The 276503-nt window shown below is 47.3% G+C and overlaps 15 protein-coding genes, 1 long non-coding RNA gene and 3 other non-coding genes across 36 annotated transcripts; 11 read left to right on the forward strand and 8 right to left on the reverse strand.

Annotated features, from left to right (window-relative positions):
• Window positions 1-7792: 7792 nt before the first annotated feature.
• Window positions 7793-70877, forward strand: Fam222b (family with sequence similarity 222 member B). 3 transcript variants are annotated; one of them, XM_036197058.1, is made up of 3 exons: window positions 7793-7905; window positions 58332-58453; window positions 67310-70877. In XM_036197058.1, exons 2-3 carry the CDS (start codon window positions 58372-58374, stop codon window positions 68890-68892), a joined length of 1665 nt encoding a protein of 554 aa, XP_036052951.1. In that variant the 5' UTR covers window positions 7793-7905; window positions 58332-58371; the 3' UTR covers window positions 68893-70877. The 3 variants fall into 3 exon arrangements, with proteins under 3 accessions (XP_036052951.1, XP_036052953.1, XP_036052952.1); XM_036197060.1 differs by having other exon boundaries at window positions 67422-70877; XM_036197059.1 differs by lacking the exon at window positions 7793-7905 and adding an exon at window positions 33860-34074.
• Window positions 70878-73106: 2229 nt separating this feature from the next.
• Traf4 (TNF receptor associated factor 4) lies at window positions 73107-79506 on the reverse strand. Its single transcript, XM_036194715.1, has 7 exons — window positions 78757-79506; window positions 75902-75953; window positions 75211-75315; window positions 74978-75139; window positions 74729-74890; window positions 74489-74644; window positions 73107-74251 (listed from the first exon to the last, which is right to left on the reverse strand). The coding sequence occupies exons 1-7, from the start codon at window positions 78897-78899 to the stop codon at window positions 73619-73621; spliced, it is 1413 nt and encodes a 470-aa protein (XP_036050608.1). The 5' UTR covers window positions 78900-79506; the 3' UTR covers window positions 73107-73618.
• Window positions 79507-79580: 74 nt separating this feature from the next.
• Nek8 (NIMA related kinase 8) lies at window positions 79581-94580 on the reverse strand. 5 transcript variants are annotated; one of them, XM_036194712.1, is made up of 19 exons: window positions 94295-94580; window positions 93851-94200; window positions 93606-93763; window positions 92508-92633; window positions 91934-92100; window positions 87329-87534; window positions 86869-87101; window positions 86537-86668; window positions 85670-85878; window positions 85459-85529; window positions 85190-85371; window positions 84953-85103; window positions 83929-84005; window positions 83480-83597; window positions 81586-81736; window positions 81184-81347; window positions 80928-81086; window positions 80645-80803; window positions 79581-80257 (listed from the first exon to the last, which is right to left on the reverse strand). In XM_036194712.1, exons 5-19 carry the CDS (start codon window positions 91978-91980, stop codon window positions 80232-80234), a joined length of 2085 nt encoding a protein of 694 aa, XP_036050605.1. In that variant the 5' UTR covers window positions 91981-92100; window positions 92508-92633; window positions 93606-93763; window positions 93851-94200; window positions 94295-94580; the 3' UTR covers window positions 79581-80231. The 5 variants fall into 5 exon arrangements, with proteins under 5 accessions (XP_036050605.1, XP_036050603.1, XP_036050607.1 ...); XM_036194710.1 differs by having other exon boundaries at window positions 79581-80260; XM_036194714.1 differs by lacking the exon at window positions 91934-92100 and having other exon boundaries at window positions 79581-80260.
• Window positions 94033-96209, forward strand: Tlcd1 (TLC domain containing 1). Of its 3 annotated transcripts, none has more exons than XM_036194719.1 (4): window positions 94033-94605; window positions 94752-94834; window positions 94915-94997; window positions 95336-96209. In XM_036194719.1, the coding sequence occupies exons 2-4, from the start codon at window positions 94771-94773 to the stop codon at window positions 95717-95719; spliced, it is 531 nt and encodes a 176-aa protein (XP_036050612.1). In that variant the 5' UTR covers window positions 94033-94605; window positions 94752-94770; the 3' UTR covers window positions 95720-96209. The 3 variants fall into 3 exon arrangements, with proteins under 3 accessions (XP_036050612.1, XP_036050611.1, XP_036050609.1); XM_036194718.1 differs by having other exon boundaries at window positions 94033-94435; window positions 95336-96155; XM_036194716.1 differs by having other exon boundaries at window positions 94396-94834; window positions 95336-96155.
• A 144-nt stretch (window positions 96210-96353) lies between these two features.
• On the reverse strand, window positions 96354-99579 carry Rpl23a (ribosomal protein L23a). Its single transcript, XM_036194720.1, has 5 exons — window positions 99499-99579; window positions 98827-99010; window positions 96871-97047; window positions 96584-96653; window positions 96354-96413 (listed from the first exon to the last, which is right to left on the reverse strand). Exons 1-5 carry the CDS (start codon window positions 99521-99523, stop codon window positions 96399-96401), a joined length of 471 nt encoding a protein of 156 aa, XP_036050613.1. The 5' UTR covers window positions 99524-99579; the 3' UTR covers window positions 96354-96398.
• LOC118590498 lies at window positions 96728-96792 on the reverse strand. Its single transcript, XR_004945793.1, has one exon. It is a non-coding gene; the product is annotated as a small nucleolar RNA SNORD42 (small nucleolar RNA).
• LOC118590514 lies at window positions 97142-97211 on the reverse strand. Its single transcript, XR_004945804.1, has one exon. It is a non-coding gene; the product is annotated as a small nucleolar RNA Z17 (small nucleolar RNA).
• LOC118590496 lies at window positions 99082-99150 on the reverse strand. The gene has a single exon (XR_004945791.1). It is a non-coding gene; the product is annotated as a small nucleolar RNA SNORD42 (small nucleolar RNA).
• Window positions 99580-103424: 3845 nt separating the features above from the next.
• On the forward strand, window positions 103425-107205 carry Rab34 (RAB34, member RAS oncogene family). 2 transcript variants are annotated; one of them, XM_036197617.1, is made up of 11 exons: window positions 103425-103566; window positions 104239-104451; window positions 104655-104746; window positions 105226-105291; window positions 105385-105486; window positions 105577-105641; window positions 105772-105823; window positions 106082-106163; window positions 106238-106328; window positions 106456-106563; window positions 106648-107198. In XM_036197617.1, exons 2-11 carry the CDS (start codon window positions 104398-104400, stop codon window positions 106713-106715), a joined length of 780 nt encoding a protein of 259 aa, XP_036053510.1. In that variant the 5' UTR covers window positions 103425-103566; window positions 104239-104397; the 3' UTR covers window positions 106716-107198. The 2 variants fall into 2 exon arrangements, with proteins under 2 accessions (XP_036053510.1, XP_036053509.1); XM_036197616.1 differs by lacking the exon at window positions 103425-103566 and having other exon boundaries at window positions 104336-104451; window positions 105223-105291; window positions 106648-107205.
• A 3846-nt stretch (window positions 107206-111051) lies between these two features.
• Proca1 (protein interacting with cyclin A1) lies at window positions 111052-121854 on the forward strand. Of its 4 annotated transcripts, none has more exons than XM_036198365.1 (5): window positions 111052-111392; window positions 118457-118540; window positions 120243-120375; window positions 120605-120763; window positions 120847-121854. In XM_036198365.1, the coding sequence occupies exons 1-5, from the start codon at window positions 111302-111304 to the stop codon at window positions 121508-121510; spliced, it is 1131 nt and encodes a 376-aa protein (XP_036054258.1). In that variant the 5' UTR covers window positions 111052-111301; the 3' UTR covers window positions 121511-121854. The 4 variants fall into 4 exon arrangements, with proteins under 4 accessions (XP_036054258.1, XP_036054260.1, XP_036054257.1 ...); XM_036198364.1 differs by lacking the exon at window positions 111052-111392 and adding an exon at window positions 111472-111875; XM_036198367.1 differs by lacking the exon at window positions 120605-120763 and having other exon boundaries at window positions 111053-111392.
• A 1283-nt stretch (window positions 121855-123137) lies between these two features.
• Window positions 123138-161297, reverse strand: Supt6h (SPT6 homolog, histone chaperone and transcription elongation factor). Its single transcript, XM_036194773.1, has 37 exons — window positions 160714-161297; window positions 150284-150422; window positions 149399-149557; window positions 149228-149304; window positions 148759-148951; window positions 148519-148603; window positions 147530-147803; window positions 146258-146359; window positions 145536-145652; window positions 145117-145206; window positions 144787-144929; window positions 142868-143016; window positions 142644-142742; window positions 142187-142316; window positions 141951-142101; window positions 141665-141819; window positions 141297-141492; window positions 140413-140552; window positions 140185-140302; window positions 138833-138909; window positions 138481-138616; window positions 138047-138184; window positions 137810-137977; window positions 136886-137013; window positions 135642-135849; window positions 134958-135105; window positions 133653-133795; window positions 131890-132030; window positions 129722-129917; window positions 129134-129372; window positions 128497-128610; window positions 128207-128331; window positions 125536-125648; window positions 125060-125137; window positions 124810-124976; window positions 124173-124360; window positions 123138-123896 (listed from the first exon to the last, which is right to left on the reverse strand). The coding sequence occupies exons 2-37, from the start codon at window positions 150390-150392 to the stop codon at window positions 123710-123712; spliced, it is 5181 nt and encodes a 1726-aa protein (XP_036050666.1). The 5' UTR covers window positions 150393-150422; window positions 160714-161297; the 3' UTR covers window positions 123138-123709.
• Window positions 160906-170907, forward strand: Sdf2 (stromal cell derived factor 2). The gene is made up of 3 exons (XM_036194774.1): window positions 160906-161361; window positions 167426-167622; window positions 170292-170907. Exons 1-3 carry the CDS (start codon window positions 161211-161213, stop codon window positions 170577-170579), a joined length of 636 nt encoding a protein of 211 aa, XP_036050667.1. The 5' UTR covers window positions 160906-161210; the 3' UTR covers window positions 170580-170907.
• Window positions 168845-176194, reverse strand: LOC118588456. The gene is made up of 3 exons (XR_004945596.1): window positions 175973-176194; window positions 169412-169520; window positions 168845-169124 (listed from the first exon to the last, which is right to left on the reverse strand). It is a non-coding gene; the product is annotated as an uncharacterized LOC118588456 (long non-coding RNA).
• A 199-nt stretch (window positions 176195-176393) lies between these two features.
• On the forward strand, window positions 176394-208765 carry Kiaa0100 (KIAA0100 ortholog). Its single transcript, XM_036198236.1, has 39 exons — window positions 176394-176589; window positions 177356-177485; window positions 178151-178200; window positions 178470-178617; window positions 178990-179108; window positions 179506-179566; window positions 179852-180041; window positions 180616-180739; window positions 180887-181011; window positions 181254-181321; window positions 181417-181562; window positions 182352-182470; window positions 182573-182736; window positions 182870-183128; window positions 183725-183930; window positions 185744-186836; window positions 187232-187423; window positions 187566-187768; window positions 187919-188037; window positions 188157-188377; window positions 189067-189257; window positions 189380-189479; window positions 189625-189827; window positions 191372-191666; window positions 194474-194631; window positions 195695-195901; window positions 200201-200300; window positions 201233-201415; window positions 201967-202088; window positions 202765-202920; window positions 203004-203125; window positions 204145-204325; window positions 205505-205591; window positions 205935-206045; window positions 206173-206308; window positions 206396-206526; window positions 206995-207096; window positions 207368-207502; window positions 207917-208765. Exons 1-39 carry the CDS (start codon window positions 176522-176524, stop codon window positions 208094-208096), a joined length of 6705 nt encoding a protein of 2234 aa, XP_036054129.1. The 5' UTR covers window positions 176394-176521; the 3' UTR covers window positions 208097-208765.
• A 74-nt stretch (window positions 208766-208839) lies between these two features.
• Rskr (ribosomal protein S6 kinase related) lies at window positions 208840-213901 on the forward strand. 5 transcript variants are annotated; one of them, XM_036198237.1, is made up of 12 exons: window positions 208840-209060; window positions 209632-209868; window positions 209947-210030; window positions 210137-210205; window positions 210586-210655; window positions 210872-210976; window positions 211147-211187; window positions 211765-211792; window positions 211877-211966; window positions 212038-212126; window positions 212227-212337; window positions 213415-213901. In XM_036198237.1, the coding sequence occupies exons 1-12, from the start codon at window positions 209004-209006 to the stop codon at window positions 213664-213666; spliced, it is 1233 nt and encodes a 410-aa protein (XP_036054130.1). In that variant the 5' UTR covers window positions 208840-209003; the 3' UTR covers window positions 213667-213901. The 5 variants fall into 5 exon arrangements, with proteins under 5 accessions (XP_036054130.1, XP_036054131.1, XP_036054132.1 ...); XM_036198238.1 differs by having other exon boundaries at window positions 209635-209868; XM_036198239.1 differs by lacking the exon at window positions 210872-210976.
• An 11245-nt stretch (window positions 213902-225146) lies between these two features.
• Spag5 (sperm associated antigen 5) lies at window positions 225147-244985 on the forward strand. Its single transcript, XM_036194649.1, has 24 exons — window positions 225147-225296; window positions 225434-225559; window positions 227310-228397; window positions 228493-228670; window positions 235707-235781; window positions 236023-236115; window positions 236187-236321; window positions 236661-236780; window positions 237033-237125; window positions 237212-237325; window positions 237564-237657; window positions 237849-237996; window positions 238068-238170; window positions 238387-238520; window positions 238711-238852; window positions 242413-242524; window positions 242760-242846; window positions 243101-243221; window positions 243309-243420; window positions 243806-243886; window positions 243999-244154; window positions 244232-244306; window positions 244414-244494; window positions 244692-244985. Exons 1-24 carry the CDS (start codon window positions 225183-225185, stop codon window positions 244761-244763), a joined length of 3654 nt encoding a protein of 1217 aa, XP_036050542.1. The 5' UTR covers window positions 225147-225182; the 3' UTR covers window positions 244764-244985.
• A 655-nt stretch (window positions 244986-245640) lies between these two features.
• On the forward strand, window positions 245641-249431 carry Aldoc (aldolase, fructose-bisphosphate C). Of its 2 annotated transcripts, XM_036198089.1 has the most exons (10): window positions 245641-245749; window positions 246144-246189; window positions 247100-247223; window positions 247302-247513; window positions 247611-247665; window positions 247761-247921; window positions 248044-248127; window positions 248353-248527; window positions 248634-248833; window positions 248958-249431. In XM_036198089.1, exons 3-10 carry the CDS (start codon window positions 247112-247114, stop codon window positions 249048-249050), a joined length of 1092 nt encoding a protein of 363 aa, XP_036053982.1. In that variant the 5' UTR covers window positions 245641-245749; window positions 246144-246189; window positions 247100-247111; the 3' UTR covers window positions 249051-249431. The 2 variants fall into 2 exon arrangements, with proteins under 2 accessions (XP_036053982.1, XP_036053981.1); XM_036198088.1 differs by lacking the exon at window positions 246144-246189.
• Window positions 249432-250702: 1271 nt separating this feature from the next.
• On the forward strand, window positions 250703-263925 carry Pigs (phosphatidylinositol glycan anchor biosynthesis class S). Its single transcript, XM_036198087.1, has 12 exons — window positions 250703-251052; window positions 251276-251415; window positions 251502-251613; window positions 253889-253978; window positions 254600-254691; window positions 256509-256716; window positions 257713-257855; window positions 258664-258778; window positions 260454-260599; window positions 261162-261262; window positions 262378-262588; window positions 262887-263925. The coding sequence occupies exons 1-12, from the start codon at window positions 251019-251021 to the stop codon at window positions 263160-263162; spliced, it is 1668 nt and encodes a 555-aa protein (XP_036053980.1). The 5' UTR covers window positions 250703-251018; the 3' UTR covers window positions 263163-263925.
• Window positions 263926-264588: 663 nt separating this feature from the next.
• Unc119 (unc-119 lipid binding chaperone) lies at window positions 264589-270308 on the forward strand. Its single transcript, XM_036198090.1, has 5 exons — window positions 264589-264949; window positions 268395-268508; window positions 268956-269058; window positions 269219-269391; window positions 269659-270308. The coding sequence occupies exons 1-5, from the start codon at window positions 264592-264594 to the stop codon at window positions 269769-269771; spliced, it is 861 nt and encodes a 286-aa protein (XP_036053983.1). The 5' UTR covers window positions 264589-264591; the 3' UTR covers window positions 269772-270308.
• Window positions 270309-276503: the final 6195 nt, after the last annotated feature.

Raw genomic sequence — 276503 nt, forward strand, 5'->3', positions numbered from 1 at the left:
ATGTATGTATGTGCCACATGTCTGTAGGTATCCACAGAGGCCAGAGGTGTCCACTCTCCTGCAGCTGGAGTTACAGGCAGTTGTGAGATGCCTATTGTGGGTGCTGGGAACTGAACTGAGTTCCTTCTGGAAGAAATGCATACTCTAAGCCATCCTTCTAGCCTGTGCTTTGTTATTTTTTTCAGTGCTGGGGACTGAACACAGGGTTTCTCAAATAGTATGCCAATATTTCCCCCACTGAGTTACACCCCCAAACAATTCCTGTTTTCCCCTTTTCTCTCCTCAACTTTTTTCTTCCTTTTTTGAGATAAGGTCTTGTTTTATAGCCCAGACTGACCTGGAACTCACTATGTAGCCCAAGCTAGCCTCAAATTTGCAGACATCCTCCTGTCTCTGTCCCCTGAGTGTTGGAATTATAGACATATGCCACTGTTAGCCACGGACAGACCGATCATTTTGTACCACAACTCCATTTTGGTTGAACTGTGGCAACTCTGGTAACTACAGTAATTTGGTTTCTAGAAGTCAATTAACTTATTTCACTAGATTCTGCCAGATTCTTTTTTGAGACAGGGTTTCTCTGTGTAGCTTTGGAGCCTTTCCTGGATCTCTCTGTAGCCCAGGCTGGCCTCGAACTCACTTTGTAGACCAGGCTGGCCTCGAATTCACAGAGATCTGTCTGCCTCTGCCTCCAGAGTGCTGGGATTAAAGGCGTGCGCTACCACTGCCTGGCTGGCCTGTACTGTCTTTAAGTCCCTCGTTCCTTTGTCTGTTTTTCCTTTTCACTAACCTTTCAGGCACTACACTGGCTTGTGTATTTGAGATGGTATCCTGTGGCCCAGGCTAGCTTCTAATTTCATGTGTATCCAAATAGAAATTGGCTTCAATCCCTTCTCCTTCTGTTTTCACTCTGAGTTCTGGGATTATAGGTGTGTGATTTGAGCAACAAGGATTTTTGCTGTTATTCATTTACAGTGCTGGATGGAATTGAACCATTGACCTCCTGGATGCTAGACAAATGCCCTATCACTAAACTACATAAAGGCATACTCCACCAACTCCAGCTATTTTTGTTTGTTTGGTTTGGTTTTTCGAGACAGGGTTTCTCTGTGTAGCTTTGCGCCTTTCCTGGAACTCACTCTGTAGCCCAGGCTGGCCTCGAACTCACAAAGATCTGCCTGCCTTTGCCTCCCAAGTGCTGGGATTACAGGCATGCACCACCACCTCCTGGCTCCAGCTATTGTTTTTTGAGACAGATTACACAAACTGGTCTTACAGTCATTATGTTGCTAAAGCTGACTTTGAACTACTGAGCCTCTTGATTCTACTTCCAAGTGCTGGGAATACATCCTACACCACTATGTCTGGTTTATTTGGTGCTGGGAACAGAACCCAGGATTTCATGGAGGCTAGGCAAATGGTTTACCAACAGAGTTACATTTTAAGGTACTTATTTTTTTTTTTTTTCTAAAGAAAAGGTTTCAGGCAGAGCTGGCACATGGGAGGCAGAGGCAGGTGGATCTCAAGTTGGTGGATAGCCTGTTCTACAGAAAAGGTTTTAATAGATATGTATGTCCCTTATATCCTGGTTGACCTATACACTGATTATAAAGCCAGAAATCCTAGGTTTGATTTTTAGCTTGTTTATTGTATTTATGTAGAGATAGGGTCAGGGTGAGAAAATAGTTTTTAATGGCCTTGAACTTGCTATATAGCTAAAGATGACGTTGAATTTTGGATTTTCCTGCCTCTACCTCGGGCTTAATTTTTTTGTTGTATGACCCTGAGCAGGAAAAGTCTTAACTTCCGTTTATTCCTCTATAAGATGAGGACAGTGACAGTAACTTCATAGAATTATTATGATTAAGAGAATTGGCACATAGCCTGAGTGCTAGTGCATGCTTGTAATTCCAGCACCCAGGAGGCAGAGGTGGGAAGACCACTCCTAAGTTTTAGTCCAGATGCTGGATGTTATTATTTCGTGTCCTCTGCTGGACTGGAAGTTCTATGAGGGCTGACTCTGTATATAGTATTTACTGCCCTGTCTAGTGTGTAGTGAAGATTAGGTATTCTGTATGTGCTTTGAGACCAGCTGGCCTGAAGACTCACCCGACAGGCGAGCTGGTCTTGAGTTGATGGTGACTCTCCAGCCTCTCCCTCCCCCTGGTTGTATGGCACTGTGTCTAGCTTCATAATTGATACCTACTACTCTGTTGTTGTTTTGAAACAGGTGCTCATTCTATAGCCCAGGCTGGTCTTGAACCTGTGATCCTATTGCCTTGGCTTCCTGAGTGGTTTGTTTGTTTTCCTTGAGATAGGGTCTTCCTGTGTAAATCAGATGGGCCCTGAATTCAGTGTGTAGCCCAGGGAAGCCTTAAACTAATGCTCCTCCTGATTCAGCATTCTGAATGTGGGACTTCAGGCTGCTTGTGAGATTCAGGGAGGAGCCTCCAGGGAAACTTTTTGAGCCTTTTCATCTCTGACCGAGTTCTATGTCCATCCTAAAAACCTCTATAGTCTTGAGAATGTTGCATACTAGTTGGCTTGGATGTATGTTAGGGATACTGATTGACTTAGATCTGGGTTATGTTCTCTATGCCTGGAAGTAACTCCATATGGTCTGGTAGACTGTGTTGGCACAAGTCTATAATCTCAAAACCCAGGAGGCAGAGCAAGAGGATTAAACATTCAAGGCCTGGGCTGGAGAGATGGCTCAGGGGTTAAGAGTACTGGCTGCTCTTATAGAGGTCCTGAGTTCAATTCCCCTCAACCATTTGGTGACTCACAACCATCTATAATGAGATCTGGTGCCCTCTTCTGGCCTGCAAGCATACATACAGGCAGAACACTGTATACATAATAAATAAATCTTAGAAGCCAATTTGGGCTATACAGTGAGACCTGTTTTTTTGTTTTTTTTTTTGGGGGGAGGGGGACAGCTGGGCTGTCATGTTGCTTACCTTTAATCTCAGCACTCTGGATGAAGAGGCAACAGATCTGGAGTTCAAGGCTTCAAAGCTAGCCTGGTCAACAGAGTGAGTTCCAGTCAGGCCTACACAGAGAAATCTGGTCTTGGAAAACAAACAAATAACAAAAGAAGATAATAAGGAAAGGAAAAAGTCCAAGAGGATAAAATGATTCAGTAGTTAAGAGCACTTGCTGCTCTGACAGATGACTAAAGTTGGGTTCCTAGCATCTACGCCCAGGGTCTTACAGATGCCTGTATATCCAGCTTTAGGAGATCTGACCCCCTCTTCTGGCCTCTGTGGTCATGTACACACACACACACACATACACACACACACACACACACACATACACACACACACACACACGGCCAGGGGACATATACAAAAACATAAATAAATCCTTTAGAAATTTTCTAAGAATTAAACAACACTTTATGTGTATTAGTGTTTAGTCTGCATGTATGCATATGCACCACATGAGCAGTGCTAGAGGCTAGAAGGTGTTGCTGGGCCCCTGAGACTGGGGTTACAGACCTATCAAGTGAAATGTTGGTGCTGGGAACTGAACCTACATTATCTGGAAGAGCAGCAAGTGCTCTTAACTGCTGCGCTTTCTCTCCAGTCCCCAAATAAAATCTTTTTTAAAGGAAGAAATTCAAGCTGGCCATGGTGGCTTACACCTTTAATCCTAGCAGGTGGAAGGCAGAAGCAGCCTGGTCTACTTAGTGAAATCAGGCCAACCAAGGCTACATAGTGAGACCCTGTCTCCAGTAATAACAACAGCAATTCAAGTAGATCTGAATGTGATATAATCTAGCACTTGGGAAGCAGAGGCAGGAAGATCACTGCAAATCCAAGGCCAGCCTGTTCTACATAGTGAGGTCTAGACCAGCCGAGGCTACCCCATCTTGAAAAAAAAAAAAAGGGAGGGGAAATGAGGATGGAGCTCAGATGGCAGTGTTTGCCTAGCAAGCATTAAGCTTTTCGTTCAAACACCAGCCCCAACAAACAGTGAGTGTGTGGTTGTGCATGCCTTACTCTCAACACCGAGGGAAGAAAGTGAGAGGGTTAAAAGCTGGAGGTTATCTGGGTGCACATAAAGAAAGCAGCCGAGTCTGCATGCAACCTTAGCATGTAGAACTTTTAATTCAAGGTCCAGAATGGCTTAAATATGGGAAGAGGTACTGACATGATGTAGATTCTAGTAGGCCTTCCCAGGAAGCCACATGTGGCAAGGATCCAGGAGACAAGGATGATGTAGCACACAGAGGTGAGAAACAAGGCATCGTTCCCAGAAACTTCAAGGTCAGTTCAGGCCTTCCTTTCAGTCATCGATTCATCAGGAAGCAGTGTCAATACTAATTCTCCATCATCCTTGGCTGTGTAGTTCTCTTTTGGTGCCAACTGTGCAATAATTTTGCAATTGATACAGCTCCCCTCCCCCCAGACAGGGTTTTGCTATGCAGCCTGGGTGGCCTGGTTCTTGCTATTTTTCTCAAGGTGGTCTCAATTTGAGGCAGCCCTTCTGTCCACTTCCTAAATGCAGAGATTATAAACATGTCACCTTGAGGAAATAGTGCCAAGTCTTTCAAAGCAGGAGCTAGCTCACAGGATGTACTGGTTACTGGCCACTACCTGATTCTGCCAGCTATTATCTTTTTTTCTATATATATGTCAAGATGACCTTGTGTTGGGAGTGCTGGTGTATGTCTGTAATCCCAGCAGTTGGAAGGTAGAGATAGGAAGACAAGGAGTTCAGGGCCAGACTGGGGCTATACGAGATCTTGTCTTAAAAAACAATAAGAGGGAGCTGGAGAGATGGCTCTGCATTTAAAAAGAATGACTGCTCTGCTTGCTAGTTTTATGTCAACTTGATACAAGCTAACATCATCTGAGAATTGGAAACCTCAATTGAAAAAAATGCTTCCATAAAATGGAGCTGTAAGCCTGGAGATGGCAGCAAACTCCTTTAGTCCCAGCACTTGGGAGGCAGAGGAAGGCAGATCTCTGAGTTGGAAGCCAGCCTGGGCTACAAACAGTGAGTTCCAGGACACCCAGGCTTCACAGAGAAACCCTGTCTTGAAAACCAAAAAGGAAAAAAACAAGGCTGTAATCAAGTCTGTAGGATATTTTCTTAATTAGTTATTGATGTGGGAGTCCCAGCCCATTGTGGGTGTTGCCACCCCTGGGCTGGTGATCCTGGATGCTGTAAGAAAGCAGGCTGGTTGCAGTACAGCTAAGGCTATATAGAAAGACACTGTCTCAAAAAGAAGAAGAAGAGGAGGAGGAGGAGGAGGAGGAGGAGGAGGAGGAGGAAGAGGAGGAGGAGGGGAGAAAGGTGGCAGGCTGAGTTAGCAGCACTCCTCCATGGCCTCTTTATCAGCTCCTATCCAAGTTCCTGATTGAGTTCCTGCCCTGTCTTCCTTTGATGACGGACTGTGATGCAGAAATGTAAGCAAAACAACAACAAAACAACCCCCACCCAGCCCAATTTGCTGTTGGTCATGGTGTTTCATCACAGCCATAGCTACTCTCAGCCAGGCGGTGGTGGTGCACGCCTGTAATCCCAGCACTCAGGAGGCAGAGCCAGGTGGATCTCTGTGAGTTCGAGGCCAACCTGGTCTACAGAGCTAATCCAGGACAGGCTCCAAAGCTACAGAGAAAGCCTGTCTCAAACCCCCCCCCCCCAAAAAAAAAAAAAAAAAAAAAACCAAAACAAAAAAACCCAACCAACCAACCAAACAAACAAACAAACAAAAAGACAGCTGCTCTTGCTGGTTTGATTTCCAGCACCTGTAGGGTGGCTCATACTGTCTATAACTCCAGTTCAAAGGGATCTGATACAGTTTTCTGGCTTTCAAGGGTATCAGGCATGAATGCACATGGTGCACACACATACATATATACAGACAAAACATCCATACACATAAAATAAATATTAAAAGAAGAACAACACCCAACATAGTTGAGAAATGCTCATAGTTATTTAGAAGACACTTTCAGATTTTTAAATTTTATATGTATGAGTGGGTTTTTTTTTTGTTTTTGTTTTTTCGAGACAGGGTTTCTCTGTAGCTTTGGAGCCTGTCCTGGACTAGCTCTGTAGACCAGGCAGGCCTCGAACTCACAGAGATCCACCTGCCTCTGCCTCCTGAGTGCTGGGATTATAGGCGTGCGCCACCACTGCCCAGCTATGTATGAGTGTTTTGCTTGCATGTATGTATGTGTTCCACATGTGTGCCTGTGCTTGAGGAGGCCAGAAGTGGACATCTGAAAATGGAGTTATAGGTGGTTGTGAACTACCATGTAGGTGCTAGGAATAGAACCCAGCTCCTCTGTAAGAGCAACAAGTGCTCTAAGCTACTGAGCCAGTTTTCCAGCCCCTGGAAGACACTTAAAAAAAAGGGGGGGGGGCTGGTGATTTAGCTCAGTGGTAGAGCACTTGCCTAGCAAGAGCAAGGCCCGGGGTTTGATCCTCAGCTAAAAAAAAAGAAAAGGAAAGAAAAGAAAAAAGAAAAAATGAGAGAGACATTTTGTCCAGTAGGACAACCACTGGCAAATTGTCCATACTCCTGTAAACAACAAATAATCTATACTTATGCAACCCTAATTAGAGAGTCCCTCCATCCAAGACCAGGTAGAAGGCAGCTCACTCATTAAGTTTGAAACTGTGTATACTGTATTAGACACCAATTAGTACATTGTACAACTTGTAGCAACATAGGATATATATATATATATATATTTATGTTTTATGAGACAGGGTCTCTTTGTGTAGCCCTGGCTGGAACTCAGTCTCAAACTCACAGAGATCCACCTGCTTAAAAGTGAGAAGCATATAAGCATGTGCCAGGCATGGTAATACATGATTGTAATCTTGTCATTCAGGAGGCTGAAGCTGGAGGATAACAAATTTGAGGCCACCATGGACTACACAGGGAGTTCAAGACCAGCCCTGGGCTATATAGTGAGATCCTGTCTTACACGGCCAAAGTCATCATATGTCATCATCACAATATTGATATTGCTGTAAGCATCTGATGAAAATCCTCAGGTTCCTGGGTACTTCTCTGAGAAGAGGACAGATGCAACACCTAGTTTATTTCTATTTTTGGGACAGTCTCTCAATGTAGTTCTGGTTTTCCGATACATAGAACAGGCTAGCCTCAAACTCATAGAGATCCTCCTGTCTCTGCAAAGATCTATGGAGTGTCCTACCACGTCTGGCTGTTAGTTTATTAAATACTGAAAAGTCCCATTAAAGATAGTTGCACAGGAGCTGGAGAGATGCTCAGCGTTGAAGAGTACTTGCTGCTCTTGTAGAGGTCTAGAGTTTGGCGCCTAGGACCTATGTTCAGCTGCTCATAATCGACTGTATTAATCTTCCAAGTGCTATTAGGTTAACAAGCTTGTGTTACTACCACACAAGGCTAAAGGTCGTCTTTTCAGTTTGCAAAAAGATCAGACTCCACAGTCGGAGGTGAACAGTAGGGAACTGAACTATTCACCTGCAATTTCCTTGATGCCTAAAACATCAGTCTTTAAGTGCAGACAGAATCCAGAATTCTGGAGGAGTCCTCAAATGTATGACCTCCTACATAAGTCGCAGTCCAAGACTTCAGGCAAGATATTCTAGAGGCCTAAAAGTAAGGCAGCCTCATTCTCTAAGACTTTAAGTACCCAAGGCCAATCGGGGGGTGGTGCCCACTTGATACCCAGAGAAGCCGGCCATCAGGCACTGAGCAAGACGCCCCCGGAGCCAGATGCGCAGGCGCAGGCTGCCAGAGAGGGCCCCGGGCGCTCTGGGCTGCGCAGGCGCAAGAGCGGCTCCGGGCCAGTCCGGACGGCGGCTGTGACTGAGGCTGGGGCGTGGAGCAGCAGTGGCGGCGACGGGCGACAACGGAGCAGCCATGAGGGCCGGGCCCAGTCACCGACAGTGAGTGCTGGTTTAAGGGGAATCGACACTGAGGAGTGCCGATGTGGGGGTTGGCCTCTGCTGGTCGTGGACGGAGGGTCGTGGGGGAGGGATAGTTTGAGTGATGGTAGGAGAATTTGGAGCACGGATGACTAGGTCGTGAGTCCCAGCGCTGGACAGCTTGGCGGAGGGAAGGGGCTGCGTGTCGTGGAGTGAAGGAGCTCACGGCAGGGCCAGTGCCTTGCGCTGCCGGGGTTGTCATCATCCCTTCCCCCAGGAGCTTTGGGTCGCCTCTCCCTTTCCGCTTCTTTCAGAGAATGGTTGCTGGGGGAAGGGTGGTGGAGAATAAAAGCCGTGCTGGAGCTGAGGAAGCCAACTCTGAATCAGGCAAAGAGGGGCCAGTCACTGAAGTTACGGTGTGCCCTGGATAATGCTTAGGAATCGAAAGCTCTGTTTAAACCCAGGAGGAATCTAGGTTAAAGAACTAAGACTTGGAGTCAGGTTTGGAACCAAGTCCATCACAGATAAACCTGATCGATAGCCTTGGCTAGAACCACTTAACCTTCCTGAATCTCTAGAAGATGCAGTACTGAATGCAGGGCTTTTTGTATGTGGTTGAGAGTGCTTATGAAACCTATAGATTGTAAGTACCGTACGGATGCTATGTATCAACAATACTATTGCATTTTAGACCCTATGATTATTAATGGGGTGACTAATTTCTCCGTCAAAACAAAGCATATTTGTAAAACCTCAGTAGGCAAAAACCAAAAACCAAAAAACAAAACGTGCTTTCTGCATAAGCACAGCAGATCATCTGTAGAAATAGCACCTTCTTCTGTGGTGAGACAAATTGACTGTCAAATTGTATAGGAAAAGTCCATACTCCTCTGCATTTTTACAAGTGGTGTGCAGCTCCTGACTCAAGAGGAAGGAAATACAGATAGACAGAAGCGCTGAGCTGCACCCTCGGCCCTTCCTTTCACCCTTCTATTTTGAGACAGGGTTCCGATGACTTGCTCATGCTGGTCTTGAATTTAACCACAAGTTGGATTTGAATTATCAATCCTGCCGCTGTGTCCCCAGGAGCTGGGATCACAGGCATACCTGGCTGAAGGTCAGGAGGGGTCCTCATGTGTGCCAAGTGATTTTTTTTACTGAGCCATCTCCCCAGTCTGTACTTACTTTGATACTGGAACCTGGGTTTTGAGTGTGCTAGGCAATGCCCTACCACCAGCCCCTTTTGTACTTTTTTTTTTTTTTAACTTAAGACAGTCTCATTAAGTTACCTGAGCTGCCCTTGAATTTGCAGTCCCCCAGTCAGAGCTCCCCAAGTAGCAGGATTACAGGTTTGTGGGTTGGGTTTTTTTTTTTTTTTTTTTAATCATCAAGCCCCAGAACAGGCTTCTATTATTTTTATTTTTATTTTTTAAAGTGTTTATTTGGAGGCTGGAGCAATGGCTCAGTGGTTTACAACACTTGTTGCTTTTAAAGAGGACCTAGGTTTTAATCCCCTAGCACTCACATAGTGGCTCACAACCATCCATAACTCCAGCTTTAAGGGATTCACCCTCTCCTTTATTTTGTAGGAAAAAGAACAAATTTATTTAGCACACTGAAAAGAAAGCAAAGGGTATAACAATAATGGAAGAATTGCTTGCCAGACCCTGATTTTTTTTTTTTTTTTTTTTTAATTTTAAAAGCTTCCTTTGCAAGAGTCTGGTTGCCCCCAGGGGATTCTCTGTTTTGCAGCTCAGATTAGTGTACAGCAGCAGCTTTTCAGCTGTTTGTTGTCCTTACTCTCCCGTCTGGGCAATCTTTTCTGTAGAGTGAAAGAGACAAGTAGGGTAGTTGTGCAAGGGCCTAAGAGCCGGCTGGTTCTTTGAGAGCCTGGAGGAGCACTCCTGAGTCTTTGTTGTTGAGGGTAGATAGAGCCTGGAGGAGCACTCCTGAGTCTTTGTTGTTGAGGGTAGATAGAGCAAAGAACAGAGTCAAACCGCATGCTTCCATGGAGAGAAAGTGCCTTCCTAGGCACAGCTTTGGACAGATGAGTGCAGATACCTTTCAAGTGGACGGAAAGGCAGGTACTTTAGCTCTGCTGGCTCTGAGGATTGAGAGCCTGCAATGGTGAGGCCTTTTGAAAATAGGAGTGATTACTTTTAGCTGAATAAAGCTGGGAGTGGCTGTACTAGATTGTGAGAATCCGTGCATAAGAGGAATGAATGATTTTAGAGGCATGGAGGAAAGGAACCCTGGCTGTCTTTAACGTCTCTGTCTGCTAACATGTTTTTGTGTTTCTCTCCTGGAACTGTACAGCAATGCTTCATTTAACCTTTTTGTTCTGTCTAGTTATTTGACTCTCAATAATTTCTCTGTCTGGTTATTCTGTCTTAGAGGATAGCTTTTTTTTTTTTTTTTCTTTTCCTTTCTTTCTTTTGTTTTTTGTTTTTAGAGACAGGGTGTTTCTCTGTGCAACAGCATGGCTAGTCTGGAAATCACTTTGTAGATCTGGCTGGCCTCAAACTCACAGAGATGAACCTACTTCTGTCTCCCAAGTGCTGAGATTAAAGGCATACACCACCATATCTAGGGTATAATTTATTTTTATTTTATGTGCATTGGTGTTTTGCCTGTGTGTGTGTGTCTGTGCTAGGGTGCTGGATCTCCTGGAACCAGAATTACAGACAGTTGTGAGCTGCCATGTCGGTGCTGGGAATTGAACCTGGGTCCTCTGGAAGAGTGGCCAGTGCTTCCAACTTCTGAGCATCTCTCCAGCCCAGGGGGATAGTTATTAAAGGAAGATTTGAGGGCGGGGTATGGTGGGGCAGAAGTTTGAGTTTGAGGCCAGCCTGGGCTACACAGTGGGACTCTGTCTCAAAAACAAAGATAGTGACACGGGGCCGGGCAGTGGTGGTGGTGCATGCCTTTAATGCCAGCACTCAGCACTCGGGAGGCAGAGGCAGGTGGATCTCCGTGAGTTTGAAGCCAGCCTGGGCTACAGAGTGAGTTCCAGGACAGGCTCCAAAGCTACAGAGAAACCCTGTCTGGAAAAACCAACTACCCCCCTCCAAACCCCCCCCCCAAAAGAAAAACCAAACCCAAACCAAAAAAACAAAACAGTGTGTACCTGAGCTACAGCTGCTGGCCCAGGCCTAGAATAGTGCTACGGAATGTTAAATAACAGGCTAGCATTAGCATAGTGAGATCTGTGCTGCGCCATCCCCCCAAAACATACCTGCGCGCATGAACACACACAGCACGCGTGTGCGCCTATGGATGTAGCTCAGTGAAAAATGTTTACTTAGCATGTCCAAAACCTTGGTTTTGAGCCCCAGTACTTCAAAATTAAAAGTCAGAAAAGAAAGGAGGGTGTGGTTTGGGGGGGACGGAGCTTTGGATGTAGTTTCAGGCACTTGCTTAATTAGCACACGTCTTTGGAGTTTATTTCCAGCACCACAGATTAAAGTATTTGTTGCTATTACAGACTTTCCAGAACCCATCTTTATTCTGTCTTTACACATTATAAATGAAATAGAGGTATAAAATACTCAACCTTGCGTAGGGATCTTATTTATTTTTCCTGAGCTGAACCCAGGGCCTTGCGATTACTAGGCAAGCGCTCTACCACTGAGCTAAATCCCCAACCCGGATCTATCTATCTTCCTTCCTTCCTTCCTTCCTTCCTTCCTTCCTTCCTTCCTTTATTTATTTACCGGATTGTATTTTTAATAATTGGGTATCTATTTATAATGTTGATAATGCATTTTCCCCTTATTGGAGATTTCCATTAGACAATAAACGCCACCCATTTTATGTTAGAGTAATAGGTTTGTTGAGGGCCTATGAAAACTTCCATTCCTTTTCTCCTCCAATTCTTTTTGTTTTGTTTTGTTTTTCGAGACAGGGTTTCTCTGTGTAGCTTTGGAGCCTTTCCTGGAACTCACTTTGTAGACCAGGCTGGCCTCCAACTCACAGACATCCTCCTGCCTCTGCCTCCTGAGTGCTGGGATTACAGGCGTGCTCCACCACCGCCCGGCCTCCTTCGAATCTTGAACTATTTTAATTACGTTTATGTAGCAAGTGGTAGTTACCAGATGAGGATTTCCTTGGCTGGAGAGAAAATAAGGGGTGGCCAGCCTTGTCTGCTCCTTCTCTGAGCAGTCTGACTGAGGCGAGAGATGAATTGTGAGGCTGTGAGATCTGTTCAGTTCGCGGCACTGCAAGAGCCGAGACATGGGATGGGAGTAAGGCCCAGTTATTGTTTATTCTGATAGGGAATCTTTTTTACTTAAAAAAAAAAAAAGTCATGTGCCTCAGGGGAAACTTAAAAAACATTCTATTTAAAAACAAGATCATGGTGTTTATAATCATGAAAATAATTGCTTCAAAACACAATCTTTATTTCCTAAGAGTCCTTTTGATCTTTTGATATTGTAACCCATTTCACAAGTGAGATGGCTTATCGGGCCAAGGCTCTGGCCACCAAGCCCAGATGCCCAGATTTGATCTTCGGAGTTTGTTTGGAGAGAACCAACTGCTGCAGGGTGTCTTCTGACCTCCACCCTGACCTCCACCTGAAGCACTCCTCCCCACATACACACACAAACTGTAATAATAAACACGAATAAAAAGAAACAGTCTCCTGTGATATTTTGCAGCAGCTAGCTAATAATGGATGTAAGGCATAAGTGACTTCTTTCTTGTTGTGTTTTTGAAATACTGCTGATAACTTTAAAGGGGACTCTACGGGAAGATGGTAGAGAGAAGCTGGAGGCGGGGCTGTAGGTCAGTGGTAGAGTATGTACGTGGTCTGCATACATGAAGCCCCCGGTTGGAGCTCCAGAATTGGAGGAAGACAATAACAAACAAAAACATCAACAGAACAACAACAACAAAATGTAAAGAAGAAAGTGGATTTAACTTAGTAAAACTGTCCGTTAGGATGGTAATGTCCTTGAGTTGGTAGAATGCTTGCATGCTGGGAGCCTGAGTTCCATCTCCAGCACTGATAATACTGGGCTTGGGTGTATACGCCTGAAATTTCAGCCCATGGGAGATGTAGGCAGGAGGATCAGAAGTTAAAGGTTATCCACAGCTACACTACACAGGGAATTGGAAGCCCTATTGCAAAAAAAGACGGATGGGATGGGAAGCATTGTAAAGTAGTCCTGTTTGGACAATAAATAATTCAAGAATGAGATGGGGATAGTAATTTACATCTAATCCCAGCATTCCTGAGGGTGAGGCAGGAGGATAAATAGGAGTTTGAGGACAGCCTGGACTACTTAGTGAGAGGTTCAGGTCAGTCTGGGTTATAGTGCTAAATTGAGAGAAAGGAAAAAATATTTTTTTAGATGGACCAGTAATGCAGAATAGCTTCCTTAATGCCAGGATTTGCTTCTAGTGTTTATACAGTTAGCATAGAGTAATTGCTCATTAACACTTGTTGAATGAAAATGATAACCAATATGAATCATAATCAACAAACCTGGGTTCAGATCTGCAACTCTATTGTGTGTCTTTAAACGAGCTTACATGATGTGCCTTAGATTCCCTATCAATAAATAAAGACTTGGCCAGAATTTAGGAGGTTGAGACAGTGTAGGATCTCCTTGAGCTGGGCTACATAAGACCTGTCTCAAATAAAAACAAGTTCACAAACAGAAAACAAAACAAACCCAGCTCTGAGGCTGAGTGACAGCTCAGTCAGTCAAATGCTTGCTCTGCAAACCTGAGGACCTGAATTCAATCTCGAGATCTCCAGAACCTGTGTTTAAAAAGCCTGGAATGCTGGTGCAATTCTTTATTATTATTATTATTATTATTATTATTATTATTATTATTTTGGTTTTTTGAGACAGGGTTTTTCTGTGTAGCTTTGGAGCCTTTCCTGGATTTCGCTCTGTAGACCAGGCTGGCCTCGAACTCACAAAGATCCATCTGCCTTTGCCTCCCAAGTGCTGGGATTAAAGGCATGCACCACCACTGCCCGGCTACATTCTTTATTATTATTCTATGTGCATTGGTGTTTTGCTTGCATGCATGTCTGTGTGAGGGTGTCTGATCTTGGAGTTACAAATGGTTGTGAGCTGCCGTGTGGATGCTGGGATTTGAACCCCAGACCTCTGGAAGAGCAGCCAGTGCTTTGTTGTTTTGTTTGTTTTTTGAGACAGGGTTTCTCTGTGTAACAGCCCTGGCTGTCCAGGAACTTGCTTTGTAGACCAGGCTGGCCTCCAGCTCTCAGAGATCCGCCTGCCTCTGCCTCCCGAGTGCTGGGATTACAGGCGTGGGCCACTATACCTGGCCACTGTCAGTGCTCCCTAACCACTGAACCATCTTGCCAGCCCCAGGTGGGGCACACTTTTTTTTTAAATACTTATAAATGCTTGACCTTATCTTGGCTTGTTTCTTGCCAACTTTTCTTAATTTTAAATTGTCCCATCTACCTTTTGCCTCTGGGCCTTTTCCTTTTCTTACTCCTCTATATCTTCCTTTGACTCTTACTCTGTGGGTGGCTGGGTGGCTGGGTGGCTGGGTGGCTGGGTGGCTGGGTGGCTGCCTCTAGCATCCTCCTCTCCTTGTTCTTTTACTCTTTTTCCTTTTCCTTCCAGATTCCTCCTCCTATTTATTCTTTCTACCTGCCAGTCCCACCTATCCTTTCTCTTGCCTAGCTATTGGTCATTCAGTTCTTCATTAGACCATCAGATGTTTTAGACAGGCACAGTAACACAGCTTCACAGAGTTAAACAAATGGTGCACACTCTTAATTGTGACTTTAGAAAGGCAGATCTTTGCCAGGCCCCCCCCCCCCAAAAAAAAAAAGTGGCAAGGAATAATCTCAGTATTTGGGAGGTGGAGGAAGGAGGACCAGGAGAAGTTGTTCAAGGTCATCCTCTACTGCACAGAGAGTTCGAGGCCAGTATGGACCACATTTGACCCTGTCAGAAGAAGATGAAAAACCCATCAAACCAAGCAAACCACAGTGGGCAGTCCTGGAGTCATAACAAGTTGTGGGGGAAGACAACAACCAAAACATAATATTATAACCCCAGTGAGTGCTGGGACTAAAGGTGTTCACCACCACCCTCGGCAAGACGGCTCAAGTGTTAAGGTCACCAAAGGACCCAATTTGGTTTCCAGTATCCACATCAGGTGACTCACCACTGTCTGTGATTCTAGCTCTGAGAGATCTGATACTCTTCTGGCCTCCCTGGGTACTCAAATATACATATGTATTCCCACAAATACACACATACACATCAAATCAAAACACATCTTTAAAAGAAAAAAAAAATATATATATATATTGTATATATGAATGAAGTAATCCTAATAGAGGCTGAGCATGATGTGCTCCCTTGTAATCCCAGCACTGGGAGTGCTGAAGCAAGAGGATCCTGAATTTGAAGCCAACTTGGGCTAGATACTCAGATCCTCTCTCAAACAAAACAGGACAAAACAGGCTGGAGAGATGGCTTAAGAGCACTGGCTACTCTTCTAGAGGACCTGGGTTGGATTTCCAGCACCCACATGATGGCTCACAACTGTCTGTAACTCTAGTTCCAGCAAATCCTGTGCCCTCTTCTGGTATCCACAGACACACACATGGTGCACAGACGTGCATGCAGCCAAAACACCCATACTCATAAACAACTGCTGAAGTATTTGCAATAGAATATAATTCTGCTGGGCGGTGATGGCGCACGCCTGTAATCCCAGCACTCGGGAGGCAGAGCCAGGCGGATCTCTGTGAGTTTGAGGCCAGCCTGGGCTACCAAGTGAGTTCCAGGAAAAGCTCAAAAGCTACACAAGAGAAACCCTGTCTCGAAAAACCAAAAAAAAAAAAAAAAAAAAAAAAAAAATCTGTATATCTATATCTATCTATCTATCTATCTATCTATCTATCTATCTAAATCCCATGTAATCAATTTTTTGGTGCCAGGGATTGTTCAAAAACATTTTTTGTTTTGTTTTGCTTTTGAGACAGGGTTTCTCTGTGTAGCCCTGGTTGTCCTGGAATTTACTGTCTAGACTAGGCTGGCCCAGAATTCAGAGATGTGGGCCACCATTCCTGCCTATTGTGTAACCCCAACTGGTCTGAAACTCCCTGTGTGGACTAAGCTTGACTCTGCCTCCCAAATGCTGGGAATCTCAGGGCTTTTCACATGTTAGTAATCCCAGATTCTGTGCTGTCCCAGCCACAGTTACCTAACCACCGAGAACGAGAAAGGCTCCTATTAGATCAGCATGCCGTCAATCTTAAGATATATCCTATTTTCAGAGAAGTTGAAATGTAAAAAACAACTGTGAAAGGATTGTCGAAGCAGAGTAGATGATTTGTTAGGAGAATGAATGCGAGGCTGAGAAGTATTGTGGGGAGACATTCTCCATTGACCCTGCAAGACCGGGCCTCTGAGTGGGACAAGATAAGGCATTCCAAGTTAACAGTAAATTCTGAAGATGAAAAACTTGCCTGGCAGGGAAGGTAACAAGATCAGGAAGGGGTTGAGGATTGCCCATTGTGCTATTCCCTGATTTGGGAAGCTCTGCAGCTTCACCTGTGCTAAGGTTCTGTGTTCAGACTCCCTTGTAAAGAAGAAAGATTGAGGATTAAGGAAAAAGAGAAGATGGAAGTCAGAGGCACTGTTGAGCCTCACCACTAAGACAGGAGGACAAGCAAGGGGGGAAAGAGTTAAGCCTTTGTAGAGGGACATTGAATAATTCAGCAGTGCAGAGAGCCTGGAAGGCTTTCAGAAGAGACCTGTGCCTAATGCTTTTATTTTTTTAATTTTTCTTTTCTTTTATTTTTTTTCTGAGACAGGGTTTCTCTGTGTAGTTTTGGTGTCTGTCCTGGAACTCACTTTGTAGACCAGGCTGGCCTCGAACTCACAGAGATCCACCTGCCTCTACCTCCTGAGTGCTGGGATTAAAGGCATGTGCTACCGCCGCCTGGCTTAATTTTAAACTCTTAAAACCATGTAGCAACATCTGGAAGATGATTCTAGTATAATAAGTTCCCAAGTAAATGTGAGACTTGGGATGCCAGGGGCTGGGCAGGAGCTCTTCAGCTGACCAGAGGCGGGGGTGAGTGTGAAGTCACTGTACTCTTAGGGAGGAGAATGCTTTCTGAGAGAAATGGTTCCTATCTATTTCTCTCTTCATTGCCTGTCAAGGTTTGTGCTCTGGTCAGCTCTGATGTAGGATGAACGATTACAGCCTAAAAGGAAAATTACTAAACCCTCACCTCCTTTTTAAAAACATTTTGTTTGTTTCATGTGCATGTGGGTATGTGTATGTATGTATTTAAAATTTTTTCTAAAAACTTATGTGTATGCATGTTTTACCTGCACACACGTCCACACTACATACATGCCTGGTACCTGTAGAGTCCAAAAGAGGGCATCAGGTTCCCTCAAACTGAAGTTACCGACAGTTGTGAGGCGAAATGTGCACGCCGGGAGTTGAGTCCGGCGCTCCAGAAGAGTGGGAGGTGCTTTTGACCACTCTGCCCCTCCAGTCCCCTATGTGGAGGGGTTTGTGTGCACACGCGTGCCAAGGCATGTGTGTAAAGGTCAGAGAATAGTTTGCTGCAGTCAGTTGTCTCTTTCCACCCTGTGGATCCCAGGGATTGAATTTAGGTCATCAGGCTGATACAGTAAGCATTTCACGCATTGAACCATCCTGCTCGCCTGTATTTTATTTATTTATTGTTAAAGTCTCATGTACCCCCAGCAGGCATTAAACTTGGTATATAGTTTTGAATGACCTGAGACTTGATCCTCCTGCCGCCATTTACCAAGTGCTGAGGTTACAGGTATGCACTACACCCAGTTTTATTGGATGCTGAGAATTGAACTAAAGACCTGGAGCTTGCTGGGTAACAACCCTATCAACTGAGCTACATCTCCAACCCTTAAAGATATAGTTAAAACAAGAGAGTAAAAAAATCAGATTTTGATAGGTCATTATAAAATGGTGATTTGTGCTTGTCTTAATTCAGGAAGCCTTGGTGTGGCGCACGCTTTTAATCCCAGCACTCAGGAGGCAGGGCCAGGTGGATCTCTGAGTTTGAGGCCAGCCTGGTCTATAGAGTGAGATCCAGGACAGGCACCAGAACTACACACAGAAACCCTGTCTCAAAACCAACCAACCAACCAACCAGCCATGGTAGTTCATGCCTGCCTGTAATCCCAGTATTTTGAAGGTAGAGGCAGGAAGGATCTGAAGTTCAGAGTTGTCAGTCTGCTAGGGCCTTTGATAACTTCTATCAACTGAGCTATATCCCAATCCTGCTTCTTTTTTTTTTTTTGGTTTTTCAAGACAGGGTTTCTCTGTAGTTCTGGAGGCTGTCCTGGAACTTGCTTTGTAGAACAGGCTGGCCTCGAACTCACAGAGATCCACCTGCCTCTGCCTCCCGAGTGCTGGGATTACAGGCGTGCGCCAACACTGCCCGGCCCCAATCCTGCTTCTTTTAAGCTTTTTTTTTCTCCCCAAATGATGATTGATTGAAACAAGGTAACTCTCTCCAAGGCCCAAGCTAGCATGGGGCTTACAGAGATCCACCTGCCTCTGGCTCCTAAGTTCTGGGACTTAAAGATGTGCACAACCATGGCTGGTTTGTATGAATTTAAAAAAAATAATAATTTTTTATTTTATGTACATTTTGCCTGAATGTACATCTGTGTGAGGGTGTCAGATTTTGGAGTTATAGACAGTTGTTAGCTGTCATGTGGGTGCTGGGAATTGAACCCAAGTCCTCTGGAAGAGCAATTGGTGCTCTTAACTACTGAGCCATCTCTCCAGCATAATTTTTTAAATTATGGACTCTTAGGTGCTTTTTTATTTTCATATGTCTATTACTTATTTTAATGTATATAAATGTTTTACTGATGTGTGTCTGTGCACCATATACATTCAGTGCCAATGAAGGCCAGAAGAGGGTGTTGAATCTTCTGAAACTGTAGTTAAAGATGATTGTTAGCTATCATGTGACTGCTGGGAACCAAACCTGGATCCTTTGTAAAGAGTAGCCAGTACTCTTAACTGCTGAACCATCTCTCTATCCCTTAAAAAAAAAACAAAAAACCCACATATATAAATATGTACACACACACACACACACACACACACACACACACACACACACACCATTTGCCAGGTGTGGTGGTACATACCTTTGATCCTAGTACTCTGGAGGCAGAAGCAGAAGGATGTAAGGCCAGCCTGGTCTACATAGTGATACCTTGTCTCAAAAACTAAAACAATTCAAGGCCAGCCAGGTCTACAAATTGAGTTCCAGGAGAGCCAGGGCCTTTACACAGAGAAACCTTGTCTTGAAAAACAAAACAAAACAAAACCCAAACAGAACAAAAACCCAGAGTGCTGATAAGGGACTGAAGCGACTCAGGAGCACGGCGCTTGCAACCGTGAGACCCTGAGTTCAGTATCTGTCATCTCAAGACTGGGGTGGATAAGAAGCTAGATGGGGACACAAGATCTGAACCTGCTGCCCAGCCTTACGTCAGAAGATTGCAAGTTTCAGGCCATTTTGAGCTTCATAGTGAGACTACCTCTAAAAGGGAAAGACTAACCATAGCTGTCTACAGAGATTTAGTTCAGTGGTGGAACACTTATCTAGAATTAGTAGGAAGGTGGGGGTTCAAACCCCAGAACTTTGGAAGAGGAAAGAAAGAAGGAAAGACAGACAAACCTGGGTGTTAAGGTCTGTGCTCAAGGTCTCCGCACTCGGGAGGAAAGGCAGGAAGTTCAGAAGTTCCAGGCCAGTCTTGGCTACACCAGAGATCTCAAAACAAAACAAGAGTGATTGATGACAGAAGACCTTAAAATACAGAGGGAGTACGTTAGCCCTGAACCCTATTGAGGGCCCCAAGAAAGGATGTCAAATGTCCAGGGTAAGGAGTCTGGAAAACCACTGGTAGCAGAGGGCCATTGTTTATAAATTACATGAAGATTAATATACTTTCACTACATGTAGTATGTGTTAAGAAGAATCGATCTTTTTTATTTTTGTACCAGCAATGCTAATCTTTATGTTTGTTTCAAACAACAAAAAAACCAAGGTCTCACTGTGTAGCCTTGGATGGCCTGGACTCTATTATATAGACCAGGCTGGCCTCCAACTCAGAGATCCATCCACCTGCCTCTGCTTCTCAGAAATGAGGGCTTAAAGGCGTGCAACACCATGCCTAACAATAATGCTTATTTTTATACAGAACATTCCCCCTTCTGCACTAGTGCAGAAGACATCAGAGCATCTGTGTAAATGAAATATCAGAACCTTTCAAAAGAGCTGTAGGTTTCCAACCTTCCCACGGCCTTTCCTCCTTTCCCTCTATCCCATTAGTTTCTTTCTTTTCTTTTTTCTTTTTTTTTCTTTTTTGGTTTTTTAAGACAGGGTTTCTCTGTGTAGCCTTGGCTGTCCTGGATCTCACACTGTAGACTGGCCTCAAACTCACAGAGGTCCACTTGCCTCTGTCTCCTGAGTGCTGGGATTAAAGGAGTGCACCATCACCGCCCGGCATCTACCCCATTCGTTTTATTTTATTTATTTTTTTGTTTTGTTTTTGAGACAGTCTTGCCATGTAGCCAAAGCTGACTTTGAACTCTTAATTCTCCTGTTTCTGCTTCCTGATTATAGGTGTAAGACATCATGTCTGGCTTGGTTTTAGTGTGGTGCTGAGGATTGAACCCAGGGCCTTGCACTTGCTAAGCAAGCGCTCTACCACTGAACTAAACCCCCAACTCCTTGTATTTTTTTTAATTAAGCTTTTTAGATTTTATGTGTATGAATGTTTGTCTTCTCAAATTTATGTGTACCACATGTGTGCCTAGTATCCTGGGAGACCAGGAGAGAGAGCCTGTGAATGCTGGGAACTGAATGCAAGAACATCAAGTACGATCTACTGATTAGGCATATTTTCAGTCCTTGATTTTCATTTTTAAAGATTGTTTTGATTTACTTATTTATTTATTTATTTATTTATTTATTTATTTATTTATTTATGGAGCAGAGGATTGAACCCAGGGCCTTGTACTTGCTAGACAAGTGCTCTACCACTGAGCTAAATCCCCAACCATGGTTTTATTTATTTTTATGTGCATTGATATTTTGCTTGCATGTATGTCTGTATGAGGGAGCCAGCTCCCCTAGAACAGGAGTTATAGACAATTGTTACCTACCATGTGGGTGCTGGGAATTGAAGCCAGGTTCTCTGGAAGAGCAGCCAGTGTGCCCTTAATCACCAAACTCTTTCCAGCCCTAGGCCCTTGATTTGTAATGCTTTAAGGCTACTTGTGAGGCCGGAGAGATGGTTCTGCAGTTAAGAGCACTGGCTGCTCTTCTAGATGACCTGGGTTCAATTCCTAGTACTCACATGGCAGGCAGCTCACTACTGTCTGTAACTCCAGTTCTAAGGTACATGCCACCCTCACACAGACATACATGCAAGCAAAACATCAATGCACATAAAAATAAATCTTGGGGAAAAAAAGAAAGAAAGTAATCTCTTAAAACACTCCAACTCATGCCGGGCATTGGTGGCGCACGCCTTTAATCCCAGCACTCAGGAGGCAGAGGCAGGCGGATCTCTGTGAGTTCGAGGCCAGCCTGATCTACAGAGTGAGTTCCAGGATAGCCAGGAGCTACACAACACAGTGAAACTCTGTTTCAAAAAAACGAAAACAAAAATTAATTTTAAACTTAATGTGTATATATGCATCTCTGTATGTGTATATATGTGCATGTAAATGTAATTGACTTCAGAGGCTTGAAGAGGACATTGGATCCACTGGAGCTAGAGTTACAGGCAATTGTGAGTCACCTAAATTTGGTGTTAGGAACCAAATTCCAGTCTTCTCAAGAACAAGTACTTTTTGGTTTTTTTGAGACAGGGTTTCTCTGTGTAGTTTTGGTGCCTGTCTTGGATCTTGCTCTGTAGACCAACCAGGCTGGCCTCGAACTCACAGAGATCCCCCTGCTTCCGCCTCCTGAGTGCTGGGATTACAGGTGCCACCACCGCCCGGCTCTCAAAGAATATTTTTTAAGGTATACTTTACTAGAGCTAAGTGTGGTAGACAAGGGAAATACCTGAACTTGGAGACTAGCAGGGTCATGAGTTCAAGACCAGCGACACATAGTAAGACCTTGTTTCAAAACTATTTAGTTTTGAGTCAGTCTCGTGTAACCCATGCTGGTCTTGATCTAATTGCTAAGGATGACTTTGAACTCCTGATCTTCCTATCACCTTCAGAGTGCTGAGACCATAGGTTTGTGCCAAACATGATGCAGTTAGCTTTCTTTATTCCAGTCTCCTTCCTGTCTGTCCCATGTTTCCTGCTGAGAACATGAAAATTTCCAGTGACATTTATCAAATTAATTACTGATTAATATGTGACTCTCATTCAAGGTCTTTATCCTCTCAAGCATTGCCTTATAGATAGAAGCTTGGATGCTTGGAATATTAGGGCAAGAGACATTGTTTTTTGTTTTGTTTTTGAGACAGGGTCTCAGGTAGCATAGGCTGGCTTTAAATTCACTATGTAGCTGAGGACGACCTTGAACTTGGTTCTTCTGCCTCTGTCTCCTGAGCCCTAGGAGTACAGGCTTGCCCAGCACATCTGATTTGTTTGGGTCTGGATGGAACCAAGGGCTTCATGAATGCTAGGGAAACAATCAGCTGAGCCACATTCTAAGCCCTTTGGTTATTTTGAGCCCAGGCTTGCCTTAAACTTCTTATCCTCCTGCCTCAGCTACTAGTATTTGTATTATAGGCCCGTGCCACCAGGCATAGCTAAAACATTCTTAGTATTCTTAGGTGTATATTTTATCTTCCAGTTGTATGTGGGTTTTCAGATTTGAAGACATGAAGAATTGACTGATTTTTTTTTTTTTTAGGTAGCTGGATCAGGTTTGACAGTGCTTAACAGCCCTTTCTCCCCAAAATTGGTATCTAGCTTCTTCTGTCTGCTATTTTTTTCTGTGATGCAGTTTGAATTTTCTGTTTGTCAGTATTTCCTGAATAATGTCTCTTTACTTTTCTGCTGCATGTTTTTTCTCAGTTGCCTAATTTCATGTTGTCCTCACTACTACACTTCAGCTGCTTTGCTCAATGACTTTATTGTCAAACCCAGATGACCCTTTTCTTTTTAAGTAAAAAAAAAAAATTGACGTGTGAAAGTTTTGTCTATGTGTATGTCTGTGCGTCGCGTGAGTGCAGTGCCTCCAGAGCCCAGAAGAAGGTCTCAGATCCATTGGGACTGGAGTTCCAGGAGGTTGAAAGCTACCATATTAGGTGGTAGGACTTAAGCCTGGGCCCCCGGAAGAGCAGCCAGTGCTCTTAGTTGCTGAGCCACCTCTCCAGCTCCAGATGTCACTTTTCATTCCTCAGTTTCATTACAGACCTGTCCATTCTTTCTCATTTGAGACAGGGCCGCCTTCTATAGAGGAGTAGAAGAGGGAGTAGAAGAGGGCGTGATAGAGGATGAACAGATAGCTAGCTTAGATTGGGAGAACAGCTGTGAGCATCTGATGGTTAACTTTTTTTTTTTTTTTTTAAGATTTATTTATTAATGGTTATTATGTATACCGAAGAGAGCCCAGATCTCATTACAGATGGTTGTGAGCCACCATGTGGGTGCTGGGAATTGAACTCAGGACCTCTGGAAGAACAGCCAGTGAGTGCTCTTAACCTCTGAGCCACCTCTCCAGCCCCAGATGGTTAACTTCTTAAAGGTGTTCAAGATCAGCAGAATACAGTGTAAAGCTCCTAAGGAAGAGTGGGCGTGTGATAGACTGAGGGAGCAGAAGTAAGGGCAGTGTGGTTTGAATATAGTGGGAAGAGGGGAGAGGTACAAGGTGAAGCAGGCAGGGGCTAGATGACACCTCTGCAAACGAGTGTGTGGTGAGAGAGAACACCCCCGCAGGCTCACATATTTGAACTCTTGTTCCCAGTTGGTGGAACTATTTGGGAAGGATTAGGAATGTAGCCTTTTTGGAGGTCTGTCACTGGGGGTGGGCTTTGAGGTTTCAGAAGCCCAAGCTGTTTCTCAGTTTAGCTCTCTCTGCCTCCTGCTTGTGGATCAGATGTAAGTTCTCATTATTGCATCAGCACCATGCCTGCTGCCTGCTGCCATGCTCCCCATGTGATGGCCATGGACTCACCCTATTGAAACTGGAAGCCCCAGTATAGCTTTTCTTCTGTAAATTGCCTTGACCATGGTGTCTTAATCACAGCAGTAGAAAAATAACTAAGACAAATAGGGTGTGCTTTTTTCTTTGGAGGTAGGAGAGTGATTGTTGTAAGTGGAATTTTCCTGTCCCAACCCGTGCTCCCAAATCACTGACAGAGAGGCTTGATATTATAAATGCTCAGCTAACTCTTACACTTAAATTAACCCATATTTCTTACTTATGCTTTGCCACATGGCTCATGGTTTGCTTCCTTGGCAGCTGGCTGGCTGGTTGGTGTCTCCTCTGACTCCACCCCTCTTCATCCCAGTATCCTCAGTTTGATTGTCCCACCTAACTTTATCCTGCCTTGCTATGGACCAGTCAGCTTCTTTATTAAACAATGAGAGTGATATACATTCACAGTGTGCAGAAGGATTACTCCACAGCATAATGTGACTTGACTTGTGATTAGAAAGAGTATTATTGTTGGTGTATGAAAATGAATTGTAGAGGGCCAGGACAAGTGGCAAGGAGAAGTTACAAGCCTCCTATATTAATTCAGATTAGAGTTGAGTTGACGGTGAGTTGGGTGGAGTGAGTGGGCTGGTAGAAAAGCAGTAGAGGTGTAGACAGAGTCTGTGTGTCTTTGGAAATGGAGTTGCCAGGGCCTGATTGGGCAGTATCATAGCTGAGGATGCAGGGCAAAAGAGGGCTGGTGGGTAGCTCCTGAACTGTTGGATGGAGCTAGGTGAGGAAGCGCTGTTGCTCTTCATTGACGAGGATAAAACTGGCAGAACATGTGCGAAGGATTTGGTTTTAGTCATTCCAGATTTAAGATGCTTGAAATATAGATAGTTGGATGGAAACCTGGCATTTCCAGGGAGAAACAGGCTGGAATTTCAGACTAGAAAGTTCTTAGCATATGGATGAATTTGAAGTTACAGAATTAAATCAGGACGGCACTTACGGGGATTGTGGCTAGAGCAGAGAAGTGTGAGGTAAAAAACAGCTAGAAGGGACTAGAGAGATGGCTCAGAGGTTAAGAGCACTGTTTGTTCTTTCAGAGGTCCTGAGTTCAATTCCCAGCAACCACATGGTGGCTCACAACCATCTGTTTTTTTTTCCTTTCCGAGACAGGGTTTCTCTGTGTAGCTTTGCGCCTTTCCTGGAACTCACTTGGTAGCCCGGGCTGGCCTCGAACTCACAGAGATCCGCCTGGCTCTGCCTCCCGAGTGCTGGGATTAAAGGCGTGCGCCACCACTGCCTGGCGCTCACAACCATCTGTAATGAGATCTGTTGCCCTCTTCTGATCTGCGGGTGTACATGCACACAGAACACTGTATATATAACAAATAAATAAATCTTAAAAAAGAAAAAAAAAAAAAACAGCTAGAAGGCAGGTAGAAATCCAGGGTCGCAGTTGGCGGCGGTGGTGGCACAGGCATTATCCCAGCACCAGGAACTCTGAGCTCAAGGCCAGGCTGGTCTACAGAGTGAGTTCTAGCACAACCGGAGCTATACAGAAACCCTGCCTTGAAAAAACAAAGAGAAAAGAAAAAGCCCAGAAAAGTCCATTTACAAGTGAAGTAAAGAAGAGCTTCAGAACTGGTGTGGTGGTGCATACACATCCAGGATATGCACTTAGCTGAGGCAGAAAGGTTATGAATTCAGGCCAGCCTGAGACATGGACTGAGGGGGAGCAATAATGTTTTATAGGCAGGATGTGTTTTACAGTCAGCTGTGTTGGATGCTATCGAGGGTTAGGGAAGAACAGAAATACTTGAGGGATTTGTTAACCTGGAAGTTACTGTGACTTTGTCTAAAGCTGTTCACTGGAGGGATGAAAATAGAAGTCTGAGTGCTTGGATTTAGGAGGAAAAGGAAACATGCAGTTAACTTTCTTTTTTTTTTTTTTTTTTTTCCATTTTTCTTCATAAAAAACAATGTCATTTCTGTTTGGTTCTTTTCTCTTTTGATTTATCAGTGCTGGGGATTAAACCCAGAACTTGTGCCTTGCTAGGCAGGCATGCAGCCCCCTCCCCCCTTTACACCTGTTTATGTTTGCCACAATGGATGCATGGATGCACACTCTTGTGTGTGGACACCCATGTGTATGAGTACACATGAACTGGTGTTTGTGTGTGTTTAGGCCTGAAGTTGATGTTGGATTCTTCTTGTTCTCCAGCCCCACTCTGCACCCCTATCAGGAACTCATAATGTAGCACTGGCTGGCTATGTAGATGAGGAACTCAGTCTGTAGGCCAGGCTAGCATCAAATTTACAGAGATCCGCCTGCCCTTGCCTACTGAGTGCTGGGATTAAAGACATATGTCTCTTTCCACTTTGATTTGAGGAACGGTCTCTTGAGCATCTGCCTCCTGAGTGCTGCTGGCATTCATTGCAGGTGTCCTCTGTACTTGCCCAGATTTTACCCTGGGTTTTGAGGGTCTGGACTCTGGCCCTCACACTGTATCCACTGAGCCATCTCCTCAGCCAATACCACCACCCATGTTTTTGTTGTTTTGTCTTTAATTCTTTTTTAAAAAATAATTTATTTAAATTTATTTTATGTGCACTGGTGTGAAGGTGTCAGATACCCTGGAACTGGAGTCACAGACAGCTGTGAGCTGCCATAGGGGTGCTGGGAATTGAACTCGGGTCCTTTGGAAGAACAGCCAGTGCTCACAACCACTGAGCCATCTCTCCAGCCCCCTGTTTTTAATTCTTTTAGATGGTCTTGTGTAGTGCGGGTTGGCTTTAAACTGAATAGCTGAGTGGGGCCTTGAACTACTGATTCTCCTGTCCTGTTGCCTCTATTTCCTGAGTGTCAGAGTTACAGGCCAGTGTCACCAAGCCAATTTTCTTTTAAGTAACTCTGGCTATGTACCCTAAGTGGCCAGAACTGGTCATCCTCCTGCCTTAGCCTTCTTAATGCTAGCATTACAGTTCTTTCCTCCCTTTTGAGACAAGGTCTTACTGTGTAGCTCAGACAGACTCTGTTTACTACAATCCTTCTGTGTCAACCTCTGTAGTGGGCTGGGATTACCAGCATGAGCAACCATGTCTGACTCAGTGTTTTTTGTTTTGTTTTTTTAAAAGCTTCTTGTCATTGTTACTAAATCCTCACCTATTTGTATTCTAAATGGTTATTAGGTTTTTGCTGAAGTATTATAATTTCCCAGTATTTTGTGCTAGTATTTTAAATGACATTCTTTCTAAAAACCTGCTGTCATCGGGGGCCATGAGCAGTACAAATGGGTGAGTGAATTTGACTGTAAGGATTAGGTCCCTGGCCTTGGAAAGGTAGACAGGTTTGACCTTGCCTTAGGATGTATCAGTTTTCTCAGCTGTCAAATAAGGATAACAAGATCAGTTTAGCTCACTCACAGTGGGTGGTTGTGAGGTATGACTATTAGTTAAAATAATTGTAAAACACTTTTGCAAGTTCAAGTGTGATATAAATGTTAAATAATAGTTCTTTATTGGGATGTTGTGAAAATTAGCAACATGATGTCTGTTAGAGGCTGAAGTTCCTTTTGAGAAAGGTGATATATTTTTTTAAAATACTATTTGAGGAAAAAATAGCTCAGAATTTGTAAAAAGATATTGCTACCCTAATTTCTAGAATGTATCAATTATGACACCATAATGAAGCAATTTCTTATTAAAGACATATTTCCCTAGAGATTTATTACAATATCATTTTACAAGGTCCCTATTATAGGATTTTTTTTTTTTTTCAGTTTAGGAAAAAATTTCAAACTTCATCATTGTGTGTGTGTGATTGTGCGTGTGCGTGTGATTGTGTGTGTGTGTGAACACTCTCAAGTGCATGTGTAGAAGTCAGAGGACAATTAGTAGGGTCGGTGCTCTCCATCTTTACCTAGGTTCTGAGGATTTAACTCAAGGTGATCAGGCTTGTGGGGCAAGAATCTTTAGCCACTGAGCCATTCTGCCAGCCCCTTTTATAGATTTTTATCCTCTTGGTTTTTGGTTCAAGCAGAGGGATGATTGCTACCCTGTGGTACTTATAATGTAGAATGTATACTAATCTGTTTGGGGTGTTTTATTATCTATATTTAAAGCGTCACAGCCAATCAATAGAAACACCAAAAAACATTGGGGAAACAAAACAAAACAAAACAAAACAAAATATTTTGACTTGTGGTGCTGTTAAGTGAGTGGTTCTCAACCCGTGGGTCGCAACTCCTTTGTCAAACCTCTGTCTCCAGAAATACTTACCTTATGATTCATAGCAGTATCTATATTACAGTTATGAAGTAGCTAATTAAAATAATGTTATGGTTGGGGGTTATCACAACATGAGGAACTGTATAGGGTCGCAGCATTAGGAAGGTTGAGAACCACTGAGATAGGTGATGGTTTCGATTAGGATTTGAAGAGGGATATGGTACCATTTCTGGCAAAATTAGCACTCTGTGTTCCACACCTGAGTCTAAATAGAGAATCAGTGCCATCATTTTCTTATTATGTGCTGGGGCATGCTTGAAATTTGAATCTGTTGGACTTTAGCCTCTAAAGTGACATTAACGTCAGAGGGAAATTCGGATGTAGTCTCGGACTGCTAAGGGAGAAGTGAAATCATTAGGTGGTGAGAGACTGCCAACAGGCTAAGAACTTCACCCTCTTATCGTTCAGTTGGGAGTCTGTGCATCGCTCACAGAACAGGGGCCTGCTTATTGCTGATTTTAGAATAAAGTGACGTGAATGTACTGGCTTTATGTAGGTTGGAATTGAATCTTTGAATCTTCTGAATTGGCGGTTCTCTTTCATTCCATTATGTCTCCTTGTCCTCCGCTCTTCTCTTTTAATATGGGGTCTATTGTAGCTTAAGTTGGCCTTGAACCACTGATCCTTTTCCTTGTTATTCCCAAGTGTGAGGATTACTTCATGTATTCAACCACACCTGGTCTCCATTGCCTGCTCAGTCAGGGTCAGAAGCTTAGGCGATGGGAAAATTGCTTGCTTTTACTGTACTCTATTTGTGTGTGTGCGCCCCCGCTTGCTCAGTGACTAAAAAAAAGAGACCATGATCTAGCCTAGTGACAACAAACCTGTAAGCTACTTGGAAGGCTCAGGCCTTCTCACCTCAAGGCCTGACTAGGTTAGAATATAAGGCCAGCCTGAATGTCTTAATATAAAAGGTAAATAGAGTTGAGCATGTGGCTTGGTGTAGAGTGTGTGTCTACATGCATGAAGCCCTACAGCAATCAGTTAAGTACACTTACTTGCCTTCCTTTGTAGATTTATTTTCTTTTATGTGTATGAGTATTTTGCCTGTATGTGTTTATGTGTACCAACCATATGTGTGTCTGTTGCTTGCAGAGGTCAGAAGAGGGTGTTGGATCCTCAGACACTGAAGTTTCAGATTGTTGAACTACATTGGTGGTGCTGGGAACCACCAAATAAGTATTCTTACCCACTGAGGCCTCTTTCCAGGTGGGCTTCCCACCCCCTGTTTTTAAAAGGGTCTCTGGTCTAGGCTGGCCTCAAACTCCCTTTGTAGTTCAAGATAACCTTGAATTTAAGATCTTCCTGTCTGTCAAGTGCTGGAATTACAGGCCTGTGATTCTGTGATTCTGCTCAGCCCTTGACCTTAAGTATTTCTTCCATGGCTTAATAGTTGATGCTCTCTGAATACTTTCTCCTTTGCTTCTATTCTCTTTCCTACATTAGTCTCTTCGAGCATGTAAAAATTCTTTGTATATTGTTGGCATCAACTCTTCTTAATAAGCATTGCAAATACCCTTTTAGGCCGTGAATAGGAAGTGAGAAGGCAGCCTCTTGCAGCAAATGCTAATTCAACATGGTGTTTGGTTAAATTAGTTGCTTGCCCTTGGTTATTGGAGCAGTGGTAAGCTTCTTTTGTTTCTCCTCTTTCAGAGACACATAGAACAGCTCCTTCTGTCTGAAATAAAGTTTGGCTCTGTGTTGGTTATAATTTGCTTTTTCTGGCTGGCACAGCCTTCTTTTTGTTTTCTGTCTTCTGACAGATTATAGGATTGTAGGGAAACAGCGTCCAGGGCTTTTTCAGGAACTGTGCCATTTTATCTACAGGAGAAGCCATTGGTTTTGGCACTAAAGAAAATTGGCTCTGTATTTAAAGATGCCAAATCATGCTTGATTCGCAAGTTTGCTGTCTCATTTTGTGTATGTGTGTGAAACTTTTTCAAGATGTTGGCTTTTTTTCTTTTTCTACCATGTGCTACCTCATCAGTATGAGCAATTAACTAACAACTTAGCTCCCCACCCCAACATACACACAGCCCAAGCATCTAAACCATAAATGTAGGGACCTTCTGAGGATTAGGGAGATTTGTACCACACAGTGTTCCTTTTGATTACCTTATCTGACTTCAAGCATTTATTCTGGTTTATCAGTTAAGGTCTTTTCCATGGCGTCTTGAATATTTAGTTGTAGAAATGATTTAACACCTAGGATGTCCTTTCCTTTATTTGTTTTGTTCTGTTTTGAGATAGAGTTTCACTTTGTTGCCTATGCTGGCCTGGAACTCAGAGTATAATCTTAAGCTTTCCTAGAACTTAGATGTCCACCTAATTGAGGAATTAGAGGCTTAAGGCACCATGTTCAGCTCCAAGATCTTGACATAGGTTTAGGCTTCTCTCTCTCTCTCTCTTAAATTATTTTATTATTTTTGAGATAAGGCAAATAAATAGACCTGGCTGTTCTGGGTCTGTAGACCGTGTTGGCCTCAAACTCAGGAATCAGCCTGCATCTGCTGGGATTAAAGGCATGTGCCACCACAGTGTTTGGGAGGTAGAGTCAGGAGGATTTCTGTGAGTTCAAGGTCATAGATAAAAACCAAAAACAGTTAACAAAAGTGTCTATGGTAAACTAACTGTTAGAGTACTCTCTTTTGTTTTATGACTTGGGAAACTCCTGGCAATTCTACTTCTGCCTTCCCAGTGCTGGGATTATAGTCATGAACCACAACACCCAATTTATTGTTATTACTAAAAAATGTTGCTGGGGCGCTGGAGAGATGGCTCATCCGTTAAGAGCACTGACTGCTCTTTTAGAGGACCTGGGTTCAATTCTCAGCACACCTATAGCAGCTCACAACTGTCCCAGTTCTAGGGGATCTGACACCCTCAAACATATAGGCAAAACACCAATGCACGTTAAATATTTAAATTAAAAAAAGAAAAGAAAAGAAATGTTACTGGATTCAGGTTCAGTGAGAAACCCTGTTTTAGAAAATAAAGGAAAGGCTGAAGAGATGCTCGGCAGCTAAGAACACTTGTTGCTCTTGCAGAGGACTCAGGTTTGAGTCTCAGCACCCACATGGCAGCTCACACTGGTCTGTAACTCCAGTTCCAGGGGATCTGACACCCTCTTCTGGCCTCCAAGGGCACTTGTATCTAGGTGATACTCATACATATACTCAGGCACATACACAAGATAAAGGAGTAGCAGAGGAATGGCGCCTCTCACCCTCTGGCTTCCATATACACATGTACACACACACACACACACACACACACACACACACACACACACAGAACACAACTTAGTTCCTTGTTAGGTTATACCATTTGTTACTATTTTTATTCCAGTCTACTGAACACTGTATTCATAAGGCTATATATTTATATAAATACATGTTTTTGTATTAGCCAAATGCTCTACCACCAAGTAGCATTCCTAAACCTTGTTATTTTTTAATTATTTTTTTTATGTGTATGGGTGTTTTGCATATATATATATGTATATATATATATATATGTATATATATATATATATGTTTCTGTATCATGTGTGCCTGAAGCCCTTGGAGGCCAGAAGAGGGCTTTTGATCTCCTGGAACTGAAGTTACAGATAGTTGTGATCCACCATGTGGGTTTTGGGAATTGAACTTGAGTCTTTTGGAAGAATAGTCAGTTCTCTTAACCAGCTGAGCCATCAGCCCTTTCTCTTTTTGAGAAAGACTTCTCAATATGAAGTCCTTTGCCTATCTAGAACAGGGTGGCCTTGAACTTGGAGTGATCGATCCTTCAGCCTTTGCCTCCTGAGTGCTGAGATTATAGCTGCAGCCAACCATACTTGACTCTTCTTCTTTTATTTATATTATTTATTTAATTTGCAGTGAATGTGCTATGCTTAGTGCTCTATCACTGAGCTACACACTCCCTTGCTTTGTTTAAAATTTTATCAGTGCCGGAGAAGTAAATGGGGTTAGAGAATGTGTTAGTTAAGTTTGCAGTTAATTACAAGAATGCTGGACAAATGACCAGGCTGTATACTAGTAGCTTGTCTTTGTGAACTTCTCTCTGGTCACCCCACCTCTCCCTTCCCTTTCCTATCTTCTCACCTCTTCTTGTGTTGGTGATGGAACCCAGGGCCGTAAATTAGTTAATATTGCTGCTCTACCCTCGGCCCATGCACTCTTCAACACCCATCCCCTCCCTAGGTTTTTCATAGCCTAGGCTGGCCTCCAACTTCTGATCCTCCTGCCTCTACACTATGCCTGGTTTTATGGGGTTCTGAGGACTGAACCTGGGCTTGCTGCATCCTAGGCCAGCATTCTAGCAATCAAGCACATCCCCAGGATGCCGCTCCCTCTGCTTTTTGTTAAATGAACTCCATATATTGCTTCACTGTTACAACCCAAGAAATTATACCCTACTATTTTTAGCATATTCCATCCCTGCCACAATGTGCCCCTAACACTGGCATTAGCAGTCAAAGTTTGGATATAGACTTCCCGTTGTACAATGTCAGTGTTGTTGTTTTAAGCAATAGTGGGTATGTAGTTTTTGTGTTTTTTTTCAGAGACAGGGTTTCAATGTGTAGCTTTGCGCCTTTCCTGGAACTCTCTGTAGACCAGGCTGGCCTCAGACTCACAGAGATCCGCCTGCCTCCGCCTCCCGAGTGCTGGGGTTAAAGGCGTGCCCCACCACAGCCCGGCCGGTATGTAGTTTTAAGGAGACCTGGTTCTTCTGTATCTTAATTATACTGAAATCTGATAAGGAAGTGGTCATCTCAGGATTACTGGATGTAGATGCTTTGGATCTGATACAGGTTGAAGCTAACTTCGTGATCTTTGTATGTTTACTTTTATTTATTTTTGCAGAAGATTTGATGTGTTCCCCTCCTCCCCAACTCCACCAACTTCCAGGTACATACTTTCTCAGTACTCTCTTTCCCCTCAGTTTCCCTCAGGGACAACAGGAATTTCCAACAGGTAAAATTGATGCAGTTGATTTAATACCTAAATCTTTCCACAGTTTTGACAGAATGAAATTGATTAGGCTGAATAAAGGGATAAGTGTAAATCAGAGAGGGCCTGGAGAGAGCATCCCTTTTGTGGTTGGGTGTCTTCCCGTGGTTAATTGGTTTGGAAGTCTGAAACGTTGTCAGGAAACACCTGAGAGCTGGTCACTCTTGGTAGCAGGACGAGAGTGGGTAGAGGAGCAAGGAGAGGAGGCGGGCTTGGCTTCACCTGGCCGGGCTGCTGGGGGCTAGGTTTCCAGTTTCCGTGTAGGCACCAGGAGAGATGGGGGCAGCGCTAACAAAGAGGAGCCGGGCCGGGGCCGGGGCCGCGGGTAGCTGGCCTATCCCCAGCGACTGACCTCCTAGTGGGCCTCCCCAGTTGGCTGTGTGGCAAGTCGCTCTGCTGGTTCCTTGGCTGACGATTGGCTGTGTAGACAGGAGGGAGCTTGCAAAGAGCGAGGATGGAGTTGAGGGGGCGGGGCTGGCTTCCGGCGGCGGAGGGGAGCGAGACGGAGCGGGCTGGGGGAGGGGGTGTCGGCGCACCGAGGAGTGCAGCGCTCTTGGTGAGCCTGGCACCCGGAGTAGCCGTCTCCCCCTCCCCCTGCCAGAGCCGCTAGAAGCCCCCTCTCTTCTGTCCTCCCTGGACTGGGGCGAGCAGGGCTGCACTGTCCCAGGCCGGCGGGGCGGAGCCCGGAGCCCCACTGAGCGCTGCAGAGCCAACCTCACCTCCTGCCCAGGGCGCAAGGTGTGTGTGTTTTTCCTAACGCCACCCGGACTTTAGCCGACTTAACCTTGTAAGGGGAAATGGAAAGGGAAGTATGATCTCTGTGTCTCATTACCTTGTTTTTATTTTCCAGTTCTGCGTTTCATCCTTCTTTCTGTCTCTTCATTTCATCCCTGCAGCTGGTTAAGGAGATTCAGGACACTTACCTCTTTACGGATGTGTAGATGTCGGCCACGTAGTAAATTGCACAGATGGAAAAAAGAGGAGCCTTTTTCTTGTGGTGTGTGATGCAGTAAACCGGCGGGGAAAAGATAAAACCCAGGCTTGGGTTTTTTAAACTATACAGCATCTGCGTTCATTAAGGCTGCCCTTATTCTCCTCTTTGGGTCTTAATCAGCGGCAGTAATCTTAGAGGAGGAGGTTCTGGTGGAAAGAGGGAGCAGCCCTCCGGCCTTGGTAGTTAAAGCAATCCTGATGATTGTTAACGATTAACTCTGGTAAAGTCTCTTCCCTGAAAACACTGTCACAGGCTTTGTGTATTGGCTCAGTCATATAGGAGAAGGCTAGAGCAGGGGAACTTACATTCTTACTGAACTTGAAGCCTTTATCAGATTCTCCTTTGCTGTCTGTCTTATATTCGTAGATTAGTGATACTCATGGTTTTGTGAAGGGGTTTGTTTCTGTCACAGAAAACCAAAGCTGCATCTTAAAAAAAAATACAGATAGTGTAATTTGTTTGCTTCTTTAAGGGCTCTCCTCCCCAATCTCTATTATTTGGGTGACTGTAGCATTACAATTTAGACAATGATTTTTTGGAGTTCCTTTGCTTTTGTAACTTACTCATTCACTCATTCATTTATCTGTTTGTTTGTTTGTTTGTTTGTTTATAAGAGGAACTCTCTAGTTCAGGCTCAGGCTGGCATGGACTCCCCCCAGCTTGCTTTAGCTCCCCTGAACGGCTGGGAGTTAACAGGTGTGCACCACCGAACTAGACTTGGGTCCCTTCTGCTATAAATGGGTCTCAACAGCTCAGATTAGGAACTGATTTACATATTTTAAATAGAAGGAAAGTTATCAGTAAGGTAAAATGCCCTGAAATTACAATGCTAGGAACAAAGGGTGTGCTTTATTGGATGGCAGTGTTTGTGGTATCTTTTGGTTTTTGTTTTGTTATAATTTTCTAAGAGGTCTCCTGTGTAGTCCTCCTGCTTGTCCTGGGATTCAGAGCAGTCTGACCTGCCTCTGCCTCCTGTGCGGGAACAACAGACATCGTCACTGTTTTAGTAGCTCTGCTTTACCTATGCATTTTCTTTTTCTTTTCTCTGAGACAGGGTTTCTCTGTGTAGCCCTGGCTGTCCTGGAACTCGCTCTGTAGACCAGGCTGGCCTCAAATCAGAGATCCACCTGCCTCTGCCTCCCAAGTGCTGGGAATAAGGGCCACCACTGCCCAGCTTGTTCATTTTCAGTCAGAGGAGTTTGGGACCAGTTTTATCTTAATGTTGATTAGCAAAGAGCTGTGTGAGAAGAAATGAATACCAAGTTCTTGACAACATTTTGTTAAAATAACCAAAATGATTCACTTATTTTAATAATCCAGGTTTAATTTCCAGTGGTTGTATCTGGAATTCAGTTTTGAAGATATAATTGATGTTCCACAGCTGTGTCACAGTTTTAGCTGGATGAGTAATTTTTCTTGATGATTTATTTTATCTCTAGCCAGTCAGGAACAATTGGGATGAGAGTCAAGTATTATGGAAAATAGGGGGCTTGGGATGTAGCTTAGTTGGTAGAGTGCTTGCCTAGCGTCCAGGAGGCTCTCGTGAGATGGAGGAAAAAGAAAGATTAGAACTTCAAGGCCAACCTGGGGAAACCCTGTCTCAAAACAAGAAAAATAGAAATCACCTCAGTTATGGAAACATAGGTCAGGAAATGAACTTTTTGTCTCCATATATGTATATGTGTACACATACATACACAAATACATATTTTATACACATAACATTTCAAGTAGTCTAATCCTGTGTTGGCTCTGGGTTTTTCATTTATTTTGCTTTTATCCCTAAAGTCGAAATCATACTTAAATTGGGAAGGGAAGAGGGCCCTCTAGATGTGTCTTACCTAACTTGTTACTGAAAGTGGATTGTTAATAATCATGGGCAGGCCGGGCAGTGGTGGCGCATACGCCTGTAATCCCAGCACTCGGGAGGCAGAGGCAGGTGGATCTCTGTGAGTTCGAGGCCAGTCTGGTCTACAGAGCTAGTCCAGGACAGGCTCCAAAGCTACAGAGAAACCCTGGGGGGGGGGGGGGGAGAAAGAAAGAAAAGAAATCATGGGCAGCTAGTGTATTGAATAAGATGCAATTGATTTGTTTACTTGTCTTGTTTGAGTCCAGGTCTCATTATATAGCTCTAGTTGGCTTGGAATTCAATGCAATAGACCAGGCTGTCGTCACACTCAAGAGGTTCCCTGCCTTTGCCTTCCCAGTGTGGGGATTATAGATGTGATCCATAACACCTGTGCAGTTGGCTTTGCTCTCTGGCAAGGCGGGGAAGTAGCAAGAACCCCACTTGGAGACTGTGGTACTTTAGCTTGTTTCTCTCCCATTGGATACCCTAGGTTTTTCTCTTCTTCCCAGGTGTAAACACTTTAAAAGGCTTTTATAAGTTGTTATACTTTGCTCCCCGTTTTTTGTTTTGTTTTGAGATAGAGCCTTACTGTGTAGCTCAGTCTGGCCTTAAGGTATATGTGTCTGAGTGCACATGCATGTGCAGGTTTACCGGTCTAGGTACCTCATGTGGAGGCCAGAGGTTGACATCAAGACGTTTTCTTCAAATGGCTTCTTTTACCCCCCCCCTTTTTAAAGACTTGAATTATTATTATTATTATTATTATTATTATTATTATTATTATGTGTTTTAATTTTATACATCAGTCATGGGTTCCCCGTCCTCTCCCCTCCCCCCCTTTTTTTAAAGACTTGAATTTTTTAATTTTTTTTTTTTTTTTTTTTTTTTTTTTTTTTTTTTTTGGTGTTTTCCGAGACAGGGTTTCTCTGTGTAGCTTTGCACCTTTCCTGGAACTCGCTTGGTAGCCCACTGGCCTCGAACTCACAGAGATCCTCCTGGCTCTGCCTCCCGAGTGCTGGGATCAGAGGCGTGCACCACCATCGCCCGGCAAAAATTTTTTTTCTGCATGCATATGTCTGTGGACCATGTGTGTGCGCCTAGTGTCCCTGAAGACCAGAAGAGAGAGTGGGATACCCTGGAACTGGTGTGAATGGACAATTGCTTGTAAGCTGCTGTGTGGGTGCTTGGAATTGAACCCAAGAAGAGCAGCCAGTGCTGTTGCTGTTGAACCTCCCCTCCAACCCCTTTACCTTATTTTTGAGTCAGGATTTCTTACTGGCCGTGGACCTTGCTGATTCCGGCAGAGCAAGCTCTTGCCTATGCTCCTCCTAGATCTGCTTGTTTCTGTCACCTAGCACTGAGTTACAGACATTCCCTGCCACACCTGGCTTTTATGTGGATGTTGGGAACCCAAATTCAAGGGCCTTTTTGTTGTTTGGCGTTGGTTTTATTTTTGGTTTGTTTGTTTGTTTTGTTGAGACAGGGTCTCTGTTGAGACAGGGTCTCTGTGTTACTCTGTCCTGGAACTCGATTGCTATGTAGACCAGGCTGGCCTGGAACTCACAGAGGTCCCCTTGCTTCTGCTTCCCAAGTGCTGGGATCAAAAGTATGCTTCATGCCTGGCTCCCAAATTCACGTCTTTATGCTTGTGCAGCAAGGAATTTACCCAGTGAGCCATTTCCTCACCTCTGGCCTTGAACTTCTGGTCCTTCTGCCTTAGACTACCAAAGACTGGGATTACAGTCTTTTCTTACTACATTAATTTTGCAGTGTAGAGGGCTTCATGCATGTGAGCAAAGCACTCTGCTAACCGAGTTACACCTCTAGAGCTAATATGCCTGTTTTCTTGTCTGGTTGTGCAGTCAGTAATTTGCGTGGTGCAGTAGTTGGGGTTCCCCAAAGAATTTTTCCCAGGAGGCAAGAGGCTATGTATAGAACTACTAATGGGTGTATCTGCATTTGTCTCTAGGTATTATTTAAATGGCTTGGAAATTCAGATTTATCTTCAAGGAAACAATGGTACAAAGCTTTGACTTTTAGTTTATTGGTTGAAAAGACAGTGCTGCTAAAGTTAAAATAATTCATTGAATTTTTTTTAGCAGTATGTTTATATCCATTCTGTTTATCTCTGTGTCTTGCAGCTTAAAATGTAAGAAAAATGGCCTTATGTCCTCTCTCTCTCTCTCTCTCTTTTTTTTTTTTTTTTTTTTTGGTTTTTCGAGACAGGGTTTCTCTGTGTAGCTTTGCGCCTTTCCTGGAACTCACTTGGTAGCCCAGGCTGGCCTTGAACTCACAGAGATCCACCTGGCTCTGCCTCCCGAGTGCTGGGATTAAAGGCGTGTGCCACCACTGACCGGCCTTATGCTCTCTTTAAGGGGAAACTTTAGTCTAATCATGTCTGGAATATAAAATGACTCCTTAGAAAGTGAAGGAAGCTTTGTACTCTTGGCTTTGCTTAATTCCCATAATAATCTGCTTGGACATGATAAGGTTTGGAACTGGGAAAAACTTATTCAAGGTAAGAAAATATTAAAGGTTAAAAATACCTAGGAATGCTGCTTTAGTGTGAGGCGTAGATAGAGACAAATAATGCATTCATGGAGATGTGTCTGGAGCCAGTTCTTAGCTTTGTCAGCCATATGTCACAGCCAGAATCTTCCTTTGTTTTTGGTTTTGACACAGGGTTTCTCTGTGTAGCTCTGCCTGTCCTGGAGACCAAGCTGGCCTCAAACCCACAGAGATCTGCCTGCCTCTGCCTCCCGAGAGCTGGGATTAAAGGCGTGTGCCATGACTGCCTGGCTACAGGTTTGTTCTTGATGAGGATCAGAGCTGCAGTTCTAGTGATGGTGCCTTTTAAGAATTCTTGTTGAGGGCTGGAGAGATGGTTCAGTGGTTAAGAGCATCGACTGTTCTTCTAGAGAACCTGGGTTCAATTCCCAGCACCCACATGGCAGCTCACAACTGTCTGTAACTCCAAGATCTGACACTCACACAAACATACATGGAGGCAAAACACCAATGCAAATAAAAAAAGTAAATTTTAAAAAAGAATTCTTATTGCTTCACAAAAGAAAAGGTGGGTGATGATGGCTGGAGGGATGGCTCAGAGGTTAAGAGCAAGCTGCTCTTCCAAAGGACCTGGGCTCAATTCCCAGCACCCACTTGGCAGCTCACAACTGCCTATAACTCCAATTCCAGGTCACACCCTCACACAGACATGAATACAGGCAAAAACACCAATGCACATAAAATAAAATTAATTTAAAAAAAAAAAAAAAAAAGCTTATTGAGTGTGTGTATATGTGTTATTCAGTGCCTCAGAATAGCCAGTCTGCCTGCCTGTAATCCTAGCAATCAGAAGACTGGGGTAGGATTCTAAGTTTGAGGCTAGCCTGGGCTAGGTAGGGAGACATAAAGAAACAGGTAATTGATAAATTAATCAAGCAAGCAGCCAACCATAGTGATAGATTCACTTAAGCAAGAAATTTGTGTTTTGGGGTTGGATGACAGATGGAGGTTGCTCTGTGGTATTAGATCACACTGTGTTTGAATCTCTCTGGTTTTATAGCTAGTGGGACAGTGAGCTAACATGTTCATTTTGGAAACAGGCCAGTGATAACACTGCCCTTGGGCCTGGATGGATTGGAAAATAGGACAGAGTAAACAATTGAGGGTATAAATAATGAATCTGTCTACTGAGTCTTGATAGAATGAGAGAGATTATCTTCAAAGCTGTTCAGTCTGTCAGTGAAAGAGGAAGAGGCCACCGAATTAATTACTTGAACTATGTTACTGAATGCATTATGGTGTTATTGCCAGAGCCATTCAAAACAAAGTTACTTTTCAATTTAAAAAGGTTATTATGTGTATGTGTGTTTTGCCTGTGTATGTCTGTGTACCATGATCTGCCTAGAGGCCAGAAGAGGGTTTGGATGCCCTGGAACTGGAGTTACAGAGGGCTATTAGCTGCCATCTTGGGGCTGTGAATCAAACCCCAGGTCTTCTGAAAGAATAGCCAGTTCTAAACAACTGAGGCATCTCTCCATCCCCCAAAGTTACCTTTGCATTGTAGACTTACCTCTTATGGCTTCAACCAAGTAAATAATGTGTTTTATCTACCCTTTAGAATGCAGGCCTTTGCTTCTTTCCCCAAACTTGGTGTTCCGTGAACAATGAACAGTCTTTTGTTTAGCAAAATCTTAGACTTCTGCTTAATGAGAAATTTCATTATTTGTAAATTTATGAGGCAAATGAAAAGATCTGGGTCTGCCTTAAAGGAGTTCTTTGGTAACTTGAGTACATATCATACTTCAAAATTAAATGTTTTTAATATAATTGTAGTAACAACTCAGAAAGGTTAAGCCAAGAGTTTCTTTAGCTCAAGAATTATTTCTAGTATTAAGATAAATATTTTTACTTCAAGTTGGGCGGTGGTGGCACACACTTTTAATCACAGCACTCGGGAAGCAGAAACAGGCAGATCTGTGAGTTTGATGCCAGCCTGGTCTACAGAGTGAGTTCCAGGACAGCCAAGGCTACACAAAGAAACCCTGTATTGAAAAACCTAGATAGATAGATAGATAGACAGACAGACAGATAAGTAAATAAGCTTTTAGCTTCTAGATTTATTTTAATCTAACAAATTGATAGTAATATTTGTATTTTTCTAAGGTAGCAGTATCTAAGGCTTTGCAAATATCTAGACAATGTAGTAATTTGACAGTGAGGTCAGACCCAGAACCATGATTTCTGAGTTAGAATCTTCCCTTCTCTGAATGTCAGGGAGGCCTGGAGCTTACAGTTCTTCAGCCCTGGTCTGCTAAGTGACTGAGATTGCAGGCCTGAGCCAGGAGACCTGGCTCTGGCCTTGAACTAGACCTTCCGCTAGAATTACAAAGGTTATATCGTTTCGATTTCTTTTTCTAGATTTCTAACAATATTTAACAGTTTTCTCCTATAATGTAGAAAATCTTTACTTGAAATTATTATTTATTTATTTATTTTTGTTTTTCGAGACAGGGTTTCTGTGTAGCTTTGCACCTTTCCTGTCCAGGCTGGCCTCGGACTCCCAGAGATCTGTCGGGTTCTGCCTCCCTAGTGCTGGGATTAAAGGTGTGCGCCACCACTGCCTGGCTATTTGAAATTATTTAAAGATAGGGATATAGCTCAATGGAAAAGCATATGCATAGCATCCCCAGAGCTCTAGGTTTCATCCTTAGCACTGCACAAAATAAGTCAACAAATAAAAATTTCCTATTTTCCTCATGAGATGCTGGTTTTGTTTCTCTGGTTGCCAAGGGGATCCAAAGATCAGGACACTATTACCAATCAAAAGAAGAAAGAATGATTCACTGTGAAGTGTTAGAAGAAATAGAGAAGAAAAGCCATGGATTTCAGGAAGGGATTGTTGGACTAATTAAAACAGATTCCACAGTAGACCAGGTTTCTTACACTGCAGCCTGTGTGTACCAGTAGAGGCTGTCCTTCCAGCACACGGGCAGGGTTACCGTAAAAGCTTCCTCTCTGTCGCGACATATTAGCTCTTGGTTATTCATTATTTGTACAGAAAAGCCAACAAGCAAAGCATTGACAAAAATATCTATAGTGTTTCTAGAGCCATTATTTTCTTACTTTATGTGTACGGATGTTTTGCCTGCATGTATGCCTATGCACACACATTATGTGCATGCCTGTACCCACAGAGGCCAGGAAAGGCGTCGGATCCCTTCAAACCAGAGTTGCATATAGTTGTGAGCCACCTTTTTGAGACAGGGTCTCACTGTGTAACCCTAGCTAGCCTGGAACTAGTATAGACCAGGCTTGCTGTGAAATCACAGAGATCACCAGCTTCTGTCTTCCAAATGCCAGGATTGAAAGCGCGCGCGCGCGCGCGCGCACACACACACACACACACACACACACACACACACACACACCTACCCCTGTTTTTGAGAGACCCAGGCACTGTGCTAGGCACTTTATGAATACAATCTAATTTAGTCATTTTAGTTAAGGTAGGTCTACTTCACACCAACTTTTCTCTTAAATGGGGAAGTATTGAGGCAGGGCCTTATGTAAGTCAGTATGGTATCCCGTGTGGGTCTCTTGACCATGGCCAGCAAGAGACAAAGGCAGTTTGGTTTAACACAACTCAGTAACTGCTGTTGGTTCAAACTTTGGAAGTCTGACCCTGATTAGCTTATTTTAGGTATATTTAAGCACAGTACAATTTGGTGAAAAATTTCCTGGTGATAAATAACTCAGTTCCTTGTGCACAATAAAGCTTATGACATAGCTGGGTGTGATAGTGCATGCATTTAATTCCAACACTGGAGAGACAGAGGCAGGCAGGTCTCTGTGAGTTCAAGGCCAGCCTGGTCCATAGAGTGAGTTCCTGGACAACCCGGGCTACACAGAAAAGCAAAACAAAACAAACAAAAATAAGCTTAAGACATGACTACATTGAAACTCTTTGTAAAGTACACATAGCATCTTCCGTAAAGATAAGTTCTATAGTTTGGCAAGCTCACAGTATGGATCTAGGGAGGGTCCAGTGTGGTCTTGGCCACACAGATAGTGCAAAGGTCACTAGGCTATTAACCACATCTGACCCCAGTCTTCTGGGTGGTAAACAGGTTATACATGTCTTCCTTTGAGGAGACAACTCTGTGTGTCTGTGTGTTTTAACATTCCTAATCCCCTAGTGCTTATATACAAGAACCTCTGTGCCTTCCACATGTTGGGATTATAGTCTGAAACAACCATGCCTAATTCTGGTGGTGGTGTGTTAGAGTCTTTCCATGTAGCACTGGTTGTCCTGTGTCTTGCTATGTAGATAAGGCTGGCTTCCAACTCATGCCCACCAGCCTCTCCTTCCAAATGCTGGTATTAAAAGTGTGTGTCATTACTGTTACAACCACACCTAACATCTTCGGTTTTTGTTTTTTGGGTGTTTTTATTTATTTTTTTTTTCCGTTTGGTTTTTTTAGACAGGGTTTCTCTGTGTAGTCTTGGTGCCTGTCCTGGATCTCGCTCTGTAGACCAGGCTGGCCTCGAACTCAGAGAAATCTGCCTGGCTCTGCCTCCCGAGTGCTGGGATTAAAGGTGTCCGCTGCTGCTGCTGCTGCTGCTGCCGCCGCCGCCGCCGCCGCCGCCGCCGCCGCCGCCGCCACCACCACCACCACCACCACCACCACCCAGCATGTATGTTTTCCTTTTTTGTTTTTGTTTTCCTTTTTAACAACTTTATTCACATTTCTAGGAATTTTTATTATTATTATTATTATTATTATTATTATTAATTTATTTTGGTTTTTTGAGACAGGGTTTCCCTGTGTAGTTTTGCACCTTTGCTGGAACTCACTTGGTAGACCAGGCTGGCCTCCAACTCACAGAGATCCACCTGGCTCTGCCTCCCGAGTGCTGGGATTAAAGCTTGTGCCACCACCACCCGGCGGAATTTTATTCTTTTTTGTATTCTCAATATACAATGTTGCCACAGCACCTGATACATAATAGGTACTTAGTGTGTGTGAGTGAATGGTGTTTTTACTAAATGTGTTTGTTTCAGGCTATTTACCTTCTCTCTATACACTACAATTGTAGATCTCTCACTTACAATACTATTTTTAATATCTCAGATGTGATTACAGTTTTCTTGATTTCACATCAGGTAATCTCCTTCCCCTTTATGGGAATTGTGTTTGAATGTTCTATAGGTTTTATATATATTTAAATTTACAAAGTAGAAAAGGGAGATTTATTCAATATAGCCACCACATTGGGAAAAGGGGAAAGGAGATCCGGTAACCCCTTTGGATCCTGAAGTAAGATTGTAGGTCCAATCTTGATCAAGGTATGATTACAGCACATCATTGGCCCATCATTGTCTCTAAATTTGTAATCGCCCCTGGAGAGGAGAGTTTCTGTGCTGACTGGCCTAAGCTTTTCTTGAGATTCCTGGGGAATTCCAACTTCCTCAGGTCCACTGCTTTAATGGTCTGACAGCTAAGTGTTTGTTTAGAATATATTCATTTCTTCCAGACTGGTTAAAATTTTCTGCTTTTCGTTTAATACCTCAGTTTTGAGGTGGAATATGTCTATGTCTGAAACAAATATAGTGAACTCAGGCTGGAGCACATTTAGTTAATACCAGGTAGCTGTGTATAAGGTCGTTTTTTTCTCATAACCTTGGCTTTTAGTTTCTTTTAGATGGGCTGGCACAATCAGCTCCATCTTGTGGGTTTGAGACAGATTCTTGCCCTGAAGCCTAGGCTAGTCTCAAACTTAGGATCCTGCTTCAGTTCCCCCAGTGCTGGTTTAACAGGTGAGAGTTGCCATGCTTTGGCTTCATTTAAACCCTGCAGCTGCCTCTCCTCTGTGAACAGTATTCTCTAAAAAGACATGGTTGGTTAACCATGTGCCAGTTTGCTCTCCATTTCCCATGGCAGCACGTAAGATCTGCCTCTGTTGGTCTCAGGTTCATGCTGTCTGTCCTGTGGGCAGTGGCCTAGCATCTCAAAAAACATTTCTTCAAGATCCCTTTTCAGAAGCTGCTCTTGCATTAATTTTTAGAAGACTTATATAGCACAAGAGTTGTATATATATAACATTCTCAGCACTGACACGCTTCTGAACTGTTGATTACATAGTTAATGGATGACTAGAAAAGAACAACCAAATTTTAAGTGTATTTTAGGAATCTGTTACCTAATTTTAACTCGGGAGTATTTTTGCTTTATTTTATTTTTAAACAAAGATTAAGGCCTGGAGAGATGGCTCAGCAGTTAAGAGAAGTGGCTGCTTTTCCAGAGGACCCGGGTTCAATTCCCAGAACCCACATGGCTACTCATAACTGCCTGTAACTCCAGTTTCAGGGAATCTAACACCTTCACACAGACATACACACAGGCAAAGCACAAATGTGCATGAAATAAAAGTAAATAAATTATTTAAAAAAAAAAAAAAGCAGAAGTTTAAAATATTGGCCAGCCGTAGTGGTACGTGCCTTTAATTTCAACACCTGAGGGGCAGAGGCAGGCAGATCTCTGTGAGTTCAGGACGCCAAAGCTACATAGGGACAACCTGCCCATCCATAAATAAATAAATAAATGAATAAATAAATAAATAAATAAATAAAATCATCTCATTTTTATGACGATGACAAGGTGAAGTTCTTTTTGTTTATAAATGTCTTATGTATTCTTTGGCAATTTTTTTACATGTGAATAATGTATCTTGATCATGTGCACCCCAACTCTTTCCATCTTTACTCCTCCCATCTATCCCCAACAGGCCCTCCCCACTTCACGTCTTCCTTGTTAAAGCCCCTGAGTCCAGTTAGTGTCGCCTGTGGAATGCTTACTGCTCTTGGTGGCTGAGTCACTGTAGTTGCAGCAGAGGATTCATGAGGCCATTGAAGTGAGGACACTCCTCATTGTGTCAGAACACGGTGTTTATTCCGTTATTATCCTCCCATCCTCTGGTTCTTACATCTCTATAGGACCCACCCCTCTTCTGTGGTTATCTTTAGGCCCTGGGGAGTGAGGACTTGATGCAGATGTCCTTACTGTTTGGGGCTGAGCACTCAATGCACTTATTCTCAGCATTTTGACTAGTTATGAGTCCCTCACTAACTGCTTCCCTCTGCAGAAGATCCTTTCCTGGTGGATGTTGAAGGACTCGTACAAACACAAAACATTTGGAGGTCAGTTTGACTTGTCTGTGTAGCAAGTCATTGTTAATAGGTTACCCCCTAGGGCCCATGACCTCCCCAGGCGTGGGCTTCTTATTAGGTTTACAATACCAGCCTTACTCCCTTCTGTGGAACAGGTCTCACATCCAGTCCAAAAGCATTGACCCCTAACTTTCACTCCTCCATTGTACAGTGGACATATGTTGCTTGGCTGGTTGGTATTGTAGAATATATGGACACCATTGATGGCTTTTCTCCCTTGGGAGCATGCATACACCGTACAGCACTGTGGAAGCATTAGCTAGCAGGAAGGAAGTTTTCAGTCAGTTCCATCTGGGTTTTCTGTCCTGTAACTAAAATGTTTGTCAGCAGTATGGACTCGCTATCTAGGCCTGATGTACTAGAAGAACATCAATAGCCTGAGTCTCAGGCCTCCTTGCACAAGAACTCATAGGTGAGGTTTCTTTTTTTTCCTTTTTAAGATTTATTTATTTATTATGTACACAGTGTCCTGCCTGCATGTATCCCTGCAGGCCAGAAGAGGGCATCACTCTCATTATGGATGGTTGAGAGCCACCATGTGGTTGCTGGGAATTGAACTCAGGACCTCTGGAAGAGCAGCCAGTGCTCTTAACCACTGAGCCATCTCTCCAGCCCATGGTATCGTCTACTGTGGTGATTTGAAAGAAAATGGCCCCAATGACATGTGACACTATTAGGTATGGTTTTGTTGGATTACGTATGGCCTTGTTGGAGGAAGTGTGTCACTGTGTGGGTGGGCTTTGAGGATTCCTGTGCTCAAGCTATGCCCAGTGACACAGTTCACTTCCTGTTGCCTGTGGATCAAGCTGTTTCTCAGCTCAAACTCTCAGCTCCTTCTCCAGCACCATGTCTGCCTGCATGCTGCCATGTCCCACCATGTTGATAATAGACTAAACCTCTGAACTGTAAGCCAGCCCAGTTAAATATTTTCCTTTATAAGATTTGCTGTGGTCATGGTGTTTCTTCACAGCAATAGAAACCCTAACTAAGATATATAGTATTTTTATTCCTTTATTTTCTTTTCCTGGAACTTGCTCTATAGACCAGGCTAGCCTCGAACTCACAGAGATCCGCCAGCTTCTGCCTCCCGAGTGCCACCACCACCCGGATAGGGTCTCTTTACATAGTCCTGGCTATTCTGGAACTTTCTATGTAGACCAGGGTGGCCTGGAGTTTTCTAAGGAAACAAGTAATGCTGGGCATGTTGGGACATACCTGTAATCCTAATACACAAAAGACAAACCTAGGAGAGTTGCCTTGACTTTGAGGCCAGACAGGACCATGTAACAAGATCCTGTCTCAGTAAACAACAACAACAACAAAACAGGGTTCAGTGAGGAAAAGGCACTTGCTACCAAATCTGATAACCTTAGTTCAGTCTCTGGGACCTACATGGTGGAAGGAGAGAACTGATTCCTTAGGCTGTTTTGTGACTCTGACGTGGATGTATATACACACAACAGATTTTTCTGTATATAACCAAAATGTGTTTTGTCAGCAATAAATATAAAATTAATAATAATTTTTTAAAAAGTAGCACTAAGGGCCAGTTGTGGTGGTGCACACCTTTAATCCCAGCATTCAGAAGGCACAAGCAGGTGTATTTCTGTAAGTTCGAGGACAGCCTGGTCTACAGAGTGAGTTTCAGGACAGCCAGGGCTACTAGAGAAATCCCATCCCCTCTCCCCTCCCCCCCAAAAAAGACTTATTTGTATGTTTTTTTTTTTTTGTTTTGTTTTGTTTTTGTTTTGTTTTGTTTTGTTTCTTTGTTTTTCAAGACAGGGTTTCTCTGTATATCTCTGGAACTTACAATGTAGCCCAGGCTGGCCTTGAACGCAGAGATCTGACTGCCTCTGCCTCCTAAGTGCTTGGATTAAAGGTGTGCGCCACCACCACTCAGATTTTTATTTGTTCATTGTTTTTTAAACTTCTGTACCTGAGTGGGGTCTGCCAGTTGTGATGTCTCCTACCTATAAACCCACAGGCTGTAATGAAGAAGCAATAGAATCAATCACTACAAGATCAAGGCCAGCCTAGACTCCGCAGTCTATTCAGTGTCAGCAGGGCAATAGTAAGACTTTTTTTGGGACTGTGTAGCTTTGGAGCCTTTCCTGGAACTCTGTAGTCCAGGGTGGCCTGGAACTCACAGAGATCCGCCTGCCTCTGCCTCCTGAGTGCTGGGATTAAAGGCATGTGCCACCACTGCCTGGCAGTAAGACTATTTAAAAGAGAAAAAAAGTGAGTGCAGTAGCAGCGTGCTTGCCTAACACCGAGCAAACTGGGTTCAAATCCCAGCACCACCACCAAAAGACAAACAAAATCTGTTGATTGTAAGGGAGTGGAAAGATTGGTCAGCAGTTCTAAGTACTGGCTCACGACCTTCTGAGGATTCAGTGCTCTTTCTGACCTTCCAAGGCACCAGACATTATTTGGGGCACAGATATATAAATGCAGGCAAAACATCCATAGACAAAAAATAAATTTATTAAAACAAGAGCTCTCTCTTTTCTGTTTTCTCTCTGCTCCCACCATCTTTCTGTCTTCAGGCCTGGTTTCAACTCTGGCACAAAGAAAGAAAGGAAGGAAGGAAAGGAAGGAAGGAAGGAAGGAAGGAAGGAAGGAAGGAAGGAAGGAAAGAGGAAGGGAGGGAAGGGCTGGAGAGATGGCTCAGAGGTTAAGAGCACTGACTGCTCTTCCAGAGGTCCTGAGTTCAATTCCCAGCAACCACATGGTGGCTCACAACCACCTGTAATGAGATCTGATTCCCTCTTCTGGCCTGCAGTCATACATGATGTATACATAATAAATAAATCTTTAAAAGAAAGAAAGAAAGAAAGAAAGAAAGAGAGAGAGAAAGAAAGAGAGAGAGAAAGAAAGAGAGAGAGAAAGAAAGAGAGAGAGAAAGAGAGAGAGAAAGAAAGAAAGAGAGAAAGAAAGAAAGAAAGAAAGGGAAAGGCGTAAACGCAAGTCTGCCATGACATTCCAGAGGAAGGAGCAGTGTTTTAGCAGAGTAAAGGTGAATGAGTCAGGCCACAGAAGTCTGGCATATCTAAAGCCTATTCATAAGTGATTTAATTTTGCCAGTGAAACAGATGTGCCTGTCTGAAAATGAAATGATGGGGTTATTGAGATGGTTTAGTGGGTAAAGGCGCCTGCCACTATGCCTGGTATCTTTAGTTTGATCCCTGGTACCTATATGGTAGAAAGAGAAAACCCAAGTTGCCCTCTGACTTGCTACATGCATACCGTGGTCCATGAGTACACTCACAAATAAATAAAATGTAATAAAAAATAGAGAAGAGTTTATGTTGGGTTCTCTTTTTTACATTTTTTAAAATTTATGTATATATGTGTATGCATAAGTGTATGTGCACTGTGTGCATGCAGGAGCCCAGGAAGACAAGAGGCCATTAGCTCCCCTGGAACTGGAGACTTGCAAGCAGTTGGGAGCTGCTGTGTGGGTTCTCTGCAAGGGTAGTCAGCACTTTAACTGAGCCACCTCTCCAGCCCAGTGCATCCTTTTTTATTAGAGCCCAGTGGTACAGAGTGCAGACAGTGCCGAGCTTGGGAGCATGGAGGTGAGACCACAGTGCTTTCCCTAGGTGGTTCAGAGAGACTGGGACAGTTCTTAGCAAACTTGACCTTTGATGGCGTTAGCTCTTTTAAACTCATCTTTGTTAGAAGAAGCTCTGGTTAATGATTCTTCTCTTGGCTCAACATGCTGGGCATTAGCTGGAATTGCTGAGTGATTTGCAGTGGGGGAACCATGAGAGCAATTTCGTGTTTGTTCACAAATCATCATTAGTAGTTTCCTTTGCTCTCAGATAGAAGGAGCAGGAGAAATGGGCTTTTTGCCAATGGCAGCTTCCCTCCTATTAGGGCGTTAGTTCAATTATGTCCAATTAACTTTTATTGCAGATAGCAGTGATAATTACTTGGAGTCAGTTTGGGCTGCAGTTATCCCAAGGCTGAAAGTATGAAGTTGATGGATTTTAATGACCACCGTGACACAATTCATTCCCTCCCTGCACTACAGTTATTTCTTTGTCCAGACCTCTTTTATACAAGAGGTCAGAATGTTACAGAAATCTGTCTCACAGTGAAAACATACTGTCCTTTTGAAGAGCTGTGTAGGGTCATATTTTAAAAGAATCTATTAGGAACAGCCTTAATGTTTTTTTATATTCTGAGATCATACCCTTGAGTTCACTTCTGCTTATCAGAGGAGACTAGACCAAGATAGAACTGAACGTCATTCTCAGCAGTATGTGCTAATTGTAAGATTATAGTAATTTGCAGGAACAGGCTGGTCTCTGGTTATATTTTAAGTTCTGTCCTAAGTACAAAAGAAAACTTTTTGATTATTTTTAAAATCAGTAGGATGCTAAGGATATGCTTCCTCAGCTCTCTAGGCATATTATCTGTGTATTGACAGAGTCTCCTGTAACCCAGGCTGGCCTCCCACTTGGTATGTAGCTGAGAATGACCTTGTACTTCCGATCCTCTTGTCTTCCCTTCTCAAGTGCTGCTGTTAGAGTTGTGAAGCAGCACACTGAGTTTTCAGTGTTGGGCCTCATGCAGCTAGGCAAGCACCTGACCAGGTGAGCTGCATCCTCATCTCCTCACTTTATAATGTTCCCCTTTCAAAAGTGTTTATTCGTCTGTTCAGCATGTATGTGTACGTGAGCACGTGGTCTCGTGAGAGTGTAGACACATGGGCCCTGTGTGAAAGTCAAGGGACACTGAGCTCTCCTACCACATGGGCTCCAGGCTTCGAGCCCAGGCTGTCACATTTTGTGGCTTACCTTTACCCTCCCAGCCATCTTGCCGATCCCAAGGATGGTCTTTCAGCAGAGTGAAAACAACCATTACTTGGAGGGAAAAGAGGCATAGAAAGGAAGCGAGCCAGAGAGTGATGTGTGTCTGCAGCCCTCATACTTAATGGTGAGGGCAGGGAGATCAGAATCTCAAGGTAATATTTTCAGCTATACATTAATTTCAAGGCCTTCCTGTGCTAATTGAGACCCTGTCACAGACAAAAATGAGAATCCTTACTAACAGACCACTCCCTCCAAGTCTTTGCTGTGTTTTCTAACTCCACCTTTTTTATACTTAAACATTGCTACTTTGTATTTTTTCCTTCCCCTACCCTTCCCGACTTTTCCAGACAGGGTTTCTCTGTGTAGCCCAGGCTGGCCTCGAACCCAGAGGACCACCTGCCTCTGCCTCTTGAGTACTGGGATTTAAGGTGTGTACTACCAATGCCACCCCCCCACACACACACACCCTCCACCCACCCAAGACAGAGTTTCTATGTAAACCAGGCTGGCCTCAAACTCACAGAGATCTACTTGCCTCTGTCTACTCGATGCTAGTTTAAAAGGAGTGTTTCCTCATGTCCAGTTATTTGTCATTTTTTTAATTAAAAAAGGAGGGGGGTTGGGGATTTAGCTCAGTGGTAGAGTGCTTGCCTAGTAAGCACAAGGCCCTGGAGTCTGTCCTTAGCTCTGGGAAAAAAAAAATATTCTATTCTACTTAATTTACTTCTTTCCTTTCTTTGTCTTGGGAGAGGGAGGGATAGAATCTCACTCCGTAGCCCAGGCTGGCTTCAAATTAATCTTCCTACCACAGTCTCCTGAATGCTAGAATTCCAGGCATGCGTCACCATACCTGATTCACATTTACTCTTGCCCTCTCTGCCTTAGTTAGGGTTTCTATGGCTGTGATAAAACACCCTGATTAAAACCAGCTTGTTGAGGAAAGGGCTTATTTCATTTTTACAATTCTTGGGTTACACTCCATCAGTGAGGAAAGTCAGGGCTGGAGGTTGATGCAGAGGCCATAGAGGAGTGCTCCTTACTGGCTTGCTTGCCATGGCTTGCTCAGCCTGCTTTCATGTACAATCAGGACTACCTGCCCCGGAGTGGCCCTGCCTACAATGGGCAGAACCCTCGTACATTCATCATTAATCAAGAAAATGCCCCATAGACTTACCTATCTTATAGAGTAATTTTCTCTGTTAAGGTCTCTCTTACCAGCTATGTCTAGGTTTCTGTCAACTTGACAGAAACCAATCATCAAATCCTCTCCCCCCCCCACCTCCACTCTCCCCTGTCTTTTTGGCAGGGTTTCATGTAGCACAGGTTGACCTCTAACATGTAGCTGGAGCTGGCCTTGACCATCCTGCTTCTGCTTCCCAAGCCCCCGGTCCATGGGAATGTGTTACTACCCGAAGTTTATGGTTGTTGTTTTTAATTACTAAATGGTTGTAACCGTCCTTTATATGTTTAGTAGTGCTTGCATTTTCCCCGGTGTCTTTGGTAGGAGTCATGTCCTTGCCCTCTGGCACGCACTCAGTGTTCCTGTAGGGCCTTTCTTTTTGAGCCTGTTCATAAATCTCCAGCATCTGTTCAGTTTCATTTAAGTAATTCTCTACAGTTTGGATGAACAACCTTTTTTTTTTTTTCTTCCTTTTCCAGAGCTGAGGACCGAACCCAGGGCCTTGCGATTGTTAGGCAAGTGCTCTACCACTGAGCTAAATCCCCAACCCCAGATGAACAACCTTTCTATGTATAGCGAGAATCAGTGTTACTTACTAAAAAGCAAAAATAACAGTTTGTAAAATAGAAGTTTATAAATGCCTCTGGAAATGTTTACTCCAGCGGTATGCTTTGATGAAGCACTTTTCTTTTTTTCTTCTCCTTTTGTTGTTTGTTTTTGTGCTAGAACTCACTCTGTAGACCAGGCTGGCCTCCAGCTCAGAAACCCCCCTGCCTCTGCCTCCCCAGTGCTGGGATTAAAGGTGTGCGCCACTGCACGGCTTTGCTGGAACACTTTAAGCACAGATAAGGAAGATGCCCGTGCACTAGAACGTCATCAGTTGTGATGATGCGGTGGGCTCAGAAGTATGGCTCGAAATGGCATCTAGACTTGTTTCCAGTAACACCTTGTGATCTGTGTACTCAGAACAGAACAAGCTTTCTGAGTGACCTCAGCTTTCTGTCGCCCTTCACCCTTGGAAGTTGCATTCTAGACTGGATTAGAGACCATCCTTCCTGGTGAAGTGACTCTTTGGCAAGGGAATTCTGGCCTTTTGTACTTTGGTGCCATTGTGAGGAGGAGGAAAGGATATAAATGTACAGCTTCTGTAGCTGGTCTCCAAACACTGCTTTGCCAGAGCCTGCCATTGCTAAGGTTGTAAAAGCACTTTTTAAATTCATGTTACAACTGCAGTCTATAAAGTTACATAGACTGTAGCTGTACTGAGGAACTTCTTCCTTCTGAAAGATCACGTCTTGATATATAAACCAAACTGGCCTTGAACTTGCATCAGTTCTCCTGCCTTGACTTTGACTCCTGGAATTATAGGCATGCGCTACACCAGGCTTCCATGAAAGCTGCCTATGGGGACCAGAGAGATGGTCCACTGGTTAGAGCATCTGTTGTTCTTCCGGGGTCAGTTACTAGCACATGTGTCAGGTGGCTCACAGCTCCCTCTGATTCCAGGTCTAGAGAGGTCTGATGCCTCTGCCCTCTGGAACACCTATACTCGCGCATGCGCGCGCGCGCGCGCGCGCGCGCACACACACACACACACACACACACACACCAAAAAAAATAAAAATAAAAATAAATCAACCTGTCTGGCACACCAGTGGTGGTGCATGTCTTTAGTCCCAGCACTTCGGAGGCCGAGGACAGCCTGGTCTACAGAGGGAGTTCCAAGACAGCCAGGGCTACACAGAGACTTGTCTTATCCAAAACAAAAAACAAACAAACGAACAGTCTGCCTGTCATCTGACTTGCTTTGCCTTCAGTCGGGGCCTATTTAAAGACTCTAGGAGGCACGTGCCTTTAATGTGCATGGAGGCAGAAGCAGGCCAATCTCTGAGTTTAAGGCCTCCTGGCCAGCGAATGCTGTATAGTAAGACTCTGTCTCCAAAACCAAACAAAACAGACTAAGTATTCTAAAACTTCAGAATCTTCCTGTCCTTATCATTTCTGCAGGTCATCTGGAGTTTCAGTAGTCTAGTGACTTACGGGGTCGAGTGAGCCCTCCTAGCAGACACAAGCCCTTTAGCTGAGATCTCCAGCTTTACAAAACGGGAGAGATAGCAAGCTGTCCAGCCTCAGAGTTCCCTGGAGATGATTGTCCTGTCATCTGGCAGCTTTTCACGGCATCATGTGGGACTAAGAGCCTGGACAATAAAGTGCTACATGATTGTAACCTTGAGTTCTATTTTATGTGAATAATTTGTCACCTTCTGGAGGAAATTGTGGAAGATAATAAGAATCCACCTTATGTCTTGCTTTAAGGAATAAGTTTCTCCTAATGCCTACTTTTTACTTTCTCTGGGGGAGAGCCAACAGATTTTATTTGTTTGTTTTGAGACAGTGTTTCTCTGTGTAGCATTTGGACCCTATCCTAGAACTAGCTCTGTAGACCAGGCTGGCCTCGAACTCACAGAGATCCACCTGGCTTTGCCTCCCGAGAGTGCTGGGATTAAAGGTGTGCGCTGCCACCACCACCACCACCGGGCTTTTTTTTTTTTTTTTTAATTTCTTGTTTTTTTTGTTTGTTTGATTTTGTTTTTTTAAGAGAGAGTCTCTCTTTGTAGCTCTGGCTGTCCTGGAACTTGCTATGTAGACTAGGATGGCCTCTAACTCAAAGATCCACCTGCCTCTGCCTCAGAATTTCTGGAATAAAGGCCTGCCTGGCTCCACCTGCAGTCTTAGGTAGTTTTCAGTAGATACTGCCTCGTAGAATTCACAAAAGTGTATCCATCATCTCTTCATTTTCAGAACCTGGCATTTTATAGAAATATAGAGAAATATGAGGTAGCTAGCTGCCTCTTAAATCCCATAAACAAACACTGAGTGATTATTTGCTCATGGGAATATAGTTATGACCACAGGTTTTCTTATTAATGGTAGGAGGGGGAGCTTGTGACACTCTGACTTAGAGTTCTTGTGTGTCTTGGTTGACTAATGGGGTGTTGACAACTTTGAAGACCATCAGAAACGTGCAATGTTCCTCCCTTGGGGCTTGGCCCTCTTTTCTGTTCTCAGAATGAAAAGATTCTTCCCCAAAAAGTCATCTCCACAAGTCTCCTGACAGAACACGTTTATGATGACCTAACCGGCAGTATAACCAGAACCTGGAACAGGGTTACCCAGCCAGTATTACTATCGATCAACCAAACCACAGTCAACTAAACAACACATGAGCATAAGGGTAAATGCTGTTTGGAGATGGTCTATTAGCACTGTTCTGACCGTAGGCGACTCACAGAAATGAACCTAAAAAGCCAAGATTTCTTTAATATTGCAGGGGTTTTTTCTTCTGTATGTATGTTAGTATAGGACATATATTGTAAAGGCTGGTGGTGTACCTCAGTACTTGGTCATTTTCCCAGATTGCATGAGGTCCTGAGTTTGAACCCCAGCACTGCACCCCCTCCCCTCCCCACTCCCACCCCCTATGGCTTTCAGAACTCAAGTGTGTTCTATGACTTAATAAACATATATGTAAAGCCTAGGTTAGCTGCCTCCAACCAATGTAGCTTGCGTATTTACATTTTTAGAGGCACTCATTTTTATCCAACAGAGATTAAAATACAGGTAGTCAGGTTACCCTGTAACTTGACAGCTTCCTGCGTTTACCTCTGTGGTGCTGGGTTGTAGGCCACCATGGCCTTTGTTTTATTTTGAGGTATATTTTCCCTATCCCTGCATTGCTTTGTGTTGTTTTTGAGATCAGGTCACATTCTGTAGTTGAGGCTAGTCTGGAAGTCATGGTTCTCCTGTGAAAGCCTGTTTAGTGCAGGGCTTACTGTGTGCGCCGCCATCTGTGGGGGGTGTTTTTCATAGGCAGATGCTGAGTTTTGTCAAATAATAATTTGTCTTTCATTTGATTAATGTGGTTCATCTTCTCCCTTGATTTATGTATGTTGAATCATCTTTCCACCCTTGATATAAATCCCACTTGGTTGTGGCAGATGATTTTGTGGGGGATTTTTCTGTATGTGTTCACCAGGGATATTTACCTGAAGGGTTTTTTTTAAGCATTCATTTGTGGGTATGGGTGTGGGTGCTTACATGCCACAGAACGTCAGTTCTCTCCTAACATCATGTGGGATCTGGAGATTGAGCTCAGGTGATCAGGCATGGCAGGAAGTGCCTTTATCTGGTGAGCCTTTCATCTCCGGTCCTACCTGAGGTTTCTCCAGTGTTCTTGTTGTGCTCTGGTGTCAGGGCAGTGCTAGCTCATGCCGTGAGTTGGAAACACTTCCTCTTCCAGTTTTCAGAGGGTGGGAAAATTGGCCCCTGTTGTTCATAAAGCGTTCAGTAGCGTTCTCCTGGTCTTTTGTTCTCATTGTCCTGCTCTGGGCACAAACTCAAATATTTATGAGCAAAGTCCCACGCAATCTGACAGCTCTGCTCTTGATTATGAATGTGATTAGATTCAAAGGTTGCTCCACTCCTTACGTAGTTGCAGTGACCGTTCCGACAGGGCTTGCAGAATTCCAGCCTGCTCCGTGATGGAAGGTGAATGGACATAAGCAGAGTCGGGTAAGCCGCTTGTAGCTGTAGCTTCCTCAGGTTTTTAGGACACTCACTCACTGTATCCATGGAGATTAAAACAGAGAAGCAAGTGATGCTTTTCAGTGTAGCCTGCAACCAGCAGACACACTGTGGCACAGTGCCTTCTGTCACAGCCCGTGCACACCGTGATGATAGTGATGATGCACACAAACTGGTCCAGCCAGAGTTCAGTAGGTAGAAGTGGAAGGAGAGAGCCGCACCCCAGAGTGGTTCTCTCATCTCCACAGTGCACTTAGTGGTGTTTGTGTACCCTCACATTACACACACACACACACACACACACACACACACACACACACACACACCAATAGTGATGAAAACCTTTTAAAATAGATAAAGTTAGTATCCAGGCTTTTCCTTTTGGATATAGACATTTTAATAGCCTCTAACTCTTCACAGTGAAGGTGTATACACACACACACACACACACACACACACACAGAGTTTGGGTTTCAAATACGTTCCAGGGCTAGAGACTAAGCTCAGTTAGTTTTTTAGATCGATTTGTTTTAATTCTATGTACGCATTCAATGTGGGTGAACATGAACAGGGGTTCAGATTGCCCTGAATGTCACGTTCCAAGTAGAAATGGTTTCGTAAATTTTACAGTCACTTAACAAAAGATGGTCGTAAGTCCGTGCATTGTTGGGGAAAGCAGAACAACAAGTTAACAAAGCATTGTGGTTAGCAGGACTGAAGATAGTCCACCATTATTGTGGCCCTAGATCTGCAGCATTCTGACTCCACAACGAGGAGGTCAGTCAGTCCATCTGCAGCACCTTCAGTGTAGGTGCGGCTTTTTCTGAGAAAACACCTGTAATCACAGCCCTGGGAGGCTGAGTCAGGAAGTTCCAAGGCAACTCTGGCTCCATTAAAAGCCAGTCTAAAGACAACAAATAAGGGGACTGGGAAACCCACCACAAATAAGAACCTAAGCAAAGGAGAGCTGGTGCTTATGAGTCCATACCCATGTTCCAGGTACCTGCCTCTCTTTCTGGTCAGCCTCACGGGCTTAAGTCTATGCTAAACTCTACCTAATAATTAACTCTACTAAACAACCTCCACCAACAACCAGAAACCACATAGAGACACCAGATAGTGTACTGGGGAGTAAGCAGCAGAGATGGCCAAACTAACAGTTACCAAACTATTCAAACTCGGTCATCCTTACGGCCTCTTACAAGAAGCAGTTTAGGGGTTGCGGATTTAGCTCAGTAGTAGTAGAGCGCTTGCCCTGGGTTCAATCCTCAGCTCCAAAAGAAAAAAAGAAAAGAAACAGTTTAGTTAGCCTGGTGACTGTGGCAGCGGCAGCACACGCCTTTAATCCCAGCCCTTGGGAGGCAGAGGCGAGTTTGAGGCCAGCCTGGTCTACAGAGTGAGTTCCAGGACAGCCAGGGCTACACAGAGAAACCCTGTCTCGACAAACAAACAATCAGGTGCTGCGTAATGTCTTTGCAAATCTGACACTGCACTTCTAGAAGTGTCTTACTGCCCCGACCTCAGTTAGGACTGCAGGAGGCTAAGGTCACCCTGCAAGGCCAGTGCTCTACGGAGTGTAGAAGCTTCCAAGTGTGTGTTTGTGTGGATCGCTCTTTCCCAGTTTTAGTCAGTCCTTCCGCCCACACGTGTACTGACTGCAGTGATTTGCTGCTACAAACAGAAATTTGGGTAAGTTTTTAACTAGCCTGCTGTTAATTCAGTTGCTTATCTGTCCACACTTGGCACTCTGCTGCCCGTATCGGATGTCCCTTGTACCTTCCTTGAAGAGGTTGCTCCGTGTTCCATGACCTTATTCTCTGTTGTTGTTACAGTGTGAACCACTGCCCCCTGTTGTGTTGATGCTGGTCTGCCATGCTAGCCTGTCTCCCAGGGCCAGGTGACCTGTCCTTCCAGCTTCTCCCTCACACGCAGATGAACACTGGACTTCAGAAATGTAAGTAATCTGGATGTGTTTTGCCCCAGCGTCACGTTTGTGACGCACTGACCACGAGTTTTGGTACTTCCAAGGTATACATGAGCTGCTATTGCAGGACAGCAGCCGCCAGGCCTTGTCTGTCAGCAGTGCAAGGTGTCTGGGTGATCAGAGGACTCCTCTCACCCTACAGTCCTAGTGTGTATGAACCTAACTCGTTAATCGTAGCTTTGTGCTGCCCAGCGAAGCCACAAGGAACTTCAGTGGGCGTGTATCATAGGACCCTTCAAAGAAATGTTCCCTTTGAACCCTGTGAGGAGCTGAATGAAAGCTCATTGCCAGGGCTGGAGAGATGCTTCAGTGGTTGAGAGCACTGGCTGCTCTTCCAGAGGACCCGGGTTCAATTCTCAGCTCCCACATGGCAGCTCACAGCTGTCTGTAACTTCAGTTCTTGGGGATCTGACACCCTCACACAGACACACATGCAGGCAAAAGACTAATGCACATTAAAAAAGAAAGACAAAGAAAACCGATTGTCCAGCTCACTCTTGTACCTGTCTTGGAAGTGGCCGTGTACACTGTCAGTGACTCCTTGGTCTCTGGATGTGCTCTGCCGGGGAGTCAGCCCTCCTTGGCTTTGCTCCCCGCCCTCTGAGCCAGCGTGACTTTTGCTCACAGAAACAAAGAGGCTTTTCTCCCAGGAGTCAGAGCCGACTTCCTCAGTTTCTCTGGGTGTGTTTGTCGACTGGTGTTCTTCCCACCTGATTGAACCTCTGAGAAGAACTGTCAGATTCCTGTCTTAATTACATTAAATTGGAGCATTGTAGTTCACTTTTCTCAGATTTCTATTTCCGTCTCTGCACTACATGATATGCAAGGGAAATATTCTTTATTTCTGACTCACTATTACATGTATAGTGTCTAAGTATAAAAACAGCCCTAAATTTGGAATAAACCTTTTTAAAGCAAAAGGGGCAACTGGAGAGGCAGTGGGGCTTTCTTCAATGCTGTGCACCTTATCCGAGTTCATGACAGCCATTAGCAGACTTCCTCTGTAAGTGCCAGGAAGTCAGTATTGTGAGCTTTGAGGGCCATAGTCTGTTTCATCTAATTTGCTCTTCTGTTGTAGATCAAAAGCAGCCGTAGACAACATGGAAACTGACTATGGTAGCTTCATTTCAGTCAAATTTCCTCCAAAAGCACACTGCAGCTACACTTGGCAGATCAATTATAGTTTGTTGTAAGAGCATCAGCAGTTAAAAATAGTCTAATCTTAGGGTTGGGGATTTAGCTCAGTGGTAGAGTGCTTGCCTAGCAAGCGCAAGGCCCTAGGTTCGATCCTCAGCTCAAAATAAATAAATAAATAAATAAATAAATAAATAAATAAATAAAAAATATATATATATATATATAGTCTTAATGGTGTAAAGCCAGCTACGTGGAAGGCTGAGGCAGGAAGATCACAAGTTCAAGGCCATCCTAGGCAGCTTAACTCTTGTACCCTGAATAAAAAAAATGAAAATAGCCGGGCGGTGGTGGCGCACGCCTGCCAGCACTTGGGAGGCAGAGACAGGTGGATCTCTGTGAGTTCAAGGCCAGCCTGGTCTACAAAGTGAGTTCCAGGACAGGCTCCAAAGCTGCAGAGAAACCCTGTCGGGGGGGGGGGGGGGGGGGGGGGGAGATAGAGCCAGGCATGGTGGCGCACACGTTTCACCCCAGCATTTAGGAGACAGAAGCTGGTGAATATCTGAGGTTGAGGCCAGCCGGCGAGGACTACCCTGTCTCAGAAAAGTGAACAAAGAAGTAAAATTAAATTGGAGCTGAGGGTGTAACTCAGTTTGGTGGAATGCTTACCAACTTGCACAAAGCCTGGATTTGATTCCAGCACTGAATAAAATAGGATGTTGGCACAGGCCTTTAATTCTCAGCATTCGGGAGGCAGAGGCAGTCAGAGTGAGTTCCAGAACAGCCAGGGCTACACAGAGAAACCCTGTCTTCACAAACAAACAATCAGTAACAACAAACAACTGCTGACTTCCCTTCCTCAAAGAGCAGAGAACTCACCCTCACTAGTTCTGAACTGGTCTGATGAAAGGACAGAGAAGACAGTGGCGCCCTCCCTTCCATGGCTTTGACTCTGTAAGCAGGTCCGTCCCTGGCATGCTTGGGAAGTACTCAGCCACACAGCTGTACCTCCAGCCCTGGCCTTTGTCATCCTGATGACTGGGCGATACAGCTGTGTGCTGTGATCATCCCAACCAGCACTCGGTTGTGTCCTCGTCCCAGCTTCCAAGAACACAGTAAGAGGAAATACACCTGGAGACATCCGATAGATGACTTGGGGCGGGGGTGCTCAGTGACATCAAGGGAAGAGTGGCCAAGCACGGGGTGCCACCTGCAATCCCATTGCTTGACAAGCTGGGGCTGGAGAATTTGCTAGTTCAAAACCCAAACAGACCCAGGACATCTTAGCTTCGAGTGGGTCCATGGCTGCTGGAGGAAAGCCTGAGTTAGGTGGGTGTCCTCTTGGACATTTCTAGATTGTGTGTGCCATGGTGTCCCTTGCTTTGAGTCCTCAGCTGTTTGGGAACTCTGCTTGTAAATTTGATTTTTCTCCTGGCCCATCTTTTCCCAGAACTTGGGGTTTTAGAATTTTTTCTTTCCTTAACCCCAAGCTCATGTTCCTAGCTCAGCATCAGGGGTGTAGTAGTAGCTCATCAAAATAGTCACTGAGCAATGGCCGAAGCAGTCAAAGGTTTTCACGTCGTCTTTGTTGTTGTTGGATTGTTTGTGTGTTTCATGGAGGTGTTTGTTTGTTTGAGACAGCTTTTTTGTTTGTTTGCTTCTTTTGTTTTTCGAGACAGGGTTTTTCTTTGTAGCCCTGGCTGTCCTGGATCTTGCTTTGTAGACCAGGCTGGCCTCGAACTTAAAAGATCCACCTGCCTCTGCCTCCGAAGTGCTGCACCACCATGCCCAGCTTTGAGTCAATCTTACTTTAGTATCCCCCAAGCTATCCTTGAACTTTGTAGCCAAAGATGACCTTGAGCTCCTGATTCTCTACTACCTCCCTAAGTGTTGGGATTACAGGTGTATATTACCATACCTGGCTAGCATACTAGCTTTTTAAAAATTTGATGTGTATGGGTGTTTTGTCCTGTATGTCTATGTACCACTTGCATTCCTGATGCCCACAGGCCAGAAGGGGGCATCAGATCCCCTGGAACTCGAGTAACAATGGTTGTGAGCTGCCATGTGGGTGCTGGGAATCCAACCTGGATCTTCTGGAAGAGCAGCTGGTGCCCTTAAGTACTGAGACATCTTTCCAGCCCCTAACATACCATTTTTTTAGTTGACAAGTTTTTACCTCTTGCATGCAGAGCCTTGGGAGAGCCTGGAACAAATACTGAAATTACTTTATTTCTTTAGATATCAGCATGCCCCCTAGTGGAAAAGTATGGCAATTGTGAATTGACTCAAAGACTGGATAAACTCAGTAATTGCCTACTGTGTGTTAGGTACTATTTTACTACTATATATAATTTAAGATTTTTCTTTTTAGACAAAAATATATCTATATTTGTTTTGTTGAGTTTGGGCTTCACTGAGTGGTCCGGGATGGTCTCAAACTCCTGGCCAGTGATCCTTCTTCCCTAGCGTCCCAGAAAAGAGATCGTGTGCGAACGTGCGTGTGTGAGTGCGTGTGTGCGTGTGCGTGTGCGCTGTTGTGAGCAGCTATATGGGTGCTAAAAATCAAACCCAATCCTGTGGGAGAGCAGCCAGTGCTTTTAACCACTGAGCCATTTACCCAGCCCCTACATACATACTTTAAAATTTTTATTTTACTACTTGTTTTGTTTGTTTGTTTGTTTTACTACTTATTTTTTTTATGAAGCATGTATGTGCATGTTATGGGTATGTGCACAGGTACATGCATGTTTCTATGGTATACTTGTGAAGTTCAAGGATAACTTTTGGGAGTTAATACTTTACTTCCACACTGAGTTCCTGGAATCTAAATTAGGAATTAGGTTGTCAGGCTTGCACACACAATAAGAGCTTTGCCTTCTGGGCCTCACTGTCCCTATTCACTAATTCTTCATAGGAGACTTTTCCTGCTCTTTTTTTTTTTCCTTTAGTTTTCAGAGACAGGGCATTCCTCTAACTCAGGCTGAACTGGAACTCACTGTAACCATCCTACTTCAGCTGCTAGAGGGCAGAGTACAGTGTGAGTCATCAAATCCTGCTCCTTGCTTTCTTGTATACATGGAGCTTGCGTATGTCACATGACTATTCAATTGCTGGGTCAGAACTCACTCCCATCACACTCCCAAGCTTTCTACCTGTGGATTCTAAATTTCTGCCACACCTCAAAACAAAAGGATAACCAAGGAGATCTCCAGAGGAAACTGGATTTATGAACAACACACCCCAACACACACACACACACACACACACACACAGTCCCTTAGACTAGACAACCGTGCTTTCTGTCACATTCAGCTCAGCTTGAAGTCAGGGGTCCTACATTGCTGCTTCCTTGGTCAGGTTCTTTGTTCTGACTGGGCAGGCTCTGCCAAACCTGCTTTTCTTGAATAACTGTAAACAGCTGTGATTCATGTTCATACCACATTTTCCCTGTTTGAGTCTCTTAGTATTAGTAATTTAATAACATTAAAGCAGGTTTCATTTCTATTGACAAATGAGGCATCACACTGAGTCTTCAGTTGTTAGACTTTAGATTAAACTGTTCTTCTAGCTACAGATTCCCAGTTTTCTAACTGCCCTGTATCCATATTATAACCATACCAGCTATTAAGTAAGATTTCTCTTTCTAGACAAAACTGAAGATTTATTGTCTGTGGTTAGAGGAGTTTGTTGTGGGAGTAAGGTGCCAGTGAGCCTGTATATATGGAAGGGGCACCATAAAAATACATTAGTGGGGCTGGAGAGGTGGCGCATCGGTTAAGAGCACTGACTGTTCTTCCAGAGGACCCGGGTTCAACTCCCTGCACCCACATAGCAGTTCTAGGGGATCTGGCATCCTATACAAACATACAGGAGAAACACCAATGCACATAAAATAAAAATAAAATGTTTAAAAAATAAATTCACAAAAAGCCAAGCATGATGGCACTGAAATCCCAATCCTTAGGGTGCTGAAACAGGAAGGTCATGAATTCAAGTCCATGCAGAACTTCATAGTGAGATCCTGTTTCCAAAAACCAAATAGGAAGCTGGACATGGTGGCATGCCTCTGAAATCTAAGTACTTAGGAGGCCATGGCAAGAGAATCAGAAGTTCAGGAACAACTTGGTTGACCTTGTGGAAGGAACCTTGGTTCAAAACTTCAAAAATAAGTCTGGTCATGGTGGTATAGGAAGTAGAAGCAGAAGGGTCAGGATCAGCATGAGACCAGAAAAAGAGGGAAGGAGGAGAGGGGAAAGAAGAAGAAAAGGTGTGTGTTGAGCCTATTTATTTATTTATTTATTTATTCTTTTTTTTTTTTTTTTTGAGACAGGGTTTCTCTGTGTAGCTTTGTACCTTTCCTGGAACTCACTTGGTAGCCCAGGCTGGCCTCAAACTCACAGAGATCCGCCTGTCTCTGCCTCCCGAGTGCTGGGATTAAAGGCGTGTGCCACCACCACCTGGCTATTTTTTTGCTTTTTTTGTAAGGGCCAAGCGCAATGCTTCAGTCTAATATGGGGGGAACGGTGAGCAGTGGTTTATTCCGGAGGAAGAGGACACTCTGCTCAGTGTGCTTACCTCTCAAATCTTCCTCAGCAGAAACCCTCAGTCTGCAGCCTACCTCTCTCCGTTCATTTTTCTTCTAATTCAACTGCCTTTCCACCGTCAGTATCAGTAGAAGCATACTTCAGCCTGTCTTCTTGCCGTGCTAGGAGAAAACCTGAGAATTGATGCTCACTTTGAACAGAGAACTTCCATTCAACAAGCCACTTCCCCATACCAGGTCTTCTACTTGGATTTCAAATAGAGATGGCCACTCCGCATGGAGATGAGGTTAGATAGAGAAGAACTGAGAAGTAGATCCACATTTCCATCTGAACCAAATAAAACCCAGCACTTTTGACTCCTGTTGCTCTGCTGATCCCTAGTTGCTTGGGTAATACTGCCCTAAGCACTCACTAGACATGCTTTCTAGGTAAGTCACTGTGCTAGGAGTTTGCAGCAAAGCCCTACTGTCTGTAGCAGCCTGATGAGTACTCAGGCTTGCCAGGATTGGTTGGTTTGTTTGTTTGTTTGTTTGTGGGGTTTTGTTTGTTTTTAACTCGAGACCTCATTCTGCAGCCCAGGCTAGCCTGGAACTCAAGCTCATACATACTTCTGTTTCTGCCTCCAAACTGGTAATTACTGGTGTGAACCATCACAACCCAGCCAGCCTAAACCTGAAATTCTTACTTCTTTTTCTTTTCTTTTTTTTTTTGGGGGGGGTAGGGGGGGGTGGGATTGGAGTGGGTTTCTCTGTATCCTTAGCTGTCCTGGAACTTATTCACTCTGGACCAGGCTGGCTTCAGACTCAGAGATCCACCTGGCTCTGCCTCCTGAGTGCTGGGATTAAAGGCGTGTGCCACCACGCCTGGCAGAGTTCTTCAACCTTTAAATCTTGTAGTAAATTACACTCTCTAAATGATGTGATTTACCATCATAAATACACATTTGGGTGACTTGCCTTTGAAAAGCCCATTCTTCGCCGAGCGGTGGTGGTGCATGCCTTTAATCCCAGCACTCGGGAGGCAGAGCCAGGTGGATCTCTGTGAGTTCCAGGAAAGTCGCAAAGCTACCCAGAGAAATCCTGTCTCAAAAAACCAACCAAAAAAAAAAAAAAAAAAAAAGAAAAAGAAAAAAAAGAAAGAAAAAGAAAAGCCCATTCTTATGCTCAGCTACTTCTTATCTTTCCTGAATGCCTTCCCCCTCCCCAACCCTTACGCTTAAAATCTATATTGTAATCTTTTTTTTTTTTTTTCTTTTCTTGTTCCGGAGCTGAGGATTGAACCCAGGGCCTTGCGCTTGTTAGGCAAATGCTCTACCACTGAGCTAAATCCCCAACCCCTAAAATCTATATTGTAATCTTTTAATAAACCTGCTAACTCTGTTTCATATTCGTTTGTCCTGAAATTCTCTGTGCAGTGAAGCCTGAGTAAAGATCCTTAAGAAAAAAGGGAATTCTTCAGGCCACTGCCAGGGATGATGTGGAACTGTCTCTCTGCCCCTGCTGCTGCTACCATCAACAATAGCCAAATGTATGGTTCGGTGGCTTGTGAAGTGGTGTTTGTTCAAGGGGTTTCTGGGAGCTTTTTTTCCTAAATGAGTTTGTAGGGCTGTTGGTGTTGGGTGCGTTTGGGCAGTATTAGAGGCTGATAAAATGAAGACACAGTTGAGACAGCTCTATCTCCAGCTCTGGGCTGCTGTTGTGAGCATGGAACCACATGCTCATTTCTCTAGTCTTGAACTTTTTCTTTCCCTGCTTCAGAAAACAGCAGTTTCTGCCCAGTTCTTCTAACATGCTCCCCTAAATCTGCTTCTCCTCCAGTTGATGCCCAGTGACATGACTTTGAATGGAGTCTCCTTTGGGCCAAGGCCAGCCAAAGCTACCAGCTGGGCACTCAATAGATTAGTCCTTGGTCTTTCCTGGCTACTTTCTGCCAAGGGAGGAAGTGGGGAGGGAGTCGGCCAGCTGAGCCCAGGCTCTGTGCCAAGCCATTTCCCTTCTGCTTTAGGCAGTGTGTACAGTTACTCATTCAGCAAGTATTAATTATGTACTTTCTGTGTATGCTCAGAGTAGACCCCTTTTCTGAGAGAAGAAAACAGCAGAGATCCCTTGTAGGAGGGAGCCTGGCATACTTTAAGAGCTCTTGTGGGAAATTTTTCTTTTTGGATTGGAAACCCAGCATCCGCTGCAGTCCCTTGATGGGAGGCCCCGGAGATGAGAACAAGGAGGCTGTTAGACACTGATGAGGCAGGCACACTGCGTGGGTATTCCTGCAGTCTCCAAAGGAAGGCAAGTTCCACTTCTTTCTTGTTGGAGAGTGACAGACTGGACCCCATACAGACTATTTTTGGCACCGAGGACGTAGAGATGGTCTGAATCTTTTCTCTTCAGCCCTCCCTGCTGCTCTGTAGTTTATCAGCCTCCTCCTGCCACACAGCAATAAATAAAACCTTTGGATCTTCAACCAGTCAGACACCAAGTAAACTGTAAACAACAGTGAACTTGTGAGTGGGAGACCTTGGCAGCTGCCTCCTCTTCTCCTGAAAAAGTGTCTTGTTCTCTGTGCCAGACGGGCCTGTCCACCCATGGGCATGGCGCCCCAGCTGCTTCGCTGGCCACAGAAGACCAAAGCAGAGGGCCTAAGTATGTCCCCCTTTACCAGTGTCATGACTGCCTGAGGGGGGCGCTGACAGGCAGTTCCGCTTAAAGCTTTGAACCCTGTGTGTGCCATCACAGTGGGTAGGAACTTGAAGCCCCACATACTGAAGAACTCTTGGTGATGGCTGTGAGAACTGGCTGGGCTCTGGATTGCCAAGCTGGAGTCTTAGAAAGTTGCTTTTTCCTTTAAAGACCTATAAAACAGGCTCACAGTACCCCTGCCTCCTGTAGTGGTAGTAGTGAGGACCATTGAGAGAGCCTGTCCCTTAGTGCCTGGCCTGGCCTACTGTGTAGACCTAGTGAGTTTCAGCTTGCTTGTGGTTGTGGGGACTGTGGCTGGGTCTAGAGTGAAGGCTACAGATGACAACCTCTTCCTCCCACTGCTTCAACAGGGGATTCTAGAAAGGCTGGTTGGCTTGGCACTGATGAGCTCCCCTCCTCTCTGCTCTCCTTCCCTCTCTCTCTCTCTCTCTCTCTCTTTCTCTCTCTAGGGGACACTACACAGAAAATGAGAACTGCTCACTATCCTACCCCAGCCGAATTGGACGCGTATGCTAAGAAGGTGGCAAACAACCCACTGACTATAAAAATCTTCCCCAACAGTGTGAAGGTTCCCCAGCGGAAACACGTTCGTCGTACTGTGAACGGCCTCGACACATCAGCCCAGCGCTACAGCCCCTACCCGACTCAGGCTGCCACCAAGGCAGGCCTGCTTGCCATTGTCAAAGTACCAGCCAAAAGCATACTCAAGGACTTTGACGGCACCCGAGCCCGCTTACTCCCTGAGGCCATCATGAACCCCCCAGTGGCACCATACGCTACTGTGGCACCCAGCACTTTAGCCCACCCCCAGGCCCAGGCTCTGGCCCGCCAGCAGGCCCTGCAGCATGCACAGACCCTGGCCCATGCCCCTCCCCAGACACTACAACACCCTCAGGGTATACCACCACCACAGGCACTGTCTCACCCTCAGAGCCTCCAGCAGCCGATGGCCCAAACCCAGGGCCTGGTCCACCCACAGGCCCTGACTCACCAGGGTCTCCAACACCCCCCTAATCCATTGCTGCATGGAGGCCGGAAGATGCCAGACTCAGATGCGCCCCCGAATGTGACCGTGTCTACCTCAACTATCCCCCTTTCGATGGCGGCCACCCTGCAACACAGCCAGCCCCCGGACCTGAGCAGCATCGTGCATCAGATCAACCAGTTTTGCCAGACGAGGGCAGGCATCAGCACTACCTCAGTGTGTGAGGGCCAGATCGCCAATCCCAGCCCCATTAGTCGTAGTCTGCTCATCAATGCAAGCACCCGGGTGTCGACCCACAGCGTCCCCACACCAATGCCTTCATGTGTGGTCAATCCCATGGAGCACACCCATGCGGCCACAGCCGCACTGCCTGCCGCGGGTCCTGTCAACCTGCCCACAGGCATCTCTCGAGCCCCCACTGGCTACCCTAGCGACCTCAAGCCAGTTACTTGGAACCAGCACCAGCTGGCCCACCTCCAACAGATGTGCAGTGAAGCTGGTGGGACACCAGCCCCTGGCCTGACAGGCAAACATACAGCAGGACGTGAGTTGGCAGGGCCTGGTTTTGTGGGCAAGGCCCCTGCCTACCCACAGGAACTCTGCCTGGCCCAGTCCTTCCATCTGAAGCCTTCCCTGGAGAAGCCAACCCCATCCCCACCTGTCAATGGCCTACCAGCCCCACTGGCCTATCCCAATGGTCACTACTTCCAACCCCTGTGGAACAACATCCTACCAACTCCCAATAGCGACAGCTCGGGGTCTCAGGACCTCGCCATGCCGTTCCATGGTGGGCAGCCCACAGGTGCACCCCTCGACTGTGCGGCGGCTCCTGGGGCCCACTACCGAGCGGGAACTGGGGGTGGGCCAGTGGCAAGCCAGAACAGCCTGATGCAAACGGTGGATTACCTGAGTGGGGATTTCCAGCAGGCCTGCTTCCGAGAACAGAGCCTGGCCATGTTGAGCAAGGCCCACCGAGCCCCTGGTACCCGAGCCCCTGATCCCACAGATAGTCGAAGTCTTCATATTCAGCACCCAGGGTATAGATAGGGAGCCGTGATGTCCTCCTCAGGCAACACGTCATACATTGCCCTTCTAGGTTTAGTCTTACTTTTAAGTAACTGGATAGTTTCAAGGTTTCACTGCTCCAGTGTGATCATCCTTAAATACCTAAGGAAGGGAACTCGGCGGGGTCTATTTGGGGGCGAAGAAGGTCCTTCATCCTCCCTCAAACTCCTGGCTTTCTGTTAGACCTGAACCTGCCCTCTTAGCCACCTGCCTATCAGTCGGTCTCCACCTTGACCACTTGTTACTCTGCCGTCTTTTGCTGAGACTGAGTGTGGCTGAGGGAAGTGGCCTAGAGCCTTAAGTTCGACTTCTCTGTCTGGGACTAAGAAGCCAAACTTTCTAAGTGCTCTGGAAGCTAATTCTTTATCCCCCAAAGATGTCAAATCTGAATAAACCGTTTCCATTGCTCTCAGCTGTTCCCACTCCTCAAGGCTCGGGTCTGCGTTGACAAAGTCCTGAGACTCCCAGAGAAAACCTGGGTTCTTGACCCCACCCCCTCCAGAGAAATGAAGTGGCCATCTGGCATTCCCAAGACCACCTGTCACTGTTGCCTCTCTCCAAACAACGACTGTCCTCATCCCTGCCTCCCCTCCCCCTTAAGAAAAAAAGAAACTACCTTACTTGAAGAATTAGTTATAGGTAAAGGATGATCACATTAGAGTTTGGAATTAAAAACACCAAAAAAGTTTAAAAAAAAAGTTAAACTGCATTTGGTTCTCTACACTGGCTAGGAATTATTGGTCCACACTGTAAGTTTTAAGTGTCATGTTTCTGTATGAATGTGTGGGTTTGAGGAGCGTTTTGTATGAGCGGCCCCACAGGTACATTCACCCTCACATTTTGCAGCCCTTCAGTTTAATGAAGAACAAAAGGAAAAACACAAAGCCTTAAGCTCTTTGAATTCTTCCTCTACCAAATGAGCATGGTTCTGACTGCTGCGGAGGGGCGTACATTGGGAACAGCCTCTCTTGCCCCTCGCCCGTTCTTTGAGCATCTCCCACCTTCCAGGACCAGTGTCTCATTCCCAAGTAACAATTAGTTGTCTAGAAATTCAACACACCTCTGTGACTTTACATTGTTTTGTTGTGAACTTCTGCACCTGACTTCTGTTATGCAGCTGGGCTCTAAGAATAATAATAATAATAAGCCCTTGCCTTTCCTCTTGTCTCTGGGGAATGTGAGCTGATAACTGAAGGTTTTGGGTTTATTCTCACTGTTTCTTAGCCAGAGATTCTGTAGTGAACTGAAGCAATGTGACTGAAGACCAGTTTTTAAATTATGTGTTGGCAAGTTGCCTTATATTTAAAAGGAAGAAAAAAAAAAAAGGAAAAAAAAATGCCTGAGTGTGTTATGCCAAACGATAGCAACACGCATTCCTGTTACCGTTTCCCTGCCGGCTGTGAGCACTGGTATTACTGCCCTGTCTTCAAGCCCCTCACCTCCTCAAGGTGTTGGCCATCTCCTCACCCAGAGCCCCCCCCCCCCCCCATTAGTGATTTCCTGAGTCTTTATTTAATGAGCTCCACTGTCTCCTGGGACCTCTTGCTTGACTCCGAGCTGATATTCTTATAACTCCCTTCCCAGATCCTCCCGAGTGGGCTGCCACTGTGGGAAGCTGAACCAGACACTAACTTGGGGGCTTTCACACCCCACTCCCACCTCTAGTCTGCATGGAAGGCGTACTGTGATCCCCTTACCTACAAATGACTGCCTTCAACTTGGTGTAAGATGTTTCCTAGTTCAACCCCATTGTCCCCCCCACCCCACCCAACCAGCAATAAGGGTCCAAGCCAGGGCCTCATCTTCACACTCCTTGCCTCCGAGATCCCATGCCACCCCAAGGGGATACCTGGAGCCCCCATTCCACCACCTTGTTCTCCACCTCACCTCACCTGTGGTGGTTTATGGGCATGGTGTTTGTTTTGTTTTGTTTTTTTTAATTATAAACCAGTAAAACAGGAAACCTCCTCTTGACCTTGTCCTATTGGTTTAATGTGAATGCCTGAGGTGGTTTGTCTTGAGGACAGTCTGTAATGTTTCCCCAGCAAAAGGAATAGTTTACTCTATACATCCCTCAAAAACCCTCCCCAACTTATTATCCCAGACTGAATCCCAATCTATAGGCTATAGAGTGTGCATACAGGCGGCTCAGTCAAGCCCCGGGTGGGGTCCAGCTGGAGAGTCCTGCCATCCTTTCAATCCAAGCCTAAGAAGTGGGCATCTGTTTACCATAAAGCCTCCAGCAAATTAAAAACCTTCCTCCACTTTACTTCTTGTGACAGGTGAGAGGTCTGGAATCCAAACCAGGAAGCTGCTTCCTAAGTGGAATGCTAGAGTCCTTTGATGGGAATGGGGGTGGGGAGGTTTCAGTTACCTGTGTGGTTTTTACTGTTTGGGCTCTGCCCAGTTTGATTGTAGGGAGGAGATAGGAAAGCTAGTCAGGAGGTGGGAAAACAGAGTTCAGAGTGCCCTTCAGGTGGCATGCCCTTTTTGTTACGCCCTTTGCCTCCCTCCTTTGTGTCTAGGCAAGTACTCTGCAAACCACGCCAGCCTGCCCACTGTCAGAGCTAACAGGGCAGGCTGGTGCTTAGGGAGTCTGCTACGTCATGCTCTGCTGTAGACCCCAGTCTGATCCACAAGGCTAGGACCACAGTTGGGATGGAGGACAGGCCCGCCGCCAAGCAGTGTGTCAATTGCAGTGTTCAGCTTTCAGCCACACAGTTGTCTATCAGCAGAGAAAGGCAAGCTTTAATCCAATCTGTCCAGCTTCTGAAATGCTAAGCAGTAGTTTGACCCATGTCTCTGCTAAAGGCCAAGGTTTCCTCTAGTCTCCAGGTTGTCTAGCAAGTGGGTTGTATGATAAGGGACCATTTTGGCTTTCTCAACTAAGGTCCCATGGCCCCCTAGGTGAGTAGGGCTAGTGGAGCGGTAACCAGCTCTCATCTGTCTCCTCCCTTCACTTCCCTCTGCAGAACAGCCCCTTACATTCCCCTTATCAGTCTCAGTGCTAGGCCCTAAGTAAGGCACTTAATGTGAATTGGCTCCTGTCAAGATCACATGCCAAGACCAGTTGAGCAAGTCACTTTACCATAATGGGTAGTTAACCCCACAGAGCCAACTAACTTACAAAAGCAAGCCCAAATTTATTGCCCAAATTGAGCTGTATGTCTACAGAATCCTAGCCATGAAATCGAGGGTGGACATGTGTTGAGTGGTTTGTGGCATACACCAGGGAAAAAAACAAAATACAGAATTCCAGGCTCTGCCCTAAACTAGCTGAAGGAGTCAGTTTGCTTCTGTTTAGTTGATTGGTGAAATGTATGTAGTCAGAGACAACCATTCAGAACTGTACAGAAAGCAAACGAGACTCCAGGTAAGAGAATCCAAGTGCTATGTACACATGGAGTACTGACCGACATTAAGCCCTTACTATGCATGCAGCCTCAGTAACTCTTCAGGAAGGCCCGTTCTAATGGTACAAGCATAAGAAAGGCCTCAGGAAGCTGGGCAGTGCTCTTAATCCCAGCATTCAGAAGGGGAAGGGTCTCGAGTTCCAGGCCAGCCTGATCTACAGAGCAAGATCTAGGACAGGTACCAAAACTACACTGAGAAACCCTGTCTTGAAAAAAAAACCAACACCCCCCCCCAAAAAAATGGCTGCCTTGGTAGAAGTGCTTATAAAACACAAGGGCTTGAGTTTGGATCCCCTCACCTGTGAAAAAACAACAACCACACAACTCACACCTGTAACACCCTAGTGCAGGGTCAGCCAAGGCAATATCTTCGGAGCTCACTGGCCGACTAGGCCGACCAGTCTTGTGGAATCAGTGAGCACCAGGATTTTTGACCCTGACTCAAAATGGTAACTGAGAGTAACTGAGGAGGACACTGGACATGGACCTTTGTCCCCGCACATGTATACACACACGGTAATTACTGATAAACACCTGCCTAAGCAGAGAGCTTGTCTTTGGTGAGGTAGAACTAGAAACGCCAGCCTTATGAAAAGCGGTCCCTGCACTTATCCATCAAACCACCGGAGGGCAGCTGCAGGTGCCCACACAAAGCTTGCTGCAGTTCCCACATTGTCCACCAGAGAGCGGTCTGGCTGCGAGCAGAGCAGCAGCTCAGCCCCTTTCCTTCTGTTGGGCCCAGCCTCCCAGAACCCTAACCAACTGGGAGGAGACAGGCTGGAATCAAGTTAATAAATACAATTCAGGATTTATTAAAAATCAGAGTTCCCCTGCTGTGCCCTCCTGGCACTAAAGAAATAAATAACCAGAGAGGGTAACACCGGGTAAATGGAGAGAGAGATTAATCTCAAGGCAGATTCTTATAGCTACCCTCCCTTTTCCAATGCCCCCACCCCCACTATGGCTCTTGGGACATAGCACCTGAGCAGGCACCTCAGTCCAGGTAGAATGTGGCTGGCACCAAGGCATGTCTGCCCTGCCCAGGAGGGGAGACAGGCCCTGGGATCACTTGTTTCCAGCCCTTGATAACCCCGAGACCTGCTCCCCCCAGGGGCCAGGGCTGAAGCACCACTTGGAGGCACCTGAGGGGTGGGGTGGTGGTGTAGGGAGAGGATGGTGGGCTAACAGCCTAGGCCAAAGAAGCTGAAAGGGGGTCCGGCCCCCTCTCCAGTCTCAGCCAGTGGCTGAGGTCCTGTCCCACTTCCCTTCCGGCTTCAGCACAGAAGGCTCAACCATCAGCTGAGGATCTTCCGAGGCAGTTCGACAGAGGCACGGATGAAGACTGCGTCATCCCGCACGTAATTTCGCTTTCGAATGTCCTGGTGGGAGATGAATTTGGGGTAGCCAAAGCCCAGAGAACTCTCATCCAGGGAGCCTCGCCAAGTGCCGGGCTTTTGGAAGTTCTTCCAGTTTGGATCAGGGTGGAAGGTCTCCGTGACATGCTGTGGCTTGGCCAGACCTGGGTCGCTCTGATCCAACAGGGAGAAGGTGACCCGGCGGGCAAAGGGCCACTCTAGGAGATTGTCAAAGGCGCCTGGTAACACACGGATGTAGATGGAGAGGTGCGTGCCCTCACCACTGCCATTGCCATTGAGGAAGGCGGACACCTGCAGCTTGTAGCCATACTTGTGTGTGTAGAAGGCCGGGCTGAAGCACTCCAGGTTAGGCTTGGCCTTGGCCTCTTGGAGACGCCGCCCATAGCTGCCAATCTTCCAGATGAGCACTCCATCACTGCCTATGGACAGCTCCTCCAGCTCTCTCCGCAGCTCCTGCAGCTCTTGCCGCTGCCGGCTCACCAGGGCACACATCATAGCCAGGTGTGGCTTTACACTCTCCTCCACATGACGTGCCATCGCCAGCTTAGGGCACTGTTGGTAAAACCCAAGGCCACGGGGGAAGAAAAAAGTTACCCAAAGAGGAAGGTCTGGGAGAGAGAAGCAGCAGGTAGGGGTAGCAGGCACCCAGTTCCACAGAACGATGGCAGAGGGTGTTGGGAAGAATCAGGAGTTGGCCAGGGGGACCCATAAGGGCCTTAGCTGTGCCAGCAAACTGATCCTCTGCTAGGATTTCAAGGGCCAAAGGGGGCCGAGAAAGGGGCATCTCACCCTGTGCTTGCAGCCAGACTCTTTGAAAGGGCAGAGCACCAAGGCAGTGCTGCAGCTATCCTTCAGATGGCTGGGCAGGTCCTCCCGAGCCACAGTGCCCACGCCACATTGGTTGGGGCAGGCGACAGGCAGCCGTGGGCACTGGTACTGATGGCTCTGGGACCAGAGACAGACACCATGGTCACTAACCCGAGTCCTTGTTACCCAGTCCCACAGCACACAGGTCAGTAAAAGCCTCACCTGGATGGTGTCAAAAACAAACTCCTTGGTACAGTAGGCACAAGGCTGGGTGCGCTTGGGGCACTCGGAAGTGGCATGCTGGGCCAACAGTCGCCTCATCATGCGGGCACCACACTTGTTCTCACAGTACACGCTCTCTTGGGGGCACATGCCCTCGTGACTCTAAAAACAGCACAAGGGCTGAGTTCAGGGATGCCTGAGCTTCTGGGGACCTCCCCTTCCCTTCACCTTCAGCCTGGACCCACCTACCTCGTAGGCCTCCCCACTGAAGTCACAGCCACAGAATTCACACTTGAGGCGGCGCTTAGGACAGTCGTGCTGTAGGTGGGCAGGCAGGTCGCGGCGGCTCAGCTTGGCTGGGCAGCGATTCGGGCAGGGGACGACATTGAAACTGCAAGTGTTCAAGTGGCCCTGGTGGGCGAGACTCAGTCAGCATCTGCCGGGTGAGGCCAGTCCAGCTCCCCAGCCCAGAGCCGCCTCACCTGCAGATGGCGGAGTGGCCCACTCCAGCGGCAACCCTCCTCGCTGTGGATGCAGCGTATAGGCAAGCCTAACACCTGGACCTCCAGCTCAGGGTCTGGGTAGATCTGTGGGCAGAGAATGGGGGGGATCAGAGCCTGTTGTAGTCACATTCACCCCAACTCTCAACTGAGCCGGCTGTGTCTAGAACCTCTTGAGCTCTCAGGTTATTTGTCTCTGTGCCCTAGGATGAAGGGTACAGTAGGTGGTACCTACTCTGACTTGGAACCTGGGGTCCCCAAAATGCCTGTACAGGAACATGCTCCCTTCAAGGGGACACCTCATCACACCAGCCTGCTCAGTCACAGGCTACCATCCTCCCTCCCCCGCTTCCTTCCTCTTAGTGGAAGGGTCCTGGCCCCTGGCCACAGGTCTAACTTGCCACAGGAAGAGGAGGGAACACTTTTTATGGGCATAGAGCAGCTCTGTGCACCCCTACAGGCTGGGCATTGTGCCTGCCCCCCAGGGCAAACACAGCCTTCGTTTGCAAACTGGCCTGGTGGGAGAGAACAGGCCACCTTTGTGGGGGCTTGAGATCCTGAGGCTCGGGGTTGACACTGGCCCTGTGCCTGCTGGCTGCCAACAGCTCCAGCCTCCACCAAGGGTAACAGTCTATCTATGTACCCAGCTTCCAACCTAGCAGTGTGTACTCACCTTGGCATAGTCCAGAGGAAGCTGGTCCTCAGGGCATTTGAAAACTCCTTCACTGAAAGGGGAGAAAGCAGGGTCAAGGCTCAAACCCTGGGCCTCACTCCCTCAACAAGGGTAGCCACCCTCCCTTGCCAGGCCCCTTCCTAGTCAGGCATAGCTGAGGGAAAGGGAAAGCAGAGGTCATTAGGAACCCGCTTTTCAAGGGTGCTAGACAGCCTGCAAAGGGTATTCCAGGTCCGGTGCAGACAGACACAGCTGTCTTGGGCAGCACTTACCCAACAGGTGGCAGCTGGCATCCCCTCCCCCCAGGACAGCAGCTGGACTTGAAAGAAACAGGCAGCCTGCCACCCCCTTCTCCCAAAATGGTTTTCATTGGCTATTCTGAAAGCTGATGGGAGGGTATACAAGATGGGCTTGGATGAAGTGCCAGGACTACCCAGCTCCATGTCTGTACCAGGCCAAGAACCAGGGCAAAGGTCATCTTGAGGCCACTTTATGCTATCCCTCTCCTCTCTGAGGGTGTCTCCCAAAGAGGAGGGAAGTAAAGCCTCTGGCCCTCCCCTGTTCACCCAGCCTTCATCACCTGCCTGAGAAGGGTTAGAATGGGTTCACTCAGATGACAAAACAAACCAAAACCATCACCACCACCCAGGCTCCTAGTGAGGCAGCACCCAGGGACATCTGTGGCAACTCCACAGCTCAGGCTCTACCACAGGCAAGGCTTCTGAAACTTGGGGACCCCAACCCCTGCCAGCTCTCCTGTCCCCCTTCTTCCCAGTCTCCACCCAGACATTCACACTCGTAGAGCCTGGCAGCATGCTTCTTCCTGCCCTAGCTGACCCCAACAAGACCTGTCACACATGACTGCCATGGCCCAGGCAAGACAAGGGCTCACCCAGCAGGACAGAGGGCCCTAGGCATGGCATTCCTGGCAGATCTGAGTCAGGTAGGCGGGAGGCAGGCAAGCCTCAGGGCGGAAGCAGAGGCTACATGGCAGCCCTATGTAAAAGCACTTTCCAGAGCCTGGGCAGTCCACACCCCAGGTGCCCAGTCCACTTCCTAAGACCTCCTCTTGGCCCCGCTACTAGTGGCCATGTCCTGGATGCAAAGAACAAATACGTGCTCAGGCAGCAAACAGGTGTGCCTGCACGCACAGGGCAAGTAGTCTTTCTGTCACAACCTGAGTAATAGCCTCGGCAGGAGTGGGGAGAGAGGACTGGACCAAGGGGGAGGGGGTCCACTTGGCTGCTTCAGGAATGTGCTGACCCAGTGGTTTTGGAGAGGAGGGGACTAAGGCAAGTCCCTAGGCTTCAGGCAGAGGCTTACCCTGCAGCTTGGGGCCCAGCCAGGACAAAGGTTTGGCCAAGGCTATGGACAACCTAACTTGTAGGGTAGGGGTGATAGTGGAGGGGGGGGTTAGAGCCTGCTCAACCACCTCCAGAGGCCACAGAACACACTCGATCGATGGGGGAGGGGAGAAGGCAGAGGCAGCTCCTGGCTGAGCAGTGGAGGCCCAAGCCCAGGGGAGAAGACAGGATGGGGGGAGGGGGCAGTGGGAGAGGAAGAGGGGATTTCCGGGAGGAGGAGGGGCAGAAGCAGCCTCGAGGGGCCTGAGAAGGAGGAGGAGGAGGAGGAGGGAACTGGGCCCGACAGCCCCCTTCTGGCTCCTTCCCCGAGGCAGTAAGGGTGGGTCAGCCGGAGGAGGGGGCTGGCTCAGCTGGCCTCATCTGGAAACCAGAGGGCCGGGAAGGGAGCTGAGGAGACAATGGGCCCGTGTGTCTGTAGAGGAGTAAAGTGTGTACACGGCAGGGAGGAGGGCCAGAGGGAGGAGGGAGAAAAGAAGGGAGGAGGGGGCCGCACAGCAGCTTGAGCAGGAGCCTACGTGAGAACCGGAGCCCGCGGCTGCTAGGAACAAAAAAACAAAGGGCCTGCTGAGATTTCCGCCAGCCAGGCTCTGCGGAGGGCAGTGGGATGGCACACTGAGGCACAAGTCTCACGCTGATCTCCCTGACAGTACCCCTCGGCCCGCGGCCGACCTGACCTTCCGTGTGTTCTAGGGCACGACCTCCACCGGCGTCGGGGCTCCCCGATCTCCCCTCCCACACCGCAGCCCTCAGGGCCAGGCGACTCCAGACCGCACAGGGTGCCCAGAAATGTGACGGATGCCGGAGGCGGCCAGGCACGACCTGGGTCCTGAGAAGGCAGGGCACACCAAGTACCAACCCGGGCACAATTGCCCTGTCGCCAGCGTCCCCGACCATCCGTCACACTCCAGACTCACAGTCCAACCTCTCCTGCGTGAGCACACGCAGCCCGGGCTGGATCCCCCCGCTAAGACCGTAAGCGTGGGACCCTGGGCAAATCGCAGCCTTTCCCTCCACCTCTGTGAAATGGGAGAACAATAGCGGCCGCTCTCCCAGCGTCAGGGAGAACAAGAGGAGGATGGACGGGTGAAAACTCCAGGGGCGTGCAGTGCCGCGCGGGAGAGGCTTTGTCCTTCCCCTCCCCGAAGGATTCAAAGTTCAAGGCTGCGGCCGCTCGGGCTCAGGTGGGGGGGAAGGGCCGGCCACGGGTCGGGCAGGGCGTCTTTCCCGGAGTCTTCCCCACCTGGAGCTGGGCAGGTAGGGACCCGGGCGACCTTACGCCTGGGGACGTGGGGTCCTCCCCAGAGCCCTGACGTCACCGCCGCCCCCTGACATCACGGTGGGCGCTCCTGAGGTCACCGGGCGGCCGCGCAGACAAAGACCCGACGTGTCTCGGGCCCGAGCCCTGCCCCACGCAGTGCCCTCACCCACCCACCCACCCACCGCCGCCCCGCTCCGCCCCGCCGGCCGAGGCCCACCGCCCCCGGCGCGCACCTGAGGAACTCCTGCAGGCAGGTGTCGCAGAAGCGGTGGCCGCAAGTAGACACCTGCACGGGCTCGCGCATGGGCTTCCCGCACAGCGGGCACAGCAGCCGCCGCTTGGGCTTCTCCAGGAACTTGTAGTCGAAGCCGGGCATGGCGGGCTGGCGGCGGGCACGGGCGAGCGGGGCCGGGCACGCGGCGGCCCCACAGCCCGCGCCTCGCTCCGGCCGCGTTCCCCGGCTGCGGGCGGCGCCGACTGGCGGCCGCGAGCCGCCCGGGTCCGCAACCCCGCCCGCCGGAAGAGGGGGCGGAGCCGCGCCCCCGCGGTCCTAGAGCCCGCCCTCGCGCCCCGCCCACTCCGCGGGCCCTCCTCCGCTGCATGCGGTCGCTCCCGGCACTCGGCCCCGGCTTCGAAAGTGGAGTCAGCCTCGCCCACCCCCGGAAGCGGAGGCTTCTCTGGAACTGAGAGTGTGGCTGAGATTCTTCCAGAAGTGGGGGGCCCCTGGCGCTGGGACGGTGCCTGGTCGGGTCGCACCACGAAGACTTGACTCTTTTAGAGGCCACTTTGAGGTCTCCTGCGCCACGCGCCGCCCGGGGACCCGTGGCGCTTGCTTCCAGGTGCTAGGCAGCGAAGCCTGGCAACAGGATCCGAGAAAACCCAGCTGGAGCGAGGAAACTGGGCTGGGCGCTGGGCCAGCGGAACCTTGGCCCCCGCCTCCGGCCTCTGACTGCGCCCACATTCCTCCCGGCCGCTGCCCTACACCACAGTCGGGCCCAGCCCAGTCTTGGGGTGTCTGGAGGCCACCTCCACCCCAGAAGAGACCATATGCCAAGCAGGCATTTGATATTTTTATTGGCGCTATTTTCAAACCTTTGAGAAACTGGTCGGGTCTGGCCTGCTACATTTTTCCCCAGTCTTAGGTCTGGGAAATGGCCTGGGGTGACGGGCAACCTTCAGCAGGGTTCCCTTGGCAACCACTCAGTAGCTCCAGTACTCCCCGCCCTGGGAGGTGGGGGGCACCCACTCAGGTTGAGCAAACCCCTGCCTCGGGAAAGACTGAAAGGGGACTCCCTCGGACCTATCAGCCTCAAGCTATGCAGTAGGGATAGGATTCCCGCAACAATGCAGAGATCATGCAGGCCTAATGGCCAGTCCAAACAAGCCCTGGCTTGCCCTACTGCAAAGCATGGCATCAGTCTCCACGAGGACACCGCCAGGGATGTATTTCTAACCGGGCTTGGGGTGGGGGTGTGTGCTTTTTTAGCCGTCTTTGAAAACCAGCCTGCTGTTCGTTCCTGCCAGACTGGAGCCTGGAGACACTTGAGTAAGATAAGGAGTTTGGGGGCGGGGGCTTGGGGGGAACAGAGTGGCCTCCAGTGGCCTTTCCACCTTACTGATGACACAATCCAGGAGCTGGAAACAGTCTTCCCAGGCACCTGCAGTTTTCAGGACACTCAGAGGTGGTCTCTCGGATGATCCTGTTGCCTCAGGGGGGAACTGGCTCATCAGTGACTGCTGCAGAGTATCAGAGAGGAGTACCTGCAGCCTTTCTGGAGGCAGGGCCTACAGCAAGCATCACCCACCTTTGATCTCATTGAGCCCTGGAGCCAAAACCCTCCTGCCAGGCCAGAAGTGGACATTTAATATCAGCTGGATCCAGGAAGTATTAGAAGAAAGGATTCAAGTGAGGCCTAGAGAGCAGTAGAGTCAGCTCTTGCTCACCCAGGCTGGAAGCCTGGTGTTCTACACATCCCCTTCCTGTTCCCACTGGTTCTGCTTTCACTTTTCTGGGGGCAGAAGACTGCTCTGGGTAACTACTGAGGATGGGAGTATAGAGTAGAAGAGAGCTGGGTTAACCCCCTGTGGTGTGGGTGGGTGAGACGGGAAAAGGAAACTCACATCGAACAGCCAAGAGAGTGTTCCCATGGCAGCAGGACACTGAAGTCACCACATAAGGATGAGTCTCATCCAGCTGCACTGGCCTAGGGAGTCCGGCATCCTCATCCCTCCTTCCCAGTCGACCTCGGGCTCCTTTGCCCCAAGAATAAACTTCCCCCTCTGCCAAGAATTCAGAAGAGCAGGGCACGGCCTAAGCAAGCAGCTAAACACTGGACAGTAAGAATGACTCCAAAGGGAAGGTACTGAGCATAACCCACCACATGCTTGCCTTGCCCACCCTCACCTGCCCCGATGGCTACAGTGAAGGCATCCCCACAGGCCACTGTCACCATCTTGATGCCCTCTAGGCCTTGGACCCGACAGGGCGCCCTGCTGACCCGGCGAGAACTGGTGCCCAATTGCCCATGCTGATTGCTGCCAAAAGTATAGCAGTCACCAGAGGCTGCAGGGACGGGAAGAAAACAAAGGGCACTTGAACAGAAGTCTGGAGGAGGCCAGCTGAATCCCGCTACAGCCTCCCATGCCTGGGTCCTACTCACCAGTCACAGCAGCTGAATGAGCCGTGCCCAGGTCCACACACAGCAGAGGCTCCTGGGCCAGAGGTGCAGAACCCAGTGGTGTGAAGCTAAGGGCCTCCTCCACTTGCTGGTGGGGAACAGGCTCCTCCTCCAGGGATATGTGGTCCAAGCCTAGCTTGTTGAACCTAAGGATGGAGCCAGAAGCCAGAAGTTTGCATGGGCTGCCTTTCCACTAGCCTCTGCCGGGATTGCTAGGATCTGTCTCCACCAGAAGACAGATCCTACTGAGTTGAATCACACAGTAGTTTCATCCCTCTTTCGTTCTGATCCTTGGAAGAAGGGAGGCAACAAGTATTGAAATGCTTTGTAGCTGAGGAGGGTGGAATGGAAAGGCAGGATTAGCACTCTGGTGCATCTACTTACCTGTTACTTCCACAGGCCAGGACCCTGCCAGGGGAGGTGAGGATCATGGAAGAGTCGATACCACAAACAACTCTCTGAGCTTCGAGCCCTAGAGGCACAGGCACCTGCTGGGGGCAGCTATGGGACTCCCTTGTGCCGAGTCCCAGCCTCCCTACAAGAAACAACAAGGGGTTGCTCTGAACTTTAGGGGTGGTAATGCCAGGATGCAAAGAGGGTGAGGGAAGGCTGTTCTCACCCTGAAATGCTTTTCTTAGGCCCTACAGCTGGTTGACATCCTCTAAAGCCTTGCTTGTAATTCCACCAGCAGTTGGCTGTGATGGAGCACACCTCTAACCAACCACAGCACTCAAGATGCTGACCCTGGAAGGCTGCCATGAATGTGAGGCAAGCCTGAGCTACAGTGAATCCCAGGCTAGCTGAAGCTACATAACGAAGTTCTGTCTCAAAAACAAACAGGTCAGAGAGATGGCTCAGCGATTAAGAGCACTGTCTACGATTCCAGAGGACCCAGGTTCAATTCCCAGCACCCACATAGCGGCCCACAACTGTCTGTAACTTCAGTTCCAGGGGATCCAACACCCTCATACAGACATACATGCAGGCAAAACACCAATGCACACTTTAAAAATACGTTATTTGAAAAGAAACAAAACTTTAAGAATCCTAACATTCGGGGCTGGAGAGATGGCTCAGAAGTTCAGAGCACTGGCTGCTCTTCCAGAGGACCCAGGTTCAATTCCCAGCACCCACATGGTAGTTTACAACTGTCTATAACTCCAGTAACTCCAGTTCCAGGGCATCTGGCACCCTCACACATGCAAAACACCAATGCACATAAAATAAAATTAAATAAACTATTAAAAAAGGGGGGGGGTTGGGGATTTAGCTCAGTGATAGAGCACTTGCCTAGCAAGTGCAAAGCCCTGGGTTTGATCCTCAGCTCCAAAAAAAAAAAAAAAAAGAATCCTAACATTCAAAAGGCCGAGGCAGCAAGACAGCACGTTGCAGGCGAGACTCTGTCTTATAAAACGGAAAGGCCCTATCCAATGTCGCCTCCTCAGGTTGAAATTGCCCCCTTTAATTCCAGTGTTAATCTTTGCTCTGGTATTCTCTAGCATCCAACTCCCACCCCCCCCATACACCACACACACACACACACACACACACACACACACACACACACACACACTTTACACTTGAGACCTCCAGGACAGGGAACCCATCTATGACATCGCCATTTTTAGTACCCAGCTGGGTGGGCTGTGGGTATAGGTCATTGATAGAGCATGTACTTACTACTGTGTGTGTGAAGTTTGAGTTCCAGGATTGCAAAAAAAAGGTAAGTACTGTCAGAAGAACAAAATCTCCCTTATGTCATAAGCCTGAATGAATCCACATTTTTGTTTTGTTTTGTTTGTTTTTGAGACAGGGTTTCAGGCAGGCAATAGTGGTGCATGCCTTTGATTCCAGTGCTCAGGAAGCAGAGGCAGGCAGATCTTTTTGAGTTCAAGGCCAGCATGGTGTACAGAGTGAGTTCCAGGACAGCCAGAGCTACACAGAGAAACGGGTGGAGGGGTAGGGGTGTGTTTCACTATGTAGCCCTGGCTAATCTGGAACTTGCTTTGTGGCCCAGGCTAACCTTGAGTGCTGGGATTGAAGGCCTGCACCACCACATCTGGCAACATCGAATTCATCTTACCAGCTCAACACCTAACAAAGGATAAACCCATGGTAGGTATGAAATAATGGTTTGTCCAATGAATGAACAGACTCGAGGAAAAATAGGAAGGAAAGAATGGGCCATGGAGAGGAAGATGGGCATGATGAGGGACAAACCATGACGGAGAAAGCTGTGAGACAGACCCTAAAGGCTGGAACTGGGAAGTGGCCTTACCACCATCTCCTCGGCCCCAGGCAAATAGTTCTCCATCTGTAGACAGGGCCAGCACATGAGAGGCCCCACAGGCCACCTGTATCATCTCATAGCCCAGCAGGGCTTCCACAATAGTGGGCTAGAGAGAGGGGAAAAAGTAGAGTCATTGAGGTGTATCAGACTTGTCCTCTCCCCTGCAAGCAGGAAGTTAGAGGCTGCAAGTTCTCAGAAACAACTGTCTCTTTAACACCAACCACACACATGCACAGCACGCAGACAGCAACAGGTGGGAAGCTACTGGGGAAGCTTTCTGTACTTCCCCTGAGCTGACCCAGAACAGGTGCAGCCTGGGAGCTAGCGGCACATGTGGCTCCTGGGAACTCCCCTGCCCCCAATCTGCTATCAGCTCTCCAAAGAGGGCTCCTTGCCACCCTCTCACTTCTCCTCTCCAGGGTACATGGAACACCCACCTGGCTGATGTCAGTGAGGTTGCCATGGCCTAAACACCCGTTACTGCCGCTGCCAAAGGTCATGATGATGCCTCGGTCTGGGAGGAGGGCAGAGGAACACGAGAGGAGAGTGGGTGCATTCGGCTAGTTTGGTTCACCCAGAGGATGGAGGAGGGAGATAATACCGGGAGCTAAGCAGGGCAAGTGGTGCAAGCCTTTAATCCCAGCACTCAGGAAGTAGAGACAGGCAGATCGCTGTGAGTTCGAGGCCAGCCTGGTTTACAGAGTGAGTTCCAGGATAGCCAGGGCTACACAGAGGCACCCTGTCTCAAAATATCACACACACACACACACACACACACACACACACACACACACAAATCAAAGTTAATGCCTGGTCTGGTGGCACCAGTCTGTTACTTAAGGGAGAATTGCAAGTCTGGCTGGTCAAACTTAGTAAAACACTGCCTTTTAAAAAAAAAAAAAAAAAAAAAAAGTAAAGTAAAAACAGCCTGTGGTAGTGCACGCCTTTAATTCCAGCACTTGGGAGGGAGAAGTAGATGGATCTCTAAGAGTTCCAGGACAGCCGAGACTACAGGGCAAGACCTTATCTTAAAAAAAAAAAAAACAAAAAAAAAACACGGGGACTGCAACTCAATAGTAGAATGCTTGCCCACCATGTACAAGATCCTCAGTTCAATCTCCAGTGTGTGTGTGTGTGAGGGGGGGGGGACTGAAAGGAGGAGGAGGGAAGACATTGAAAAGGGGGCTGGAAAGGCAGGACGGGGGAAAAGGCATAGGTGGTCTCCTTCCAGTGTGTCATTTTGGACCAGTCAGAGCCTTAGTTTCCCCATCTGTCAAATGGGGATACTACAACACGCTCACTGCCAGGCCTGCTGTGCCACGCAAAGGCGCTGGAGTCAGCAAATCTCAGCGCTGCGAGATAGAGGCGGTAACTAACCCTTTAGGTGAGAGAAGCATTAATTGACCGATTTGGGTTGAGAGAAATTGCACTGTCTCCAGAGTACTCCCCTGACAAGCTCACCAGTCAGGCAAGCCGTGAACAGGTCCCCGCAGGCCACATGCTTGATGGTCACACCCGACTGGCCCTCCAGGAAACGGGAGACGAACGGGGGCTGAGGCTGTTCCACTGCCCCTGGGAGCAGCGTGCCTCCTCCTGTGCCTAGGGGCGGGGCCTGCAGGGGAGTGGGCGGAGCCTGAGGACCCCAACTCCATTTCTGGTCTCCCACCCTCACCAGAACCAGCCCTCTGCCAACCTGACCTCCCACAGAATGAGGCGCCCGGAGCGTGTGACGCCAGCCTTCTGCGTGCGCCCGGCAGAAACCTGGACCACCTCAGTGTTGAGCATCGGGAGCCTCAGGGGAACATTGAGGCCACCACCCCACGCGTACACGGAAGACAGTGGCAGTGGGATGGCCGGTCTCACGGGTCCCCGAGGAACACCTGCAAAGACAGGGTTTGAGGCCAGTTAAACTAGTGGAAAGGGCAAGGAGTCTAAGGAGCTCCAGCAGCTGGTCCCGACTCACTCACCCCTGCATCGGGCACTGGTGGCCCGGCTCCCTGGGGCCATGGATGGTCCTGGGGTCAGGGACTTCTCTGCCCTGCAGGATACAGAGGGGCCTCAGGACAAGTCCTATCCTTGGCAGTCCTATGTGACTACACACATGGTTAGCTCTAGATCTGTGTTCCCACTGGGTGCCCGCCCGCCCCTGTGGCCCAGAACCCATCTCCCTGCACAGGCCTCCGCATGCGGACGCTGCCCACATCGGTGTGGAGGTTGAGGAGGGCCCGGATGCAGAGGGGTTGCGCCATGATGTGACTGAGGGGTGGCCGCCGTGCAGGCTCCAGACTGAGCAGACTCAGGACGAGCTGGCGCAGCTCAGGGCTGTACCGGTCAGAGATGGGTGCAAAGGTGCCGCTCATGATCTTCAGTACCAGGGCTGGCAAGTTCTGTGAAGGTACCACATGTAGGAATGGCCAGAGTGCGTGCTGGGTCGGGCTCTCAGATAGGGCAGTTCTCCCACTGAGGGAATAAAAACAGGTCTAGCCTAGGACTGGAGAGATGGCTCAGAGGTTAAGAGACTGCTCTTCCAGAGGTCCTGAGTTCAGTTCCCAGCACCCACATGGTGGCTCACACCCATCTGTAATGAGATCTGGCGCCCTCTTCTGTATACATAATAAATAAATCTTTAAAAAAACAAAAACCACACAGGTCTACCCTCATGACACCCAGTCTTATCAGAGAAGGCAGAATGGAAGGAGAGCCTAACACTGCTTTCAGAACTTCCTAGTCTGATGAGGAAGTTTCAACTATGTCCGCAGAAATCCCAGGTGCTTTGGGAAACTCCAGGCTTGCTCTCGGAAATGTCTCTAATCTGATGGAAGAGTCCGAGATCACATCCATCCCTTCGGGAATTCTCAGGCTAACACCGGACTCAAGCCCTACCCTCGTCTGAGGAAGGGAGAGACACAGCCCTGCCCTGGGGTAACCCACCAGCAGGTGAGGGGCTGACGTGACTCAGCAAGCCACAAGAGAAGGAACACAGAAGTGGTCAGAGCTATGGCAAAGGAGCTGAGGTCTGAGTCCCTCAGGGGTGTCTGTACTCACCGCAGCCTCGAAGGCTCTCTTGAGGCTGGCCAGCTCATATAAGACACAGCCCAGAGCCCAGATATCACTCTTCTGGTTGTAGGGCTTGCCCTCACACAGCTCCGGGGAGATGTAGCATGGAGTACCCACCACCTGCAGGAAGGAAGTCTGTATTACAACCCTGAGAAGAGAGGACCAGAGGCTCTGTCCGGCCAGAGACTCATCTGGGGATAGCTTCTCAGAGCAGGCCAAGGGGCTCCTCTCAAAGGACCACATAAGGGAGGAGGAAGAGGCAGGAAATGTAAAGTAAGCCCAGCTATCAAGACCCTCGGTGCCCCTGCACATCCAGGCACCGTGTAGGCCTTGCTCTTGCTGCTGAGGATCTTGGAGATGCCAAAGTCACCGATCTTGACGGCCATGCGGTGTTTGTCAAGAAGGATGTTCTGGGTCTTGAGGTCCCGATGCAGGATGAGGTGCGTGTGCACGTGATGCAGCGCAAGCAGGATCTGCACGAAGAAGTGAAGGATGGTCTCCTCCTCTAGCAGGGAATTGCAGCGCTTCTGGATGAACTCGGCCAGGGTGCCACCTGTGGCCCAGAGAGCTCATCAAGATGTGGACTTTTCCACACTGGGGACAACCCACTGCTTTAACGCAACAGGACACTGGGACCAGAGAGGGCAAGGAGCCTGTCAGGGTCTCACACAAGTGGGACCTCTGCCCTTCAGCCAAGTCCGTTCCAGAAGGAAGCCACCTCATGGTGTCCAGCTCTCCTGGGAAAGGCCCCTCTAGGATGAGGCAAGGCATCTGGCCTACCTGGTGCATATTCCATGGCAATCATAAGGGCCTTGTCCTCAAGGAAGTTCTCATAGTACTCGATGACGTTGGGGTGGTTGAGCAGCTTGAGGACCTGGCACTCGTTCTGGGCTGCCTGCCGTTCCTCCTTGGTCATCTGCTCGACTGGGATCTGCTTGATGATCACCAGCTTCTGGTCAGCCTTGCGGAGGCACAGGTGCACTATCCTAGGGACACAGAGCAGGCGACAGCTAAGCTTAGGGCAGCCTGTAGACCACATGCTCGTTAGATGATCAAGCCGGGCATGGGGGAGGCTGAAGAGGGCCTGGGGCTCAAAGCCAGTCTGGTAAGAACAACAACAGAAATGGTCTGGAGAGATGGTTCAGCACCCACATCTGTAGGTGCCAAACCACTTGTAACTCCAGGTTCAAAAGATTGGATGACCTCTCCTGGCCTCCACAGGTGGCATTCACTCACACACAAAATTAAAATGTTAAAAGTAAATCTTGGGTTGGGGATTTAGCTCAGTGGTAGAGTGTTTGCCTAGCAACCGCAAGGCCCTGGGTTCGATCCTCAGCTCAAAAAATTAAATAAATAAAAAATAAATCTTGGGGGCTGGAGAGATGGCTCACAGTTAAGAGCACTGGCTGCTCTTCCAGAGGACCGGGGTTCAATTCCCAGCACCCACATGGTAGCTCACAACTGTGTGTAACTCCAGATTCCAACACTCTCACACAAACATACATATAGGCAAAACACCAGGGAAATAAAAATGAATTAACTTAAATAAATAAATCTGGAGGTAGGCATAGTGGTTCATGCCTTTAATCCCAGCACTCGAGAGGCAAAAGGCAGGCAGATCTCTGTGTATTCGAGGACAGCCTGGTCTACAAAGTGAGTTCCAGGAAAACCAGGGCTGTTACACAGAGAAACTCTGCCTTAAACAAACAAACAAAAACCCACAATAATAATTAATTAATCAATCTTGGGCTGGAGAGATGGCTCAGCAGTTAGGAGTACTGGCTGCTTTCCAGAGGGCCCACGTTTTGGTTCCCAGAACCCACATAACAGCTCACAACTGTCTAACTCCAGTTCCAGGGGTCCAACACCATCTTCTGGCCTCCGAGGCACTGCATGACCATAGCAAATGTGCATATATGCATGCAAAAGACTCATACATATGACATAAAATCATCAAATCTTCAAAAAAAAAAAAATCTCGGGCTGGGAAGTGGGGTGATGTAGCCTTTAATCCCAGTACTCCGGAGGCAGTAGCAGGCCGAACTCTGTGAGTTGGAGGCCAGCCTGGGCTACAGAGTGAGTTCTGGGGCAGCCAAGGCTACACTAAGAAACCGTCTCAAAAAACAAAAACAAATACAAACCTCTAAAAATAAATACATAAATAGCAGTGGTGGTGGTACATGTATATAATGGTAGCACTCTGGGAGACAGGACAAGAGGAAATGGATTTCAGGATTTCAAGACCATCTTTAGCCACACAGTCAGCTAGAGTCAGCCTGAGGTCTCAAAACAAGGCCAGCGAGCTAACTCAGAGAGTAGAAAGGCACTTACTGCCAAGCCTGATTATCCCACCCCACCCATGCGGTATGAATGAGAGCAGAAGTCCCTCAAGCAGCCTTCTGACCTCTACACTCCGAAGAAAGAACACACCAGCTGGGCATGGTGGGGCATGCCTTTAATGCCAACACTCGGGCAGGCTGAGGCAGGAGGGTATTTCAAAGCCATCCTGGTCTACACAGTGAGTTCCAGGACAGCCAAGTCTATACAGAGAAACCCTGTCTGAAAAACAAGAATAAACAAACAAAAAATGTTGAGGGTTGTGGATTTAGCTCAGCAGTAGAGCGCTTGCCTAGCAAGCTTGAGGCCCTGGGTTCAATCCTCAGCTCCAGCAAAAAAAAAAAAGTTTAAACCTCCTTGTGACCTATATAAAGCTGGGATTTTTCCTTTTTAAACCTATATTTTCAGGGCTGGAGAGATGGCTCAGAGGTTAAGAGCACTGGCTGTTCTTCCAAAGGTCCTGAGTTCAATTCCCAGCAACCATATGGTGGCTCACAACCATCTGTAATGAGATCTGGTGCCCTCTTCTGGCCTGCAGTCATACATTCATACATGCTATATACAAAATAAATAAATAAATCTTTTAAAAAGGGGGGGGGGCTAGAGAGATGGCTCAGAGGTTAAGAGCACCGATTCCTCTTCCAGAGGTCCTGAGTTCAATTTCCAGCAACCACATGGTGCCTCACAACCATCTGTAATGATATCTGGCACCCTCTTCTGTATACATAATAAATAAATCTTTAAAAACAAAAAACAAAAAAAACTATGTTTTCAGTCTTACCAGCATGATTTCCTTATATATTAATCTATTCAATGCATTCATAAGTAACTTGTGGTCTCATCTACAAAAGAAAATGCTTTATTTTAGGCTTCTAAAAATATTTATTTTATGTGCATGAATGCTTTGCCTGCCTGCCTGCATGTGCTCACAGAGGCCAGAAGACGGTGTTGGATCCCCGGAACTAGAGTTTCAGATGGTTGTGAGCCGCCATGTGGGTACAAGGACTAGAAATGGGTCATCTGGAAGAACAAGTGCTCTAAACCACTGAGTTATCTTAAGAGTGTTACTATGTAGCACAGGATGACCTTGAAAACTCACTGTATCCCCGTCCCCCCCCCCCCCAGCTTGGCCTTGAATTATCTAGCCTCAGCTTTGTAAGCATGAGATTCTGTGTTTCTTCCCCCCACACACACCCTTTTTTTTTTTTTTTTTTTTCCCCCAGACAGGGTTTCTCTGGGTAGCTCTGGATGTCCTGGAACTCGCTCTGCAAAGACTGGCCTCCAACTCACAGGTATCCGCCTGCCTCGGCATCCAGAGTGCCAAGATCAAAGGTGTGCACCACCACCGCCTGAGATACCAAGTTTCTGAAATGGTTTTCTAAGTAGAGGTCTATAGAAAGAATTCAGACATCAGAGCTTTTGACAACTGAATTGCTTCTGGCAATGATAATAATTTCTTACTTAAAAAATTCACCCCTGGGGGTGAAAAAAGCTGGGCGGTGGTGGTACCCACCTTTAATCCCAGCACTCGGGAGGCAGAGACAGGCAGATCTCTGAGTTCAAGGCCAGCCTGGTCTACAGAGTGAGTTCCAGGATAGCCAGGGCTGTTACACAGAGAAATCCTGTCTTGAAAAACAAAAGAGAACAAAAAGTATCCCCTGGCTTCCTTCCACTCCCATTACTTTTAGATCTAAACTCTACCTAGCAGACATAAGGCATTTTAGTTTCCTAGTGCTGGGGACCAAATCCAGGGCCATCTAACATTGAGCTACAGCCTCATCCTGAGAATGCCCTTATAAAATCTACATGGATCATATTAGGTCACTCCCTTGCCTCTTTTTCAGAGGCACAATCTCATACAGCCCAGGCTGACCTTGACCTTGCAATGAAACACATACATTTAGCTGAAGACCTTGAAATTCTTCACCTCAGGCTTTTACCTCCAGGGGTGCCGGGATTCCAGGCATGGGTCACCACATCCCATTTCAGTTTTAAAACTCTTCCCTGGTTTGGGGTGTAGTTCTTTGATACTGTGAGTTCAATCCCTAGCACAAACAAGAACAAAACCCTCTTGCTTTTATACTTTAAATCAACTTGACCTCCTACTTCAGTTTACAAGATCACGATCTGGTCCTGCCCTCCTTGACAATCACATTCTTTACCTTGCCCACTACATTTCAACCACACTAGTCTTTTTCTCCGCTTCTTGAATGCTATACATATTTTCCTGTCGAAGACCTTTGCAAAGCTCCTTCACATGCTAGAAGGACTCTGCCCCATTTCTTCAAGACTTGACTTTACATCTCACCTCCTAGAAAATCCTTCCTTTCCTGGTGGACTCCTAAAGTTGCCTTTTGGAACTTACAAATCAAATCCAAGCATGCTAGGCAGGAGCACTCCCACTGATACACATCTTCAGTCCCCTTTTTTCTTCTTTTTCTAAAATTTAAGATGGGTAGCACTAAGTTGCCCTGGCCTGCTTGCTTGGAAAACCTGGCTTTCGGTCTTTATTTTTTCCTTTTGGAGACAGTCTCTACGTAGACCAGGTTAGCCTCGAATTCACAATAACGATCCTACGTCTGCTACCAAGTACTGGAATTACAGGCATATACCATCCCATGTGGTGTGCGGCCTTATAATAACTGTCTATAACTGTTCAAACTTCACTAACTGTTACAACATGTTTATTTGTATCAATTTCCTATGGGCTAAGTTCATAAAGGGGAAGTACCACGCCTGTTTTGGTCATAACTGTATATAGACTCCAGGCAGTCTGATCTGTGCAGCTAACGCTCATTATCAGTTGCAGCAAAGAACAAGCAATCGGTAGGAACAACTATTTTCCAAAAGCACAGGCTGGTCTGGTGGGCGTGACTCCGCCGGGGGCGGGGCCTCCCGCCTAGACCTAAGAACAGGATGCCTGGGCGGGGCATCCCGGAGATGCGCTCCCGCTTCGGGGCGGGGCCAGCAGGACCAGGATTTCTTGATCAGAATTAGGGTTTATTTTCTTTCTCCCTTAGCATTTCCTCCCCCAAAGCCCTGGCTCACCCGAAGGCACCTCTTCCCACCACTCGAATCCGCTCGTACTTCTCCATCTCATGTCTCAGATACGCTGCTGGAATTCGCGTGCGGCGCGTGCGCGGACCCGCCCATCCCGGAGCTCCGCCTTCCAGCTGTAAGACTTTTGCAGGGCGGAGCCGACGGGACCCGGGCGCCTGTTGAGACCCGCGCCTTTTCTTTGACTGTCAATCGCGTTTCCCCAACAGCCCTGCCCACTACGAGGGGTAGGAGAATAGACATTCCCGGTTTCTGGGCGAGCCCCTCTGTGCTCGGCACCGTACAGCCACGTTGCACACGAGTGATTTGGCATAGGCCGATGCGGCGCTCACTTAAGTCGACCCGCGCAAACAAGATCGTCCCTCTAGGGCTGAACGCGAGTGGAAAGCGAGGATCGAGTCCCCGCTGCCTAGGCGTGGCACTACTTCAGAAAGATAAAGGGATTCCTTTCTGGCACGTAAAGGATAAACCACCGAGAGCCTGCTGTGTGGGGCGGGAAGCGGGGGTTGTTCGGTGTTTGCCAAGGGAGAGACCCGGAAAACCCCAGATAGGCAAACTGATTCACCTGGAGAGTACGTGACGTGGTCTCCGGGTTGTCCTAACTACAAAGCACGGCGCTCTTGGCTTTTCAGAACGCCGCACGAAACTCTGCCATAAGGGGGCCCAGTCACCGGTGCGCTTTTCGAGCCTCCTGGGGGTGAGATGGGAGTGGAAGTAAACCTCTACCCGAAAGTGTCAGGATGGGGGGAAACCCGAGATGGTTTTACGCTTCTATTCAGAAATAGATGGCTCGTCAGTATCACTGCTGGGGTTTCAACCAGGGTGAATTTAATCCTTATTCATGACGCCGCTGCTCTAAGGGAGTTATAGAACCCCAGTATTCTGGAGCTAGCTAAGGGTTACCCTGTTTCTGAATGGGTGAGGAAGGCGTGGGAAGGGATGTTTATCTTTTGTCCCCGCCCCGCCCCAAACTAGCCGACGTGGAAAGTCGGGAGGGAGCCTGCGGTCGGTCGCTGGCTCAGGCCAGAGTCGGCTGGTGCACAGGCTTTCCAGTGAGCAAACTGCAACTTGGGAGCAGAAAAGGGGGTAAACTGCTCACCCAAGACATCATGCTGTCACTTAGTAACCGACCGGACCTTGGGTGATCCTGGAGCCCCATGGGAGTTAATGTGTAAACCGGGAACCATCAGGGAAGACAGCAAACACCCAAAAGGCTTTGATCCCTGGGTGCCCGAGCTGGGGTTTTCTTTTTCCTTTTAAAGCACTGTTTTAGTCCCCACTTTCTGTTTGCGTCCTCTACTTCCACCTCCCTAAAGCACACCCCTTCTCTTCCCGCACCGGCTCTAGGCTTTTCCTCCGGGTCTGCATATCCCGCTCCGCAAAACCGCCTTACTCACTGTGAGGCGGGCTTGGACCCCGCACCACAGTGAGGACAGGCTGACACCTAGTGGCCAGAAGCCGCAACTGCCTCAGGCCACTACCCTGGAGAGAGGGTCACCCCAGCTGTCTGGGCAAATCCGCAGCCTTCCCCGCCCCAGCCTCCAAGGAGCCAGAAGAGGGTTGGGACTGTCTGAGGGAGGACTGTGACAGCCGCTAGGCTCCAGAAGCCCGAGTGGTGGGGAGGGGAGGTGTGGTGACGGGTGACTCAACAGTTCCTAAGCACCATTCGTTCGGGGTGCGGGAGAGGCAGGTAAACACGTCGGTCTAGGTCCTGGAGAGGAATCGCGTCTGGGCGGATCCGTGGTCCGAGACGGCGCTCCCTACCCGCCAGGACCAGGATTTCGCCGACCCTGGAGTGTGATGGTCCCGCCCAGCTCTGCCCTGAAAGAGTTGAGAGAGGAGCGTTCTCGCCGTACCCGCCCAGGGTGTGCGAGCCGGTGGCGGCGGAGAAACTGAGGTTGTACGCACGAGGGGAGCCGAGGACTCCTTCGGCTGTCGGGAGGCGCCAGAGAGGGGTGCCTCGGCGACGATGGCGGGGACAACTCCTACGTGCTCCAAGTCGGCGGGATCCGGGCGGGGCCCCGGGGGACACGGGGCTCGCGCCCTTCTCGCGGCAGAGGCGCCCGAGGGGCGGGAGCAGGCGGCGGGGCGGGGCGGGGGCGGCAGGGGCGGGCAGAGGCCTCGCCGGGAGCGCGGGGAGGAGCGAAGGGGCCTTGAGGGCTCCGCGAAACTGTGGGTCTGGCGGCCCGCGGTAGAGGCGATCGTGGCGCGCTGGCCAAAGACGGAGTAGTGTTCCCAGAACTGGCGGAGGAGTCGGCCTAAAGGGCGGACAGACAGACAGACGGCAGGGAGGACCAGCATGCACCTACTGTTGCACCCCGCCTGGCCGCTGCTCCTGGGAGCCACGCTGACCTTCCGGGCACTCCGGCGCGCGCTCTGTCGCCTGCCTCTGCCTGCTCACGTGCGCATCGATCCCCTGCGCACCTGGCGTTGGCACAACCTACTCGTCTCCTTCACCCACTCCATTGTATCAGGGATCTGGGCACTGCTGTGGTGAGTGAACAACCCGGGGTACTGAGATGGCCGTGGGAGCCTTCGCGGGGTGCTCGGACTATTCTCCTTGTTGCTATTCCCATCACTCACGGGTGAACAGACGCCAAGGAGCTCACCTGATTCCCTGTTTGGAAAACTACCCAACCAAGAACGGCTGTGGGAAACCCGAGGTACCTGGGCTTCGGCCAAGCCCCTCCTCACTCTCCAATCAGCCAATAGTGGGCGCGCAGGGCGCCCTGGGACTGGCAAGTGTTGGGGGAGGCGAGGGTCCTCCGGGAGGCTGCAACCGCGAGAACATCCCTTTCCTCCATTTCAGCATATGGCAAACCCCTGAAATGCTGGTGGAGATTGAGACGGCGTGGTCACTCTCTGGCTACTTGCTTGTCTGCTTCTCTGCAGGTAGGTTCTACCCAGAGGCTGAGGGTAAGAGGCTGGGAAGGCAGCTAAGCGCATTCAGTCATTTCTTCCTTCCCCACTAGGATACTTCATCCACGACACGGTGGACATTGTGGTTAGTAAACAGACTCGAGCTTCTTGGGAATACCTTGTTCATCATGTCATGGTAAGTGAGAAGCCGGTGATGTGATAGACACGGTCACAACCCTGTGAGCCAGGGAGGGAGGCCATCTTATTAACCCCAGTCGTGTCAGGCTTCTAGGTTGCCTAGGAGTCTCAATGTTTCTGCTCACTCTGGGGTCAGAGTGCCTGGGTCACCTACTATCTAGGTAAACTGACTAGGAATGTCATAGAGAGCTAGACCCTAATGGGCAAAGTCTACTCCTAGTGAATGAAAACAACTCAGCTCTAAAAACTGGCATTTCTCAGCTGTTTGTTGGCTTCATGTGCCCTGGAATGGTATGGCACCTTTTTCAGCGTTCCCTTGTGTTACTCCCCCCCTAGGCTATGGGTGCCTTCTTCTCTGGTATCTTTTGGAAAAGCTTTGTTGGTGGTGGAGTCTTAACGCTGCTGGTGGAAGTCAGCAACATTTTCCTCACCCTAAGGATGATGATGAAGATAAACAACGCCCAGGATCTACTCCTCTACCGGGTCAACAAGTATGTCAACTTGGTCATGTACTTTTTCTTCCGCCTGGCCCCTCAGGTCTACCTCACCAAGTTCTTCCTGCAGTATGCTGGCCAGAGGACCCTGGGAACATTTTTGTTGGTCATTCTGCTCATGCTGGACTTGATGATCCTCATTTACTTTTCCCGCCTTCTCCGCTCTGATTTCTGCCCTCAACGTGCTCCCAGCCGCCAACACAAAGACAAATTCTTGACTGAGTGAGAAAGGATAATCCAGGACATGTAGCAGGGACAGCAAGATTGGCCAACAGCTTTGTAACATAAACTAGGACTCTGCCTCAAGCCTGGGTGTATTCTGGGCCAGCCTCCCACCTCATGCCTACACCCACACTATTGAAAACACTAATGAAAGCTCTTCTCTGAAGTCCTTCCCGGGCAAGGGTTGAGGGAAGCAGACCAACCGGTTGGGCATAGAATGGGTGAGGACAAGACACTGTCCAACCCATATCACCCTGAAATGGATGCTGACGACTCTAAATAACCCTCTGCTCTTCCAAACTCTGGTATTGGTTTCACAACAGCCTCTTCCAGGGATAAAAGAAGAAACTCTTGTAAAGCTTGTGCTCTGAACCTCTGATGGAGGCATGTCCCAGGACAACTAACACTTGTCTGAAGTAATAAATACTTCTGGTACTTGAGCTCTAGCCTGGGAGCCTTAACAATGGCATCATGGTACGTTCCAATGGAGTAAATAAGATTTTTTTTTTTTTTTTGGCTCAGAGCTGGGCTTCCCCAGCACCCACCATATGTAATTATGCAATGTTACCTTAGTGCATACCACAGTATGACAATGTCCCCAGCCCAATCAAAATTGAAAAAAAAGACAAGCAGCATTATTTATGGTGAAAAAGTATATTTAGAATTAGCCAGCTGGACTCAGTTTAGATGATCCCAATCTGAAAAACAAAACAAAAAAGGGTATGTTTTTGGAGCTGGAATGTTTAAGGTTAAGTAAATGACCTGGGATGGCAAGAAGGGGAGGGTGAGGCTTGCTAGAAGTAAAGGCAGATTTTGAATGTAGATACAGCAGCTACACAAGAGAATTGACTGTGGATAGGATGCTTACTTTGTTGGCAACATCCAGAGCATCATAGTCAGGAGCCAAGCGAACATATGCCTTCTTCTCTCCATCAGGCCTGAGTGGAGAAGGAAGCCTCAGTTGGATGCTCACAGATCCAAGCCCTCCCACATTCTGCCTGTCACCCCTCTACTGCATCAGTGGTTCCTTTGCTGGTGTCATTCTTTTCCAAATATTGAGTTTTCCATCATTTGCAAAGAGGGGTCTGAGAGTCACCACGAAAGGACAGGACAGTTTAGTGAACCCACACAAACTTTCTGCCAAGAACCTCTCACCTTATGAGGGTGTTGACTTTGGCCACATCAATGTCATAGAGTTTCTTGACAGCCTGTTTGATCTGGTGCTTGTTGGCCTTGACGTCCACAATGAACACAAGTGTGTTGTTGTCTTCTATCTTCTTCATGGCTGACTCGGTGGTCAGGGGGAACTTGATGATGGCATAGTGGTCAAGCCTAGCATGGATGGGAGGAACAAACTGGAATAAACTGCCCTGGGCCCAGGGTTTAAGAGAGGCTACACTTTGGAACCCAAGTCTAGGAAAGAGTAGGTGCATCAGACAGTAATAGCAATCATTTCTATCAGACTTTGGTCGCTAAACAGTGTCATCACATGCACCTGGACCCTCCTGGGGGGCCAAACTCCACATGAAGAGCCAAAACTTGCATGTTCTCTTACTTGGAGAGTCCTCACCCTTTGAAGTAACTAAAGAATCATGCTTAATTCATGCACATTCACCCATTGGAGTTCCATGTTAGCACTTTACTATGAGGACAGATTTGCCCCCCCCCAACCCCCAAAAAGACAAGAGACAAACTTCTGTTCAAAGGTTGGCTATGGAGCCGGGTGGCGGTGGTAGCGCACGCCTTAATCCCAGCACTTGGGAGGCAGAGGCAGGTGGATCTCTGTGAGTTTGAGGCCAGCCTGGTCTACAGAGTGAGATCCAGGAAAGGTGCAAAAGCTACACAGAGAAACCCTGTCTCAAACAAACAAACAAACAAACAAACAAACAAACCCAGAATAAAAAATTCTTTAGGGTTGGGGATTTAGCTCAGTGGTAGAGCGCTTGACTGGCAAGCACAAGGCCCTGGGTTCGATCCTCAGCTCAACAAAACAAAACCAAACCGGGCGGTGGTGGCTCACGCCTGTAATCGCTGCACTGGGGAGGCAGAGGCAGGTGGATCTCTAGTTCGAGGCCAGCCTGGTTTACAGAGCTAGTCCAGGACAGGCTCCAAAGCTACAGAGAAACCCTGTCTCGAGGGGGGAAAAAATGTTGGCTATGCTCTACAGACTTTTTGAGAGGGAGCCTTACAATGTAGACAAGCTATCCTCAAATCCAAGAGCCACCAAGTTCACACACACCCCTTATGGTCTGAGACAAGGACCCATATCACATGCCCAAAGATGTCCTTGAACTTCAGATCCTCTGGCCTCAATCTCCAAGCATTACAGTTTCACCATCACACAGGATCTATGTAATGCTGGAGACTGAACCAAGGAATTCAATGAACTACATTCCCAGCTCAGAATAACTTGAATAGTCAGGAGCCTAACCTTGAAATTCTAAGGAGTCAATCTTTACTCATCCAAGTACTTTAAGGGTTTTCTCTTTGTTTTTCTCTTTTCTTTCTTTTTTGGGGACAAGGTTTCTCCGTGTAGTTTTGATGCATATCTTGGATCTCGAGCTGTAGACCAGGCTGGCCTCGAACTCAGAGATCCTCCTGGCTCTGCCTCCTGAGTGCCGGGATTAAAGGCGTGTGCTACCACACCTGGCCAACTTTTGATTGAAGGCAGGTTAGGACTCCTATCAGACAAAATTCCAAACAGGAAAATGAGGTGGCTCTCAAGTACTTCCCCCACATACACAACCCTCTCATGTCGTCTTCTTCAGTAAACACATTTTTTCCATTTCTCCAAACTTCCTTAATTGAAAGTTTATTTCTACACAAGATTAATTAGGAGGTCTTCACTGCCCGTTGCAGATAAATTAGCCAACCCACTCCCCTGGTACTCATGTGTTCCTTCCAGCAAGAAACGCCACGACATTGGAACCCTAAGCAGCAGCTCCTTGAAGTATACTTTCAAATACAGATCACGTTAATTAACATATAAAGATCTCACGCTTCCACCGGGGCAGCACATTGAACAATTATAAGGTAAGCTACTGAGTAGGGTAGTAAACTACCAACCCTAGGGCCCTACGACATACTAGTAGGTTTGGGGTCAGTACTGACTTGTTTCTCCTGGGCGCGCTCTTTCGAGGATATTTGGGCTGCCTCCGGAGCCGCAGGGTCTTGGGCCGCCGGAACGTGGGTGACGTGCGGATCTTCTTCTTTTTGTGGCTGTGGACGCCTTTCAGCACTGCCTTCTTGGCTTTCAGGGCCTTCGCTTTGGCCTCGGCTTTGGGAGGGGCAGGAGCTGCGAGAGAAGGAAATGTAACTAGAGTGCAGCGTTCAGAAATTGATCCCTTCCGGCGGCCCTGTCAACACGCGCATCAGTGGTTCCTTTGAGGACATCATAGGTCTCAGGAGAGTCTACATTCTTTCCATCATATGCACGATACTGGCAAGCGAAGATAATTAACCCGGAATAACGGGGAAAAAGAGGGCATCCTTTATAGGTCTGGAGACACGGAGCGCCACCCTGTGGGTGTTAAGGAGCTTCCCAAAGCCAACTGCTCGGCTATCAGTGGCAAGTGATGCCGGCTGGGTCGCCTCTACGACTCCCTTCACTGCCCAGCCCATGCGGCGTGGCCCACGCGGTCCTCATACACTGCTGTGTGGGCTTAATCGCGACAGCAGCTCCAGAACAAATCCCCCATGGCTTAGCCCAGTGGGCATCTTCCCCGTGAGTCCGCTATGCCGATATCCCAGGCCAACCCGCCACAGCCCCGTGCCGCAACACACCTTCCTTCTTCGCCTTCGGCGCCATCTTGACGAAAAGGATTGCTTATTCTCGTTCCCATGAGCTTATAGGATGAAGTCTCATCAGAGCCTCGCGATAGTTTATCCATAGCGTTGATTGGGTGATCAGTAGTGTAAGGCTTCCTGGGAATTGCAGTTCCACTTCATTTCCCAGCGTGAGATCAAGCATGCGCCACCCGTCTCTTTGAAAGGTCTTAAGGCTTCATGGGAGTTGTAGTTTTTGTTTTTGTTTGGATTTTTTTTTTTTTTCCTGACGCAAGGTTTTTCTGGGGATTAGTAGTTTTTAAAAGATCCATGTTTCTGTCGGCTTAAGTCTGTGGGTGGTTATAGCACCTGCTGGTTGAGTCTGGTCCTTGCCACTTCACTTCTTGAGCGATTTCCAGCCTTAGGGGAGAGATTTGCAGTGTTAGAAGCCAGTAGTAACACTACCAACTGGGAAGAATACAACTTGGGAGACTGGAGAGAAGCTCAGCACTTAAGATCTTGTACTTCTCGGGGCAGTGGTGGCACACGCCTTTAATCCCAGCACTCGGGAGGCAGAGGCCAGCCTGGGCTACAGAGTGAGTTCCAGGAAAGGCTCCAAAGCTACACAGAGAAACCCTGTCTCAAAAAAAAAAAAAGATCATGTACTTCTCTTTCGGAGGACCTGAGCCTGAGTTGGATTCCTAGCAGTCACACCTCTGAGGGCACATACCCACACATAAGCAGTATTAAAAAGAATTTTAAAGCTGATTGTGGACTCTACATGCCTTTAGTTCCAGCAGTTCAAGCCTGGCCTAGTCTACATAGCAAGGTCCAGGACAGCCAGCGCTACATAGAAAGACCCTGTCTCAAAGAAGGAAAAAAAAAAAATTAAATATAATGTGTAGCTTGGTGTGGTGGCAAACACCTTTAATTTAGCACCAGGAGGTGGAGGCAGGCAGATCTCTGTGAATTCAGGATCAGCCTGGTCTACATAGCAATATACAAGCTAGCCAGGTATATGTAATGAAACTGTATCTCAAAAAAAAAAAAAAAGACAGACAGACAGATTGAAGCCCTTCATAGGCCGCATCTGTAATCCCAACATTCTTGAGACAGAAGATGGGCACAAAGTCAAGGCTAGCCTGTTGTACACAGTAAGTTCTAGACCCGCCAGCACTACATGTAATGAGACTATCACAACAATAAACAAAGTACGAATAGAATGCGATGGGACACAGGTAGAGGAGAAGCAAAGCTGTGCAATGTTAGAACATGATTTTCTCTAACTTCTACCTATAGCATCTGTGGAAAATTGAGGTTCCATAGATAGATGTGATTTAGTGTTTACCACAGTGATTTGGTGGCAGAGAAAAAATGGAGCATGAGCTGGAAGAGAGTTCCAGAAGAGCTACAAAATAGCCACACACAGAGAGAATTTTCCAAATAATTTTTAGCGTAGTTTTTAAAGATTTTATTTATGTCAGGCTGTGGTGGTGCATGCCATTAATCCAGCACTTGGGAGGCAGAGACAGGTGGGTCTCTGTGAGTTCTAGGACATCTAGGACTGCACAGAGAAACCCTATCTGGAGAAATAAAAAACAAACAAACAAATAAATAAATTTTTTTAGGGATTTTTTTGTTTGTTTGCTTTTTGTTTTGTTTTGAGACAGGGTTTCTCCGTGTAGCTTTGTGCCTTTCCAGGAACTCACTTTGGAGACCAGGCTGGCCTCAAACTCCCAGAGATCCACCTGCCTCTGTCTCCTTAGTGCTGGGATTAAAGCTGTGTGTCACCACCACCCGGCAGGGGATGGTTCATGAGACAGGGTTTTTCTGTGTAACCTTGACTGTCCCGGAATTTACCTTGGACTCATAGAGATTAGCCCGCCTCTGCCCCCTGAGAGTTGAGATTAAAGGCGTGTGCCACCACCTGGCCCTATGATTTTATTTATTTATGTGTGTCTGTCTGTCTGTCTGTATTTGTGTGCCTGTGTGTAGGTGCCCAGAAAAGCCAGGTTTCAGATATCCTGGACATGGAATTATTGGTAGTTGTGAACTACTATATGTCAGTGCTTGGAACTGAACTCAAGGTCCTCTGTAAGAACAGCATGTACACCTGGGCATTGGTGCTGGAAACTGTTAACCCCAGCACTTGGAGGCAGAGACGGGAGGATATCTGAATTCAAGGCCAGCCTGGGCTACAGAGAGAAACCCTGTTTCAAAATTATAAACAAAACAAAACAAACAAACAAAGAAACAAAAAACAAAGAACAACTGCTGAATCATTCTACAGTACTTAGTAATTATTCATTCATTGTTTCATTTATTTATCTATTTATTTATTTATTTAGCCAGAGCTGAGGATCCAACCCAGGGTCTTGTGCATGCTAGGCAAGCACTCTACCACTGAACTAAATCCCCAACCCCTAGTACTTAATATTTAAAGTGATTTTATTTTATGCGTCTGAATGTTTTGCCTATGAACTTCTGTGCCTGGTGCCAGAGAAGACCAGCAGAGTGCACAAGCAGCCAACTGTTCTTAATCCTTTAACTGTTGCTCCAGACCTACCTAATCTTCTGTTTTTTTGTAGGTCAGGATGGCCTTGAAATCAGAGATCTTCCTGCCTTTTCCTCCCAGTGCTGGGACTAAAAGCATGTGTCACCCCACTCACCTGGCCTATTTTTTTTTCCTCGAGACAGGGTCTCTCTGTGTAGCTTTGTGCCTTTCCTGGAACTCCCTTTGTAGCCCAGGCTGGCCTCGAACTCACAGAGATCCGCCTGCCTCTGCCTCCCGAGTGCTGGGATCAAAGGCGTGAGCCACCACCGCCTGCTGCCTTCTATTTTTTGAGACAGGATTTCACTATCCAGCTCTGGATTGCCTGGAGTTCCCTATGTAAATCGGGCTGGCTTCAAACTCACAAAGATCTGATCTGCCTGCCTCTGCCTCCAAGTGTGGAAGTCACCACACTCAGCTTTTTTTGTTTTTGTTTTTGTTTTGTTTTGTTTTTTTGACAAAAATCTCCCTCTGTAGCCCAGTCTCATGAGTGCTGGAATCACAGGTGTGAGCCAGCTTGCTAGACTTTAGTAATACTCGTAAAGTAGTTCTAGACACAGTTGAAACAGCATATGATTTCTCTAGGACAGTGGTTCTCAACCTTCCTAATGCTGCGACACCCCCCCCCCTTTTTTTTTTACAGTTTTTCATGTTGTGGTGACTTCCAAACATAAAATTATTTCCTTTCCTTTCTTTCTTTCTCTATTTCTTCCTTCCTTCCTTCTTTCCTTTCTTTCCTTTTTTGGTTTTTCGAGACAGGGTTTCTCTGTGTAGCTTTGTGCCTTTCCTGGATCTCGCTCTGTAGACCAGGCTGGCCTCGAACTCACGAAGATCCTCCTGGCTCTGCCTCCCGAGTGCTGGGATCAAAGGCGTGAGCCACCACCGTCCGGCATAAAATTATTTTCGATGCTACATCATAACTAAGTCGTAATGTAAATATCTGTGTTTTCTGATGGTCTTAGGTGACCCAGAGGGATAGTGACTCACAGCGACCCACAGGTTGAGAACCACCGCTCTAGGATAACCTAATCCTGTGAATAATTTCATAGTCCTCAACTCTGAACTAGACGTCCCTGTCTAGGACTGTGTTCCATTCATCTTCACATCTTCAAATTTAGCTTCAGACATGTAACAGTTTCTTCCGAGGAGAAAACAGTGAACACCCGAATTAGAAGCGAGTCCTAGAGTCCCAGAATTGTGATACGGAATTCCATTCTACCTAATTCCAGTCTACCTAACATTTCTTCATCCTCTTCGGTAGGAGGCTTGACGGAGAAAAGAGCAGATCTGAGATGTCTGGTCCTTGGTGGACACCTCGTTCTGATCTTGGCACCCCCTTTTGGCGCTTCGTCCCACCTCTCGGGGCAGAAGGGCAAGCAGGGGCAGACTCCATGAGTCATGTTCCAGGCCTGGAGTCGTGGAGGGAAGCGCCGCCTCTCCTTGGGCCCCTTCTCTCCCCCTTTTCCCCTCGGCGGCTCTGGGTCTTGCCAGATGCTGCGCTACAGGCACCGGTTCCCCATCACCAGTTCTGTTGGGTAAGGGGTCCCAAGGAAGATGCAGCCCCGACAGGGAGATGAAGGGGAGAGAGGTTTAGGGGATCCCAGTCTGGAAAGGCTCCAGCCTGGGTGGAGGCTGCCTTGGTGTGGGTAAGGAATCTGGACCGCGAGCTAGAGCCCGGGCAGCGCGGGGAAGGAGAGAGCAGGGGGGTGGCGAGGGCCGCGACAGGGGCGGCTGCTAGCCCCGGCGCGGCGGGGTGCGGGGCAGGGGGCGGCCCTTCTCCAGGAATTTCCGGGGATCGTGTTACAGCGTTCGCCGAGTGGGACGGCAGGCCTCGCCGCGGGTCCAGGGCCCTCGCCCCCTCCTCTCACCGTTGGCGGGCGTCGGCAGCGCCGCCCCTGCGCGCACTGACCCGGTGTGGCGGGGCGGCCCCGAGCCCCCAGGCCGCTCTGTTATGGTAGGGCCGTCCCAGCCCCGAGTTGTCGTCGGGTCTCCGCGGCCCCGCGTTATCGTAGGAGCTGTCAGACCCCGTGTCATTGTAGGGTCCACGCGGACCCGGGCTCCCCGGGACGCGACTCCCCGCCCACAGCTAGCGGCAGGGGGGTCTCCCCGCCCCCGAGTGGTCTTCGGAACGCCCCGGGCTCGCGTAATTGTAGGCTCTCCCAGACCCGGGGTGATCGTCTCGTCCCCTTGGCCCGCGGTGGTCGTAGCGTCTCCGAGGCCGAGGGCTCCTGCAGGTTCCCCGTGGCCCCGGGTGATTGTCGGTACCCCGCGTCCACGAGTGATCGTCGGGTCCCCACGGGCCCGGGCCGCCGGGGCGGATCAAGCCTCCGCGCCTTCCCGGGGAGCCCCCCAAGGCCGCAGACAAGATGAACATTCTGGCGCCCGTGCGGAGGGACCGCGTCCTGGCGGAGCTGCCCCAGGTAGGCACCAGGGCCACGTCGGGCCTCTCTGGCTGTAGCGGAGTGTGGGCGGGAAGAGGTGGCACCCGAGCAGTTGGATTGGGCCCAGCCCTGTCGCCCAGCAAGGCCCGCTGTTCCTGGGTGGTCCACTTCCCACCCCACCCCCAACCTCTGGCTGCTTGGTCAAGGGGACAAAAGCCCCATTCTCACAATGTCCCTCCTAGTGCCTGAGGAAGGAGGCCGCTTTGCACGTGCGCAAAGACTTCCACCCCCGCGTCACTTGCGCCTGCCAGGAGCACCGGACAGGCACCGTGGGGTGAGTTAGGGACACCTCTAACTAAAAAGAAAACACTCAAGAAACTTTGAAGGCATTCGAATGACCCCTTTGAGGCTCCAAGGTTATGCCTTAGCTCTGACGTTTTCCCTTTTCCTCCCAACGAGTTTGTTTCGAGCCTATGGAGAAGGCATCCAACGTAGGGAGGTCATACACCATCATAGAGCCTCTAGGCTGGGGTGTGTGCAGCTCAGAGAAAGAGAGCATTTGTCTAATGTGTGTAAAACCCTGGGCCATCACGACACCCCCCCCCCAACACCTTCCCCAGGGAAAGAGAGGGGTGTGAAAGTCCCCAATGTTGAACACTGCTCCCCAGCACGTCTGTGCAGGACCTTCCAGGCTCCCAGGGAGGCCTGCTGTGGATGGTAATGTACCTTTCTGCTTAGGTGTAACTAAGACCCAGTAAGAGCATTAGAACCCCTTAGAGTGAAAAGTTGATGTTCACTTCCTCTGTCCAGCAGATTTAAGATATCCAAGGTCATCGTTGTGGGGGACCTGTCCGTGGGGAAGACCTGTCTCATTAATAGGTAACCGGGCACTGGAGCTTGGCTGGGCAAGGACACAGTAGGGTCAGTCTTCACAAGGAGGGCTGTGCTACAGGCTACTTGGTGCCTCCTCAGGTTCTGCAAAGACACTTTTGATAAAAATTACAAGGCCACCATCGGAGTGGATTTTGAGATGGAACGATTTGAAGTGTTGGGTGTCCCCTTCAGTCTCCAACTGTGAGTATCCCGTCCCGTCCACCCCTTCCAGCCAGCCTTGTCCCCCTGCTGTGTACACCCTGCTATCTGTTCTACTTGTCTGTCTTCCAGTTGGGACACTGCTGGGCAGGAGAGGTTCAAATGCATCGCTTCCACCTACTACCGAGGAGCCCAAGGTATGCCTTGGGCCCCGGAAGGCAGGCAGTCTGAGAGCGAGCACGTGGAGCTAGAGCTAGGGGGTAGGGGAAGTGAGCCTCAGGCAACTATCTCTCTGCCAGCCTGGAGCTGTTTCTGTCCCTCTTTCAGCCATCATCATCGTCTTCAACCTGAATGACGTGGCATCCCTGGAGCACACCAAGTATGTGAGGATGCCCGGAACACAGTGGGAAAGTCCAGGGAGGCCTTAGAAAAGGAGATCAGAAAAAGAGGGTGTGTCTGTAGCTTCGTGGTAGAGCACCTTCCATCAATGCATGGGGAACTGGGATCAATCCTCTGAGTCATCCAGTAGGGCACAGAGAGAAAAACCAGAGCTAGTACCGGACATGGGGAAGATGGTGGGTGGGGTCTGTCGGGCTCACTCACTTCTTACTTACTGCTTGTCCACCATCTGTGGCAGGCAATGGCTCGCTGATGCACTCAAGGAGAATGACCCTTCCAACGTGCTTCTCTTCCTTGTGGGTTCCAAGAAGGATATGAGTGTGAGTGTGCCAGTGGGGGAACTTCCCACATTGGTGATGGGACCCACCCCCAACTGATGCTGATTTTCTCACAGACTCCTGCTCAGTATTCCCTAATGGAGAAGGATGCCCTCAAGGTGGCCCAAGAGATTAAGGCTGAGTATTGGGCAGTGTCCTCCCTCACTGGTGAGTTGGGGCCCGGCCTTCTGCTGTGTGTGCCTGCTCACCTCTCCCCTCACTCCTACGTCTGGAGCTGGGTCCAGTGTTCTACATACTGTTAACCCTGAGCATCCATTTTTGCTCCCCATGTCAGGTGAGAATGTCCGGGAATTCTTCTTCCGTGTGGCAGCGTTGACCTTTGAGGCCAATGTCCTGGCTGAGCTGGAGAAATCGGGGGCTCGGCGCATTGGGGATGTTGTTCGTAAGTGCTTACCGTGTTGGAGGTGGCAGAGAGCAAGGGGAGGAACCTCCAATCCTGCTTCATACATTTCCCACCCTTTTCCAGGCATCAACAGTGATGACAAAAACCTCTACTTAACTGCCAGCAAGAAAAAGGCCACATGCTGTCCCTGAAGAGGACTGTCCAGAAACTGCCCATTCCTTTGGCACTATGCCACACCAAATGCTTCAGAACTCAACTCCTGGACGTTTGCACTGACTTTTTCCAGACCAAAGAGGTGCCCCTTGAAGGCAGTGCCCCCAGAGGGTAACTGGGACCATGCTAGTCACTTCCTGCCCCCAGGCACCATGCCAAAGACTGGATGACCCTTGACCCCTCTGGGGCTCTCCAGGGTGCCTGGTGGGGGCCAGTGTTCCTGCTGCTTTTGCTCAGCCTGCTGGGCCCCTTATGGTATGATGATGCTTAATAATTCCAGCCTTATACTGTGCCTTATGTATTAAAGTCTGTTATTAGCATGTTCTGGGATGGAATCCTTTACAGGGGATAATGTGGAATGAGTAGGGACATGAAGTGGTTTAGGGACTGGAACCCTTGTGGAGAGTCTGTCTATTCCTGCCCCCTAAGACAGGGCTCACACCTGGATGACACCTCAGAGACCAGGTTTTAAAGGACTGATTGTATCCTTTAGATCCACATTGGGTTAAAATCTGAATAATTACCCTTTTTATTCTTTATCATCTGTCTTCTTTCCTCCCTCTCTGTCTCCCCCTCTCTTTGAGGCAGGGTCTCTTGTAGGCCAGCCTGACCTAGAAATTACTATGTATCTGAGTACTAAGTGACAGTGTCCCTAGAGAGACATGATCAACCCTGTTTGTGCCAGGGAGGGAACTGATGACAGTGAGCTATGTATCATCGAAGTCCGACTTGGTGAACACATGAGTTTTATTCAGGTTACTTATAGGGGTATGGATGAGTGTCTAAGCTGCAAGCTGTAAAGATATATGAAGTGGGATTTCAGCTGATTATGACAAGCTAATACCTGGAAGAAGCCAAGGGCCTTCTAGAGGTCAAGCCGAGGCTCAAGGAGCCTTGGTGATATTGGCTTTTGATTATCAGCCGTTTCCTGCTATGAGTTTCTTGTGTTCTACTGTAGCTTTTCCATCATTCATTGGACACAATCTCCCCTCTACTAAAGGAATATTTACATAACCTTCTGAGCAGTAACACAGCCAGGATCCCTAATTTCAGGCCTTTCTGTAATTATTGTCATTAGCAGCAACTGGCCAGGACCATCCCCAGAGGGACGATGAAAGTATCTTATCAGAGATACCTCTGCACTCTCTAGAACAGACTTAAGCATCCAGACTATCATCAGTTTGAGAAGGCCTGGTGGATGTGCTAATTAAACTTAACCTTCTCCTTTCCAAAATCTCATCTCTAGATCCACCCTTAACAATTAACTCAGAACTAAAGGGTTCCAACTTACAAGTACATCTAGCTGTGATGGAAGTAGCCTAGCCAAGTTGCCTAGTGATGGAGCACACTTGCCAGAAACAGCAGGAGCAGAGATAGCTTGGAGAGATAAGGGTCAAAGGGATAAAAAGGCAGTTTTATTTTCAGAGAGCAATTAGACAGAGAAGAGAGAAGAGAACTGGAGAACTAGGTGGAGAACTTGAGGACAGGATGGAAGATGAGGAAGAGCCAGATGGAAAATTACTAAATGGATAAGAAAGAGATAAGAACCTGGATGAGGCGGAACTGAGATGAGAGAATTAAGATAGAACTTAGAGGGGACAGCAGATAAAGAGAGAGATACCAGGCAAGAAAGCAGCGAGGCACAAGAACAGAACTGAAGCTGTGTAGATAGGACTTTTATCCCAGAGGAATAGAGTAGGTGGACAAAGAGCTTGCTGTATTTAAGATTCTTTTCCCAAAAATAATTCTCACCATTTGTAGTTTCTTTTCTGGGCCCCTGGGAAGAATATTATTAAGGCTGGTCCTAATAATATTCGAGATGTCTACTCAAGATACAGCTTCGTCACCAAAAGCTACCTCAGTACGAGTGCCAGCTTATGAAACCTGGAGCTTGCTGCACAGCCTTAAGGCAGCTGAACAGGTTGGAGGGTCTTTCTTCCAGCCAGTTCAGCTCATCTGAGAGTATCTCTCAAGCAGTCCCGACTAATTAAATACGCTTGGGGAAGGAGGAGCCTAGTATATCTGCTCAACATCAGGACTTCCTGAAGTCTTTGCATTGTTTACTTCCTGAGAGTAAAGAGCTTCCCTGCAGACCATCCTGTCATTTAAGGGGCTTCCATCCAAGATGGAAGGTTTTATGTCAGAGGAAATTGCTACAGAACATTCCTCTCCTTCCTTGGACTCTTAAATCCTTTCTGCCTCCTTTCCTAAAGGTCCCTGAGACTTAGAGGAAGTTACATAGAAGTCTGAGTGTGGCCAACTAACTCTAGTGGGATACTGGTGTCTTTTCATGTATCCCCATCTTACATGGCGTAACTGGTGACAAGCCTTGGCAATATTTCTTTTCCTATAAAAACACAAGTGAGGAGAAGGCAGAAAATGACCTATAGTCATAAATAGAGATGTTGGGGAACAACTTAGCTGGTACATCATACTCACTTACCAAAGCAATAGGTGTCGATTTTCCATGGGGGGGGGGGGGGGGGCTATGACGTCTCTCACCATAGGTTTTTGTCTAAGGCCCATATCAGATGTGACTTCCTTTTTGGAGACTTTGCTTAAGTCCAAGCAGAAAATTTGTTTTATTCATTACTGCTTATGCCTCGACTGCACTGGCTGACCGAGCTTGTCTGGCCCTTCCATCACGAAGCATGCAGAATCCACAGCTGAGTGGGACATTCCGGCCATGGTCCTCCCCAGCAACCTCTGTTGCACTTTCTGGTACTACAAGAGCTAGGTAAGGGACATTTTTGGCTCGGTCCTAGACTTATTTTTCCAAGTTCTGTAACCAACACATGAGACATCATTAACAAGGTCTTACCATTCAGTTTTGGAATGTCACTGACAGCAATGGTAACAGCATTGATTCCTAGAAGGCCTTCTCTGGCCTTCCTGCCAACAACTCCTATGGAGGTAATCCACCCCTAGGACCAGGGGTTTATATTTATTTTTGATAGGGTTTCATGGTTAGCCCCATGACCTGGACCTCAGAGATCCCCTGCCTCTACCTCCCAATTAAAGGCATATGCCATCACACCTGGCCTTGTTCCTGCTTCTTATTTTTTTTTTTTTTATTTTTTCCTCTTTTGAGTTAGCATCTCTCTACATAATCCCGGCTGTCCTAGAACTCACTATGAAAGCCAGGCTGGCCTCAAACTCAGAGCTGCTTTCGAGTGTTTGGATTAAAGGTGAGCACTAGGGCTAGAGAGATGTCTCAGTGGTTAAGAGCAATGACTGCTCTTTCAGAGGACTCAGGTTCAATTCCCAGCACCCACATGGCAGTTTACAACTGTCTGTAACTGGAATCTAACACTGTTACACAAACTAACATACAGGCAAAACACCAATGCACATAAAAAAGAAAGGCTAGCACCATCATGTCTAGTTCTCTTTAGAATATCTTTTAAAAATTTATTTTATGTGCATTAGTGTTTTGCCTTGGTTGTCAGGTCCCCTGAAACTAGAGTTACAGACAGTTGTGAGCTGCCATGTGGGTGCTGGGAATTGAACCTGGGGTGCCTGGGTCTTCTGGAAGAGCATTCAGTGCTCTTAACCACTGAGCCATCCTTCCAGGCCTGTCCTCTGCTTTTTGAGGCACATGTATCTTGGTTTCGGAAGCTGCTTGGAGGGAAACAGATAAGCTGTGTGGAATATCTGGGAAGCATCTCTCATTCAGTTACTTGTATCTATTTTCCATCTCTGTTCCCACAGCTCTGGTTCCGCCTTGTACAGAGCTGGTTAATTCGGTGTGCATGTGAGAAGCAACCTCAGTACTGGAGTGCTCCCAGGAGCCTGAGTGTAGAGTTCTGTGATCTGCATGTGTGGGGGTGGATGCACATATTGTTCAATTAGGTCTGTGTATTGTGTGTAGACTTGGCATCATTGTGTGTGATATACAAGTGTACATACTGTGTTTGAGGATGTAAAGTGTGTTTCCATGAATATAGGCCACCTTACTGACCAAACAGGAGAATTAGCTGTATGGGGCCCAGGACCAAGTGGCCTATGGGACTGAGGAGACCTGAAGTGGGGAGCTGGAGTGGATGGGTTTAGTGGTCTGGGAGTGTGGGGAGGTACCATACACAGTGGAGGAGAGCAATCCACGTTCAAGAAGACTGCTCTCTGAACTGTCAGGGGCGGACCTTGTGGATGCCCCGGCCTCCCCTTGGAAGGCGGAGCGGGTCCCCAAGTGCAAAGGCTCTTGAGACTGAACGGGGCGGGGCCAGTACCTGCTGGGGGCGGGGTTTCTGTCCCTTTTTTCTAGAAGTAGGGACCAGCGAGAGCTAGTGGTGGGTCTGTAATGTAAAGGCAAAGCAAGTACTGGCGTTAAGGGCGTGACGAAAGGGACCTGGAAGGAGCTGGAAATCCCGGATGAAGAACACGACTGACGCTTAGACCCGGGCTGGAAGACGGGGAGGGGGGAGGCGGGCTGGGAGTTGGGTAAGCATGAGGCGGAGCTAGGGGCTGGACTGGAGTTTACAGCTGGGCCGAGGGCTCCACCAAGCTGAGGTTCAACGTTGAACTCTACTAGGTAGAGTCCTGTGGAAGAACCGGGCTGACAACGATGTGGGTCAGGACGACACTAACGATTAAAAGATGGACTGAGGAAAAGTCTGGCTGCAAAACTGACATTTGGGACAAGAGCGAGAGCACCGGTAAAGGGGCGGGGCAGAAGGCTGGGGGGGGGGGGGGGGGGGGCGGGGCTCGGCTCTGTAGGATCGCCTGCTTTGGCCAGGAGCAATCGCTCCTGTGCCAAGGCGTAACTATAGAGCATTCATTAAGCTGCAGTCAGCCGCTGGCCTAGCCCGCTGCCCCAGAGGCTCCGGAAAAAAACACCCCCCTGGCCCATTGCTCACCCTGGTGCCGGGGATGGGCGATCGGTTCCATTGACCTTGAGTGCGGGAAGGACTCCGAGGATTCCACAAGTGACATCACAATCACTTCTAAGATGGGGCGCGAACCTGGGAGACATTTCCCAGAAGACTCAATGCCCCTTGCACCCTTCTCTTACTTTGTTTCCTCGTTTCTTCTCTCTTCACACTGTCTCCTTTTGGCTGCTCTGTGCCCATCCTCTGGGCCTCAAAGGAGGGGAGGGGCTGCGCAGGACAAGGAGGATCCTCTACAAATGAGCATCACCAGTGAGTTTGAGTTTGACCCTTGCTACCTGTCCCAAGGAAGAGACCACAGCTTTTCTCTTCCTTTCAAACTATTATCCATCCTCAATCTGCTGCAGGAGCTCTGGAGTGTTGCCTTGGTCACAGCTCCCCTCTATCCTCTGTAGACAAAGGGACAGGCTGCCTTTCTAAATCCACTCCTTTCCTATTTCCCTCCCATACAGCTGATGGTGTCAGCATCTACTGACGGTGTTAGTGGGAAATGAACAGGCTTCAACCCCGCACAAAGCCTGTTCATAGTGACAGGAGGTAGGAAAACCAGCGTAGTTTGATCCTGACCTAGGCGCACAGGCCCTTAGCAGAGTGTCTAGGATTCAAACTGAATAGGGGAAGCTGTGGATTTGGATTAAGAAAAATCAGCAGTGAGGAATTAGCAAAGTTGGGGATTAAAAGCAAGTGTTGTAGGGGATGACGACTGGATGGGGAGCTGAATCTAGTTTAAGACTCGGCTTTGGAGCTTATGGCATAGGGTGGCCTTTTGCTTATGTGTCTCCTTAGCCAACAAAGAACACAGGACTGGAAGCGTACTGGCTAGAGAGCCAAGAAGACCAGGGCTTCCCTTCTGCTTCTACTGTCTATTACCTTTCATCCTGGGCAGGCTACTTCGCCTCTCTGGGTCTGGGTCCCTAGCTATACAATTTAGATTTGAAGTCGCACTTTAGAAGCCCATTCTAGGATCTAGCCCTGTGAATGTGTACATCCTGGGAATCTCCTCCAGGAGAGCTAGGGGCTGGGGTTACAGCTTATAGATAAGAATGCTTGCTTAGCATGTATGAAACCCTGAATCTGATTCCCAGAGACTTCCCCTACTTCTTCCAAAACACAGCTCCAGTCAAAATAAGTAAGTAAATGAATAAAGTGAGCAGGGTGGCTCATGTGGGTAATTCCAGGATTTGGGACAAGGCGGCAGAACTACCATAAATTCAAGGCCAGCCTGGGCTACCTGGGGAATTCTAGGCCAGCCTGTGGCTATGTGAAATGGTCTCAAAAATAAATATATAAAAAGATAAAAACAGGGCTGGAGAGATGGCTCCGAGGTTAAGAGCACTGACTGCTCTTCCAGAGGTCATGAGTTCAATTCCCAGCAACCACATGGTGGCTCACAACCATCTGTAATGAGATCTGGTAATTAAAATTAAAAAAAAAAAAAAAGATAAAAACACAGTCCCCAGGTTTGAACCAGGAACAGACTCCCAAGAGCCGCTTTGAGGCTTGAATAGTGAATTTATGTATTCCAATAGGAGAGTGAACATCTACTCTCAGTCAGCCAACAATGACTGAGCTATTTCCATGGCTCTCCGGAGACAGAGGCAGGTGAAATATGGTTATTATTCTTAAGGAAATACAGAGGAAATACAGGAAAGTCACAGTCCCTAGATCTCTGGCAGCAGGTCAGTGGGCACGTAAAGGACACGATTAATTCCACTTGGATAGATGGTGTTTGTCTGAGACAATGTCTTGCTGTGTAGCCCGGGTTAGGCCTCCTGCCTCAGCCTACCAAGTTCTTGGATTATAAATGTGTGCCACTGTGAGCAACATTTCCCAACGAGTTGAGCAGCAGGGAAGAAAGAATGGCAAAGTGAGGGGTGGGAGAACTGCTGTGGTGGGTGGCCATCCCAGCCTTGGCCTGGGAGTTCCAACCCCTTTTCCTATGTAGAGTGGCCTAAATAATTTCACCAATAAACTGCCAGCAAGCAAAGAACTAGTCCTGGATCCTAAGGGTGTGATAAAAACCAGCACTTCATTGTGAGGGCAGGAAGGAAGGAAGCCAGGCCTGGTGGCACATGCCTATAATTCCAGCATATGGCAGGTAAGAGGAAAAGAAGTGTAGTAGGCCAGTTGATAGTCTACAAAACTCAACTTGGCTGTATGGGGAGGATTGAAGAAAGGTAGTGAGGACCAGAGGTGGGGAGACCAGGCAGAAAGATACATATGGCTGTATCCTACCTAGGTCAGAGATGATGGAGGTTGAGCTTGGCTTTGTGGCTCAAACCTTTAACCTCAGTACTTAGGAGGCCGAGGTAATTGAGCCAGGCCAGCCAGGGCTGCACAGTGAGACTCAGCCTCAAAAACAACAAACGGACAAACAAGAGATGGCAGGGCTCCAAACAAAGGCACAGGAAGGTACAAGGGTAGACAGTTATGGCAAGAAATGGCATGGAAGTGAGAGAGGCTTGGCCCTTGATTTCTAGCTGAAATATCTGTTGCTTTCTGAAAAGGATAAGATACAAGAAATGCACAGGTGGTGGGAAGCTGATAGGTGTGTGTGTCGGGGGGAGGGGACGACGACACAATTTCTTTTCTTTTTTGTTTTTCTTTTTCGAGACAGGTTTCTCAGTGTAGTCCTGGCTGTCCTGGAACTCACTCTGTAGGCCAGGCTGGTCTTGAACTCACAGAGACCCACCTGCCTCTGTCTCCCAAGTGCTGCGATTAAAAAGGCATGCGCCACTACCACCTGGTTTGGGATATAATTTTTTAAGATACCTTGGGAATGTTCAAGACACTTTTATTGGCTGTGCATACTCAGAAAATCATTCTGCAGTCGAGCAGGTAGTGGCTCAGTGGTAGAGTTGGTTTCACTTGTGTGGGTTCCAGCCCCAACACTGTGAAACATCAGGAAAGCAGCCAAGGCCAGATTCAGGGTGAGAATTAGTCTTTTTTTTCTCTGTGTTCTTGTTATTGTTGTTTGTTAGGAGCCAGGGTTTCATCATGTAGTCCAGGTTGGCCTCAAGCTTGTTGATTCTTCTGTCCTATCCTCCCCAGGATTGGGATTACAGTCATGTACCACCACACTTTGCCAGATTTATGTCATTTCATGGATGAAAATGAAAAGACTATGGAAATATATATTATCCAAAAGCTTGTGTCTGTTGAGCAGGTGGCCAAAACCAGAACCCTGGTAACCACCAATTTAAGTAGTATAGTGGAATGGGTGGTGGTGGCCCACGCCTTTAATCCCTGGTCTACAGAGTGAGTTCCAGGACAGCCAGGACTACATAGAGAAACCCTGTCTTGAAAATAACAAACAAACAAATACACAAACAAAAAAAAACCCAAACAACAACAAAAAACCAAAACCAACCCCCCAAAACAAACAAAAAAGTAGTATAGTGGAGGAAAAGGACACTATTCGGGTGGGGTGGTCCATACTAGTGGACCGTGTCATAAATGGACAAAGCTAGTCAAAGCTGTGAGGAGTGGGCTGTACACAACAAACCTACAGACACAATTATGCTGAACAGAGAAGAACCTCAAAGCATCTTCACTAAGACCAAGAATAAGACAAAAAAGTGACTCATTTTCTCTATTCTTTTTGAGACCATCTCTCTGCATTGCACTGGAACTCTGTAGACCAGGCTGGCCTCAAACTCATAGATCCTTCTGCCTCTGCCTCCTGAGTGCTGGGATTAAAGGTGTGAGCCACCACTGCCTGGCAATCTCCACTCTTCATAATAGTGCTTGAAGTCTTAACTAGAGCAATAGGACAACAGAAGGAAATAAAAGAACATAAATATGTATTATTATTTGGATAAGACCCCATACATAAGAGACAAGAAGGATCCCATCAGAAAAATGTAGTAGAAATGATCCTTTCAACAAAGTGGCTGGTTAAAAAATTAGATTACAGAAATGAATATCAAGTAGTGAGATGCTCAGCAGGTAAAGGCACCAAGCCTGAGGGCGGGAGTTTGATCCTCAGGACCCCCATGGTGGAAGGAGAGAGCTGACTCCTGCAGGCTGTCTTCTGCCCTCCACATGCACACTGTGGCATGCATGCCCACACACAGAGGCTCAGGATAAATGTGGGGAAAATAAGGAAATGACCTCATTCACAATTACCTGAAGTAGCAACAAGAAATTCTGGGGATAAGCCTGATTCAGGAAGTGACTCAACAGTTGAAACTTTAACAACACTGAATAAAAAAACTAAAGATGGGGCTTGGGGATATAGCTCAGTGGTAGAGCGCTTGCCTAGCAAGCACAAGGCCCTGGGTTCGATCCTCAGCTCTGGAAAAAAAAAAACAACAACCAAACAAACAAAAACAAAAAACAAAACAACAACAACAAAAAAATAAAGACACTTAAGATGAAAGACCTCCCATTTGTATGGTTTGGAAGAACTAATACTATGAAAATGGCAAATTTTTACCAAAAACAGCCTGCAGATTCAATGTAATCCAACTTAAAGTTTCAATGCCATTCTTCACAGAAATAGAAAAATAAAATAAAGCATAAAACCTGCTAACAGCTAAAGCAATCCTGAGTAAGGTGCTGGAGGTATCACCATGTCAGAGTTCAAGTGATACTACAAAGCCATAGTAACAAAAACAACATAGTACTTGCTCAAAATATACACATATATCAATGGAATAGAATATAATAAGATGAGCTGTGGTGGTGCATGCCGTTAATGCCAGCACTCGGGAAGCAGAGACAGGCAGATCTCTGTGAGTTCCAGTACAGCCAGGGCTACACAAAGAAACCCTGTCTCAAAAAAAATAAAAATAAAAATAAACCCATGCAGCTACGGCCACCTTAACTGTAGACAAAAATACACGCCGGAGAAAAGACAGCCTCTCCAGGACAAGGCACCACTGGATAGCCTCATGTGAAAGAAGGAAGTCAGTCTTGCTCTCACTGTGCACGACACCACTTCTAAATGGATCAAAGACCTTAGTAAGACCTGGAATTCTGAATCTACCTGGAAAAAAGGCATTAGGAAAGGACTTTCTGAATGTGACGAAAGTCCATCAGTAAATAAGATCAACCATTGACAAATGGGATCTCATGGAAGTAAAAAAAAAAAAAATTCTATGTAGCAAACAAAACAAAACCAGTTCATCAAGTAAAGAGACAGCCTAAGAATGGGAGAAAAATCTTTGCTAGCAATGCATCTGATAGAGGATTAATATCTAGAATATACAATACAAAAACTTAAAAAAAAAATCAAGCTGGGTATGGTGGCGCACAGCTTTAATCCCAGCACTAGGGATGCAGAGGCAGGTGGATCTCTATGAGTTGGAGGCCAGCCTGATTTACAGAGTAAGTTCCAGGACAGCCAAGGCTTTATAGAGAAACCCTGTCTCAAAACAGTTAAAGATGAGGGCTTTAATGGAAGTCCAAGGAACAGTTTGCAAGGGAGTGATTGGTTATTACTTAAGAGAAAAAGGCCGGGGCTGTGGCTAGCTATTGAGAAATTGCTAGCAGCCTTGGCCAAGGCTATTTTATATTTTAATAAAGGGGAGACCACTGAGAAGGAAGGGAGTCTGAGCTCACTGAAGGTTGAGTTATATGGCCCCCTTCATCACTGCCTAGTAGAGTTGTTTGGTGAATGAATAAACTTGACTTGGAAAGGAAAGGGGGAACATGCACATGGTAGAAAAAGTGTTGGAGGAGTGTCCCATTTGAAAATGTTCATAAGTGTGCTGGGCGGTGGTGGCACACTCCTTTAATCCCAGCACTCAGGAGGCAGAGGTAGTCAGATCTCTTGAGTTCAAGCTCAGTCTTTTCTAAAAAGTTAAGTTCTAGGACAGCAAGGACTAAACAGAGAAACCTTGTCTTGAAAAACAAAAACAAAACAAAACAAAAAAAAAAGAAAATGTTTGTAGCCTGTCATGGAGAAGAACAGTAAAGAGGGAGGTAACATTCCATACATTACACAGGCTTGGGGCACTAGGACCCTGGACACCTCTTCCCCGGCAGAAGTAGCAGTTAGAGGTAGCTACAGGCAGCGACTGCGACATTATTTGCAGAGGGCAGAGGGGAGCAGTAGTGGTTTAAGAATTTTCAGAAAGTGATCTTTGCATAGCCAATTGGCTTGGAACTGGCTCTGCAGACCAGGCTGGCCTTAAGCTCACAGAGATCCACCTGCCTCGGCCTCCTAAGTGCTGGGACCAAAGGTGTGGGCTACTACTATTCCTGGCTTCTCCTTTTCTTTTTTTTTTTTTTTAAAGACTAAGTCTCATGTAGCCCAGCCTGGCCTTCAAATCAGTATGTAGGCGAGGATAACCCTGAACATTTAACTCTTCCTCCTAGGTGCTGGGATGAGTGTCTCGACAGCTGGTTCCATGCTTCATTTTCTAAGGAGGGTGCTTCTCTAATTCCTCTGACAAGCCAACCCTATAGTTCAGTGGCAGAACACTTGCTTAGCATGCATGAGGTCGTGGGGTCCATCCTAGGGAACCCTACAAACCTGTGGTCTGCCCGGCTACCCTCTGAGCAGGCTCCACACACCTGCAACAAGCTATGGTGTTGGCCTCCCTGCCCAATCCCTCCAGTTCCACTGAAGGTCTTCACCGCTCCTGTCTTGGCAGGTGGCCCTTGTTCTCAGCGCCCTCCCCGTCCCCCCATTTCCAACACACTGATGCCATGGACCTCCTTGCCTGTCTCCTTGCCCCTCTCTCAGCCTCTGGAGAACAGCGGCTTGGTTTTTAATCCTGCATCCCGAGTCCGTATATGGGCCCAGCACCCCATCTGAGGAAGGTTAGTGACTGAACGCTGGGGGAGGTGGCTGCTGTCACTGCTGCCATTTTGTGCTCTCTCAGATATAGGTAGGTTGCCCAGCTGGAGGAAAGGACATCTGGCTAGTGTGGAGTCCAGCAGTGATGTGTCTTCCCTCTCCTCTGAAGGTGAGTCCAGGGGACCTATGGCCCCCAGAGGCTACATTACCCCTTATTTGTGAGAACTAACACTTGACAGAGGGAAGGGATCTTGATGGGATTACCCAGATGCCCCAGGGTCCAGTGAAATGGCTCATGGGTAAAGGTGTTTGCTGATAACCTGACAACCTGAGTGTGATCCCCAGGACCCACACGGTGGTGAACTCAGCTGCCCTGTCCTTACCTTGTCTTCTACAATGCCAGAGAAGACTCCTTCCTTGAGTCCTGATCACCCCTTCCCTTTGAAGAATAATTTATGGTGCACAAACATGAACTGAGTCCTTCTGACCTTGCATAATAGCTACTACCTCTTTCCTGTTCTGTGGGTAAGGAAGGCTCAGAAAAGTAATTGTCTTAGGTTAGTTACCCTATTAAGTGAAAGAGCCAAGACGCAAGTATGACTGACTCAAGGCTCAGAGCATATGCCTCTATCCTGCCCTTTGCCTCAATTAACAGTGCCCCCCCCCAAAAAAAAAACAAAAAAAACCAGCAGCAGAGGTGACAGTACAAGGTCCTGTGTACACACCCCTTACTTCCCTGGGGAGAAAAGGCACAAGAGAAAGTGGGTGAGGTGTCCTGTGGAAACTTGGGAGCCTCAGTCTTTTGGGCGAAAGGGGAGGAAAGCCTCAGACCACTCACTGTCTTCTCTCTCATGCACTTTAACGGACACGTGGGCTCCCATACCCTCTGCCTGGTCAATGAATTCCTGCTGTAGGGTCTCTGTGAGAAGTGGGGCAGGAGGCAGGGCTGTTGAGAGGCATGTTTACTTTTAGATAGGAGCAGAGGGAAATCAGGGGTTACCTGGATCCCTAAGCAGGGTTAGAGAGGAAGCACTGGGCACCCCATGTAAAACTCATGTAGCTCAGTAAGAAGTGGGAACCTCCCCTATCCCCGGCATCCTCTCCCTGTGCCTGTGAAAAGGGATGCAGTATCACGTTGCCTAATCCACAGACTGCCATAGGCCATGGCAGGCTGTCCAGCATTCTGTGGTTCTGGGAGGAGACGGTGATTTTAAAGCATCACTCACTTTCTGGAGGCAGGGCTTTGCTGTGTTGCCCTGGCTGTCCTGGAACTCACAGAGATCCACCTGCCTCTGACTCCTGAATGCTAGGATTAAAGGCCTGCACCACCACTGCCCTACTTAAAGCATTTTTTAAAAGACTTACTTGTGTGGGTGTGGTACCATGGCAAACCTGCAGCAGTCAGTTTTTTTTACCTTCAGCACCTTCCAGCCCAGACTGATTTTGATGCGTAAAGAGCAGGGGCAGAATAGAGAGAAAGGGGTGTGTGTGGGTGTGTGTGTGGGGGTGCAGAGAGGAGGCTGGGAGGAGAAAGGAGGCAGACAGAAGAGCCAGAACATGCAGGAGCATGCTGTAGAGGCCTAACCACCACCCTGGGCCATTTGGGTGGGGTGCACCAGAGGCCACCTGGGCCTGTGCAGGGGCAGGCGTCAGAACCAAGGCTGCCATTGGGGGCTTGTCTGCCAGACACAAAGACATGGCCATTCCCTCCCTGGCACTGTGGAGTGTGGTGGCTGGTGACTACCAGCAGCTGGATCCACAGGAGAGAGGGCGTGATAAAGGTGACAGTTGTTGGCAGAGAAATTTGGGGAAGCATTAAGATTGAGGTGTGCCCCGCTGCCTCCAAATGACCCAGACCCCTCTTCCCTCAGGTGGACGCCAGGAGACTGACAGGTGTTGCTGGAAACACCAGCAGTGTGCTGGACACATCATCCACCCCTTCTTGGACTGTGGCTACCACAACCGGCACATGCACGCTGTCAGCCACTGCGACTGTGAATCTAGGTGAGGGCCCCCTTCATGGGGGACCCATTCCCTTCAGGTTTCCCTCTTCAACTTTGGCCTGGTGCTGCCGGCCTAGCCCCAGCTTTAAAACCCTGCTCTGCTCCAAGAACAATGAATGGGGAGCTCTCTTGGCAGCCTGGGCCAGGCCCAGAAGCAGCTGGCTGTCCCTCTGGGCCCCTGGGGAGTCATGGAGGTATGGGAGCCAAGCTGAGAGTCTGGTGTGTGGCAGGCTGAAGGACTGCTCAGGGAAGACAAATAGTAGCAGATCCCGAGATGTAGGCCCGACCTGCTCCAGAGATCGGGGCTCAACCTGCTTCAACATCATCCATACCCCTTGCTTTGAATTCATCCCAGAGGAAGAGTGTGTGGAGCAGATCTGGCACAGCTGGTGAGTGCCAGCTGGCTATGGGGACAGGACTTCAGAGTGCCCTGCTTCAGCTCCATGACTTTCTTCCTGTCCCTTCCCCCCAGGTGCAAAGGCCACAGGCCTCTCTCTGTGGCAGTAATCCACCATCCCATCCATCATGTGTGTAGGACAGATAACCTACACGAGAAGGAGGATGAAGAGGAAGAGGAGGAGGAAGAGACCCCACCTTCCATCCCAACTCAGTTGTGCCCCACTGCTGTACCGACTGACCCAGACATCGGGGCGGTCACCAGGACTCCCGACTCAGCAGCGCCCATCACCATCTGGCGTTCCGAGAGCCCCACAGGAAAGAGTCAGGAGGGCAAGGCCACCAAGAAGATAAAGAAGAAAAAGGAGAAGGAGAAAGACAACGAGGATGAGATGGTGGATGAAAAGGCAAAGTTGAAGAAAAAAGTCAAGGGCAAGATAATTAAGAAGAAAAGCCTGGCAAAATCAGAGTCTTCCCCTCCAGACTTGAGCCGATCACTGAGCCCAAGAGAACTAGTCAGGACATCAGAGTCCAGCCCAGAGAGTCGGGAAGAGCTGGAGAGTGAGGACAGTTATGAACGGGGTAAAAAGGAGCCCTCCAGCGAAGATATTGTGGAGTCATCACCCAAGAAGAGAGAAAAGAGCACCTCCCAGGCCAAAAAGAATGGGACAAAGACCTTACAAACCAGGAAAACGAGCAAGAGAAAATCTCCCCCAGTGTCCAACCCCAATCTCAGCTGAGGCCAGGGCAACCAGAGTAAATAAATCAAGCCTGTAACTGACCCCTACTGCTATTCTCTCTCCCTCCAACAGGGCCTCTTCTTGTGGGAGGTGGCTGGCTCTGGGCCTACTATAGCCAAGGGGCCAGGGGTCAGGGGATACTCAAGGGGCAATCCTGCTTTCAAGGAGGAAGTCTATGTCTATGGGAAGTTAGGTAGGAGGGAGAGAGAACCCTCTAGGACCAGGTGGCAGACTCCATCTGGAGAGGGACTGGGCTGTGGGAGACCAGTGTTGTTTGTGAAAACTCATTCTGTAGTGGGCAGCACTATGCAGCACCACCTTCAATAAACTGAACCTGCCACTCACTCGGCCTGCCTTTCCCTCCTCAAGTGGCCCAAGGGATGGGCTGTGGCACCATGGAGGACATGATCTTCCCAGCTGGTGTAGTCCCAGCCCTTTCCACCCTTGCAGCAGACCTGTTTGTTATGCTGGAGAAAGTAAAGCATCCCGCAGCAGGCCAGCCCTTCCCCACCAACACAATAAGAGATGAAGAAAAGTGGGCATGAGCTCAGATGTAGGCAGCAGTGGCGACCCCAGCAGGGACAAAGGAGGGAGGCTTTACTGCCCCCCACGGAATCACCGGGAGATGAAGCCTGTGTGAAGAACAGGGACATCAGACATACAGAATAAAGAAGGCTGCGGAAGGAAGCAGAGCCAGAGAGCTGGCTGATCCTGAGCCAGGAGGGGAGAGGGTGGGAAACAGCCCTCTCCCATGGCCTGTGTGTCTGAGGGTGAGCAGGTGAGGGGCCCATTCTGGGCCAAGAACTGACTTCTCAGAGGCTGTCAGGGACCAAGGCACAGCTGGGAAATGAAGGGGTGCCCAGGGGCTCACAGATTTACGTTTCTCCACTGCGTGAGAAGATGAGAACAACACAGTGGTTTGATGGCTAAAAACGGCCAGGCCCTGGCCCTGGCCCAGCATTTCCTAATGCCCTGTGTGTGTCATCACCTCTTGTTCACAGGTAGGACAGCCCAGCGGTTAGTTAGGCGCACTTACTGCACTTGGAGAAGAACACCTGAGTTCCCGATACCTATGCATAGTGGCCCAGAGCCACCCATCACTCCGGTTGCAAGGGATCCAAAGCCCTCTTTTGGTCTTCTGTGAATACACTCACACATACACATACATAATTAAAATTAACCAGGGGTTGTGGTGCACACCTTTAATCTCAGCACTCAGGAGGCAGAGGCAGGTGGATCTCTGAGTTCGAAGTCAGCATGGTCTACAGAGTGAGTTCCAGGACAGTCAGGGTTACACAGAGAAACCCTATCTCAAAAAACCAAACACCAAGAAAAACAAACCCAAACCCCTTCAGCACACGTGTGTCCTTCCTGCAATTCTAGGCCTCAGGAGGCAGAGGCAGGATTGCTGTAACAACTCCAAGGCCAGCCTGGGCTAGAGACTCCACCTCAACAGCTGACAAAAGAGGTAAGAAGCCCACGCAGGGTCATGAGGCTCAGAGCAGGGAGGTGACCACAGGCAATCTGAATCCTGGCCTCTGACAGATTATGAGGGTAAGTTTTCGGTGTTTCAAACTGCTTTGGAACAACCCTTCAGAGCAGGGAGCTGGAGAGAGACCTCGGCAAGTGCTCTGTAGAAACACTGTTTATTCAAATGACAGGTAAGAAGCAGGTGGCCATGGGTAGATGAGGATAGGGTAGGCAGGGGCTGGCAGGTCAACACTGCTCCGTATGTCCCCCACAGTCCTACTCTGACAGCCACCAAAGTATTGACATCAGGACCCTCCTCTCCCTCCTGCCTCAAACTGAATAAATAGCATCGGTCTCCCCATGAAGGCTGGGGACATGTACAAGTCGAGCCTGATGCCCATTCTAGCCTGTGTCAGGTGAGGGCAGAAACTCAAAAATGGCTTCCAGGGGGATCACAGACTGCTCCACGTTCATTCTCTTCCTGGCTACATTCCTCCCCCAGCCTGGTCCCGGGACAGGTGGTTGGCACAGGTCTGGAGCGGGGGAACTGCTCCTTGGTGCACACCAGCTCACAAGGCCATCCAGCCTGCCACCCATCCAGGCTGACCATTAAAGAGAATGTCATTTCATGCCACTTTATGGACAAAAAAAGAGGGGCAGGGAGTGAGGCTGTGGGTGGCCAGGCCTCTTGGAGCCTCAGAGGTAAGCAGAGTCCGAGGAACAGGCCCCCTACCGATCCATCTCGTCCAGGAGTGGGGTCGCATCGCCAGCAATGGACATGGGGGTGCTTTCGATCATGGGGCTGGGAGAGGGTCGAGGGGTTAGCCGCTGTTTCTGTTTCCGACGTTCTGCCTCCTTCTCCTGTAGCCACTGCTCGGCCATCTTGCCCCAGTCGATGGCTGCATGGCTGTTGGACCTGGAGCAGAAAGGAAGAGCCTTAAGAAACTAGGTTCTTCTGGGGTCTGTGAGAAGGGCCCCCCCCCAGTCACAGCAGAGATCACAGAAGGAACCTGACTCTTACAGGAAGCAGCCTCTCCCCTGCTTTCCCATTCTTCCCCAGAGCCCAGGGGCACATCTCCTAGGTCTTGGCATTTAAGAAGACACAGAATGCCTGCTTCTGCTAAGTCTTCAGGCCACATGGCACCCCCGTTCCCACTAGTAACCCGCCTGTGGGCCCTCTCCATGGACTTACTTTGGCTGCTGCTGCCGTTGTCGGGAGCTGGAGGAAGGCTGGGGCTGGGCCTGGGTGGACTGTGGGGTGGTGCTGGCCTGGAGCTGGTGGTATTGTGGGGTGGTAATGGGCTGGCTTGGGGTCGTGTAGGAGTAGCTGGGGGTCATTAGTGGTGTGGCCACCGGCTGCTGGGCCGGTGTTGGGAACACCTAAAGAGGGGTGGACAGAGCAATAAGGGTATGGCATGGGCTTGCTTGACTTTACTGTGAATCTCTGACAGGTCATGAGAGCTGGCTGTGAACAGTGCTTCCCAGCTGACCCACCAGGAAGTGGCAGTTACTTTGGAGAGTAAAGAAAAGCAAGGATGGCACCAGTATACAAAATTGCCCACCAATCTTTCACACCTCAGATGACTGGAGGGTTCCAGATATCCCATAAGGCTCTGTGCAAAGGCCAGGCCCTTTCTTACTCCCTTCACTGTCAAATGTGCTGGAGATCAGGAACATCTGTTAAGAGATGGTTCCCAGGCCCAAGCACAGGAAGCTCCTGGTGGTGGGCATGGCCAAAGGTGTCTACAGCATCGGAGTCTATAGGTAAAAGATGACCGCTCCGTCTCCTCCCCTCCCTGCTCAGGAAGAATCCTCCCGAAAACACATACATGGTAGGCGCTGCTGCCTCCTCCACTGCCACCATAGCCATACTGGCTGGATGCCCACTGGGCTGGGGTAGCATTGGGGTTCTGTCCCTGCCCTGTCACAGCAGCAATGGCACTGAACATCTGCGAAGTCATGTTCTGAGGCAAGGCGTTCACAGCCCGTGTCAGATCTGTAAACACACAGTCGGTCATGTTAGGGTGTAAATCCCTTTAACTCCCCACTGCCCTACAAGCCTCAGCCCAAGCTTCCCACCTGCAAGATTGATGTTGGCTGGGGTAGCATTGATAGAAGCGGGGGTCCGAGTCCTGCTGCTGCTGCTGGGAGTGATACCTATAAGAAACATGCAGTCAGTTATGCTCCTCAAGAAAGCTACTCTGGCTTCCCAGTTCAAGAGTCAGAAGAGGGTCAATCCCAGCACGTAGAAAGCAGAGGCTGGTGGGTCTCTGTGAGTTCGAGGCCAGCATGGTCTACAGAGTGAGTTCCAGGACAGCCAGGGCTATTACACAGAGAAACCTGTCTTGAAAAACATAACAAACCACAACGAAGTCAGAGAGGAAAGGAAGAGGGTGGAAGAGGCGCTGCACAGGCCAGTGGATGGAGAGCCTCCCCGCTGCTCAAAGGGGGAGCGGGGTGAAGCAGTTGAGACCATGACTGACTTCACCTTCCTGAGCCAGGACCCATGTCCCTCTCACCACAGCCAAGAGCAGGCAGAGTACAGCAGAGCTCACCTGGTACAGGGTCCTGATAGTGATCCTTGAACCACCTGAAGAGCCCATTCACAGTTGGGAAGACCTGGCCCCGGTACCGGAATCCTTCAGGAGTCACTGTTACATATTCTATCCTGAGATTTTGTAAGGAAACAAGCATTAGATATTGCTTGTTTAGCTGGTTTTATATCAACTTGACACAAGCTATAAAGTCACTGGAGAGGACGGAGCCTCAGTTGAGAAAATGTCTCCATAAGACGGGCTGTAGTGGGCTGGAGAGATGGCTCAGCGGTTAAGAGTACTGGCTGCTCTTCCAGAGGTCCTGAGTTCAATTCCCAGCACCCACACGGTGGCTCACCACCATCTGTAATGAGTTCTGGCATGCAGGCAGAACACTGTATACATAATAAATAAATAAATCTTAAAAAAAAAAAAAAAAAAAAACAGGCTGTAGACATGTAGGACATTTTCTTAATTAGTGATTGATGTAGGAAGGCCCAATCCATTGGGGCTTCCCCTTCCTTCCATGAACTATGATCTAATAAACCCACCCCCTGCCAACTTGCTTGTGGCCACCTGTGAGAAAGTGACCAAATACGGGTCAACCATGTACACAGCCATACTGGATGCTGGAGGAGGGGAGATGACGGGGAGGAGTTGCACATGACTGCACCATCAAGGGTAAGGTGCAGTGGCCTTGTGTGCTGAGGCTGTGCTGGAGATGGGATGTCTTCACTGAAGACAGCATGCCTCAGCAGAGAGGGAGACCAAGGTTACAGGACATCAGGTGGGAAGAGGCCTTGCTGGACAGATCCAGATAAGCAGGGAGAATTCTTCAGCACTCTAGAAGGTGGCTAGTCTGCCCTCATTCACTACTTCTGAGGGTAGCAGAGTGGCTAGGAGGATGGGCCTTACCTTTATGCCTGGTTCTAGTTCTAAATTGGAGTTCTGCACTTACCACCTATGTGACCGTACCAAGCATAACCGCCCTTAAGCCTAAAGGGTGGTCACAAGTATCCAAGGCAGTCATCACATCTAAACGCAGTGCTGTGCTCACTCAAGAAGAGCCAACAACTGAGACAATGCTAAGCATGGCCAAGACCTCTGTTGTGCATGTGAACCTAACAGGTTGGGTTCACGAGGTCCGTGGAAAGAAGACAGAGGCACTCCAGGATGAATTCTAGCCTTCTGCACCTGCAGGGAAGTTAGCCTCTGGCGAACTGACTGACTACAGCTTAGTAAGGGGTTTTTAAATTGCTATACAATTCACACTTTCAGCAAGTCAATTTCCGTCTACAGAAACCTGTCATCTAAGCTCATCAAAGAGACAATGCCAACGCGGCGAATTCCACAGTTATAGACATCTCAGTTTGCGGAGTCCTCTTATAACCAGGTTTTGCATAGGCTTTGAAACTTTAGGAAACTCTCAGATAAGTAAGATTTAGACTTCAAACAGAAGGTACCAGACACAAAAGGCAGATCAAAGCTAGTTGCCAACACTTTGGAATCAAATCAGCTGCAGAACACTGCAGGACCTCCCCTAACAGGCTTCAATTATACTCAACCAAAAACTGTTTTCTATCTGTTGTTCCAGGTTCCCAACTTTTTCACGTGGTCTTTTTTTTTTTTTTTTTTTTTAAAGATTTATTTATTTATTATGTATACAGAAGAGGACGCCAGATCTCATTACAGATGGTTGTGAGCCACCATGTGGTTACTGGGAATTGAACTCAGGTCCTCTGGAAGAGCAGTCAGTGCTCTTAACCTCTGAGCCATCTCTCTAGCCCCTCACGTGGTCTTTGTGAGACATTTACATTCTCTCAGGGCCCTGGCTGCCTCTCTTAGAGTGCCTTCCAGAGAAGGCACTGATGTGGTAGGAAAGGCATCTCAAAAAGAACATGATGTTCCAGGTGCCACAAGGTCCCAGAGCTCCACTAAATGGTCCAAGCTATGTATCACATGTGGCCAGTACAAGGTTAGAGCACAAACGTCCTCGGTGAGGGTAGGATAGCTGGCGCCAACAGACCTAAGTAGATCAGCCTAAGGAAACTGGACAGGGTGAGCTAGAGGTGCAGGAAAAGCAGCGCCTCAGGAAAAGCAGTCTGCCAGTCACACACGGAAGAGAACAGAGGAGGAGACACATCTGCCACACCCACACTCAGTAGGACACAAGAGATAGACATTGTGGCATCAGTGAGCCACCATGTGCTGCAAGTTCTGGAAAGATGAAGAAGGGAGCCTTTCCAGTTACTGTAGTGCCTTGGGAATGGTGGTGAAGGGAACTCCTAGTGTGGATGAGGGTGTCTTTCTTAGGTGACTCTGCTTTTGTCTCTACCAGGCATGTCCAACCTTTTGACACTGTGACACAACACTGTCTCTTACAAAGTTCATGCTTGAGAACATCACAGTCAGCTTACAAAGAAAGGAAGGAAAGAAGGAAGGAAGGAGGGAAGGGAGGGAGGGAGGGAGGAAGGAAAAAAGCAGCAGCAACAAAACCAAAACCACAAAAAGCTCTCGTGCCGCCGGGCCACACCTGGACATCTGTGCATCACGAACCTCTCCCCATCTCTACCACCACTTCTGTTCTGATGGCTAAGAGGACAGAGGAAGGAAGAACCAGAGAGGTCTGACTCTCTTCTAGCTTATATGTGACCCCAGTGGCAGGCTGCAGCTTCTTGGCACCAGTGCTCACCTGGGTTTACCCCGGGGCTGGTATCCCAGGAGGAACTTGCCGGGCAGTTCCTTGCAGGCACAGATGAAGTAAGGGATGAAGGTGGGCTTCTCCTTCTTAGTTTTGATGAGCAGCTCCTCTAACTTCTGGGGGTAGAATGAGGGGACAGGTTGGGATGGTAGCATGCTTGGCACACAATGACTAGTGAATACACACATAGACTTCCTTCACCACTGAGCCCCACACTCAAGGGGAAGCATCCACCCTTAGGAGCCTGGAAGATGTCATCCCTCAGAGGGTCTCAGACCCACCTTTCGGTCTCCACCACTACAGTCCTGGTAATACTTGTGGTTCAGAAGGTCTCGAGCAAAGGAAGCCATGGGCTGGACATAGCGGGCAACAATCTCATCCAAGTCTTCAAATTCCTATAGGAAGAACATTAAGAGCTAAGACTCCCTGCCCTGTATAAACCCACCCTGAAGAGATAGGACAGAGACTGGCTTCCACCTCACTCTACTGCAAAATCCCCTCAATTTATCAACTGGTTTGATTAAATTCCAGACACTGGCTTACCAGAATAAAGTTGAGTACTAACTATGATGTTTCCCTGGTATTCAGGAACAATGGAGAACTTTGGATTTCTCCTTGCTGAACATAGGTAAGAGACCTCATGTGTATGTCTGCACACACACACACACACACACACACACACACACACACACACACACCACACACACACACACACACACACACACACACACACACACACACGTATTTTTTCCTCTTCCTCAATAGTTCTCTCTGGGCAATTTTAAAATTTGAAACATGGGGTGGAGGGAAGCTGGTAACTTATTCTACAAATCACCCTGCTCTGATGCTCTGCCTAACAAAAATATGTTACTGTCAGGTGAAAACAACAGAAAGAACTTGTTCAGGCCTGGCTCTCACCTCACTGTTGATCCACAGAGTGGCTCCCAGGCTGAAGGCGTTTTCCTTGCCCTCCTCCCGCACATCTACATGCTGGTAGATGCCATCACTGACTTTCCAGGTCACTGTCAGGTGGTTTTCACCCTTGCTGCTGGGTCGGATGATAACATCTCCTTGGTCCATGGTCTCCATCATCTTTTCTGCTTGCTTGAAATTTATGTTATGGAAGGATGGGTGTGCAATCACTCGCTTGATGTATGCTGAAGGGGGCAGGAGAGACAGACCAGGTGATGGGTTGGGGGCTGATAGCAACAGGACAACCAGGGGTAGCTTCTGAGCAGCTATGGGATTCTGAGACACTTTCTGGCTTGGGCTCTCTGATGTGAATGAACTGTCAGTCTTAGTTCTTAGGCTGTATGAGGAGATGAAGTTTAGCAAAATATAAGTCAGGAGACCCAGGTTCCAGTCCTGCTCATGCTTGCCTCTGGGCCTCAGTGCCATAAAACTGGTCACCCGTCCAGCCCTGGGAACCAATGCACACAAACCACAGCCTAAGTTCCCGAGTGCAGGCTGCGTATTCAGGAGCAAGGCCTACTGCTGAGCACTCACTGGTCCGCTGCTGCTTCCGCTTCATGTCCTCTTCCTGCTTGTGGTCGGCTGCCTCGGCGTCAAAGTCGTAGTAGGTATCCTTGGGCAGCTTCCACTCGTTGTTCCTGTCCATGAGGTCCGAGGTCCGGCAGGTCAGGTCTGCACTGAACTTTTCAATATCAATCTTCATGATTCGGCAGTGAACAGTCATCCCCACCTAGATCCACAGAACATGTGAGCTGGAAGGGACAAACACTATCTAGCCCAATGCTTTATTTCACATAACAAACAAACAAAACAGAAAACTGCAAAGCCCAAACAGAAAGGTAGGACTTGCTCAAAGCCAGCTACCAAACGGCAGAGTAGAGTTTGGGGTGGGTAAGTGTGCACTGCACCAGTGCTACCCACTCTTAACTGGAAAACTGGAGGACTAGCAGAGGCACCCCTCCCATGATACTCGCCAAAGTTCACGCCCTTTTTTGAACAGCTGCTTTTTTGGCTTTTGTTTTTGCCATCTTTCCCGACTTGAGCAGTCTGTTAGGATCCTGTTGAAAATCCTGCCTTCGTTATTAAGAATTTCTTTTGAGCCGTAAGTCCACAGCTTTCCCGGACTTATATAGGTTGTGGAGGCTGAATGAGAATGGCCTCCTCAGGCTCATCTATTTGCATGCTTAGTCTTCAGATGGTGAACTATTTGGAAGGGTTAGGAAGCATGACCTTGTTGGAGGAAGTGTCTCACTGGGATTGGCTTTGAGGGTTCAAAAGCCCAGGCCAGACCTAGTGTCTTTCTCTGCCTGTTGCCTACGGATCAGGATGTAAAAACTCTCAGCTACTGCTGCTCCAGAGCCATGCCTGTCTGCTTCCCACCAAAATGATCATGGACTAATCTAAAACTGTAAGTAAGCTTCCAATTAAATGCTTTCTTGTAGAAGCTGTATCTGGCAAATCTGGATCCAGCCATGTCACCGACTGGGTGATCCTAAAAGCATTCAGATCTCTCTAGGAGAAAACCAAGAGCTGGAAAATGGCTCAATTACTAGAATGCTTCCCCAGTATTCACAGGGTTTAATTCCTAGCACTACATAAAAACAGATATGGCATATATCTTTGAATTTTAGCCATTGGGAGGTAGAGGCAGGGAGATTAGAAGTTGAAGGTCCTCCTTAGCTACATACCAAGTTTGAGGCCAGGGTGGGTTACATGAGACCCTACTTTTTAAAAGAAAAAAAGAGTATTTGAAGTTGTAAGATTAGAGACAACATAGAGGGCTGGGGTGGTGTGGTGTGGGGAGGTGGCAGGGGCGTGACTCAGTGTGTAAAGGTACTCATGCAAGCATGGAGATCTGAGTTTGATCCTTGGAACCCTCATAAAAAGCCAGATGAGGAACCGTAAAAACTGAGGTAGACCTGGGTATAGTGGTGCATGCCTTTAATCCTAGCACTCAGAAGGCAGAGGTAGGCAGAGTCTACAAAGCAAGTCACAGCTAGGGCTACATAGTGAGAAGCTGTCTCAAAAACAAAACAAAACCCCCTCCCTACCAGGCACTCCAAACCAATAACCCAAGGTAGAAAGAGAGAATCAATTCTGGAAAAGCTACTCTCTGACCTCCAAGTGCACAACAGTGTGTGTATGTCCTTCCTCCCCTCAAATACAGGGTGGAGGACAGAACATGGATGGACATATACTCACTGAGTGTCTAGCTGGAGCCCAGTACGGGCAGCTGCAGGAGATGTCTATGACAGAAGGGAGCTTGGAAATTTACTGCCAAGCTCCATTTGGAGGCTCCTTCTGTGTGGCCCTGTTCTGCTGTGCAGCCCAGAGGTAGTCTATGGACAGAGCTGAGACACAGCCTTTAAAATCTCCTGAGCAACACTGTCTAAATAGCTTTCTTATTTGCGATGCTGGGTCTCACTTCCTGCCATGTGCTGAAACCACAGCTTCCCACACAGGAAGGAACCTCTCCCAGAGGGCTGGCAACCAGCAGAAACTGCTTACAAAGGCAGCAGACAAAAGCCACTGCTCATTCAGATGCTCTCACAGCTTCTTCCAGTTATTCTAAATCCTCTCTGCTCTGACCACCAGCAGTCACTGGGAAGAGAGCCTAACTTCCAGTAGGGAGGCCCACAGTTAGAAAGTCTAACTGGGGCAGCTGGAGAGTACACTACTCCTTAGGTTAGTCATCCATCTACCTTCACTCGCTCCTCTGGCCTCTTCACCACCTTGTCACTGAGGAATTTGGTAGGGATGAAGCCGGTGACACCGTTGTCTAGTCTCGTTTTCACACCAATGGCCTGGCCAGGGCACGAACCACTGTCGAAGTGGTTCCAGACCTAAAGAACAGAAAGCAGGTTGACTGTCAGGAATCTGGAGCTCCTGTGTTCAGAAGAGTAATGCGGGATGGGGAAGAGAGGGGAGACTAGACAGATAGCGCAGCGGTTTAGAGTATTTATTTACTGCTCTGGCAGGGAACCTGGGGTCAATTCCCAGCATCCACACAGTGGCTCACAAACAATCACATAACTCCAGTGATAAGGGGCAATGCCCTTTTCTGACCTCTGAGGGCACCAAGTACACCATATAGTGCACCTATACCCATACAGGCAAAACAGTCACATCTAAAATAAAGTGAATACATCTTTTTTTTTTTTTTTTTTTTTTTTGGTTTTTTGAGACAGGGTTTCTCTGTAGCTTTGGAGGCTGTCCTGGACTAGCTCTGTAGCCCAGGCTGGCCTCGAACTCACAGAGATCCACCTGCCTCTGCCTCCTGAGTGCTGGGATTACAGGCGTGCACCACCACCGCCTGGCGTGAATACATCTTAAAAAAAAAAAAAAAAAGAAAAAAAACTGCCACACACACACTATGGTGTATACACACATATATAAAAGAAATAAAATTAAAAAAAACACACACACACCAAACAGAAAGGGGTATCTAAGACTGCTGTAATTTATTCTACCACCGATGGTTGGCACTAGTCTGGAAACACAATCAGCTACCCACCAAGGGACAGTGAACATCCATAGTTCCTTGACTTAATGTTTGGCACTAAGGTCATTAGACGAACCTTTCAGGCTTAGCTGACTGACTTCCTAACTCCACCGTGGTCTCTTTTGTTCTGTTCTGCCGTACTGAGTGGAACAAGTATCTACACAGGAACTTGCTACAGTGAATCTAATAATAAGTGAAAAGCCAGAAAATGCTAGGTGACTTTAGAAAAGAACATGATAGTTGGGTGTGGTAACACACACCTTTAATTTCAGCACTAAGGAGGCAGAGGCAGGCAGACCTCTATGAGTTCAAGGCCAGTCTCATCTACACAGTGAACTCTAGGCAAGCCAAGGGTACATAATGAGACCTGGTCTCCAGAAGAAAAAAAAGAAGAAAAGAATGGCAGGCAAGCACATAATGCCTAGATGAATAAAGGGAAAATTAAGAGTGGGGATAAGGCCTGGAGAGATGGCTTGGAGGTTAAGAGCACTGGCTGTTCATCCACAGGTCCTGAGTTCCATTCCCAGCAACCACATGGTGGCTCACAAGCATCTGTAATGAGATCTGGTGCCCTCTTCTGGAGTGCAGGGACACATGCAGGCAGAACACTGTATACATGATAAGTAAATAAATCTTAAAAAAAAAAAAAAGTGGTGATACTACAAAAATCATATACAGCCTACACATACCCTCAAACAAGTATAAGGCACTGTCTACTCTGTGGGTAAAAAAGCATATTCTCAAATCATAACTCGCTATATATAGTGACAGACAGAAGGTGGGGCAAGAGTTACAGGTCACAGTGACTGCATAGAATGGAAGAGACACATGGCACCTCACTTCTTCTCACCCCTTCCCTGTGTACTTCTTGGGTGGGAGCATGAACTCAACACTCCCACCTCTGTCTCTGCACCAGACTTCTCAGTTAAAGAACTCACCCCCCAGGAGCACTGCAGCACATACCTCGCTGAGCTCAGGGAAGTTGTCCTGTTGGCAGAAGGGGCACTGCCACAGCCCTGTCTCGTCATTTCGGATGGCCTGGTCATAGCTCTCACCCTGTGGGCGTCTGTGAGCAATGCCAGTAACATTGCAGATGATGAGCTTTCCTGGAGGGAAAAAAGCAGGTTAAGGGAAGGGAGAGCTGATTCCGTCCCACTACTCTTTGCTGACACAGCATGTCTTAAGGCATCTCTACTGAGTTCTTCCTCATCCTGGAGGACAGAGACTTTCCCTGCACTTAATGCCATGGAAATGACTCCTGTAAGCCAACTTCATGAAAGATCTCAAAGCAAGCTAGAAGTGGAACTTTATCTGTATTTTGTCAGTGTTGGGGACCGAACTCAGGGTCTTGCAAATACTACTGAAATGCCCCAACAAGGAGCTATTCCCAAGTCCTCCTTTTACGTTTTATTTTGAGACCCATTCTCACTGTAAATTCACTCTGTAGCTTAGGCTGTTCCCAAATTTCCAACCCTCCCTCCTTTCTCTCCCAAGTAGGTAAGATTACATGTTTGCACCAACAGGCATGGACAGAGGTTTAACTTGATCTTGACCTCAATTCTGACTTCCAGTCTAGGCCTTGAATTCTTCCCCAACTTCACACAAACTAGAGACACCTGAGAAGAGGAAACTTCAACTGAGGAATTATCCTACCAGATTGGCCCGTGGACATGTCTTTGGGGACATTTTCTTGGCCACTAACTGATAGAGGACAGTGCCACTCCAGGGCAAGTAGTCCCAGGTATGTAAGATAGGCAATGGAACATGAGCCCAAGAGCAAGCCAGTAAAAGTAAGCAGCACTCTTCCACAGTGTCTGCTCAGGTTCCTGCCTCAAGCTTCTGTCCTGGCTTCCCTCAATGATGGACTCTAACCTGTAGGATGCAATGAGCCCTTTCCTCCTCAAAAGCTACTTTCGGTCAGAGTTTTATCACAGCAACAGCAAAGCAAACTAGGATAAAAGATCTCTTGGTCTTCCTCATCTGATGTGTAGACCTTTTGTTTTGTTATTGTTGTTGTTTATTTGTTTTTTGAGATAGGGTTTCCGTGTGTAGCACCAGCTATCCTGGAACTTGCTCTGCAGATCAGCCTGGCCTTGAACTCAGAGATCTGCCTGCCTCTACCTCCCCAGTGCTGGGATAATTAAAGGTGTGTACCATATACCCTGTAAACCTATCTTATACTATTGCAAACCTTTTCAATTTATGTGCACATAGTAAACACCCTGAGTTCTCCACACAGCATTCCCTAAGTACAGCCTCACTACTTACCAATGTAGAAGGTCTCTGGTGTCTCTTTGGTTAACATATTGAAGATCTCCTCTGTGTTAGGAGAGCGGTAGGCTGTCCTGAGGTCCTTATAACGACAACTGAGCTCTGCTCGGATATCATACAGTGTGATGTGCTTGTCTCCATAGCCCTGGGGAAGAAGTCCATTAGGAAAAGCCTTGCAGCCCTCAACCTGACTTACTGGGAATTTTAGTGACAGGAGGCAGCCAGTTTGCACCTGTCCATGCTTTTCTTTACTGTCAACATTTACTGCAGGAAATTCTCACTTCTTTCTCTCAACTTCTCCCTCAATGGTGTCTGATGTCCAAGTTGCCCTTGAACATGACATCTTCCTGCTTTAGCCTCCTGAGCAGCTGGGATTACTTATTACAGGTGTGTGCTGCTGCTCCTACCTCAATAAAGGAGACAACACACAGCTCTGCTGCTGGACAGGAGGAACGAGGGCTGCACAGCACATACTCCTCCTCCTCCGTCCTGCCTCTCACTTAAAGGCACCTGACACTTTCCTGGCTCACTAATGAGGGCTAAAAGCTTCCCTCAGAAGCTCAGTACAGCATAGGCAGGAGAGGAGAGGAGAGGATCAAGGCTCCCACACTAGTATCAGGGTCTCTGGACAGCTGCTGCACAGAGTTGAGTCCTTGCCTGTTGGGACGTACAGTCACCTACCTGTCTCTCCAGCTCTTCTGCAAAAGCATCAAGGTCAAGATCCTTCAGCCGCTCTGGGTTTTCCAAGATTTCCTCAAGGGCTCCTGCAGGATTGGCGTCCTCTGCAGACTCATCGTATTCCAAGGCGTCCACTGCCATCTTCCTGGCCCATTCATACGTTTCAGGGTGGACTCGGGAGCCATCAAGGACTTCAATGTATGAGTCAGTGCTGGAGGAAAGGCAGAGACGGAACAAGATATAAGACCCAGAAGTTTCAATTAGTTAACAACCCAAATGTCCACCAATGTGGAACTGGCTGGGTAAACCAGGGCACTCCATGATGGAATACTATACAGCCATTAAAAAGAATGAAGTAAATTTATGTTTGCTGACATGGGGAGATGGCCATGATATACTGATACGTGAAAAATGCACTGCAAAACACTATGAGCCATGTGATCTCATTTTTGAAGTAAATGAGTAGTTAGTAAATGCATAGCAAAAATAAAATTTAGAAAATTGTAGTATACATAAAAACTGTTATGGCAGTTTTCTCTGGGGGTGGAATTATGGGGGACTTCCACTTTCTGTATAATAGTTCCTTCTGTTGAGTTTTATATAGTGAGCTTATGAGTCATAATATAAAACAAGAGGGGAAACCTCTGAGAATCTGCTGCAGCTGTTCCCCCATAAAGCCTTCCCAGGCTGGTCTTGCCCGTGCACTCACATGGGCCTATGTTATTCGTGGAGTGTTACAGCAAAGCTGAGTGGAAAATGGAGTTTTAGAACTTGAAGCCTATTTCCCCACTGACTTCCATTACTGAATGAGGAGCTATGTGCCCGTGGAAAAGATCCTCCAAAGACTGAGTTGATAACTTCTGGAGAGGAAGAGGTCAATAGTGAAGTCTCAGTACCACCATCCTAAAACAGAACAAACCTCTCTCCCCTTCTTGAACCTCTTCAGACCCATGCTCTCTTCCCAGGGCCCCTTGCTTACTGTTCCCAATTCATCTGGCTCTGACAAACCCTGAGCACAACCTTATGCTTTCTCCTTTAAAGACCACACTGTTGCTTCTGTGTCTCCCTCTCAGATGAAAAAGCCTCAGAATTCATCTTTTCCGTAGGTCAGGGGCGACTTCTTACCTTTTCTTTAAAACATTTCCTAATTTTAATTGGCCTGGGGCCCTTTCAAAGGCCTAATTCCCTGACACCCCAAATCAATGCCCAAGGAATTGCTCCTGGCCTGTCTAAACAGAGGGTATCACCTGTCCCCCAGTGAGGCAGTGTCGATCTTGAGGAAGCCAGCACAATTCATGAAGACTTTGGGACCCATGTGACACATGGTGACCAGCTGAGTCCGGCTCTCGAGTCGTGTATTGTTCTGTTTCAAGATCTAGGGAAGAGGGCTGGAAGTGAGCAGGGCAGTAAGAGGGCCTGCATCCCTAGACTGCTTTCTGGTTTCTGATAAACTCTCTATGGCTCTGTCAGACTGAGTGTCTGAGACACCACCATGTTACCACTTAATAATGCCTTTAATGAGCTATACCTTACCTATCAGACTATGTATGGCTGAGCATGGTGGCACACACATGTAATGCTAGCACTTCAGAGATTGAGGCAAAAGGATCATGGGAAGCTCAAGGTCAACCTTAGCAACAAAGTAAGCTAGGGCTAAAGGAAACTGCCTCAAAACAAAAATAAGGCCGGGCAGGGCAGTAGTGGCACACGCCTGTAATCCCAGCACTTGGGAGCCAGAGGCAGGTAGATCTCTCTGAGTTCAAGGCCAGCCGGGGAATCACAGAAAAAAACTCTGTCTTAAAAAGCCAAACCAAACCAAAAGACAATGACATGTAACTGTGGATGGCTTGAAGGTGTATTGCAATACAGACTACAGTGGGCATCCTTCACATTAGAAAAACAGTCTAATGAATGCTTTTGACACTCTCTCTGAAATTCCTTTTTGTTTGCACTGGAAGAAGAAAGTGCTTTTCTGGTTTTTCCTGTTTCCATCATGGCTTACAGGCACTATAGCACAGCAGTGAAGAGCAGGGCTCGGCCTCTGCACCTGAACTTGGCTCATTGGCCGAGCGGTTCTCAACAAACCTGCTTTACCTCTCTGATCTGTCAATTATATTGGCAAAGTTCTTCACACTCAATGAAATGATTGCTTTCTAATCAACCAAGCCTACCTTCAGCAGGTGGGTCCCTTTTCGAGGTCCCAGGCCACAGACGTACTGGATCAAGGCCTGGCTGTAGGGGTGGGCAATGGCTCGGTTGACATCAACCCCAACCTCGTTGACACGGTTGATGAACTCGCAGTACAAGGCGCTGAGCAGCTCTTCTTTCACAACGTGCTCCTGCCGGCGGAGCAGCGAGTGAGCCACTGTGCCCTTCCACCCCCTGGCCCACAGGCTCAACCCACTCACCTGTAAGGGATGGAACTTGAGACACAGGATGTCCTCATCCGAGCTGCACACCTGGGCAAACTCGATCAGAGGGTCTTGGATGCGTCGGGCTAGAGAGACGGCTTGTCTCAGAACTGGTGGATAGTCCCGGAACTCTGCCTAGAAGCAAAGGAAGGTCACAGACCTTTAGGGTGTCCAAAGTGACAGGGTAAGAAGACATCTCAACCACTCTGGCTTGAGCTACCTTTTTATCTCCTCTGGGGCCTTTGCTTCTTTTCCTAGGACCACTTCAATCTCTGGAGCTGCCAATCTGAATGCTCCGTAGCCCAGAAAGTCTCTGCATGGTAAGCTAACAGGTGTAGTCCTAACCCTGACAACCTGCACTTCCTATTCAGTCCCACTGGGGTTCACAGCAGTTGGCAGAGGAAGCCTCGAGGGTGGGAAATTAGCATTACCTCTGATTTCTTGCTGTTCATATACAGAATGGCCAACTCGTTGTCAACCAGCTCCACCCCAATAGAAGAAAGCTGTTGGCCTTGGTCCAGCTCATGCACTATGCGCTTCACATCCTCAATCAACATCTGGGCATCCCTGGAAGGATGAAGAGTATTGGTCAAAGGACCTATTTCCTCAGGAATGGATACTCTTGACTGAGGAGGGGTTGGGAGGAAAGAGCTTCAAAGCAAAGAGGAGCCACATCTCCAGAGAGATCCCTGGGGTATCAGCATTACACCCAGACTCTGGGCACATACCAGATTAAGCAATAAGAGACAGTGACTTTGGGTCACACCTTTACACCAGACTTACCTGTTCTCTCCCGCCACAGTAACCACATGAGGCTTCTTATTCACAAGAAACTTCTTTAGGGTTTCAATATCTTGAGCCTGGATTAAAAGAAGATTGTAGCTGAATAGCTCCAGGCATGCAAAGATTTCTTTTTAAGATGATTATTGCTGGCTATGGTGGCATATCTTTAATCCCAACACTTGGAAAGGCAGAAGCAGACAGATCTCTGTGAGTTCAAGGACAGCCTGGTCTCAAAGAGTTCCAGGGCAGCCAGGGATGTTACACAGAGAAGCCATGTCTCAAAAAACAAAACCAGAAACAAAACCAGAACCCGCTTTGTAGACCAGGCTGGCCTCGAACTCACAGAGATCCGCCTGCTTCTGCCTCCCAAGTGCTGGGATTAAAGGCGTGCGCCACTACCACCCAGCCACAAAAACCTTTTTTATTGTGTAGACCACAGTCTGACAATACTATACTGATATTTTGATCCTCATTTTAAGATGTAAAAAACATGCTGTTTGGTAAACTTTGTTGTTATTTTTCAGAATGGGGCTCTTACCAAATCTTGAAATACAATTATGATAAAGAAATTCAGGGGGGCTGGAGAGATGGCTTAGCAGTTAAGAGCATTGGCTGCTCTTCCAAAGGTCCTGAGTTCAATTCCCAGCAACCACATGGTCAACCACCTATAATAAGTGGGGTCTATAGCTCTTTCTGGCATGTATGCAGACAGAGCACTCATACTAAATAAATTAAATTAAATAAAAAAAAAAATTCAGAAATATTCAAATCCATCTTCCTTTAGAAGAAGAGGTACTGAAGGGCAGAAGCAGGGAAAAGGCTGGATTAATGCTCCAGTGGCTCTCAGCTCATGAAACAGTCTGACCCAGATGCTGCTAAGAACAGAAAAAGCCATGGCAGACCCAGAAGTACACAAGGCCTAGGCACTGGCTGGCCACCAAAAGCAAACCACACCCAGTAAAGAGTGCCATCTACTGCCTTCAGAAGTGAGACTGACTCCCAAAGGTGAGAGAATTTTAAAATATTAAGATGGGGATTAGAATATCAGTGTTATTTAAACTAATGTTTTAAAAAAAAAAAAAAAAAAAACCAACTTGCCAAGGGTGGTGGTGCACGCCTTTGATCCCAGCACTGGGGAGGCAGAGGAAGGTAGATCCCTGGGTCTGAGGCCAGCCTGGTCTACATCAGTTACAATTTCCTAAAGTGATTACACTTCTGGCTTAGCCTCAAGATGTGATGAACTTGACTTACTATGTGAGGTTTTGTTGTTTTACTCAGACAACAACGCTTGAACTCACGGAAGCAGAGTGCACTTTGAGCACATACTTGTGTGACCTGTTCTAAAGACCTACCTTCTTTTCGCGCTCTTCTTCTCTCCATGCAGTTCGCCGTTTGGTAAAATGGGGCAGGCGGAGGAAATCAGTCACTTCTCCTTCACCATTGACTAAGGCACAGAACACAGGGTGATCTCTGCCAGCCAGCCACAGAAGAAACAATGCAATAGTTAGCCACACAAACCACAGGCAGGAAGAAGATAGTGTGAAAGGCAGCTGAGAGTGGAGTGCGAGGCAGGTAGGTACCTGGCAGAGGAGAAAGCAATACCCAGGACTCGAATGCCCTTCCCCTGGTTCTCATCCATAAAGTCGTCATCTTCTTCTACCTGCTGATCTGGTCGGTAGGGTGCCACCCTTAACCAGTTGTAGAGCTTTCGACTACAGGCCTAAAGTAGAGACACAGCAGAAGCTATGGTTACCAGGGACTTCCAGTGTGCAAGGACATGTATTCATGGGGCACATGTTTCTAGCCACTTGGCAGACCTACAACACAAAAGCTTGCTTGTATGTTGGAAATGGCAGCAACATAAGCAGGACATATTTAGATGAGGGAAGAGAGGGAAGAGGCCTGGAGACAACTGAGGCACGAACCCTTTGCCCCGTTCACACTTTTCTCACCTTATGCTCTGTACGTCCCCATTCTTTCTTTAGCTATAAGACAACTACGGGCTTCCTCATTCTCAGCTCTACTAAAGAGAATGAAAGCTAGGGTGTGGTAGCGTAAGCATCAGGAGGATCACAGGGTCAGCCTGGGCTACATACAGACTTTGTCTTAAAAAACAAAAAACAAAATAAAACAAACAAACCAACCCCCACATCAACAGGGCCAGAGAAACAGCTCCACGGTCAAGGCACCTTTTGCCAGTCCTGCCGACCTGAATTTAATCCATGGGAGCCACACAGTGGAAGGCGAGGATCAACTGCTAAAAGATGCCCTCTGGTCACACAGGTCGTGCACATACCCACACCTTTAACTAATGAGTAAGTATAATAAAGAAGAGAAGACAGAGAGAAGGAGTTACGGCGGGCTGTGTGGCTCAGTAGTAGTGTACCGTCTACTTGTGCAAAAGCCTTGGGTTAAACACCTGGAGCCACCCTGAGGGAGCGAGGCAGCAGCTTGTGGGCCTCACCTTTACCACGCTGTCCCTGGCCTCGGCTAGCAGCCTGTTCTTGAGCTCTTTGGCCATCTGCACGTACAGGAACTGCTGTAAAGCTCGTTCAATGGCCATAGTGCGTTGCCGGTTCCATTCTTGAACTTGGTGGCTGAACTCGTCCCGGTAATAAAACTGCTTGATCTCCTCGAAGTATGTTTGGTCATTGCCATACCTGAGGAAAGGCACAAAGCCCTGGTGTCTGGTGGAGAAAACTCCGTGGGTGAACCAACGACAAGGCTCACTTAACTCAGAAATGGCGGTTTGTGTGTGTTCCTGAGGGCTGCCCTCCCTCCTCCAGCCTCCTTCAGCCTGTTACATTTAGGAGTCAGTTAGATTTAGCTTACCCTTCCACTCCCTTCATATCTATGCTGATGTCAATGGTGAGCAGCCCTTCATCTTCAGCCAGGCCTATCTTGAGGAACTGATCATCTCTTAGCTCTTTCACAGGCTTGTTCTTTAAGTACTTAAAAGAATAAGCATAGTGGGCCTCATCCACATCCTGAAGACATTGAGAGAGAATCATTAGCAGCTAGGCAGAGCTTGGCCCTGGGAGAAAAGATTGCTTTTTGGTTGGAGGCAGACGCAGTCTAGAGTTTGGCCACACACAGCACAGCTCTCTCCCCAGCTTACCTTTCTACCTTTCTTGGTTGGGGTTATGTTTAGTTTGGCTCTCTCCTGGAAGGTCTGCCTCAGCACCTGTCTGACAAGGGGCTCCCGGGCAATCTGTAGTGCAACCATGTATCGGGCACCTTCAAGCACAGCTTCTGGTGTAGGGAACTGGCTGTAGGGACAACAGTAGAGCTGCAGAAGGAGGGTGTCCCCGCTTCCAGGTCACCCCTCTTGCTGGCCATCTGCTGCATGCCCACCTGCAGATGTAATCTTTGGCCAGCTCCAAGGGCTCTGCAGGGAACTGCTCTGTCTCATGCCGTTGGTAACTGTCTCGGAGGTTCTCCCCAAACTGCTCAGGTGTGAGACCAAACTTTTTGGCCAGGCCATCTAAAGCAAAGAGAAGAGTGAAAGGTGAGACAGCAGCTGCCATCAGACTTCTTGGTCGTCAGAGGCTATAGCAGCTGTTTTGGGCATCAGTGTTTAAAGAGGCAACGAGGCAATGAACAGGTAGGCCAAAGAACAACCCCTCAAACCCGACTTTAATCACTGGAGAGACTTGAGAGACATTGGGTAACCATAGAGGAAGGGAACAGAAAGATAGCTGGGGGAACAAGTGTTGATGGAGACTCCCAGTTCATCCAGTCCACTAGGGCACTACTGGAACTATCTCATTATTCAAAGCTAAAATGCCTAGGGACAAAAGGTGGTTTTTACCCAGCCCTGCACTCTGGCAGATGGTGTACATGTCTCGGCGGGAGGCTTGCTTGAGCTCTGGTCCCCTCTGCTCCTCATCTTCAGCCTCCTCACCTTCACCTGGGAACAAAATTTGAGGGCCATCATCAACTCTTGATTTCTAATCAATTCCTGACCTGAGATTTCAAAAGTCCAAGGACAGCCAGCCCAGCCATGGAGACTGGCCTTTCTTCCTCAGCACTCACCTTCCTCATCTCCATCCTCCTTTATGCGTTTCAGCTTCTTACGACTGGCCTTGGCAGCATTCTGCATCTTAGGGATGTCACGACCATAGTAAAGTAAGAAATGGTTGTAGACGTCTTTTAGCTCATCCATTGACTGTACATCTTTCAGTCTGAAGGGGAAAGATTCGAGATCTCTTACTGGAGGCAAGCTTTGCTGCAATACTTCTAATTCCCAGGAAACAAGATCAAGTAGGATGAGCAAACAAAGTCATACGGCAGTCTCAACTACAGTTTCAGCACAGCCAGGGTATCTAAAAAGAATGTATGCTGTTGGGGGTGGCAGTGCATGGTTGTAATGTTTAGAGACTAAAGCAAGAGACCTGCCACAAGCCAGAGACATTCAGCAACATCCTGCTTCAAAAACAATCAAGTAAGCTGGGTGTGGTGTCTGAGAACTTGAGAGGTGGGAATATTAGGACTTTAAGGCCAGACTGCACTATATGAGATTCTGTAACATATACACATACAATACACATACACGAAATAGATCAAACTAAAATGGTTAGTGGTAATTACTAGAAATGAAAATATGGGGGTTGGGGATTTAGCTCAGTGGTAGAGCACTTGCCTAGCAAGCGTAAGACCCTGGGTTTGGTCCTCAGCTGGGGAGGGGGCAGAATGAAAATATAGAGGCCAGGTGTGGCACTACACACTTGTAATCTCAGCACTAGAGATACTGAGACTAGATTACGAGTCTGAGGTCAGTTTGAGCTGCACAGTAAGACTCTATCTCGAAAGAAAATAACAGTATAAGGAAGAGGCAGACCAGGCAACATGTCTTTAGTGAAGTTCAAAGTCTTTTGAAACTACTTCTCAGCTTGTAAATACTATCTACCAAAACCATCTGTTGCCCCTAATACCACATTATTCAGGCTTCCAAATTACTTTCCAATTATAAACTGTTTCTTGCGTAGCATTATCAACATGGAATAAATACACATATTACCAAATCTGAATACCTAATACAAGGGCTGGTGAGATGGCTCAGAGGTTATAAAGCACTTGCCACTGGACTGCCTGATACCTTTCTTTCTTGTTTTGCCTCTTTTTTTTTTTTTAAATGAGCTGAGGATCGAACCCAGGGCCTCTACCACTGAGCTAAATCCCCAACCCATTATTTTGCTTTTTTTTTTTTTTTTTTTTTTTTTAAGCTTTTGAGACAGACATTATGTTAACCAACTTTGAACACTACCCTCCTTATTCAGCCTCTCAAGTACTGGGATTACAGGTGTATGCCACCATACTCAATTTGAATTCCTAATTCTTTTTTTTTTTTTTTTTTCCCCGAGACAGGGTTCCCTGTGTAGCTTTGCGCCTTTCCTAGAATTGACTTGGTAGCCCAGGCTGGCTCTGCCTCCCGAGTGCTGGCATTAAAGGCGTGCGGTATAACCGCCCGGCCTTGATTCTTTTAACAATTTAATTTTTGGTAAATAAATTAGCTTGTTTATTATATACCAGTATGGAAAATCAAAGTGAAACTGTCAGATCATTCATTCCCTTGCTCCCCATGGAGTTTATTATGTAGTTCAAGCTAACTTTGAACTCAGAGTCCCAGCTCTACCTTCCAAGTATTGGGATTACAGAGGTAGACCAATACTCAGCTAGAAAGCTCACTTTCCCGCACTTGGGAGGCAGAGGCAGGTGGATCTCCATGAGTTCAAGGCCAGCCTGGTCTACACAGTGAGATCTAGGACAGCCTGAGCTACGAAGAGAACCTGTCTCAGAAAGGAAGAAATAAGTAAGTTCATTTTGGATGTGTTGACAATTTGGGTTCTAAGGGCTGGGGCCCCATTTGACAAATTTTGCAACGTAAGAGTGCTCCTGAGGACCTGCCTTTAGTCTGGAGGCTCCCTGGAACAGAATAAGCCTGCATGTCCTACCTCTCCATATCAGTAGTATCCAAAGCCCGGATGCCATCAGCAAGAGGTTTGTCAGGATCAGCAGAGATTTGCTCATACTGGTAGGCCTGCATCTTCTCAAACAGCCGCGTTAGGTTCTCTTTTCGGATTCTCAGCTGAGTCCACTAGGGCAGAGGAAGGCAAGAGTGTGGACTAGTGTTAAGCTCTGGAGACCCAAGTCCATTATTGTTTCCTTCAGCAGAAGCCCCAGTAGGGGAAGCTGGCAGTTCTGGAGGTCAGAGCTACAGCACCCTGATACTGGTTTTTCTCCACCTGGTTCTTAGCTCCTTGTGGGCCTCTTGTCCATGTTACCTTTTCATCCCACTGCCACACTCTCCACAGGTCATTGATGTGCAATTCAGGTTCAACATACTCCTTTCGGTAGAAGGCAATAAAAGGCACCTATGGTAGCAAGGATACTGCTATCAAACAGAAGAAAGATCTGCAAGTATCTCCTCTGCTAGAGGATAATCATTCCCTAGTCTAACACCTCCACCAAATTCACAATTACAAGAACGGCCTCTCTAACTGGCTATCCAGTGATGCGGTCTCCACAGTGAAGTAGGTAACATTTCAGACAGGATATCTTGTCCCCTTGGTCACTAGTGCCTCTGGTTAGTCGTAACATTCTCGAGTTAAGGGATTCCTAAGGATGATGAAGGGGGTTTACTTGATTGTAGCTACCTCTTGCCTCATTCTCTCAATTCTAATGAATTTAACCACTGGGCTACCTCAAAATGCTGATTCCGCATGAAGCCCAGGGCCTCTTTGATCTTCTGAATTGTGCTGGGCCCTTTGCGACTGAAGCTACTAGTTGGCTGCCCACGGTCTAGGTAATCACAGCTTTCCTATAGTACAAAGCAAAGACAAAACAAAAGCAGCAAGTCAGTGACCCTCTGTCGTCTTACCCACAAGAGCTTCATAACATGATATTTTTCTTTTCTTTTCCATCTCTTTCATTTTTTTTCAAGACAGGTTTTCACTGTGCAGCCCTGGCTGTCCTAGAACTCAAGCTTTCTAGACCAGGCTGGTCTTGAACTCACAGAGATCTGGCTGCCTCTGCTTCCCGAGTGTTGGGATGAAAGGTGTGCACCACCACCACCACCACCGCTTGGCTTAAAAATTTTCCCATATATACATATACATATATTCTTTCCCAGGCATACATACAGACACATCACACAGGGAAGGACTAGCTTCTCATTTTCATCAACTGACCTCCGGTTCAAGTCAGAACTTTTAACATTTATTTTATGTGTATGAATGCTTTCCTGAATGTATCTATATGTACCATGTGAGTGCCTGGGCCCACAGAGGTTAGAAGAGGGAGTAGGAACCACAGAACTCCAGGTACAGGCAGTTGTAAGCCACCATGTGGGTTCTCTGCCAGGGCAGCAGTGCTTCTAAGCATGTAGCCAGCTTTCTAGGCTCTCAAGTGAAAGCTCTTGAGTACCTGTAGGGAAATGGTTGGTGTGGCAAAGGCGTTTCTGTAGATCCAGTCAGCTTCTTCTTCTAGTTCATCATCTTCAGCTGCCTTGACAGGGATGGAGCGGAGCTGTAGTAGACAAGACGGTGAGACATCTTTATTCTGTATCCTGCTTAGGAAACACACACCACTTCTGGATAGAAGCGTGTGACCCTCAGTATGTATTTCTAGTGTCACCTAACATGAAATGAGCATTTTCCAGATCTGTTAAGAATACCCCATCTAAAATGCCGGGCGGTGGCGGCACACACCTGTAATCCCAGCACTCGGGAGGCAGAGGCAGGTGGATTTCTGTGAGTTCAAGGCCAGCCTGGTCTACAAAGCAAGTTCCAGGACAGCCTCCAAAGCTACAGAGAAACCCTGTCTCGAAAAACCAAAAAAGAATACCATCTCATGCCAGGTGGTGGCGCATGCCTTCGATCCCAGCACTCGGGAGGCAGAGGCAGGCGGATCTCTGTGAGTTTGAGGTCAGCCTGGTCTACAGAGTGAGTTCCAGGACAGCCAGGACTACAGAGAGAAACCCTGTCTCAAACAACAAACAACCAACCACCCAAAAATTTCAGGGCTAGGAAGTAGCTTAGTTGATAGATTGCCTAGCATGCACAAAACCTAAGCATCACAAAACCTGGTATGATGGTATATGCCTGTGATCCCAGCACTCAAGAGAAGATAGAGACCTGGGCGGTGGTGGCGCAAATCTTTCAGCACTTAGGAGGCAGAGTTCAAGGCCTGCCTGGTTTATAGAGCAAGTTCCAGGACAGCCAGGGCACACAGAGAAACCCTGTCTCATTTCCACCTCCCCCCACCTCCACACACACACACACAAAAGATGGAGGCAAGAGGATCAGAAATTTAAGGTAACATACTGAGTTTGAGGCCATTCTGGGCTACATGAGAACCTGTCTCAAAAACAAACAAAACAATAAAAATAACAAAACCAAAAGCAAGCATGTCATTTCGCCGTCAGTCTTGTAATCGTTGCTACTCAGGAGGCTGAGGTTTAAGACTTGCTTGGGCTACAGAGTCAGTTGAAGGCCAACCTAAGTGAGATTGTTTCAAAATAAAAAAAGTAAAAAGATGACCAAGGATATCATTCAACAGCAGCACTTTTACCTACCATGAAGAGGGCCCTGTGTTTAATTTTCAGTACCACAAGAATAAATAGATAATCAGACTCCCTGGACCCAAGTCAGATAGCTTTCAAAGTCCATGATGGAAACTACTCATTGTGTTTCCTACCTGGAACCTCTCAGGCAAGTCAGTGGCTCGGATTTCATTGTCCTGGTCTGTCAGGTGACTGCTCTCCAGTTCACTTGGCTCATACATCTCAAAGATGCTCCTGCGGCTCACACGCTTCTTGGTAGTTTTCTTGGGGCGCACTCGGATTTCCCCTTCAGCCTCGTCATCCTCATACTCATAGTCTTCCTCCAGCTCTTCATCATATTCATTGTATTTCTCAAATTCATCGTAGTCAAAGTCCACACCGAAGATCTCCTGAGCTTCTTGTAGGGCTCTGTGTGTGAGAATAAGAGGCAGTGGGCTCAGGATTGAAAGGGAGGAGAAATGTAGCCCCTGCCCAGATCCTTTGCATGCCTCAGAGGACTAAAGGGGCAAAGAGAAAAGCCAGTTGGAGAATCACATTCAACATGGAATAAATAGGTGCCTGGAAGTTTCAAGGCAAACTATTATCGGAGGATAAAAAGCTTATCTCCTGCCAGTGACAGGAGCCAGAAGCATAGGTAGATGGGTCCTTATTCTGCTTGGTGAACCGTCTTCTGCCAAGATGCTATAACATTCCCTTAGAATAAAACCTTTCAAATTATTATGCTTTGATGCAGGTTAAAAGGTCTACAGATTAATGTACTGGGCAGAAGAGGGATCCTGGTATCATGCCCATGTAGAACTTTATTTTACACACACACACACATATTTTTTTTGGTTTTTCGAGATAGGGCTTCTCTGTGCAGCCCTGGCTGTCCTCAAACTCAGAGCTCTGCCTCCCCAGTGCTGAGATTAAAGGTGTGCGCTACCACATCTGGCTTTATCCTAATCTTTTGAGGACTTACATATTTGAGAGTTGGAAATCACTGCCTAGTAGAGGTGATATGAGCCACAGAACAAATGTGGATGAGAGTTAGGAACATCTTAATTTTGGCAGAAGCCTCTGGACTTCCCGATCACATGCCCATTCGATGTCTTTATCACCACATGCTAACAGGAGCACTTACGCATCTGTATATCCAGGAAGCTTTTTTCGCCATTTGGGTTTTTTTAGAGGCTGTCCATCATCATCCACAATGAAATCATCAATATCTAGGAGGAAGAAGGCACAAGTCAGTGTTCAGTCCGTGGGTATTTCTGGTTCCTACCAGGGAGAGTTAGGGAGGTACTAGGACTTTCCTATTAAGGAACAGGAAATCTCAATACCCACCCAATGCTGGTTTTCCTGTCCAGCACCTTTCACATACCTGACTCTTCATCATCTTCCTCCTCTTCCTCTGGAGGAGCCATGGGGGCTTCTACAGCCTCCTGTCCTTCCTCCCCTTCTTCATCCTGGAAGATTTCCCCTGCAATAGCCTCCTTTTCATGTTCCTCTTTGCCATATTCCTCTTCATCATCATCTTCATCATCAGACATTTTTTTGACACGTCGGTATTTTTGCTAATGTTGAGAAAAATATCCTTTATTAGTATGGGGTATATGGGTATCTAATATAAGGATGCCTGTTATCCAGGCTCATTTCTACATCCAACCATAATTACTTTTATCAAGTGAGATGGGAAAGATGTTTATCCAGCCTCAAGACCCACCCTGCAAACTGACAAATCTTTTTCTAACAGACTTCAGACCTGGGCTCCACAGCATTATGCTGCTGGGCACCCTTCTCCTCTCTGATGACCCCAAACTATGGGGGAGAAAGATCCAGAAATAACTTACTCCTCGTTTGACCTTCACACCCAAATTCTCCTCAATGAGGTCAAAGTCATCATCTTCCAGGCGGTCATCAAAAGATGCTAAAGAGAACAAAGTGTATGCATGATGAGAGGGAGCTCTTCTCCCCTGCAACTTCCACCCCAGCCTCAGCTGACATGGGGACATGCTACTCACTGCGTTTTCTCTTCTTGTGGCCAACATCATCTTCTGAATCACCAGAGTCGCTGCCCTCATCTTCCTCCCCCTCTTCTTCATCATCATCATCATTGATAAAGCCTTTCAGGTTGCCTTGCTCATCTTGATCATCTAGATTCTCCTCTTCCTCCTCCTCATCTGAAAACATGTGTGTCTGAGGCATGGAGATTGGGGATAGAGGGGGGTGGGGCAGACTACCCTCTTAACTTCAATCATCCATCTGCCCTGAACCCAGTGTCTAGGTGGCATGTTAATTTTCTGCCCCATGAATTGGCGCACGGCAGGACTTAGAGCAGCAGCACCTACAAAGGAAGACTTCTTTCCTACATTTACCATGTCTTTAGGAAAGATGATCTTCCCAATTACCCTGCCTCCTCAAATCATTAGTAGAAGTTTTACAGTTACCAGTAACCTATTTTCCTCAAAGTATAAACTCAGTGGCTATGGTCTTTCTTTTATTCTTTTGCTAAAAGTTATACCTCCCATTCCCCCTTTAAAGTTATTTCAGAATTCTACTCTCTTGATGACCCTAAAGGTTAGAAAATGGGGTACATGAACATAGGGCTAGAAGTGGGAAGCATTACAAATTTATTTATCAGTTTACTGTCTGTCCCACACACTAATGTGAACTTGAACTAGCATAAGAATATCTGCACCTTATTTTGTCTTGCTAGTTTTCTAAGTACTATGCCTGGGATACAGCAGAGTGGTGCACTATGCATTTCTAAGAATGACTGAACGTTCTCAAGCTGGTACCTCATGAGTGAGAACTTCTGTGCTCAGCCTGAGCCTCTCATCAGCAAGAATCCAACTATCCAAAGCTTAGGAATAGTGGGGAGAAGCTTGAGGCTGGGGCCTCCTCACCATCATCCTCTTCTTCCACAAACTTCTTGGTGACTCTAGGTACCACCTCGCCTTCATCATTGTATTCTTCTTCTGACTCTTCCGCCTCACTTTCCACAAAATCAGACATTGCTGCTGCTTTTCACAGCCTCCTTGAAGACTACAGAAGGAAAGAAAGTGGGATAGTGTACAAAAATTACACACATGAGCCAGGGTAGTGTTGCACACCTTTAATCTCAGCACTTGGGAGGCAGAGGCAGGTAAAGCTTTGTGAGTTTGAGGCCAGCCTGGTCTATACAGTGAGTTCCAGGACAGCCAGAACTACATAGTAAGACCCTTCCTCATAACAAACAAAAGATACATGATTTTAAACAGGGCTCTCAAACCTCTCCACAAAATCCTTGTGGCTATCTACCATGGCTCTGCCTACTCTATCATTTTTTCTTAGTAAGAATCATGAGCTCAAGCTGGAGAGATGTCCCAGTGGTTAAGAGCACTGGGTGCTCTTCCAAAGGTCCTGAGTTCAATTCCCAGCAACCACGTGGTGGCTCACAACCATCTAGCCTGATGAGATCTGGTGCCCTCTTCTAGCCTGCAGGCATACACGTAGGCATAACACCTTAATAAATAAATAAATCTTAAAAAGAGAGAGAGAGAGAGAGAGAGAGAGAGAGAGAGAGAACCAGGAGCTCAGCTACAGCTCAGGAGTGTAGCTCAATGGTAAGGGCTCACCTAGCATACAAGAGGCCCAAGTTTGATTCCCAAAACTAGAAAACAATCAGAAGGCTCCAAATCTCCCATCTGTCCTAGGGTGCTCCTCTTGTGTGTATTTTAAGAAATGGCAATTATAGATAAATTACATCAGTATCTTTTCTCTTTCTCACTGTTTTATTGAGAAAGGCCCTGTAGCCCAAGTTGGCCTTGAATTCACAGCAGTCCTCCTGTGTCTGCCCCTCCAGTGCTGGGATTACAGGAACTAACCAGCACATCTAGTTTTATTATTTCTCTTAACCCAGATGTTTTACTTCACAGTATCTAGGCAGAACTGGGCAGCTGAAGAAAGCAACCAGCACAGGGATCATTATACAGGGGAAACATTATATGAGGGGAGAGTGAGATGATATGACTTGTTCCCAAGAAGTTTGAGAAACAGTAATTGCCCAGACTTCACACAAGGTGCTTTCATACATACTCTAGCAGAGTTAAAAGAAAAATCCTTGCCATGCACAGTAGCACAGGGTTTTAATCCTAGGATGCAGAGGCAGGAGGAGGATCTCTGGGAAACTGAGGCCAGTCTAAATAGTGAGTTCCAGGTAAGCCAGGGATACACAGTAAGACCCTGTCTCCCAAAAAGGAGGTGGGGGGAGACTAGAGGGATGGCTCAGTGGTTAAGAGCACTGGCTGCTCTTCCAGAGGCCTTAGGTTCCATTCCCAACATCCACATGGTTGCTCACAACCATCTGTGACTCCAGTTCTAGGGGATCTAATATCCTCTTCTGAACACCTTGGGCACCAGGCATATACATGGTACACAGTCATACATGCAAGCAAAACATCCATACATATAAAATAAAAACAATAAAATTACTTAAAAGAAAAATCCCTTTCAATAGATTAAACAACCACTATGTGAACTTATGCCTAGTGGATGTTGGTGTGAAGAATTAGGCTGAAACATCAGAACCATGGTGAATCCATATTTATCATTTACCCCCTAGTTTCATTTCTGTCGCTGGGATAGAGGAGGGAAGAGTTTCTTCATCCTACAATTCCAGGTCACAGTCCATCACTGAGGGAAATAAAGGCAGGAACTCGAAGGCAGGCTTACCAGGTATTCCGTACAGCATCACCTCTGACCAAGGTACTCCCATCACAGGTAAGACACAGTAGGAGCCATGAAGAATGCTGCTTCTTAGTTGGCTTACTTACGTGGTCCAGGACCACTTGCCTAGTGATGGTACTACCCATAGTGGGCTGGGCCCTCCTCCATTAATTAACAATCAGGACAAACCCCGCAGACGTACCAACAGTCCAATCTGATCTAGGCAGTTCCCCAGCTGAGGCTCACTCCTCGCAGATGACTCTAAGCTGTGTCAAGCTGACAGTTAAAGCTAACCAGGGCATCTCCCTTGGGGGAAAAAATCTCTCAATGTCATCCATGGCCTACGCAAAAAATGGAAAGCCTGGTGAACTTAAGAGCAAGATCAAATTCTGATCTCTGACCTAACTCTTAGATCACCAGGAGAATGGCAACACAAGTAGCCCAAGCCTGCTGAACTGAGTTTGAGCTCTAGAACCATGCTTGAAGGAGAGAATGGATTCCTCAAAGTTCTCTGACCTCTACACGCACACACAAACCATACACACAATAACAATTTAAAGATGATGATGGAAGTTGGCGGGATGGCTCAGTGGGTAAAAAACGCTTGCTGCGCAAAACCTGGTGACCTTAGTTTATCCCTGGAACCCACGTAAAGATGGAGAAAACAGACTCCACAAGAGCTGTCCTCTGTCCTCTCTCCCTACCCCGGAGTAACACATAAAGAAGAATCACCAGGCAGTGGTAGTGAACACCTTTAATCCCAGCACTCAAGAGGCAAAGATGAACCTCTGAATTCAGGCCAGTCTGGTCCACAGAGCAAGTTTCAGGACAGCCAGGGCTACACAGAGAAGCCACATCTCAAAAAACAAAAGTCTATTGTTTCTTCTTTGTTTTAGAGAGACTGACTCAATATGGCCAGAGTGGCCTAAAATTTGCCATGTAACCAAGGAACCTGAACTATAGATTCTCCTCTATTTACCTCCTAAGTTCTGAAATTACAGATGTGTATCATTATAACAAGAAAGAATGTAGTTTCAAATAAATGTTAACTGGGTTTCTTTTTTGGGAAAGAAGAGATGGCTCATCAGTTAAGAGCACTGGCTTATTTTCCAGATGACTCAGGTTCAATTCCCAGCACCCAGCACCAATATTTCAGCTTACAACTGCAGTTCAGTGGATCAGACACCCTCACACAGACATATATGCAAGCAAAACACCAAAGCACATGAAACATAATTAAATAATTCTTAAAAAATGTTTTGTGTTATTAGTATTTTTCCTGGGTGCATGTGTGTACCACATACATGTAATGCCCAAGGAGGCCAAAGGAGGGCATCAGATCCTCTGGACCTGGAGTTACTCAGTTGTTAACCCCTAGGCAAGTGCTGGGAAACCTGGGTACTCTAATAGAGCAACAAACACTTTCATCCAAAGAGCTCTCTCTCCAGCTCTGTCAGCTGGGTTTCAGTTTGAGTTCTGGGTCTCATTTTACTTAGCATTCTATAATTCTTTAAAAAAAAAAAAAGATTTATTTATTCATTCATTCATTCATTCTTTCATTTGTGTGTACAGTGTTCTGTCTGCATGTGTAGGGTCTCATTTTACTTAGCATTCTATAATTCTTCCCAAAAAAGATCTATTTATTTATTTATTTATTTATTTATTTATTTATTTATTTATTAATTATGTGTGCAGTGTTCTGTCTGCATGTGTCCCTGCAGAAGAGAGCACCAGATCTCATTGCAGATGGTTGTGAGGCACCATGTGGTTGCTGGGAATTGAAGTCAGGACCTTTGGAAGTGCAAGCAGTGCTCTTAACCTTTCAGCCATCTCTCTAGCCCCTGCATTCTATAATTCTATACCAACCAATAACGTCACCTTCTACGTCCCTGCTTTCCAACATAGCTAAAGGCTGTCAGGAGAACTCAAAAAGCCATACGTGAGCCTTGGGTAGGACATTAAAACATAACACACAGAAGCAGAGGATGTGGCTCAGCAGGTAGATTGCCTGCTTGGTACACATGAAGTCCTGGGTTCAATCTCTAGCATTGCAAAACCAGTTGTGATAGCAGAAGCTTCTAATTCTAGCTTTCAGGAGGTGGCAGGAGGAGAATCAGAAGTAAAAGGTTACATGGGTTTGGGAGCTAGTTTACTTGGTAAAGGGTTTGCCATGTGAGCTTGAGGACTTGAGTTGATCCCTAGGAACCATGAGGAGAAGCTGGGCATGGTGGCAATGACTGGTAATTTCTACCACAGGGGGTGGGGATGAGGGGTGTGTGGGGGAAGCGGCAACAGGTGGGTCTGTAGGGCTCCCTACCCTAGTCTACTTGATAAAGGTCAGGCTATAGAGACCACTTAAAAGACAAGGTGGACAACCCCAGAGTAAGGTACTTGAGTTTATCGTGCATCTGCAGAGTATGCTTACACACTCCATACACATGAACAAAGGATAAGTTTAAGGTTATTCTTGGGCGACATAGTGAATTGAAAGATAGCCTGAGCTACCTGAGATCCTCTTGGAAAACAAAAACACAAACAAAAGGCCCTAAAACCCATGCACCAAATAAGCCAAGTATTAACCCCAAAATTCTAGCTCAGAACCTTGAAGCTGGTTGCTCATAAACTCAGCAACACCCCTCAACTTACTTGTACTATCTCTACATACCCCTTTCCCACACTCTAGAAGTTTCTGGAAGACAGAGACTGTACCCAGTTGAAGCACTAATAAAAACTATGACAACAAATGACTATCCAAGAGGCACTGTAAGGCCTTTAGTGGTTCTACAGCAGAAAAGCTATATCCCTCTAGGTGCTCTGCAAATTACAGTTGCTTAGTGTGTTACGTAATGTGGTGGCTGTAGTTCCCCTGAAAGTCACCTGAACTGGTATCAACCAATACCATACCCAATTAAGATGAACTGCGTTAAAAGTGACAACAAATTGGAACAGCTGGCTGGCCCTACCCCTTGGTAGGTTTACTGTTCACCTATGAAATGCCAGACAGTAAATATCCTATTAATCTCTACTTGTTCTGTAAGTTATAAAACATTAAAATATTTCTTTATCCATTTAAAACAGAGGGAAATAAAAATCAAAAAGGGGGGTTTGGGATTTAGCTCTAGCTCAGTGGTAGAGCGCTTGCCTAGCAAGCGTAAGGCCCTGGGTTTGATCCTCAGCTAAACATTAAAAAAAAAAAAATCAATAAGGCACGAAATACATTCAGAGGTGAAGTGTCTTGTTCAAAGTCATCAACAGTTAAGGCCTGATTTCAACATCATATTGGTCATGTTGTATCAGTAATTCTCAGAGTGTGGTCCAGGGATCTCCTCTCCTGTGTTGTAGTATTTTCCAGAGGTCATATGACACGTGATAGCACAACAGACTGCAGAAAAACTTGTGAGAATCCAGCTATATTCTGCAGGTAGATATTACATTGTCAAAAACAGATTTATTTTAGTGTATGGGTCTTTAGCTTCTATGTATATGTACCGTGTGCATACAGTGCCTGAGGAGGCCAGAAGGGGGCATCAGAAGCCCTGGAACTGAAGTTAGGGATGGCTGTGAGCCACCATTCCGGTGTTGGGAACTGAACCAGGGTTACAAGAGCAACAAGTCCTCTTAACCACTGAGCTAATCTCTCCAGCCCCTTGACAACTACTGTAAGGATTCTGCAGAGCTGTGACATGGGAAGTCTTTAGATTAGGTGGATGCCCCTCTCCCCTTTCCCAAGATCTGTATCCTTAAGTTCTTTTAGCTTGAGTAACACCAAATGAGTGTCTCAAAAATTCTGCCAATTAAATTTGGAGCTCTAGGCTGGATGTGGTGTCTCATGCTAAGCCCAGTACTTCGAAGGTAGAGGCAGGGGGAATCTCTGAGTTGGAGGACAGCCTGGTTTATATACAGAGTTGCAGGCCAGGGCTATACAATAAGACCACATCTCAAGAAAAAGAAAAACAACCTGGACAGAGGCAAGACAGAGTTAGAACCCCACTTCTATACTTGGTGTTTTGAGGCAGGGTCTTACTGTAGGCTGTGTGACCTGAAACTCAACTTTTTTTTTTTTTTTTTTTTTTTTTTTGCCGGAGCTGAGGACTGAACCCCAGGGCCTTACACTTGCTAGGCAAGCGCTCTACCACTGAGCTAAATCCCCAACCCTAAAACTTAACTCTTTGGGACTCACAGCAATCTCCGTAACCTCAGCTTGAGTGTTGTAATTAAAAGACTGAGCAATCATGCCCATTCACTTTAATTTTAACGTTGCTCCCCCTAAGCCTTGAACTGAGACATTAAAAATAGATTTGGATACACCAATCTCCGACACAGTTTGCTTTAATTAGGTCATCATACCATGAATTCAGTCTTTGAAGGGATCAACATCTTCAAGTTAAATGCTAGCTAGCCTGGTCTATTTACAGAGAAATGGACAGCCTACCTGAGAAAACAGGTTATTCTTTGGTCCAGGGAGACAGCAGGTGTTCCGGTTACAATCAGCTTGGGAAGACAGCTGTATCCCTTCCCCCCCCACTCCCAGCCTAGGTTAATGAGAAAGCACACTCTGCTATCGATGTGGAATGTTCCTAATCTAGCTTAGACAAGACTTCCAGTTTAAATAAATAAATGTGCCAGAAGCAATCATGACTTTCCACAGCTAGATTTGAAGAGTGCTGCATCAGCATTGCAGGCCGAGGATGCCAAGCAGAAGTGACTCCAGGATAAAGAACATGTCGCTTGTGTATGTTACTAACAGATGGCTTACTTCGATGAGCTGATTGTAGGGGGGGTTTTGTTTTGGTTTTTGGAGACAGGGTTTCTCTGTGTAGCCCTGATGTCCTGGAGTGCTGAGATTAAAGGCCTGTGCCACTGCCGCCCAGCCCTGATTGTAATTTTGATTTTTGCATTTAGTACTCACATTCCTCAAATTTCCCACATTCAAGATTGTTGTTAAATCTGCATCTGGAGTAGGCCTGGGACAGGAACAGAGGTGGAGAGACATGCAGAGACAAAGTGCAGTCTAAGATGTGGCTCAAGGGGGGGGTGGTGGTGGTGGTTACCATGACATTCTCCAGAAGAGAAATACAGCTGGGATCAGATGGCCACAAGGGAGGCCCTCAGCAGTCCCTACTTTCTAACAAGAACTTGTAGGAGGCAACTAAGAGGAGACCTGGCTGAAGAGACAGCCTGTTAATTCCTTTTGCTCTGAAGCTTCAACTAACATTTAGATTCTGTTTGTTTGTTTTAGGGTCAAGCTCTGTTCTGGATCTCAGTAGGTAAAACTGAATAAAATATGCTTCCTCCCTGGTAGGGTTCATAATTTTCATAAGTTACATTATGACAAAATGTGCATGAGGGTGAGGTATATCTCAGTGGTAGACAAGAACATTTGCATATCATGTACAAGGCTCTTGGTTAATTCTCTGAAACCAGAAAAGTTAAAATGAAACAATATCCTGTAATTAGTGATGAGAACAATATGGTGACAGAAGTCATGGACTACTTCAGAAGGGGACTCTGAATGAGGAGGTGAGAACACTGGGCTGGGCAGTGGTGGCGACACGTTTAATCCCAGCACTGGGAGGCAGAGGCAGGCAGATCTCTGTGAGTTCAAGGCCAGCCTGGTCTACAGAGCAAGATCCAGGACAGGCTCCAAAGCTACACAGAGAAACCCTGTCTCCAAAACCAAAAAAAAAAAAAAAAGACCCTCCTGAAAAGGCCAGTGAGATGCCTCAGCCAGCAAAGGCACCTGCCACACAACCATGTACACAAAACGACAATATAGAACTGCAATGAAGGTTTCAAAGACTAAAATAGGAGCAGCAAGCTCAACAGAGAAAGTCCAAGAGCAAAGTATTAGCAACAGCAATAGCGACAAAGCTTCAAAGAGTAGCTGTATTGACTCTTTCAGAGATTACAGAAATGAAAAGTATCCATTGGACTTGGCAACATTGTAGCCATTGGTGACGCTATCAATTTTGCCGAGCAGTTAGAAGAGAAGCCAGACTGATATTGACTAAAGCTTCAATGAAAGAGAAAGTTGAACTGGTATAGGCAGAAAACCATGAAATGAGAATTGAAAAAGTTAGTAGGTCAGTGGTAGCCAACGCCCTTGATTCCAGTACTGGGGGCAGGGGCGGGGACGCAGCCCGGCGGATCTTTGTGAGTTCGAAGCCAGCCTGGTCTACAGAGCAAGTTCCAGGACAGCCAGAGTAACAGAGAAACTCTGTCTGGAACCTACCCCTCTAAATAAATAAGTTAGAAAATGATGAAGCTGTGCCCAGTAGCACATGCTAGTACTCCTAGCACTAAGTCAGTCTGGGCTACATGTCAAAAAAGATGATAGCTGGGGGGGCCTTTGAGAGACACGGGAACATAATCTGCAAGCTGATGGAAAGAGGTTTTTCTTTTCTTTTTTGGGGGGTGGGGTGGGGTGGGTTGGGTTTCAAGACAGGGTTTCTCTGTGTAGCTTTGGAGCCTGTCCTGGATCTCGCTCTGTAGACCAGACTGGCCTTGAACTCACAGAGATCCGCCTGGCTCTGCCTCTAGAGTGCTGGGATTAAAGGCGTGCGGCAGCCCATCCCTCACCCCCGGTGGAAAGGTTTTTTTTTTTTTTAAACATAGAATTTGGTGAATGACATTGGAAAATAATGGTGAGGAAGCCAGTGATTATACTTAAACCAGATTGTGATGACATATGTTAGGAACAAGAATATTGCCAGATGGTGTGTGTCTCACGCCTTTTATCCCAGCACTCGGGAAACAGAGGCAGGCAGTTCCTCTGTGAGTTTGTGGCCAGCCTGGTCTACAAAGACAGTCCAAGGATTACAGAGAAACCTTATCTCAAAAAAACAAAAAAAAACAAACAAAAACAAAACAACACACACACACACACACACACACACACACACACACACTCACACACAGAGCCAGAGCAAATTTATTTGCTTTCAAGAATGTTTCCACCAGACAACAGATTGTTTTCCTATGAAGAAGGCCCCCAGGGGGTGGTAATATAAAATGTGACTGAATTTCAGCACTGTACCACTTTTTGGTGTGATTAATCCCTTGGTAAAGATTAAGCTCTTTTGGAAAGTATTAATACTTTGCCAATCTAATCTAATAGCCACACAAGCCAATCAAATAAAATAAGCTTATAGTGGTGGGATACTAGACATGAAAAGGATCTCTAAATTCATGGCTGAGGGAAAGCTGGTTTTCTTTGAGACAGGGTCTACGAATGTAGCCAAAACTCAAATTCCATGACCCTCCTGGCTAGGCTTCTCAACTGTTGCTATTATAATTGTTTGGTAGTTAAAACACTGAAGACTTACAAACTGTCAACTTCAATGTTCAACAGTGGAACTAAGCTTTAAAAAAAAAAAACAAAAAACTGGCGGGCGATAGTGGCGCACGCCTTTAATCCCAGCACTCAGGAGGCAGAGCCAGACGGATCTCTATGAGTTCGAGGCCAGCCTGGTCTACCAAGTGAGTTCCAGGAAAGGCACAAAGCTACACAGAGGAGAAAAAAAATAAACTAATTTAATTCAACACCTTCCATACATTGTATAATATTCCCTTGCCCCTCCCCTCCCTGAAAATTTATAGGCAGTTAACGGTTGCTAGGGGGGAGGGGCTCACGAGATCCCACCAGTCCTAAGGATCTTTAGCAATTCATGGTTGCTGGGGGAGGAGCAATTTCTTTAGGGTAGTAGTCCAGGCTTCTCTGGATAACCCCTCACAGACATTCTTGTAAGTAACCTTAAATCTACTAGTTAAACTACACACATACAACGACAAATAAATGAAAGTAACAGGAGATTGTGAAGGGGATCATCAGGAATGGGGTGTGCATGTGAAAATGAAAAAAAAAAATTACCCTACTACTTTTGATAGTGACTTCCCGTCTAGATGTTACAGGAGTCCTGCCTCCTCAAGAAAGATAGGCATCAATCTTTCCGTAACAGGGAAACTGCTTTACTTAGACACTTAAATCGAGTACTCGAGGTTAAACAAGAACACAAATTTTTGATCTAACAACCCATTCTGATATTTACGGTAGGTCGCAAGCGTTTGAGGGAAATGAATTACGCAGGATGGAGGGCTTCAGGTACTTCTGTACAAAATCGCATCTTTAGAAAGGGTTAAGGGACCCAGCCACCACGGGGGAAACAAGTTCAATTATTCAACAATATGAGAAGAGCTAACATTCAGCACAGTACACCAGCCTCATGGCTGAACCATCGAAAAAAAAGTCCGGTAGGATCCAAAGAGCCAGGAATAGTTAATCCGATCACCTGACACCAAGTAAGAAACATTTAGGTCTCTTCTAGTCCCAGTTTTTCGCGTGGCCCAGATTCCAGAAGCTACGGGGAAGATGGGATCCCCGACAGACTGTTGATTCAACAGGCAACCCCAGTTCACAGGTTCCGGGTGATACTGCGTGGGGAAAGGCCTCAAGAGTCTGAGCAACCGCGGCGCTTTTCTGTCCCTTTCCCGGTAGATCCGGAAAGACCAGGGCCCCCCGGGGTTCTTCCCGCAGTGGGCACCCCAATGCCTCTTCCCCCTACGGGACCAGGCCCTTGGAGTCGGCTCGCCACCTGCGCACGCCAGAAACACGCTGCAGGCTGAGCTTTACCTGCTTGAAGGTCGCTGTTTCTCCGCTGCGCTAAGCTCCCACGGAAGAAAATGGAGTCGCCGAACCGAGACTGGAAAAGGATAGTCCGGACCCACCGCAAGGGCCCCCGCAGCCGCCGCCGCCGCCGCCGCCGCCGCCACCACCACCGTCGCCGCTGCTGCGTAAACGTGCTACGTCACCTCCGGCTCTCTGTCATTGGGAGTGGGCGGGTCATTTCTTGTTCTCTTTTTCCCCTCCGGTGTCTAGCGCTTTCTCCTCGAGTGTGCGAACGGTGACTGAAGGCAATAAGGAACGAAGCGGCCACGGAGCAACCAGAACAAAGCGAGGTCCCTAAGGCCACCCGGGCCAGCGTGTTCCTTAAGCCGCTCTAGCCAAAGGAACCATAAAGCTTCAGGTTAAGGTGTCTTCACTTCCTCCTCCTCGTCGTTCCGCCCTTAGCTTCCGGTTCCGGGGAAGGGCCAAATTTTCTTGGATGATTAGGGACTCTCAAGTCTAGGATGGCTGTCTTGTCGCTTCTGTTGTTGGGTGGTTTGTGGAGCGCTGTGGGAGCGTCCGACATGGCTGTCGTTACTTGCGGCTCCGTGGTGAAGCTACTCAATACGCGCCATAACGTCCGACTGCACTCTCACGACGTGCGCTATGGGTCAGGTACTCGGGGAGACCAACCCGGGTTGGGTGGGCTGCCTAGGCCGGTGAGCCCCGAAGGGGCGTGGCCTCAAGTGCTGAGGGCGTGGTCTTGGAAAGTTAAAGGTGTCCTAGGGAGATTCATGAAGAGGACGATCGAGTTGCTAAGGAAATTTAATCGTAATGTTAGTTTCTGTTTGATGAATGTGTGCTCAACGTGTTACAAAGGTACTTCTCAATTTTTAACATTGTGTTGAGATAGTAAAGTTATTTTCATAGGTGAAGAAATAGACTCAGTTATTGCTCAAAAGCCTTACAGCTAGTGAATGATGGAGACAGGGTTTAATCCATCTCTGTCTAGGTTTAAAAATCTTTCACTGCCGGGCGGTGGTGGTGCACGCCTTTAATCCCAGCATTCGGGAGGCAGAGCCAGGCGGATCTATGTGAGTTCGAGGCCAGCCTGGGCTATCAAGTGAGTTCCAGGAAAGGCGCAAAGCTACACAGAGAAACCCTGTCTCGAAAAACCAAAAAAAAAAAAAAAGTTCAGCCTGGACTACACAGTGAGAGCTATCTCAAAATATCACACAAGAAATTCAAAGGCAGGGGTTAGAGAGATGGCTCAGAGGTTGAGAGCACTGGCTGATTTTTCAGAGGGCCTGAGTTCAATTCCCAGCAACCACATGGTCACTCACAACCATCTGTAATGAGATCTGGTGCCCTCTTCTGGCATGCAGGCATACATACAGGTATACATAAATCTTTTTTAGTTCAGAGGCTGGCTAATTAGCTTAGTGTGTTAAGAGTATTTGCCAAGCATTAGAAAGGCCCTAGGTTCTGCCCTTATACTTAGGGGAAATAAAAGTAATGAGATTTGCTTAGTCTGTGGTTCCCAACTCTAAGAACCTGTCTGACCAGTTTAGTCCAGGGAATGTATAGTCATCATTGGGATATTTTTATATTCCTAACCACCTATTCAGGAAACACCTACCTGTATGTCAGGCATATTACATTTTAATTTAATCTGTTTCCTGTTTTGGATCTACTAAATTAAAATGGAGTTAGAAAGAGGCCCAGTAAACTTCAGATCTTTACCAGTGGTCCTTATGGGTAGCCAGATTTTGAAACCATGTTCACTCAGAACCTTAGGAGAGGAATCTGTGATACAGCGTTAGATACAATATTCTTTTAAAAGCTTCTTTGTTTTTTTGAGACAGAGTCTATCTAGCCCTGGCTGTCTTGCTGCCAGGAACTCACTGTAGACCAGACTGGCCTTGAACTCACAGAGGTCCTCTTGTCTCTGCCTCCCAAGCACTGATATTAAAGGCTTTCATTTTTTAAAAATATATTTTGTGTTTTGTGTGTGTGTGTATGTATGTGTGTGTTTGGATGCCTGCTTGCTATGGTGCATATGTGGAGATCAGAGAAAAACATTGTTCTCTCCTTCTATCATGGGAGACCTAGGGGTTGAATTCAGATTGTCAATCTTTTCCAGCTGAGACATTTTACTGCCTAGATACAACATTCTTGTCCAGATAGTGCTTGAAGATACGTGAATAGATCAAATTGCTCAGGATAAGCTATATGGTCCTCAATCTGAAAAATTACAATAAATGTTACTTGAATTACTTTGTCTGGACCCCCAAGTGTTTAGGAACAGATTAAGGTCAGATAGAATTCTGGCTACTCTCAAGGTATAAAGAGGTCTCCGGAGGAAGTAGAGAATTGAAAGAAATAAGTGGAAAATTAAAGAGATGATTAAAATGTAGAGAACAGTGCTAGAGAGATGGCTCAGGGATTAGAGTACTTGTTGTTCTTGCAAAGAATCCAGGATTAATTCCCTGCATCTACATGGTTAACTCTAGTTCCAGGGCATCTGACTCCCTCTTCTGACGTCTGTGAGCCCAAGCATGTACAGACATACATGCAGGCAAAATACACAAAAAGTAAAATGAATAAATCTAGTAAGTGTTTCTGTAAAGGTAAGGAACAAGACTGAACTCTGAGTGAGCTGGAAGGCATTAATAAGAAAGGGGGGGGGTGCTGGAGAGATGGCTCAGTGGTTGAGAGCACCAACTGCTCTTCCAGAGGTCCTGAGTTCAAATCCCAGCAACCACATGGTGGCTCACAACCATCTGTAATGATGAGATCTGGCGCCCTCTTCTGGCTTGCAATCATACATGCTGTATACATAATCAATCAATAAATAAATCTTTAAAAAAAGAAAGTGGGGAGGGCAGCTGAGGTAGGTGTCACAGAGGCAGGTGGATCTCTGCGAGTTCTAGGCCTGCCAAGGCTACACTCTGTGGTCAGAGCCTGCCTCACAAATAAAAATAAAATTTTAAAAAATGAAAGAGAGCCCAGCAGTGGTGCACACCTTTAATCCCAGCATTTGGGAGGCAAAGCCAGGCGGATCTCAGTGAGTTTGAGACCAACTTGGTCTACAGAGTGACCTTGGTACATTGGGTACATTGCTTACCCTTCCTAACAATCCAATGTAAACTTGGGACAGTAACAGTACCTGTCTCAGAATAAAATGCATCAGTTATTCAATCAAGTAGGGTAGGAGACTTTTAGTCCTATCATTCAAGAGGCAGAGAGAGGTGGATCTATGAGGACAGCCTGGTCTACCTACTGATTTTCACGCCAGTCAGGGTTACATAGTAAGACCCTGTCTCAAACAAATAAACAAACAAAAATCCAAATTAGGGGCCAGGTGGTGGTGTACGCCACATGGGAGACAGGCAGATCTCTGTAAGTTTGAGACCAGCATTGTGTACAGAGTGAGTTCCAGGACAGCCGGGGCTACATAGAGAAACCTTGTCTAAAAAAACGAAACAAAACAAACAAACAAAAAAACCCCAAGAAACTCCAAATTATTCAAGCAAAGAACTTGGATTAGCCAGGTAAGTGACAGTACATTTTTCTTTAAAACCTATGGCTACCTGCTAGACAGTGGCACACACCTTTAATCCCAGCACTGGTAGAGGCAGGCGGATCTCTGTGGTTGATATATTGTGCACCCCAATAAACTTATCGTGGGGGTCCGAGAACAGAACAGCCATAATATTAAACATAGAGGTTAGGCAGTGGTAGCACATGCCTTTAATCCTAGCATTCCAGAGGCAGAGATCCATCTGGATCTCTGTGAGTTTAAAGCCACACTGGAAAACAGCCAGGCATGGTGACTCACGCCTTTAATCCCAGGAAGTGATGGCAGAAAGCAGAAAGGTATATAAGGCGTGAGGACCAGGAACTAGAGCTGGTTAAGCTTTTATTATTTATTATGTATGTAGAAGAGGGTGCCAGATCTCATTACAGATGGTTTTGAGCCACCATGTGGGTGCTGGGAATTGAACTCAGGACCTCTGAGCCATCTCTGCAGCCCTTTTTTTTTAAATTCTTTTTTGTTTTTTCCAGACAGGGTTTCTCTGTAGCTTTGCACCTTTCCTGGATCTCGCTCTGTAGACCAGGCTGGCCTTGGACTCACATAGATTCGCCTGGCTCTGCCTCCCAAGTGCTGGGATTAAAGGCATGTGCCACCACCGCTCGGCTCTTATTTTATTCATTCATTCATTCATTCATTCATTCATTTACTTATTTATTTTGAGTGCCGAATGCCGTTTATTGAAGGAGGGAGGAGGTCTTAAATACAGGCTTACAGTACAATGGGAGAACCCCCGGAGGGCAGAAGTTCGTTTCTGATGTGTTTTTTTTGGTTTTGGTTTTGTCTTTGTTTTTTTTTTTTTTTTTTTTTTTTTTTTAAAGCAGAGGATCGAAGCCAGGGCCTTGTGCTTGCTAGGGAAGCGCTCTACCACTGAGCTAAATCCCTAACCCCTATATTTTTTTAAATAAGATTTTTATTATTTTCTATTTGTGTGTGTGCTGGGTGTGATGAAGCACACCTTTACTCCCAGCACTCAAAAGATAGAAGCAGGCAGATCTCTGAGTTCAAGGCCAGCCTGGTCTACATAGGAGCTCCAATACAGCGGGGACTACTTAGAGAGACCCTGTCTTAAAAAAAAAAAAAAGAGTAATTATGTGCATGTTCAAGTGCTCATGAATACAGGTGCCTATAGGGACTAAAAGTGTTGTGTCCCCTAGAACTGGAGTTAACAGGTAGTTATGAGTCTGCACTGTATAGATGCTGGGAACTGAGCTCGGGCCTTCTGTATGAGCAGTATTGTCTCATAACTGTCTCTCACCCTTTTATACTTTTTACCTGTGTTCTGGAAATTGATGTTTGGTTGTCAGGTTTGCATGGCTAGTGATTTTTACCCACTGAGCCATCTCCCTGGCTCACACATTGTTATTTTGGGGCATGATCTCTTATTGGGAGCTAGGGCTTACCAATTTGTCTAGGCTGGCAGGTCAGTGAGCTCAAGGCTGGCTGGCTCCACCTTTCCAATGCTGAGATTACAAGTGCAGGCCACAATGCCCAACTTTTTTAATGTGGGTTCTGAAGATAGAACTTGGGTAATCAGGTCTCGTAGCATATGTCTTTACCCGATGAACCATCTTGCTAACTCACTTCCGTGGAATTTTCTGGTGTAACGTGTTAAAACCAATTTGTTCCATGTTTATTTTGTAAGGGGAGAATGAGTGAATGAATGTGTGTTGTTGAATGCATCTGCTGGCCAGAGAACAACCTGCAGGAATCAGTTCTCTTTTTATTATGTGGGTTCGGGGATGACCTTAGGCTGTCATGCTTAGGCAGCAGGTGCCTTTACCCACTGAGTATCTCATTGGCCTTTTCACACACTTTTAAGTGTATCTCATCTACAATATATGAGAACATTTAGCATGTTTTAAATTTTAATGTTGTGAAAGTAAAATATTACCAACATAGTGTTCCCCACCATACAACTTTTGTGACACAGGGCACATCTTTGGCCCTGGAAAGTGAAGGGGTTAAGTTGAAACTCCTGTGCCTTTTTCTTCTTTTGTCTATTTAGTAGGGCTATGTATTTATTGTTTGCTATAATTAGTGCAGGAAGGGGACAGAAAGCTCACAGGCTACTCAGTTTCACAAGGTATACTTTGGGGCAAAGAAAGTCTGGTATTTGCCAATAATATCCTAGGGTCTCAGTGGGCACATTCCTGAGAAAGAGGGTTTCATTCCTAAAGAGGACATGCCTATTGTTAGGTGCTCCTCAATCAAGGGAAGGCCTGGGCCTGTGGGTGATGGTCCCCATCTTGGTAGGACCTTGGTGGGAGCTCAAGCAGTCCTGACCATCCCATTAGCAGCTGCTGTCCCTCTTCTCTGTGGTGTCATTACCTACTGGGACAGGTCCTTCTGGACACTGGGCACTCTAGCTGGTGTTCCTCTGCGAACTGTCCTCCCAACCCCAGGACCTCTGATAGAAGGAACACGTGGTATCCAGGCAGTGCCAGTATCTCTAGAGAGGAACTTTTTCATAGTCACGCGTACCAAGTTCTCCGCACACAACAGCACCACACCTAAAACCTGTTTTCTTCATACTCTGGCTGTTTAGCATCCTGTCTCCTCATTTTGCTGAACTCACCACAGTCTCAGGGGATCACAGTCATATGCTTGACCTTAAAGGTGCACTGAAGATTGAACAAATGACCATCTCACGGGACATGTCTCATTCTGTAGTCAACACGTACAGCCTGGCGTTCTACTTACAGTCATGACTGCTGTTCCACAATAGCCAGTGTTTTAAGGGTGAAATTTTAAGATCCTTAATATCTAGGGAGGATATAAATGAAGGTGTGATGTACGTTTTTTTTTTAAAAACAATGCAAGCTTGGGAGAAGCTTTTTTTTTTTTAAGATTATGTATACAGCATACCAGACTGCAGACCAGAAGAGGGCACCATATCTCATGACAGATGAGCTATAAGCCACCATGTGGGTGCTGGGAATTGAACTCAGGACCTCTGGAAGAGCAGTCAGTGCTCTTAACCTCTGAGCCATCTCTCCAGCCTGGGAGAAGCTTTACCAGTAGTGGATGGGTCCTTGCTTGCTCCATCACATAGAAAATGGCTCTTCAGAAGCAGGTGTCGGGCATCTCCAAACTGCCTCCCTCTCTGCCTTACCTTTTTTTTTTTTTCCTTTTTGCCTGCAGGTAGTGGGCAGCAGTCAGTGACAGGGGTGACCTCTGTGGATGACAGCAACAGTTACTGGAGGATACGGGGGAAGACTGCCACAGTGTGTGAAAGGGGAACCCCCATCAAATGTGGCCAACCCATCCGGCTGACACACATCAACACGGGTCGAAACCTCCACAGCCACCATTTCACCTCACCTCTTTCTGGACACCAGGTGAGGGGACATGCAGTGGAGCATTCCTAATGTATTAATCAGGTTCTCAAGAGTCACAGAGTTTATGGAAGGAATCAATCAATCAATCAATCTCTCTCTCTCTCTCTCTCTCTCTCTCTATATATATATATATATATATGCATGTATATGTGTGTGTGTGTATATATGTGTATATATATGTAACAAATATACTTATGAAACAAATGTGCTACAGTTAACATAGCAGTGCTGACATATTATCTCTAACTAAAGTCCATAGGGTATTCTTTTTTTTTTTAATAATTTATTTATTTTTTATTTATATGCATTGGTGTTTCACCTACATGTATGTCTGTGAGGGTATTGGATCCCCTGGAACTGAGGTTACAGTTTTGAGCTGCCGTGTGGGTGCTGGGAATTGAACCTGGGTCCTTTGGAAGAACAGCCAGTGCTCTTAATCACTGAGCCATCTCTCCAGCCCCGCGCCCCCATTGGATGTTTCTTTAGTTTTTTGTTTTAAGATTTATGAGTGTTTTGCCTGCATGTATGTATATGCCTCCTGGTACCCTCAGAGGTCAGAAAAAGGCATGAGTCCCCCAGAGCTGCCATTACACATGATTGTGAGCTGCTGTGAGGGTGCTGGGATCCAATTTGGGTCCGCTCAAACTGCACTAGTGCCTTATTTGCTGAGCTCTCTCTGCAGCCCCTATTTCTTTAGTTTTACCTAATGTCCTTTTTCTGTTACAGGATATACATTTAGTAGTCATGACTCATTAGGCTCCTCTAGCTATTAGAGTTTTTAAGATTTTCCTTGTTTTCACTGACTTTGACCATCTTGAGGAATGCTAGTCAGGTGTATTGTTCATGCCCCACCTTTGGAATGTAATGTTTTCTCATGATGGAAGCTGTGAGGAAGATCACAGGGTAAAGTACCATTCTTATCACATCCTATCAAGGTTACATTCTGTCATCATGATGTGTGACGGTAATTTTGACCTTGCTCACGTGGCTTTACGGCGTTTCTTTTGTAAAGTCATGCTTTCATTTGGTCCTCTGTGAAGTCAGTCTCCAGTCCACACTTTGGTAGTTAGGGAATTATATTCCTTTATACTGTACTGGAATAGCTGCAGAAATTATTTGGGTGTGTGGGGGGAGTGTCTTTCCTCGATTCACTTACTCATTCATACCAGTATGAGTTCATGGGTATTTAATTTGTACTTGAATTATAACCCAATATTAACTGTCTTCATTTTATTGTTCTAGTTGTTCCAACTTTGCCTTTGGCAATTCTTTCAGTTGACGTACACATCCATCCATTTGATAGAATCCTATTTTAAAGCACTTGCTTATTTTCTGGGACTACAAGATACTCAAGGCTCATCTAGTATATTTCTTGGCCCACTTCTGAAATCTTCTATTTCCTCGATGAACCTGCTTGCGTTTACTGGAGAATGGTCTTAGAACCAAGATCCAGGCTCTTCCCAACCTTGCGCTGCTGGGTTGTTACTTCTGTGTCCTCTCACCTGGCAGAACAAGAAGTGGATGTTTGTGCTGTCCTTCCCCACAGAGTAATATTTAGAATGAGGTTGAAATAAATAATAACAGTTTGTTTAGAAGACCAGATGCAGTAATGTGCACCCAGAGTCTCGGTTGTTTAAAAGGAGGATCACTTGAGCCCACAGGGGCCCACAGCCATCTTGGACAACTGAACAAATCCATGTCTCTTACAACAGAAAATTAAGGACTACCAGCAAGATGGCTTCGTTGGTAAAAGCACTTGAAACCTGAGTTTGGTCTTGTCCCCACCTACCTGGTGAAAGGAGAACCAGCTCTATAAGTTGTCACCTGACCGCCACATGCATGCCATGGCATGTCTGCACCCACACATAAGTAACATCTAAAAGGTAGACAGGAAAAACCTAGGAATAAAACACATGGCAGATCTAGTATTAATTTAAAAAGTAGGATTTGGGTCATAATCTAAGAGGACAAGTTTTCTCTTGTGCCCTTCATGTCTTTTTATTCCTCCATAGTTTATTTCATTTTAAAAATTTGTTAACAAATTGGGTATGGTGGTACATGCCTTTAATCCCAGCACTTGGGAGGCAGAGGCAGGTGGATCTCTGAATTTGAGGCCAGTCTGGTCTACAAAGTAAGTTTCCAGGACACTTAGTACTGTTACATGGAGAAACCCTGTCTTGAAAAACAAAACAGCTGGGTGGTGGTGGCGCACGCCTGTAATCCCAGCACTCGGGAGGCAGAGGCAGGCGGATCTCTGTGAGTTCGAGGCCAGCCTGGTCTACAAAGCGAGTTCCAGGACAGCCTCCAAAGCTACAGAGAAACCCTGTCTTGAAAAACAAAACAAACAAACAAACAAACAAACAAAAGAAAAACAAAACAAATAAATAAAATAAAGCCCCAAATTTGTTCAACAACAACAGAAAAGTCCCAGTTTGTTTCTTTTGGACAATTTTATTTTTCTTCTTATTGACTATTTAGTTTATTTGGAGACAGGGTCTCTTGTAACCTGGGCTAGCCTCAAACCGCCTAAATAGCTGGATGATCTTGAACCCCTGGTCCTTCTATCTCCACTTCCTGAATGTTAGGCTACGGGTGTGCTCTACCATTCTGAGCGCTATTCCCCCACTCTTCAGACCTGACTGTTAATGTTGCCACTTTCTGTATTTCAGGAAGTGAGTGCCTTTGGCGAGGAAGGTGAAGGCGACTATCTGGATGACTGGACAGTGCTCTGTAATGGACCTTACTGGGTGAGGGATGGTGAAGTGAGATTCAAACATTCTTCCACCGAAGTTCTCCTGTCTGTCACAGGAGAACAATACGGTCGACCTATAAGTGGACAAAAAGAGGTACATGGTATGGCCCAGCCAAGTCAGAACAACTACTGGAAGGCCATGGAAGGCATCTTCATGAAGCCCAGTGAGTTGCTGAAGGCAGAAGTTCATCATGCAGAACTATGACTCAATGCTGTGAGCCACTGTCACCAACAGTGTTGGCAGTCATCTGTTGCTGCTGTCCCCTGGATGCTCTGGTCCAGGATCTCTGAGCAGTGGCTGCATTTGGACCCGCAGCCCTTCACACTTGAAGTGGTTGCTCTCCCAGATTTGGTCAGTTCTCAAGAGACGACTTGTTTGTGATACTTTTCGTTCGGACTGTTAAGAGAAAGCTGAGGAACTTCCCTCTTAGCTGGGAAATTTTACTCCTTAGGCATCATGGATTATTAACTTGTCTGATTTTCCCCTATTTTTCTTTTTCCAAATTGATAAATAAAAAAATAAAGAGAATTTTTGTTTGGCCATTTACTAGGGGGGGGCTATTTCAGGATCTGCCTGCTAAATCCTCAAGTCCTAATGCTGTGGGATGGTCTTTCTGTATGCTGTGAATATGTGTTGCTATGATTGTTTGATAAATAAAGTTGCATTGGCCTATGGCAAGGCAGGATAAGGTTAGGCAGTACGTTGAAATTGAAGACTCAAGGAAGAAGGGTGGAGTAGAAGAGATGCCAGCCTGCCACCCAAGGAGCAACAAGATGCCAGCAGACCAGTATGCCACAGCTATGTGGCAACATATAGATTAATAGAAATTAGTTAAGTTATAAGAGCTAGGGGTTGAGGATTTAGCTCAGTAGTAGAGCCCTTGCCTAGCAAGCACAAGGCCCTAGGTTTGTCCTCAGCTCCGGAAAAAAAAAAAAAGTTATAAGAGATAGCTAACAAGAAGCCTGACCCATAGGCCATACAGTTTGTAAGTAATGGAAGCCTCTGTGTGTTTACTTGAAACCAAGCAGCTGTGAGACTCGGGTGGGACAGACTCGTCCTGACTGCAGGACCAGGCGGGACCGGAGAAACTTATGGCTACATCCTAAGACTTTCAATATGCTGGGGATCTTCACTGTGGGCCGTCTTACAAGAGTTATTTGCACATAAGCCTTTCTCTCTGTACCTTCACTTCTTCCTCAGCACATCTTTACTAAGACCTTAAGAGTTCAGTATAATATATAGCTAATGACATTTTCCTCTGGATTTGTTATGTGTTGTGGAATATTTAAGATGTGTTACATTCATTTATGCTGTGGAATATTTGTTTAATGATGCCTTAAAAATGTATTGCATTCTTTTTTTTCTTTTTTCTTTCTTTTTTTTTTTTTTTGGTTTTTCGAGACAGGGTTTCTCTGTGTAGCTTTGCACCTTTCCTGGAACTCACTTGGTAGCCCAGGCTGGTCTCGAACTCACAGAGATCCGCCTGACTCTGCCTCCCAAGTGCTGGGATTAAAGGCATGCACCACCACTGCCCGGCCTGTATTGCATTCTTTTATGTTGCATTTGTTTAATTCTGTAAAGCTGTGTCACTTTACCTGTCTAAAATACCTCATTGGTCTAATAAAGAGCTGAATGGCCAATGGCAAGGCAGGAGTGGGGTAGGCGGGGCTGCCAGTCAGAGAGAATAAATAGGAGCAATCTAGGTGAGAAGAGAGAAGAGCAAGGAGTGATAAGAGGAGGACATCAGGGGCCAGCCACACAGCCACACCGCCACACCGCCACACCGCCACACCGCCACACAGCTAGCCATGTGCAGTATAAAGGAAAGAAAGATATGAAGAATAAAGAAAGATAAAAAGCTCAGAAGCAAAACACAGTTAAAGAAAAACAGGATAATATAAGTTAGAAAAGCTGGCTAGAAACAAGCCAAGCTAAGGCTGGGCATTCATGAGTTCGGAATGAGTCTCTGTGTATTTATTATACTAGGCACCATGTAAAAGCCCTTCATTTCATCTCTACAGACTTATTTCAGGATAGATATACTTCTAACAATGTAGAACAGAAAAATTGAGTAACTGCCTGCATTTTTTTAAAGTAGTAAATAATTTTGTGATGCCTTGGTCATTTTTACTACACTACAGTTGTGTTTACCTCTTTGAAGTCAGTTTTTTATTTCTGTCCTCAAACAGGAATCTTTTAAGGTTTTTTGTTTGGTTGGTTTTTGTTTTTGTTTTTGTTTTCAAGACAGGGTTTCTCTGTGTAATAGTCCTGGATGTTCTGGAACTGGCTTTGTAGACCAGGCTGGCCTCAAACTCACAGAGATTCACCTGCCTCTGCCTCCAGAGTGCTGGGATCAAAGGTGTGCACCACCATACAGCATGCTCCTACATTAACTTGACAGTGGTAAACAGAAGTGATTGCCGTCTGGTGGGATTTCTTTCTTCCTTCTCTCTCTCTCTCTCTCTCTCTCTCTCTCTCTCTCTCGCCTCTTTTCCTCCTCCACCCCCTTTTTTAAAGATTTTATGTATATAAGTGCATGCCCAAAGAGAGCATTGGATCCCCCGGGACTGCAGTTACAGATGGTTGGGAGCTGGATGCTGGAAATTAAACTGGAATCTTCTGGAAGATCAACCAGTGCTCTTAATTGCTGAGCCATTTCTCTACTCCTGCTTTTTTTGGGGGAAAACAGACAGGGTCTCACTATGTTGCTCTCTTGACTGACCTGGAACTCCTATGTAGACCATGCTATCCTTAAAGCCACAGAAATTCACCCATTTCTGCCTCCTGAGTGCTGGAATTAAAGGTTCATGCCACCATGTGCAGCTTAATACAGCCTTTTTTTTTTTTTTTTTTACTTTAGGGACTTAGTGTTTCCTATTTGCCTTAAATTGTTAATGTAGAATATGTTAGGCATGGGTCATGATGTTAAGAATAAGAAATTCCAATCCTTTTCAAAAAACTTGTGTTCTCAGTCAATTAAAACCAAGAATTAGGATTAGACCTCTGCACTGCTCTTGCTCTGTTCTACTTTCGTTACACGGATTCCGTGTATCTCTTCAGAAAGAAGAGAACTATAAAGTGAGTGTAGTAGTGAAGGAGAAAATAAAAAGGATAAATTTGCTGGGTGTGCGCCTTTAATCCAGCACTCGGGAGGCAGAGGCAGGCAGATCTCTGTGAGTTTGAGTCCAGCCTGGTCTACAGAGAGAGTTCCAGGACAGCCTTCAAAGCTACACAGAGAAACCCTGTCTCAAAAAAAACAAAAAACACAAAACTAGAACAAAAGAAAAAAAAAAGATTAATGTTATTAAGAATTTACCAGTTAGTTTGCTTAGAAACATATTAGTTACACAGAAGTAAAATTCAGCTGAAGAAGCACTGCTTTGCTGAGCAGCTGAAAGGAAACAACTCCAGGTCCTTACAGCTGCCCAGTTAGGCATCATACCCATTATCAAAAAGAGCTTGCCTCTGCTAGGCAGTTCAGAAAAGATGACCCTGACTGATAGTCGCTTATTAAGCCCTGTGCCTCTTCTCGGGAAGGGCGTAAGTCTACCAGGACAAAAGCTTTCTGTCTGTCTGTAACAGTATCTTTAAATTGTAAATCTCACCATTTGTCCAAAACAGCCAAACTCGCAATTTCTGTCTCTGTAAAGCATGTTTAATTGCTCAAAGTGTCTGGGAACTAAAAGATTTGCAGATGAAGGCATATGTAAAAATGCAATGTTCTAGCTCAAACCTATATATGCTGTAAAGAATCCTTGTTCAAGGCTGGTGAACCCTAGTAGTTGGGTGCCTGAGAGTGGAAGATTATGAGTTCCAGGCCAGTTTGAGCTGCACCAGGAGACCTGGTCTCAAAAATGAAGGGGTCATAGTGGTACATGCCTGTAATCCCAGCTCTCAGGAGGTAGCAGTAGGAGGAGCACTACAAGTCTTAAGTCAGCCTGGTCTGCACATCAAGTTCTGGGCCAACCAGGGCTACATATTGAGACCTTAGCTCAAAAAGCTTAAAAAAAAAAAAACATGACAACATTTCAAGCTGCAAGTTGGCAATCGATAGCTACTTTAGCTGAGTGAACAGACTGAAAAGATGTATAGAGGGCACAAGGTCCTCGTACTCACAAATAAGCACTAGGGAAACAGGAATGTTTAAACACCCAGAGTTGCCGGGCAGTGGTGGCGCACGCCTTTAATGCCAGCACTAAGGAGGCAGAGACAGGAGGATGTATGTGAGTTCGAGGCCAGCCTGGTCTACACAGTGAGATTCAGGACAGGCACCAAAACTACACAGAGAGACCCTGTCTCGAAACAAAAACAAAACAAAACAAACAAACAAAACCACCCAGAGTTGTCTCCTTAACAGAGGAGACATAACACGTGTTTTCCACCTAGAAATCTGGGAATGGAATTCCTGAATCCCCCAGACTATTGTGTTGATCCCAGACTCTTCCTCCCTAGACCTTTGAGTATTCTCAGTCAATAAAACCCATCCTTGTGGAAGATGTCACATGTACTTTACAGTAGCCTAGGTGACCTCTGTGCTGTCTGGAGGGCCAGGCCACTCCTGACTCCCACAGACTTCTATGTTAATCCATCATTCTTCCTACCCCCTTACATTGAACGTTGTTTTCAGTCAATAGAACACATCTTTATGGAAAAGGTCATATTACTTTGTAAAGAGTTTCAATGTAAACATGTCCTAAGTTTTATTGCACCCATGGGATTGAGTTAATTATCACAGAAAACTGTTTTTCAAATTATGCTGTCCTGAAATATGCCTAAAATTATGCCCAGTGTTAGACTCCAGATTCTAGAAGTATGTACCAATACCAGCTACCGAGTCCCCTGGAACCAGACTTGCTTCTTGTCTCATTTGGACTGTTCCTCTGCCGGCCCTGGTGTTTGCAGAGACCCTAAAAGATGAATTCGAGTAGGGAGATGTGTGGTGATGCACCTCTCTGTGACCTGGGTGAGTTCTGGGACCATCCCTGAGCATTGAGAGACCACACCTGAATGCAAGGTCAGAGGACAACTTATGGGAGTTGGTGCCTTCTTTGCATCATGTGGGTTTTAAGGATGGAACTCTAAGTCCTCAGGCCTACCAGCAAGTTCCTTACCTGTTATCTGAAGGGACTAAAAGAGAAATTCTGAATAAAACTGGAAGAATCATATGGAGATCAGGACCCGAGAGCGAAGAATAAATACTCCATAATACCTTGGAACCGCCAGGATGTCTTTATCTTGTACTGTATTAGTAAGCCATTATTCAGACACTGACTCATGAGAATAATCGTAACAGGCCTTATCTACTTCCTTCATTTCGCTCTGACCTGATTTAACCTTGAATTCCCTATTTCATGTAATTAAAATTGCTTCCCAGACAATTTGTGAAATTACTTCTGCTATATCCCACCCTGGCCCAGGGCCAGTTCTTGTGATGCTATACGCATGGCACAAGCCTAAAACTAAATTGTACAGAATGGCTCTTTGCGCGCAGCATGTTAAAAGATACTAAGTGGCCAGAACAGTATTCAGACAGTGAACGACATTGACTCCATTGGCTTCCCGGTGGGATGAGGTGATGTCTGAGGTCTTTCAATTACCTCTTGGTTTTCTCTTCAAGCTTTTTCGCAGGCAGGATCAGGTCTGACCTATGGGGGACATGTAACTTTTAGCCAGCTTCCCTGACAGACTCTAAGAAGCCAGGCGGGCTCTTAACTGCCTTAGGGAATGCGTTCTGGAAGCGGAACTCCACGAGGCGGAAATGAGCCACCTCCGAGAGCCGGGCGGACACCGACCTCTGGCCCCTGCGCCAGCCTGGAGCTCCTCGGTGGGCCTGGAAGGCTGCGCCCTGGGCGCGGTGCCCAGGCCAGCGCGTTCGCGAGCCGCCCCGCCCGCCGTCTCGGAGCCACGCCTCCACTCCGCGCCAGCAGCGGGCCGGCCCTCGGCGCTTGCGTGCGGGGGGCGGGGCGCGGAGGGAGCCCTCCGGATGGTCGGCGGGTCGCCGGGGCGGGGGTGCGCGCGCGCGCAACAACGCTTCCGCGGCCTGCGTGTGCGTGCGCGGCCGAGGCCCGCCGCGGCGCTGTGCGGTTCCGGCGTCGGGGCCCGGCATGGCGGGGGTCGGGGCCAGGCCGGGCCGGACCCGGACCTAAATGCCTCTATTTCTCTCCGCGCTGTTGGTCTTGCTGCTGGTTGCGCTTAGCGCACTCTTCCTAGGCCGGTGAGGGGCTTCCAGCCACGACGGCGCGGGGGACGAGGGAGAGGGTCTGGAGGAGGCGCGGGCTGATCCGGTGCAGTAGGCGGACGGGGTGGGAACGGGAGGTGGCGGGGCGCTCAGCCCGGCCTGAGGTTAGGGAAGGCGAGGTAGGGGCGCGCGCGCGGGGGGGGCGGCGCGGAGGCATCGGGCGGGGCCCGAAGCAGTGCAGAGGCCAGGAACTGAGTAGGTGTGTGTGAGGAAGGGGTGTCCCTCGGTGGTCTCCTTTCCTGCTCCGTTCGCCCCGAATGTCCTCTCCCCAGATTGCGAAGGGCACCTGCAGCCCCGCCCTGGAGAGAGGTCAGGAGGACCGTCTGTCTGGGGAAGAGCGGTGTTTGAGTTGTCCCAAGTGTGACCTCTGCCTTTTTGCAAACGTCTGCGGGGTGGGGACGCAGACACCGACCCTCTAGGGAGTGTGTGATGACGTATTTAACGTGGCTGCCTTCGCTTTGATTGCTTTTGAGCACCTCTTTTTACTTTGGGTTTCTAAAGATTTGAGGATTGCTTTCTTTTTATTTTTTAGTCCTGTGTTAAATGGTGAGTTTAGTTTGTCTGGTTTGAATTTAGGGACCCGTCATCCTAATTATTGTGGCTACAAGCATGTGACAGAAAAATGCTTAGGAAAATCGGAAAGTTTCCAAGAAATATCCGGCTTCAGGGTACCACTCATCGCGAGGCCTTTCCAGAACCAAACCGGGGAGGGGTCTTAAAATTAAACTTGATTTTTATGCAGGTGGCTTGTGGTCCGATTGGCCACCAGGTGGTGTCAGCGGAAGTTGCAGGCAGAGCTAAAGATTGGATCCTTCCGATTTTTTTGGATCCAAAATGTCAGTCTTAAGTTTCAGCAGCACCAGCAGACGGTGGTGAGTTCCGGGAGAGAGAGAGAGAGAGAGAGAGAGAGTCTGTGTCTGTGTGTGTGTCTGTGTGTGTGTCTGTGTGTCTGTGTGTGTTTTGTTGGGGGGCAACAAAACAAGCGGCTGATCTAGTTAAATTTCAAACTTTATCGGGAGGATCTTAGGAGCTACTTGGAGGATGGATGCAAGTTGTTTAAAGTGTTTAGAGGGCTAGACCTGGTAGTACATACCTGCAATTCTTGCTACTAAAGGGGCTCAGGCAAGAGGACTATAAGTTCAAGGCCAGCTTGGTCTACAGAGAGAGTTCCAGGACAGCTAGGGCTGTTACATAGAGAAACCCTGTTTCGAAAAACCAAAAAAAAAAAGAAAAAAAAAAAAAAAGATGTAGAAGAAACAGGAGAAAGATAACATGAAACTGCAAACTTACTGTTCTAATTTAGGAGAGGAAATAGAATGGCAACATATCCATGAAAGAAAGCTCCTGAGCAAATTTGACTAACATCATCATGAGGAGCAAGATACCCAGTGCTGGTCAGAGAAACCAGTGAAAGAGCTGGGTACATTTAGTGGGAGGGTCAGTAGAACTTCCTTCTCATGTGACTGGGATCTTTCTAGGTTAATAAAGCTGCCTTCCTAGCAGCCAGTGTACACAGCCTTCTTTCATATTGTTTTAGGAGATTGACAACTTGTGGATTTCCAGCAAACTCCTTAGCTATGATCTGCCGTGAGTATTGGATGTCCTTGCTTCTGCCCTTGGGGAATGTTTTGAGGTTGAGCTTTAACAATGAAATTATTCTGCTGAGATGTTTCAGTCAAGGTGGGAGGTTCTTGCTGCAGTCTCCCATTAGTCCAAGTGCAGCTTGGTGAGATCTGCTGAGAGCAGCGGAGGGCTCCTCTGTTACTTGAGCTATAAAGAGCCTGGAGAGTACTGTGCGGGAGGAGACTGCTCTGAAGACCATGGACCCGATGTAATGTGGCTTCTCTTCTGGGCAGACACTATGTGGCCTTGTGCTTTGGAGAAGTACGCATCAGAACGGACCTACAGAAGGTTTCTAGCCTGTCTGCCCCATTCTCTCAGAACACGGAGGTGGAGCAGAAGGAGCTGTCCCTTAGCCCATCCTTGTTGAAGATCTTCTGCCAAGTGAGACCTACTTCTGAGATTCTTTTTAGAAATTAAATATTTTTATATTTGTGTGTGTGCTCATGCATGTGTCAGAGTGACCGAAGAGGCAAGCAGAGCATTGGATCCTGTGCAGGTGGCATTACAGGCAGTTGTGAGCTTTGGGGTTTGAACCTGAGTTCTCAGGAAGGAAGCCAGTACTTGATGAGCCCTCTCTCGGGCCCTGCTTCTGCTGTTCTCAGCTATAGTCCAGGGATGGTTGGTTGCGTTTGGTCTGGGGTGGCTTTTTTTTTTAACTATGGGGGGGGGGGGGCTAAGTTCTTCCTTCCTTTCTCGGCTGGAAAGGAAGGGTGATACCTTTCCAGTAATTGTTGCTTGACCTCACCCCCCCAGCTGTTCTCCATTCACGTAGAGGCCATAAACATCATGGTTCTCAAGGTGGCCACCTCCGAGTCCTTGTGGCACATCCAGGTCAGCAGAAGCAGATTCCTTTTGGACAGTGATGGGAAAAGGTAAGTGGTTGGTAGAAGAGGGTCTGGTAGTGTCCTTGTTTGGAGCTGCTTTAGAGAGATTGACTGTCAGAGCCTCCTTACCTAGGTGGCAGATTCTCATTCTGTGCAGTCTTGAGAAGCCAAGATTGGATATTTCTGCTTGCCTTGTCCTTTCTAGAGAACAGATTAATGAGAGATAACTAATCTGTTGTGAGGAAAGGGATCAAGAGTTTTTTATTTTTGTTTTGAGACAGAGTCTCACTATACAGCCCTGGGTGTCTTAGAACTCTGTATGTAGACTAGGCTGCCCTTGAACTCACAGAAAGCTCCCTGCCTTTGCTTCCTTCCTGAGTGCTGGGATTAAAGAGGTGTGCCACCACCCCTGGACTAAATGCTTTTAATCTTTGTTCCTTCCCAGTCTAATCTGTCAGGTGAACCTATCAAAGATCAATAGCAAAATCTTGAAGAGTGGTCAGCTGGTGAGTGTCATGGTTCTTCTGATATGCCGTTTCTTCTTAAGCATAAGATGGGAAGGAGTTAGGGTCCTTGTGTTCTAGATTCCTTAACCATTGTAGCTCTCTTTGTTTGTTTTGGGGGAGACTGTTTTGTCATGTATAGCCATGGCTGGCCTGGTATGTAGCCCAGGTTGGCTCTAAACTCATGGTGGGCCTCCAACTCTTGAGTACTAGGGTTATAGGTGTGTATCACCACACTGGCTTCAGAACATTACAATTTGACCTAAAACTTCAAAATTCCCTACACAGGAGGATACATGCCTTGTAGAGCTCTCACTGGCCCTGGACCTGTGTCTACAGGTGGGCATCAGCAGTTGGCATCTGAGGGCCATCACTATAGATGTGTGGACACTCCATGCTGAGCTCCATGAAGGTCTCTTCCATAGTCAACTACTATGTCAGGCCCCAGGCCGGATATCCAAGTCTGTTTCTTGTTCAGGTAAAGTTCCAGTCTTTGAGCTTCTTGTCTACTTTATTCTCAGGTTATTTTGGAAGTAGAAAAACCAGTGTTTTCACCATTTGATCAGGTGTGAGTCATTAGACACTGTGACCTTTGACTCCTAGGTAATTAGAGGAAATGGGCATTTCCTTGTTCTGAGTCAAAAAACTAACATTCAGTGGTTATTTACCATGAGTTAGACCTATACTATGTTTTATGTACATTTTCACTACATTTTCTATATTTTAAAAATAAGGAAACAACCCTAGAACAGTTAGCTAAAAAACTTGGCTGATGTTTTATAGTTAGTGAAAATGGAAGGAAGTCCATATGTTTTCCTTTCTACCTAACTATTCATCATACTGTTTATGCTTTTAGAGTCTGGGGAAGGAAGTACACCAGGTACCCAGATCTGTAATGTTATTGGCCATGTGTCCTCTTGGGCGTTTGCTTAGCCTATCTTTTTGTCTTCCTTTATGTGAGGATTTGACCAAAGAGGACAGGACTGGGAGGATTTGAGAATGTTAAGGACTGACTGCTGGTTCTCATGTATATTATTCATTCCTATTTCCAGATTTGACAGAGAACTCTGCTGAACCAACTCTGCCTGGCCTATACCTCCTCCAGCAGCTGCCAGACCAAGTCAAAGTGAAGATGGAGAACACAAGTGTGGTGTTGTCTATGAATAGTCAAAAGAGGTGAGGTCCCACCTGTGACTATGGGGGAGTGATAATGTCTGCCAGGTCTCCATAACTAGTCTTCGTACCTTGCTGAGCTCATCTGTGGAGAGGAAGGGAGGAATGGCAGTCTCGCTCTCTCTGATACAGACTCTGTCTCTGGTCCAGGCACCTGACTTGGACACTGAAGCTGCTGCATTTCCTATACCACCGTGACGAGGATCAGCTGCCCCTTCGAAGCTTCACAGCCAACTACGATATGGCACAGATGAGCACTGAACTCCTACTAGAAGGTTCATGAAGGGTTGCTGTTACTGAGGGAAGGGAGGACCAGCATTCTGTGTTAATCCTCTGCACGGTTCCATAATCCAATATCACGGTAACGGGTAGGAAGGACCATATGAGAGAAAATAACCCCTAACTCACAGCTGTTGATGATGATTTACTCATCTTCTTGCTTGGACCTGCCCATCTCCTAGTTATGTCTTGTGTCTTCCCTTTATCTTCCCCTCATTACTTCCCTGGCTTCTTACAGATGGGCTGTTGCTCTCCCAGAGTCGCCAACGGATTGTCTGCCTCAACTCCCTCAAGGCTAATGTCCAGGTGTGCTGCCCATACTACCAAGAATCTTTCTGCTCTCTCCACATTGTTGCATTGTGAGTTATGGTAGTAAAACCTTGGGGTCTTCTCATTTCCAGGTAACCACCATTGATCTCTCAGCTTCTCTCGTTTTGAACACTTGTATCATTCATTACCGACACCAGGAATTCTCTCACTGGCTGATTATGCTAGCATTAGAGACCCAAGGAGCTAGTTCACCTGATCTTAAACAAAGGAAAAGAAGGTGAGGTGCTTCTGTCTTTGGTTTTTTGGGGCAGAGGGTGGTTTCAAGACAGGGTTTCACTGTGTAGCTTTCGTTGTCCTAGAACTCACTCTGTAGACCAGGTTGGCCTCACTCAACAGAGATCCAGCTGCCTCTGCCTCCCTCGTGCTGGGATTAAAGGTGTGTGCAACCATTGCCCGGCAAAAAAGTTGAGTTGTAAGTCACCTTCTTATTAGGTAGATTCTTTTTGTCCAAAGTGTTGGATCTTGTGTTAAATAGATATTTGATTGTCTGAGTTCCCTAAATCTTAGTTTCAGAAGCAAACCTGTTTTATATATTTTCCCTGTTGGATTATACCCTTTGTTGGTAAGAGGATGTCGTTTTCATGTTTTCATTCTGAGTGCCCAGCATGATGCCTTACTTACAGAAGACAAACATGTCTTGAAGTTGACTGGGGTGATAAACAGGGTCTCATCTGCCTTGGTGTCAGATATACAGAACTATTTTTGTTTGTGTGGTGTTTGCATGGTTCTGCACAGAAAGCGCTTTGTAAGTGATCTTGTTATTAGGGTGAATCATGTGATATTACTGATACTGACTCTTTGCCTACGGATGTGGAAATTTCATCTTGTTTAACTTCGTGTTTTTCTGGGGTTCCTTCAGATGACTGCTGGGAGTGGCAGCAGTCTGGCAAAATTAGCCTTTTACTTTGTAGTTGTTGCCAGTGCTAAGATTCACAACAAAGCTGACAGTTCTTGTTCCTTGACCGGAAGCTGCCATTCTAGTCCTGTCATTCTTACCCCTGTGTAGAACCTTCCCTCAGATCCTGGCTCCCATCATCTTCAGCACCTCCATCTCCAATGTCAGCGTTTCCATTCAGCTTGGAGACACACCACCTTTTGCTTTGGGGTTCAATTCCATCTGCCTGGGTAAGGTTCAGGGATGGGGACAAGGATTTGCTCTGTGGTTACAGCTATGTCTGTGTCATGGCCATGGTGCTCAGCAGACTAGCTTTTTACCCCCTGTTTCAGATTACCAGCACCTCCGACCTCAAAGTATCCATCAGCGGGCTGTCCTGACTGTGGATCACCTCTGCTGGCGAGTGGGCAGTGAGTCCCACATCCAGCGGGCGCCACATCCGCCTAATATGCATGTTTGGGGTGAAGCACTTGTCCTGGACTCCTTCACGCTCCAGGTATGTGGGTGCTGTGTGCTGAGTAGGGGCCCCCAGAGCTCCCTATCCCTGACGTGCTCTTGGTGTGGATAATGTGCCAGGGTATTTTAACACTGCGTCTGCATGGTTTCAGTAGGTTTCCTTTCTTTTCTAGGGTAGCTATAACCAGCCCCTGGGCTTGTCCAGCACCCAATCCAACACTCTTTTTCTTGACTGTACTATTCGAGGACTTCAAGTAGAAATATCAGACATCTGTGCCCAGTGTCTGTCTCGAATCCTCTCCTTAGTGATTCCACCATCTGAAAAGTCAGCTGTCTCTAGGAAACCTTCACTTGGGGAGTCTGTGACCTTACTGTGGAAGGTGGACTTGAAGGTGGAGGACATGAACCTGTTCACTCTGTCTGCACTGGTTGGTAAGTGGACCAGGAAGTCTGCTGGGGTGGGTAGTGTGTAAACTCAGCAGATTACGCTGGTTTAGTCAGCTTTTTCTCGTATAAGGAAGCTGCTCATCTGGAACGTTTCCATGTTAGAGGCAGAAGACATTATGAAGGCTTGACTAACGGGCTCTGGGCTGCTGCTTAGTCATTGGAGGCAAGCATTAAAAAGACTCAGGGGAAAATGTCACTTTGATGTGCTCAAGAGGATGAGACCGGTGTGGGGTTTCTTTGAATTTTTTTTTTCTTGAGACATGATCTTGTTAAGTAGTCCCGGGTGTCCTCCAGCCTAGAATCCCCCAGTTCAGCCTAACAAAAGCTGGTGTTACAGGTGTGTCTGGCTCCTACATAAGCTTTTTATTTTCTTGTGTGTAGTTCTGAGGAGTGGATGACAGATGGAAAGTTTCTAGACACTGGAAAACTTCTCTGACTTTGCCAGATCTATAGTTTCCCTCAGATATTAGGAATCGTTTAGGGGAGGTGTGGCCTGAAGACAGTGAAGAGGGAGAAAGGATGACGGACAGGCTGTCATTTTGGAACTTGGAATGCAGGTTGTCTTGGTTTCTCCACGGCAGGTGCTGCGGAGGTACGACTGGACACACTGACTGTCTTGGGCAGTGCTGAGACCTCCACTGTGGGGATTCAAGGGCTTGTGCTTGCACTAGTAAAATCAGTCACAGACAAGATGCAGCCCTGCTGCAAGGCACCTGACATCCCCACGCCAGTGCTTGGCCTCTCCATGCTCTCCCTCACCCATCACAGCAGCATCCGCTCTCTAGAGGTAATGATTTGGGGCCAGACTTGATTTTCCCACCACTTAAAGCCTTTTGGTCTTTTTGACTAATGTTGTGAAACTTAGAAAAAAGTGACAGCTGGTGTCCATCTTCCCTTTCTTTTTACATTTTTAACGTTTTACTGTGTTACTAAAAATACATGCAAAATATAGAGAGAATATTTGAACTTTAATATTTGGGACTATCTTGTTGTAGCCATACCCATTTTAGCCTCCCCTACCCCAAGCTCTGAGGTCATTTTAAAGGAGACACCAGATACATAATTTTAATTTTAATTATTTTACGGTGTGTATATAAAAAATAGTGGGCTTTTGAAAAATCGGGAATTGGTTCAGCAGATAAGAGTGCTTGCTGTGCATGCTAGAGACCTGAATTCAAATTCTTTTTTTTTTTCCCGAGACAGGGTTTCTCTGTGTAGCTTTGCGCCTTTCCTGGAACTCACTTTGGAGACCAGGCTGGCCTGGAACTCACAGAGATCCACCTGCCTCTGCCTCCCGAGTGCTGGGATTAAAGGCATGTGCCACCAACGCCTGGCCTGAATTCAAATTCTTAGTACCCATATAAAAGCTAGGCCTGTAGCCCTAACATTGAAGGATGGAGACAGGTAGATCATGAAAACTCACAGTCCTCATGTATAAAAGTACCAGCCACACAGTACAACATGTTTGACCTGAACAGCCAGTTTCAGGTTCAGTGAGAGACCTTGTCACAAAAAATGAGTGGGGCTGGAGAGATGGCTCTGTGATTAAGAGAGAGCACTTACTGTTCTCGTAGAGGGCTCCAGTCCTGAGCATCTGATGCTCTCTTCTCACTTCAGCAGGGATGTGGTGTGCACACATACATACATGCAGGCAAAGCATTCATAAACATAAATGGGGGGGGGAAGATGAGGGCTTGGGAGATGGCTCTTTGGGTAAACATGTTTGCAGTCAGGCCAGACAATCCCCAGGACCTATAGAGTGAAAGGAGAGAACCAACTCCTGAAAGTTACCCTTTAATATCATATGTGCATTGTGGTGCACATGTGTGCTAACACACATGCACACAAAACACACTTTGTGGAAGCACTCAGCTCCTTAGAAGGCTAGAAGGGATCTGAAGAGGGAGGCTTTCAGGCTTTCTCCGTAGAGCATCAGGAGGGCATGGGGTCTTCCTGGGAGGAGGGAGGCATTGAGCTCACTTTCCTTTGGAAACTGAGGAGGTTGCTTTTCAGAGACTGGACTTAAGGGCACGTCTGTGTCTTTGTTGTTTCATTTCTCCATCCCTTGAGCTGTCAGAGCTGACCTTGTCTTTCAGGAGGCCAAGGACTTACATTCACAGTAAGTCAGTTACTGTGTTAAACTGTGTGGCCAGTACTTTTACACTGTGTTTTAGGAATCAAGTCATTTAATTGAAACATTTCAAGTTGCACTTGTTTCTAGACAGTGCTGATTGAATGGTAATGTATGAATGGAAACATAAAGCCAAGTAGTGATCATTACTTCTGTGTACCTTCTGTGTATATTAGATAGATGTAGTATGATAAGTAACCAAAGAAAACACGTGACCCCTACTTTTCAAAGCATTTTAGAATCTAGTAGAGGAAAACTCAAAAGTGTACATGCTCATAAGTGTGAGATAAATGACGATTAACAGCATCTTAGTACTACTGGGAACCAAGAAAGGCAGTAATTATGTGATTTCTTAGGAAAGACTTGTGGGTGGACATAATTCTTGAACCAGGTAGCTATGTGTAATAATCACTGTTACCTCTCGTTTTGAGACATAGTGATTGACAGATTGTTTTCTTATACCCTAAAGGTTCAGTGTGGTGCGGGGCTGACTTTACTCTGGAGCCCCCCAGATCATATGTACCTGTACCAGCATGTCTTGGCCACTCTACAATGCCGAGACTTGTTACAAACTACTGTGTTTCCTGAAATTGTTCAGTCCCATGAACTAGAGACTCCACAGTCCACTTCTGAGCCAGAAGACCAGCTCCCCGAGCCATCCCCACCTAGGCGGCTGCTAAACCTGACACTGGAGGTGAGCACAGCCAAACTGACCGCTTTTGTAGCTGAGGACAGGTTCATTACCCTGGTTGCAGAGAGTGTGTCACTGAACCGGCATGGAGGTTCACTGCAGGCTTACTGCCCAGAGTTGGCTGCTGGCTTCGATGGCAATAGCATCTTCAACTTCAAAGAGGTGGAGGTGCAGCTCCTACCTGAGCTGGAGGAGATGATTCTCCACAGGAACCCCTTCCCTGTGCTGCAGACCCTCCGGAATCGGGTTTGGCTCCTTTCTCTTGGATCAGTCTCAGTGGAGTTTCCTTACCAGTACGACTTCTCTCGAACTTTGGATGAGGCTGTGGGGGTTCAGAAGTGGCTGAAGGGGCTGCATCGAGGGACTCATGCTTGGGCTTCCCCAAGTCCCGCCCCGCTCCCGCCTGACCTACTCCTGAAGGTTCAGCACTTTGCTTGGGTGTTCCTGGATGATGTCTTTGAGGTGAAGCTTCACGATAACTATGAACTGATGAAGGATGAAAGTAAGGAGAGTGCCAAAAGACTGCAGCTGCTGGACGCCAAAGTGGCTGCCCTGCGGAAGCAGCACGGCGAGCTGCTGCCAGCTCGCAAGATTGAGGAGCTCTATGCCTCCTTGGAACGCAAAAACATTGAAATCTACATCCAGCGCTCTCGTCGTCTCTATGGCAACACACCCATGCGCCGTGCACTGCTCACTTGGAGCCTGGCAGGGCTAGAGCTGGTGGCTCTGGCAGATGCCTCCTTCCATGGGCCTGAACATGTGATAGAACAGGTCCGAGAGCTTGACCCTGGCAGCCCTTTTCCTGCTGAAGGAGTAGACCTTGTCATTCATTGGTGCCGTATGCTCAAGTGCAGTGTCAAAACTTTTCTGGGTAAGTGCATCTCCTGTTTGGGAGCCTGGGGCCTGTCCTGTGAGTGCCGGGGAGCCTCTGAGTGGCTACAGAGGAGCTAGGTTGTGTATTGGAAACTAGTTGGTTTGGGGTGGGTGGGCTCTGCTTCCCCTTCTTTGATCCTGATTTTCACCCTGAAATGGCTCAGCTGACATAATAGGGCCGTGAGCACTGCTGTCATTAAGGTTATTGTGGCTCTTGACTTTCATGCACTCTCTGCCTCTGCTTCATGGTCCATACGGCCTGTCTTAGCTTTGCTACTTAATTGCCAGCCCTTGTGCCCCCAATTGATTACAGATGGGTAAAAAGAACAACAAGGGGAAAAAAAAACATGCATGAAAGTGAACCACCAGTGTGCACCTACTGTCTAATAATAGTTCGGATCAGAGACTATCCACGGTACCTGTTTGAGATCCGTGACTGGCGGCTGATGGGGCGACTTGCGGGCACCGAGCAGAGTGGCCAGCCTTGCTCCCGTCGACGTCAGATCCTGCATTTGGGGCTTCCCTGGGGTAACGTGGCAGTAGAGAGGAACCTGCCCCCGCTCAAGTTCTACCATGACTTCCACTGTGAGTAAAGGAGGCCGTTGCTTTGGCTGAGGGGTATTTGTGGGGCCTTGGATGGAAGATAAGCTGAGGCACTTTTGGAGCAGAGGAGGAACAGAGAGGTATTTTCTAATAAGCTGAAGCCTGCATTCCCCCTCTACCCTAGCGGAAATCTTCCAGTACACAGTGGTGTGGGGCCCATGCTGGGATCCAGCCTGGACACTGATTGGTCAATGTGTGGACCTCTTGACTAAGCCCTCAGCTGACCCCAGTCCACCTTTGCCCTGGTGGGATAAGAGCCGTCTTCTGTTCCATGGGGACTGGCATATGGATATTGAACAAGCAAACCTGCATCAGCTGGCCACGGAGGTGAGGGCTCCGTGGAGTCATTTCCTTATTAGGATACTGTAGTTGGGGCCTGGAGAGCATGTGGGGCCCAGAGAGAAAGGTACTGGTTTGGGGGACTGTTCTCTTAGCCATAGCTCACCTTGTTCTTTGGGGTGGGGCATGTCATTGTAGGACCCATATAATACAACTGAAAACATGCACTGGGAATGGAGCCATCTTTCTTTCCATTGGAAACCTGGTCAGTTTGTGTTCAAAGGGGACCTGGATGTCAACGTAAGAACAGCCTCTAAGTGAGTGGAGTGAAGGGTGGGGCCTTAACTAGATGGGGGAGTCAGGGCGGAGGGAGAGGGGAAGAGCCAAGGGAAGCGAGAGACCAGTGACTGAGGGCTGGGGCTCCGTTGTGAGGCAGGTATGACGACTGCTGCTTCCTTCACCTGCCTGACCTCTGCATGACACTGGACCTGCAGTGGCTGTGCCATGGGAACCCTCATGATCATCACAGTGTCACTCTGAGGGCCCCAGAGTTCCTGCCTGAGGTATCCTTGGGCCAGCTCCATGACTCCTACCGGGCCTTCCGCTCTGAGAACCTCAATCTCTCCATCAAGATGGATTTGACTCGCCATAGTGGGAGTGAGACTTGGGACAATGGGGAGGGTGGGCTTGGGGTACTGGCTGCTTTAGATTGAAAGAAGGGTAGGATAGAAGGACAGAGCAGAATTTAGGCTGGGACCTTTGTAGGAGGATTAGTGTCTCTTTGGATTGCTAATAACAATAATACCATAAATTATATTGCTCACGAGTAATGAATAGTCCCAAAGTCGTATAGTCTAGGGAGTTAAAGATGGAAGTGCTGTCAGATTCTTCAGTGTGGTGAAGGTCCGTTCCTCATATGGCAGTGCCTTCTTGCTATGTCTTCAAGTGGTAGAAAGAGCCAATAAACTCCTTTGGGTCTCTTGACCCAGCTGTCAGCTGACCCAGACTACCCTTTGTCATCAGTATCATTCATAAAGTCTGTGTCCTGGATCTCAATCAACTTCCCACATCAATTCCATCACCTTGGTGTTTAGAATTTTAACCTAAAAATCTGGCTGGTGGAGTCGGGACGAGGGTGGACACAAACGTTAGACCATAGCAGTAGGTGAAAGCAGAGGGCTCTTTAGATTTAGATCTAAGGTTTCGTAGATCCTTGAAAGAAGAGGTGCTCAGAGTGCCGACTCTGAGGAGGCGTTTGTACTTTTGAATCTAAAGCTGAAGCTAGGAAAGCACTTTCCTCGCCTGTTTCAACCACAGCTTGGGTATGCCTGCTCCTCCCTTTGCAGCGATGTCCCAACCCCGAATTCTGCTGTACAGTAGTACCCTGCGCTGGATGCAGAATTTCTGGGCAACTTGGACTAGCGTCACAAGGCCTATCTGTAGAGGGAAACTCTTTAACAACCTGAAGCCCAGCAAGAAGAAGCTCGGCCAGCACTACAAACAGCTTTCCTATACTGCTCTCTTTCCCCGGCTACAGGTTAGACTCTGACATCCGACATTTAACTGTTCCCCTTTCTTGGTTCCCTTATTTTCTAATGCATCAAATCTCTCACTCATCTCTGTTGTAACCCTCCTTCAGTGTTCTGTTCTTGTTACTAGGTCCATTACTGGGCCTCGTTTGCCCAGCAGCGAGGCATCCAGATTGAGTGCAGTCAGGGCCATGTCTTCACTCGGGGAACTCAGCGGCTTATACCTCAAGGTCAGGCCAAAGTTTCCAGTCCTCCTAGTCTGTTCCTTGTGTGTGTGTGTGTGTCTGTCTGTCTCCCTCCTAGGTTCAGTCTCTTCTTCTCTAGTGACTCACATCCTTTCATGACATTCTGCATGGACTGTGTTTCTTTTCTCAGCTGGCACAGTGATGCGGCGCCTTATTTCTGAGTGGAGTGTGACCCAGATGGTGAGTGACTTAAGTCAGGTGACTGTTCACCTGATGGCTTCACCTACTGAAGAGAATGCTGACCACTGCCTTGATCCCATGATAACAAAGACCCACCTCTTGAGCCTGTCTTCCCTTACTTACCAACGGCACAGCAATCGCGCCACTGAAGAGGTACCATTTGACACAGTCTCTTTTACATCAGTTCTGGCAGTAGGCGTCTCAGTTCAAGTGGGCAAAATAGACTGCTGGTGGCTTAAATGACAGGATTTCTAGTAGTTTTGGAGACTTGAGAAGTCCAATACTGGAGTGCCAGTCATGGGTCTTGCTGTCAAGTGGGCCCTACCCTCATGTCCTCATCCACACCTAATTATCTCCTGACTCCAGGTACTGTCACGGGAGGGGTGAGAGTTAAGTTCTGGTAAGGTTCTGGTAAGGTATTCAGAGCATGTATGTCATTACTTTATGGTACATTCACTTGGTGTAGTTGTATCAGTGTCTCTTTTTTTAAATTTCATTTCTTGAGTAGGTGGGTGGGTGGGTGCATACAGGTCAGAGGAGAACCAGTTCGAGTCCGGTCTCTCTTTCCGCCATATTAGTCCACAAGATCCAACACTAGGCTTGATGGCCAGTACCTTCAGCCCCCCGTCATCTCACCAGCCTCTTCCCTTTGTTTGGCTTTTCAGGACAGGGTTTCTCTGTGCAGCCCTGGCTGTCCTGGATCTCACTCTGCAGACCAGGCTGGCCTCGAACTCACAGAGATCCGCCTAGCTCTGCCTCCCGAGCGCTGGGATTAAAGGCGTGCGCCACCACTGCCCGGCCATCACCAGCTTCTTTTTAAAATTTATTTTTATTACATTTATTGTGTGTCTGTGTGTACACAGGGATCAAACTTAGGTCTTCAGACTTGGCAGCAAGAGCCTTTAAATGCTGAACCATACCACTGGCCCCTTGCTCTTGTGGCTTTTTTTTTTTTTTTTTTTTTTGGAGATAGTCTCGGTATGTAGCCCAGGCTAGACTGGAATATTCTGTCCTTTTCCCACTTAAGTGCTGGGGTTGCGGGTAGTGCTGCCACATGCAGAAAACCTTCTTGAAAACTCCTGAGCTAGGTATGTAGCTCAGTGTAGAGTATAGATTAGTGTGTGCAAAGCCCTGAGTTCAAACCCCAGCACTGCCACTCCCTCAAAAGGAAGATTCCTTTTCTTTTCTAACAAGTCTCTTGGTCTTCAGGAAATAAAGTAAAACTTTTTTTAGACTTATCTATTTATCTATCTATCTATCTATTTATTTATTATGTGTGCAGGATGTTTGGCTGCAGGCCAGAAGAGGGCGCCAGATCTCATTACAGGTGGTTGTGAGCCACCATGTGGTTGCTGGGAATTGAACTCAGGTCCTCTGGAAGAGCAGTCGGTGCTCTTAACCGCTGAGCCACCTCTCCAGCCCCCAAAGTAAAACTTTTTAACACTTCATTCAGTGCTGGCTTTCTCCATCTCCCAATTATGGATGGCTTTCGAAATGACCAGTCATTAAAAATGCACCAGGCACAGTTAGGATATAAAGTAATGTATAGACTAAGACCACTTAATAGTTCTTTCTCCAGGGTCTTCTCACCTCTCCTCCAGAGCACATCCTTGTTTAACATGTTTGTCTGCATTTTTTTTGTCCAGGAGTAGTGGTGGGATGTCTGTGTGATTCTGTATCCTTTTCCTCTTCCTCAGGAGCTCTCAACTCGAGATGGTGACCCTGCCTTTCATACACATCAGTTGTACTTGGTAGATTTACGGATCTCCTGGACAACCACCAACAGGGACATTGCCTTTGGCTTATATGATGGTTACAAAAAGGCAGCTGTCCTCAAACGCAATCTCTCTACGGAGGCCCTGAAGGGTTTGAAGATTGATCCCCAGATGTCAGCCAAAAAGCCAAAGCGTGGCATCCCACCTAATGCCCCAGTGCCACCTCATGTCAGCACTCCCAGCTTCAGTGGACGGCCTGAGAAGGGGTCATCAGGAGGTAGGCTGGGGCCACTGAGACTCGGGTTAGTTTACTCATCTTAGGTTTATATTGCTAATGTGAGGAAGCTTCGAGTTCTGATCCTGTGGCCAGGAGGAGATCAGCAAGTGCTGGGGTCAAAAGAATTAGTCAAGGAAAGAGGCCAAAGATTCAGGAGTTGTTTCTTGCTAGCATGATTTGGTTATGCACACTTTTAATCTCAGCACTCAAGGCAGAGGCCAGCCTGGTCTACATAGCAAGTTCGAGGCCAGCCGAGGCTACATAGTAAGACCTTTTCTAAACAAAACAACAGAGGATTGTTTCTTTCTATTTTTTTATTTTATTTTATTTTTTATTTATTCATTTATTTTTTGAGACAAGGTTCTCTGTGTAACAGCTCTGGCTGTCCTGGAACTGACTTTGTAGACCAGGCTGGTCTCGAACTCACAGGGAACCGCCTGCCTCAGCCTCTGAGTGCTGGGATTAAAGGTGTGAGCTGCCACTTCTTGGCTGTTTTTCTAGTATTTAGTGTTGGACATTGAACTCAAGTCCTTGTGCATTCTAGGCAAATACTAACACCATTATCCACAGCCTTGTATCGATAATTTTTGATAAATTACTTTGTTCAGGCAACAAAGATTTAAGTATGTAGTTGGCATAAAACTGAATCACTGCCAAGTTCTTTCACCTGCTGAGCTGTCTCTCTAGCACCTGGGAAAATCTTAAAAGATAATACTTGGGCAAGAAACAAGCGGGCATTTTAGGGAATAATAAATGCAAGGGAAAACAAACTTATGGTGAGTGTGAGAACAAGGTGAAAAGCAGGAAATGCCACGAGAAGAATTTAAAGGGTAGGGAAGTCAAAGTGAGAGAGCCTGTGATCAGACAGGGATTCATTGAGGAAGTGCTGCTTGAGCTGACTTAGGGTATGGCAGGATCGGGAGGTGTGGAAGGGGGGTGGCCGTCAGTGTGAAGGGAATAACCTGAATAGGAATGGTATTGGGGAAGGGTGCTGTGTTCTGAGGAGAGTGAACGGTTTTTATGACATAGAAACAAAAGGGAAGAAATGAGAAAATGGGTTAGAAAAACCACAGAAATCATTGTGCCCTTCCGGCCCTTCCACACAGGTCCTTCTCCATTAGGGCTGACGAAGCAGAGACGTCTTTGAGCAGACTGTGATAATTAGATTTTGACGGTTAGATGGTAACTCTAGCCATGGTTTGTAGGAGGACTGTGTGTGGACAGGCAGATGAGGAAACTGTCACAATATGTCAACAGGAAGCCAGGTCTGGAAGGAGGTGGAACAACTGGAATGGGTGAGATAGACAGAATGCTACTGTGCACACAGGAGACGTGGCTGCTGGAAGAAGTTAAAACGAGGGAAAAATAAGCCTGATGGACAGCACTTGTAGAGGCAGAGACTGACAGGCTCAGTTTGAGGGCCATCCTGATCTACATACATATGTATAGTCTACATATATTCCAGGATAGCCAGGGCCGCATAATAGGGAAACTCTCAAACAAACAAACAAACAAAAAGCCAGGTAGGGGCTAAAGAAGTGACTTAGCGATTAAGAGCACTGGCTACTCTTTTAGAGGATCCAGCCAAGTTTGATTCCAGCACCCACATGGTGGCTCATAACAGTCTGCAACTCCAGTTCCAGGAATCTAATACCTTCTGGCTTCTTTGGGTACTGCATACATCTGATGGCACAGGCTTACAGAGTTCGTTTTTTAAAGGGCAGGTGGTGTAGCCGGGAGATGGTGGTGCACGCCTTTAATTCCCGCACCTAGAAGACAGAGGCAGACAGATCTCTGTGAATTCCAGGCTAGCTTGAACTGTTACACAGAGAAACCCTGTCTCGAAAAACTTAAAAAAAAAAAAAAAAAAAAGACAGAGAGTAAAAGAAAGAAAGTGAGGGAGCAGGGATGCCTAAAGTCTTGTGTCTGTTGATCTGTTGGCACATGGGTAGCAGTAGTATCAGAAGTAAAGGAGCCATAGACGGAAGAGATTTGGACATGCTGAACCTGTGGCAGTGGTAGGGTATCTAGGTAAGTCTGACAACACCTGGAAATGAATCTAAGGCTTTAAGCTACAAATAAGAGTTTTGGACATTTCTTCACAGAACTGAAACTTAATGCCAAAGAGGTGATAGTAGTTGCTTATTGTGTGGTAGACACTCTGCAAAAACATTTTATGTATTTCATTAAGTTGTCACAAGAGCTTTGTGAGATCGTTGCTGTTATTTTACAGATAAGGAAACTGAGTCCCAGAGTATAAAGCAAACTGCCCAGAGTCACAGTTGAGTAGTTGCTAGAGAGGTAGGATCTTGGCCACAGACAGACTAGTCTAATACTGACCCTACTACTCCATGAGACAAACGTTCCAAGAGAAAGGAGGGCGTGGTCCCAGTAGAGAAGCAGCAAAGCTAGAATGTGGCGCCCCACTGCTGACAGGGGAGTGGGGAGGAACATTCACAGATAAGTGTGTGAGGAGGAGAAGGGGCTGGAGAGAGGCTCAGCAGGTTAGAGCACGTGATGTTTTTACAGAGGACCTGGGTTCAATTCCTATCACTGTCATGGTGGGGGACCTAGAAAAAAAATTGTGCCATTTAAACTGGTGTTTCTATTTCTATTGGAAATCTTTTACTTTTATTAACATTGAGGGGGAACTAAGAAACAAGGGTGGGGTAAAGTGACCTGGACCAGTGTTGCAGGTTGAAGATGTACTGCAGCCCTTACCAATAGGAATTAATGGAAGATTGATGTGCCCCTGTTCTCTTTCACTTTGAGATGGTGACCTTTCCTCACTTTTCTTTCTTTGTAAGGTGCTTACATGTTACAGAAGCTGATTGAAGAGACAGATAGGTTTGTAGTATTCACAGAGGAGGAGTCCGGTATGAGTGACCAATTGTGTGGTATCGCTGCCTGCCAAACAGATGACATATACAACCGAAACTGCCTTATTGAGCTGGTTAACTGCCAGGTACCTACTTTTTCCTTAGAGGACACCAACATCAGGCTAGATCCCAGTCATGTTGTTTACTTTCCTTTAGTTTTTACATTTTTTAAAAAATTTATTTATTATTATGTTTACAGTCTTCTATCTGCATGTATTCCTGCATGCCAGAAGAGGGCGCCAGATCTCATTACAGATGGTTGTGAGCCACCATGTGGTTGTTGGGAATTGAACTCAGGACCTCTGGAAAAACAGTCAGTGCTCTTAACCTCTGAGCCATCTCTCCAGCCCACATTTTTTTTTTTTTTTTTTTTTTTTTTTTTAAAGATAAGTGTTCTAAGGGCTGGATGTGGTGCCACACACCTTTAACCCCAGCACTTGGGAGGCAGAGCCAGGTGGATCTCTGAATTTGAGGACAATATAGTGAGACCCTGTCTCAAAATAAGTAAGCAAGCAAGCACACAAACAAAATAAATAAATAAATAAAATAGGGTCCCACTGTGTAGCTCAGGCTGGCCTCAAACTTGGCCATCTTGCTTTGGTTTCTTGAATGCTGCGGTTATGAGCATTTATCACCAACTCAGTGCTTCTCTGCATCTAAACTGAAGAGTGGGCGGTGGGGTGGGGGAATAGAGCTCAGATTTGACCCTTTTATTTTTGTTTTGTTTTGATTTGTTTTGGTTTTTCGAGACAGGGTTTCTCTGTGTTGTTTTGGTGCCTGTCCTGGACCTCCCTCTGTAGACCAGGCTGGCCTCGAACTCATGGAGATCTGCCTGGCTCTGCCTCCCGAGTGCTGGGATTAAAGGCGTTCGCCACCATTGCCCACCTTGTTTTTGTTTTTTGAGACAGGGATTCTCTGTGTAACAGCTCTGGCTGTCCCAGAACTCACTTTGTAGACCAGGCTGGCCTTGAACTCACAGAGATCCACCTGCCTTAGCCTCCCGAGTGTTGGGATTGAAGGCACGCCACCAGATTTGTCCCTCTCTTAGGTATCCTAAGTAATCACTTCCGAGTATAAAACCCAGTGACCTTCACTCTGTAAGCCAGAGGTCTTCCTTCATGTCTGAAGCTCTGCTTTTCTCTTTGACAGATGGTTCTTCGTGGAGCAGAGACAGAAGGCTGTGTCATTGTGTCTGCTGCCAAAGCCCAGTTGCTGCAGTGCCAACACCATCCAGCTTGGTATGGTGACACACTGAAACAGAAGACTTCCTGGACTTGCCTTTTAGATGGCATGCAGTATTTTGCCACCACTGAGAGCAGCCCTACTGAACAGGATGGCCGGCAGCTCTGGCTAGAGGTGAGTCAGCATGGGTGGGAAGGCCCAGTGTATCTCTAGTTCTCTAGATAAGCCCCTTGTACTAGAACCACTGAAGACTCTTCACAGTAGTAGAGAAAAGGAAGCTGCTGACGTTGTGAATGTGTCTGTGCTATGGGAACGTAGTGCTTTTCTCTCCTACCGTTCTCTATCTTATTTACCAGCTCTAGAGTAAATGAACAGAAACTTCTTTATTTTCTTTCCTTTTTTAACTTCTATTTTTCTCTATACGTTGCATTACATTCCAACTGTAGTTTCCCTTCTTTCCACTCCTCCCAATCTCTCTCCCCACTTCCCCTCTCCCCCAGATCAATTCCTCTTGTTTCCCTTGTGGAGGGGGAGGGGGGAGGAAGCTAGGCCTCCCAGGGATATCCGCCTAACATGGCTGTAGGTGGAGTTTTTGTCAGGGACCACTGGCTCTCCAGTAACACAGAGACTTACTAGTTATAAATGCTTGGCCGATAGCTCAGGCTTGTTACCAGCTAACACTTATATTTAAATTAACCTGTATTCCTTCTTTCAGCATGGCACATTCATCTTGCTTCTTTCTGCGGCTCTCGAGACTCCTGAGACTCCACCCTTCTTCCTCCTATTGTCCTCAGTTTGACTCTGCTGCCTAACCTCTACCTGTCCAGCTATTGGCCAGTCAGCTTTTTCATTAACCAATGAGAGTAATACATATTTACAGTGTACATTGTTCCACAGCACATGGCTTAATAAGATAAAATGAGATTGGACACAAAACCCTCATATCACAGCTGGGTGTGGTAACCCAGTAGGACCCATTACACAAAACAGTCAGAGACAGCCCCTTTCCCACTGTTAGGAGTCCCGCAAGAGCACTAGCTCCACAATCATAACGTATGTGCAGAGGACCCGGCTCAGACCCTGCAGAGCCCGTGTTTGTCACTTCAGTGTCTGTGAGCCCCTGTAGCCCTGCTCAGGTGACTCTGGGGGCCGTGTCCTTGTGCCCTCTGGCTCTGCCTAGTGTTTAGCTGTGGGAACTTCTAAGTTGTTAGTCTCTCTTCATGTCTCAACAGCAGGCAACGAAGAAGATAGACAGTGGGTCTGAGGACTTTGTTTTGTTTCTTTGAGAACAGTCTTGCTGTGTAGTCCGGGATAGGCTCAAGCGCTGTGTAGCCCAGACTTACTGTAGGGTTCATGGTCATGAGGTAAATCTAGCCAGTATTGTACATTATCATTAACATATTTGACAGGCAATAAGTGTCTACACTGTACCTCACACTGAGTTTTAGGATTCAGCTATATCTGATAAGAACCAAAGTAAAAACAAGAATGTTGATAATAAAAAGATCCAAAGTGATAATCCCATTTGCTGATCCTTCTTGTCCCTGGCCAGTACTTCTGCAAAGGACCTTCTAGTTCAGTTAAGCCATAAATGAACATTTAGATCAGATGTCAAGCTAAGTAGGGTCAGGTTGTTGGTAACATGAGAGGTAAGCAAACTGTTACCAGTAATCTTGCAGTGGTCACAGAAGGTACATTAGCTGGAGTTCTGGCTCAGTGGTAGAACACTTGGCTAACATGCACAAGGCTCTGGCTTTGAGTCCCACAACCACCAAAAGAAATAGGAATGTGGGAGTGGTAATTACCCCTGTAAAGGTGGGCAGAATTTTCTGTACCTACCACTTTAGAACTGAAGGCTTCTTTTCTCCCCGAGTTGCATTAGCATTAAAGTAGAGATCCTTCCTTGGAGTTAGAATATGATTTTTTTTTTCTTGTCTTTCCTGTGTGACTTTGTGATTCAGTAGATCTGCCTTCTAAAACCTGGGTCTTTATATATTTTAAAGATTTTTCTTTTTTATTTATGTGTTTGTGGGTCTGCCACATATATATGGGGGGGCCTGTAAAGACCAGAAGAGGGTTTCAAGTCTTGAAGTAGAATTACAGGTGATTGTGAGTTGCCATGTGGGTGCTAGGAATTGAACCTGGGTCCTGAGCAAAAACCAGTGCTCCTAACTGCTGAGCATCTCCAGCCCTTGAAGCATGTATGTCTGTGCATTGGTTGTGTGCTTGGTGCCTATAGAGGCCAGAAGAGGATGTTGGATCTCCTGGGACTGGCGTTACAGTTGTTAGCTGCCCTGTTGATGGGAGTGGAACCTTCTTCATCTTCTGGAAGAGTAGCCAATGAGTGCTCCTAACCACTGAGCCATCTCTCCAGTCCTGAAGATCTTACTGCTTTGATCTTTTTTTTTTTTTATTTGGAGTGGGCTTGGGCAGGTGCAGAAGTCAGAGGACAGCCTGTTGGAATCATCACTTTTTTTTTTTTTTTTAAAGATTTATTTATTTATTATGTATACAGCATGTATGACTGCAGGCCAGAAGAGGGCACCAGCTCTCATTACAGATGGTTGCTGGGAATTGAACTCAGGACCTCTGGAAGAGCAGTCAGTGCTCTTAACCTCTGAGCCATCTCTCCAGCCCCTGCTTTGATCTTTTTTTTAAAAAGCATTTATTTACTTATTATGTATACACATGCCAGAAGAGGGCACCAGATCTCATTATAGATGGTTGTGACCACCATGTGGTTGCTGGGAATTGAACTCAGGACCTCTGCCAGTGCTCTTAACTGCTGAGCCATCTCTCCAGCTCCCCTGCTTTGATCTTACATGCCACTTATCCTGTTATTTACCTTGAACTCCACAGCAACAGTGTCACAATGATTTTTTTTTTCCCCTAAGACAGGGTTTCTCTGTGTAGATTTGCGCCTTTCCTGGAACTCACTTGGTAGGCCAGGCTGGCCTTGAACTCACAGAGATCCACCTGGCTCTGCCTCCCAAGTGCTGGGATTAAAGGCATGAGCCACCACCGCCTGGCTGATTTTTTTTTTTTTTTTTTTAAATAGGTGTATGAGTGAGCATGTGATATGTGTACAGGGATGTGTGCCTGTGCGTGTGCAGAGACCAGAGGGCATCAGGTATCTTGCTCTATCATGCTGTGCCTCATTCCCTTGAGACAGGGTCTTTCATTGAACCTGGAGCTAGGCTGGGATCCTGCAAGCCCTGGTAATCTTCCTGTCTCCAACCTCCATAGAACTGGGATTACAGGCATGTATGGCCATCCTCGGCTTTTTACACGGGTGCAGGGAACTTGAACTTACTGTGTGTGTGTGTGTGTGTGTGTGTGTGTGTGTGTGTGTGTGTGTGTGTGTGTGAGAGAGAGAGAGAGAGAGAGAGAGAGAGAGAGAGAGAGAGAGAGAGGTGTGTGTGTGTGTGTGTGTGTTTGTTTAGAGGTCAGAAGACAATTTTGTGGAATCAGTTCTCCCTTTTTTTATGTGTATATGAATGCCTAAATGTCTGTGTATATACCACATTCATGCCTTCAGTAGAACAGGGTGTCCTATCACCTAGATCTGGAATTACAGGTAGTCTGAGTCTCCTGGTGTTGGTACTGGAAATTACACCCTGGTCTTCTGGTAGAACAACAAATGTTCTGAACTGCTGAAACGTCTTTTCCTTTTTCACCTTCTCTGTGAGTTCCAGGGATAGAACTCCGCTTATCCACAGCAAGCATTTTACTACCTCAACTGCCTCGGGGCTTTTTACCTTCCTCTCTTTGTGTATGTCCTCTTTAGTGGCTGGCTGCTTGCCTGGAGCTGCCTCACTGGCCCCAGGTGTCTCCCTCTTTCTCATTCTCTCTCTTCTCTCCTCCTCCTTATTCTCTCTGCCCACCGGCCCCACCTATCCCTCTACTGCCTACTTACTGGCTGTTCAGCTTTTTATTGGGCCAGTCAGGTACCTTAGGTAGGCAAGGTGAAATGGTAACACATCTTTACCTAAATAGCTAAATGCAACATAAACAAATGTAACACATCTTTACCTAAACAAATGCAACATAAATGGAACACACCTTTTCATAGTTAAACTAATATTCTGCAACATAAACAAATGTAGCATATCTTTACAAAGTTAAAGTAGTACTCCACAACAACCATCTTTGGTCTTGTTTTTGTAACTATGTATACTAGGCTGTTCTGGAACTCCCTTTGTAGTCCAGGCTGGCCCCAAATTTGGTGGCCTCACTCCAGCCTCACAGCCTCTTACTGAGATTACAGGTATGTGCCACTGAGATTACAGGTATGTACTACTAAGATTGAAGGTATGTGCCACTGAGATTACAGGCATGTGCCATCGGGCGTGCAGTCCTTCACTGAAGCATTCTTTTGCACTTATGACTCTACTTGAATCATGACCATCTATGGTGGTGTTATAATAAGCCACCTTTTTCCCAGGAGCTAAAAGTCCTTCAATCTGTTTTCAGGTGAAGAATATTGAGGAACACCGGGAACGTAGTCTGGACTCTGTTCAGGAGCTGATGGAAAGTGGGCAGGCAGTGGGAGGCATGGTTACCACGACCACAGGTCAGCTCTCTCCCTCTCTCATGCTGTGATTTGGAGTAAATGTACATTCCCAAAGGGGCCTCATTTACTTATCTAACCTACAGTCTGGTTATTTTTTTTCTTTTCAGTTTTTGAAGTAGTGTTTCAGTTTGTATAGGCCATGCTGCCCTCAAACTCATGACCTTAGGCTGCTGAATACTGGGATTATAGGCATGAGCCACCATACTGTTTTTATTTAATTTTTGGCAGTACTGGGGATCAAACTCAAGGTCTCTTACATTCCATGCATTTGCTGTACCTTAGAGTTGCACACCCAGCCCTATCTAACATCCATCCATCCATCTATCTCTATCTGTGGCCCTGGCTGTCCTGGAACTTACTGTGTAAACCAAACTGGCTTGGAACTCAGAGTTCCTGCCTCTGCCTCCCAAGTGTTGGGATTAAAGATGTGTGCTACCATGCCTGGCCCCAATTTATGGTGTTTTGTTTGTTTGTTTGTTAAAATGTTTTCATTAATTTGTTTTTATTTTATGTGCATTAGTGTTTTGTTTGCATATATGTCTGAGTAAGGGTGTCTGATCCCTTAAAACTAGAGTTAAACACAGTTGTGAGCTGCCACGTGTGTGCTGAGAATTGAACCCTGGTCCTCTGGAAGAGCAGCCAGCCAGTGCTCCCAACCTTTGAGCCACCTCTCTAACCTCAATTTATCTATTTTTAACATCAGTGTATGTTGAAGTAGTATTATTTTTTTGCTATTCAAGACTGAAAGCGGGGGTTGGGGATTTAGCTCAGTGGTAGAGTGCTTGCTTAGTAAGCACAAGGCCCTGGGTTCGATCCTCAGCTCCAAAAAAAAAAAAAAAAAAAGACTGAAAACATTTCTGGAATTCCTTCGAATCATATACAGATGGGAGGCTCTCACCATACCGTTCATATCTCTTTTTCACTTCTTCCAGATTGGAACCAGCCAGCTGAAGCTCAGCAAGCCCAGCAGGTCCAGCGGATCATTTCACGCTGTAATTGCCGAATGTACTATATTAGTTACAGTCATGACATCGACCCTGAGCTAGCAACTCAAATTAAGCCACCTGAGGTTCATGAGAACCAGGAAAAAGAGGATCTCTTAAAGAAGCAGGAAGGTATCTAGGCTTTAAAGACTTTCAGAGAGGACTGGGGACTTGTGAAAGTAGTTATTTCTTTAGTGGTTTTAAGACAGTAGAATTATTAAAGGGATTCCTGTGCACTGTTGCTACTAAGATTTCACTTTGCTCTGCATTTTGTAAGTTCAGCCATTAGAACAGCCTGTACTCTTAGAGGAAACTGAGACAATGGATATAACTTACAATTCTGAAATAAGCATATTCCTATTCCCGAGTACCTCTTACTCCCTTTCTGTTGAGTTGACTAACAGAAGTGGTTCCAGTGTTTGTTAGGCTGGGGGTGATGGTGCACAACTTCACTCTCAGCATCTAGGAGGAAGAGGCAGTTGGATTTCCATGAGTTCCAGGCCAGCCAGGGCTACATAGTGAAACCCTGTCTCAAAAAAAAACAAAACAAAAAATGTGGGTTAGAAGATTGAATATTGAGGGAGAAACTTGAACCTCCTGTTTAACTGCTAACGATTATCTAGGAAGATTGAATATTGAGGGAGAAACTTGAACCTCCTGTTTAACTGCTAACGATTATCTAGGAGCTGTGGATACTTTCACTCTCATCCACCACGAACTGGAAATTTCTACCAACCCAGCTCAGTATGCTATGATTCTGGACATCGTCAACAACCTGCTGCTCCATGTAGAACCCAAACGGAAGGTGAGCAGGAGCTCTGCTAGAATTCAGGTTAGCCTCACCTGAACTCTGGCCTTGCCCTTTACTTGGATCACAGTAAGTAAAGTAATGCTGGGCTGGTTAGATGGCTCAGTGGATAAGGAAGAAACTAATGCCTCTTATTAGTTTGATTGGTACATCCTCTTAATCAGGGATACAGGTGCAGTGTTGGCGCACGCCTTTTATCCCAGCACTCAGGCAGGCAGAGGCAGGCGGATCTCTGCAAGTTTGAGGCCAGCCTGGCCTGGAGAATGAGTTCCAAGATAGCCAGAGCTACACAGAGAAACCCTGTCTTAAAAGAAAAAAGAAAGAAATCATAGTGTAAGTGTCTCTAAGACTGTAGTGCTTGTTCTAGCCTGTTATCAGTCAACCAGACATCTCTAACAATGGTAACTAGACACTTTTGCCTCCATCTCCAACTCCACATTGCAGTCCTCTTGTATTGACCCACCCCTTCCTCTTGCTATTGATCATGACCCATAAAGGTCAGCTTTCCAGAAGAGATTCCCCATTCACTTTCCTACAAGACTTAACCCATTTAACAAATGTTAATTCCTGAGGCTGGGGTGTACCGATAGTAAAGCATGTATGAAGCTGTGGGTTTTATTCACAGCACCACACAAAGCATAGAAGTTCACGTTTCCCTTTCCCCTTCTTTTAGGAGCATAGTGAAAAGAAGCAGCGTGTCAGGTTCCAGCTGGAGATCTCTAGCAATCCTGAGGAGCAGCGCAGTAGCATATTACATCTGCAGGAGGCGGTGCGGCAGCATGTGGCCCAGATCCGGCACTTAGAGAAACAGATGTACTCTGTCATGAAGGTATTCACCCCAGGTAGTCTGAGGACAGAGACCACCTGGGGTAGCCAGGGAGAATCTCAATATCTTCTCTCCTGGTTCCCTAGTCTTTACAGGATGACAGCAAGAATGAGAACTTGCTTGACTTGAACCAAAAACTTCAGTTACAGCTGAACCAGGAAAAGGCCAACCTGCAGCTGGAAAGTGAAGAGCTCAACATCCTCATCAGGTACCCAGCAGTTTTCTCCACTCAGTCGAGAGATGGGCTGTCTTTCTTGCCCATGTTAGGACAGACTTTAAGTTTAGTGTGCATTCTCAAAGACTATTGTAGCAGTAGATATAGGCACATCTTCCTATAAGCCTTGCTGAGGTTGGCCAGAGAGGTAAGTGCAAACAGGAAAGCCTCTCCTTTGGGTTCTCACTGGAGTGCTTCCTGGGAACCGCCCTGCTGCAAAATTAGGTAGTTGAGAAATACCACTTTTGTGGCCTTAGCAATGTGTATCTGAATGGAAAATACATTAGAACTGATTAATAAAGGATAAAATTGAAAGCCAGGTAGTGGTAGTGCACACCTATACTGCCATCACTTGCTAGGCAGAGGCAGGTAGAGCTCTGAGTTCGAGGCCAGCCTGGTCTACAGAACAAGTTCCAGGACAGCCAGGGCTACACAGAGAAACCTTGTCTCAAAACAACAACAAAAAAGAACAAAATTGAAGATATAATCATAGGATTTAGTGGGAAGACCGTGCTTTATTAAGAAGCTATAGAGCCCAAGGTTCCAAATAGCCAGCTCATACACTAAGGACAGGTCTGGGTCCCACTGCCTGGGCTTATACAGGTACACTTAGCTCAGCCTGGAAGGAGGGGACTAGACCTGCCTGTACTGAATCTACCAGGTTTAAATGAATCCCCAAGGGAGTCTTGGCCCTGGAGGACATGGGAATGGAGGGGAGGGGATGGGGGCGGGAGGGGGAAGACAGGGGAACCCATGGCTGATGTGTAAAATTTAAACACAAATATAATAAATTTTAAAAAAAGAAGAAAAAAAGAAGCTATAGAGCTAAAAGATAGGGTTTCTGTTCCAAAACTCAGAGTGTCTGAAACAGTGGGGAAAACATGAGGCATTAGCTAAGCCAGAGGTTAGCTAAGCCAGAGGCTGGTCTCTGGGCTTCGAGCCTGCAGTGTTTTGGGGCACTCCTGGCTGTGTGACCTTCCCCTTACTCCCTTGCCTTGCCTGTTCATGCTTAGATGTTTTAAGGATTTCCAGCTGCAGCGGGCCAACAAAATGGAGCTGCGAAAACAACAGGAAGATGTGAGTGTGGTCCGTCGCACTGAGTTTTACTTTGCTCAGGCACGTTGGCGCCTGACAGAGGAAGACGGACAGCTGGGAATCGCTGAGCTGGAGCTACAGAGGTTCCTCTACAGCAAGGTATTGGGATGCACGGTCATACAGCAACAGCCCAGTCCAAGGCTTAACCTATCCCAGGAATTCAATCCATGGAGAGAAAAAAGGGCTAATTATATGATTATTAATGATAGTCATAATTAGAGACACATTGGCCTATAGTAAATGGTATAGGTATATAGCTAAGATTAATCAGCCCAGGTGGTGGTGATACATGCCCTTAATCCCAGCACTCATGAGGCAGAGACAGGCGGATCTCCTGGCCAGCCTGGTCTGCAGATCAAGTTCTAGGACAGCCAAGGCTACACAGAGAAACCTGTCTCAAAAAACCCAAATAAAAATTAATTATTCTTATTTTAAGGCCCAGAGTGAAGTAATTTTCCAAGTCAAGTTGTAATAGTACCATTCTGATACTGACAGTTAGCATTTCTGTAAGTACCCTACAAGGAAAAAGAATATTATTACAAGGGATATTTGAAAACAAATGAGAAATTTAAATGCCACAATAACTAGGAAGTATTAACATTTAGTGGTTTAGCTAGTATTACTCATGAGAAACACTAGATTAGAAGGTTTGTAGATTGTATATAAGATTGAAAGAAATTGATAAGGTGTGATAGTGTGTACATATATGTTGTTCAACTCTTACAGATCTTCTCTGGCTCTGGGTTTTCACCCAGATATCAGGGTGAAAGCTGAAAGATCAGAGAATCAGAGCAGCCAGCCACCAGTTCTTATCTCTACAAAATCCTCAGCCTAAAGAGGCTTTCCTCACACCTTATATACCTTTCTCTGCCTTGCCATATTACTTCCTGAGATTAAAAGCATGTGTGCTTCCTAAGCAAAGGCATGACATCTCATGTGTTGGGATTAAAGGTGTGTGCCACCACTGCCTGACTTCTATGTCTAATCTAGTGGCTACCTCTGTCCTCTGATCCTCAGTCAGGCAAGTTGTTTTAGGGTACACAGTATATTACCACACATATAATCATATAATCACATCATTCTGGATGTGAAGGTAATGAGGCTTAGGAGCTCAAAGCCAGCCACAGGTACAATTTGAGGTTAGCCTGGGCTTTATGAGATCCTGACTTAAAGAGGAAAGAGAAAAATGAATCAGAGGGTTAGATTAGCATATATAGTAATTCTCTACCAAATTCCTAAGGAAGGCTGAAAATGAACAGGACAAAATCTGTCTTATAGGTGAATAAGTCTGATGACACTGCAGAACATCTCCTGGAGTTGGGCTGGTTCACTATGAACAACCTTCTCCCCAATGCTATCTATAAGGCAAGTCTTACCCTTTCTTTTTTTTTTAAATGGGGATGGGATTTAGGCAGGGCCTTGTTCATTCTAGACAAGAACTCTACTAATCGACATCCCCACATCTATATGGCAGGTCTTCTAGTCTTATTTTGCCATTCCTAACCCATTTATATATGCTTTAGAGCAAAGGGCATTTGTGATGGTCTTTTCATATCAGCTCATAGGAAACAATGTGATCTGAAATGGTATAGCTTGCCCAACCTAGCAAGCCCATTGGCTTCAGTTCTCCTGTAGAAGGTTTGTGGATTGATTGTTAAGTTGACTTTTAGAGAGGACATTTAATAGAGCTGTTCACTCTGTCCTGTAGGTGGTTTTGCGGCCCCAGAGTTCCTGCCAGTCAGGGAGACAGCTAGCCCTCCGCCTTTTCAGCAAAGTCCGGCCACCTGTTGGGGGTATCTCTGTTAAGGAACACTTTGAGGTTGGTAAACAGTACCTTGGGAACCAAGGGCCAAAGGGCAGGTCCAAACTAAAAACTGTTAGCCTGTTAGTAATAAAAGACAAGGACAGTACCTGAGCCTAACCCCTTCTTCACCTTTTCCCTGCAGGTGAATGTGGTGCCGCTCACCATCCAGCTGTCCCACCAGTTCTTCCACAGAATGATGGGCTTTTTCTTTCCTGGTCGGAATGTGGAAGATGATGAAGTTGGTGATGAGGAGGACAAGTCCAAACTGGTGACGACCGGTGAGGATTGCTACTCTGGAGTGCCGGAAGAGCAGCAGCCAAAGCCACCGAGGGGAAGGGTGACTGTTGGTGTTTGCTTTCTCTTAGGAATACCAGTAGTGAAGCCTCGGCAGCTGATAGCAACAGATGACTCGGTCCCACTAGGCCCTGGGAAGGGCGTAGCACAGGGCTTGACCAGGAGTTCTGGGGTCAGAAGGTCATTTCGCAAATTACCTGAGGTATGGCACATGTCCCTAAAGATTGAAAAATCAGAGAAACTGAATGTTACAGTAGCACACTCTGTAATCTTAACACTTGGGGGACGGGAGTCGGAAGATCATGAGTTCAAGGGCAGCCTGGACCATATGAGATCCCGCCTCAAAAAAAAAAGCAAAAGAAACCCTCAAAAACCAAAATAAAAACATTTTAGTATGTATTAAAGATTTTTTTTAGCCAGGTAGTGGTGGTGCATGCCTTTAATCCCAGCACTCAGGAGGCAGAGGCAGGCCTCTGTGAGTTCGAGGCCAGCCTTGTCTACAGAGCGAGTTCCAGGGCAGCCAGGACTGTTATTAATCCTTTCTGTTGGTCATGGCTGGGTGTTTCTCTTTTCTTTGAGTCTATTCCAGGATTCAGAGGATGGAGTAATATTTAGGATATTTGGTTTCTTCTGGTTTTAGAGGCTTTAATTGCTTTCTTGTCTTTCCTAGCACCCAGTTGATGATATTGACAAGATGAAAGAGCGAGCTGCCATGAACAACTCCTTCATATACATAAAAATCCCACAAGTTCCACTGTGTGTCAGTTATAAGGTATGTCCCATCCCAGCAGTTTCTAGGACAGTAGGATGGGAACCAAGATTATAGAGGGTGACAACCAGGCTTCCTCTGAGAATGGGCCTTGGGTGACAAACCTGCTGTTCCTTCTGCTTCCTGCAGGGGTCAGCACCCACCACTACCAGAATGAGGTCGGGGAATCCAGTCTGTATCTGTAGGTTGCTATCATAGGAATTAGACTCTGAGTACTGGCTTAGAATCAAAGTGGCAGCTGATGTAATTTTCCCTTTTCCTATTCCTCTTGCAGGGTGAGAAGAACAGTGTGGACTGGGGTGACCTCAACTTGGTGCTACCCTGTCTGGAGTACCACAACAACACGTGGACATGGCTGGATTTTGCCATGGCTGTCAAAAGGGACAGCCGGAAGGCTTTGGTTGCCCAGGTATCTCGCCAGGGCTCCCGGCTGTTTCGTTAGCAGGGACTGGCAAGCAAACGGGAGCCTTTTGTTCTGCGCTGTATTAAAAGACAGCCAAGAAAGGGCAGATAATAAAATGACTGATTTTGTCCTTGTTTGTCCTTGACGTTGCCACAGTATGATTAAATGACTGTTTTATTTCATGTTAATGAGCGTTAATTTGAGGGAACTAAGGGCTGCTACAACTTCAGCTTTATGATGGATTCTGATTAGATTGTAAGCTTCTGAAAGCAGAGACCATTATTTATTATTTATATACTTTGACCTGCCCCATTGTGCTTTGCATGTAAGTTGAATAAATTTTTGAATTGGTTCAGTTTTAATTGTTCGGCCCGTTCCACTAATCTTTTTGCCTTTCCTTTACTCCTTTCCACTTGCCAGGTAATCAAAGAAAAGCTAAGGCTGAAACCTGCAACAGGGTCTGAGTTCCGGGGAAAGCTAGAAACAAAGTCAGACTTGAATGTGCAACAGCAGGAAGAGGAGAAGGCACGGCTCCTCATCGGTTTAAGTATGGGTGACAAGCACCCTGGCAAGAAGTCCATCTTCGGCAGGCGCAAGTGACCTGGAGACCCAAGGAACTGCAGTGTACACTCTGACTCCTGCTCAGGATCCAGGGACTTGAGGGTGGCCAGAGCTTCCTTTCATCCCACGGGATTTGTGGGCTTTGGAGCTTATCGGGAACTGAGACACTGTTCAGCAGCTGGCCTGTCCCTGCAGGGCATGGTGGACAAAAGTGCTAAATTCCCTCATGCTTATTGGGCCCAGGGCCAGAAAGGCCAGAGAACCAGAGGCCTATGGAGTGTGTCCAAGCTTAGTGCCCTGCTCTTGGGGGCAACAGAAAGGGTGGGGGTAGTTTTGATCAAGTATGATAAATTTTTATAAATAGACATATATATATAATATATATATATATATTTCTAAGTGTAATTGCTCTCCCTTTGTGCCAGTAAGCTGAGGGGAGGGGTCTGATCCTCTGTGCCTCACTCCACTGCCTTGTTGTATGAAAGGTGTTAGTGTTGGGGGGGGGGGTTCAGCTTCCCAATCTGTGTGCTCACTTGGGAGGATGGCATTAGGAGCCAGGGCTGGCCATGGATACCTTCCTTTCCCTTCCCCCCTGGGGTATGCCCTGGAGAATGGAGAAAAAAAATGATTTAAAGAAAAATATTTTAAATTTGTTGCTGGCTTTTATTCTTTTTTTCATTTGTATTGAGTAAAAATGTTCAGGCTGTCTGTGACCTTCCCTCGTCACTGCCCATCTTTCCACTGCCACTGTTAACGACTGGCCTTTCTCCTCCTCTGAAGTCATGTCATAGCTACTTCCCAGCCTGTGTATGACGCTGACCTGAAGCTGATGGGTCTGTGTACACTGGGAGAGGCGGGGCTCCTGGGCAATGCAGCACAGAGGTAGGAATTGCTTATGTAACTGGGACAGCAGATTTACTGGAAGGAGAGGAGGCGGAGGCTGGGGATGGGAGCAGTGAGCTGTCGGCAGGGGCAACACACCCGGGTGTCTGCTCCTCGAAAGGTACGGTATGGGGCTCTGGCTGCCTGTGGGTGAGAAATGATGGAGGTAAAGGCCTGAAGCCAGAGAGTGCCTGGTTAGAGCCTGTCAGTGATAGCCAGTGTTGGGGTGTGGGCATAGAGGCTATAATGCGAGTAGCCCCACTCAGGCACAGGCTGTATTCCTCATTTGTCATGGGGAGAACATACAACTGTTACTGTCTTCCATATTTTGAATTATATTGAGGAAATCTAGGTCACATCACAAAGCCTAGGAATCTTCCTTCCTTCTAGAGCAGTGGTTCTCAACTTATGGGTCCACAACCCCTCTGGGGTGGACTGGCCCTTTCACTGGGTCACATCAGATATTTTACATTATAATCTACAACAGTAGCAAAAGTCCAGTTATTATATAGTAACAAGATAATTTTATGCTTGGGGGTCAGCACAGTATGAGGAACCTTAATAAAGGGTTGCAGCATCAGGAAGGGTGAGAACCACCGTTTAGAGGTTAAGACATGAAGGGAAGGAGTACCTGGTAAGATGGGTAGAACCCACAGTGCCTCATGAGCAGGCTTAGAATGCTCCCTTCTCAGCAGGGTGGCAACATCCGGGGTCCTTGGGCCCGAGGCTGGAAGAGCCTCTGGTGTGGTAGGGGGACCATCAGGTCAGGTCTGGAAGAACTGTGGGAGCTGCAGAGGCATCAGGAGCCCCTCCAGCCAGCCCCACTGCTACTAGAGAAGCCGTTGTCTGAGTGGCCAGTGCCTCAGTTCATCAGCCTCTTTCTACCAGAGTTTCCCATGAGACCTGTTAGGGGGCAGCAGGAGCTAAAGGTAGGTCCCTGGAGTCCCTGGGAAGTCTGGGAGGAATCTAGAAACAACCAGTCTCAGGAGCCCTCTTCTCCGTTTTAGATTCTAGGCCTTGTGGCTAAAGGCTCATTTGGAACTGTCCTGAAAGTACTGGATTGTGCCCAAGAAGCTGTGTTTGCAGTGAAGGTAGGAGTCTAGGTATTCCACTCACTCAGTAGCTACTGTTTGCAACCTCGGTTTCAGAGGTTAGGAGCAGCATTGTTTTCCATGAGTTCTGCCTCTCCATTTGTAGGTGGTGCCCAAAGCCAAAGTCCTTCAGCGGGATACCCTGAGGCAGTGCAAAGAGGAGGTCAGCATCCAGGTATGCACAGTTCTGAAAGCATGGCTGGGTGAACGAATTGCTGGTGGAGAAGGTCCCTCCCTTTGTCCCACCTACCTGCTTTTCTTGGCTCTACCTTCCCCATGTGTTTCCATCTTGGTGCAGTGTAGCCCCAGAAGAAATCCTGAGGAAAGTAGTTATTAGCTGTAGACACAGTCCAGGTTCTGCCAGGGAACTCTCCCACATACCTTGGTGTGCTCCTGGCGGTGTGCTGGCCCCAGGGTGTCTGGGGAGGTGGTCCCAAATGAGCTCTGAGTCAGGTGAGGCAGTTCATTTCTACACAAGGCAACACCTGATATCTTGGCTGTCTTTATCATCAGTAAGCCTGTTCTTTGATAACTTGCCCTTTTCTTTGTCTCTAGCGACAGGTCAACCATCCTTTTGTACACAGCCTGGGAGACAGCTGGCAGGGGAGGCGACACCTCTTCATTAGTGAGTGGCCTGGGTTTGTCCCCATCCACAAAGGCCCCAGGCCGATCTCCCACCCTGATGCTGTGCTGCCTCGCTTGGTTCCACCCCTCATAGCATTTCTGTATTCCAGAATTAGAGGGAAAGGCTGGTGGGATTAGTTTGGGCAGGAGGTCTATAATGCCTTGAGCCCAGGCCTTGTAGACCACAGATACTGCCTAGACTTCTGGTGCTTTGCAGTGTGTAGCTACTGCAGCATGGACCTCTACTCCCTGTGGTCTGCTGGTGGTGGTTTTCCAGAGGCTTCTATCCGTCTCTTTGCAGCTGAACTGGTCCTTGTGCTGTGTAAGTGAAAGGGCGGTAGAGGAAACGGAAAGGGGAGAATTGAGTTGGTGGAGAAGAGAACATAGAATTGATATTGAATTCTGAAAGTCAGCGTAGAGATGGGATAGAAGCTACAGAAACTGGAATAGACAAGAGACCTTACACACACCCATGCTCACTGTTCTCCACAGGCTATCTCCACGACATGGGGATCATCCATCGAGATGTAAAGGTAGAGTTAAGTCTTTTTTCTTAGTCTGAGGAAGAACCTCAATAAGAAGTGCCAACAGGTCTGAGAAGGCAGTGAGAAGTAGAGACAGTTTATCTGGGTCCTGTGGATGCGAAGGGTTTAGGTATGGGTCCTCCAAGTATAGGTTTGAACGCTGAGTAGACAGACTGCCTTCTCCAGCTAACGGCTTTATATGGAAGAAAGCCAGGTGTGGGTGTACCTGTCTATACTCCAGCACTACTGGGGTGGGGGACAGGAGTGCCACAAGTTTTGAGGCTAGCCTGGCATATATACCAAATTCCTACCCTGTGTCAAAAAATAACAATGGAGGGGGGCTAGGGAGATGGCTCAGTGGTCAAGAGCATTGGCTGCTCTTCCAGAGTACCCGGGTTCATTCCCCTGCCCCCACATGGTAGCTCACAGCTGTCTGTAACTCCAATTCTAGAGGATCTGGTACCCTCACACAGACATACATGAAAAAGACCAATGCACAAAAGAACAAATAAATAAAAAACAATGGAAAAACCAAATCAGAGTCAATGGAAATAGTAAGATAATGTCCTCTCGCCCATGATTTCAGATGGAGAACATCCTTCTGGATGAGCGAGGTATGCCTTCTTTTCCAGCCTCAGGTTGAGTGGTACCTCTACAAAAAAAGACATTGGTTGAAACACTGTCTCCTTATTCCATAGGCCACCTGAAACTGACAGACTTCGGTCTGTCTCGCCGTCTGTCCCAGGGAGCACGAGCCTATACTATCTGTGGAACTCTTCAGTACATGGGTGAGGGAGAAGCTGAAGCTGGTGGGGAGGGTGGCGGAGAGAAGTGGTGACAAGTACCTTTCTTACCACAGCCCCAGAGGTCCTGAGTGGTGGACCTTACAACCACACTGCTGACTGGTGGTCCCTGGGAGTGCTGCTTTTCTCTCTGGCAACTGGTAAGGTGAGAGATCGGTATTGGTGCTGAGCAGGGAAGAGAGCTTTGCTTTGTGGGAAAAAGACCTTAGAAAGCCTTCTTCCCACCCCCTACCCCTTTAACTCAGTTCCCAGTGGCTGCAGAAAGAGATCATGTGACCATGTTGGCAAGTGTGACCCACTGTGAGTCTGAGATACCAGCCTCTATCACTCAGGAGCTCTCACTCCTGCTCCATGAGGTAAGGGACACACTACTTTCCCTTCTCACTCTCAAGCTGTCCGTCATTTTCTTTTCATCGAGCAGGTCCTCCCTCTCCCTCCCTCCCTCTCTCCCTTCCTCTCCCCCTCCCTCCCTCCCTCTCTCCCTTCCTCTCCCCCTCCCTCCCTCCCTCTCTCCCTCCTCTTCCCTCCCTCTCCCCCTCCCTCTCTCCCTCTCCCTCCCCCTCCCTCTCCCCCTCCCTCCCCCCCTCCCTCTCTCCCTCTCCCTCCCTCTCCCCTCCCTCCCTCTCTCCCTCCCCTTCCCTCCCTTTCTCTCCCCCTCCCTCTCTCCCTCTCTCCCTCTCCCCTCCCTCCCTCCTTCCCTCCCTCTCCCTCCCTCTCTCCTCCTTCCTCCCCTTCCCTCCCTCCCTCTCTCCCTCCTTCCCTCCCTTTCTCTCCCTCTCTCCTCCTCCCTCCCCTTCCCTCCCTCCCTCTCTTCTCCCTCCCCTCCCTCCCTCCCTCCTTCCCTCCCTCTCTCTCCCTCCCTCCCTCCCTCCTTCCCTCCCTCTTCCCTCCCTCCTTCCCTCCCTCTCTCCTCCTCCCTCCCCTTCCCTCCCTCCCTCTCTCCTCCCTCCCCCTCCCTCTCTCCCTCCTCCCTCTCTCCCTCCTCTTCCCCTCCTTCCCTCCCTCTCTCTATCCCCTCCTTCCCTCCCTCCCTCTCTCCCTCCCTCCTTCCCTCCCTCTCTCTCTCTCCCTCCCTCTCCTCCTCCTCCTCCTCCTCCTCTCAGATGGGGATGGATATGCTCCAACTACTCACTTCCCCTGTAACTGGTACTGCAGATCTCACTCCCGAGTTCCTGCCACCCCAAACCCTTTCCTCCCCCAGAACAGACAGGTCCTTTTGAAGAGCCTGGGCCGGTGCTACCTTATCATCTGCAAATCCAAGTCCATCTCCTTCATCCTCACCTGTCCTCCCACTCTCTCTAATCACCATGTTCTTCTTTCACTAATCTCCTGTGCTTTAGGTTTCCCGCCTTCCAGAGCTGCACGAACCGTTTACCGCCTTTTATCCTCTGTTTAGCCTCTGTCTTACCCCATCTCATTCTGTTTTCCTTCAGCTCTTGTGCCAGAACCCTCTGCACCGTCTACGTCATCTGCATCACTTCCGGGTCCACCCTTTCTTTCGGGGTGTGGCCTTTGACCCTGAGCTCCTAAAGAAGCAGCCAGTGAGCCTTGTCATGGAGACACAAGATAGCAGCAGTCCATTGGAGTCCAAGCCCTTCAAGGACTTTGACTGTGATCTGGAGTCCTTGGTCCACTCCGTCTCTGCTGATTCTCTACTGCAGATTGGGGCCCAGCTGGAAACCTGAGGATTTCTACTGCCAGCTCAGTATGACCACCGTGATGATCCAGTTTTTTCTTTGTTGTCCTTACTATTCTGTTGTAGGTATTGGACCAGAGTTTAAATTGTTGGCATTCTGCAACGATGGCCAGAACTGCCCTGGTGCTGTCCTGTCACACAACCCACCTCTCCCTTCGTTTCATTTCTATAGTACTTTCACCCTGGCTGCCAAACAAAAGCTTCTTAAAACTTTATCTTATCCATGTTTTCTACCATGCTTCCTTTCTTGGGCAATAATGACACTTTGTAGGACCCTGAAGTGCTGTTTATATGTTTAACAAGCTAGTCAGAGCAATATGAATGTTTTTTAAAGATTGCAAAAGCTAAAAAAGATTTCAACACCTGAATAAATAAGCAGTTAAAAAATATGACCTGCCAGGTGGTGGTGGCCCGAGCCTTTAATCCCAGCACTTGGAAGGCAGAGGAAGTGGGCCTCTGAGTCTAGTCATCCTAGTCTACAGAGCGAGTTCCAGGACAGCCAGGGCAGTTACACAGAGAAACCCTGTCTCAAAAAACAGCCCCCCTGCCCAAAAATGACCTAGGAGTTGGAGAAGGCTCATTGCTCTTGCAGAGAACTTAGTTGAGTCTTTAGCCCCTCACAAGTGCCTATAAATTCAGCTCCAGGGAGATCCCACACTTCTGGCTTCCTCAGATGTGAATACCCACATACATATGCATACCCACACAGACACATGAAAATAATTTAAAATAACTTTTTAAATGCCAGCCATGATAGCACATGCCATTAATTCCAGCACCCAACAAGGCAGGTGGATCACTGTGACTTTTGCCTGGTCTACATAGTGAGTTCCAGAATAGCCAGGGCTACATACTGAAACCCTGTCTCAAATAAAAAACAAATGTGGGCTGGAGAGATGGCTGAGAGGTTAAGAGCACTGACTGCTCTTCCAAAGGTCCTGAGTTCAATTCCCAGCAACCACAACCCAGCTCACAACCATCTGTAATGAGATCTGGTGCCCTCTTCTGGCCTGCAGTCATACATGCTGTATACATAATAAAATAAATAGGGTTGGGGATTTAGCTCAGTGGTAGACCGCAAGGCCCTGGGTTCCGTCCTCAGCTCCGACCAAAAAAAAAAAAAAAACTAAATAAATAAATAAATAAATAAATCTTTTAAAAATGCAAAATGGCCCAGCAGGTAAGGGACCTGCCCTGAAGCCTGAGGACATGAGTTTGATCCCCAAGACTCACATGGGAGAAGGAGAGACTGACTCCCACAACATGTATACCACCCCCAATAACTAATTAAATAAATAAATGTAATTAAGAAAATGTGATCTAGAAGCTTGAAGCTATTCTTCAATAAATTTTATTGATTGATTGGTTTTTCAAGACAGGGTTTCTATGTGTAACCACCCTGGCTGTTCTGGAACTCACTCTGTAGACCAGGTTGGCCTCAAACTTAAAGAGATGTGCCTGCATCTCTGTGAGTTCGAGGTCAGTCTGGTCTACAGAGCAAGTTCTAGTACAGGCTCCAAAGCTACATAGAGAAACCCTATCTTGAAAAACCAAAAAAAAAAAAAAAAAAAAAAGAGAGAGAGAGAGAGAGATCCACCTGCCTCTGCCTCCCAAGCAACAGGATTAAAGGGGTGTGCCACCACCGCCTGGCAATAAATATGATTTTTAAAAATTAGAAAGTGAATCTAATAACTGCTGAATGTGAGGAAGAAAACAGATTTCACCATGGATGGATTCTGTCTTCTCTAGGATAACATGAGACCCTCCTAAGCCTATTCCAAAACAAAGCCTCCTAAAAAGACACAAGGATTATTAAACTGATCAGACAGCCTAAGATTCATAGTTGTTTTTTAACCCCCACTTTTGACCTGGACCAGCAGAGGACCAGGGATTCAGAAAATAAAGGAGGAAAGTTTGGGATCAGGTCTTACACAAGCTGTGTCTTAAGCCACACTTGTTAAGGACGGCATCTTCTTTACAGTTGCAGGGCAATGGGACAGAGTCAGCTGGAAAGGATCTTACAGTAGAACCAAGCCAGCAGGAAGCTAATCAGGCAGTGTTGCACAGAAGGAACACTAGTACATGCAACAGCCATGGGACTGGTGACTGTAGCCTTTTAGGGGGAAGAGTTGATTGTCAGGACACAAAGAACAGCTCCTCTGAGGCCCTGGTCCCACTATTGGCTCTGCTAAGCATATTCCTGGTTTTAAACTACATTCCTCTTCCATACATCAGGTCCCAAGGAAGGCTTAGATCGACTTCGCTCCCAACACCTTTAGTTTTAAGATTTGGGGATTTGGCCAGGCGGTAGTGGTGCATGCCTGTAATCCCAGCACTCAGGAGGCAGAGGCAGGTGGATCTCTGTGAGTTCGAGGCCAGCCTGGTCTACAGAGCTAGTCCAGGACAGGCTCCAAAGCTACAGAGAAACCCTGTCTTGAAAAACCAAAAAAAAAAAAAAAAGATTCAGGGATTTATGGTGTTGCTGTTTTGTGGTCCTAGGGATCAAACCTAGGCTTTATATATGCTAGGCGAGTATTAAGTTACATCTCCAGTGTTCATTCATTCAGGTTTCCTCCTCTCCTAGACAAGGTCTCTTCAAGTTGCCAAAGCTAGTGCCTTGAACTCACTCAGGCAGACCTAGAACTTGTGATCTTCCTGCCTTGGTCTTCCAAATGGCTGAGATTATAGATCTGCACTACTAGACCTATGCTAAGATTGGGTTTTGATGAACAAATGAAACCACTGAGAGCTACGGCATTAATTTTAGGATTTAAAGTTAATATGTATCTCAAGAACCTTTTCCTGTTGTAAGGAAAATCATCTCAACCTTTTATGTACATTTCTGGCCTTTGACTTCATTTCCTTCAACTTAAAAAGTCCCATTTTTGTTCTGGTTTTTTGTTTGTTTGTTTTTGGTTTTGGAGACAGGGTTTCTCTGTGTAGCCTTGGTTGTCCTGGAACTCACTCTGTAGACCAGGCTGGCTTCAAACTCTCAGAGATCCACCTGCCTCTGCCTCCTGAGTGCTGAGATTAAAGGTGTGTGCTACCACTGCCCGGCTTGTTCTGATTTTTTAAATTTAGGCTTTAAATTTTTATGTGTATGAGTATTTTGCCTGCATGTATGTATGTACTCTCCAGCCCCTGTGTTATTATGTTTAGGTAAAAAATGTGCTTTAATCTAGACTATTATTTTTCAGTTACATCTGTTCTCTTTTCAGGCCAAAAAAAAAAATCTAAAGAGTATCATATATACTCTTAGTATTCTCTCTGGATTAGGCTAGGATTTCTATTTTATTTACCTCGGTAGAACTGTTTTTTTGTTTGTTTGTTTTGTTTTGTTTTGTTTGTTTTTTCCTCCTTTGTCTATTTATTATATTTGTGTTTTAATTCCACACATCAGCCATGGGTTCCCCCGTCCTGTCCTCCCCCCTCCCGCCCCGCCCCCACCCTTCCCCCAGCCCCTCCACTCTACTCCCACCTCCTCCAGGGCCAAGACTCCCCTGGGGATTCAACTCAACCCAGTGGATTCAGCACAGGCAGGTCCAGTTCCCTTCCTCCAGGCTGAGCAAAATGTCCCTGTGTAAGCCCAAGGTTTTGTTTTTTGTGTTTTTTTTTCTGGTTTGTGCTTTGGCAATCCATCTGAATCTCTATGACTTTGATTGGTGCTCTAATTGTATGCTATGGGGCTGGAAAGATGGCTCAGTGGTTAGCAGCACCTGCTCTCGCAGAGGACCCAGGTTTGGTTCCCAGTACTCACGTGGTAGTTCACAACCATACATAACTCCAGTTCCAGGGATCTGATGCTCTCTTCTGACTTCTGTTGGCACCAGACACACAAATGCACATATTCAGGTAAGTCACGCACACATATAAAATAAATAATAAGAGTGCTAAGGGTGTTACTGGGTGGTGTAGGAATTTAGCAGAATCACATATTAGAATGAACAACTGTTTTTCAGAAGTACTTTGACCTTGAAGACTCCTTGTGGAAAACAGTGATTGTTTCCCAGGGTCTGTAGAATTGTTCTGCTGAAGAGGCTTAGCAGCCATCCATGACTTTGGTCACAAGACACCTAGGCGCACCTAGGGCTCTTGTGTATGGCACACGATGCATAATAGGACTGGAGCCATGGAGGCGTGTGATGCTCTCCTTCAGTAAGACATGTAAATTAAGGTTAGGGACCTTGGTGTGAGGAAATACTTTGTGTAATCATCAATAAATACGCCTTTGTATGGCTGTTTGGGGTTCAGTCCATCAGAAGAGGCTGGACCTTCCTGCTGCCACATAGGCCTTGAAATTTCATCTTGGAAGTATCTTCTTTCTTTAACTGACCTGCGTCATAGGGTGCACCCTTACATAGAACATTAGTTCTAGGTAAGAATGTTCGGGGGATTCCTGCTAGACCAAGTTATACTTCTCCTGAGCTGCTGTTTGGTTCTTGCTCTGACACTAAATCATCAATTATCTATAGTTTCCTCCTTGCACTAATAATATACCAATTAGAAAAATTGCACACCAGTCACTGTCTTGATTTTCTTTTCCTTCTTTTCATTTTTTCTGTTACAATCTTTTGTATGACTATATTATCTACATCTTTGTAATCCTTAGATTAATATTGGTATAGAAAAGAATAAAAGACTATATTCTTCATCCTGTTAGCTCATTTTTTTCTCTTTAGACATTTTTATAGTTTTGTTACATTTGTGGTAATGATCAGAACTACACACTTAATTAAAAATCTTAAATACTAAAAATAGGAATCAATAATTTTAAGAGAGTTGAATTTGAATTTAGGATATTTGGTATCTGAATCTACAAGTAACTATCTTGGTATGTTTTAAACAAGTCTGTTCAATTGCTTCAGATCTCGGATATAAAATGAAGACATTACAATCATTGTTTTTCACCCCCTGCACTACCCTGGGTCTTGTGCATTCTAAGCAGACCACCACTGAGTAGATTAGCCCTAAACATTGGTTATTAACTGAGGGAAACAGGTTTCAGGTTTATCATTTTTTTTCCTTTTAGTAATTTCTTAAAAATACTTATTTATGGGCTGGAAAGATGGCTCAGTGGTTAAGAGCACTCACTGGCTGCTGTTCCAGAGGACCAGGGTTCAAATCCCAGCATCCACATGGCAGCTCACAACTGTCTGTAACTCCAGTTCCAGTGGATCTGACATCTTCACATAGACATATATGAAGGCAAATATTTATTTGTGGGGGCTGAAGAGATGGCTCAGAGGTTAAAGACACTGGCTACTCTTCCAGAGAACTGGGGTTCAATTCCCAGCACCCACATGGCAGCTCACAACTGTCTGCAACTCCAAGATCTGACACCCTCACACAGACATACATACAGGCAAAACACTAAAAGCACATAAAATAAAAATAAACTATTAAAAAAAATACCACCACTGCCAGGCTAAGCCCAGTTTATTTGATGCTGATAAAACCCAGGGCTTCATGCATGCTAGGCAAGCATTGTACCAACTGAGTAATATCCTCCACTCTTTGTGATGTTTTTTTTTTTGTTTTGTTTTGTTTTGTTTTTCCAAAGGCAGAAGTAAAAACTGGGCATAATGAAGCCAGGAGGTGGTGATGCACACCTTTACTCCCAGCATTTAGGAGGCAGAGCTAGGCGGATCTCTGAGTTTGATGCCAGCCTGGTACATACAGTGAGTTCCAGGACAGCCAGGGCTACACAGAGAAACTCTGTCTTGAAAAATCAAACAGACAAACTCACTGGGCATGATGGGTGCACACCTGAATCCTAGCACCTAGGCAGGGCAGTAGTGACAGAAGGATACTGGCTTAAGGCTAGCCTGAGCTACAATGGGCAAGGCTGTGTTTCAGAAAAACTAAACAAAGGCCAGAAAGACTAAATTAGCATAAGTAAAGTAAAGGCTCTTGGTGGCCCAACCTGATAATCTGAGTTTGGTCCCTGGAACCTGTATAAACTGATGACAGGACCACTCCAAAGGTTTTGTTTTGTCTGGGTTTCTCTGTGGAGTCCCGGCTGTCCTGGAACTGTTCTGTAGACCAGGCTAGCCTCAAACTCAGAGATCCACCTGCCTCTGCCTCCTGAGCACTGGGATTAAAGGTGTGCACCACCACCGCCTGGCAAAGGGAAGATTTTTATTGTAGATATGAGAGATACACCAGAGGCATCTGGAAGAGTCCAAACAGGGAGAGAAAGTAGGAGAAATGAATATGGCCAGCAGACTGGACCTGGCCATGAGAGAAGCAGAGAGGGAGGGAGGGAGGGAGGGAGGATGGGGGAAGACAGGGGAGAGGGAGAGGGAGGGAGGGAATAAAGACAAGGAGTGGCATAGCTGAAATAGCAGGGTTATAAAGCAAATGAGTAGCTGGAAGCCCATGAGCTGTAAAAGTTTAGGGTAGAGGTGAGAGTCAGGCTGCCAGCACAGACTCTGAAATACGTGACACTGAGGGAGCCTGGAGGCCAGCCTGTATGCATCAGATACCATTTGTCCCTTCTGCCAGAGATAAGGAAAAGGCTCCTTTCGGTAGAGGGGAACTGGCTTCACAAGTTCCTGAGAAATGCTGGCTTTTGTCTAACAGCCAGAATTTGGGGGAGTGGAGTTTCCTTTGGCTCTGACACACACGGTGAAAGAGAGAGTCAGGCCCTGCAAGTTGTCCTCTTACTTCCACACATACATGTGTGTACATGTATACACACACACACACACACACACACACACACACACACACACACACTAAATAAATGAAAAATAAGTTATTAGTGACATATACATTATATATAAGATCTATACTTATACAGGTGGCTGGGTATATAGTTCAGTTGGTAAAGTCCTTGTCTAGCATTCATGAAACCCTAGGTTTGATCCAAGTGCGCTGTAAAAATCCTGTAATCCCAACATTTGGGTGGTAGAGGTAGTGGGGGCGGGGTGTCAGAAATTCAAGGTCATCCTTGGCTACATAGTTTGAGATCAGCTTCAACTTGAACTGACTGTGAAACCCTACCACACACACAGATGTAAAAACAAAATAAGGACAAGGGTAGTAGATTACATGATATTGTGTTACTCTCAATTCATCTGACCACAGTAGCATAATGATTAGTCCTGAGGAAATGGTGAACATGTCACTGGGTCCCTTTTGTAAGCCACATTAGATAGCTTAGAGATAAACATGTATTGTCTGAATTATCTCTTACGGCAATGAGAACTAGGTGTGATGTCTCACATCTGTGATTCCAGCACCTGGGAAATAAAGGCAGAAGGAGAACTGGGAATGTTGAAGCCATTCTATGGAGCCTAGTGCATTCCAGTACAAAACTCTCTAGTAAGGCATGGTGGTGCATGCCTTTAGTCACAGTGCTCAGGGAACAGGAACAGAGGCAGGTGGATCTCTGTGAGTAGGAGGCCAGCCTGTTCTACATATCAGATCCAGGACAGTCAGAAAAATACAGACCCACTTTCAAAACCAAAAAAAAAAAAAAAAAAGAGGAGGAGCAGGAGGAGGAGAAAGCCAAAAAGGCCAGATGTTGTGGCACATACCTGTAATTCCAGCATTCAGGGGTGGGAGGCAGGAGGAACACTTGGAGGTCAAGGCCAGCCTGGGCTCATAGTGAGTTTAAGGCCAATTTGTTTACATAAGGGCCTGTCTCAAACCAAAAAAATAAAAAAATAAAAATAATAATGGGAATACAAATGGTATAAGAGAAAATATCTTGACCAAATAAAAAATGTTATCTCTATGGCTCAGTGCTTGCTACTCTTCCAAAGGATGTGAGTTTGGTTCCCAGCACCCACATCAGGCAGCTTATAACCTCTTCTAACTCCAGCTCCAGCACCCTCTTCTAACCTCCAATGAAACCAGGCATGTATGTGGGACTAAGACGTACAGAGTGGGAGTGCTGGGCCAGAAGCAGGTGGAGCTCTGAGTTCAAGGACAGCCTGGTCTACAGAGTAAGTTCCAGGACAGCCAGGGCTACCCAGAGACACCCTGTATGAAAATGGCCCCCCTAGGCTCTGAGAGAGGGGCACTGTTAGGAGGTGTGGTCTTGGTGGAGGAAGTGTGTCACTGGGGGTGGGCTTGGAGGTTTCAGATGCACAAGCCAGGCCCAGTGTCTCTTTTCCTTCTTGCTGCCTGCTGATCCAGACATAGAACTCTCTGCTGCCTCTCCAGCACCATGTCTGCCTGCATGCCACCATGCTTTCCGTCATGATAACAATGAACTAATCTCTGAGCTATAAGCCAACCCCAGTCAAATGTTTTCCTTTATAAGAGTTGCCATGGTCATGGTGTCCCTCCACACAATAGAAAACCTGAGTAAGACAGCATGTCCTAGGCACTGAGTTCCATACTCAGCACCACCCACCTATATTTCTCCCCTATTTTTATTCAGTTACTCTAATGCCTTCAGACTGGTACTGTTCTGTTTCTAGAGTCACAGAATTCAATAGGAGTATAATGCACTGACTAAGGGGCAGGGGAGGAGCGGAAGAGGAGTCCAATTTACATCACCGGAGCCTAGCTTAAGACAACAGAAAGAAGGCTATGCTTGGTGACATGTACGCCTTTAATCCCAAAACTCAGGAGGCAGAGTTCGAGTCCAGTCTGATCTGTATATTGAGTTCCAAGACAGCCCCAAGCACAGAGAGACTCTGTCTCAAAAAATAAAAGAAATACAATGCAAAGTACTTAAATAATTTGTATATATGTACGTTTGTCTGTGTGCCTAAGCACTTGTTCACATGTATGCAGGCTTGTGGAGCCAGAGCTCAACGTCAGGTATTTTCTCCAATTATGCTCTGCCTTATTTTTGGAGGCATTTTCGGGCACCAAACCCAGAACTCACTGGTTGGTTAGGCTGGTTGGCCAGGAAACTCCAGGGAATCCTCCTCTGCCCCACCCCTCATGTTAGGATTATAGACATAAACTGCTGTTTCTGGCTTTTTTTTTTTTTTTTTTTCTTTGAGACAGGGTTTCTCTGTGTAGCCCTGGCTGTCTTGGAACTCACTCTGTAGACCAGGCTAGCCTTGAACTCATAGAAAACGACCTGCCTCCCGAGTGCTGGGATTCAAGGTGTGAGCCACCACATAGCTTTTTATGTGGTTCTAGAGATCCAGACTTGGGTCCTTACGCTTTCATGACAAGCTCTTTACTGAGTGAGCCATCCTCCATTCTTCTACCACTGTGGGATGTCTTTCTGTATGCTGTGAATATGTGTTGTTCTGATTGGTTGATAAATAAAGCTGGATTGGCCTATGGCAAGGCAGCTTAGAGGCAGTAGGAAATCTAAGCAGATAGATATATGGAGAGAAGGAAGTAGAGGATAGGGAGACGCCAGCACCACTTCAGGAGAAGCGAGATGTGAAAGTATTGGTAAGGCACAGCCATGTGGCAACTTATAGATTAATAGAAATGGGCTAAGTTATAAGAGCTAGTTAGCGAGAAGCCTGACACATAGGCCATATAATTTGTAAATAATACAAGCCTCTGTGTGTTTACTTGGGTCTGAGTGGCTGCAGGCCAGGTGGGACTGGAGAAACCTTCCAACTACATTCTACTTAAATAATTTTAAAATGTCACCCTGGGGCTGGAGAGATGGCTCAGAGGTTAAGAGCACTGACTACTCTTCCAGAGGTCCTGAGTTCAATTCCCAGCACCCACATGGTGGCTCACAACCATCTGTAATGAGATCTGGCGCCCTCTTCTGTATACATAATAAATAAATCTTTAAAAAAAATGTCACCCTGTTCAAAAGTCTTTAAAACATGAAATTTTAATATATTTTATTTACTCTAGAATACCTAAAACTATTTCTTTTTTTTTTTTTTTTTGTGGAGCTGAGGATTGAACCCAGGGCCTTGCGCTTGCTAGGCAAGCACTCTACCACTGAGCTAAATCTCCAACCCCCTAAAACTATTTCAATGTGTAATTAATATTAAATTTTTTCCATATGAGATCTGATATGCTGTGTGCATTTTACATCTGTATCATATTCCCATTTGAAGAAGTCAAAGCACATAGCCAGTATAAATGTACTGAGAAATACAGTTCCTGAGGAGAGCATTTCCTGAGACATCTGCAGTTTCTAACATTAAAGCTCCTCTTTGGAGCTGGGTGGTGGTGGTACACGCCTTTGATCCCAGCACTTGGGAGGCAGAGGCAGGCGGATCTCTGTGAGTTCAAGGCTAGTCAGGTTTCAGGAAAGCCAAGGCTGTTGCACAGAGAAATCAAACCAAATCTAAAGTTCCTCTTTGGTTTGCTTCCTTCTCTCCATTCATCAATAAGATTTCCAGACTCAAGAGGCTGAGACAGGACTGGGGGCTAGTTAGGAGGCTAGCAAAACTGCTTCAACATGGTACTGTCAATGATTAACCTGAATACTCACCTTCCAGGCTTTGTGGCCTCCACCAATTGGAAGGTTGAGACAGGATGACAGGGAGTTCAGGGTCAGCCTAAGCCACATACAAGACCCTGACACAAGATAAACAAAAAATTTGCTTTGGAGGCAGAAGCAGGAGGATCACTCCTTTGAGGCCAGCTTATGCTATGTATTGAGGCCCTGTCTCAAATAACCAAAACCTTCAGCTAGTAAAGAGAAAGAGAGAGAGAGAGAGAGAAAGAGAGAGAGAGAGAGAGAAAGAGAAAGGAAGAAAGGAAGGAAGAAAGAAAGAAAAGAAAGAGAGAGAGAAAGAAAGAAAGAAAGAAAGAAAGAAAGAAAGAAAAAGAAATTCCAGCCGGATGTGATGGCACCTACTTTTAATTCCAGCTCAGGAAGCAGAAGCAGGCACATCTCTGAGATCAAGGCCAACCTGATCTACAAAATGAGCTCCACACCAGTCAAGGCTGCACCCTGTTTTAAGGACAGACACACATACACACACAGTGGACAGATTTCCCCTACAGAAGAAATTCAATAGAAGCCTGTCTTCATGGGATACTGTGCAGATTATATTCTCTTTGCTTCAATTCTTTATGTATAAAATGAGTGAGTTAATAATATAGCAAGCGCTTGAAACAGTGTCAGGGTCATCATAAACGTACAGTACAGTACATGTCAGCTGTTATTCCAGTAATCTTGTTGCAGGCTCTAAGGTTAGACACAAGAAAGGCCCAGAAATTCTTAAGAGGCATTTACCTGAAGGCACTTAGGGATTCTCTCAGGCCGTTATGAATCTGGCACCTACACCACGACAGCCCAACCCTGAGTCAAGTGCGGCTCACTCGGTAACTGAGGGAAAGGAGCCATTGAAACAGGATTCCTTGACTTTCCACCTGCCCACCGTGTCCCTGATCCCCGAGGATGCACAGCCGCGGTGCCCAAAGCCCAAGTACAGGCGTTGGGCGGAGCGCGCAGAGGACGGTGGGGGCGTGGCGAACGCAGGTCCCGCCCACCACGACGTACTGCGGCCCCGCAGCCAATCCGAAAGCGCGTATCGGGTTCAAATAGAGTCGGCGGGTGAATGTGGCCAAGTCGACTTGATCAGAGAAGTGATCAAACTCTTGAGGATGTGGAGGGTTAAAACACTGAATCTCGGCTTGTCGCCGTCGCCCCAACCGGAGAGGAGAGAACTCCCGCGGACAGGGCACTCCCCGGGCGAGGCGTCGGCGGTGCCGAGGCCGGTGAGGTCCCGGTCCCAGCGGGGCAGCGGGAGGCTTTGTTGTCCCCGCGGCCTGGCTGTTGTGGGAAGACACTTCCCGGAGGGAGGAGGGGCGCGCCTGGCTGAGCCAGGTTCCCTCACACTCGCTTTCTCTCTCAGGAAAAACCAGCTATGAGAACTCCTCTCCGAGAGCTTAAACTGCAGCCCGGGGCCCTCACCGATTCAGGGAAAGGACCGCCCGTGTACTCCACGTTGACCCCATACCTGCGCAAGCTGGATCTGAAGGTGAGATTCGCCTAGGCAGCTTCTCAACTGGGCTGTTTGCCCAGGCCGGGTGCTCAGAGGAACAGAGGGCCAGGGCTGGAACGTAATTAATAACGATAATGAAACCTTCTACCTCCTTGACATCCATTTACAGCTATCCAGGCCAACAGAGAGGTGCCCTGGGGTGGTTAAAACGAATCCACTGAGAATCTGCACCTCCATTTAGCTGTTTTTATTACCTCTTTTCCCGTTTGACCTTTACCAGATTCCTGAGAAATACTTACACTGGCTCATTTATGGAGAGGTCTCATACATAAGAGCCAGACAGTATCCTATGAATTGTCAGAATTTTCCTGGATCCAATACTTTAAAGTATTACCTTGCAGAATTGCCTTTACTGAGCTGTACTTTAGTCAAAAGCCTTTTCTATTATTCTTATTCTTATTTATTTATTTATTTTGGTTTTCCAAGACAGAGTTTCTCTGTGTTACAGCCCTGGCTGTTCTGGAACTCACTTTGTAGACCAGGCTAGCCTCAAACTCGCTGAGATCCACCTGCCTCTGCCTCCCAAGTGTTAGGATTAAAGATGTGCGCCGCCACCACCCAGCAATTATTATTATTTTGGTTTTTTGAGACAGGGTTTCTCTGTGTAGTCCTGGCTGTCCTAGAATGAAACTCAGTAGACCAGCTTGGCCTGGAACTCAGAGATCCACATGCCTCCCAAGTCCTGGGATTAAAGATGTGTGCCGCCACCACCTAGCTTCTTTTCTATTTTTAAATTTAGTTTTAAAAAAGAGTTTTATATATATGTATATATATATATATTTATTTATTTATTACTTGTCAAAGGACTTCAGAGAAGTAAAAACTTGTCAAGGAAGGAGATTGACTCCTAGGGTTCTTTAAAGACATTTTGGAGAACTTACTTGCCTGGGGAAATTGTCCTGAGGAATTGCTGTCCTTTTGTCTTGCTGTTAATGAGAACCATGAAGCTTCCCATTCTTTTGAAATATGGAAGTTTGCTCTTTTTTTCCCTTTGGACCATGATTTTGTTCTTTTATTTCATGGTGCTTGGTATTGAACCTAGGTCCTTATGCTTGCTAAGCAAACACTCTGAACTAAATGCCTCCAACCCTATGACATTATCTCTTCTGTCTGTAGTGACTCTAGATTCTGACCGCCCTTGAACAGACTGCATCCCCATGCAGTCCCTCCTGCTGTATCTCTTAGATGTAGGTTAGAATTAGAAAAAGACACGGAAAGGTTGTGGTTGAGCTAAAGTCTCCCGTTGACATGAACAACGGCTGGATCCCCAGTTATGTGTGGGATGCATTAGGGTACAAAGTGGCTTCCTAGTTTTCTTTCCCTACTGGTGGGTCTGTGTAGTAACCAGCCAGGATTGGCTAGCTTCTTACCTCAGAAGAGATAGTGAGGACTCTCTGCTGCTGCTGCTGCTGCTTCTGCTGCTGCTGCTGCTGCTGCTTTTTAGATTTTGTTTGTTTATTTATTATATATAGTGTTCTGCCTGCATGTATCCCTGCAGGCCAGAAGAGGGCACCAGATCTCATTACAGATGGTTGTGAGCCACCTTTGGTTGCTGGGAATTGAACTCAGGACCTCTGGAAAAGCAGCCAGTGCTCTTAACCTCTGAGCCATCTGTCCAGTCCCCTCTTTGCTTTTTCTGAGTTTGGATATTATGATATACACACAGTTACATGTGTAACTGACTGAACTGACTGCCTTAGTCAATTATTTTTGTTTCTTTTGGCAGGAAAGGAGCAACACCTCATCTCCAGTGGATTTTATCAATACTGAGAACTCATCTCCTGTGGATTTTATCAAGACTGAGAACAACTTCCTTTCAGAACAGTTCAGCCACCCTTCAGAGTACATGGAAGCTTGTCAGTATGAATCTGATCCAGCTCCTGAAGGCTACTCTCCTCTCTATGCATCTGAGAAAGCAGAAACAACGGATGACGTTGTGGAAGAGCCAATGGATGAAAGTATACTTAAAACCATGGTTCTTCTACCCTTTCCACCAGGGCCACAGCAAGACCTGATGCCCGAGGCTCCCTTAGAGCCCATAGCAGAGCAAAAGAGCAGTTCTCTAAATGAGTCTTTGGGGCTGGAAGATCTGGGGGAGAAGGAGGTGTTACCTTGTGTGGAAGACAGCTTTTCAGAAGTTGTTGCTGTGAGGCCCGAGCAACCTACATTTCAGGACCCTCCATCTCATGGCTTGGAAGACCCATCCAAACCCTGTCCCGAACAGTTCCACTGCTCTGAAGAAAGCCTGAGTGGTGGTAACACTGAAGCTGGACCTGAGGGCTTAGTACCTTCTGGAAATGCCTGGAATCTCTCTGTGGCCTGGCTTTCTCCTCCAGCTGCCCTGACCGACGACTTCCCTGTCGATCATGTAGATGCAGGCGAGGAAACTGTAGAGTGCAGCGTTATACAGGGAAAGGAAAAGAGCTTTCCCACATCCCCCAAGGGGGGTGAATTGGGACATCCGGCACTTGCTGCAAACACGGAAGACGCCCGATCCGTATATCTGACATCAAGTCTCGTAGAACTGGGACCCCAGGAGGCTCCAGGCCCAACTGTAGAAGATGCTAGTGGGATTCCTGGCTTGGAATCAGAGGCTTGGATGTCCCCATTGGCCTGGCTAGAAAAAGGTGTGACTACTTCAGTCATGCTCCAGAATCTCCGCCAGAGGCTGTCCTTCCCCTCCGTGCTTCAGGATGCTGCCGTGGGCAGCACACCCCTCTCCACCTGTTCTGTGGGAACGTCTTTTACTCCTCCAGCGCCACCAGAAGTAGGCACCAAGCACAGTCCTTCAGAGACAGAGCGCCTCCCCTTGGGGTAAGTGTCCATCCCAAGCCTGTGCCTCTAGAGCGATACTCTAGCCCGCCGCTAGCATCTCTCTTCCTGTCGTCTTTTCTTCTTTCCTGTGGTAGCTGCGGGCCCCTGGATCTGAATGCCTTGTCCCGACACGACTTGGAAGAGAACCTGTTGAACTCCCTTGCTGTGCTGGAAGCTCTTTCCCGCCAGCTACAAGCCTGGAAGAGGCAGCTCCCTGTCCCTCCCCGGGAAGCGCAAGACAGTAGCACCCAGACTGACTGCTCTGCTTGTTGGGTAAGAAGCGTCTGCACAGAGCTCGCAGGATCTCAGGGACCCTCTGCCTCAGAAATTAACCCGAGAAAGAAGCTGCCAGAGGAAAAAGAGGATGCCATAACCACAGGCTCAGTCTTAGGATTTATGTGTAAAAACTGAGAACTTGAGCCAAGTAGTACAGTGCTACGTGCATGTAATATCAGGTCTTGGAAGGCTGAGGCAAAATGACCTAAAATTCAAGGCCAGCCTGGGCTATAGAGTTTGGGGCTAGCCTGTCTTCTTTTTTTTTGGTTTTTCAAGACAGGGTTTCTCTGTGTAGTTTTGTGCCTTTCCTGGAACTCACTTGGTAGCCCAGGCTGGCCTCGAACTCACAAAGATCCGCCTGCCTCTGCCTCCCGAGTGCTGGGATTAAAGGTGTGCGCCACCACCACCTGGCTCTTTTTTTTTTTTTTTTTTTTTTTTTAAAGCTGAAGACTGGCCAGTGGTGGTGCATGTCTTTAATCCCAGTATTTGGGAGGCAGAGGTAGGTGAATCTCTGTGAGTTTGAGGCCAGCCTGGTCTTCAGAGTTCTAGGACAGCCAAGGCTACACAGAGAAAACCTGTCTTGAAAAAGACTTTAAAAAAAAAAAAAAATAATAGGGCTGTAGAGATGGCTCAGAGTTTAAGAGGTCCTAAGTTCAATTCCCAGCAACCATGTGGTGGCTCACAAAACCATCTGAAATGAGAACTAGTGCACTCCTCTGACATTCAGGCAGAACACTGTATACATAATAAATAAATACATCTAAAAAAAACCCTGAAAACTGTCAGATGATGGTGGCATATGCCTTTAATTCCAACACTGGTCAGATCTCCAAGTTTGAAGCCAGCATGCTCTACAGAGTGAGTTCCAGGTCAGCGAGGGCTACATAGAGAAACCCTGTTCTTGAGGGAAAAAAAAAAAAAAGATGTGGTTATACCTTAAAGCGTTGGGTACTTACTGTACAGGGGTACATCCAGACTTGCCAAGGCGGAATAAGTAAGCAATTACTTATTTCTGTCGTGCTCAGAATTGAACCTAGGGCCTCTGTGTCCTGGGCAGGTCCAGAGCAGTATCTTTAGGCCAAGAATCATTCTCTAAGTCATTGTCTTCCAGATATATTATTACTAATTGTTTTCTTTCCTGTTTCTCCATTATCAGTTCCCTGGTCCTCTTGACTAAGGAAGAACATACATACTTATACTTCCCATTCCAAATTTTTTTTTAAAGATTTATTTATTATTATGTATACAGCGTTCTGCCCACATGTATGACTGCAGGCCAGAAGAGGGCACCAGATCTCATTACAGATGGTTGTGAGCCACCATGTGGTTGCTGGGAATTGAACTCAGGACCTTTGGAAGAGCAGCCAATGCTCTTAACCTCTGAGCCATCTCTCCACGCCCCCATTCCAAACTTTATAAGCCAGTCAAGGGCAAAGAAAATCTTTGCATGTATACTGTGACTGCAGTGATTAAACAATATGTCATATCAGTGGGTCATGCAACTTTTTTTTTTTGTTTTTTGAGCTGAGGATCGAACCCAGGGCCTTGCGTTTGCTAGGCAAGTGCTCTACCACTGAGCTAATTCCCCAATCCCGCAACTTTTTTTTTTCCAAGACAGGTCACTCAGCCCAAGTTAGCCGGAACTCACTTTGTAATCCGGGCCAGCTTTGAATTTTCAGTGATCCTCCATCCTCCAGCCTCAGCTTCTCAGAGTACTAATTAGGATTATAGGTATGAACCACTGTGCCCAGCTGGATCAATAAACTTTGCCTCTTTTTTCTTTTAGATTTGGTTGTTTAGACAGAATCTACCATGTAGCCCTGGCTGGCCTAGAACTCACAGAGATCTGCCTTCCTCTGAGAGAGAGAGAGAGAGAGAGAGAGAGAGAGAGGGGGAGAGGGAGGGAGAGAGGGAGAGGGAGAGAGGAGACAGGACACAGCACCTGGAGGCCAGAGGCCATCTTTTGGAGAGAGTTTGTTCATTTCATTCATTGTTTGTGTTCTGGGGACAGGGATCAAGTTGTCAGGGTCACATGGTCAACTTGCCAGCCCTTATTAAACATTTCTGATGAAAGTTCACTAAGGTTTTTGGAATGTGTCCCCAGAGGAGTTCTTAGTCTTGGGTGACATGCCTTAGTCACTCCCATTATTTAGCAGAAGGAGTCTGGTGTTGTTAGAACGGGAAAAGTCATGAATCTTGCTGACTCACGTTGTGTTGTGGGACTCATAGTCATCTCATACCGGAGAGAAGCTTCATCTGTTTGCTTTCAGGAGACTCCGATAAATTTTTCCTGGCTGTGTTTAGGGTTTTATTCAAAATTAGAATACTATTGCAAGAGAATGCATGAGACTGGGGATGATTATCTCAAGGGAACTAATCCAGACTCAGACAGACAAAGAATGCATGTTTTCTCTCCTCTGCAGACCCTAGATTTTAATCCGTGTGTGTGTGTGTGTGTGTGTGTGTGTGTGTGTGTGTGTGTGTGTGTGATAAAACTAGAGAGGGGACCATGAAAAGGGAAAAGGAAAAAGGGAGAGAAAAAACCGAATGTAATGATTTACATATGACATGAAAGGAGGGGATGTTTGGGGGGGGGGAGGGGGAGGGGATGGAGGGAAGAGGACAATTGGAGAGAACAGAGAGTGCCTGACAGAGCGCTGGGCTGCAGAGGTGGCTTGGTGTCTGACTGCACTTGCTAGCTGGCAGAGGACCTTTACTTGGATTCCAGCACCCACATGGTGGCTCAAACTGTCCTCAACTCCAGTTCCTGTTTTTTAGCCTCTGTGGGCACCAGGCACACTTGTCACATTCATACATGCAGACAAAATGCTCATACACATAAATTAACTCTTAGAAAAAAAAAGCTTTTTTTAAATGCCATAATGAAACCCATTGCTTTATACACTCATTTAAAAATAAATAAATAAAAAGCCAGGCATGGTGGCACACACCTTTAATCCTAGCACTTGGAAGGCAGAGGCAGGTGGATTTCTGTGAATTTGAGGCCAACCTGTCTACATAGTGAGGGTATGAGAATATGTAGGACTACACAGAGACCTTGTCTCATCAAAAAAAAAAAAAAAAAAAAGGAAAGAAGAACTTTAAAAGACAGCTATAATAATATTAGCCTGGCATGGTAATGAACAGTCCGAGCACTCAGTAGGTAGAGCCAGGTTTGACACAACTTTGAGACCAGCCTGATCTGTTTAATGAATTCCAAGCCCGGCTAGGCTTGAACTCACAGTGTTTCAGGGTGAAACACTCTCAAAAACTGAGAGATGGGTGGGCATGGTGGCATATACCTTTAATCTTTTTTTGTTTGTTTTTCGAGACAAGGTTTCTTTGTGTAGCTTTGCACCTTTCCTGGAACTCACTTGGTAGCCCAGGCTGGCCTTGAACTCACAGAGATCCACCTGGCTCTGCCTCCCGAGTGCTGGGATTAAAGGCGTGCGCCACCACCACCCAGCACCTTTAATCTTTAATCCCAGCACTCAGGAGGCAGAGACAGCAGATTTCTGAGTTCAAGGCCAGCCTGGTCTACAGAGAGAGTTCAGAACAGTCAAGGCTGTTACACAGAGAAACTGAGTCTTGAAAACACACACACACACACACACACACACACACACACACACACACACACGTCGAGAGGAGAGAAGGGGTCTGGAGAGATGGCTTAGAGGTTAAGATTAAGTACTGCTCTTGCAAAAGACCTCAGTTCAGCTCCCAGCACTCACACTTCACAGCTGCCTGGCAGCCTGCTTCCAGGGAGATCCAGGGAGATCCGATACCCCTGGCCTCATGAGGCATCTACCCACACATGGACACACAAATAAAAACAATAAAAATAAATCTTAAAATAAAAAGCCAGCAAAGGGCTGTTGAGATAGCTAGGTGGGTAAAGGTGCTTTACAACAAAGCCTGATGCCCTGAGTTTGATCCCTAGGATCCACATGGTAGACAGAACCGACTACTGCATGTTGTCCCTGACCTGCATATGTGCAGTCACTCACACGTAAATGAAGGGGTCGAGAAACAACCACCAAAACCTACACAGGAGGTATGAGGGGAAATGACTTAAGATGTATTTTTCTTCCCCGTAAGGTTTATTTTTCACGTGCAGGTGCACTTGGAGGCTAGCGGTGTCAGATCCCCTGGAACGGGTTACAGGTGGTTGCTGTCCGAGGTGGGAGCTGGGAATCAAACTTGAGTGAGGGGAAAGTAATTTTTTAGAGACCTCTGTTCTGGCAGGACCTGATTGTGTGCACCTGTCGTCCCAGCACTGGGGAAGATCAGGAGGATCAGGAGTTCAAGTTCTGCCTCTGCTCCTTGTGAGCCAGGGGCCAGTCTGAGCTATGTGAGACCCTGTCTTTGTTTTATTTTGGTTTTTGTCGTTCTGTAAAGTAGTGATAAGGAGCACTGTTTTAGAGGACTCTAGCTGTGACACCACGGACTTAGGAAGAAAGAGAAGAGTGTTGGGAAAAGAATGGAAAGTCCCAGTATGTGGCTGTGGTAGCTATAGTGACTGAGGTTTGGAAGAGATGGTGTCCCCAAACCCTTTCTTCAATTGCAAGTCCTGTCAAAGCAACTTGACCTTTCTCCCTAAATCTGGAAACCATGGGCTCCTTGTTTCTCTAGCTGGCCAATTGCTTTCTTGAAATTTTTTGTATCTGTTTTCTTGTCCTTGGCCTCATTTCACGTCCCCAGATCTGCCTTCTATCCTTTTCCTGTGAAGCTGCCAGGGCCTTTGGGAAGCCACTGAAGCAGAATCAGAGAAAGGAAGTGACATCCCTTCAGCCATTTGCCATCACCATGCATGTTCTTGTTGCTTGGCTGCTCTTCACATTAATCGCATCACCTGCCTGACTGCCCAGCTCTGAGCTGTGTGTGTGGCCCAGTCCAGGACGTGGGGGTTCCTCTCTGCCTTTCTGCACAATGCCATGGATAGATTGCTTTCCTGGGGAAGGGGGCTGTAAACTCCCAGAGACCCGAAGGTGACGTGACAGCCTGCTGACAGCCAGAATGCCAGCGCTGGGTGTCTCATCACTGCTGCTTCTGCAAGACCCTTTAATGTCTGTCTTTGGGTGCCAATGACAACGCCCACTGAATACACTATTGCTTTGTAACCAAGTGGCGGCGAACTCAGGACCATCCCTCAGCCTCCCTAGGGTAGGATTACAGTCTGTTTGCTACCAGGTCTAGCTTCTTGCTAAGATTTTTACCTGCCCATAAGAAAGTAGACAAGTAAAGTAAGAAAACAGGTTGGGGATGGCTCGGGGGTTGAGGGTATTTACTGCTCTTCCAGAGGACCGGAGTTCTGTGCCCAGCATTCTCTGGCCTCTGTGGGTACCTGCACTCAAGTGCACATACACCCGGCACACACATATACATGTAAATAACATTTAAGAAAAGAGAAATAATTTAGATAGGGCTGGGCTATAGCTCTGCCATAGAGCAGTTGCCTAGCATGGATGAGGTCCTGAGTTCATTTTCTAGTCCTGCAGAGAGAAAGGGCAGTTTGGGGTGGTAGAAGAAGTTAGAGATCAGTTGATAAGTGCATGGTGAGCATGCTTGAAGACCTGAGTTCGATCCCCAGAAGACAGGTTAAAAAGTTGGCATGGTGGCGTGCATGAGCTTATAATGGTGTAATGATTTTTTTTTTTTAAAGATTTATTATGTATACAGTGTTCTGTCTGCACATATCCCCACAGACCAGAAGAGGGCACCAGATCTCATTACAGATGGTTGTGAGCCACCATGTGGTTGCTGGGAATTGAACTAAGGACCTTTGGAAGAGCAAACAGCACTCTTAACTACTGAGCCATCTCTCCAGCCCATGATTTTTTTTTTTTTTTAAATGTGTGTGTTTTGCTTTTGTATATAAATCTGTGTACCACTTGTGTGCTAGTGCCTGAGGAGGCCAGAAGAGGGCCTTGGATCCTCTGGAACTACAGTTACAGAGAGTTAGGAGTTGCAATGTGGGTGCTGGAAACAAAATTTGGATCCTCTAGAAGAGCAGCCAGTACTCGAAACTGCTGAGGCGTTCCTCCAGCTGCTATCATTTATTTATTTATTTTGCCGGAGCTAAGGATCGAACCCAGGGCCTCACTGAGCTAAATCCCCAACCCCCTAGCTGCTATTTTTAATTAAAGGAAAAAAAAAATCTTTATTTTGTGTGTATGTTTTGCCTGCATGTGTGTATATATGCCACATGTGCATCAGGTACCCATGGGGGCCAGAAGAGGGTGCTAGATACCCTGGAACTGGAGAGAGGGATGGCTGTAAGCCACTAAGTGGGTGTTAGAAACTGAACCTGTCTTCTTAATTGCCAGCCATCTTTCTGTCTCCCGCTTTATTTTATATTTTAGCTAATATACACTGGTTTCATTATGGATCTTTTTTTTTTTTTGTTTTTTGAGTTTCTCTACGTAGGCCTGACTGTCCTGGATCTCGCTCTGTAGACCAGACTGGCATCGAACTCACAGAGATCCACGGTGCCTCTGCCTCCCAAGTGCTGGGTCTAAAGGCATGTGTGCCACTGTCTGGCTTGCATCTGGCTTAAAAAATAAAAAAATATTTATCATCTATGTGTATGTGTGTGCTTGAGTGTATGTACAGTACACCATATGTCTACAAGTATCTGCAGAGGCCAGAAGAGAGCATCTGATCATCTGGATCTAGAGTTACAGGCAGTTGTGAGCCACCTGATTTCAGTGCTGGGTGCCAAACCACATCCTAGGGACTGAACCTGTGCCTTCTGGAAGAGCAACAAGTGCTCTCAACCACTGAGCCATCTCTCTTGCCCCACACCCAGCTTTTTACATGGGCTCCGAGTAGTCAAACTCAGACCCTGTGTTTGCAAGGCAAGCACGCTACCATCATCTCCAGCCCCCTCTAGGTTTTTCTTTCTCACTTGGCTTCATCTGATTGTGAGCCTAATTTTTGCATCTCATATGAAAGTCACTGGCACGAGGGAGCATTAGAGGCTGCTGGTGTATGTTACCCATCTAAAAAGAGCAATCATTTCTTTGGCTAGGTCACTAAGACACCTGAACACCTTCAGGACAGCAAAGAGAGCAGACAGGCTCTGCTGCAAGCCAGGAATGTCATGGTGAGTGTTGGTTGAGCCTATACCACTGGGGGCCCTTGTGAAGATAAAAATGGAGGATCCTGGGTGGTTAGTAGATGGCAATACATATGTGGCAGTGAAGGGACAACCCAAACCTTTGTCAAGAACGTTTCACCATTAAGATCTTTGAATTGGGGTGGGGGCAGTGGCTTTTGCCTGCAGTGTCCCTTCATCTTGCTTAATGACTACATTTGATCTAGCCTTGCCATCTTGTCTTCTACAGCAGTCATGGGTGCTGGTCTCTCGAGAGCTGATGTCCCTGCTCCACCTGTCCTTGGCACACATGGAAGAAGACAGAATAACAGTGAGTCAGGAGGTGAGCATCGCCAAGGTGACCGTAAGCCCAGAAGAAGGCACAAGACATAGCATCTCATTCTTCTTTTGTAGTCTCGGCATGCAGAAACCCTGGTTTCCTCCTGTTCTCATGTACTGAAGAAATTGAGGGCAAAGCTCCAGAGCCTCCAAACAGAAAGGGAGGAGGCAAAGCACAAAGAGGAAATGGCCCTTAAAGGCAAAGATGCGGTAAGGTGTTCCTGGATGCAGGACTCCACTTCAAGGTTCTGTAGGAATGACTTGAATCATCGAACTGCCTGGCCTGGGGAATTAAGAGCTACTAGGGGGCTGGGCAATGGTGGCTCACATCTTTAATCCCAGCACTTGGGAGGCAGAGACAGGCAGATCTCTCTGAGTTCGAAGCCAGCCTGGTCTGCAGAGTTCCAGGTCAGCCAGGGCTGTTACACAGAGAAACCCTGTCTCAAAAAACCAAAAGAAAAAGAAGAGCTACTGAGGTCTCTATGGTTCTGGCCTTCTGTGCTGTTTTCTTTGTACACACCAAGTCCTTGTAACCTTTTCCCTAAACAGGCAGAGGCAGTACTGGAGGCTTTCCGTGCACATGCCAGCCAGCGCATCAGCCAACTGGAACAGGATCTGACAGCTATGCGGCAGTTCAGAGGTCTGCTACAGAAGGCCCAGACCCAACTGGTAATTGTCTTTTCCCTTTTTTGAGAGAGACTCTCACTGTATAGTTGAGATATTTTGCTATGTAGACTGGGTTGGCATTGAACTCACAGAGGTCTGCCTATCTCTGCCTCCTGAGTGCTGGGATTTAAGGTATGTGCCACCACTCCCAACTCAACTGGTAATCTAAGGGCATTTTTGTTCTTGGGGCTCCACGACACTGACAAGATGGTCCCGTACTCCCACTTAGCTGTCTCCATAATGATTCCCTTCCAGATAGAACTTCACACAGAGCAAGAGGAGCTGGCTCAGCAGACAGTGAGTCTGACTTCTACCTTGCAGCAGGACTGGACATCAATCCAACTAGATGTGAGTTTTGGGGGCCATCACAGCCACTCCCTTGGAGGCAGTTTCCTGTCCTTGAGTGTGCTCTACTGACCCAGTTATTTTGGTAGTATGGGACATGGGCAGTTTTGCTGAGTCGGTCTCGAGAACTCACAGAGAAACTCACAACCAAGAGCCGGCAGGCTCTTCAGGAACGTGATGCTGCAGTCGAGGAAAAGAAGCAGGTAACTTGGAGGGGGGCTACTTAGGCCTGCTTTCACTGCTTGGCTATGAGGGGTCAGGAGCTCAGTTGTTCCCTTTGACCCCAGCACATCCACGTCAGTCATTTGTCTTGTCTCCACTTGTTCCTGGGGATCAGCTTCATTTTTGCTGGAAGTCACTCTTATCTATAAGGAAAAGCTGCAGCAAGTCCTGGAGTTCTTGACTCAGGAGGAACTGTTGGAAGGAAACTGTCTTTTCTAGGTTTCAAAGGAACTTGAACAAATCTCTGCCCATTTAGAGGACTGTAAAGGCCGAATAGAACAATTGGAATTGGAAAACAGTCATCTTACCACAGGTGCGTGTGCGAGTGTGAACATGCGCATGTGTGCAGGTGCATAAACAATCGACCTGCTTGTCATGTGGCAGAAGAGTAAGGAGGTGTTATGGAGCACTTAATTTGGGGCAAAATTGTGTGTGTGTGGTGGTGGTGGTGGTAGGGCCCTGACTTGGGACCACCATGGTGTCATTAGGATACTTTTGTTCTAGATCTCGCGGCTCAGCTGCAGATTTTGACTAGCACAGACAGCCAGCTAAAAGAACTGCAGAGTCAGCATGCCCATTGTGTCCAGGACCTGGCCATGAAGGAGGAGTTGCTGTGTCAACTTACCCAGAGCAACAAGGATCAGGCTGCTCAGTGAGTTCCTGGAAGGTTATTATGGCAAGAGACCCAACATGAATGGGGTCTAAGAGATGGTCTGTTGGCAGATGGCAGAGGGAAGAGATGGAGCTGAGACACACACAGGCAGAGCTGCAGCATCAGAAGGCTGTGCTGGCCAAGGAGGTCCAGGATCTGAAGGAGACCCTGGAGGTAAGCAGTACAGTTGGGAGTACGGGGTGGGGAAACCTCAGGACTGGGACTCTCACTTGCCAGGGTTGAGGGGAGTTAGAGGCTGGACTGGAAAAAGCCTCTGTCCCAAGCTCTAAAGTCCCCTCCTCCCCCTTCCCTCCCTTCCGCCCCTCCTCCCTTCCATCCCTCGTTCCTTCCATCCCTCCCTCTCCTTCCTTCCTTCTCCCATCTTTCCAGTTTGCAGACCAAGAGAGTCAGGTTGCTCACCTGGAGCTGGGCCAGATTGAATGTCAGCTGAAAGCCACCCTGGAAGTGCTGCGGGAGCGCAGCCTCCAGTGCGAGAACCAAAAGGACACTGTGGAGAACCTCAAGTGAGAACCTGCTGCCTTTTTGTGTTCCCACAACGCCGCCTCTTTCCCAGCAACCCTTCCAGAAGCTGAAGTCTCCCTGAAGAGAACCACGGGAGTGTTGAGTTTCTCTCTCTCCTAGAAAAAGGGATCTGGGAGAAGTGTGCAGAATCAGTGTCTGGTCTTTGCTAACCTCTGGGGTTCTGAATTTCAGGGCGGAGCTGGCCAGCACTGTAGCAAAGCATGAGAGAGAGACCCTGGAGAAGACATACCAGCATTCTCAAGAGCTGAGGCTGCTGACTGAGCAGCTGCAGAGCCTCACCCTCTTCTTCCAGGCAAAACTAAAGGAGAACAAGGTAGGACCATGGGTTTCCTTCCCATCCCATTGTATCTCTGCTTTTTCATTTTTAGCTCTCAGTATTGAACTTGGGGCCTCACACATGTCAGGGCAGCACTCTACCCCTGAGCCTTATTCCTATTCTCCAGTTCACCAATTGTGGCTCTCTTATATAGAATAGACTTTTTAAAAAAGATTTTGTTATATTTTATTTATGATTATGTGTGTGGATCTAGGTGAGTGTGTGCTACATGTGTGCAGGTGCCTATGGAGGCCAGAAGAGGGCATTGGATCCCCTGGAACTGGAGTTACCGGCTACTGTGAAATGCCCATGTGGGTGCTGGGAACTGAACTAGGGTCCTCTAGGGGAGCAGAAAGCATTCGTTTTGTTTGTTAGTTTTTTTAGAGATAGGGTTTCTCTGTGCAGCCCTGGGTGTCCAAGAACTCACTCTGTAGACCAGGTTGGCTTTGAACTCATTGAGATCCACCTGCCTCTGCCTCCCAAGTGCTGGGATAAAAGCGTGTACCACCACCGTCTGGTAGCCAGGCTAGCAGACTTCTTCAAAACCCCACTCTTGCTTCATTCTGTGACCATCAGTGATTTTAAGTCACCTTCAGGACCTCTTTAGCCTGTCACTTACACCTTCTGCCTTCCAGTTAGAAGCCTCTCGCTCCAGTTAGGCTTCTTGTTCACCATACACATCTCCTTTCCATTCACACCTTCCCTCCAGACAGTTCCATATCCATATCCATTCTCTTGTTTTCTGTTGGAAATCCTTTCTTCTTTTCTGTGAAAATCCTCTGTGGTTTCTTCCTGTGTTCCTGACACACTTGCTCTCCTTAGGCACTTGTATTAATTTTCTTTGGTTTTTGGTATTTAAAGAAAAATTTAGCTAGGCAGTGGTAGCATAAGCCTTTAATCCCAGTCCTCTGGGAGGCAGAGGCAGGTGGATCTCTGAGTTCAAGGCAAGCCTGGTCTACAGAGTGAGTTCTAGGACAGCCAAGACTACACAGAGAAACCCTGTATTGAAAAAACAGAGAAAGAAATTTAGCCTTGCCTTTTTGGCTTCTCCACTGTAGCTAAACAATAAGTGGTTGATATTATATAGCATTTAGAATTAATTAGTTTATTCAATAGTTAGAGATACAACCAAGATCCTCTTCTCTAACTGGGTAGGAGCTGAATACATAAAATGCTAAAAGTTCTGCAGTGAACTTCAGGGAAGACAGATATAAAGTTGTCATTGTGGCTTATGACTATTATCTGTGTGGGCTATTGTGGGAACTTAAAAGGAGGGTCATTTTTATCTCTGATACCTTCTCAAAGCAAATAACTGACCTTGGCAGTCAATGTTTAGAAGTTAATAGGGAAGGGTAAGCATTCAAGAAAGCCCATCAGCTAGAGGCAACATGAAAATTATATATAGAAAGTTATACACAGCCAGGTGGTGGTGGCACATGACTTTAATCCAGGGCTACATGGAGAAACCCTGTCTCAAAAAAACAATAAATAAATACACACATACATAAACATCAATTGATTAGCTGGGCAGTGCTGGCATAAGCCTTTAACCTCAGCACTCAGGAGTCAGAGGCAGGCGGATCTCTGTGAGTTCAAGGCCAGCCTGGTCTACAGAGTGAGTTCCAAAGCTACAGAGAAACCCTGTCTTGAAAAACAAAAACAACAACAACAACAACAACAACAAAAAAAAAAAAAAAAAAAGAAGGGGAGGGGGTGCGGCTAGAAAGATGGCTTAGTGGTTAAGAACACTGACTGTTCTTCCAGTGGACCTGGGTTCAATTCCCCCAGCACCCACATGGCAGCTCACAACTGTCTATAACTCCAGTTCCAGGGGACCTGGCACCCATGACAGAAACACCATTACACATAAAATAAAAACAAAGAAATTAAAAAAAAAAAAGAATTATATATGTATGTGTGTGTGTGTGTGTGTGTGTGTGTGTGTGTATAAAGAGAAACAAACAAAACCCAAAACGAAAAGATTTCTGACATCAACTTTAGGTGTGCGCACACACACATGAAGAGACATACATATACACATGCATGCGCACCACACATGCACACATCAAAAGAAGGAAGAGGAAAAATACAGGATTTAGAATAAGTAACTGACTTGGTGACTGATGTAGAAGCACAAGAGTGACTGATGATCATAAAGTGATTAGAAAGTGACACTGTGTCGAGGACTGGGCCCAGCATACTTTTCTCACGTATGAAACATCACAAGTGTTTCAGCTTTGTGGGCCATCTGGCTTCGCCTTGCCGCTCAAGAGTAGCCACTGACAGGACCTAAGGGAATGCACGTGGCCTGTGTCCTCCTGAAACATTGCCAGAACAGTTGGCAAGCTGCAGTCTTCTGCCTGTTATGAGCTGGAACAGCAAATACTGAACTAGGAACAGCTTTTGGAGAGTGAAACGGAGAAAATGGGGAACTTAGCTTTATACACACTAGTTTTTAGTGTAGAACATTCTGGTAGGTTCATAAGTGGTTTTCTTTGGGCCTGGAGACTGGGAAAAAGTCCAGTTGAGTGAAAGGGGTTGGAGAGTCATTCATGTGGAAATGGTGGTGGAATGGAAGTGTTTGTAGAGTTCTGGAAGCCAAGCACTCAGGCTGAACCCCGAGGAGGCTTGCGAAGTCCAAGAGTTAAGGAAAGACCTGTGAGTTGAGAAAAGAAGCATCTCTAAAGTCTGTCCATGAAGGGAGGTCATAATCCAAGGTCATGATCCAGAAGAAAAAGTTTCCAAAGTGCCTGATCATCAGTATCAAACAGGCCCAGTAAGTAAGGGCCAGGAAGTACCTGTTGTTTTTGAAAGTAAAGGATGTCAGGCTGGAGAGATGGTAAAGAGCACATATTGTTCTTTCAGAGGACCTGAGTTCAATTCCCAGCACCCACATCTGGTAGCTCACAACTGCCTGTAACTCAGCTTCAGGGGATCTGACATCCCTCTGTCCTCACTTATGCAGACAGATACACAAATACCTAAATAAATAATAACACACACACACACACATAATATATATATATATATTTGTTTTTCGAGACATGGTTTCTCTGTAGCTTTGGAGCCTGTCTTGGATCTAACTCTGTAGACCAGGCTGGCCTTGAACTCACAGAGATCCACCTGCCTCTGCCTCCTGAGTGCTGGTATTACAGGTGTGTGCCACTACTGCTCGGCCACAAATATTTTTAAAAAAGAATGTTGAAATAAAGGAGGGATGCCAGTGGTGAACTAATGAGAAGAATTTTGACTGCTGAGTCATGGGTAGTGAGAATCTCACGTAAGAATTATAGGCAGGCCTTCCTTCTCCCCCTCCCCCACTAAATATAAGAGAGAAGAAGTAGTAGCTAAAAGACTTAAGGTTTTTTTTTTTTTTTTTCATTTCAAATGACTGTGGTTTCAGTGGGAGAAACTTAAGCACAGTGAGCATGTTCGGGGGAAAGGCATTAGTGGGGAGCTGGAGGTGGGACCGGAAGGGGAGGAGCATCTTGGAGCTCAGGAATCGCCCGAGTACTGCTGGACAGCTGACTGGTGTGTTTTCTCTCCTTTGGCCTTAGGCTGAACCAGAGGTCGCTCTGTCCAGCACAGGCTGCGCTCCAGCCCAGGAACACCCTCTGCCCACCGACAGCACCATGTCTGAAAACACCCTGACAGCAGGGGCAGATGAAGGTTAAAGACCTTGGGATTTAAGAAGGGAGGGGATGTGACTGTTCCTCATGTCGCCTGGCACTGGTGCACACCACTAGACGTGTCTGTCTTCCCCTGCAGCAGCCCCCTGGGTGGGTCACCACAGAGACCCTCTCTCTGCTTGGTTTTTGTGGTGTTTAGAGACAGGGTCTCATGTAGCTCAGGATGGCCTTGAATTTCTAGGTACCTGAACGTACCTGGTTTATTTTCACTTTAGAACCGGAACCAGTTCCCGTACCATTGCTTGGAAGTGGAGAGAGTGCTTTCACCCGAGTAGCATCAACCATTTCCCTTCGGCCTACAGGTCAGGATGGGCTCTAGGGAGCATGCCTCATTTCTCGAAGATCTCGTGGTGATGAGCAAAGACAAAAGCAGAGAAGTGCTTTGCTCTACAAACCTCAATTCTACTCAGGCTTGTTTTATGCCTGCCTTTTGGGATCTGTAATGTTCTGGATATTGGAACCTTGTGGGTGGGGACCATAAAGTTGTGGAAACAGTGCTTGCATACCCCGTCCTAGGCAGAAGGGCTGTACCTCTATCTAGAACTTTCTCTTTCAGAGACCCCAGACCTGGAGAAGAGCTGGGCAGAAGTGAGTGCTGTGTTCCTGGAGCTTCAGAGCCTGTGCTATCTGCTGCAGGACTCTAAAGAAGAAGCCGTTGAGGCCCTGCAGAGGCAAATGTGAGTGGTGTTCACGATAGGGGTGAGGAGATAGCCCCCATGCCACGGGCAGAGGACAGACAGACGCCGACTTCTTCCCTCCCACAGCTGTGAACTGCAGACTAGACTACAGTCCCAAGAAGAAGAGCATCGGGAGGCCCAGAAGGCCAAGGACGCAGACATAGAGAAGCTGCGCCAGGCCTTGTGCTTCTGCTACAAGGTGAAGGAGGGGGGGCCTGAAAGTGGGACGATGAGGAACTGGGGCCCCGCAGGCCCACTGGGAGCCCCTCTCTAGGAATCTAGGTAGTGGGGGGTTTCCAACTACTGGCCTAGTTTTGCCCTTTTGGGGTCAGACATTTGATATCTGAGACTTAGCTCTGGGCTGACCTGTCACGTTCAAGCAGACCCAGGAGAGAAGCCTGTAACTGAAGCAGAGCTCTGAGACCAAGATGTGCCATGCTTGACTTGGCCCTGAAGAAAAAGTGAACTGATACAAGCTGGTCCCCAGGGCTGAGCATAGCTCAGGCATTCTGTCCTGCCTTCTGGAAAGAGCCGAAAAATAAGTTAGCTTTCCTCAGTGTTTTCTCTCCTGTTTTCCTTCACAGAATGAAAAGGAACTCCAGGAAGTGATTCAGAACCAGAATGAGAAGCTTCTCGGGCAGATAGACAGGAATGGCGAGCTCATAGTATGTTTGGTCCTCGTGATGTTGTGCTGGGGCCTCTGCTTCTCCCACCTGATGGAGTAGGGAGAGGAAGGACCCCAGAGTGCTGTTGGATTACCTCTGCTCTTGTTCCCAGAGTCTCAGGGAGGAGGTGACCCAGCTCACACGTTTACTGCGGCATGCAGAGACAGAGACCAAAGTGCTCCAGGAAGCCCTGGAAGGCCGGCTAGACCCCAGCTGTCAGCTGATGGCTACTGAGTGGATCCAGGAAAAAGTGTCTCTCTCACAGGAGGTGACTCAGAGTTAAAGGGTCTGGGCACCTAATGGGGACCCCAGGCTGTGCCCTTATTAATGTGGACATATTTCTAGGTGGACAAGCTGAGGGTCATGTGCCTGGAATTGAAAAATGAGAAAGCGAAACTGGTGGTCAAGTACCAGAGCCATGTAAGGAACTGTTTTCTCCCATCGCAAGCAAGCGTCCCGCCGTACTGCCTGGGTCCTTCTTAGCTGTGGTCTTTAAGTAGGGTTTATGAAGCCTGTTTGCATTTTAGAGGAACATTCTCGAGGAGAACCTTCGGCGCTCTGACACGGAGTTGAAGAAGCTCGATGACACTATTCAGCAGATCTACGAGGTAAAAGTGAGGAGGTCCCAGGACCTGGCTGCAGGAGTCCTGAGGAGCATGGTTCTCAGCCTGGGCTGGGAGCTGGGCCTGACTCCTTCCGGGGGTGGGGTGGGGGGTGGGGGGGGGGGGGGGGGGGGGGGGTCTCCCCTCCAGCCTCATGGGGCGGGAGCTGTGGCTTCAGAGTTGCTTTCTCTGCCTCTCCCCAGACCCTGCTGTCTGTCCCAGAGGTAGTGAAGAGCTGCAAGGAGCTACAAGGACTGCTGGAGTTTCTGAGCTAACAAAATGAAACTAGTGGACTGGTGTGTGCGCCTGTAGTTCCGGCTACTCCGGAGGCCGGGCCAGGAAGATCGCTTACTCCCAGGAGTTTAAGACCAGTGTGGACAGTACGGCAAAGGAACTGAAAGCTGGATTCCACTACATTCCTTTCTCCTGCTGGGTCCTTACCCTAGTACTAGAACCAACTATGTTTTATGGTATTTAAATAAAGCATATTTAATGTAGTCCTTGAGTCCATTGGAGCTTATTTTTGGGGTAGGAATGGACAGATGAAGTCAGGAAGGCAGCTCAGCCCTCCAGCCTGGGCACCTTTCACACCCCTCGCCACCTCCTGTTGCAGCTAAAGCCAGGGCTGTCTATTTTTCTTTGCTTGATTCTCTTGCTTCCACAAATAATGGGCAATGGACTGCCTGTTCCCTGGATCACTGCCTGGGGGGAACAGAAAAGACTCCATTCATTTACTTTCTCCAATCCCCAGGGGGTAGGCACTGGTAAATGTGGGGCAGAGAACAGGAACTCAATTTCATTAGTCCAGGCCTTGAACTGGGGCACCCCGTTAGGTGGGCCTCTGTCCCACCTCCCACCTGCGGGATTGTTTAGATGTCTCTTCTCTATACCAGGCTTAATCCCCAACATTCAGCATAATGCCTTTCACAACAAAGGATAGGTCCGTGGCAGAGACACAGGCCATCTCAGTCCTAGGGTTCTGGTGGCAGGGCTCCATGATGTGGGAGGAGCATGGTCTTTACAACCTTGGGGACCCTGGCGGAGGAATCACTCCACCTCACTGCTCCACCTCTGAAGGCGTGGCCTTACCCCAGACCAGTCCGGAGAGAGGGCGGGACTAGTACTGGGAGGTGTCTGCCCCGCCCCCAGGGCACGTAGCTCTGCGGCATCCGCCGCCTTATTTACTCCAGCTTGGACTGAGCTGTTGCTGACCAGACCCAAAGTGAGCTGTGCCTGTGGCTCTTGCTGCTGACTGGTACAGGTAAGGTCCCAGGCAAAGCGAAGATGCTCAGCATCCCTGTTTCCGTTCCTTGGCTCTTCGCCTGCTGTCCTTGCTCTACTCCCTGGGTCCCTGGTGTACCTTTTCAACCCTAGCCTCACATCCTCTGCTTTCTGTGTGCTTGAAACCCCATGGCTCAGGAAAACCTTGCTTACCCCTTTTCTCCTAGCAACTCAGCTTTTCGAGTTCCAAGTCTTATTCAGCCTCCAGTACTTTTTCACTGGGCTAGCCTCTCCCACCGAGGGCATTTTTTTTTTTTTTTCAAGCTGAGGATCGAACCCAGGGCCTTGCACTTGCTAGGCAAGCACTCTACCACTGAGCTAAATCCCCAATCCCCGAGAGCATTTTAATCTCAGTCCCTTTCTGCTCCTTCTAGGTGGTCTCCAGGTCTAGCTACAGGCCCAGGAAGAGCATCAGGACGGGTTAGCCCGCATCACCATCACCTGTCCCACCTTCCATGGCTCCTTCCTGCTTCTCTTGCATCTCTTCCTCTTTCCTACACTCCACTCACTCAACCTTAATTCTTTGCCTCTGGATCTCCACTAGGAGTTTGGGTTGTGGGGAGTGGAGCCTTCCTATTTCCTGTGCCTCCGGGCACACTGGGGAATGCTTCTGGGTACTGGAGATGACCTGGTGGTGTCCTGTTCCTGTCCTCTCATGTAAACCTAGCTAGCCTGTTGGTCTTCTTTCCTACCATACTTGCGGCCCTCTGGGGCCAGCCTCCAACATAGGTATGGGGGTAGGCAGTAGCATAGGCAGTCAGGTTTTCAGTATGGAAAAGAAGAGGTAATGGAAGGCTGGGGCTGTTATCTGTGCCACTGCTACCATGCCCTGTCCCCTGCCTTCCTCTAGATGTGGGGAAGGATGATGTGGATTAAATGTCTCATTCACAAATCTTGGGGAAAAGTTGTTTTTTTTTTTTTCCCCAGGGCCCCTTTTGAAGAAAAGAAACAGGAAGCAGAAGAAGGCAGGTCTTATGTCTCCCTCAAGAAGGGCCAGAGTCAGTGAAGGAAGAGTTGGCATTCTCAACTGGGCAGCGGTTTTCAGGAAGACCTATAGCTTCAGGCTACCACCTCCCCACCCCCCATCCTGCATCTCTCCTGGAGCTGGGAAGGGTGCCCAGCAGGGACAAAAGGAGATGTGGGAACTAGGGCCCTAACCCTGTTAGCTGTCAAAGAGATTGGTGCCACTTTGATGCCCAGGACTCAGGCCAAGGACTGCTGTTCAGCTTCCAGGCCTGTGCTGGGAAGGGCATTTAGTCTGTTTGGTCAGGAGAGGAAGCAGAGGAGTTAGTAGTTGGAGTCTAGCTTTTCTATCTTGTCTCCACTCCAGACAGCTGTCACCATGCCCCACTCGTACCCAGCTCTTTCTGCTGAGCAGAAGAGGGAGCTGTCTGATATTGCCCTCCGGATCGTGGCCCCAGGCAAAGGCATTCTGGCTGCAGATGAGTCCGTAGGTAAGTGAGAGCCTGTGGGCAGGGTTGAGGAGAGGTTGCCAGCCAGAACAAGGCCATCTTCCCTTTGCTTGCTCCTAGGCAGCATGGCCAAAAGGCTGAGCCAAATTGGGGTAGAGAACACTGAGGAGAATCGCCGGCTGTACCGCCAGGTCCTTTTCAGCGCTGATGACCGTGTGAAAAAGTGTCTCGGTGGTGTTATCTTCTTCCATGAGACACTCTATCAGAAAGACGATAATGGTGTCCCCTTTGTCCGGACCATCCAGGATAAGGGCATTCTTGTAGGCATCAAGGTATACAGCCCCTGGCCCTGCCTGCGAACTGGGTGTGGAAACTGGTGTATGTAGAAGGGGTGGTAAGGCCAGCCCTCTGTTGACGTTTTCTTTGCAGGTTGACAAGGGTGTAGTGCCTCTAGCTGGGACTGACGGGGAAACCACCACTCAAGGTATGTGGTGGGTAGGTGTGAAGCCCACAGAGGTATGACATGGTTGATGCTGGCAAGATAGGGGCATGGTGATGAAGCTGGTACTATGTTTTCAGGGCTGGATGGACTCTTGGAACGCTGTGCTCAGTATAAGAAGGATGGTGCCGATTTTGCCAAATGGCGCTGTGTACTGAAGATCAGTGATCGCACACCCTCAGCACTGGCCATTCTGGAGAATGCCAATGTGCTGGCCCGCTATGCCAGCATCTGCCAGCAGGTGTGGGCTGGGGTTTGGGTGGCTGGATGCATGCATGCCCCATGCCCGGTGGAGGTATGCTTTCACAGCTTTCTCCCATCCCGCCTTCTGCTTCTCCCAACTAACCCTGCTCTTGCTTGCAGAATGGTATCGTGCCTATTGTGGAGCCTGAGATCCTGCCTGATGGAGACCATGACCTCAAACGTTGCCAGTATGTTACAGAGAAGGTAATGCTCAGCTGAGCTCAGACATGTCAGGACAGCCAGCAGCGGTGCCTGGACCCCATTCCTGCATCTTAGATCCAGGCACACTCTCACTTAGGGCTCTTTGCTGACTCCAAAACAGGCTTCAGAGATTGAGCCTGTACATCCTGTCACCGCCCACCCCTGGATGGGGAGCATAGCAGGCTGAACAGTGGCCCCGGCCCCACATAAACCTCCTCCAATTCCCAGGTCCTGGCTGCTGTGTACAAGGCCCTGAGTGATCACCATGTGTACCTGGAAGGGACTCTGCTCAAGCCCAACATGGTGACCCCTGGCCATGCCTGTCCTGTCAAGTATAGCCCAGAAGAGATCGCCATGGCTACCGTCACTGCCCTGCGTCGCACTGTGCCTCCAGCTGTCCCAGGTACAGAATTGCTCCTGTGACTTCAGGTTTTTCTGTGGCACAGGGGTCCTTTATCCTGGAAAAAGTGGAGAGTGATCAGTCAGTGTGTCTTCTCCCTCTACTCCAGGAGTGACTTTCCTGTCTGGGGGACAGAGCGAAGAGGAGGCATCCCTCAACCTCAACGCCATCAATCGCTGCCCACTTCCCAGGCCCTGGGCCCTCACCTTCTCCTATGGACGTGCCCTGCAGGCATCTGCACTCAATGCCTGGAGAGGACAAAGGGACAATGCTGGGGCTGCTACTGAGGAGTTTATCAAACGGGCAGAGGTAGGGAGCTAGAGGTGACGACTGGGGAGAGACGGTGTGTAGCACCTGGAGGTCCCAAACTGGGCAGGGTTCCACATCTGTGGTCTGGCTCAGCCTGCTCACTTGCCCCCGTTCTCTTTTGCAGATGAACGGGCTGGCAGCCCAGGGCAGATATGAAGGCAGTGGAGATGGTGGAGCAGCAGCACAGTCCCTGTACGTCGCCAATCACGCCTACTGAGGCGTGCCTGCTCAACCCACAGCCCTTGGCCTAGTCACATGCACCCTGTAGTCACAGCCAGGGCCAAATAGCCATGCAGAGCAGAGATGTCTTCAGCCAGCACCAACTCATCTTTCTCTCTCCTCTCTTTCTGTCTCGCATTGCTGTACCCGACACCATGGAATGGGAGGGCAAGGAGGCCCCTCCAAGTCTGAGGGCAGGGGGACTTTTCTAGAAGTCAGAACAGAACGTGTGGGTCTTTCCCCTGGCTCCACCAGCCCTTACAGTTTTGCCATCATGGTGTAGCTTGCCCTTAGGCTCTCTCTTGGGATCAGGGGGAAGTGCACCAGCCCTGACTCATGCCCTGAGTACACAGCAAATAAATGGGAGCAAAACACACTACTCTGTTTGTCTGTGGCACACATCGAAGTCCTATCTCCCTGTGTGTGATCTGCTGATCCTATCTCAGTGCCCTCTGACTATGGTGGTGGAGCGGTGAGATCTGAGTTTCACTGGGTTCACCATCCCCGGTTCAGGCTCCTACCTGCTGATGTCCAAAGCTGGAGTGGAGTTGTAAGAGGGTGTAGTGGGGGCTACAAATCTTCCAGGGACTGCCGCATCAAAGGCACTGGACTGCAGTTCCAGCACAATGAGCAACAGAAACAGATATCTCCTGGAACAGATTTTGTGCAGGACTCAAAGCAGGGAGTCAGCCAGACAAGCAGGGATGAGAGTGATCCAGTTCTCTCTCATCTCAGCATTGTTGATTCCTGCTGGGGCCCTGACACATTTAGGGAGAAATGTGCACTTGGGTGCTTTCCATTAAGAAAACCTTCCAAGACTCTGGGCTGCCAGAGCTGAGGAGGTTCTCTAGGAGCTTGCCAAGGGCGATCGCCCCCTTCCACGTAGAGAAGGGGTCCATTTGAGAATCTGGGCAATGTTGGAACTGGCAGGGCTTTGTGCTGAATGTTGATCTCTCGGGCTAGAGTGTGAGGTAGGGTGACAGTAGACTGGCTGTGTCCTGTGAACTGGAGAAATCAAGCCTGCTCTGCTCTGTGTGGCCTGACCTTATCACAAAAGAGCAGCTAACTAGGCAGTTTCTGTGATTCTGCTGGGCGGTGTTCCTCTAACCACTATGTATCAAGACAGCTCTGTAAAGTAGTGAATAGTCTTTCTCATAGACAGAGGCAGGCTCAGAGAGCTGCTTGTTCGGGCAATAAGTGACGCCAGGATGTGAACCGGAGTCATTAGAATATAGAATCTATGCTCAAGAAATTTCAATTAAGCATCCTGACTTTTCCAAACTGGAACCGATTTTTAAATTCTGGAAGCTGGATGTGGTGACCTGTGCTATCGTCTCAGCTACTTGGGAGGCTGAGGCAATGGGGACAGGATTCCTTGGTCTTTCTGATTCATGTAGGAAAATCTGTCTCAAAACCAACTAAGTCGTTTAAAATTAATCCCAGAGTAGCCAATCATGCTAAAAAGTTACCGTTTTTTCAGTTCCAACTTCAAGCTTTGAAGAGCCGGTGTCCTGAAGAGCGAGCGGCCCTATGCTAGGGATGACATTAGCTTTTCGGAAGTCAAGCTCTTGATAAGCTTGGCTTCATTGAAATATTCTCCTTCCGCTGGGGGGTGGTGGTGTATGCTCGTAATCCCCTGCACTGGAGAGGCTGAGGCAGGGGGCTTGCCCAGAGTCCGAGGGCCAGCCTGGGCTACTTAGCGAGTCTTGCCTTCTCTCTGAGCTGGCGCTGTGTAGCTAGCTCCACAGCGCCTGGCGCGTTCCCGGGAAAGTGAGGTTCAGATCAAGTGTCCTGCCCGGCGGATACCCGCTCACAGGCTCTGCCTGCGCACTCGCGTGCGTCTGCAGTGTCGCTCGCAATTGGCAGCGGTCGGGCACGGCGGTCCCGCCCCCTCCTGTTGAGGTTTCCTATTGGAGAAAGCTCACGAGGCCCCGCCCCTCGGCGACCTGGGCAGCCGGAAGCGAGTATGGCGGCCGCGGGTGCCGCGGCTACGGACCTAGGTGCAGTGGATTTGGGTGGAGGGCGCGGCGGGGAGGTCTCGCGGGCGGAATGTGTGGGTGGGTCGCGAGGAGCCAGACAGGTCCCTCCAGCCTGGGTTCGGGGGCACGCCAGGCGGGAGCGGCTCGCACCGGGAATCCCGGCAGCTCGCACTTGTCTGCGATCGCCGTGTGGCGGGCATTGCACCCTGGTTCCCGAGCCTCAGTCGGCCTCTTGTGCCCTCAGAGATGGTCCGGGGCAAGCGCTCCGCGCTGTTCTTCGCCGCGGTGGCTATCCTGCTGGGACTGCCGCTCTGGTGGAAGACTACGGAGACCTACCGAGCCCCGTTGCCTTACTCCGAGATCAGTGGGCTGAATGCACTGCAGGTGAGACTTGAGTGAGGAAGACGAGGGTGGAGGGGGGCCGCCCACCGCAATGTGCTAAAGGCCCCCCGATGCCCTCCTCCGCGCAGCTCCGGCTCATGGTGCCAGTCACAGTTGTGTTTACACGGGACTCTGTGCCCCTGGACGACCAGGAGAAGCTACCCTTCACCGTTGTGCACGAGAGAGAGATCCCTCTGAAATGTGAGTTCCCTTGAGAGAGGGTGTCAGGGCTGAGCCAGACCCAAAACTCAAGAGTTGGATTCCATAGGAGGAGCGTGGGCGTGTCACAACTTAGTTTAGAATGTTTTATTGCATTGTGTGTGTAGGTGTGCATGCATGCATGTGTGCTATGGAGCACCATGTGGAGGTCAGAGGACAGCTCGTGAGAGTCATTTCTCATTCCACCTCGTGGGTCCTGGGGAATCCAAATCAGGTCAGCAGGCTTGCAGCAAATGCCTTTATTCACTGAGCCATACCCCCCCCCCCCCATCTCTTTTGGAATGAGCAACAGTGTGTTTATTTAGGAAGGAGAGAGATAGCCTTAAGTTCAGTGTCGTCATGGTAATTTAATTCATAAAGTAAATTCTGCTACCTTATCAGTTGATACCCATCAGTGTATAGAGAAAGCAGGATGTTCCTGGAAGAACATTTGAGTCTGGTTACACCGGGTACTATCCAAACCCTTGTCATTCTAACCTCATACATTTTATTGTTAGGCGCTTTGTTAGGTACTAAGAACTTGAGGATGAATAATAAATTGGTAATGTTTTCAAGACGTTTATAGTCACACCAGGGAGAAAGAAACAGGCAAAATACTGTAAGGCTGGAGGTTTGGTTTAGTGGAAGGGGCACAGGAGATCCTGGATTCCCTCCTTACCTGCCAGAGAAGAAAGAAAGGTGGAGAGGGGTTTGACGGATAGGATTTTTCCCCCCTCAAGACAAGGTTTCTCTGTGTAGCCCTGGCTGTTCTAGAACTTGCTTTGTAGACCAGGCTGGCTTTGAACTCAGAAATCTGCCTGCCTCTGTCTCTCGAGTGCTGGGATTAGAGGCGTGTGCCACCACCACCACCACCACCCAGCTGAGGGATGTGATTTTTGAAGTTAGATTTTTAGGAACTGGACATGCAGAGGTCAGATTACATGGGCAGAGTGGAAAGCCTTCCAGACAGAAGGAATACTGTGAAGGGATGGGAAGACACCTGGTGTCAGTCACACCGTCTGCCAGAAGCCAGGCAGACAGCTGCACACACGCCTCATCTAACCGTAGCAGGATGATTCTCATTTTATAAATGAAGAAACCAGGATCTCTAGGATTTATCTTGCTCCAAATCGCGGAGCTAGTAAACATGAACTAGAATTAAATCCAGGTCTGATGGTGACGCTCTTCCTGTCTGTCTCGTGGAGGTATGAATGACTGAGTTGGGTAATCTGAACAGTTTTGCCTTGCTGAAATTCCAAGTAAAACATCAGGCATGGCTGGAGGTACAGGCTGAATAGAGACCTTGAAGAGGACCTGCCTGTCTCCGCTCACCAGTGCTAAAGTTGCAGGCATGTGCTCCACACCCGGCTTCTATGTGGAAACTGGTGGTGTGAGCTCAGATCTTCATGCTCGTGCACTCTTATGTTTGTGCAACACACTCTTATGCTTGTGCAACACACTCGTGCTTGTACAACACACTCGCATGCTTGTGTAGCACGCTCTTATGCTTGTGCAACACACTCTTCTTATGCTTGTGCAGCATACTCTTCCTGCTTGAGTAACACTTATGCTTGTGCAACACACTCTTATGCTTGTGCAACACACCCTTATGCTTGGGCAGCATACTCTACTTATGCTTGTGCAATACACTCACCCTCGTGCGACACGCTTATGCTTTGCAACACAATCTTTTTGTTTGTTTCAAGACAGGGTTTCACTATGTTTGTACCCCTGGCTGTCCTGGAACTCACTCTGTAGACCAGGCTGGCCTCGAACTCACAGAGATCCGCCTGCCTCTGCCTCCCAAGTGCTGGGATTAAAGGCATGCGCCACCTTTCTTATTACGTTGGTCAGGACAGTCACAAAGGACGGTGCTGAGTAACCCTGAACGAGAGGAGACAGCAGGCCTCCTTGCTTTATCACTAACTTACTGCATTGTACCAGTGCTTTGGTTCTCATCAGGTCATCGACTGGTTACCGCGTGGTTTTTCTCCTCTCCCCAATCAATATAATGTACATTGAACAAACTCCCCCAGTTTGGAGATTTCTGGCAAGAGGACCAGTGAGCTCACAGTCAGAGGCAAGAGCTGGGGCCAAAGGGTGAAGTGGATGTCATGTGTCTACTGTCATCTTGGCAGAAATGATTGGAGTGGCTGTCACTACTTGGTACATGTACATTTTCTTTCTCTGAAGAGCCATCCTGATGTCGTTAATGCTGGAGGTGCCCAGCTGAGCAGGTAGCTGAGGTCTAATGTCCTTCTCGTGTTCTTCCTTCCAGACAAAATGAAAATCAAGTGCCGATTCCAGAAGGCCTACCGGAGGGCTTTGGACCACGAGGAGGAGGCACTGTCACTGGGCAGTGTATATGGTATGACAGCTTTGATGAGTCGTTCTCTTTTTCCTTCTGTTCTCCTGCGCTGGCTAGTTTTATGTCAACACGACACAAGATGGAGTTACTTAAAGTAGGGAATCTCAATTGAGAAAATGCCTCCATAAAATCCAACTGTAGGGCACTTTCTTACTTAATGATTGATGGGGAGGGCCCAGCCCATGGTGGGTGGTGCCAGCCCTGGGCCAGTGATCCTGGGTCTATGAGAAATCGGGCTGCGCCAGCCATGATGAGCAAGCCTGTAAGCAGCATTCCTCCGAGGCCTCTGCATCAGTTCCTGTCTTCAGATTCCTGCTCTGACTTCCCTCAGTAATGGACCTGGAAGTATAAGCTGAAATAAACCCTTTTCTCCCCAGGTTGCTTTGGTCATGGTGTCTCATCACAGCAATAGTGAGTGACCCTAACCAGGACATCTAAGTGTGATTTTCATGCTGTGTCTTAACTTCCCAAGCTTCTCTGAGAAAGCTGGGAATGAGATGCCTTGGGGTTCAGCCCGGTCCCTCTATGGGCCGAAAGCTGGACTGGGTGGCTCAAACACCCTGGGGTCCTGGGGAAGCTGTAATAATGTTGCTTGTGACGGGTCACGACTGTTATCCCCAGAGGCGGAAGCCATGTTAGCTGAGCCGGAGAAGCAAGCAGAGGGCTCCCTGACTGTGTACATCATCTCCGAACACTCCTCCCTTCTTCCCCAGGTAGGCCGAGAAGAGCTGCTGAAGACAGCCTTTTCTGTCGGCTCATCCTCTCCCAGGCCACCTTCTGTAGGGTGCTGCCTGTAACTCCCACATGCTATAGAAAGTTCCACAATTTACAGTAAACATACTAGTGCAATTATTCACTTATATCAATTTGGGTCTTTCTAAACCCGAGACTGGTGTGTGGTTAAAGTGCTAGTGATTATTATTTTTTTTAATCGACAGAATCTCATGTAGCAGGGCTGACCTCAGTTTGTAGCCAAAGATGGCCTTGAATTTCCTGTCCTTCTCTACCTACCTCCCAAGTGCTAGAATTAGTTACAGGCATACACCACTGTGCCTGTGTGTAGAATCCCAAGGCTTGAACCCAGGGCTTCCTGATACCTCCAGTCCAATTTTCTTTTTTTCTTTTTGAAAACAGAGTCTCTCTGTGATATAGCCCAGGCTATCCTGGAACTCATTCTGTAGACCAACCTGGCCTGAACTCACAGATCTTCACTTGCCTCTGCCTCCTAAGTTCTAGGATTGAAGGTGTGCACCACCGCCCCAAGCCAGTTTTACATATTTTAAAACATAGGTATATGATACTATACATTCTCTGCTGCTTTGATTTTGCTCGTTTTTTTTAGAGGAACATTTGTAATGAGATGTGAGCTGAATCCGGGTTTCACTGTGTAAAATAGTCTAATGTCCGTCCTTTTGCTGGTGGACATCTGAATTACTTCCAGCTCGTCACCCTTAGGGGTAATGCTGTGTGCATGCTTGCCTCTGGCCACAGGCCTTTTTCAAAGACCACACTTTCATCTGTTTATTGAATCTGATTTTCTTGCTTAGCATGCCATCTCTTGGTTTTTAGTTCACTGTCTTACCAGTCCCTAGAGCTTTAAATGTTGACTGCTGGGAAGGGAAAAAGAATATACGAGATTACTCATACAAGCTTAATGCTCAGAAAACACCATGGGGGAAAAAAGGCATGCCTGTAACTGGAGAGGTGGAGGCAGGGGGATCAGGAGTTCAAGTTCATCCTCAGCTGCCTAGCTCAAGGCCAACCTGGATTACAGGAGACCTTTTCTTAAAACACTAACAAAAAAAGGAGCTGGAGAAATGACTTCATGTTAAGAGTGTTTGCCGTTCTTGCAGAGGACCCTGGTTCAGTTCCCAGCACGCACATGGTGGCTCTCAATTGTCTAACCCCCAACCCAGGGTATCCAATGCCCTCTTCAGGACTCCATGATCACCAGGCATCTACGTGGTGCACATACATATACGTATGCAAACACTCATACATATGAAATAAAAAGAAATAAACCTTTGTTTTTTACATGTTAATTTACGTGTATGCTTGTTTTGCCTGTGTGTATGTCTGTGTAGGTGGAGGCATCAGATCCCCTGAACTGGAGTGACAGATGGTTGTGAGCCACCATAGAGGTGCTGGGAATGGAACCTGGGTCGTCTGGAAGAGTAGCCAGTGCTCTTAACCTTTGTGCCACATCTCTAGCCCAAACTATATTTTTAAAAACACAGCAAAACTAGCAAAAAAGAAAGAAAAAACAGCCCTCTACAAGTCTAGAAAGAGGTGCTACCTTTTGACTAGTAGCAATAGGCCAGATTCCTTAAGACAGGAGCCAGTGCTGGGCACAGTGGCTCATGCTTGTAATTCCATCATTTAGAAAGCTGAGGCAGAAAACTCGCAAATTGCAGGCCAGCCTGGGTTATGTAACGAGGCTTTCTCACAAAAGGGGGTGGGTGGCAGGAGGAAGTGCCTTTGTGCTTTCCTCACTGGGCCGTGGTCTTCCGTCCCTCTGTACCCTGCACAGGACATGATGAGCTACATTGGACCCGAGAGGACAGCGGTTGTACGGGGGATAATGCACCGGGAAGCCTTCAACATCATTGGCCGCCGCATCATCCAAGTAGCGCAGGCCATGTCTTTGACAGAGGATGTGCTCGCCGCTGCCCTGGCTGACCACCTCCCCGAGGACAAGTGGAGCTCTGATAAGAGGAGGCCTCTCAAGTCCAGCTTGGGTAGGGCCCTGGGCTTCGTTACAGACAGGGAGAAGAAATGAGTCCCAGCGGGAAATCTGTGCAAGCTGCTGATTCTTGTCTTTTCTGGTTTCCATTTTCAAAAAGATTTTTTAGATTTATCTATTATAGACGAGTGTTTTGTATATATGTTATGATGTGGATGCTTGGAGGTCAGAGAGGGCGTCAGATCCTCTGGAACTGGAGTTAAGATGGTTGTGAGCCAGCCTGTGGGTGCTAGGAATTGAACCCGGGTCCTCTGCAAGAGCAACGGTACTTTAAAGCTCTGAGCCATTTCTCCAGTTTCTTCTTTCTTTTTTTAAAAAGATTTATTTATTTATTATGTATACAGTGTTTCTGCCTGCATGTGTGCCTGCATGCCAGAAGAGGGCGCCAGATCTCATTACAGATGGGTATCAGCTGCTATGTGGTTGCTGGGAATTGAACTCAGGACCTCTGGAAGAACAGCCAGTGCTCTAAACCTCTGAGCCATCTCTCCAGCCCCCTTTTTTTTCTCTTTCTTTCTCTCTCTCTCTCTTTTTTTTTTTTTGGAAACAGCTCTAGCTGTCCTGGAACTCACTCTGTAGACCAGGCTGTCCTCACACTTACGGAAATCCTCCTGCCTCTGCTTCTGGCTTTGTAGTGCTGTGATTAAAGGCAGGAGCCACCATGTTTGGCTTCTCCATTTCTTTTTTCTTTTCTTTTTTCTTCTGAGACAGGGTCTCTCTGTGTAGTCCTGGCTGTCTTGAAACTGCAGACCAGCTGGCCTTGAGCTCACAGAGATCCGCCTGCCTCTGCCTCCTGAATGCTGGGACTAAAGGTGTGCGCTACTACTACCCAGCCCATTTTTTTTCTTAAAGCACTCGGTAGTGTTCCTCACCTCACCTCTGTCCTCTCTGGTTCTTCCTGGCACCCTTCCCCATCCAGATGAGGTGAGCTAGAGGCTGCCTCTTTTTCCTTGGTGTCCTCTGAATTCCATGCCTCCTCTTCTTTCTGTAGGCTATGAGATCACTTTCAGCTTACTCAACCCAGACCCCAAGTCCCATGATGTCCACTGGGACATCGAGGGGGCTGTCCAGCGCTATGTGCAGCCTTTCCTGAATGCCCTCCATGCCGCTGGCAATTTCTCTGTGGACTCTCAGGTAAGACCCGGAGTGAGTTAAGGAATTCCTTTCAAAGTCTGCACACATGTAGTGTTTACAGGGCGTCTGCTCTTCCATCTCTCATAGCATGCTGGTTTGCTTACGTGGCTATGTGCAGGGCAGTGTCATGTGATCAGGTGTGGGTGTAGCTCGTGGGCATCACTGTGTGTGCACCTGTTTTATCTCCATCAGCCCATTGATCCCTTGAGGGCAGGTTCCTTTCTTCCTTGGTGTCTGGCTCAAGGAGTCCTGTCAGAGCAGCTTAACAAAGCAGCTTCCTCATGGAACTTCTTCAGCAGTTGCACCTAGACATGAAAGCCGTCAGCCACTCTTAAGGAATTTATTTAAAAAAAGCGTTCTGAAATATGTGCACACTGTAACAATAAAGCCATAAAGAATGCTGCTTGCTTTCTGTATCACATCCTGTCCTTGTAGGGGAAATGTGGGGGACTGTTTATCAAGTCCTGCTGGTGGGAGTGGTCATCTCGGAATAGCACACTTGATTGGCTCTTGTGAACCAATGCTTTTTTTTTTTTTTTTAATGTTTTTTTCTTCATTTTCCTCTTTGGCTGTTTGGAAACCTAGTAAAATATGTGGTTTTCTAAGTATGTGTTTAGTATGTTAGCTTTATCTTAATTTTGTTATTTTCTTCCATACACCTATTTTCTCTGCCCTGACTTAAGTCTTGTATATTTTTCCTTGTCCTGAATGTATTTTTACAAGGTACCTCAACCCTTTTCTTAGAGAAAGTAGACTCTAAATCCATGAACAGAGAAGAGAAATGGCCTGTTCTGTCTTTTCACCACAGATCCTTTATTATGCCATGCTGGGAGTGAACCCCCGCTTTGACCCAGCCTCATCTAGCTACTACTTAGCCATGCACAGCCTCCCCCATGTCATCAACCCGGTGGAGTCCCGGCTGGGTGAGTGCCTAAGGAAGCCATCTGCCAGGCCACAGAGGAACACTGTAGGCCTAGCCTGGGGTTGGAGGTGGGTTGTCTGTTTTGATGGTTTCTGGGTTGAATTGGTCTGTTTGGACTGGGAAGATTTAGTCAGTCTCTCTCTCTCTCCCTCTCTTTCTCTGTCTCTGTCTGTCTGTCTGTCTCTCTTTCACATCCCCTCATCTTCCCCTTTCATTGTTTGAAGCAGAGTTTATGGACTTCAGAAAGGTTGAAGTCTTTGTTTTGTTTTGTTGAGACAGGGTCTTATCCTAGACTGGCTTCATGCTCACTGTGTAGTGCAGGCTGACCCTCCCGTTTCCACCTCCCCAAGTGCTGAGATTATAGGTGTGTGCCACCATACCCAGCTTTAAAAATAACAACACTAATTTTTCTTCTCTCAGTTCTAGAGATTGAACTAAGGATCTTGTGCATACCAGGCATATACTCTACAATTGAGCTACATCTCCAGCCTTTGAAAGCAGAATTGGGTTTTTTTTTTTTTCTTTCTTTTTAGTGATTTATTTTTATTTCATGTGCATTGGTGTTTTGCCTGCGTGTATGTCTATGTGAGGGTGTCAGACTCCTTAGAACTGGAGTTACAGACAGTTGTGAGCTGCCATGTGGGTGCTGGGAACTAAATCAGTTCCTCTGGAAGAACAGCCAGTATTCTTAACCACTGAGACACCTCTCCAGCCCCCTGATTTTTCTTGAAACATGTATTTATGTATTTTGTGGCTGTTGAGGGGACTGTTGTGATATGCATGTGGAGGTCAGAGTACGCTTGTGAGAGTTCATCTTCTCTTTCCATTATGTAGGTCCTGGGGATTAGATTCAAGTCACCAGATATGGTGGCAAACACCTTTACCCACTGAGCCGTCTCACCAGCCCAAAGCAGAATTTGAATGCACAGTTGTGTTCATTGAATTAGGGGACCCTTAAGCTAGGATTGTACTCCTCTGTCTGGAGGGGAGGAGCCCTGGAGAGTGTGGTAAAGAACTACTAATACAGCAGACCAGAGTTAGTGCGTTGTTAAGTGTGGACCAAGGATCCCAAGAGGGCTGGCACACGTGTCCTCTGCTAATTCCTCTTTTTTCCGTTACTTCGTTCATTCCGCAACAAAGGATGCTGTGTGGCAGTGTGAGGACAGAGACAGAAAGGCTGTTATGGCAGAGGGGACGCCCCAACAAAGAAGAGTAAGAGCAGAGAGACCGGGGAGCTTGGAGTAGTTTAGGAAGCTGAAATGGGAATGGGTGACCACAGATGAGGCCGGGAAGGCCAGCACCCGACCATTAAGGACTGTGGTGAGGAGTCTGAGCTTTAGCCTGCTGTGAAGGTCTTTGAGGGACAGCAGAGAGCTGCCAGGAGACCAGCCTAGAACCAGGTAGAGCTGAAGTTCCTCTTTGCAGTGTCCAATCGAGCTATCGTAGACAGTGGAGGGTGGGCTCTCAGAGGGCAGAAAACCAGGGACATTTTAGGGGTTAAGGACTCGGTCCCATCCACATGGTACATGTAGAAAAGTTGGGAGGAGTAGAGAGTGCCCTAGGGAGTGTTATTTGGGGGAACCTAGTCCTACAAGCCAGGGAGAGGCTGACCCTGGAACTCCGATCCAGGAGTCACGTGTGTCTTGGGTGTCCTAACTCCTCTGTTTGTACCACAGGATCCAGCGCTGCCTCCCTGTACCCTGTGCTCAACTTCCTACTCTATGTGCCTGAGCTCGCCCACTCCCCTCTGTACATTCAGGACAAGGATGGGGCTCCAGTGGCCACCAATGCCTTCCACAGTCCCCGCTGGGGTGGCATTATGGTAATAATCACCTATTCAGACCCCAGAGGCCACATTTTTTTCCAGGAAACTCCCATCAGCTTGTCTCTGGGGCAGTGGGTGGGCCCCTGGGGGGAGGAGCATGTGCCAGCGAGGTGGCAGGGCCGTGCTTGAGCCCCTCCCCTGGCAGCCCAGCTGTTTCCTTTACCAGTGCCTTTTGTACTCACCAGTTTGCACTGGAGGCTAGTCTGTGCCCACCTTAGCTCTTGGCTTCCGAGGGGGAGGCTTGCAGTGGTGAGACCCTCCTCTCCTCTGTCCTCTGGTCCATGGGTAGGAATGTTAAAACAGGATAACTGTTTTGAATTTCACAGGACCTTTGAGGGGTCAATTAAAATAATGTACTTGAAGCTTCTTTAGTTCTTAAGTACATGGATACTCAAATTAAAAAAAAAAAAGTAGGGGAGAGGGTTGCTGTGCCCCTGGGATGTATAGCCTGTAGATACCAGAAGCCATATCCTCCTTTTCTTTTAATGGCCTCTGACTGCTAAGCAGAAATGTGCACGGTCCTGCATGGTATTAAGGTAATCTCACTCCCCATTTTCAGATATACAACGTTGATCCCCAAATCTATAACGCCTCAGCTCTGCCAGTGAGAGTTGAGATGGACATGGTACAAGTGATGGAGGTGTTCCTGGCTCAGCTGAGGTGAGGCTGCCCTGCATGACCCCCTCGGGCTGTGCCCACGGACCCTGCGGCTGGTCTCTTTGGATATCGGCGGGGTGGCAGAGGGGAATGAACTCTCTCCTGGTGGAGTGCTGTGGCTGTGCCTAGCGCCCCAGCAAGACCGAGAAAAGTGGCCAAATGGCCCTTCTCCTAAGGAGGACAAGCAGCTGGCAAAACTTGCCTTCAGAAAAATAGAAGCCAGCCTTCCAGGTGTGATCAGAGAGCAGCTGTTGCTGGGGCGTGGTGGCAGCACACGCTTTCAATCCCAGCACCCGAGAGGCAGCAGATCTCTGTGAGTTCGAGGGCCGCCAGAGAAACCCTGTCTCGGGGTTGGTGGGGGCAGGGAGATAGAATGTAACTGTTTGGTGTTGAGGCTTTTTTTTTTTTTTTTCTTGAGACAAGGTCTCATCATTTAAAAATTTTTCACTTTATGCGTATGGATGTTTTGCCTGCATGTATGCCTCGTGCCCACAAAGGCCAGAAGAGGGCACTGGATCTCCTGGACTGGAGTTACAAATGGTTGTGAGCCATCAGGTGGATGCTGAAAATCGAACCCAGCTCCTCTGGAAGAGCAGTCAATGCTCTTAACCACTGAGCCATCTCTCCAGCCCCCCCCCCCTTTTTTTTTTTTTTTTTTTAAGAAAATAGCTATTTATTTTGTGCTAACCTATGAATCAAGGGCAGTCATCTGACGCTCTACATTGAAGATGCTAAAGTGGCTTCTGGGCTAATTAGGACTATATTCTGGTAATTGGCAGTACCTCGAGGCACACACGTCTTGTCAAAGGTGCCATCCCTGTCCCACGGAGTCCATTTGCTCAGAGAAAGGGTACAGAGAGGAAACCAAACTAAGTTGGAGCTAAAGAAACATTTAAACCATAACACGGTTTCCAGACAAGATCTTGGAACTCCAGTGTGGAAATAGAGATATTTGGTTGAGGCGGAGTTTGGAAATCTGGGTGGTCTGCAGCTGCTTCTCACCTCCCACCTCTGTGGTCCTCCGTAAAACTAAAGTGCCCGGCTAGGACAGAGACGATGGGAATTTTAGCATCGGCACCCCTGTGCACAACTCTGGTCTCCCGGTACCATTTCCACAGGCTTCTCTTTGGGATTGCTCAGCCCCAGGTGCCTCCAAAATGCCTGCTTTCAGGACCAAAGAGTGAAGGACTCATGACCTGGGAACTGGACCGATTGCTCTGGGCTCGGTCAGTGGAGAACCTGGCCACAGCCACCACCACCCTCACCTCCCTGGCTCAGCTTCTGGGCAAGATCAGCAACATTGTCATTAAGGATGATGTGGCATCTGAGGTAAATGGGCCAGGAAGGGATGGACCAGGGTGCCTGGGAGCATGCCATCCATAAATAAATACCTCAAGCTTCCTCTGGAAGCCATGCCAGCTCCCCAGTTGGAGTCTAGGTGGGAACAAATGAAAGTTTCAAGCTGACCCTCAGAAAATAAACAACAGCCCACTTTGACTAACTTCCACATAGCTCGGGTGGACTCCAGGAAACTTCCCCAGGGAGATGGAGGATACTGAAAGGCCAGCACTCTCCCCTGCCCCATGCCTAGGACATATTGGTAACTTCTATCCCTTCACCTTCCTAGGTATATAGGGCTGTGGCTGCAGTCCAGAAGGCAGCAGAGGAGTTAGCCCGTGGGCACCTGTCAGCTGCCTTTGTGGCCAGCCAGGAAGCTGTGACATCTTCTGAGCGTGCCTTTTTTGATCCCTCGCTTCTCCACCTCTTGTATTTCCCTGATGACCAGAAGTTTGCTATCTATATCCCACTTTTTCTGCCTATGGCTGTACCCATTCTCCTGTCTCTGGTCAAGATCTTTCTGGAAACTCACAAGTCCTGGAAAAAGCCTGAGAAGATAGACTGAGCCGGGTGGCATGTCAGAGGAAGCCTTCCTGTCTGGCCAAGCCGGGGTGTTGGGCCGAGAGGCCAAAGTGAGGTCTGATGGTTTGTCTTCATTCTTTGTTGGCTCTCTACAATGACACTCCACAGTGGGCTCACCGTCCCTGCCCTTCCCATCCCACTTAGTCTGGTCCTCCACCACACCTAGCAGCCTAGGAGGACACATTTTCTGGATCTCCACATCTGGCTTGAATTTAAAGGCCTTTGCCTGTCTGCTCCTGGGCAGGGGTACCTTGTTCTTCTAGCCTGATAGCACAGCATACTTCTGTACTGAGAGGTGGATTGAGGGGAAATCCTTGGGTTGAATTATAGCCCCCTCCTCTCCTCTAAGATCTTCTCCCTCCTTCCTCTCCTTCCTGACTGGTGTCATCCATTGGGTACAGCCTAGCCTGGTCTAGGAGGCAGCTGCTTAGGACCTGTTTCTGCCTTGTGGCTAAGATTGCCCTCTATCCTTTCAGAGAGGCAGTGTGGTACAGGAGGAAACATTTCTGACTTGGATTCTAACAGGCCTGAGTCAGACCCCTGGTGCACTTACGGGCTGGAGAGCTTCCGATAAGCTGCTCTTCTCTCCAAGCCTCAGGTTTTCATCTGTCGGAAAACACTGATGACGTCACTCTCAGAAGAGGGTTGGATTAAATGTGATAAGCATGTAAAAGTGTTCTGTATATTGGGCTCTCTAAAAATATATATATTAGGTTGTTAATAAACACTGGTTGAATATGAGTTGATACCATGTGTCATAACTCACTCATGTGTGAGGAGTAGTCTGATCTCTGAGCTCCCAGGTCCTCCATGCCCTACCTGGCCATGTGATGTGTCTGCCCTCCCTGACCCATTGTCCTGTACAGTCTGGACACCTGGGCTGTGGTGTCTGCCTAAAGTTGTGAATATCTGCTTCTGCTTTTTAGCAGGAATTCTAGGGGGCATAGTTTGAGCCAGTGACAGCCCTGGAATATTAACTGTTAAGTTCAACAAAGGGAAATAGTGGGTACTGGCTGCCAGGAGCACTGTGCTGGTGCAGGGGTGTTACAGAGTATATATAGACAGAGTATCACTGCTTTCATAAAGCTGACCTTTGAGGAACAAAGGTCAGGGAACAAATACAAATAATTTCGCCTATCGCATTGGAAAAAACAAAACAAGCTGGCTAGCTAGCTGGTAATTGAGAGGAAGTACTTTAGAACTGGGTGGGTGTGGGAGGTTGAGACTTGAGCTGGAGTCAGGACGCAGTTGTCAAGGAAAGACCTTGAGGTTGGAACCCAGAGAGAGAGGAAAGGTATTCAGGATCCCTCACACTGTCCAAAAGAACCGAGAAGTTCCCGAGAACCCGGAGGATCCCGGCTCTACCAGGGGAGATGCCAGACGGTGGGCGGGGCATGCGCGACGCGCCCACTATGGGCGTGGCCAAGGCGGGACGGCACCTGGGGCCCGGCCGGGGGTGGGGCGGCGGACGCTCCCCCTTCCCCTGGCTCCAGCCAGCGCAGGCAGCGGCGGCGGTGGCAGCAGGCGAGGATCCGCGGCCCCGCGAGGCCATGAAGGTGAAGAAGGGCGGCGGCGGGACCGGGCCGGGGGCGGAGCCCGCTCCAGGGGCCTCGAACCGGAGTGTGGAGCCCACGCGGGAGCCCCGGGCGGAATCCGAGTCCGGGTCCGAGTCCGAGCCAGAGCCAGGCCCCGGGCCCAGGCTGGGGCCGCTGCAGGGCAAGCAGCCCATCGGGCCGGACGACGTGCTAGGGCTGCAGCGGATTACGGGCGGTGAGCACCGGCAAGGGAGCGCCTCCCGTGGGCCGGAGGGAGAGCGCGGGAGGGGGCCCACGAGGCTCAGAGTCCGGCCCCCGCTCTCACCCCTCCCCCACGCAGCGCCCCTCCTCTGTGTCCCCTTACCCTCCCTCTGCCTCCAAGCCTGCGATTTGTTCTTTTCCTTGGTCCCTTGATGCGCCCCATCCTCTCCTTCTAACAGGGCTTATTTTCTCCTCACTCCTTCCTTTTCTAGGGGCCCACCCCTTTTCCCATGGTGGAGGTGGGGCAGCAGCTGCATTTGTAACCCTTTCCCCTATGGAGTCTTCGGGACCTTTTGAGGCTGGTTACACAGGGGAGTGTGCCTGACTTGCAGTCCGCCTTCAGCACCTACCCTCCGCCTAGGTGTAGTCGAGGAAGACCCTCAGGCTCCCTGGCTGTTACTGCCCTCACCCTGCTTCCCCGATTAGGACTAGGGCTATACTCTTCCCAAGAAGGTTACAGATCAGGGTGCTTCAGTATGTGGGCTGTGGGCTGTGTCATGAAAGCGAGTGTGTGACCCCCAAGCCTGGACTGGCTGGTCCTTGTTTTTTTAACCAGGCTCTGTGATCAAGGAAAGCCTAGTCGCCACTGGAACTGTTTCCAAGCTGTGCTGCCTGGATTAGAGTCCCAGTGTTGCCCCATAGTTGGTTGTGTGACCTTGGGAATGTAATTTCATTTCCAGGGACATGTCTTTTCATCTGTAAAATGGGAACAGTGTTACCTCCTTCAAGGTTATTGTGAAATAAAGCCTGTCTTCTGATTTTGGACAATGCTTGGCATGCTGTGCGTGCTCTGTCAACAGGGCTCTTTATCAGCAGTCCTGGAGGCTACACAGGACTTGGTTGAGCAGCTGCATACAGGCAGATAAGTGAGCATTCAGGGCAAAGGCAGACATCACCACAGATGGTGAGCAAGGACCAGAGAGTCTTCTGGCAGAAGGTTGGCTGAGCCTCGAGGAATGGAAGGTATTTGGAGAGAGAATGGCACAGTGCCTTGGAATGAGTAGGTCACCAGCAACCTGCTCTGGCTCTCTGTGAGCCTGCAGTCGCTTTCCATGGGATGGACACAGGTGCTAGAGTGGACCTAAACCCCATTGCTGCAGGAGCAGGAGAGCTGAGGCTCCCAGACAGCTGTGTAGGGGACCAGGATGGTGGCATGCCTGAGCTTGTGCATCTGGGTCCCTAGGGGCCTCCCTCCTCCCTTCAGAGCTAGGCAGCAGCGGCATTCTTGGCTAGACCTCCAGAACGTTGCTCCCTTGGCCAAGCAGGCATCAGTGGAGGGAGGGGCCTGGACCCGGCTGGTGTTGAAGCCAGTGGGCTGCTTTTTGTAACAGTGGTTCTTCCAGTTCAGCTTAGCCCTATGGGTGGAAGGCAGGACCACCTGCCTCACTCCTGGGTAACTGAAGGCATGTTTGGCAACTAAGGAAGCTTCCAGGTGAAGTCACAGCATGTGTCTCCCAGTCTGGAGGGAATTCATAGCCTGTAGAGGTTGAGGAAGAGCAAGTGCCTTGTGAGAGCCCTTTCCTGTGAGGGATTTGAAAAGAGGGTTCCAAGCCTCTCCACGTTTGCCTACTGTCTTCTGACCCTAATCACACAGGTCCGAGGTTTCTTCTTCCTGGATTACCAGGCCCTGAATCCAGCTTAAGAAGCTATTTGTGGCTCCAGCAGGAGAGCAGTTGGGTTCTGAGCCATTATTCTGGCCTGACCTTGGGTCTTAGGCTTCCTTTCACTTGGCGGAGGGGAGGGGGTGGCTGGAGTGTCCTGAGCCCTAGGCAACCCCTGACACTCTCGACCTGTAAGGGCACAGGGACTGACAGATTGAGTTTGCAGTGTAAGGGACTGAGGTCTGGGTGTGAGAAGTTGTTCCCCCGTGAGAGGAGAGCTTCCCAGGCTGGGCACAGGGCGAGAAGGGAGGCTTTGCCTGGGAGTTGGGCAACCAGGATCCTGCTTTCACTTTGCCCCTCCTCCCTTTGCTCAGCAGCACCTTTCTAGAGCTTTGTGTCAGAGCTTACTGAGCTGTGGTGGACAGGTCAGGCAGGGCTCAGGACCCTCTCTAAAATTTTATATAGTTCCCGCCAGGCTCCAAGGTGCTAGAGGGGTGTCAGGAGGGCTTCCTGGAGGAAGCTGGCCCAGGCTCAGGGAAGAGACAGACCTAGGGAAGAGAGAATGACTTTGTATTCACTTCCTCTTCCAACCACAAAGGGATAGGAGGTGGCCCAGGGGCCTAGAGGGTGACTTCCGGGCCTCTGTGGGTCAGCGGGAGGATGTGGTACTTTGAAGGTTGACAGCACCCGAGCCTCCCTAGCATTTTTCTGCTCCTTCCTTTTTTCTTGGCAGGGCCTCCCCTAGGATTTGCAGTTGCTGCTGTAAGAACAGTAAGTCGCAGGAAGTGGGAAGAGCAGGAGTTCAAGGCCAGTCTCTGCTACATAGTGGGTTTAAGGTTAGCCTAGGCTGCATGAGACCCTGACTTAAAAACAGCAACAACAAAAGTGATTAGGGTCCCCCATGAACTCCCTCGGCAGTGCCTAGCTCCCCTGGTTTCCTTCTGAGCCCAGCACTCCTTGCCTCAACCATACCCTGCTGCACCTGCCACACTCTTTCCTGGCTTGGCCTGTGCACTTTCTCCCTGACGGTGGCTCTGGGCCAAGGCTGGAAAGATGACCTCTAAGAGCTCCCTCTGTTTGCTAAGACTTCCTCCCATTGGGAGATGAGCAGAGGATCTGTTGAGCAAAGCCAGCCTCTTCTCCCCCAGTAGCCTGGGCTCCCAGCTTGAGTCAGCAGAGATCCCATAAGCTGCTTAAGAGACCTGGGCTCGCCTGAGCTGCTTACTGGGGTGGGGGGTAGAGGGGTGGGGGTGTGGGAACCAGGGGCAAGAGAACAGGGAAGGGGTGCCAAGCTGTCCCCAAAACGACCCAATCAAGGGGAAGTCCCCTCAAGATCAGCGGTGCCTGAGGCTTCTATACGTCGTACCACAGGGTGTGTAATAGGGGTGGGGCGCACTTCAAGGAAGAACCATCAGAGCCTTTCCTCAAGAGGCAGAGCTGCATGCTCCCTTTGGAGTGAGGTCCCCCTTCATGCTGGAAGCGTCTACTACACAGGAGGCCTAGTTGTCCGAAGGATACATGCCGATTTGGCAGAGTGGAGGTTGAAATACGGGTCCCCCAGCTAGAGGGCTGGAGGAAAGATATGGAGGTGACCTCTCTTGCCTGAACCTGTGAGGCCACTGGGATGAAGCTGTTAATCCCAGACTATGTCCTCACAACAGAAACCTGACCCCTGCTGTGTGGGGACTTCTCTCAGATAGGGTCAGTTTTCTTTTTGGAGGGCAGTGAGGATCAGAGTGAGCCTTAGGGTCCCACAGAAACTGAATCGACAGTGGGCATTTGGGGGTCCCTGCTTGCTCAGCTGCCTGTCTCCCCTAGACTACCTGTGCTCCCCTGAGGAAAATATCTACAAGATTGACTTCGTCAGGTTCAAGATCCGGGACATGGACTCAGGCACTGTCCTCTTTGAAATCAAGAAGCCCCCTGTCTCAGGTGAGTATGGTAGGTGGATCGTTGACTGTAGAGTGGGCTCCCTAGGTTCCTTGAGCCACAGGAGGGTCAGAGCAGAGTCCAGGCTTGAACCCCAGCATACTCAGGTGTCTGTAGGCAGTCAGGCTTCTTTTTCTGGCGCTGTTTCTCAGGGTGGACATCTTGGGAGCACAGTCCTGTTTACTACTGGCCAGCCTGCCCTCTGCTGTCCTCCCTGGAAACTGCAGTCCCAAAGACCTCCCATAATCCTATGCACGTCCTCTGGCCCCGAGAACCCCTGAGAATTGGTGACTTGTTGACCTAGAGCCCCCTAGGGACCACCATTTAACAAAAGTGTACCAGAAGCTTCTGGAGAGTTTGGAAAAGTTCAAACAGAGGCCTTCGAGGGAGGGTGGAGGAGACAAGGGCCCCAGCCTGAAGCCCGCTGAGCCCAGCTGGGGTACATTGCAGAACGGTTGCCCATCAACCGGCGGGACCTGGACCCCAATGCCGGGCGCTTTGTTCGCTACCAGTTCACACCTGCCTTCCTCCGCCTAAGGCAGGTGGGAGCCACGTGAGTCTCGGGGCTGGGGTGAGGGCTGGGGGCGAGCTCGAGGGTGGGAACAGCCCTTCCAGAACCTCCCACTGGTGGTCTGCCTGGAGCCTGGTCCCTTGGCTGGCTGGTTGGTTGGCATGGAGGCTACTCTCAGCCCTGCCCTCTTCTCTTCACTCAGGGTGGAGTTCACAGTGGGAGACAAGCCGGTCAACAACTTCCGCATGATCGAGAGGCACTACTTCCGGAACCAGCTCCTGAAAAGCTTCGACTTCCACTTCGGCTTCTGCATCCCCAGCAGCAAGAACACCTGTGAGCACATCTATGACTTCCCGCCGCTCTCTGAGGAGCTAAGTGAGTGGAGATGTGTAGAGCCCAAGCGCGGGGGTGGGTGGATGGGGTGGGGTGGGGTGGGAGGGTCGCACCTGTACATCTGACCCCTTTTCACCCATCCTGGGTCACTTCCCTACCCGGTACCACTCCCAGGAGGGAAGCAAGCTCAGAGAAACTGAGAATCTCAGGAGTGGTTCATCGGTCTCTGCCTCCCCCATCCCAGTCCTGAAGTCCTTAGTGGCATGGCTCAGGTGCCTGACCTTTGTCCTGGCTGGGCCTCTCTTGCAGTCAGCGAGATGATTCGTCACCCGTATGAGACACAGTCTGACAGCTTCTACTTCGTGGATGACCGGCTGGTGATGCACAATAAAGCAGACTATTCCTACAGCGGGACACCCTGACCCCCCACTGCCCCTGCCTATGAGGCTGTGGCCTAGTCCCTGTGCTGTGACCTCTCCAACATCATCTCAACTTGGGGACGGTTCCAGTGGCTCTGGACCCTGAGTCAGTGTTGGGAGGAATGGTACCCAGCATCCCTAGGCCAAGCCTCTGAAACTCATGGGGAAGGGCAATCGGGGAGACTGTTTGCCCTCGTGTTCAGGAAAGGCCTCAAGGAAGAAGAGGACTCCTGGGCACCTCACTTGGTCCACTGGGCCTGAGTTTCAGAATAGTGTTCTCTTCTTGAGGCTGTGACTAGATCAGGTTAGGGATCCATTCCCTGTCCCCCGCCTGCCACGTCGGGCTATTTATAGTTGTCAGTTCATAGATGAGGAGCCGCAGTGGGTACCCTGGTCTCAGGCCTGGCCTCCTCCATCAGGGGCCAAGACACTGCCCAAGGTGTGAGAGGGGCGGGTCCTGATGTAACAGCCTGTGGTAGGACCTGGACAAACTGTATATAGTTTTCAATAAACCTCCTTTTCTGTTCTTGGGTGTGGCCAGCCTGTGTGTCTGTAGGGAAAGGGGAGGATGGAGGGGGCTGGTCACATTTTATCATGACAGAAGTACATGGGCAAATCAGCTTAAAAGAGGCAAGGTTTACTTTAGTTCCGAGCTTTCAGTTCATGGCCCCATCATGTGGGCCTGTAGTGAGGCAGAGAGATGATAGAGAAGATGTCCTGGGACAGAATTGTTTATTCGGTGGCAGAAGCAGAGAGAGCAAGAGGAAGGTGCCAAGAACAAGACACTCTGCAAAGATTGTATCTGTCTCCCCATCTAGGCCCTCATGATCATCTCAAGATTGCCACTAGCTGGGGTTAAGGTTTTGACATGAGCCTTCAGGGGAATGCTTCATAGTCAACCATTTCTTCATATCAAGAGAAGAAACCCTTCCACGCCCCAGTGCCCTCTGGCCAGTGGGTTTCCCTGGCCTCAGATTCTTAACATCGAAGTCAGCATTTTAGGACATGGCACAAGCTAGGATTCCTCCTATGATGGAGACCCAGGGTCTGGGAGGGAAACTTTGGCATAAAGGTAGAGTTGGCAGAGCCAGGGCTGGAGGGAAGACTACTGACTCAAGATGGGGAAGGAAAAGTACAGGGAGGTGGCTTTGTTTTTCACTTCCTCTGACCCCCAGAGGCCATACCTAAGTGTGCTTTCAGCCCTCATCAGAGAAGGGCAGGACTTCGGCTAGGCCTCAAGCCATCTCCCTGCCCTCAGCAGCCTTGCATCACCCTTAGCCTGGCAAGTCCTGTGCATAATACTTCCGTTAGCCTCTGACCCTCTTCTACTGGATGGGAACTCAAGAACGGAAGAAGGAGGGGGTCTAGCTTAGGGTTCACACCCTATGTTGCAGGGCCTGTTTTCCACATATCTAACACCAGCCTACCATCCAGGCTGAGTAACCCCAGCCCCGGGAGGCCCAGAATGCCCGGCTCCTGCTGGCTCTGTAGAGCTCTGAGAGCCAGGATCTCTACTGAACTTTGGGAATTCTATATGTATGTGTATACATGTTCATGTGTAGGCGGTGTGCATGTCTATAGAGGGCAGAGGTCAACACCTTAGGTCTTCCTCAGTCATTCTTCACCGTATTTGTCTAGACCGGACCTCTCATGAAACCTGCAGGTCACCATTTGGCTAGGATCCTTGGCAAGTCTGTCTCCACCCCAGTGCCATCGCTCTGGGATTAGAGATGCACACTACACTGCCATCCCTGACATTTTGTGAAAGCGCTGGGTATCTGAACTCAGGTTCTCATACTTAAGTGGTAAGTACTTCCACGGACCCAGCCATCTCCCCAGCCTGGAACTTTGGGACTTCTTAAATGACTAGATACTGTTGTCTCTGGAACATGATACGTTGCTGGGTACGCAGGGAGCAGGAGAATTGTTCTTCCTTCTTGGAGATTTCTCGGGAGAGTTATTGAAGGAAGCAGCTTTGGATCCGTGCATGTAAAGTCAAGATGCCTCTGACAGGAAGATATGCAGAGAGAGACAGAGACACAGAGCCAGGGATGGGAAAGGGAGAGAGGGCATTGAGGCAGTGAACAGCCTAAGCCAAGACTGGAGACAAGCTTTATCAGGAATATTTGAGGAACAGGGGCTATGACGTGAAAGGCGGATCCATCCACTGAGCTCAGGAGTTGCAGCTGCTTCTGAGGAAGATGAAGCATCCTGAGGAGGACTGAGCAGAAATGACCTGGACATGTTATTACAGCAATTTCTTTTACCGTTTATTATAAAATATAACTCGGGGACAAATATTAAAGATAAAAATCTGAGATAATCACAGGCAACTGTGACACACACCACCACCGTCCACTTCCCGGCTCAAAAGGGACGTACAACCCCTTGGACCCACCTCATCCTCTTCCTACGGCCTTTCTTTCTCTTGTCCTGAGTCTGCTGGGGAACTCCATGATCCATCCTGGCCAGCTGAATGTGAACTCTGCCTCTCAAACCAAACACTCTATCCCATTGGACATCGGACCACAACAGAGACAAAATTGCCGTAACATTTCCCCCTTTTTGTCTAATTAAAAAGGAAAGGTCCTAACTCTAACAATAGTAAAACTATATACAATAAGAATAATTTTCAGGTATTGTCCAAAAAGAAAGGAAAGGTACTAACCTTAACAAAATGAAACTATATACAATAAGAACAATTATCAAGTAAGAAATATATTCACAATGTCTAGTCAATTTGTATTTGGCGAATTAGAGAAAAGACTCCATCAGCTGTCCTCTCCTGAAGAGTCCAGGGTTTTGCACCTAATTTGCTTTCTACTGTGATTAAGAGAACTGTAACTGTAACTATCTAGTCTTCAACCCCCTCAAAGATCTGAGGATATAATATTGCCTGAATAAACAACAAGTTCAGAGCAAGCAACTACAAAATTAAGAGAAATGGCAGAAACAGCTGGCTACCTGGACAGTCATCTTAGGCTCCTCTGTGATGTTGGGGCATCTATTATCTGACAGACTTTTCTGAGAAGCAGGAAACTTTTTTCCCTCCCTGAGACAGGGTTTCTCTGTGTAGCTTTGGAGCCTGTCCTAGATCTCGCTCTGTAGACCAGGCTGGCCTTGAACTTACAGAGGTCCACCTGCCTCTGCCTCTCAAGAGCTGGGATTAAAGGTGTGCACTACTACAGCCTGGTGAGAAGCAGGAGATTTTAAAGGACTGTCCTACCCTGTCTTAGCAAAGTTTGGCAGTCACTTTTTCTTGTGTCCTGCTTGTCCAGTTTGGATAGCATACTGTTAGCAGTTGAGGCAAGGGCAATTTCTTGCCGAAATGGCTAGCCTCCAAGAGGGAGGTTCTTTGATGCCCCTCATCCTTTTTTGAAGTAGATCAGTGCTGCTAGGAGCAGAGGTGTCTCATTGTCAAGAAAAGCCTTATGTTATTAAAACATTTTAAATGTCGTATTCTGTTAAGTCTTTAAAGTGTTTGAAGATTACCTATTTATCTAAAATATATCTCTGTATGACCTTAAAAACATACCTAATAACAACAAAAAAAGCTGGGCGGCGGTGCACACCTTTAATCCCAGCACTTGGGAGGCAGAGGCAGGTGAATCTCATCGAGTTCGAGGCCATCCTGGTCTACAAAATCAAGTTCCAGGACAGCCAGGATTGTTAAACAGAGAAATCCTGTCTTGAAAAAAATAAAACATACCTAACATGACTGTAAGTTTGATACTTATGGGTGATTAGTTATTAATTTGTGTTTCTTTATTATCCTAAATAGCTTTCAAGGACTAAAACTTTACATTACATAATTTAAACAAGCAGCATAGGTACAAGACCATAAACAAAAATAGAAATGTGTATAGTATAACAAAAATAACCTTAAGCTTGCATCAATATACAAAAATATCTTAAACAAAAGTAGAAACATATATGCAGTATAACAAAAAATAACTTTAAATTTGAATCAATATACAAAAATCTATAGCAATGTAAAATTTTTGAAATTAATAGTTGCTTTTGGGATTGAAGTAGATTCAATAATCTACCCTTTTTTCCTATCATTCCTATATTCCCCCTTTTTCTTTTCAGAATGAGATCCTTGAATCTAACCTTCTTTGAATAGAATTTTCTTAACTATGACCAGTAACAACTTGCAACCAACCCCTCTAAACAACGCAAACATCCATAATCCATCGAATGGCCAAAAACCATCTACCCCACCTCTTGGGAACGTGGGCGTCCTGTTTTTTAGACTGTTTCCTCCTGACATGGGGTGCTGGCATCTTTAGGGGACCCTGAAAACATTGAGATAATGGTCAAGTCTTGAGGAATCTAGCTTTTGTCCAATCTTTGTGAGACAGGACAGTGCAAGGCTCTCTAAAGTCCTGGCTGGAGCAGTCCATGAGGCTGGGCTATCTTAACTATCTTGAAATTATTGTCCTGAGCAGCTTGTAGTCCAAAGCTGATCTTTGGATGGTGTGTGTCAGCTTAGTGGCATTACCACAATCCAGATGGAATCGTTGTTGTGGGGCCCCATCATCCTTTTGGAGACTTCAAAGGTCAGTGTTAGGAATGGTCATGGTTTGCTTAGGAAAACTTAAACATTTTAAATGTCATATGGAGCAGATCTCAGAGAGGTTAAAGGACTACAATCTATTAAATATACCCGGGATACATAGACTTAATTCTTAAATACCTGCTTCAGATTCAAGCCTGAAATCACATACAGGAAGCTACATGAAGCCTTATAACACAAAATCTAACAGGTCTTTCAATAAAAACAAAAAACAAAAAACAAACAAAAAACTGGCAACCTGTTATTGGGGTAAAAGCTGAAAGATCAGAGAGACAAAAGAACAAGCCATTGCCCATCTCACCTCTAGGACTGCTCAGTCTGAAAAGGTCTGTAACTGAAAGGGTACCTCAGTCGAAAAGCTTTAGTTCCTGTCTCCTCACACCCTATATTCCTTTCTCTGCCCAGCATATCACTTCCTTCTTAGTGCTGGGACTAAAGGCATGTGAGTCCTGAGTACTGGGATTAAAGGGGTGTGCCACCACTGCCTGGCCTCTATGTTTAGTCTAGTGACTTGTTCTGTTCTCTGATCTACAAGCAAATTTTATTAGGGTACATAATATATCACCACAAAGCCTCAGGTCAGAACTAGTCAGTACTTTATATGACCATTACTATCACATTAAAGTTAATATATATATATATATATGCATATATATACATATATCTTATACATTTTGAGATAATATTTACACCTTAAGAAAAGTTTTATCGAGTCAAAATAAATCCAAGGGATATGAGATTAGTGACAATATAATAGTCCCTAGATGTTGGTTTTCGTTTGTCCCATACCAGGTGGCTCTTCTGACATGAGACAGAGACTTTGGATTTTCTTTTAACAAACATGCTTGGGCTCAGAGAAGGAGAGAGCCATGCTCCAACTCCAAAGCCAGCTTTAGTTTTTAGTTGAGTTGGGACTACATAAAGACCATCTGCCTGACTTGTCTGGAGAGAACAGCAAAAACAAACATTTTTCTGGATGATTGTCCCTTCTTCTTCAGATGCTTCATTTCGTACAAAGTAAATGCTCCGACCCCTCTGCACTCGCGTAACCCCATCGTGAGAATGTGGAGAAAGGGCTGAGGGTCACAAGGGGCAAGTGTGCTGGAATCCATTAGCAATGTCTGTCATGGACACAAAAGAGGGGAGGTGGCGGCTAGTGCTATGTGTTTGCCATTCTTTTTTTTTTTTTTGGAGCTGAGGACTTGAACCCAGGGCCTTGTGCTTGCTAGGCAAGCACTCTACAACTGAGCTAAATCCCTAACCCCTATGATTCTTTGAATTGATAAATAATCAGTTAATTGTCCCTTATATCCATCACCTGAAGACGATCTGTTTCCCAATAATTTATATTCCCCACATGATTCATATCTGAATCATCTTAACTATCCAACCCGGGTGTATTCAGCATCTAGCATGGGCAGGGAGGATTGCACTTGCTTGCCCAGTGCAAAGACATATAAGGAGATATGAAAATGATCCAGAGACTGTTTGCCCTTTCAGGTGCCTACACAGCTCTGTGTGCTGCAGAGGAGGTTAGAGAGTAATGACACGGAGTGGATTATAGCAGATGAACAATAGCTCCCTATTGTCCACATTTCACTTTAGAAACAGAAGACCTGGAAACAAAGGGGTTTGTAGTACTTCTCAATAACAGTCTCCTGAACTTTTCACAGTATGTCAGGCGTCTAACCTCCAACTGTCCCATGGGCACCTCTGCTAAGACGTTCTTCTGTGGCACTTTCCTGACGGTTCCAACAACATGGGAACTTGTTACTACAGAAGCCCCCACGCTGACTTGACTCTGAATGTCTCTGGTGGTCTGTGGACATAACCACAGCACACCGTTTTAGAGTCAGGGCTGGCTTCAGTCTTGGAATTTTCAGGGATACAAACCCATGTCCTCTGCAAGAGCAACGAATACTCCTAACTGCTAGAGCCAATCTTGTTAATTTTTTTATATGTCACATGGCCAACCTTGTTAGACTCCGTGTGTATCTGTAGGTCACTGTTAACCTCTGCTGGAGAGTGTCTAGAGGACTGTAGATCCGTTTGTGTTTACTTGTAACCAAACGAATTCCCAAATGCTTTTGAGACTCATCCGTAAATATTGAACAATGTATAATCTCTATTTTCACATTGTCTGGTTTTCTCGACGA

The sequence above is a fragment of the Onychomys torridus genome, chromosome 8, assembly GCF_903995425.1.
Source record: "Onychomys torridus chromosome 8, mOncTor1.1, whole genome shotgun sequence".
NCBI classification, from domain to species: Eukaryota; Metazoa; Chordata; class Mammalia; order Rodentia; family Cricetidae; genus Onychomys; species Onychomys torridus.

Bases quoted from the DNA above. Each gene is read 5' to 3' on its own strand.
- Rpl23a (XM_036194720.1), bottom strand. From the start codon at position 99,523: ATGGCGCCGAAGGCGAAGAAGGAAG. The intron at 97,048-98,826 runs GTCAGTACTGAC...CATCCATGCTAG, and splicing joins AGCGCGCCCAGGAGAAACAA to GCTTGACCACTATGCCATCA. The intron at 96,654-96,870 runs GTGAGAGGTTCT...TTCTCCACTCAG, and splicing joins AAAGTCAACACCCTCATAAG to GCCTGATGGAGAGAAGAAGG.
- Fam222b (XM_036197058.1), top strand. From the start codon at position 58,372: ATGCTAGCCTGTCTCCCAGGGCCAGGTGACCTGTCCTTCCAGCTTCTC. The intron at 58,454-67,309 runs GTAAGTAATCTG...TTCTCTCTCTAG, and splicing joins GAACACTGGACTTCAGAAAT to GGGACACTACACAGAAAATG.
- Rab34 (XM_036197616.1), top strand. From the start codon at position 104,398: ATGAACATTCTGGCGCCCGTGCGGAGGGACCGCGTCCTGGCGGAGCTG. The intron at 105,292-105,384 runs GTAACCGGGCAC...GTGCCTCCTCAG, and splicing joins AAGACCTGTCTCATTAATAG to GTTCTGCAAAGACACTTTTG. The intron at 106,564-106,647 runs GTAAGTGCTTAC...ACCCTTTTCCAG, and splicing joins GCGCATTGGGGATGTTGTTC to GCATCAACAGTGATGACAAA.
- Unc119 (XM_036198090.1), top strand. From the start codon at position 264,592: ATGGGCGTGGCCAAGGCGGGACGGCACCTGGGGCCCGGCCGGGGGTGG. The intron at 264,950-268,394 runs GTGAGCACCGGC...TGTCTCCCCTAG, and splicing joins GCTGCAGCGGATTACGGGCG to ACTACCTGTGCTCCCCTGAG. The intron at 268,509-268,955 runs GTGAGTATGGTA...GGTACATTGCAG, and splicing joins CAAGAAGCCCCCTGTCTCAG to AACGGTTGCCCATCAACCGG.
- Supt6h (XM_036194773.1), bottom strand. From the start codon at position 150,392: ATGTCTGATTTTGTGGAAAGTGAGGCGGAAGAGTCAGAAGAAGAATAC. The intron at 142,317-142,643 runs GTAAAAACCACC...TCTTTGCTTTAG, and splicing joins CTGCCAGAGTGCAGGGCTGG to ATGGCCTGGCCAAAAAGTTT. The intron at 123,897-124,172 runs GTAAGTCCATGG...TTTCTGCTCCAG, and splicing joins CAACGGCAGCAGCAGCCAAA to GTCCAACAGCCATGCAGCCA.
- Kiaa0100 (XM_036198236.1), top strand. From the start codon at position 176,522: ATGCCTCTATTTCTCTCCGCGCTGTTGGTCTTGCTGCTGGTTGCGCTT. The intron at 178,201-178,469 runs GTGAGTATTGGA...TCTTCTGGGCAG, and splicing joins CTCCTTAGCTATGATCTGCC to ACACTATGTGGCCTTGTGCT. The intron at 182,737-182,869 runs GTATGTGGGTGC...TTTCTTTTCTAG, and splicing joins TGGACTCCTTCACGCTCCAG to GGTAGCTATAACCAGCCCCT.
- Aldoc (XM_036198089.1), top strand. From the start codon at position 247,112: ATGCCCCACTCGTACCCAGCTCTTTCTGCTGAGCAGAAGAGGGAGCTG. The intron at 247,224-247,301 runs GTAAGTGAGAGC...GCTTGCTCCTAG, and splicing joins GGCTGCAGATGAGTCCGTAG to GCAGCATGGCCAAAAGGCTG. The intron at 248,528-248,633 runs GTACAGAATTGC...CCTCTACTCCAG, and splicing joins TGTGCCTCCAGCTGTCCCAG to GAGTGACTTTCCTGTCTGGG.
- Traf4 (XM_036194715.1), bottom strand. From the start codon at position 78,899: ATGCCCGGCTTCGACTACAAGTTCCTGGAGAAGCCCAAGCGGCGGCTG. The intron at 75,316-75,901 runs GTGAGTACACAC...CTCTGCCCACAG, and splicing joins TTCCTCTGGACTATGCCAAG to ATCTACCCAGACCCTGAGCT. The intron at 74,645-74,728 runs GTGAGGCTTTTA...CTCTGGTCCCAG, and splicing joins TTGTTTTTGACACCATCCAG to AGCCATCAGTACCAGTGCCC.
- Spag5 (XM_036194649.1), top strand. From the start codon at position 225,183: ATGTGGAGGGTTAAAACACTGAATCTCGGCTTGTCGCCGTCGCCCCAA. The intron at 238,853-242,412 runs GTAGGACCATGG...CTTTGGCCTTAG, and splicing joins CAAAACTAAAGGAGAACAAG to GCTGAACCAGAGGTCGCTCT. The intron at 242,525-242,759 runs GTTAAAGACCTT...TTTTCACTTTAG, and splicing joins GACAGCAGGGGCAGATGAAG to AACCGGAACCAGTTCCCGTA.
- Sdf2 (XM_036194774.1), top strand. From the start codon at position 161,211: ATGGCTGTCTTGTCGCTTCTGTTGTTGGGTGGTTTGTGGAGCGCTGTG. The intron at 161,362-167,425 runs GTACTCGGGGAG...TTTTGCCTGCAG, and splicing joins CGACGTGCGCTATGGGTCAG to GTAGTGGGCAGCAGTCAGTG. The intron at 167,623-170,291 runs GTGAGGGGACAT...TCTGTATTTCAG, and splicing joins CACCTCTTTCTGGACACCAG to GAAGTGAGTGCCTTTGGCGA.
- Pigs (XM_036198087.1), top strand. From the start codon at position 251,019: ATGGCGGCCGCGGGTGCCGCGGCTACGGACCTAG. The intron at 251,416-251,501 runs GTGAGACTTGAG...TCCTCCGCGCAG, and splicing joins GTGGGCTGAATGCACTGCAG to CTCCGGCTCATGGTGCCAGT. The intron at 262,589-262,886 runs GTAAATGGGCCA...TCACCTTCCTAG, and splicing joins AGGATGATGTGGCATCTGAG to GTATATAGGGCTGTGGCTGC.
- Tlcd1 (XM_036194716.1), top strand. From the start codon at position 94,462: ATGGCCGTGGGAGCCTTCGCGGGGTGCTCGGACTATTCTCCTTGTTGC. The intron at 94,835-94,914 runs GTAGGTTCTACC...CTTCCCCACTAG, and splicing joins GCTTGTCTGCTTCTCTGCAG to GATACTTCATCCACGACACG. The intron at 94,998-95,335 runs GTAAGTGAGAAG...CTCCCCCCCTAG, and splicing joins ACCTTGTTCATCATGTCATG to GCTATGGGTGCCTTCTTCTC.
- Rskr (XM_036198237.1), top strand. From the start codon at position 209,004: ATGGGAGCAGTGAGCTGTCGGCAGGGGCAACACACCCGGGTGTCTGCT. The intron at 209,869-209,946 runs GTAGGTCCCTGG...TCTCCGTTTTAG, and splicing joins GGGGGCAGCAGGAGCTAAAG to ATTCTAGGCCTTGTGGCTAA. The intron at 211,967-212,037 runs GTGAGGGAGAAG...TTCTTACCACAG, and splicing joins TGGAACTCTTCAGTACATGG to CCCCAGAGGTCCTGAGTGGT.
- Proca1 (XM_036198364.1), top strand. From the start codon at position 111,686: ATGGGGCGCGAACCTGGGAGACATTTCCCAGAAGACTCAATGCCCCTT. The intron at 118,541-120,242 runs GTGAGTCCAGGG...CTCTTCCCTCAG, and splicing joins GTCTTCCCTCTCCTCTGAAG to GTGGACGCCAGGAGACTGAC. The intron at 120,764-120,846 runs GTGAGTGCCAGC...CCTTCCCCCCAG, and splicing joins GAGCAGATCTGGCACAGCTG to GTGCAAAGGCCACAGGCCTC.
- Nek8 (XM_036194710.1), bottom strand. From the start codon at position 91,980: ATGGAGAAGTACGAGCGGATTCGAGTGGTGGGAAGAGGTGCCTTCGG. The intron at 85,879-86,536 runs GTGAGTACAGAC...GTACCTTCACAG, and splicing joins AGAGAGCCTTCGAGGCTGCG to AACTTGCCAGCCCTGGTACT. The intron at 81,737-83,479 runs GTAAGGCCACTT...TGTTTCTTGTAG, and splicing joins CTGGGGCCGAGGAGATGGTG to GGAGGCTGGGACTCGGCACA.